The 288,358-nt window shown below is 37.6% G+C and overlaps 1 protein-coding gene and 4 pseudogenes across 10 annotated transcripts; 2 read left to right on the forward strand and 3 right to left on the reverse strand.

Moving 5' to 3' along the window:
• Positions 1-16,549: 16,549 nt before the first annotated feature.
• Positions 16,550-42,642, reverse strand: SLC35B3 (solute carrier family 35 member B3). Of its 10 annotated transcripts, none has more exons than XM_027601781.2 (12): positions 42,544-42,640; positions 40,679-40,804; positions 38,803-38,938; positions 37,031-37,324; positions 34,649-34,770; positions 30,958-31,112; positions 29,363-29,470; positions 24,931-25,028; positions 22,639-22,731; positions 22,119-22,230; positions 19,356-19,425; positions 16,555-18,341 (listed from the first exon to the last, which is right to left on the reverse strand). In XM_027601781.2, exons 4-12 carry the CDS (start codon positions 37,229-37,231, stop codon positions 18,191-18,193), a joined length of 1,110 nt encoding a protein of 369 aa, XP_027457582.1. In that variant the 5' UTR covers positions 37,232-37,324; positions 38,803-38,938; positions 40,679-40,804; positions 42,544-42,640; the 3' UTR covers positions 16,555-18,190. The 10 variants fall into 10 exon arrangements, 9 of the variants coding, with proteins under 9 accessions (XP_035584402.1, XP_035584401.1, XP_035584400.1 ...); XM_027601782.2 differs by lacking the exon at positions 42,544-42,640 and adding an exon at positions 42,163-42,537; XM_027601780.2 differs by lacking the exon at positions 40,679-40,804 and having other exon boundaries at positions 42,544-42,642.
• LOC113926629 lies at positions 25,926-29,335 on the reverse strand (annotated as a pseudogene).
• An 11,924-nt stretch (positions 42,643-54,566) lies between the features above and the next one.
• On the forward strand, positions 54,567-189,483 carry LOC113928073 (annotated as a pseudogene).
• Positions 122,625-123,863, forward strand: LOC113928071 (annotated as a pseudogene).
• Positions 150,088-150,873, reverse strand: LOC113928072 (annotated as a pseudogene).
• Positions 189,484-288,358: the final 98,875 nt, after the last annotated feature.

A 288,358-nucleotide genomic window follows, 5' to 3' on the forward strand; every position in this document is an offset into this window, starting at 1 on the left:
GTTGTTGGTGTATAGGAATGCCACTGATTTCTGTGCATTGATTTTATAGCCTGCTACTTGACTGAATTCCTGTATGAGTTCTAGCAGTTTTGGGGTGGAGTCTTTTGGGTTTTCCACATGCAGTATCATATCATCTGCAAAGAGTGAGAGTTTGACTTCCTCTTTGCCGATTTGGATGCCTTTGATTTCTTTTTGTTGTCTGATTGCTGTGGCTAGGACTTCTAATACTATGTTGAATAGCAGTGGTGAAAGTGGACATCCCTGCCGCGTTCCTGACCTTAGGGGAAAAGCTCTCAGGTTTTCCCCATTGAGAATGATATTCGCTGTAGGTTTTTCATAGATGGCTTTTATGGTATTGAGGTATGTACCCTCTATCCCTATACTCTGAAGAGTTTTGATCAAGAAAGGATGCTGTCCTGTGTCAAATGCTTTTTCTGCATCTATTGAGAGGATCCTATGATTCTTGTTCTTTCTTTTGTTAATGTATTGTATCACGTTGATTGATTTGCGGAATTTGAACCAGCCTTGCAGCCCAGGGATAAATCCCACTTGGGCATGGTGAATAATCCTTTTAATGTACTGTTGGATCCTATTGGCTAGTATTTTGGTGAGAATTTTTGCATCCATGTTCATCAAGGATATTGGTCTGTAATTCTCCTTTTGGATGGGGTCTTTGTCTGGTTTGGGGATCAAGGTAATGGTGGCCTCATAAAATGAGTTTGGAAGTTTTCCTTCCATTTCTATTTTTTGGAACAGTTTCAGGAGAATAGGTATTAATTCTTCTTACATGTTTGGTAGAATTCCCCTGGGAAGCCATCTGGCCCTGGGCTTTTGTGTGTTGGGAGATTTTTGATAACTGCTTCAATTTCCTTAGTGGTAATAGGTCTGTTCAGGTTTTCTGTTTCTTCCTGGTTCAATTTTGGTACTTGATACATCTCTAGGAATGCACCCATTTCTTCCAGGTTATCTAATTTGCTGGCATAGAGTTGCTCATAATATGTTCTTATAATTGTTTGTATTTCTTTGGTGTTTGTTGTGATCTCTCTTTCATTCATGATTTTGTTGATTTGGGTCATTTCTCTTGTCTTTTTGATAAGTCTGGTGAGGGGTTTATCAATCTTATTAATTCTTTCAAAGAACCAGCTCCTAGTTTTGTTGATCTGTTCTACTGTTCTTTTGGTTTCTATTTTATTGATTTCTGCTCTGATCTTTCTTATTTCTCTTCTCTTGCTGGGTTTAGGCTTTATTTGCTGTTTTTTCTCTAGCTCCTTTAGGTGTAGGGTTAGGTTGTGTATTTGAGACCTTTCTTGTTTCTTGAGATAGTCTTGTATTGCTATATACTTTCCTCTCAGGACTGCCTTGCTGTATCCCCAAGATTTTGAACAGTTGCGTTTTCATTTTCATTGGTTTCCATGAATTTTTTTAATTCTTCCTTAATTTCCTGGTTGACCCATTCATTCTTTAGTAGGATGCTCTTTAGCCTCAATGTATTTGAGTTCTTTCCAACTTTCCTCTTGTGATTGAGTTCTAGTTTCAAAGCATTGTGGTCTGAAAATATGCGGGGAATATCCCAATCTTTTGGTATCAGTTGAGACCTTTTTTTTGACCTAGGATGTGATCAATTCTGCAGAATGTTCCATGGGCACTAGAGAAGAATGTGTATTCCGTTGCTTTGGGATGGAATGTTCTGAATATGTCTGTGAAGTCCATTTGGTCCCGTGTTTCATTTAAAGTCTTTATTTCCTTGTTGATCTTTTGCTTTGATGATCTGTCCATTTCAGTCAGGGGGGTGTTAAAGTCCCCCACCTTATTGTATTGTTGTCAATGTGTTTCTTTGCTTTTGTTATTAATTTCCTTGTAAAATTGGCTGCTCCCATGTTAGGGGCATAGATATTTACAATTGTGAGATCTTCTTGGTGGATAGACCCTTTAAGTAGGATATAGTGTCCTTCTTCATCTCTTATTCCAGTCTTTGTTTTAAAATCTAGTTTGTCTGATATTAGGATTGCCACCCCAGCTTTCTTTTGGTGTCCATTAGCATGGTAAATGGTTTTCCACCCCCTCACTTTCAATGTGGGGGTGTCTTTGGGTCTAAAATGAGTCTCTTGCAGACAGCATATTGATGGGTCTTTTTTTTTAATCCAATCTGATAGCTTGTGTCTTTTGATTGGGGCATTTAGCCCATTTACATTCAGGGTAGCTATTGAAAGATATGAATTTAGTGCCATTGTATTGCTTGTAAGGTGACTGTTAGTGCATATTGTCTGTGTTCCTTTCTGGTCTATGCTGCTTTTAGGCTCTCTTTTTGCTTAGAGGAGCCCTTTCAATATTTCTTGTAGGGCTGGTTTCATGTTTGCAAATTCCTTTAGTTTTTGTTTGTCCTGGAAGCTTTTTATCTCTCCTTCTATTTTCAATGACAGCCTAGCTGGATAGAGTATTCTTGGCTGCATATTTTTCTCGTTTAGTGCTCTGAAGATATCATGCCAGTCCTTTCTGGCCTGCCAGGTCTCTGTGGATAGGTCTGTTGCCAATCTAATATTTCTACCATTGTAGGTTACATATCTCTTCTCCTGAGTTGCTTTCAGGATTTTCTCTTTGTCTCTGAGACTCGTAAGTTTTACTATTAGATGTCAGGGTGTTGACCTATTTTTGTTGATTTTGAGAGGGGTTCTCTGTGCCTCCTGGATTTTGATGCCTGTTTCCTTCCCCACATTAGGGAAGTTCTCTGCTATTATTTGCTCCAATATACCTTCTGCCCCTCTCTCTCTTTCTTCTTCTTCGGGGATCCCAATTATTCTAATTTTGTTTCGTCTTATTGTATCGCTTATCTTTCGAATTCTGCCCTCGTTACCCTGTAGTTGTTTCTCTCTCTTTTTCTCAGCCTCTTTATTTTCCATCATTTGGTCTTCTATATCGCTGATTCTGTTCTGCCTCATTTATCCTAGCAGTTAGTGCCCCCATTTTTTATTGCACCTCATTAATAGCTATTTTGATTTCGACTTGGTTAGATTTTAGATTTTTTATTTCTCCAGAAAGGGTTTCTCTAATAACTTCCACGCTTTTTTCAAGCCCAGCTAGTATTTTTAAATTCATGATTCTGAACTCTAGGTCCGACATCGTACTAATGTCCGTATTGAGAAAATCTCTGCAGATGGTACTACCTCTTGTTCTTTTTGCTGACGTGATTTTTTTCGTCTTGTCATTTTGTCCAGAGGAGAATAGATGAATGAGAGAACAAAATGCTAATAGGTTAACAATGTCCCCAGCAAATATACTCTATACAAATCAGAAAAGACCTGAAAGCAGGGGAAAATAAAGGGAAAGAAAGAAAAAAGAAAGAGGAAAAAAAAAAAGAAAAAGATAAAAACAAACAGAAACAGAACAAAAGAATAAAAACCAGAATATGATCAAATATGATTAGGCTAGTGCATAGATCAGTGCCACACACTAGATTTGGGCGTATTTTGGTCTGTTAGAAGAAAGTACCTTCTAAAATTTTAAAGGAAGAAAGATTTATGTATGTAAAAATAAGGGCTGATACAATGAAGGGATGGAAGATGACTGTAAAGATGAAAAGTATAAAAGATTTTATAAAAGGAATTGATAAGAAGTTGTTTGAACAAAGAAAGAAGATTAAAAAAAAGAGAAAGGAAAAAAAGGGGAGAGAATGTGAGCAGGCAGGAGACTAGAACAAAGCCATACACTAGTGATTTAGGGTATATTTTGATCTGTTAGAAGAAACTGTATCTCATAATTTTAAAGAGAGAACAACTTATATATATATGCCTAAAATAAGGGTAACTACTATGAAGGGATAAAATATGACTCTAAAAATGAAAAATAAAAAATGTTTTTTTAAAAAAGGGATTGATAAGATGTTGGTTGAATAAGGGAAAAAGAAAAATTAAAAAAAAAGTTAAAAAAATTAACTTTGAAAAACTAATGAATCATGGTAAAAAAGCCATGAATTCTATGTTTAGTATTCCCCTAGCGCCGGAATTCTCCTGTTCTCCTTGATGGATAAACTTGGTCTTGGCTTGCTGGCTGTTCGTGCTGATCTTCTGGGGGAGGGGCTGTTGCCGTGGTTCCCAAATGTCTTTGCCGGAGGCGGAATTCCCCCGCCCTTGTCGGTCCAGGCTAAGCACTCTGCTCGGGTTTGGTCTCAGGAGATTTTGTTCCCTGCAAGCTCTCGGTACAGCTTTGGAGGACGAGAATGAAAATGGTGGCCTCCCAATCTCTGCCCTGGAGGAGCCGAGAACTCGGGGCCCTGCTCCTCAGCGCGCCCCCAGAGAAAAGCAGTCACTCCCGTCTCCCCGGTCTCCGGCCGCACTCCGTGCTCACCCGGCCTGTGACCGAGCGTTTCTATCTCTGGCACCCAACCCCATGTGGAGTCTCCAAACCCAGCAGGTCCCTGCGGTGCGCTCCCACGCTGCTCCTCCCTGGGGAGGAAGGGGAGTCTCCGCGGATCTGCCGCTTGTTGGGTCCCTGCTGGAGGAGCAGTGGCCCGACTGGGCCGCGGATCACAGTTTATGGCAACCCCGAGCTGAGAGCCCGCGCCTCGGCTCCGTCTGTGCAGCCGGCTTCCCCGCTCCGATACCTGGGAGCTCTGCCGCACTCAGGCACCCCCCCGGTCTTTCTGTGACCCCGAGGGTCCTGAGACCACACTGTCCCACGAGGGTTCCACCTCCCGCTTAGCCACTGGAGCGACGTCCCTCAGCGGAGCCGACTTCTAAAAGTTCCGATTTTGTGCTCCGCGGCTCTAGCACTTGCCAGAAGCGGCCGACGGAGGCCCCCGCCATCTATCCCCCCGGAATATCGCCTCGGATTCACTTCTCCGCACGTCCTACCTTCCAGTAAGTGGTCGCTTCTCTGTTCAGAGAGTTGTTGCTACTCTCTTCTTCAGTCTCCTGTTGAGTTCGTAGGTGTTCAGAATGTTTTGATCCCTATCCAGCTGAATTCCTGAGACCAGACAAAATCCGGGTCTCCTACTCCTCCGCCATCTTGCTCCGCCCCCTCTCAAATAAATAAATAAATCTTAAAAAAGACTGTATTCATATTCTAGATACAAGTTATTTTTGGTCATATGTGTGTGTGGTAAATTTATTCTCCCACTCCATGGCCTGTATTTTTCCTCGCTTAGTGGTATCTTTTGATAAGAACTTTCTATTTTTCAATTTTATTTTGAATTAATTTCAGATTTACTGGATGAGTTAGAGTACAGGCAAATCTCATATGTGCTCCATCCAGCTTCTAGTATAAACATATTTATCAGACGAAACACTTAACAAACTCAGAAATTAGCACTGGTATGACATTATTGACTAAACTACAGAGTTCTTTCAGATTTCATGAGTTTTTCCCCTTATTGTCCTTTTTCTGTTCAGGGATCCAAGCCAGGATACCATCATGCATGTCCCGTCTCCTTGCCTTCCCCCAGTCTGTGGCAATTTCTCTCTTTCATTGTTCCTCATGACTTTTGCACTTCTAAAGAGGACTGGTCAGTTATTTTGTGGAGTGAACTCCAAAAATTATCCTAGAATTCTTCCTTTCCTTTCCAACCCCATATTAATCACCTCCTAAATATTTCTGATATTGGTTCCGTTCTCTCCAGCACCAATTTCCGAGTGCTTATTTAGTCCTCATAATTTCTTACTTGGACTTGCCTAAATACTACCTCTTAGAAAGTCTTTCTGAATATTTCACATGTATTTACATCATAGAAATTATTGTCACATTATAGAAATTATTATACCATAACTCTAGGCCTGCCTCTCTCCTGTGGGATAACTGAGTGGAGGAGCTATGGCATTTATATATATCCTAATATATATTCTAGGAGTCTTTCAAATTGCTCAATACACATTTGTTAAATGGATGAAGCAATGTGACATTTGGGTCAATAGATCTCATAAAAAAAAAGAAAAAAGTTTACTATTTTCTCATTGCTTATTACAATTGCTGATAATTCATACTTTTCAGTGGAGGGGACATGTGGGTCCATGGATTGTTATTTATTAACCTTTCTTAAAAGTCAGTTAGTTCAGATGGCACTATTAATATGAGTCAAAGTCACTTTAAAGTAGAACATGAACCATTCATGACCATCTCTGCTCTCCAGCAAAAGTCTGTTCATGTGGTTCTAATGAAGCCTTCTGACATTATAGGCACCTCATTTGAATATTCATGTCTATTTGGAAGATAATAGTCAAATCATAATACTATTGAAGTTGTATGCTTAGAAAAGCTTAGATAATGTAATTTGAATTTTGAATATTATAATTTTAAATTATATACTACTTACTAACAAAACTATCATAAGAAAGAAATTTAAATTCTGTGCTGAACAGGTTTTGAATTATCCCTTTTTCAATGTGGCAGATGAAATATAGTAGAATCAAGCAATTGATGTTAAATCTCATAACATTCCTGACAATAATTCAGGAATATTAATTCTGAATTCTAGATTCTTCCCTTTCTTATGGTGGTGACATTGTCTCAAGCTAACATAGAAGAGTCACATAATATCATTAAGCATAACTTCTGATCTGGCTCTTACATGTCATATTTTGAAATTCCCACTGTTGATGACTTTTAATCCCTACTAAACCAAGCTTTAGGTTTAGTCCCTTCAGGATCTCCTACTGAGGGGAGACAAATGGACTTGGAGTTCACAGCAAGTCAGATTCCATTTCAATTTTCCTCTGATCCTGGCAACTACATTCTCTATTTCTTTCCCTTGTGATTCAGCTTCTGTCATGTGTTCTATCCCAGTGATGTCTTCTCAACCCTGACCATACTTCCTTTGGTGTGCTCAGCATTTCTAATGAAACTCACATTCTGACTAGTCCTTTGAGTCTGTCCCCCACCTCCTCTTGTCCCTAAAACTTCTCCCTGTGGTTGAGTCCCATTATCTGCTGGTAGCCTACTCGAAGTGCCTACCTGTAACATCAGCCATTCTCACTGTTGGGTAGGTAGATTTACCTAACCAGGGACATCAGGAAGAAAATTCCTTTTTCCACCACTGTCTGGGCATCCCTCTGAAGTCTGGTTGAGGTGGCCAGTCTCCTGAGATGGGTTAATACGTAAACCAGCAGAATTGTCCATAAAATCCCTCCTTAGAAAAAGTCTTGCTCAGTGAAAGTGAGCCAGAGAAAGAAGGTAGCATTAAGTCCTTTGGGAGGACAGAAAAACAATGGAGAGGATACCAAGCCTCATCTGGTGGTGTGGTGGCTAGAAAGAGTGGAGGCTCAGGAATGGGTTATCAGACAGGCATGAGGATCCAGAGTGAATGACACTTGGATTCAGGTCTATTCTGTTTCTTACTACATGTGAACTTTAGGTACCTTTATCTTGAGGAGGCCTATTTCCATGTCTGTACAACACAAATAATCTCTGCCTTTCCTGTTTCCCAGGATTTTGTACAAGTGATGAGTCCTTCCCTATGCATTAGACAACAGCACAATTGGAGAATTTTATAAGGAATATGAATCAGTATCATCTCAAATAATCAAGGCTTTAGGTGTAGTAAAATTTTCCAATTTCAAACAATTATCCATATGTATTAAAACTATCTTATCTAATTAACCATAATATGAAATTTAAGATTATTGTTAACACCTGATTTCTATTTTGTATTTCCACTACTTAGTTTTCCTTCCAAAATATTTAAAATCATTAAATTCTTAAACATTACAAATCTTACTGTCTACATTTGAATTTTTACCAATTTAAATTGGTAAATGAACCAGTATTTCTAAAATAAATTGAGTCAAAATAGCTGCCAACACACTGTTATTCATATGGGTTGCAATGGCAAATGAGAGAATCAGTAAGACAAGTAAGAATGAGAGAACTTTTTAAAAAAAATTTGTTATGTTAATCACCATACATTACATCATTAGTTTTTGATGTAGTGTTCCATGATTCATTGTTTGTGCATAACACCCAGTGCTCCATGCAGAACGTGCCCTCCCCAATACCCATCACCAGGCTAACCCATTCTCCCACCCCCTCCCTTCTAGAAACCTCAGTTTGTTTTTCAGAGTCCATCGTCTCTCATGGTTTGTCTCCCCCTCCGATTTCCCCGCTTCATTCTTCCCCTCCTGCTATCTTTTTTTTTTCTTAACATATATTGCATTATTTGTTTCAGAGGCACAGATCTGTGATTCAACAGTTTTGCACAATTCACAGTGCTCACCATAGCACATACCCTCCCCAATGTCTATCATCCAGCCACCCCATCCCTCCCCCCACACTCCAGCAACCCTCAGTTTGTTTCCTGAGATTAAGAATTCCTCATATCAGTGAGGTCATATGATACATGTCTTTCTCTGATTGACTTATTTTGCTCAGCATAACACCCTCCAGTTCCATCCACGTTGTTGCAAATGGCAAGAGAGAGAACTTTCTTTTTAATTAATTTTGGCTCCTATCAAGATGGTGAACGCTATAGCATAGGCGGCTAAAACAACCCTGGAGGAATTATAGAAGAGACAGAAAGGCAGATAGATAAACATATGGATTCTAGGAAAAAACAGAAACAAAAAGTGAGATGTCCTGGGGTCACTAAGACTGTCTTAAATCTTTCAATATGAAGAAGTAGAAAAGGGGTGGGGGTATGTGCAGCACGGTGTGGGAGGGAGGGTGGGGTGCAGTGTGTGGGGGAGCACAGTATGGTGGCAAGTGCGGTGTAGCAGGCAGTGAGAAGGCCGGGGTGGGGGGGAAACAGGAAGCTGCAGGTTAATGCCTATAGAAAGGTGTGTAATAACTGTAAAAGAAACATCAGAAGCGATGATTCGAACAGAGAACACAGGAATTTAAAATAACCATGATAGGAACAGAATCGAGAGCCCAGAAATGGACCCTCAACTCTATGGTCAACTCATCTTTGACAAAGCAGGAAAGAATGTCCAATGCAAAAAAGACAGTCTCTTCAACAAATGGTGTTGGGAAAATTGGACAGCCACATGCAGAAGAATGAAACTGGACCATTTCCTTACACCACACACAAAAATAGACTCCAAATGGTTGAAAGACCTAAATGTGAGACAGGAGTCCATCAACATCCTAAAGGAGAACACAGGTAGCAACCTCTTTGACCTCAGCCGCAGCAACTTCTTCCTAGAAACATCGCCAAAAGCAAGGGAAGCAAGGGCAAAAATGAACTATTGGGATTTCCTCAAGATAAAAAGCTTTTGCACAACAAAAGAAACAGTCCACAAAACCAAAAGACAACCAACAGAATGGGAGAAAATATTTGCAAAGGACATATCAGATAAAGGGCTAGTATCCAAAATCTATAAAGAACTTATCAAACTCAACACCGAAAGAACAAATAATCCAATCAAGAAATGGGCAGAAGACATGAACAGACATTTTTCCAAAGAAGACATCCAAATGGCCAACAGACACATGAAAAAGTGCTCAACATCGCTCGGCATCAGGGAAATCCACATCAAAACCTCAGTGAGATACCACCTCACACCCGTCAGAATGGCTAAAATTAACAGGTCAGGAAACGACAGATGTTGACGGGGATGTGGAGAAAGGGGAACCCTCCTACACTGTTGGTGGGAATGCAAGCTGGTGCAACCCCTCTGGAAAACAGTATGGAGGTTCCTCAAACAGTTGAAAATAGAGCTACCATACGATCCAGCAATTGCACTACTGGTTATTTACCCCAAAGATACAAATGTAGGGATCCGAAGGGGTATGTGCACCCCAATGTTTATAGCAACAATGTCCACAATAGCCAAACTGTGGAAAGAGCCAAGATGTCCATCGACAGATGAATGGATAAAGAAGATGTGGTATATATACACAATGGAATATTATGCAGCCATCAAAAGGAATGAGATCTTGCCATTTGCAACGACGTGGATAGAACTGGAGAGTGTTATGCTGAGTGAAATAAGTCAATCAGAGAAAGACATGTATCATATGACCTCACTGATATGAGGAATTCTTAATCTCAGGAAACAAACTGAGTGTTGCTGAGTGGTGGGGGGTGGGAGGGATGGGGTGGCTGGGTGATAGACATTGGGGAGGGTATGTGCTATGGTGAGCGCTGTGAATTGTGCAAGACTGTTGAATCACAGATCTGTACTTCTGAAACAAATAATGCAATATATTTTAAGAAAAAAGAAAAAGAAGAAGATAGCAGGAGGGGAAGAATGAAGGGGAGTAAGTTGGAGGGGGAGACGAACCATGAGAGACGATGGACTCTGAAAAACAAACTGAGGGTTCTAGAGGGGAGGGGGGTGGGTGGATGGGTTAGCCTGGTGATGGGTATTAAAGAGGGCATGTACTGAATGGAGCACTGGGTGTTATACGCAAACAATGAATCATGGAACACTACATCAAGAACTAATGATGTAATGTATGGTGATTAACATAACAATAAAAAAATTAAAAAAAGGTTAGGAGAAAAATTAAAAAAAATAAAATAAGCATGATAAATATAATAAGGGAAAATACTGCTAACATCAAGCAAAAATAAGAAATCATTAGAAAAATCCAAGTGGAAATATTAGGTATGAAAATGTAATAGTTGGAATGTGTATATATATATATATATATATATATATATATATATGTATATATGTATATAAAACACACTATACTGCATGGGGTAAATTGTAGGTTGAATAGATGAAGAACAAGTAGAAAGATCAGATTGAGAAAATTTCCGAGCCAACAAGAAGGAATACAGTAAAGAGATGGAAACCATGAAAGAACAGCTCAGGGATTTATGAAGAAAATAGAATCGACATCACTTAAAAGAGTCCTAGAGGGAAGGAAAAAATAAACAATTCGACTTTCTTAGAAACTTTGTAAATAGACAGGCCCTCAGAATTAAGGGGAAAAAAACAAAACAAAACAAAAACCCAGTTTCATTCTTCTGCATGTGGCTGTCCAATTTCCCAACACCATTTGTTGAAGAGACTGTCTTCTTTCCACTGGACATTCTTTCCTGCTTTGTCGAAGAGTCAAACTCTCACTCTTTGCAGATGATATGATACTTTATGTGGAAAACCCAAAGACTCCACCCCAAAACTGCTAGAACTCATACAGGAATTCAGTAAAGTGGCAGGATATAAAATCAATGCACAGAAATCAGTGGCATTCCTGTACACCAACAACAAGACAGAAGAAAGAGAAATATTGAGTCGATCCCATTTACAATTGCACCCAAAACCATAAGATACCTAGGAATAAATCTAACGAAAGAGGCAAAGGATCTGTACTCAGAAAACTATAAAATACTCATGAAATAAATTGAGGAAGACACAAAGAAATGGAAAAACGTTCCATGCTCATGGATTGGAAGAACAAATATTGTGAAGATGTCAATGCTACCTAGAGCAGTCTACACATTCAATGCAATCCCCATCAAAATACCACCCACTTTTTTTCAAAGAAATGGAACAAATAATCCTAAAATTTTTATGGAATCAGAAAAGACCCTGAATAGCCAGAGGAATGTTGAATCACAGACCTGTTCCTCTGAAACAAATAATACATTATATGTTAAAAAGAAAAAAAAGAAGATAGTAGGAAGGGAAAAATGAAGGGTGGGATATCAGAGGCGGAGACGAACCATGAGAGACGATGGACTCTGAGAAACAAACTGAAGGTTCTAGAGGGGAGGGGGTGGGGGGATGGGTTAGCCTGGTGATGGGTATTAAAGAGGGCACATTCTGCGTGGAGCACTGGGTGTTATGCACAAACAATGAATCATGGAACACTACATCAAAAACTAATGATGTAATGTATGGTGATTAACGTAACATAATAAAATAAAATTAAACAAAAACAAAACAAAAACCCAAAAAACTGCCCATGCCTCCATTTTATGAGAATGGCAAACTGCTAAGAATGGAGTGAATAATTAAATACATGCCAGTAAGATTAACTTTGAGAATTCATGAGCTAGCAGGGACACTAAAGAATGAGTTTTTTTATTCAGCATATGACTGTCAGCTTGTGTATGGCACCACTTGAACTAGTCCCATAACTGTGCACTAGCTCCATGAGCCACCCCGTGTCCACAGTGACACCGCACTCCTCTGGTGCAAGTGTCTCCTGAATCCTGAAACAATTCCTAGTGGTTTAAAGATAGGCTTGAGGGCTGCCTGGGTGGCTCAGTCACTTAAGTGCCTGCCTTCAGCTCAGGTCAAGATCCCAGGGTCCTGGGATCGAGCCCCGCATCAGGCTCCTTGCTCAGCGAGGAGTCTGCTTCTCTCTCTGCCTCTATCCCTTTCTCCCTCTTTCAAATAAATAAATAAAATCTTAAAAAAAAATAAAGATAGGCTTGAACTGGCTGTGGATGTTTGTAGGCATTTTACAATAAATTACCCCCAGCCCCACCCCATCCTATTAGATCAAACCTTAAGAGCAGACGTTTCAATCAATTTCTTTGATTTCATGAGAGGTCTTCAAATATCAAAACAGTCCTGATGTGGAAAACAAAGGCAAAAGAAAAATTAAATTTCCTTACTACTTGAACCCCATTTACAAGTCCTTGAAACAGGCAGAGTGACATTCCTCTAGGAACTCAGCTGCTTCAATGTTAATATTTTGCTGAGGGCAAAAGGCAATCTTAGCCCGATCTCCATGATCCTGTAAGTCTACTTTAACATATAAAAATTCCTTTGGAAACTTCCTTTATCTCTATCCCCCAAGAAATATGTTGGCCATCACCCCCAAGCATATGACTCACCAATATACATCTGAAGGTCTCATGACTAAGGTTTTATCGGACGGTAATAAAGGATAGCTAGCCCCTCAAGGTCCTGGAAACCTTGCTTCCAAAATTCCTTAGAGACTTAAGCTCTCCCTAACCCCCTCCCAACTTGAAAGTATATAATGGGTCCCTCCTCATGACCCCATGCAGCTCTTTCTGCCCACGGGGCCTGTCCCCGTGTTTTAATAAAACCACATTTTCGCACCAAAGATGTCTCAAGAATTCTTTCTTGGCCCTTGGCTTCGACACTAACATCTTTCCTACATCACTAAGATTGGCACGTATATTGCAGACTAACATTATATCAATTAAAATGTGGTTAGAAACTAGAGAAAAGATGATTACCTGCCTTTATTTTTATTTTATTTTTTTGATTACCTGCCTTTATGAGTCATCTCTGGGTATATATATATATATATATATACACAAAAAAATCCTACGCAATTAAGATATATAAATGGGTTTTTCTCAGAACACACAAAAAAATTAATTCCCAAATGTTTATATTCTCTTGAGTCGGAAATAAAGCACAATATACACTTGAACTGATCTGCTTTTTATTCCTTTCATTGTGACTGGCATTAGGAGAAAAAAAATGGGAGATGAGTCCTGCAAGGAAATCTATAATAATCAGACTCCAAGGTCTCATTTCTATCATTATCTATTGTGAATAATTATCCACATTTTACTTATTTCATCTATTTAAATCTTATCAATTGTGTTAAACTGATTAAAATGGACTAATTAATTATGTTTTAGAAATTTGGGGGGTATCATAGGATTAAGATATTTAATAAAACACATTTTTGTGATTAAAGTCTCAGAAGAATCCCTTAAGTGTTAAGTCCTATTTCCTGAACCCCTTGTAATATACAGTTCATTCTGAAGCAGGAGTAAATCACTGAAGTGAACATTTTCTTCATAATGTCACTACAAAATAGCATAAAAAGTATTCTAACTACATGCCATGAAATTAAAACAACAGACCATGACTGGTAGGAAATTATGGGTTTATCTTAGTTTCGTGAAGATTTAAAAAAAAGTAACATTTATGGAGAAAGTAATGAATATTAAATCTTTCATACACCTACAATGATTAAAGAACTCTTTTCATGCTAGCAACTCTGCAACATGGTGAGATTTTTGACCTGTTTGAACAAAGAGACTCAGATGTTAATTAGTGTCAGGTTGTACAGAATGGGGAATTTGAAAAGCAAATAAAATAAAATTAAAAAAAAAATAGAAAGAAAAGCAGATGGAAGGGAATCAGGTGGAAGTTATTCAGATAGTTTAAGATGTCCTGACACTGGAAACAGGACACCGATCTGGTACTCCAAGACTGATACTCAAGTGTGGTCCACAGACCAGCAGTGAGGGTATTTCCTTAGAGCGAAGTCTCAGCTCCAATACAATCTTATTAAATTAAAATCTTTTTAAAGAAGATCCTCAGGTGACTCGTGCATATATAAGTTTTGGAAACACTACCACTATGGGGAATTATTTTGGAAACTTAAGGCTAATAAGATACCCCGTGACTGGAAGGAAACAACATAGTTCTATGTATTTTTATATAGCAATCACAATAAATCTTCAGAATGGGTGTTCCTTAAAGAGTGAGGGTTGTATTTTGTTGTTTTTTTGTTTTTTTTTGTTTTTTTTTTGTTTTTCTTTTGCATCTTCAGCATCTAGTATAATGCCTAGCTCATAGATGGAGAGTGAGAATGGATGAGTAAATTATGTTAAAGTAAAAATGGAGCAGTCGTCAGTGATGCTACACTATTTGTTAGAAACATTAAGATTGTTGGCTTAATGGGCAAGTACAAGGACATTTAATAGGGACCCATGAAAAGCAGGGTTAAGTGAAAATAGGAAAAAAAGTTTCGCTCAAACACATAATGGAAAAAAAAGACTGTCATGTGCTTAAATTAGGAAGAAAGCACACAAAGTTACTGGGCATCATATGCATAACTTGATAATTTGATAACTTTAAAGGGCAAATGTGATATTGGAATGAAAAAATATTTTCATTATGGTAAGCCCTATTATTGGCCCATTATCCTGGTCAAATTTTGCTAGAATTCTGTGCTCTTTGAGCAAGGAAGAATCTAGAATGTAAAGTGGATTTAAGATAAAAATCAGTTGAGAAAATTAAGAGACTAAGAGGATATCCCAGAGAATACTCAGTTATTTTAAAACATTTGTTCAGCATAAAGCCGGCAGTGCAATTCTGACAACCCAGATTCGGTCCAGTTTCGCAGGCAGAGTCTCCGAGAGACTGCCCCCTCACTTTCAACACCGGCTGCAACCTCTGAGGATCCCAGGCCACTTGTACTTGTTACCAATGGGGTACAAATTGGGCAGTCCCCACTACCCCAAGTTCAGGTTCTAGGGTGCCAGAAGAATTCACAGAACTCAGGGAAGTGCTGTACTTTCCCCTCCTTTTGTTATAAAGTTTCGGAATCAGGACCAGACACGGGAAGAACCCCATGGGGCAGGGTCTGGGTGGGTTACTAACACTAAGCTTCCACATCCTCAGGACACATCACCCTCCAGGCACAGCAGTGTGCATCTCCAACCCGAGAAGCTCTCCTGAGCCTTCCTGTGTCGTTTTTACTAACCCTCACTACAGAGCCATGATTGCTGAATCACTGACTACACAAATCCCTGTTTCTTCTCTGGAGGTTGGACTTATATCCTGAGGCTCAAAACCCCAACTCCATAGTTGGTCACAGGGTTAGTCATTCCCGCATGGCCAGCCCCTACTTTGGCACAATCTAGGACCCACCATGAATATCAAAGACATGCCCATCACTTGCGAAAGCTCCTTCTCAGGAACCAAGGAAAAAGGCCAGCTAAATTCTTTATTATACAAGTTAGCCTTCCTGAGGATTCTGGCTAGGCTGGCTTACTTCCAGGTCAAATCTAATACAGTGATCCACCGGAGACGGTCAGGTTCTTCTGCTGTTATTTTGTTGTTGCACTAATTATACCAAAAAAAAGGGACAGAAGACAGAATTCAGAACATATATCATCCAGTGTAGTTTTTGGCCTAATGGTATTCTTTGATCTCTAGTCTTGTATGACAGATATTATACTGAGTGCATACTATGTGATAGGCACCTAATATGAACACCGCTGAAGAAACAATTTATATCTACATACGGCTTAAACAAATACATGTATCTGCATTTCACCAATGTTCCAATCAAGTGATCCTTGCCTATTCATTAAAGTATGTCTCACAAACACTTTACAAAAAATATTTCATCATTTATTATGTTACTTTGGGTTACTTCTGTGCTCATAGTGGGGTATGGTAGACAGAAAATACACTTTGGGGTATGATGGAACTGGGTTTGAAATCCAGTTGATCATGAGCTAGTAAGTATTTACTCTGGTCCTCAACCTCTGTATCTGCAAAACCGTGAACATAATCACATCAACTTAGAGAGGCAAAAGAGTTGGTTAAGAGCCTGACTCTGGGACTAGGCTGCTTGACAGACAGCTCTGGTTCTTTCTAGCCATGTAAGGTTAGCCATGTCACCTAATCTCACTGGCCACAGCTTCCTCATCTGTAAAATGAGGACAATCCTTGCCCTCATAGAGATGTTGTGAGGATTAAATAAATTATTAAATATTTCACTTATAATAGTGCCTGGCACCTGATAAGCACTTAAATTTTAGTGATTTTTAGTGATTACTATTTTTAATTACCTTATTAATTTTATTTATTACTTATATTTCTCTTGTTGCGATCACGATAGTATTTATGAATGCTATTATAAAATGTGACACAAAGCACACAATCAAATGTTGATTTCCTTTACTATAGAAATTACTGGGTTTCACACTATTCATTAAGAAGAGTACTCCATGGACACAAATAAGTGAGATGAGGTTTGCCCTCATTTGATGGCAGGTTAAAAAAAAAAAAGGAAATGGGAGTATAAAGGGTTACGTGGGCAAACCAATTTTTGAGCAATGCAAAACTGTTTAAAAGTGGGGGGTGGGAGGAAGAAATCTTAACAGGCAAAGGCAAAAAATTAGAAAAGTGTGGGCATAAAAGGATGCCTTGAAAAGTTAAAATTACAATCTTTTATCAAGAACTTGGGAAAATTGTTTTCAAAGCACAAATCCTTGCCGTCTTAAGAGTTTAAGAAGGCATAATGAAGTACCAACTAAGATCCCTTTCATTTTAAAATACGAAAACTTAAAAATGATCACCACTTGGGGAAAAATACCCCCACAGTATTTTAATACATGACAAATGAAAATCAGTCAGAATTCCTTATGCTAGACCCTTAAATTATTATAGGCTCTGTTGTACCCACATATGCACCTACTAATTAAGGTCACCATCAGAAAACAATGGAATTTTAAGAATGAGATTAAATATTCCAAGTATATTATACTCACAAAATATAAGTGATATCACCAACAACGCAGAAACTAAGCTGTTTTAACTAGCATTACTTATACTGAAAATGCAGATAGAATTTTTTTAATACACTGGAAGCAATTCCAAAACTCACGGCTAAAAACGTTAAGGGCTAAAAGTTTTGAGTTTCAACTCAAAACTGTGCAAACAACATACTGTATAAATCCACTGTGTTTCTTACATTTACCCTATTTAATCTTCAAGCTGTCAAATTAAATTTTTTTATGAGAAAAACTATGATAATTTTATTAATTTAAGACATGAATTATTTTCTCTTTATTTAAAAAATCCAAATCATTAAATCTTGTAGCACTTCTTTGATGGATAGTAGCAAGTTTTTCTTGTGATACATACTTATAGGACGCAGGGTGATGACTCCTTCTGTTATACTGTCTATAGTCCACAGAAAACTTAAGGCGTGTTTTCTCTAAAGAATACTTTTAAATGATCAGAGAAAAGCCCAAGGTTTGAAGTTTATGTAAAGCCTTACTGTAACCTTCACTTCCCTCTTCGTAACAAAATTCTAACAACGCATTTATTAAAAAAATCACAGAATAATTTTTATTTATAATGAAGTTATTCTTTCTAGACTTTAAATCATATGTTCACTCTTATAACAGAGAATCATTTAAATAACACCACCAAAATGAATGAAGACCAAACAATCGATTGATATTATTATATCAATTTCTTTGAAAAATCGTAATGATATCCAATTAGTTTTGCAACATGGTCCATTTTCCAGTGAAATTCTCAACAGACTGCTAAGAATTAGTCCTTTACTGACAGTGTATTCTAAGGTGTGGCAGATGTGGCTCTCTTAATTGCTTCAGAAGTCAAACAGTTAAACAAGTGATCTGCGGAAGAGGCTGACTTCATAGGTGACCCATCCACAAATGGATAGCATGCCTTTCAGATCCTTTGGTTTTTATAGTAATCCCTTTGGAAAATTAATTATTTGATGATTGTTCCCTTAGAATTCTATTTTAAGCAGGATGAATCACTGCCTATACAGTTTGTGCCAACGTCGTTGACTTTCTCATTTCCACTGTTTTGTTTATCAGATCATATAGTGATGGTAGTCTTATTTTATCCATATTTTTGCTGTAAACATTGAGAAATATACCAAGGACAACTAACAAACCAGACCACACGTACCTAAGAAGAGAAAGAAGGAAAAAAATATTAATATCAAGGTAACAATTTATTGTTAATCACAGAACTTGGTGATAAGTTCACAATAATTCTGCAATAAAATTTTGCTATTGGAGGCCTACAATAGCATTAAAATAAAAAATAGTATTTTTAGATCAATTTAGATAGAATTCCATCTCATTTACATTAAGTATATTCAGAGAGACTTTATAAAATACTAACTGTAGTTCATTTGAAGATAACAGCAAATTCAAGTCCACGTCCTAATCAACAGTCTAAGAATGTACTTAAAGCACGGAGTACATTCTGCCAATGGCCATCCTGGGAATTCAGTTTGGCAGTCCGACGTTTATCCCAGTTGGGTAGCACATAATGAGATAAAAAGAAGCACAGCCTGAGAAAGCTGGGGAACTGGCATAGATTGCTGTAATATATACCTAGCATACGGGGAAAGAGAAACTAATTTATAGAAAACAAGACACCGACTGAAATCTATCTTGTGGTTATCTTTAAGCTTACACATTGATAATTTCTAAGTTTGAATCTTCTCAATCACTAAGTAGCATAAATTTAAATGATAATGATTTCAAATGCATACTAGACGGTCGAGAAAACAGTAAATGCTTTACAAGAAGCCATAAACTAAATAAACTTAACAGCATTAATTTTCTACCTCAAATCCTTTGTGGGAGAGGGGGACAAATAACAACTTTAAAAACCATATATATGGTTTCATATGTATGTGTGTATATATCAAGGCAGGTGGAATCCCTTAATCAAGACATCACTCATGTTCATTTATATTGGAAATGGGATCAAAATTGCATTGGGACTCTGGTTAGGCAATTTAAGTGTACAATATGATTTCTTCAAAATAATTAAATAGCAGAAGACATATCAATAAACTAGGGCTCCAGATGAAACTGATTTTTTATAAATAAATTAAGGCTGCTTAGGAGGAAATGTGAAACCAGGCATGTACAAGTAGAGAAACCTGTTGAATTAAAAAGTACTTACTGAAACGTGAATGGTTTAGCAAAGAACATAAATGAAAGTACGATGGTCATGGCTTTTCTTCCTGTTGTCACTGTAGGGAGAAAAAAGGTTGGTTTATAATGTACCTACAATCTTGGTAATGTTTTGGAGATCATTTTCAACAAATATTTACAGAGCCTACTATGTGCCAAGATCTACGTGACATGCCAAGAAAACGATGGAAAGCAAAAACCAAACAGAAAGTCACTGTTGCCGCTGCTATGGCGTTTACAGTCTAGGAGGGGTACAGACATTAAACCATATAGTTAAATGTTAAAGTATAACTGTAATAAGTACTTGATAAAGGCCATGACACTAGGGAGGCAGGTCATCCCTTAGAAACACTCAGTCTGGCAGGAAAAATAGGCTTTCCCAAGGAAGGTAGGATTAGGTAGAGCAGGGGTTAGTCTTTAAAAGAAGTAAGCTAAAGCACACACTAATATCCTATTGTGGTCATCTCTGAGTAAGACAATGAATAATCTTTACAGTCTTCTTTACATGTCTGTATTAACTTTTACCTGTCTTTCAAGTACGACCTTGAAGTCTGTTGTCAGGTTTGAAACCCTCCTCCCTGTCCCACCCACGTAGAGGTAGGACCTTGGCATATGTCTCCATCATAGCCTTCCGTCCAACTTTGCATTTTCAGTTGCTGTCCTCCTCTAGATGGTGAGCTTTACTTAGTTTCTTGTCTTATTCATCCTATATCCCCGGACTCGACAGCTCCTGGCACTTACTATCCAAGGTATATATAAATGAACGCCAAATGAAGACTCTGTTTTGGAAATGTGTCAGAGCCTGATTCCCCAAATCTATTTTTCCTTCTGTGTTACTAAACAGACCCCTGTTTTAACCCCTACTTCCGTCTGTGTTAGTAAACGGACCCCTATTATGGGCATACCTTCCAGCCTTTCCTACGGTTAGGTGTTGTCATGTGATGAGGTTTGGGCCAAAGAAAAGTGAGCAGAAGCGCTGTTTCTAGGAAGTGTACTTTCTAGGAAGATTCCATAAAGAGAAAGATGTGTCCTTCATCTTCTCCCATCCCACTGCCTGGAATGAGGAAGAAGATGGCAGAGAAGACAGAAGGAGCCTGGTTTCCTAATGAGTGTGATGCTACCACAACAGCTCAGGAGGAGTGTAACATGTGGGCTAAGAGCACAGGTCGGGACCCAGACTGCCTCACTTGGAATCCTGATTCTGCAACTTACTAGCTGGTTGACCATGGGGCAAGTCACTTCACCTCCCTGTGCCTTAGTTTACCCTTTGTAAAATGGAACAATAACAGTGCTCACTTTTTTATGGGATTATTGCAAGGTCAAAATGAATAATGTATGTAAAATGGCTCCTGGTACATAATAACGGATATGCATGCTGGCTACTATTACTGAATTTCTTTTACACAAGACAGAAATAAACCTGTCTGCACCTTTAAGACAAGGACAGCATCTCACATTTTTTATACCAACCACAGGGTTTAATCAATACATATTGATTAATATCAAACCCTTTTTGAACAGTTATTATCTTCCGAGCAAAACTGAACCTGAGCAAATATATGAATTTGCAATCTTTCTTGGTAGCGTGAGATGACTTGACAGATTACGGCTATGGCCTGATCTACAATTACATGCCCTCTGTTTACCATTAGCAATGTAAACTTGAAAAAGGGAAGTTATAAAATAAGTAAAAAGGGGAGTCCTATGTGAGCAAATAAAGAGAAATGTTACGAAGCAAATAAACTTTTACAAAGAGAGAGGTATTTATTCCTTTGCTTAATTGATTCTAGTATTAGAGTGAGTATTCCCCTAAAACTATGAAATATTAAAATCAGGTAAATAACTAATGCATGTTTGCATTATGATGTAAATCCTATGTATCTCTGATAGAAATGGTCAAGTCCAACCCAGTCTCTTCACAAGAGAGAAATGAAGCCCAGGGAGGAGGAGAGAGTTACTCTCCAGGTGATGTGTCATTAGACATCAGAGATGTGATTGGGCTCTCCTTCTCCGACATCTCAATCCAGCGCCCTTCATGACAATGCCACACTGTTTCCAATCCTGGGCTTCACTCAGGGCTCTCTCCATACAGGAGAGGCTCAGAGCATTTGTCATCTGGACCATTCATTGGGCAAATGATACAAGGTTAGCACATGAAGTCATCTGTCCTCCTCACTGGGTCTCACTTGTTGCCCCTCATCTGTTTTCCTGACTCCCTCAAAGCAAAACCAATACAACTTCCATTCCTCTAAAGTGCCAAGCAAAGTTCCTGCATAAAGCAGATACATGATAATTATTAGGGACAAGAAAGGATAATCTGGTTAATACCCTAGAAAGTGTACAAATGAAAGCTCCAAAAAGCTTTGTTTAAAATATACCTGCCATACTTTAAGTGCATCAAAATGGGAGTTTTCGGTTATAAATTAAAAGTGCATATAAAAGCTGGATTTTTCTCTAAGGGTATTCAGCGTGTCATACTTTCTAATAAAAAGTCCTTTTAATGTATTTAAAAGTTACTATTTAGATAAATGTATATATTTGATTTTAAAATAAACCCTTCAAATAAAAAATTATGAGCAAACATCATTTTCTTTAGAATTTTAAAGAAATACCATAAGCCAAAAAATAAATTGATGAACTACAACAATTTTCTTTTTAATGCAGAGTAGATGCTGCCTGTATCTTTTGAAAAGCAGCATCAGAGAAAATTTAAATGCTTACTTCATAATCTAAGCAGGTGTATCATTCCTACCTGTTACAGCAAGAAGTGCACCGAAAATTTTAATCAGAGCCAGAACAAAGGAGATTCCAAAATACCCAGTGAGGGAAAAAAGGAAAGCATAACCGTAAGTCTGGATTGGATTCTGCAACATATAAAAAAGCCTGTTAGGAAAATGCAAAACAAACCCTGAGGTATTACAAATGAAATAAAACTACAGATTTTAATCAACTTCCTGAGCAATAATAAGCCATTCAACAACGCAGTCAAGCAAAGATTCTTATTTAGTTCCGATTTAATGGAAAAACAATGACGAAATTAAAAATCCCCAACTTTCACATTATGAATTGCTTAAAAATTAACTTATAGGATAGAGCAAGGATACAATAAATTTAAATATAAATCATTTCATTTCTGAAATAATTTCTGATCTGCATATATTATACTAAAGGAGTTATCAAATTACATAAAAAAACAATCTTTTTGAACAAGAAATACAGAGGGAACTATTTAATGGAAGATGTTTATTTTTAAAAATGTGATTAGTGTTTACCTTTGAACAAAATGTTACTGCAGGGCCTAATCCACTAGTGCATGTCAATCCCAATAAAATGTACACAAAACCGATTGAATACGAATATAAAACCTATGGTAGATAAAAATAAAGTGGAAAAAAATGCTATCAAACCAAAAGCAGAAAATGAAGGATTTTCAATATATGGCTCAATTAATCTACTCAATTAAATCTGAAGAACCACCATTTTTAAGTGACATCATTGTTTCAATATGGCCTAGCTTTCTGGAGATGATGATTGATCCTCTTTATAAGTTTATGGCTTATTTTACAGACATCGTAACATAGCAGTACTGATTCTTCCGTGTATACAGTTACATAATATTCATTTTTTTGCCTGGCTTGATTACTGATTCAAACCACATTTGAATTTTGGGGTTCCAAAAACACACATAAACAAAACAAAAAAACCCTTTAAAGCTACTTATTCAACATCAGAAAACCCAAATGTTAAGTTTGTAAATATATTAACAGATAATGAAAATAAACAGGGGCATATCTATTGCTTGATTTCTCAGTTTTCCTACCAATCTTTCTATCCCAGTTCCTTATAAGCACAATCAGCAGGGGCATCATCACACTTGTGCACCTGTGATATGTCGGGTACTAACAAGGCTAATCATGTGCTAATAATGCTCGACATGGATTATTCCACTTCTCACAACCAGCCTATGAGTTAGACACTCTTAATGATCACTCCTCAATCTGCAGATAAAGAAACTAAAACTTAGAGATAGTAAGTCATTTTGCCCCAATAAGAGAACTTGTAAAGCTAGGATATAAAAGAGATCTTAGCCCAGAGTCTAAGCTCTTAACCACTGTATTATAGTAACTTTCTAGCTACTTACATTTCCTTAATTCTCTGCTCTTTACCTTATCTAGGAAGAGTGGTGATGATGATCAAGAAAACTTCTGACCAAGATTAAAGACTCCTTAAAGATGCCCACTCTGCCGACAAAGTAACAGGAAAGACCATTCCTGTATACCCTTAATGTGGTATGCTCTCTTTGTCTAGCAAGGGGTTAGCTATGAAATTAATGTAAACATACACACGGTAACTTTCCTATATACAAATACCAACCAGGGAGAAGATATAAGGAAAGAAAGGACATTATTTGCAGTAACAGCAGCAAAAAGATGAAACCCCTAACAATAACTTCAATAAGAAACATGTTGGATTTATATGAAAAAAACTGAAAAAAATCTAAGGGACATTTAAAAAAAGCCACTTGAATAAAAGGAAAATCATGACTGAAAGACTCAAGTATATAGATGCCATTCTCTCTAAATTAACTTATAATTCAATTCCATACCAATCACAATTAACAATGGAATTTCTTAGTTTATTTGGAGATATGAACATCCAAGAATAACTAATGGTAGTAATATTCTGAAAAACAAAAGGAATATTGCTGGCTAGTTCTAACAGATGGTAAATGTATGATAAAGCTGCTGTCATCATATGGTTTTGGTGCAGAAGTAAATTCAAAAGAACACAATTCTGAATCCTACATTAGAATATTATATGATAAAGAAGGCACTTAAGCTGGAAAAGTGGATTTTTCAACAAATGATACTGGGACAAGTGGAGAGATGAAGAAGAAATTTTTTTAAAGTTTTGGTTGGATCAAAGATTTAATTAGGGTTGTCTGGGTGGCTCAGTCGATTAAATGTCTGCCTCTTGATTTTGGCTCAGGTCATGATGTCAGGACTGTGAGACTGAGCCCCAAGTCGGGTTCTGTGCTGGGAGTGGAGCCTGCTTAAAATTCTCTCTCCCTCTCTCCCTTTGCCACCCTCCATCTTGCTCTTAAAAAAAAAAAAAAGATTTAATTAAAAAGGCAATCATAAAACGAGTAGGCAGCATGGGTAAAATTCTTAAAAGTTGGGAAAGTCCTTTTCAATCATAATAGGTAGCCAGAACCCATGAAGGAAAAGATAAACCACATCAAAATTACAAACTTCTAAATGGAAAATAATACCAAATACAAAGGGGGAGAAAAGGGATGTAACACAGGATCTTTTTAATATGTAAAAAAACCCTATCAATAAGGAAAAAATTTATCAAATATTATACAATAAGCTCTTAACAGGGGTCATGGTATCTTTTTTAGTTCCCATAATGTTTGAATGTACTACTTTTACGAAAATGATGATGACAAACTAGTTTAAAAATGCCATGCGAGTCTTTAATATCGTAACTATTTCATAAAGTTAAGCACATCACCACTTTTGAGTCTGTCTGCTGTGAAGAAGCAGCACTGGAGTCCTTACCATTTCTGAATTAGAAGCATTATGCAGTTTCATAGCTTTCTCTTGAACATTTCCAATGACAGCATCTGCACACAATGCCAGGGAAATAAGGATCACACCTTCAAGAAAGCATAAGAGAAACACAACCTCCTTATTTAAATAGGTGAACAATAATCAAGATTTATCAGAGATTTAATTGGGTTAAAAAACAAAAGCAGATCTTAAATCACACTGTTTCAATAAAAATTGATGATTTTTATCAACTACCAGCTGTAATAGGCACATATGTGATAACGTTAAAAACACAAGTAACTGACACTAATAAACTACATTCAAGCTTATTGTGTTTCCCTATTAGATCAAATAATAGTTCTGCTTTTAAATTAGATGAAATGTTAGAAAGGAACACTGTATTAAGCAAATACAGAAGAAATTCTTAGGAGCTCTGTCAGGACTGGTGGTTAGTCGGTTAATTGAAAAAAACAGACGAGAAGAGAAATCATAAAAGATGTTACCTACATTATTAAAACATTTCATTTAGAACACATAAACATGCATGCAATTGCCAAGGTATTTTCTCTGAGTATGTGTCCTAACTAAAATTCTGCACCTTCTCTTCTATATAAACCATACTCGTAACACACATTGTTAATGCTTTCCCAGTTGTTTTGTTAAAAAGCACATGGGAAACGCAGGAACTTCTCAAATAGTTGGGGTGCAGAACCCTTTCACAGTTGTATGATATCCTGCTCTTTTTACAGTTGTTTCCTTCATACTTAATTCAATGGTGATTTTATTGACTAGTCAACCAAATTGTTTCAATTAACTTAACAGAAACAATTCTGTCTCTCTTCAAATTATTTTTGAACAATTTAAGTAATATTATTACATGGTTATAGTAACAGGTACAATTGGCATAAACGAACCTGGAAATCAACACTCATGCAAATGAGCATATCTACCTGAGAAGCAGGCTGTTAACTGCAAGTGTTTGGGACACTGGTCACTAGCCATGGTGCTTTACAGAAAGAACAAAAGGCAGCCTTGGTTAGTCTGTGAGTCTGCTGGGATTTAAGGAAGTTTCCCTTTTGCATTATTTTTTAACAATGTATTAGCAATTGCAGGGAGCAGAAAAATATATGTACATGTGTGTGCACTTGAGAACTTTCAAGTTTTCATGCTTATTCTTCAATTTGCCTTCTGATCATCTAGCTTTGTGGTATTTATTACCTAATCATACATTTTTATCCACCAAACTTGATTCTGAATGCTCTTTTACTTATTTCAAATGCCAAATCTGTCCTTAAAACAAAAGACAAGCTGCTGTTGAAGACCCTGAATACAACAATATTCTAGCTCCTAACAGGCTATTCGAAGACATTCCAAAAATGTTCTGAACAATGGCAACGGCATGAAAATACCTGAATTGTACGCTGAGGGGAATATTTAAAGGCAGACATTTATTTGAATAAGTAAATTCTGATGTATTCGCTTTATACGTTCAAAGTTTTATTTATGTCTACGTTAAGTAACTATCTTAATAGTGAATCTAATCTCCTTTAGATAATAAACTGTTACAGATCAGGGACTGTGATAACTGCTCATCAGTTTTCTTAACGATGAAGTATTATTAGGTTCTAATTCTCTTACCAAATATTTCCACGGGAGTCAGAATAGGTTGACACTACAGCACCACGAGAAGTTGCAGGACTACTGACACCACCTCATTCCATCATTATCGCCCCCCCGCCCCAGCACTCTCATGCGCTTTCATACCCATTATTCCATCACCTCAGTCAACCCTCCCACTGCCCTTGTATGAGGCGAGCTATCATCATTATCTGTTTTAAAAGGGAAGCATAAAGGGGTCTGACAATTTATCCATGGTTATAATATTAAGTGATCTGAACAGAACTGGAAGCCATCTCTTTGACTGCCAATTCTGTGCCTTCTCTACAACTGCTTTTTCATAAGTAAAAGAGTCAATTATCTCAGTTTTCATATATAGTTTTCCTTTTAGTGTTGCTGACATGAAGTGTTCCTGAAAAATCTAAGCCATGTTAGACACATCTATAACTATAAGCTTTCTCAGAGTAAAACTCATTGAAGTAATGATCACTTGTACTCTGAACAATCAAAATTGAAAGAGATATAATAGGTTCCACCAGAATCTTTTGGTTGTTAAAAGGGTTGCTCCAAGAGGCTGTACTGGTTACATTTAAATCCATTAACTTAGCCTGTTTAACAAAGTTAGTAAAGAAGGTTGACTCATTGCCAGTAAGAAAAATTTTGATTCTTAGAACAAAGCTGATATATATGATTTTCTTCTTTATGCAACACTTTTTTTCTCATGAATAATTAAATTTTTTTCCCATTTTTCAGAGTTCCTCTGAACACCTTTTTATTTATTTTCCCCCGCTGAGGATTTACTGGTATAAATGCAACCATATAAAAGCATAAGTTATGAAAAACAGTCATGGTGCGACCTCCCCAGCCCAGACCCTTAAAACCCCCTCTGAGAGAGGAAAGGGAGGAAGGGAGAGCCCCAAAACTGCCTAAGAATGCTACAGCCCCTGGAACCATGCAGGGCTGGTCTGGCTGGGGTGGGAGAAATTGGGTGCCAATAGTAGTCAGTGGAAAGCTCACACAGCTGGCCCGTGGAGTCCAGGTCAATGGTGAAGTCCAGGTCACGATTACTCTTGGCACCGGGCCGCATGCCAATGGTGCCAAAGATCTCCTCACCAGTCTTCACTGTCAGGTAGTCTTCCACATAGAACACTACCTGCTTGCAGCGTACATATGAGGACTCGGGGCTGGTGAAGCCCAACCTCTTGCATCGGCGAGGGAACTCGATGTTGACGTAAGCCACAGGGCATTCCACTTCACTTGCAGGCAGAAGGGAGAGGTGAAAGTCAGGTCTTCTAGCTTGACAGTGTAGATGTCCACCTCTTTTTGAGGCCTTGGTGACCAGCTGCGTGGGGTCCACCACATCTACCAGGGGCTCCTTGATGGCCACATCTTTGATGCAAGACATGTCAGAGCCATATACATTCTCCCACCAGTGGCTCTTGTCTTTGTATTGCTGGTCTTCAATGGCTGTCACGTGTAGTGTGGCTCAATCTGGGAAGATTAGGCCATCAGGTGCCAGCCACTTGTCTGGGGCATAGAGCACCACATTGAGCACTGATCCATAGAAGAGGCAATGGCCCATCCACACTGATAACAACATCCACCTTCTCCACCGAAGCGCTATTTCCTCCACCTTCCCCTTGATGACGGTCACCATGTGGTCTAACTTGTTGGCTTTGACAATCTTCACCACATAATCAGAGATACTGGAACACTTGATCCCAATGACCTTGTGGGCTCCAGCCTTGGGAGCAAGCTTAGAGGATCCCTGTGCCTGAGCCTACATCCAGCACCACTTTGTCTTTAAAGAGGTGCCAGTTGTGAAACAGAGTTTTGGTACATGAGGGTGTGTCCCTCATCTTTCAATATCTCTTCCTGAATGCCGAAGTGAGCACAGGAATCAAAGTTGTAATCTCTGGACGTCATGTCCTCAGCATTGGGTTCCTCGCTGCTTTCTGCCTGGCTACAGGAGACCTCCATGATGCAGTCTGCGGCCTTGGGTGCCACCATCTTCATCTGTACCTACCCCTCCTCTTGCCACAAAGAGGTCCCTCCCAATACCTAAGTATTTTATTTTTTAATTTTTTATTATTATTGTTTTTAATACCTAAGTATTTTAAATACCGTTTCTGTCAGGCTAGGAGATGGGATGATAATAAGCTTATGAATAAAACTCAGTAATATAAGAATGGTAATACTGTATATATAATAATTTTTCTTCAAGATCTTTAGAATAAAAACAATATTCTAACACCTTTATGCTATTTAGTTCTAAATATACTATAATACCTATTCTGCCTGTGAAAAATCTAAATTTTATAAAATTCCACCTGGCACACTATGAAGTAACTTCATGGTGGAAAGTTCAAGCACTTTAAGGTTCTAACCATACTTAAGAGCACACAGTTCAATATTAACATACAGCGTAACTTTCCCTCTTTAGCTAAAACAATGACAAGTAAATGTACAATTTCAATTTAAAAAAAAGAATAAAAACAGTTACTAATGTGATTCTTCTATAACTCATGTGTAAACTTCCAACTCAGCCCATGAAAAATTGCTATATCATGTACTCGATCACAGAAGATTTTGACTGGCCAAACAGCCCCGTTAGGTCAAAATACAAGAGCACTAAAAAATAACTGTTACATTTCCAGGACTGTAATATTTTTACTATATCTTACATGGAAAGTCTGAAAGCTTTATGTTAGATATGAAAATCACAGATGTCACACCATCATTTGAAATCCTTATGAAATTGTAAAAGTTCTTACTCTTAAACCAAAATGCCTGCAAAATCCAGGAGTACAAATAATTTCCTTACCTGTCAGGTTGAAATTTGGTGCAATCGTGCTGTCAGCTAGGGTGAACCATATCAGACCAAGGCTCATACATACTGCAGCTGACACATCTGCAATGTTATAACGCTTCCCTGTGTAAAATAAATGTAAGCCAACCTCATTATGCAAATGCCCACTTGGCACCGTTTTAGATCTATGTGTCTAACCAAGTAGAGCAGGATCTGCTTTTTATATCCAAAGTCAAAAATATATGAAGAATGTTTAGATCAATGCCTGATATAGTCACAGAAGGACTTCTGAGAATTAAATGACCATGAGCACCAACATGTCCTCATAAGTCAGATATGAGATCCTACTTTATATGTTATGGTAGTGAGTAAATATGAACATTTAAAGTTTGTGGACACGAGTGCCTCCTTTACTTCATATATAATAGAAGGTATGAATTTTCTTATAGCTTATACATTTAAAAGTAACCAGAGCAATTATTCAGGTTATCTAACTGTTTAACTTTACAACTACCATAATCAGATAACTTCTAGGTTGGTGAGAATTAACCTGTTATAGTATATCCACATTATTTAAATTTTATTTAAAAATTATGTAGTGTAACTTTTTCATAAGGATCACTAAGGAAATATTATACATGCATGTGGTTTTTAATAAGGATTGGTGTCAATGCTTTTTCCTGCATGAACAGCTACCACTGGTATTATATGTGATATAGCCAACAGACACTTTCATTACAGAGGGCCTCTGTGGGAAGGCATCCAAAGTAAAAAAATGAAGTTAGGCTGTTTAAGAACTTTAGTGATACAGGGGCCCTTGATTATCAAAACAAATATTTCTCATGACAGTGACATGAACAACAAAAACTTGGTCTACTTGCTATTAGTTTCCTCTTTACTCCTACTTCCACATAGCTTGTAACTTAGTTGGGGCTCTAGGAGGCCAATAAGTCAGCAGAGTTGGTAAAAAAGCAGTTCTGCTCAGGTTAAGCTTACTTCGTTGAGAGAATTGTCCATTTGTATAATGGAGGTAGAGGGAGGAGCCCTGAGGAGCAGAAGAATGAAAGAATTGAAAAAGGGAGTTTCCAGGTATTTCTGAGCTATGCCTTCAATACTTGAATGCAGTATTTCCGGAAACGTGGTAGATTCCAGATTAAAAGAAAAAAATAATAAAACAAAATACTATTTTTATTTTTCTTGAGTCCGAATTACTGATTTCGAATACTAGGGGATATCACAGAAGTATCAGTGTTTTTATAATACCTTATTTTTTTTTAAAGATTTTATTTATTTTTTGACAGAGAGACAGCGAGAGGGAACACAAGCAGGGGGAGTGGGAGAGGGAGAAGCAGGCTTCCCACGGAGCAGGGAACCCCATGCGGGGCTCGATCCCAGGACCCTGGGACCACGACCCAAGCTGAAGGCAGATGCCTAACGACTGAGCCACCCAGGCGCCCCTATAATACCTTATTTTTATGTCACTCAGAATTGTTCCAATATTGAGAATGTTCATTGAAAATATTAATTGGAGTTTAATGTTTTTCCTAATGCTAGATGCCATAACATATCCTATTAGTTTCAAACAGTATGAAAATATATCATTACTATACCTTGAATAAAAACTCCTCCTAGCATAACAGGAATCAATTTGCAGCACTTGAAGATGACTTGGGTAGGATAATTCAGGTAGCCCAAGGAAGTATTTGATAACCCCATAGTACCCACAGTTAGAAAAGCTATTATCATGTAGGTTTTTCCTGGTATTCTGTAAAAGACAATTTTTAAAATCTTCATTTCGGGACCCAATTCATACTACTGTAAGATAATGTGTTTACAATGTGTAAATGTCTAATTTCTGTTGAATATTTCTAGCAATATTGGTGAAATAGCAGTATTTTAAAAGTTATCACACTTTACTTGTATAAAACAATGTTGGTAAAAACAACAATTTACCCTTATTTAATCAATCACAAGTGAGAACTCTGTGTGAAAAAATGGTGTACCAGAGTTACACAGATTCATCCTGATGGTATTAAAAAAAAATGTTGGTAAGGGGTTTAACAGCTGTTCTATATATATATATATATATAAACTATCTCGACTAAATTTAGAAAAAAAGAGTTGAGTTTTAAACAATATTGACCTCCACAACGGTAAACGGCCCCTAATTTTCAACTTCTAAATTGTTGTTCTGTTTCCTAATGTTCCCATCTAGCATTAGGAAAAATACATTCAGCCCTTCTGCTAAAATAACCTGAGCAGAATATCTCCAGATATTCTGGAGTGGTGGCTTAAAACTCTAAACATGATTTTTATTTCCACAATGTCCACTCTAACTCTGTATTCCATAAGATGTTACAATAATCAACTTCAAGATGAAGAACCTGATTCTCTCCTTGGGATCCCAAATCACTACTGTGGGTTCTATCTGAATTTCCTAAAGGGGTTTTTAATTTGGCATCTTTAGAATTTTGCACTATTATTGCGAGCATATGCTCGCTTTGACTAGATATTTAATGGTCTAAAATAATCTTGTACACTGGTGTGACTAACACATGAAGTACTATTCACATAATCAGATTATGCTGCATACTTAGAAGTAGCTTCCATTTTGGGTTTTATGTTCCGTTTAAATCAAGACAACAAAATTCCTCCACATTTTTTATTTGGCTAGATATAAGGCAAAATAATTTACTGGAAAATTCAATTAAAATCTATCTTTTCCACTTATATTTCAATTTCAAGGCCTTTCCTACTTAACTACTAATACAGCAGTCAACATTTAAAGTCCATGTGGAAATAACTCGGCATGTATGTATGCATCAGTGCACGCAGACACTGATTTGTATGCTGTCTGTGGGGTTTAATCCTCAGTGAGTTATCATCAGGGAAGGACAGCACTACTCCTCCAAGTAACGACAGAAGTCACAGTGGTCAAATTTCCTCAGACATAAATTGCAATTAGTGGCCAGAAAATAATTTTTTTTCTGCCTCGAGTCAGAAAAAAATCACAAGGATGGTGATTACAGAAGTAACATAACATAGGTAGATAGCAGCCTAAAACTCAGGAGGCCTGTATTCAGAGGGTCACAACTCTGAGAGCTACTTGCTGTACAGACCAACAAAAACCCCAGCCCTCCTCGAGGTGTGTTTGCCCACTGGTGAGACCAGGAGGTTAGATTCATCATCTTCCTCCTGGGTGCCGCTGTGGCTGTTTTATTTAATATCCCAATTTCTTACTTCTTTAGGCGGGGGTGGGGGGGTGGGGGGTGCACTGTAACTTTCAATGGTCCCTTCGAAACCAATCTGACAGATCTCCTTTATTAAAACCTCATGCAAAGTAATAATAAAGTTACAAGGTAACTTTGATGAAAAATAACAAGTAGTGTATTTAGGGTGTTACAGCTTACAATATGCTCCCCGCACATTACCACATTTGATCTTCAAATGTCAGAGAATTTAAGCAACTCCCTTGAGGTCTTAAGAGAGCTAATTAGAGGCCATGCCAAGACTCAAATACATGTTTTCTGACTCCAAATCCTTTACTCTTTCAGGTACGTAGTATTCATATAAACACAGGAAGAAAGAAAAAAAAAAAACCAACTAAGCAAAGAGTTTGGCTACCTAAAGGTCTGAAGAGCAGCACCACTTAAATAAATCAGAAATATGTGATTGAGCATATTTTCATTGTAACATACCTTTAAAGGCTTCTTCTAAAAATGTTTTTAATGTGCCTTGGAAGTGAAAAGGTTTTAATTCATAACTATATTTACTATACATCTGTAAATTCTTCTATATGCCTTCATTAATGTTTAAATCAAACACAAATTATTTTATCTTTAAAAGTGTTACAGTCATTTGGTTTAAGGGTTGGGATAAACATGGCTGGAGGCTCATTCCCTATTTCATTTGGGTAGATGAGAGAGAGGTATATCTTTTTTTTTTAAATAGGTTCCATGCCCAGTGTGGAACCCAATGCGGAGTTTGAACTCAGGACCCTGAGATCAAGACCTGAGCCGAGATCAAGAGTCAGACGCTTAACTGACTCAGGCACCAAGGCACCCCGGAGGTGTATCTTTTTTAAAGGAGGTGTATCTTTGTGTCACTTTCCATTTTATAAAGATAGCATTAGATTCTTTTACTTTGGAAATAGACATCCAGCAGTTTGCAACTGGTAATGAATCATCATGCTTTCTTATACATTAGTCTTGAGAGATATATTTACTTTCTATTTTATCACCTATATGGCTGAGTACTGCACCTATATGAAAATAATACAGACGCTAACCTCAGATTCAAACGTTTTTTTACTATCACTGCTATAATAATTTATTGGCAATAAAGAGAGGTTGAGAAGCAAAATTGGAACTATGAAGGAATACTGGTATGATAGACTTAAATATTTAAAATTTTATAGTTACCTTCAGACAAATATCAAAAACATTTTTTGTAAGAAAAATAGTAGCTGTGAATATTTATTTTTACTGAAAGACTAAACATTTCTATCATTGAAGACAGGCTATCAGTATTATAGTTCCTTTCTGCATTTAAACTGCCCAGTGTATACATGAAATATTCACATCTTAGAGTCTGATATGACAGGATAACCACACTTACATTTACCAAGAAGTTACAATTTCCTAACCTTCTCCTGTTTATAATCAGGTTTTTACTGCATACTGTTCTGTATACCATTAAAAATATTTCGAGATATTTCTCAAATCTAGATGGTCAATGAAAAATGTTATGTCAAACAAACGCCTCTGATTCTGATGAAAAGGCATGCTATGAAATTTCTCTAATTTTTAAACATGCAGTCTCAGTGACTGCATGTTAGAAAGAAGACAATGTTAAATAGAATATATCCCACAAACCATTAACTGTACATTTTAAAAACCACTAAAAAAGTGGCATTGACTGTTCACCACTTTGCTCTTTCTTAGCACTGTAAATCTTCCAGTAATCATACCCATTTCAGTTCGATTTATAAAAACACATATGTACATCTGAATACTTTCTCCTGTTTCAAGATACATTTACTGTAAATTGAGCCCAAACTACATTTTTCTGATAACATTACACTAAAAGAGAGACCACTTTCTTCAGTGTACAACTGAACTAAATTTAATATTTTTTTGTAAGTTGGTTATACTGATAAAAGTTCTTGGGTATTAGATATGCTTTAGTAATTGCAAATGTATATATTTCATGTATAATATACTCCATATTCCCAAAGAACAAAACAAATTTAACTACTACTAATGAACTTAACTGTCAAAAAAATAAAAACAAACCACATACCTTCTCCTTTTGTCCTGAATAAGCTGAAGTTCTATTAGGCCAAATATGGAGTAAAATGCAAACTGTACTAAAGTAAGGTACCAGCCATAGGACTTAAAACCCTCCATTGAAAATATTAATTCCTGTCAAAAGATACATGAATACTGTTAACTTCTGGGGCAGACCAATTTCCTCATAATAAATTCCTATAAACACAACATTTTAAAAAGAACCCAAGCCTCACCCCCAGCAACAAAAAATAAAAAGCAAAATAAACACCCAAATCACAAGGCTTCACAGAGGTCAAATTAGAGAAGTTCAGAAGGCCATTCCAAAGGACTCTAGACATTCAGGTGAGAAAAGCAAAGGGAGGGAGGGATAACTATGAAGCAATGTTATCCTAGGCTTTTCTTTTTTTATAAAAAAGACTGCCAAAATTAAGAACTGCCCCAACAATGAGCAAGATAGTTGGGTCAAGGACTCATTTACCGTATAACAAATATATTTCATTAGAAGTCTATTATCTCAGGCTTGTTTTTCTATAGGAATTTAATCAGTTCAAACCAGTAATGTGATTTTTTGGAATATTTGTGCCACAGATTATATAAAATTTCTCCTTGTAAAGGAAATGGTTACTTTGTAGAAACATAATGTTATCTTATGAAGTAATATCTACATTAATTGTTAATAAGCCATTAACAAGTCAGGAAGAGGTATTCCAATACCTGGCTTAATTGATTAATCACTCCCCTCCCTCAACCATGGACTCTGAACTAGATTTAGTACATTTAGGATACTGTGTTAATTCCCCAAATTTAGGTTTCATGTTCAAGTAAGTCTGAAAGATATTTAGTATTTTCCTGGCATATGAATTATAAAATACGAAAATAGCTTTATTAAGTATGTTAGCATTCAGATAGATTTCACTATACTGTATCTATACAGCTAACGTCATTACAAAACCCCATTTTCTTTAAACTATTTTAATAGCTATTATATGTAAGAGTTAGTAGCAATGTCAGTTTTCACAAAGTGAAAGTAATGTTTATTAATTTTAAAAGCTTTGCATATGTTATAAATTAAAATCTCTGATGATTAATCAAACAGAAAAAGATAAATAAAATCTGTAAATTTCTAACTCATTTTCTTTTTTTGCAATGGCTAACTCTGCTCCCAAATTATTTAACAGTGGTGTTTTGAAAAAGAAAAAAAAAATGTTTGTCAACAAGAAACTGAAACCTGTATTTGATAAAATTTACTGTTTTCATCATTCTTCATTGTGATATTTGAGTTTCTGTATCATCCTCTAGTGGGGAAATTAGTTTTTATAAATATTAAGATTTTTAATTCATGTTTTTGTTTTACACTAATACTCCTCATAGCATTTTTACAAGCTAAGGAATAGCCAATTCTACCATTTTCTTCACTTATACTTCCTTTTATATTTCATCTCTATAGGACAATGGGAAAGACTACAATAATTTTTAAGATCATTCTAATTGATTAATACTAAATACCAGAAATATTAACTGTTTCAACAAAACACATCCATTTCCATTTCTTGAATTATAAAAGGTTTTCTCACATTAGAAAGCTGCATAAAAAAGGAAAGTTGATAATGGCTGAAAATACTAAGGAACTGACAATTAAGAATAGTAGTCCCCATTCAAACATTGTTTACACTAGCCTGGCTCCTCACCCATCAAGCCCATGTCCCCAGAAGGTCAGGAATCTGCTGCTAGTCAAAGGTAATACAACAATCCCAGAACATAATACAAACACAAGGCAATTTGTGGCAATGTCAGAAATGTTTTGCACCAGCAAAAATCACAGAAAAATAAGGTTCTGACAAAATTAGATTTGAAGAGGAAGCCAAAAAGAATGAGAACACAACAGATGCTTCATAAAAAGAACAATTCAGATAGTACAGGATTAAAGAGAAACTCCTGGAAAAACTATAAAGCATCCTCATATACTTTGCAAAAATGACCTTTTATTATTGAGCTCCAAGAATCAACAATGGACTAGATTATGGCCTTTGCATTATCATTCAATTTTATTGGAGAATTATGTTCCAAAATACCACTGAATATTTGAATCACTCTCTTTTAGAAAACACCTGGGTGCAATTACTTTAACATATTTCAAATTTTTTCATAATTTTAATTTTTTAAGTTTGTCTTGCTCCCTTCCCCCCATCTGAAATATTTAACTGTGAAATTTTGATCCCTGCTAAAAGGAGCAGACTAACTTTTAAGAACCCTTTTCTATATTAAAAAACTCAAAAATGTGAATAAAGTGGTATCCTATAAAGAAAAATATCTTGGACAAAACTATTAGAAATGCCCATATTGACCTCAACTGTTATAATTAGCATCTTGTAAATAAGTAACTATTTTTTACCTGTAAATATCCATAAATTAGGTAAAATACAAAAACTCCAGCAACACATATGAAAAACTGAGTAAGTTTGTTAAATCTGCTGAGATTTATGCCAAGTACTACGATGTCATCTATTGACTTAATGTGTGGTGACATTGTCTGCGTTTTGGGAGGGACAGTGATAGATATATATTTCCTGGAGTGGTTGCATTTGAGATCCATTGTTCTTGTTTTGCTGCATTCAGTGCTTCTAAAATTATCTTTGTTGGTTTCCTCTCCCTTGTTCAGTGTTTCTTTTGCTTGCTGAGGCAAGTCCTAAAGAAGGAAATAAGCAATTAAAGCAAAAACATTTGGATCATAAGATACAATGCTCCAAATATTTCACATCACGCTTTAAAAATTATACAGGTAAATCTCATTCTCTCTGGGTATTAATATATTAATTCCTCTATACAAGCTTCCAAGCAACCAGAAACAATGTCTACTCTCCAATTTATCTTCTTCTGATAAAGACCATACATTGCTAAATTTTCTTTTTTTAACTTAAGTGTTTATTTCATCAAAGAAGAAAATATGCTTTTATTATGGTTTTGTATGTATTAAGGAAATAATTTGTAAAGCCCACGATAGTTTATGAGTGACATCTTAACATTAAAGTTAGTCTTTGATTGCAGAAAAGAGCTGATGCTCCTTTAAGTACTAAGTCAACTGTAAAATGTATTTGTTAATGATGTTTTAAAAGTAAACTCAAACAACTTTACGTTATTTAAAAAAGCTAGATTTATCAGAGACAACAGAAAGGATAATATGCCTTAGCAAGAGCATTTCTTAGGTTAGGTTAAAAGAAAATGTTTTCTTCCTTTGGAGAAAATCATTTTAATTTACAAAGTCTTTGGGGAGTTGTCATTCAATGAATATTAAGTTACAGTTATATAAGATGAGTAAGTTCTAGAGATCTGCTATAGGACATAGTGCCTACAGTTAACAACACAGTGGTGTGCACTTAAAAATCTGTTAAGAGGGTAGATGCCATGGTAAACATTCTTCACCACACATACATACACACAAAGGGGCAAACATGGAAGCTTCTGGAGGTGACAAATGTGTATTACCTCGATCGTTATGCTGATGGTATTACAGGTATATGCATGTGTCCAGACTCATTAAATTGTGTATGTTAAATGTGCAGTTTTTTTTGTGTGTAACAATTATACCTCAACATAGCTGTTTTATAAAAAAGAAATAAAGATGCTTCTGGGACTATAAAAAGTTGGAAAACATAATTTTTTGTTAGTCTGTGAAAAAAAATCATGAGGGCTCTATAGATGACTGTCAATTTCCCTTTGGATTTATATAAACCAAAGAATGAGTTCCATGTAGAGGTTGAAGAGAGAGTGAAGAATTATGACAATTAAAGAACAACCTGATGATGAAAAAATTATCTTCCTAGAAAAAACTCACTGTCACAATCCAATGGGAACTAAAATTTAGAATAGCCGAGGAAAGAGGATAGATAAGGATAACTCTGACAGATCTGGAAATCTCTTTAAAAGAAACTGTCATGATGGTTTAAAATGGCAAGAATTAGAGTCACTTCTTCATGATCACTTCTCTTCTGCTAATTACAGAGATAGGAGGTCATCTTCAGTAATTTAAATTGGGATCAAGGTTTGGAATACAACTTGTAACTAACAATACTCAGGCATCAAATAACTTTTACAGGGAACCTGCCAAATTTCTAAATAGAAAAAGCATAATTTTGAAAAGTTTTACTGTTATTTCTCTTCCTTTACCTGTTTCTTCTTCTTTATGTATTGTTCTTCCTTCCCACACTGTTTCAATCAGTCATCTCTGAGGTAAGACTTTTTAAGTCATCTTGCAGGATACCCTTGAGATTTGACTTTCTTTATAAACCATGCTTTAAATGATCTTGAATGTAGAAGAAACAAAAACCTGAGTAACTACTTTCCATGTGTGTCGGCATGGATACAGAGTACCATTCAAATATATCTGGCCCCACGTAAGCTTCTCCTCCCTTCACCTCTTTTAATCAAGCCCTGAACTGCCCACAAGGAACTATTATTTCATTCCTGAAATATACCATGGACTTTCAAACACTTTTGCCTTATGTTCATGATGTCCTTTCAGCCCAATGTCTTTTTTCTCTAGGTCAGGATTTGAAATAAGCTTTAGTGTTCCTTCCTTTGGGATACCCTCCCTAATTCCCTCAGTTGGGAGAGAAGAGAACTGGAAAGGCAAGACTCAAATCTTGTCTCTGCATCCTTGATATCTGGCATACTCTGCACCCAAATACTCAGATGAACCAAATAAACGGGCCCTTCCCCTGGATGCCCTCAAAACCCCATCTTGCAATCACTTACTGTCTACCTGAACACAATTTTTCAAATGTGCTGTGGTGTTGGCAAACTTTGTGAGCAAAACTAAAAATGTATAGAAAACAGAGGTTAGGGGAAATGTGCAAATAATGTTTATATATTTACACAGAGAGAATAAATAAAACTTCTAGAAGACCTCTCTCCTGCTTTTATTAGTATCAAAAATTTCTCCCCCACCCACCTTCTGCTGGAGGTGTTTGTAACTTAGCAAAATGGCTGGCATACTGTACCGAATCAATAAAATTATAGCTACCATTATGAGAAGCCTTTCCCCAGGCTTTGGATTTTGACAGATCTGAGTTCAAGATCCAGCTTTGATACTGATTAGCTGAAAAGCCTTGAGCAAATTACTTAATCTTTCTGAACTTTAGGTTGTACACCTTTAAAAGGGGGGTAAACAAAATCTGCCTGTGGTAGAATTTTTGTTAGGACTAAATGAAATAAATGTAAAAGTGCCTAGCATATAGTAAAACAGATCACAAATGTTGGCTGTCATTCAACTCTTTAAAACTACTGCTAGTATGATACGGTCTGCTCACCCTTCTGATGTGCAGCTAGAAATATGAATCTGGATTTCCAACCCAGACTTCTCTTCTGGAATCCAGATCTCTATTTCCAAATGCTTTTTTGTAAGCATTTCTACTCATGAGTTCCACTGGTACCTCATTTTAAGCGTCCAGAGCTGAACTCATTATGTTCCCCTCCAAACAAACCTGCTCTTCCTATATTCCCAATCTCACTTACTGGTATGAAGCAAAAAATCTGGTATTTATTACACTCTTTCCTTTTCCTCACATTCCATATTTTGCCAAGGTTCCTGTTGACTCTACATCCATAAATGCACCAAGAATCTGTTTCTGACCCTACCATTAGCAGCTGTTTTCTCTTGCCTAGATTACTAGATTAGCCTGTTTAATAATCTCTTCTTCCCTTTCTGATCCCTTTTTCACACTACTCAATATGAATGCTCATTACGCTGCACCTCTGATTAGGGTCCTATAAATTACAAGCTGGTTGATTCTCTGGACTCTCATAGCACTTTATATTTTTACAAATACCTAAATCATAACGGCCTAACTTTTTGTTCTTGTGTCTCCTTCTCTCACAAGCTTATGATACCCTTTAAGGGAAGAGACAATACCATCTTCATTATATTTTCGCACATAGCAAAAGTGGACTTTTCCTTAAAATGAAGGACTCCATTGTACTTTAGTAAGCACCATTTAGTCAATAGAATCTGCTCCTTTCCAACAATTTGCTGCTTTTAACACACCTATTGGCAATCTTAGGAGCCGCAGATCTGTGCCAGACAAGTAGAGTTAAATCCCTCCAGCACTGTCACTTCTTGGACATCTGTGCCAAAATATTGACATCTCCACTGAAATTTCCCACAAAGCATCTGAAATGAACATGGAAATAAATTCACTTCCTTTGCTTACTTGAGGTACAGCACCCAAAAATCTGCCCTCAAAGCCTTGCATTTAGAATGCACTTTTATTAATCATAACATCACTGGTCAGATCATGTGACTCATGAAGGTACTGTAAACTCTGATACCCAGTAACTGTGATCCTTAATGTTTGCCATACGCCTTCCATTTCAGACATTAATGATGGATATTAATCATCATCTAAAGAAACTAGGTCAATGTCCTTTTGGTGCAGGAAAAATAAAATCAAGCATAAAAACTGTTTTGAAATTAAATGATCAACATTTTGCTTTGCTTTAGAAATTCACAGTAACCCTTGAAACTAAGAACAAAAAACCCACAGGTGTGAATAACTGCCTAAGGCCTCTTCCTGAAGTCAACACAGATATGTGATATTACTTGGGGGTACAAAAAACTGTTAAAGCGGAATAAAAAGGTAGCATTTCTTGAGCATACTGATATTTAAAAATTACAAATAACTGGTGATAACACTGATTTACAATGACCTACTTAAGTCAAAATTATTTCAGTTAATGTCTTAATCTAGTTTTTTCCAACCCTTAGAAGAAACGTCTCCCATAGAAAAGGGTAGAATATGAGGAAATTATGTCATTACAGTGTAAATAATCAGTACAAACTTGATTCTGGTTTTGTCACACTCAATGTGACAAATAAAATAATCTTGCCACTATATATAAATTAAGTGGACTCTAAGTGACCTCTGGGTTATGATTATAAAACCAAAAAAAAATATTCTGTCTCATTTCTTTGTACACACTTCATTACACAAAGTTCAAGAAACAGTGCGCTAATTTTTGATGGTTACTCTATTTTTTCCAAGGGATAAATCTAAACTTAGGATTTGATATATATTTAGAAATTAAGTACAAATAACACTTATCTAAATTATTCTCAAATGCTGCTGTATCTCTCTCTTCCACGTCCCACACTATCCCAATTCACTCAGGAAAGCGTTAATCCAAAAACCAATTCTCAACATCTGAGGTCCTACCATAGAAGAAACGCATAAACCCAACGCTAAAAAACTCTCCGTTAGCACACCAAAGCATTCCACCTTCTTTCAGTAATTCTTTAAAAGAGAAATAAGGTGGCGAAAATTAAGCTGCAAAGACTGGAGAATCTGCGTAACTTCTAGTGGAAGTTTATCACATAAATTTAATAACCTGGCAAGAACAATCACTTTGCACTACAAATTAAATGGACAGCAGAGTACCCTAAGTACCCCAACACAGAACCCGGAAATAGCTCTTAACTAAGACGCAGTCTTGGGAAGCCAGGCGACTGACAGTTCTCCGGAGGCCCCTTACCATAAGCCTAAAAGGCCCTCCTGGAAGTGGCCTCATGTCTCAGAGTCCACAGACGGGGACGTGAGGGAGTTCTAGCCAGCCGCAGGGCGGAAAGGGGGCGAGGGGGAGCAGATACTCCTCCCTAGAAACCGTGCCAGCAGGTTTCCGTTCTTGAAACAAGGAAGTCACCCGTGCCCTCCATCCCGACCCTGCTCGCTCGTTATGGATGAAAATAAACTGTCAGGATTCTCCGGGGAGAGGGAGGTCTGGGTCCCAAGCACGGCGAAGGGCCGGGGGGACACGTCCACTTCAGAGCCGGTATGCCACCTGAAGGGGTGACCCCAGCCCGAGTGGCGCCAGCCAGACAGAGCGTCTCCCCCTCCCCAGGTCCGTCGCCATCACCTCCTTCTTCTCCTCTCCGCCTACTCCTGCACTTTCCACAGCGGTCGCCGCCTCCTCGCAAGGTGCTCGCATCGCCGGCGCCCGCGCGCCACTTCCGCCTACGTGTCTCCGCGCGCGGGCGCAGTTGCGCGGTCCCGCCCCCTCGCCGGCCCGGGGCCATCAGGCAGCGAGGGCGCGGTTACCTCTCGCGCATGCTCTCTCCTCTCCCGAACGCTGGAAGAGCGCAAAGTGAGCTTGGCGGTGCGAGGGCTGCCTTTCTGCACCCACTACAAATGGCGTAGGAGTGGCGAGCGCCCACCCGGTCGAGAGTTTTCACCCACCGATCCATGTTCGCTTGTTGCTGGTATCCGGGCCTCTGCAACCTCCAGGGTTACTGTGGCCTGGTACTCCCCGGGCCCCTGCACCCCTTGGGCCCCCACGCAGGAGACCACTTACACTGCAATGGCCCTTCGCTGAAATTTGAGAAGGAAGCCTAGTGGAGAATGTTGAACCTGGATTTAAGAAACCCTAGGGTTTCCTCTTCCCTCTTCTTGATCCAAATGAGTTGGGCATAGTCACCCTACCTGTCTCCGGTTTTATGCTTCTGACTGACTTGTGCCTGCTTTTTGGTGAAGGTGGACTGAAGGCTCACTTGGGTTGCTTCTGACGTTATAATTCACCTTGTAGCTCAGCAATCCCAAGCCTTGCAACGTGACACGAATGTTGCCCGCATTGTTTTGACAGTGCTACTTACTGCTCAGAATGTAAATCCCATAGCTCTACCAGCTATCAAAACTAAACACTTAATCCTGCATTTAGGGCTGCATCTACACTCGCTGAGATGTATTGACGTAAACACCAAGATGGGATAGCTGCGATATTTTTAGGTAACTATAAAATGACATGTAAGGCAAAGATTTCTGTATGGAAGCCGGGACATTTTTGAGTGCATGTTTTAGATAACCCAGAAAGGGATGAACTGGATTAATATAGATGTTAGAATCCAGTAAGTTATGTATAGCTTTTAAAATTTCACAGGCATTGTGCAGAAAGGGCAGCACTTGTATTTTGTATTGGGTGTGAGGGTTTATATAAAAGAGGAGCACTTAACGCCTATTAATAGTGGTGAGTCTGGCTAGGCTTTTTTATTTAATCCTTACCAACCTTATACAAGGTCAGTGTTACCAGCATTTTAATTAAGACTTAGAATTTTAATTTCCTAAAGAAACAGTAAATGACAAAGCCTTTAATGATGCCATGCTGTTACCTGAATAACGTGGATTTAAAAGCATTTAGGCAACATTAATTGAGCACCTATCAAATGGGCATACGCATGGGTCATATACGTAATCCATAAATTACAAGTATGGGCTCCTTGCCCTCAAGGAATTAGGGATACACAAGTAAAGGTAAATGTCAATATAAAACAACTTACTATACAAGAGGTGTCATAAGGAACCATCTACTCTTGCCTGGACAATTACGGTAGGCTTTGTCTTCTTCTTCTTCTTTTTTTTTATTACGAAGCTATATTCCATAATGTAAATGTGCCACAGTTTGGCTTCTGACACGTCTTTCTATCTCCCCTTTATTTCTCTGCTTCCAATTTCTATTCAGCAGCCAGAATGATCCTTTTAGAGCTTGTGACAGAATATACCATTCCTCTGCTCAGAATGCTTTTAATGGCTTACTGTTTTACTCTGATTAAAGTTCAAAACCCTTGCCATGGCTTCTAAGTAAGAACTTGATCTGAAAGGCTACAGCTTCTTTTTTTTTTAAGATTTTATTTATTTATTTGACAGAGACACAGTGAGAGAGGGAACACAAGCAGGGGGAGTGGGAGAGGGAGAAGCAGGCTTCCCATGGAGCAGGGAGCCCAATGCAGGGCTTGATCCCAAGACCCTGGGATCATGACCTGAGCCAAAGGCAGATGCTTAACGACTGAGCCACCCAGGTGCCCCAAAGGCTACAGCTTTCTATGGCTACTCTTCAGAGCCCATCTACCCCTCTCCAAGAACACCAAGTGCTAGTGCTCTGGACTTACCGTTCCATCTGCACAGACCATTACTCTCTCAGATATCCACAGGATGTGCTTCTTAACTTACTTCAGGTCACTGCTCAAATGTAACCTGGTCAGGCAGTTTTTTCCTCACTATCCTATCTAGGAGCGCCAACCCCTCTACACCCAGACACCGTCCTTACCCTGCATTTCTTGTCTTCATAACAGTTATGATAGATTCCCATATGTTATTTGTGCCTCCCCACCTATTTTTCCCTACTTGAACGTTTGTTTTATGAGGCCAGAGATTTTTGTCTCGTTCACAACTGTAGTGCCATCATCTAGAACAGAGTGCTTGGTACACAGTCTGCGCTCAGTAAATATTTCGTAAATGAATGACTAAGATGAACTGCCAAATGAGTGTTAGGACAGTAGCATGGGAATCTGGAAAAAGTAAAATATTGGCTGGCATGGTTTATGAAAGCTTCCTCTAAAAGGCAGAACCTAGATTATGATGAGGATTCCATTGGTTTTGGAATGGGGGAAAGAGGGGAGGAAGGGCAGTCCCAAGCAGAGTCATCCAAAATAAACGGAGACATTAGACAAGGCAGTAATCAGGGCTACAGTAATGCTAATATGCTGATCTCCAAAAACAAAACTACAGGAAAACTCCTAATAGCTCATCTGTGAAAATTCAGCCTTGCCTCACAGAGGGCTAACTTACCATGTCCCCCTTTCCTAGCAAATCCCATTCTTCCTACATTGTATCTTTTAGCTATTACTAATTCAGACTGACTGGCAAATATATTTAGAGAATAGTTGGAATTTGTTTTAAACTATGAAAAAGAAAATCCTGAAAATAACACAGAATTTAATGTTTAAATAAAGCATGAAGTTACACACATAAAGATTTCTCATGTGTCTGAAACACAAATAAAATAATAAAACATTAAAAAATCAGCTGTAAATAGGAAAGGATCTTTAGGAATTCAGAGTAACTTTTATATTAATTCAAATAAGCAATACTTTAACCTAATATTATAAATATTTTTTAATGTAAAGGTCAATATTATACGCTAAATTGTTTTCACCCAAAATTCATATGTTGACATCTTAGCAGCTAGTACCTCAAGGGTATGATTGTACCTGGAGACAGGATCTTTCAAGAGGCAACTAAGGTAGAATGAGGTGATGAGGGTGGGCCCTAATCCAATCTGATGAGCATCCTCAAAAAAAAAAAAAAAAAGGAATTGGGAAACGTCTGCATCCAAGGGGCTATGGAAGCAGCTGGAAATGTCTGAGCTTTTTTTCCAGGACAAGCTGGGGTTTGCACATCATCTACCTGGATGTCTCTCTAGGGAATTATTTAAACACAGTCAAACAAAGAACAGTAATCATTTAACAGAAAGCAGAAAAGAGGAGAAAAAGGTGAGGTGTAGCCGTTGTCAAAAAAAAAAAAAAAAGAAAAAGAAAAAGAAAAAAAAGAGGGAATTTGGAGACAGACATGTACAGGAGGAAGGCCACGTGGAGACAGTCAGGGAGAGGGGCCTCAGAAGACACCAGCCCTACGAACACTTTGATCTCGGACTTCCAGTCTCCAGAACTGTGAGAAAATAAATTTCTGTGGCTTAAGCCACCAGTCTGTGGGATTTTGTTATGACAACCCTAGCAAAGTAATACAATCAGTGCCATATTTTTACGTGTCAAATGTGAGGTATATGATGGACTGAGTAGTACTTATTACAGAGTAGGTATTTATAGATACTGACTCCATTACATCACGGTGAGACCCCAGTGGAGACTATAGAGGTGCAGCTATGAACTGATTATCAACTCCTAAGAAATTCATAGTCCTGTTGCATCAAAAGCCTACAGGGTCCTGACTCATATTCTGAGCATTGCCTCCGATTTCAGACTTGGTTGTGGGGACAGTTTCATGCAAACTTGTCACCTTTCCCTGACATCTTCCTTTCTCTACCATTCTATGCTTTCTACCCTGAGACTCCTCTGACTTTGCTGACTCTGATGGCAACAGTAGCTCACACCTTGCACACCTTTGAAGTGATGGTCAGTTAACAGTCCGGGGTCAGCCTTTAACCAACAGGTGACAGTATCCGATGGACAAAGCCTCTTGCCTCTCACCTTTTAGTGAGGCAGTTCTGTAGAGCCATTCTGTGTGCTTCTCAAGAGGTCCTGGGGAAATTGAGTTGTCCGCTGCAGCAATTTCAAAACTGCCTTCTTGTATCATCTTGAATAACTTTCTCTTCATCCCCTCACCGCTTCTCAGTAGGATCACCTTCCAAATGACCTGGCCACACACAAATACCTGTCTTAGGTTATGCTTTTGAGGGAAATCAACCTAAGAAATTGGTGTAGGAAGAAAGCGTCAAATGTAGCCCCTCAAGTGTCTGGGTCATTCACTAGTCAGATGTCAAGAGGAATACCTCCTGGTGCACTGGGATATCACAATCACTAAAGCTCTTCTTAGGTGCTGGATAGAAGATGAAGATGAAACTCGTCTGCATGGTAGCTCTAGCACTTGAATGGGAAGAAACAAGGGCACTTAGAAGGATGGCAGAATTTGCTGTTTTGCTTTTGTTTTTGTTTTTTTTTTTTAACTTTCATGGTCAGCCAGCTATTGCCTCAGGGCTCATCATGAGAGGTAGGAAATCTTCACATCAGCATCTAAAGAGATCCTCATCTCTTGCAGCCACAGGACAGAGTGCTAAAACTCCCATTTAAGATTTAGTTATACGGGTGGCGAGCTGATTGATAATAGAATGTACCCTTGGCGGATCTCTGATGCTAGAGTCAGGGCCTTGATAGGGGAGGAGAAGGACTTAGGAAGGGGGGAAATTGTGTTGATGATCTGAGGAACTTTACACCTCGAAATTCCCTTGGGCCCTTTGGGCTTGTAGAAATACCCCATCCCCCTTTGTGCAGGGAGACCCACTCCTACTCCCACCTGAAGAATGAAAAGACCTCATCAGAGACAGGTACCTGACAAGGTCATGCTTGTCCTCAAGATCTGCTCCAAACTCCCCTCATTGTCTCCAGACTAAAAATTAGGATGAGCTCTTGGTATAGCCTAAGTGGGGAGGTACAGTCCCTTCTCTGGGAGGAAATAGTTGTGTCATCCAAAGAATCACTAGATCTAGCTAATAAGAACTGGCAGCAACTGGGAGGACACATGTCAGAATCCGGGAGTGGGTATTGCAGGTATTGGACTCAGGGGGGCGGGAGGGGGCACAAAATATCAGGCTGGATAATGGAAGATTTGATGACAGGAGCCATGTCCATGACAATTTAGTAGCTAGGCAAGGTCACCGAGAGGCAGTCCCAATGCCCTGCCCAGATGGTTTGTTGAAACTTAAATGCAGTGAAAGCCCACAGTAAATGAAATAGGCTTGGCAAAATGGCCTTGACAGAATATCGGGGAAGGAATCAGGGAGATGAGTATTTTTGGAATGAATTTATTATGTGAGATCGAAGAACCCAACACCTGACTGTTTTTTCCTGGGAAGGCTGGGTGGGCACTTCCTTCCAAAAAGCAATAAGGAATACACTGGTGGAGAAGGGCATTGGTATCTTTGAGAAGCTTGTTTTCCTCTGTAAGCCAAGGCTGAAGTAGGAGATACTTCCATGGAACTAAGACCCCTAGTAAACAGTGGGGACAACAGGGGTGATTGGATTCCAGAAGAGCAGAAACCCTGTGGCAGCATTTTGTTAACAGAAGCAAGGTGGATGTAATTACTAAAACTAGTAGCAAAGCCAGAGTGGCAACCAGGTTGCCTTGGCCTGCAGGCTCACAATCAAAGTGTTCCTAACAATGAGGCAGATGTGTACCCTAAGCATGGTGTTTGCCTTGAACAGCCATAAAAACAAACAGAAAAAGTAGTGAGCAAAAGGCTGACATTAACTGCCTTAATACAAGTAACCTCATGCCCAGACTCATCAGCTGAGGGGGAAGCCAGGTCCCTTGAGGAAGCACCCTGCAATGCCTCTGCAAATTACCTACAATAAATGTTCTCAAAACATTCCCCAAGGGACCGAAAGCCATTTACCCAAGGAGGAGTGCGTTGTGGAAAGTGAATTACACAGGGATGAAACTGACGCCGAAATCTGTGTCATCGTGTGTCCAGTGCGCCTATGGACTCCCCCGGGTGTAATTGGTACTGACATGCTTAGCAGCTGATAGATCCCTCTCTGACCTATCGTTACGAGTTCTTGTGCTAGGAAGGGCCAAGTGAAAGCTCCCGGAATCATCTCGCCTCCCTGGACCAGAATAAAAAAATCAGAAGCTTATTGTACCCAAGAGGATTGCAGAGATTGCGCCAACAAACACTTAAAAAATGTACAGATGATGACCTCCATCATAACCTATTTAATTCATCTTTCTAGTCTTTGAAAAAATTAGGAGTATCATGGTGTATTTTGGTAGATTTTGTAAATTTAAACAAGTGGTAGCTCCAATTTTTATTAAAATAGATAAAACAGCTTCTCATACTTGTTGTAAGGTTATTGAGCTTGCAAATGTCCCATCCATAAAGCACAACAAAAGCCCTTTGCTCCTTTGTGAAAATGACCTCAGTACACATTCACTGTCTTTCTCTAGGGCTAGATGACCTTCCCACTCACTGTCAACATTGAACCCTGCAGGAAACTTGATTGTCATGAAGTCCTCTATGTCACTGACATCATGCTCATTGGACCAAGGGGACAAGAGGCAAGTGCTGGATATTCTGGAAGGATAGTCTAGGAAGAGTGCCACAGAGTGGGAGATAAAACGTATGAGGGTTCAGAATCTGCCTCATTTAGGGGCATCTAATGATTTATGAGTCGGCAGCATCCTCTCTTAATTTGGTTTCACCTGACATGAGACCTTGAGACAAGAACTGATGTGCAGGTAATTTGTTTGGAAAATCATCTCAGGAAGTAGAAGGTAAACAAGAAGAAGAGGAGGGAGTATGAGCAAAGGCAATACCAGGGTTCACGTAGCGGTGCTTGCTCCGTAAGCCTACAGGACTGGAGTTTGGATCATTTATCCACAGCTCCTGTCCCTGCAACTTTCCAGAACATACATGAGCGTTGTCTAAAAGACACCTGTAGTATCTAGGAGATCCTGGGGCAGGAAGCAGAGAGACTCACAGAGTCTGCTTGAGCTGAAACACTGCAAGTACAAAGTGAATCTGAGCTCCCACAAAAATGTTCCCCAGAGCTGTGGCTTAAATCAGAGATTTCCTGAAGGAAAGTCATGTGGGACACAGAAGCATTGGCTACATCCTTTCAAGTGAAAGAACATCTATTGCAGTGCTTATTGAAGAGAGAGAGAAAGAGAGAGGAAGCACTTGATGGCCCTTTGATTTTGGAGACCACATATACCACATTTAGGAATACTGTTTCAGTCCATTCATGAGGTGACTCAAAAAACTTTCAGCTCTGAGTGTGGCCCAGATCTGCTCTGTAGCGGATCCAGGCTGTACTGGAGGATCAACCGCTCTGCCACTTGAGATGTGTGACCCAGTAGATTCATTGGGGCTGGAGGCGTCAACTGTAGAGAACAGGGTTAGGTGGAAACTCTGGAAAACACAAGAGAAGAATCACAGTGCAGACTGGCAGATTAGTAGGGCAGCACATGCCTTTTGTAGCAGAGAACTGCTTGATTTTGACAAGCTACTGTGATGCTCCCTGGGGCCCATTAGAGGCTGGGTTGTAACCATGGGACATGAAGTGGCCACGAAAGGGCTGATGCCCATCATGACCTGGCTGTGGTAAAATTCAGACCTGTCCCCATAAGGTTGGACAGGTACGGCCGCAATCTTCTGTAAGAGGAAAATGATACATTAAGGTTCAGGCCTGAGCAAGTCCAGAGGGCGAAGTAAGTTAGATAAGTAAGATAGATAGTAAGTTAGATATCACCTACCTCTGGCACACCAGTAACTCTCCCTCAGCTCACACCTATGGCCTCAGGACAGGCTCAGCAACAACACGGACCTTTTTCAAGGATTGGTTGGTTGAATAGCTTGATGGGAGCTCAAAATGCATTATTGCTCAACAGCAGTCCTCAACAGGGATGACTCTAAGAAGACATTTGGGTGTCGGGGCACCTGGGTGGCTCAGTTGGTTAAGCATCTGCCTTTGGCTCAGGTCACGGTTGGGGGGTCCTGGGATCGAGCCCCACATCGGGCTCCCTGCTCAGCGGGAAGCCTGCTTCTCCCTCTCCTTTTGCCCCTCTCCCCACTCGTGCTCTCTCTCTCTCTCTGAAATAAATAAATTAAATCTTAAAAAAAAAAGAAAGACATTTAGGTGAAATGTCCCCATTGGACAGAGCTGTGAGCACTTGATTGTCCACCTAGTAGGGAGGGGGAAATGGCTTCTTCCCTCTTAATTAGTGTCTACTTCTGGTCAGGCAGGACCTGTTTGTTATGAATGCTGCTCTATTTAGTGGGGACAAGAAGGATCTACGTCTACAAAGCTAGGGCATTCACTGGGGTGTCTCTTCGCGTTTCCATGGCCAGTAAAATTGCTGAAGGCAATGGCAGCAACAATGGCCTGATAAGGGCAAAGCAACTATGGCTCAAATGTCTCAGCCACCCCACCAGGCAAGCAATCAGCTGTGGTGCTGGCTAAGGGTGAAATCTAGGATGGATGTTGGAAGAGGAAGAAGATGGCTATCAAATATAGCCTGAGCATCTGTTTAAATAGCAGTCTCTCTAGTTGATTCTGCTAACCCTTGAGAATTAAATCTTCTTTATATGCATGCAAGCATCTGTGCACCCGTGCATGAACACACACACACACACACACACACACACACACACACACACACACACACACACACACACCTCTCCCTTAAAAAGTTTGGAGAAGTTAATATCCCCAGGAAACGGTCCCCTAGTGGAGGGTGGGCACCTGCAGATAAATGCTCCTGCATTCTATCACTCAGGACAATTCTTTATGGGAGTGTTCTTTATGCTTCTCAGGTTCTCAAATGTCCCTACGAATCATCTGGCATAGTGTTAAGATTTAGGTTCTAGGATCAGACTAAATTTATATCCTTGTATTAGTATTTGCTTGTTGGGTGTCTTTGAGTAAATTACTTATCTTCTAAGTTCCTGTCCTCCAATGTGTAAAATGGGGATGATAACAGTACTTAATCTGGTTAGTTGTAATACTAAGTGAAAAAGGGTTAAATGTGGTTAAATAGTTAGCGCAATGGGTATTATCTGGTAAGCCCTCAGTAAATGTTAGCTATTATTATTATCACTATTTTTATTTTTAGCGGGGAGGGGCAAAGGGAAAGGGAGAAAGAGAGAGTCTTAAGCAGGCTCCACGCCCAGTGCCAAGTGGGATCTCAAGACCCTAAGATCATGACCTGAGCCAAAACCAAGAGTCCCATAGGCTTAACCGATTTTTTTTTAATATCACGTACTATCATTATACATTGTTAGCTGGGCATCTTGTTCCCTGGCCTTTGTTCTTGAGTTTGGCTGAGAAAGAATTCAGAATGAAGCTGTTCCGCAAGCAAGCATTTAATAGTGGTCAGAGCGAAAGTACACTCTCAAGCTGGGGGAGCAGGCAGACCCAGAGGTGGCAACAGCTCAGGGGTTATGGGTCCAAGCCAGGGCAGTCTCTGACTGAGGTTGCCTCCAATCATCTAAGGGACTCTTTGTACAGATGGAGAGGGGTTGATTTTGGCTATATATGGTCCTTGTGGGAATGGTCATGGCACACACCCCCTGCAAGGGGGTGGGGGTCAAAACCACATTGTAAATGTATTATAAAGAAAGCTATGGGTTATTTTAGGGCAGCCATTATAGGGAAAAGCGCTCACAAGTTCTCCCGGGGTTCTTCTTGGCTGCGATCTGAGGTTGTTGGCGGTTTCTGTCTTTCTCATGGTCAGAATCCCAGTCCCTACTCATATCTAGCTGACTGCATACTCTATATCATCATTTACATATTATTATTATCATCGGTCAACTCTTTCTAACTCTGTCATAAAGAATAACTTCAATAACATTTCCAAGCTAGGCAGTTCATTGGTAGATGTGTGGCTCCAGGTGCACTGAATAGAAAAATGAGTTAATTCAATTTTTATTGAACATTCATTTAGTAAATAGTGATTGAGCACTTATGAATTATACATGATGCTGGTCATTGTAGACATGTCCCCGAGGAAGATGGGCACGGATTCTTGCCCTCACAAAGCTCACAGTCGTGGGGTGGAGTTACCTACACAGGTAATTACAAGGTGATTAGTGTTAAAGATAAGAGGATTAGCTCTAGGATGTGGTGGGAGCTCTGGGCTATGCTAATGAGACTATGGTTATAGATTCAGTTCCCCTGGAGGATGACTGACTCCCAAGGCTACAGATTTTGCTCTGCTCTCTCCCAAACGGAGGGAGGTTCAAGGAGCCTGGGCCACTGCAGACACTAGCCCTCACTCCGCTTCTTTCTCCACATGAATAATTTGTGTGACACAAAATTCTACATGAAGAATTCGCTTGTGTAATAAGAAAGATGGACTATTTTACTTGTTTAGCACCTAGTTTGAGAATCCCTTTTGGGACAAATTTTTTTTTTTTTTTTTTTTTGTAATAAGTAATTTGTTAAGCCTCTTAAAAGATTATTTGTAAAAAGCTTTCTGTGGAGGGTTGGTCTTTTTACCATTTGGTTCCTTTTACTTCTTAGAACAGTGCTAATAGAAATATAATGTACATGACATTTGCAATTTTAAATTTCCTGCTCGTTACGTTAAAAAGGTAAAATGGAAAAGGTGAAATTAATTTTAATAAGGTTTCATTTAACGCAATATAGATGAAAGATTATCATTTCAACATGTAATCAATATTGTTAAAGAACAAAAATTCAACTTAGCAAATTTGAAGATCTAATTGGCTTTATTAAGACATTCATGAATCAGGCAGCATACCATCTAGCAACTAGAAGGGAGTTAATACAAAATGAAAGGTTTTTATAGGAAGCAGGGTGGGGCAAGGAAATTATTAGCAAAAGAAAAGAAAGGATCTGTTCAAAGTCACCTTCCCGTAGCGGGAAGAGCAGGGAGTCTTATTAGGTGGACTACTTCCTTTTTCTTTGAGGGATGGAGAGGACCCATTGGCCAGATTCATTCATTGGTGCTGACCAGAAAATTCCTGACCAACAAGTTAAGACTATATTTCTTGGGGAGGTTGAAACTGCAATTAGGTCAGGTATTAAGCCCCAGTTTGTTGACTTGGCCTGGCATAGTGAGTGACTCCATCTTGGGCCTGTGCTTGCTTTGCTTTGCCTTTTTTTTTTTTTTTTTTGCTTTCTTTTTTAATAAAATAAAAATTATTAATGAGATATTTTGTTATTATTTTTACATAAAGTCTTGAAAATCCGGTGTGACTTTTTACACTTCCATTGCATCTCAATTCCAATTAGCCACATTGCAGGTAGCACATGGCTATTGTATTACAGCAGTTTTAGAACATTTTAATTAATTCCAGTTGGTACATTTGGAGGCAAACGGAGTTGAAAGTGCTAGAGAAAATCCATGAGCACAGATCAAAGCTGCCTGGAGGAAGGAGAGAGAAAACAGGATCCTCAGGGTGGTCTGGCTGAGAAGGGACTGTGGGAACAACATAGATATCTTACTGGAATGAATTAGTTACAAACAAAGTATCTGATTTGTAATTCCACACACCAAAGGTAAACATTATTCTTGTGAAGTTTTGCTCTTATTGCCTCTGTATTTTCTGGGCGCAGATTTTGATCATCCAACAACAGAAAGTACATTATTTTAAAACAAGTTAAACTTACATTCCCGTCTAAAAGCAATTGCTTTCTATTTTCAAATGGATTCCGTAGAAATGGTCCTCATAGATATAAAGAACTTTGAATTTTGAATATGCCTTGAGCCAGGGCACTCCATTGTATAACTCCAGGGCCTCCCACGTTGCTGTTTTAGGAAACAATATTGCAGCAGGGAGTAGAAGGCTGCTCTGCATTTTTGGAATAAAACAGTTGTTACTTAGCAAAACCTAGTGCCGGACAAATCAGTCTTGTACTTATTTCAAGGGGAGAACTATTCAAAGGAAGTCTTTATAAACAAATTTCTCTCAAGATGCTTCATGGAAATGGTAAGTTTCGATTCACTGATAGAATTGAATAAGTAACAGTTTATAGGTAGTATCAAAGCTTTGATTTGTCTATAAAATCTATTATAGTTTGTTATTTTACATTTTTTTTATTGCCTTCTGTAATAAATAAGTTGAAAGGTTTTATTAGGCTAGACTGATTTGTGGAACTCACACTAATATTTAGCTAATTGTAATTGTGGTTAGAGGCAATTTGCTCTATTTAATACTAGAAAGTAGGTAAAAATCTCAAATCAGCATGCAAAATGCATTCTGAAGGTCGGCCAAGAAACTAATAGTATAATATATATGTATATTTAATATTATAATATATAAAATAATAACAATATTTAATTGACATAAATACTTTTGCATTTCAAAGAAACAAAGAATCAAAGAACTAGGGGATCTTTGTTCTATTCTATGCTATTTCAGTTTATAACTAATATTGGACCAATTCATGACAGATATGTTTTTGCCTACTTTTATTTTCTCTGTACTCTAGAGAAGAAGTTTCTACAGTTAAATAAATATAATTAAACGAGTCTGAAGAGGTATGTGACATGGCTATTTTCTTTAATTTTTTTAAGGTATTGTATATAAGGTTTAAAGAAATGATTTACTTCTTTCCACTTAAGAGACTTAATCTTAGGAAATAAACTGAGGGTTGCTGGAGGGGAGAAGGGTGGGGGGATGCGGGAATGGGTGATAGACATTGGGGAGGGTAGTTGTAATGAGCACTGTGTATTATATAAGACTGATGAATCACAGACCTGTACCCCTGAAACAAATAATACGTTATATATTAATTTATAGAATTTAAATTAAAAATAATAATAATAAAAAATAAAAAAAGTAATACCCATGAGCCTATCCTGATATAATTAATTAACTGAATAAAAGAATAAATGGTGGAGCAGGGACAGGTACTTCTTACAGTTAAAAACAAAAAAACAAAAAAAAACAAAAAAACTTCTTTCAACTTAAAAGCTAAAGCCCTTAAAATGAAATTTTATAATCAATAAAGCAGTCCAAAAAATATAATGATAAATAATCAATAAAGCAGTCCAAAAAATATAATGATAAATTTAAAACCTTAGAAAAGTATTAGCTCCCTTTTTTAACGTCACTTGTGTTAATAATGACTGAGGCCTCATTATTTTCCTTTATTGTACTGAAAGCACTATGATGCATTTCTCCAAAGGTATCTGCTTAAGATATTCATATGCATTCTTGTTATATAGAACAAGAGTGAAACACCACAGTGAGGTTTAATGTGATGATGGCTTTTCTCAGTTACTTGAATTAGTCTTAAAAATGCGAGTTTGTCTTTTCTTATCAGAAATTTGTTACCATGAATTGTTTCTCCTTTGAATCAAGTCTATTATACGTATGGTTGCCAATCTGATTATACCATATCATAAAAATTTAGTATCCTTCGATGGGAGTTGTTACTGGGTTATTGTTCATTTTGAAGGTATAATCAAGTCCATAAATTGCTAACATGACTATTGAATTTAAAGCAACTATTTGAAGTCTCTTTTTTTAGTAATCCTTTTAGCAACTCCTCCCCTCCTTCTGAAGTTCTTTTAATCAATTTTCATCACAACCAAATGTGACCATGATTCTGCTGCCTTTAGTTTTATTTCATCGCAATTTTTCATGAAATAAATTTTTATTTCATATCTATTTCTATGTATATATTTCTGTTTTCCTGCTTACACCATATATGATTATTTTAATGTCATTTAGGTCTTAGCCATATAAATTCTTTTAGAAATAAAACCGCTAGCTTTCATTCATTTAGACATTCAGTATTATCTGCAATAGAACTAATATGGAAAGAGAAATTTAGTTAGACAGTTTCTTGTAACAACAGCCAATTGGATTCACCACACACACATGCACAAAGGCTGGGGACCGACATAACTTGGAGAGAAATTGTAGCATTTTGGTTTAATTCATTTTGGCATGCTATGATATTGAAGATTTGTTCTTCCTTACTTTTGTTCCCCCAATTTTTGTCTTAAGTTTCCTAAAAATAATGGAATAAAAAATGAGAAAACAGGAGAAGTTTCATTTGAATATATGACAACATATAAAGCTGAGGGGCTGGGGAATGACCATTCCTGGCATCAGGATGTACTCAAACATTACACAGAAGCTCTATTTCCAAGGGCATGCTGCTGAACATAACCTCCTGAGGAATATCTGATTCTGGAGAGATCTAGTGCACATCTCTTTAACAGATAATACTTAAATGTTCTTTTTTTTTTAAGATTTTTATTCATTTATTTGAGAAAGAGAGAGAGAACAAGCAGGGGGAGCAGCAGGGCGGAGAAGGAGAAGTAGACTCCCCACTAAACAGGGAACCCAGTGTGAGCCTCGATTCCAGGACTCTGAAATCATGACCTGAGCCGAAGGCAGAAGCTCAACCAACTGAACCACCCAGGCACCCTACTTAAATGTTCTCAAAGCCCATTTTGTTGTTGTTGTTGTTGTTGTTGTTAGTGGCATCTCTGTCTTACATGAAAGGCATTCTTGATAGGAGCTTCGAGAATACCACGAGTTGTACACGAGCTGCCTCTTCTCGTTAAAATGGGGAGCAATATCCACCAATCCTTATCCATTATTAGTACTATTGGCTCTGACACATCAGTATGGCGTTAGTACTCCTTTGTAGCCAGTGCACTGCTGCCGTACTGCCAGTTATTGGAAAGTGTAAAAGTGACCCATTACATTGCGAAACTTGGTCTTTTACTACCTGTTGGGAATTGACATGTGGCATGCTCCAATACTCCACTTCTTATCAAACATAACATCAGAGGTTTTCATTGCTTTGCACACATATGAAGAGGATAGGGTATTTGGACATTCTAAGTAGCCATTTCAGTTTTATATTGAATTAGCTGCATTAAACCAGATAATCCCTCTGAAACACATTCGGTTAAATAAGAGACACAGCAATAATGAAAAGATTCATCCTTGTTTCCAATCTAAGCATCCTGCTGGGATAAGAGTTTTGTAGCAACACAGTCTGACAGCTGGTTAGTTAATAAGCTTTCGGCACCAAAGTCATTAAAAATAAGCTGAATTGGACTTGTGGTTTTGAAATAACGCTTATCATTAGCTATGCATATCTGTTAACTTTTATGTGAAACTACATACACACATATGTGTATCGTACAGTGCACATGTATAAGTGTTAAATGCTTTTGGTACAAGCTTTGAGTTGTTTAAAAATATATGTATTTTTTTATTCTGTGAGCTAAGTAATTGTTAGCGTGACACATCTTGAAAACATTGCTTAAATTAAATCTCACTGCTGTGTCTGTGTCCTAAAGCTATAAGTACTGATGATCTTTGATCAAGTTGTTAGGGACGGTGTAGCGAAATGAATACTACTGGAAATCCAGAGATTTGAATTTGAATGACGTCTCTGCCATTGGCATGCTCTCTACCTGTGAGCAGTAGCGTCCTCTCAAAGATCCCTCACCGTTCCTCTCTTTGCCAAATAGATGAACAATTAATTCCCTGTCTTGGGCCACTGCAATTCTTATGAATCACATCTCTTGGCTTCTACTAGAGCAGAAATCACAGTGTTTTATAGTTTTTGTGCTTTCTCTCTCTATTCCTTACTTAGCTGGGAGCTTCTTAGAAGGCAGTGACCATATCGTGTATTTATTCTCTCTGCTTAATACAGTGCTTGCTTTATAGTGGCGTTCAACGAGTATGTGCTAAATGAACAGATTTGTATGTAAGGAAGTTGGAATGGGGTAGGTATCTTTAATGGCTCTAATGCTTCTGTTTATAACTTGATATGTAGTTGGCACAGTTTTTGATACAATTGGTCTGTAACACATGTAGTTGAGTGAATGATTACCAAACCTATTATTGAATTATTTCAGATTACAAATTCCTGAATTGACTGGGTTTGTCATGGACATCTGAAGTGCATTATTCATTGGTTTGTGACTTATTAAGAATAATTGGAATATTTTATAGTCATTCAGTCACATTCTGAACCTCAACGATGGAAGAAATTATTTTTATGACTGTTCATGAAAGGGTACAATCTGAAGGTTATTTTGCCATACCTTTAAAAATATATTTCTGATTCTTAATCTTATTAGATTAATGAACACATTTGTTACTGATGTTGCTGAAATGGGCAGCAATGCCATAGTTTTACATTTTCTTGAAACCTCCGGGACATACATGCACAATGTAATTCTGGATGGTTGACATATATAAAGGCATGAAAATTTCAAGGTAATGATATTTAATATACAAATGTGATTTTGAGAGTTGAATAAAAGGATTACTTATTTATTTATTTTATATATATATATTTAAGATTTTATTTATTTATCTAATTGACAGAGAGAGAGAGAGAGACAGTGAGAGCAGGAACACAAGCAGGGGGAGTGGGAGAGGGAGAAGCAGGCTTCCTGCCGAGCAGGGAGCCCGATGTGGGGCTCGATCCCAGGACCCTGGGATCATGACCTGAGCCAAAGGCAGATGCTTATCTGACTGAGCCACTCAGGCACCCCTAAAAGGATTCCTTTACTCCTTCCTTTTCATGTGTCTGTAGGGAATCTTGAAAGAGAGTCAGCAATTTGGGGATTAAACTCAACTCTGGGATTATTTCATTTTCTCTCGTGCTTAATTACTAGGCTAAGCTTGAGACTACTTGTCAGAGAAAAGGTCCCAGACATGTTTTATGCTGACATTCATGCGATTGTTTATTTAAATATTTATGTATTTTTAATTTTTATTGTCTTCTTAAAGTTTGAATGTTACTTATGACTATATAAAATATCCACATAGTTAAAAATTCAAAAGTAGCAAAAGCATACGTAATGAATAGTTGATCACACACCACATGTCTCATTCACTTAGTTCCCTCTCCTGGGGCAACCAGTGTTACCAGTATCTTAATACGTTTCCAGCAATATTATGCATGAGAAGTATAAACACACACTGATATTTTTTTCCTTTATGAAACTTAAGGTGGCAGGATAATCCATAATTTTCTACCTTTTTGGCTTTTCAGAAACAGACAAGTTTCTGGCTTTTTTCATCTAATGGTACCTTACAGGTTCTTAGTTGAAAAATTAGGTTCAGCCAAAACGGGCTCAGGCTATATGAAACATGTAACTTGTTTTTTTGGTCTATTCATGTTTATTTATTTATTTATTTATTTTTTAGTTTTATATATTTTTTTCACTTATAAACAATGGAAATTTATTTCTCACAGTTCGGGAGGCCAGAAGCCCAAGATCAGGGTGTTAGCGTGGTGGGGTAAGGATCCTTTGAGGTCACAGACTTGTTGTGGTATCCTCACATGGTAAAGAGTTATTTACTTATTTTTCATATCTGTCATTCTTATGTTTATATTTTTTCATGTATATTTATATTATGCACAATTTTCATTCATTCAATCATGACAAGTTTTTGGTAGAACCAACTAACTGTTCCTTTCAAACTGGTTGTGGGGGAAGGGAGGAAAGGACAAGCATTTGAGGGCATAAGTTTAAACTTTGGGCTTCAAACAAAAATTTTTATGCAGAAGAGAGGGACTACTGTGTGGACAGAGGTGAGGAGACTGAGACATAAAGCAGAATCATCGAAATAAATGGGCCCTGGGGCGCTTGACTGGCTCAGTCATTAAGCATCTGCCTTCTGCTCAGGTCATGATCCCAGGGTTCTGGGATCGAGTCCCTCCCTGCTCCGCAGGGAGCCTGCTTCTCCCTCTCCCACTGCCCCTGCTTGTGTTCCCTCTCTCGCTGTGTCTCTCTCTGTCAAATAAATAAAATCTTAAAAAAAAAAAGGAAGAAAGAAATGGGCCCTTAATTATTGTCCTCAAATCATTAAAAGTCTGTTATATAAAAAGGAGTTAGGCTCATGTGGCTCTGGAAGGCAGTACCGGACCTAAACTGAGATCTACAATACATCATTTCTCATTCCCCTGACTTGAAGCATAGTTGCTTTTCTAAAATGAAATGGGACGTCTCATGCAATGCACAGCAAAGACTGGAAAGGTCTTTTTCTGGGATGTTTTTATGCAAGGAATCCCTGAACTATAGATGTGAACTAGAAAACACCTTGTGGTTCCCAACCTTGACATACAGTCTTCCAGAGCAGCGCTCCTGACAGAGCCACACCTTGGGGGCTGCTCGGTGGAGCAATACCCACAGACCAGCCATGCCAATGGCAGCTCACGATTGTAGGCAGAGGTAATGGTTACAGATCTCTTACCTACCAACAGATAAGTGTAATAGAAATAAAGGGGATTTCTGGGTCCCTGGGTGGCTCAGATGGTTAAGCGTCTGCCTTCGGCTCAGGTCATGATCCCAGAATCCTGGGATCGAGTCCCGCATCGGGCTCCCTGCTCCTTGGGAGCCTGCTTCTCCCTCTGCCTCTCTCTCTCTCTGTCTCTCATGAATAAATAAATAAAATCTTTAAAAAAAAAGAAATAAAGGGGATTTCTTTTGTGTTAAAAATAATAGAAAAATGTAAGAAACATTTCAGACTTAAACAGCACCATTTCTGTGCTGAAAGAAACAGTCCACGTGGACATAATTTTCCCTGTTAAGAGCACTTGGTTGTATATGTCAATCTTCGTGGGTATGCAGTCAATAGTGGAACAGGGCTGACTCGTTTCCTGATCTATTCTTAGGTTATAAAATCCTGTAACTCTCAGTTTCCAGCAAGCTTCTTGAGAGCGGAGTTGATGTCTAATACATCTGGAAGTTCTGTAATATCCTATCACAGTGTTGCTCAAATAAATATTTGTTGAATACATCAGTAAATCACAAGCTCAGTCAAGGCCAATTTCTTCACCGTCTTACACGGATGTTTATAATGTTCATTATTGGTAGGAGTACACCCTTAATAGTGTTTCTCCTTCTGAGTCTTCATTCATTCTGCTTCACCAGCCCACACTATGTCCTTTTCATCAGTTTTCTCCACGTTCTACAATCCTTCACGTATGTGGTCTGCTTTTTTATACCTCATTATCTCTTTCTGTTCCCCCTTCTCTGTCTTTAGATACCTAATATTTAATACCATATAGTTTATACTAAATTATTACAGTCTTTGATTATTCATTATATATAATAGGTATTCTATATATATATAGTATATATGATATGGATACAATACATTGTGTGTGTATACACACACACACACACACACACACACTTTGCACTTTTTGCATACCTACAAAGAGTTCCCATATACCTCCCTCATAGTTTCCTCTATTATTAACAGCTGGTTTTAGAGAGCTATATTTATTACAATTGATGAGCCAATATCGATACATTATCATTAAGTAACAACCATAGCTTGCATTAGGGTTCACTCTTGGTATCCATGGACTGGGACAAATGTGTAATGACATGTCATGTATCCACCATTACAGTATCATACAGAATAGTTTCACTGCCCTAAAAAATCCCCTGTGCTCCACCTATTCATCCCTCCTTCCCTCTCTCATGAACCTCTGGCTTTTTCCAGAATGTCATATAGTTAGACTTATGCTAGTATGTGGCCTTTTCAGATTGGCTTCTTTCACTTAGTAACATGCTTAATTTAAAGCTCCTCCTTAAATGTATTTTCATGGCTTGATAGCTCATTTCTTTTTACTGCTGGTAATATTCTGGTGTATGGATCTACCACATTTTGTTTATCCATTCACCCATTGAAGACCATTTGTGTTTTTTCCTAAACTAAAGAGTATTTTTTTCCTGTGTGAAATGTTTAAAAGATTAATTAAATACAGGGGCAAAATCTATAGCTCATATTTTTATTACTTCCAGAAACAAAAGACTTTAGAAAATACGCTTCATAGTGAACTATTTAATTAAAATCTCTTTGAGTCTGAGATCAATATCTATATTTTATCAATATATGACAATATTTAGATTTTAAAAATAAACATGCCTTTTCATAGGAATTGCATTGAATGTGTAGATCACTTTGGGTAATATAGACATTTTAATACTATCGTTCTTTTAATCCATGAGCATGGAATGTCTGTCCATTTCTTTGTGTCATCTTCAATTTCTTTCATCAGTGTTTTAGTTTTCAGAGTCTAGGTCTTTCACCTCTTTGGTAAGGTTTATTCCTAGGTATCTTATAGTTTTCGGTGCAATTGTAAATGGGGTTGATTTTTTGATTTTTCTTTCTGTTGCTTCATTATTGGTATATGGAAATGCAGCAGATTTCCATACATTGATTCTGTATCTTGCCGGCAGAAGGAAGGAAATAATAAAGCTTAGAGCAGAAATAGGGGCACCTGGGTGCCTCAGTCTGTTAATCATCTGACTCTTGATATCAGCTCAGGTCATAATCTCAGGGTCGTGGGATTGAGCCCCACATGGGGCTCCGTGCTCAGTGCAATCTGCTTAATCCATCTCCTTCTGCTCCTCATCCTACTTGCACTTTCTCTCTCTGTCTCAAATAAATAAATACATACATACATAAAATCCTATAATTGAAAAAATAGTAAAATTGTTAAACCCCTAGCCATACTTATCAAAAAGAAAAGAGAATGGACCCAAATAAATAAAATCACAAATGAGAGAGGAGAAATACTAACCAACACCACAGAAATACAAATAATTATATTTGTATATATATTTATATACATTTGAATATTACGAAAAACTATATACCAACAAGTTGGACAACCTGGAAGAAATGGATGGATCCCTAGAAACATATAAACTACCAAAACTGGAACAGGAAGAAATAGAAAACTTGAACAGACCAATAGCCAGGAAAGAAATTAAATCAGTTACCAAAAAAATCCCATGTTGTGTCTCAGCACCTGTGGAGAATCCCCTGTGGGAAGGAACCGAGGCCCCCACCAATGGCAAGCCCCAAGTTGTGAATAGGTATGATGTGTTTGAATGAACCATTTTGGAATTAGATTTGCCTGACACCCCACCCCCCCAGCTCCCGCCAAGCTTTTAGTTGCCTGCAGCCCGAGTCAATATCCCACCTCCAACCTCATGGGTGATCCCAAGCCAGGACAACCCAGCTAATCCACTTCTGAATTCATGACCTACAGTAACTGTGAGACATACACATTCACTGTTGTTTTGAACCACTAAATTTTGTGGTGATTTGTTATGCAGATTAACTGATGGAGAAAGAATGTGTCAGATTGCCTTTGGTTTCAAATAACATAAGATATAACTAAAAGCATCTTAAACTATGAGGAGTTTGTTGCAGTACTTAATATGTCCAGAGGTAGGGCAGCAAGGGTTGGTCAATCCTGGGGCACAGTCAAGCACCCAGGGGCTCACCACTTTCTGCTCTGCCCTCCTTACCATGTCAGTGATATCTCCTCACAGAACCACAGACCTGTAGCTGGCGTCAGCCATCACCTGGACGAGAGACGCGCTTTTTTCTGTGTGTCTTTTTACAGATCAGGGAAATCTTTCCCTCACGCTTGGTGGCCAGAACTGGTTAAAATATTGCCCTTAAGTCAATATCTGGCAAATGAGATGGAGAAAGCAGGAGATACCTAGATTTCTGGCTTAAGCAACTGGATGGAAGGTAGTTTCTTTTTTTTTCTTTTTTCTTTTGGTGGCAATGTGAAGGAACCTGAAGAAACTCAACATCTCAGAGCTGGGTACGAGAGGAGCCAATGAAGAAAACCCAGGTATGCAGGAGGTAGGAGGGAAGGCAGAAAGTGGTATTCTAGAAGCCACAAAGCCAGAAGGAGGGAGTGGTTAATTGTGTCCTATTTGCTAAAAGGTCAAAGAAAACAAGACCCAAAAGCAACCTTTGGATTTAGCAGTTTCCGTGGAGTGGTGAGGAAGGAGGCAGATTTGTAGAGGTTGGAGAACACATAGGAGAAGAGCAAGTAGGGACAGCATGCAAATACAGCTCCTCAGAGAAGCTTTTCCGTGAAAGGGCGAGGGAATGTAGTAGGATCAAGGAGATGGAGGATAAAGTCAGAAGACTAGAGCACATCTATATGCTAATAGGAACTTTCCCTTATAGAAACAGAATGATTGATGATATAGAAGAAAAGAAGGACAGCTGAAGGTGTAACATCTCTGAGAACAACACACACACACACACACACACACACACTCATACATAATTTTAAGTTTAATTATTATAGCACAAGTAGAACATTCATTGTTTGGGGAGAGTAATTTAAGTAGTATGCTGGATCTGTTAACTATTTTTTGGTGAGGCAATTTTGCAAAAATAGTTAAGAATCCAGACTCCTAGAGACAGGTTGTTGGGGTTGAAATCAGCTGTGTGACCGTCAGAATTTATTTAACCTCTCTGTGCTCCACTTCCCTAATTTATAAGATGGAGACAGTAGTAAAAATACCCACTTCATAGTGTGGTCTTCAAGGTGACCTGAGTTAATATACATAAAGCATTTAGAGCAGTGCCTGCTACATGGTAAATGCTCTATGTGCCAGACACCTACCCGGTGAGATTTGCTGGGTTTGGTTCTGCTAAGTAACCTAGGGTAAAGGTGCTGTCTGTAGGAAAAAATATTGATTTAAATTATATTATTATTTCTACATGCTTTTTCTGTAGAACTTTATAAAAAGTGTCATATCTTGAGATTCAGTCTCAAGTGAGAAAGTGAAATTTACTATTTTGAAAGACAGTTATTAGCAAGAAACAACTGGTTAGTATTTGATATTTGTTATTTTCTCCTTGTGGGAACCCTCGCCTAGAAATATAAAAATTTGGAAAATGTGGTAATTAGAGATTCATCAGAAGGCATCCAAAGAATATTTGGGGGAGGTAGTCAAGGTGCCAAATTAAAGAGTGTAGTAGGAAATGGAAGGCACATATACAAATCCCATGCTCCGTGCACAGCACTTTCTTCTTCTCTCGCTCCACTGAATGTTAATTCCCACTCAAGACCGTCTACTTGTTTGCAGGAGTCTGCAAAGATAGAACATTTATAGGAATTAATGCTCTGTGGGTATACAAGACATAGACCCTGAAGAACTAAAAAAACATGAATAAATGTATTCCAATTACAGGCTAATGCAGGTAATGGGTTTATAGTACTTAGAGGTCTGGATCTGTTCTCTGACAGCCTGCGGACATTAGGAGCCCCTCATGGCTCGCCTGCAATGCAGGCATTATGGAGTGATTTTTACTTTACTGCCTTTTCCATCAGATCATCCCCTTTCTTTCACACACAAGGTTAATTCACTTCTTGATCACATTATTTCCTCGCTGCTCTTTGACAATATAAAAATTCTGAGTGGACAGCTCAATCCCTCTTCCATCTCAGATTTGATTGTTATGGTATTGCTCGGCGTCCCTCAGAGGCCTCCAGCAGCCTTTGCTGCACTTTATGACACTTAAATGGCTCAGTTACAATTTCTCCATCTATTCACGAAATGCTGTTAATAACTCATTTCCAAAGAGGCCCTTCTTTATGTCTTGGCATTAAAGGAATTTTTATTAGGTGCCAGGATAGGTGACACACAGCCCCAGTAACCAAAGAGTTAATTAATCTGTTGAAATTTATTGCCTTTTATACTGCACTCAGTGTGACAGTCCCTAAGAGAAACAGATACTATATTTACAACCCGGGTTGAAATATTCAGTAATATAGTCTGCATACTGACCTACTCCATCAGTGTATGCCTTCTGCTGGAACATCCATTAATCACAGAAGATGAATTTGTGTAATCTGTCTTCTTTCTTTTTCTGAGATTCCAATAAATATTGAAATAATAATTTATTGATTACCTTGCAATATAAATGTGTAGTAAAGTCACCCGAGACATTTGCATGGTAATGCATTTTGGAAGTTCTTGGCATTCCATAGGAGTGAAAGGAGAAACTGTCTTAGGAGTGACATGGAATACTCTTGTGGGCAAAACACCAAACTTAATTTCATACTGTGTGTAGGGAAATGATAAGGTAGCTTTTGAACTACCAAAAATCATAGCCACAGCCATAATAATTACATTCTCCAAAGTAAACAATACAAGTATTATCACATTTGCACCTTACCTTTGTGTATTATCTCCAGAATATCTTAGATCACAAATAATTTCTCTGTGGCATTTTTCACTTGTAAAGCCACTTCTTTCCTGAACTTAATACAGGCAAAGATGAAAAGGATATAGGAATGTTGGGTCCTAGCTTCCATTTAATTTCACTAAAATCTTCTAGAACCATTTTATTAACTCTTGAGCCTGAAATGTGTATTTCCTAGGACTGCAGTTTGGATCGTGCTTTGGGCTCTCATCCTAAACTTAAACTCAATTCTATAATTTTCATGAGTTATTGCTGTTGCTTATGGGGCATCAGTTTTGACATAACTCTAAGATCGTGATCATTTTTGTATCAAATCTGATTTGGTCTGGAAACACTGGAGAGGTGCATGGTGGGTGTTAGAGAACTTTGAGATGCCCTTGTGGACCAAGCATAATTATTGCTAATGACTCAAAAGACTCTTAGTGTCTTGTATCTGGTTATATTGTACATGTCCTTAATGCTGCATTGGCTAAACATGAGCCGAATGACCAGCATTTCTGTTCTGCACATGCACCACCACCAGCAGGATTATACCTTAGGGTTTGTTATGGGTGCCATTCTTCTAGTTGAATTCAATCATGTATAGTTAATGTAACCCATTTCTGGTCTCCATAATAATTTATCTCAGTTTTGGGCAACTCTTTATGATCAGGGTAACTCTGCAGAGTGGATGAAATTCTAATGTGTGAGGTTTGTTTTCTAGTGCTTTACTGATAAGGTTAACCAGATGGTGAAACGTAATAGCTTGGAAGATCCAGTTTTGATATATGGTCAATCATTTCTGGAACGATAGTGAAAAAGCAAAAAAAGAAACAGCTTTTTAGATTCTCTTCTTGGTCATGAAATTGAAAATATCCTTTTTTGGAGGATAAGGAAGTATCTCTTCATAATTCTCCTGACATTTAAACCTCTTGGCCATCTATTTCTAAAAGAAGACAAAGTATTTTGAAATTTTTGCTATAAATTTTTATATATAGTATATTTATATCACATTTTTAAATGAAAAATTGTGAAACTTTTTAATGTCACCTGGAACAGTGTCTCTGATGTAGATTTCAAAATATTTTCTTTAGTATTTTTGATAATGATGTCAATTAATTAATACATTTTTCCTATGCCTGTTTTATTTTGATGACACTTTAAATCAGTAACTATCATTATGTTATAAAATTAAGCAGCTCTGAACTTTGCTATAACACTTGCTAATTTGGCACAGATATTATTCTTTGAAAGTGGACATACGGTTTTTCGTTGGGTTTGATTTCTGCTGATTTGAATTATTTTAATTATGGATTATATATATTTAAGTATCTTACAAAGGAGTTATGTGGATGCATTAGACTATTTCTTTGGTGGTTAGGTGTTCTATGAGATGGCATATTAATCACATAATTGTTGTAATTACCCCTCATTTTTTTTGGTCCTTTTTCCTTGTCGGTATTAATAGTTGCTCCTTGTTCTGCTCATATAAAGTTACATTCTGATTTAAGTTCTCCCTGGTGTTTGGCTAATTGGACTATTCATTTAAAGTATACTATGTTTTATTACCTCATCTTCCATGGTATTTTACATTTTGGATTGACTGATTCTAATTCCTGTTTCACAGTAGTATAATTTCACAGTAGCATAACCTTGGGAATCTATTAAATTTGGCCTTTAAAACACTGCTTTGTTTTTCTCCACACAGTGGTGAAAAGCTGTGGCATTTTCTGGCACCCACATTGACTCTCTCCCTTTTTATAGCAATGCTACTTTCCCTTCCCTTCTTAATTCAAATCAGGGCAACACGATGCATATTTATTAAGCATCGATCACACGGCAAGTTCTGTGTTAGGTACTGAATATATGATGTTGAATAGGCATAATTGCTACTTTCAAACTGTTCAAACTCAGGGTCTGTTGACTGAGACAGAAAAGTAACAAATAACGATTTTAAAAACTGTCTCCCTCCCACGTCACAGTAAGCTCTTAATTTCAGAAACTTGAAGTTAAATAATTGTGGAAGCTAGCCATTTATGTAGCTTTCGTCCAAATGAGGCCCTTGAAATGGATTATTTTACTTCGTCTTAAAATGGCTATGAGTCGACTACGATCATTGTGCCATCCCATTTTACTGATGAGTGAGGTGCATTAGAGAGGGGGGAGGTGACCTGCTCTGGCCCTGGATTCTAGTGTACCTGAGGAGGGATGGGAATGTGACCAGCTGACCCCAGCGATGGGGCCCTTAACCACTCACTCTGCCTGCTCTGCTGGATGAGACATAATTTATTCCAAGAAAAAAATTAAGCATTCTCTTCCCAGTACACGTTTCTAGGCTCCATTTTGTTCCTAGGTCATCGGTACTCATCCTTTGGTTTATTTGTCTGTTCCTATTCTATTCCTAAAACTGATAATTTTATAAAAGTTTTAATGTCTGATTGGGTGAGTCTCCTTTTTCTTATTCAAAATGTGTTTTCTGTTCTTGGCTCTTCACTTTTTTGTTAAAGTTTTTTATTGGTAAACTTATTATGCATACAAAAAAATACATAAAAATTTATGTCCAGTGTAAGGAATAATAATGAGAGCCATCATTAACCTATTACCCAGTTCAAGAAATAAAATATTCTCTTGATATCCTTTTTGTTATGATCCTCCTTGATTTCATTCTCCTGTACCCTCTCCCTTCCCCTCAATGGTAACAGTGTCAGGGCTTTAATACAAAGCTTTTGTATTAAAGGGAAAGCTTTGTATTAAGCTTCACTTTTCCCTTGACTTTCTTTATAGTTTTCCTATCTATGTGAATAATATATTATTTTGACTTGTTTATGACATTTATGTAATGAAAAAAATGTGGATATAATTTTCTTTAACTTGCTTATTTTGTTCAATGTTATGTTTTTGAGACTTTTCTATCAATGTAAGTAACGATAATTTATTTTTACTACTGTCTAATATTCAATTGTATGAATATAACAAATTATTTTTCCATTCTCTTGATTGATATTACACCATCTCAGATTTTGCAATTATGAACAAAGCTTTCATGACCATGTTTGTACACATATTCTGTATATATGTGTAAGAATTTATCTTAAGTAAATACTAACTAGTGGAGTTGCTGAATCATAGGGTGGGGACATGTTCAAATTTACTAGGAAATGTCAAGCTGTTTTCTAGAGTGGTTGTATCTAATTATGTGCCTGTCAGCAGTATGTGGGAGATTTTGTGGCTCTACATTTTGTCAACACTGTGTTGTTTGAACTTAAAAAATGTTTTTCTATCCATGGGTGTAAAGCAATATTGCAATATGGCTAAGTTTTATTTCTCTGATTACTAATGAACACTTTTTTTGGTCTATCAATCTATCTATCTATCTAGCTATCATCTATCTATCTATCATCTATCATCTATCTAATCTATCATCTATCTTCATCATCATCATCATCATCTATTTATCTATCCATCTAACTGTCCATCCATCCATCCATCCATCCATCCATCCATCCACCTATCCATCTACCTATCTACCAACCTATCTATCTACCTACCTACCTACTTACCTATCTACCATCCATCTACTGTGTAATGCTATTTTTTTTCCCTGTCCAAATCTTTTTATCTTAGGTTGTTTGCCTTTTTCCCCTTGATTTCATGGGGAGTTTTTGAAATATTCTCAATGTAAGTTCTTTTCAGTTATATGTGTTACAAAGATGTTCTCCTACCTTGGCACTTATGTTTTCACTCTATGGTAACTTCTAGTCATCAGACATCTTCAATTTTAATGTAGTTCAAATTTTTCAATATTTTTCTTTGTAGATTGTACTTTTTGTGTCTTGCTTAAGAAATAGTTCTGTAAGTCATAAAAGATACACTCTTGTGTTATCTTTTAAAAGGCTTATGCTTTTGTGTTTCACAATGATTTTCAATTAACTAGTAGCTATTTGTGTGTGTGTGTGTGTCTGTGTATGATATGATGTAGGAAATCTAATAACAGTTTTCAATAAGGATAATTAAAACACCCAGTACCTTTTTGAATAACTCATCCTTTTCCCACTGATATAAAGCTCTAGATTTGTTAAGAATCATTACAGCCCATTTTGCATGGATTTGTTTCTAGACTTTCTGTTCTGCTGCAGGAGTCCATTTATCTAGTTATGCTACAGGATCTTAATTATATAGCTTTATAATAAGTCTTCAAATCCATTGGCTTATGAGTCCTCCCCAACTTGGTGGCTATTCAGGGGCTTTTGCTCTTTCAAATAAATTATAAAATCAACTGCCGTTTCAACAGTAACAAATCCATTTGGGATTTGGATTAAATTCTCTGTAAATTATTTTGAGGAGAATATACACCTTCATGATATTGAGTCTCTCCAAGAATATGGACTCTCTACTTAGAAATCTTTCAAAAAACTTTATAATTTTATTCTTAAAGAACATCCTTATATTTAGTTGAATTTATTTCTAAGTAAAATTTAATTTTAATATTTTAACTGAAGTGTAATTAACATATAATGTTATACTAGTTTCAGGTATCCAACATATTGATTTGACAATTCTATGCATTACTCAATTCTCACCACCAAAGTGTAGTTACCATCTGTCACCATATAATGTTATTATAACATTATTGACTGTGTTCCCTATGCTTAAGTACAATTTATTTTTGTTTCTATTTATAGGTTTTTAAATTACAGTTTTTGATTGTTGCTGGAGTAAAGATTTGCAACTGAATTTTTTGTATTGATGTTTTATCCACTAAAAGTATTTATGCTACCATTGATAGAAAAAATTACCTGTGGATGCTTCTGAATTTTCCTCAAGAAAAAAAAAAAAAAACAGTAATCATGAACTTATTCTCTCACAGTGCTGAAGGCAAGGAGTCTGAGGTCAGTATCAGCAGGGCTATGTTTCCTGCCATGTCATCAGAGGAGGATATTTCCTTGCCTCTTACAGCACTGTGAGAGAGTAAGTTTCTGTTGTTTTATTTTTTAAATTATTTTACAGATTCTTATTTATTTATATGAGAGAGCGAGAGAGAGAGAAAGAGAGAGAGAGAGAGCATGAGAAGGGGAAGGAGCAGAGGGAAATGGAGAGGGAGAGAGATAAGCAGACTACCTGGTGAGCATGGAGCCTGATGCAGGGCTCGATCCCAGGACCCTGAGATCATGACCAGAGCCAAAGTTAGATGCTTAACTGACTGAGCCACCCAGGCACCCCTCTGTTGTTTTAAACTGCCCAGTTTGTGGTACTTTATTATAGTAGCCCTAAAAATGGATAAAGTTAAATTTTCTTGCTGAGTTGGAATTTAACCATATTACTTTATGAATTCAGCATCAATATGCATGAGTGAGATTGCCAAATATGTTCATGTTTTGTAGTTTCTCTTATGTTTTCATGGTTATGGTAGTCTTATCAAATAAATGGGGGAATTTCCTCTTTTTATTTTCTGAGAGAAGGACCTTAGATTTGCCTTTTCCTTTACCGTTTGGTGGAGACCCATGGAAAGCCATCCAGGCCTGGTATTTTATTTGTGAGAAGAGTTTTAGTTATGGATTAATTTCCCTAATGATAATTGGACTATTAGTTTACTTTTCTTCTTGTGTTAGTTTTGGTAAGTTACATTTTTAAGGAATGTATCCATTTCACGTAGGTTTTTTTTTAATCTCATTTTTACATTTACTGGTGTAAAATTGTTTATAATATTATTTATCAATTTAATCGATGCCATTTCTGAAGGCATATCTCCTCTTTTATTCTTAATACAGTTTAAAGATTTCTACCTTTTATCATGATAACTCTTGCCAATGATTTGTTAATTATTTTCAAAGAATCAATCTTTGGCAATTTATCTTCTCTATAGTATATTTGGTTTCTATATCATTACTCATATGTTTTCTATATTCCTTGGGCTTATTCTGTCATCTTTTACATATCATAATATTTAATGCTACAAATTTTCCAATTACTGCTTTAGTAACCACATCCCATAAGTTTGTATTTGCAGTATGTTTGTTATCTAATCTCAAGTATTTTCCAATTTCACTATGAATTTTCCTTTGAAATGAGTTATTGAAAGGAGTATTTTTAATTTGCAAACATGTATTATTTCCTTAGTTACATTTTTTTTGTATCAAATATTAAGACCATTTCAATGTCATCAGGAGTTTATTTGTATGATACAAATTCTTGAAAATTATTGGAAGCTAGCTTCATGGCTTAACACATGGCTCACAGTGTTCCAGAGCATAGATATATCATGTATGGCCTATACAGAATGTGTCTTCTACAAATCTGGAGGATAGTTCTATGTAGACATTAGCTTAAGGTTATTAATTGTGCAGTCATATTTTCTATACCTTATTGATATTTTATAGACAATTACCTTAAAATCTTTTACTATGACTGCAGAGTTGACAATTTTAACTTTATATATTTGGAGACTATATTATTAGGGTTTGTACAAGTTTATTCTTGTTATATCTTCCTGGTGAACTGAACCACTTACCAATATTTAACAACCTTTTTATCTCTGGTAATGCATTTGACTCTATAGTCTATCTTGCTTAGTGCTAATAGAGTTATATCACTCTTTTTTTTAACTAGTATTTGCTTGGTATATCTTTTTTCCATTACGAGACTTTCAGGTTTCTTATGTCCTTACGTTTTAGGTGTGTCTTTTTAAAACAATGCATAATATTTTGAATTTTAATCTTATTTGGCCATCTTTGTCTTTGATCTGCAGGGCGTAGTCCATTTACATTTATTGTACTATTTATTTGGATTGGGTTAAATCATCTTTTGGTTTGGGGTGCCTGGGTGGCTCAGACGGTTAAGCATTTGCCTTCGGCTCCGGTCATGATCCCAGGGTCCTCAGATCAAGCCCCACATCAGGCTCCTAGCTCAGCGAGGACCCTGCTCCTCCCTCTCCCTCTGCCTCTCTCCCTGCTCATGCTCTCTCTCTCTCTTTTTCTCTGTGTCTCAAATGAATAAATAAAATCTTTAAAAAAAAATCCTCTTTTGCTTTCCATTATATCTTCCCATTTTTATTGTTGTATCCCCACTTCCTTGCCTTCTTTTGGATTACTTTCTTTTGTTTGTTTTTATTCATTTATTCATTTTATTCATTTTTTTCCTCTTCAACCTGTTTGGAAATTCTTTGTCTATTTTTTAATCCATATCCTAACTATTTTAACATGTATTCTTAACAAAGCCTAAGATAATTATTTATTCCCTACTCCTGAATCATATGAGCATCTTAGAATGCATTAATTTTGATCAGCCCCATGAAATCACATTCAATTGTTGACAACTATTTTAATTCTAGCTAAATTATAAGTTAATATCATTTCTTTATTTTGTCAATTTTTAAAATATTTTCCCCACATATTTTCTAATATTTTTTGCTTATCATTAATTCTTGCTGAGTGGGTTTTTTCTCTGGAATCAATTCCCTTCTGTTCATAAGTTCATGAAATTTTCCTTTATTGAAAGCCTTCTGGTAATAGCCTCACTACCATTTTATTTGATAATTTTTTTCCAGATGTCTCTGAATTTTATTTTATTTTTCAAATTGAGGTGTAATTGACACATAACATGACATTAGTTTCAGATATACAATATAATGATTTGATATTTGTATACTGATAAGATTTCTCCTTCATTTTGAAAGATAACCGGGTATAGAACTATATGTTGACCGTAAAGGGTAATATGCTCACAATGAATGAAAATGTAGTAAACTTCAGGATAGGAATACAGACTATGAAAAAGGACTGAACGGAACATCTAGAACAGAAAAATACACTATTCAAATTAAGAAATAATCCTTTAAGGGTCTTAACAACATAGATGCATTAAAGCATGAGTTGGTTTACTTGAAAACTGATTAATACAAAGAATTTAATCTACAACTCAGAAAGAAATAAATGAGTGCTTGTAAGACTGTTGAGGCCATCTTAAAGTAATAGGTGGATCTTCCACCCAAAATCTGTTGATGTACGAAGAAATATGTCATTTATATAATGAGGCCATTTGGAAGAGTTTGGTAGGCCTCTCAAGCTGATTTGGAAAGAGCTAAAGAAGTAGTGATTTGAGTCTCTTGCTGGTACCTAAGGAGGCTTTCTTACCAGCTTCTCCATATGTAGAACAAATGGGGAAAAGAGAAGGGCTTAGTTTAAAAGCTGTTACTTGTTACACAGACAATGTCAAAAGGTTTAAAATATATGTGATTAGTGTTCGAGAGGCAGAGGAAGAAGAGGATATGGCAGAAAAAAATGTTGGAAGATATCACAGCTCAAAATGTACAGATTTGCTGAGGGATTTAAGCAGACAGTTTCAAGAAACTTGCAAACTCTGGCAAGATAAGCACAAAGACAACCACATCCAGCCAAACTGTTGAAAACCAAAAGTAATAAGAAAATCTTGAAAACTGGTAAATAAAAATTACATGTGTGCCTCATCAGGCAAATTCCTAGGAGCGGGTGAACTAGTCATATGGTATATAACCAGTTCAATCAGGAGAAGAAACCACTTAGTAATTTAAGCTGTGGAAGTATAAAGAATTATTACATTTTAATAGGAAAGTAACTATTCAGATATAAGGGGAACTCTAAAGGACACTCTAGGACTGAGGGTGAACACCCACAGAATGATAAAGTTGAAAGGGGGAGTCTTCCCCAAAGCTGGAGTTAGACTTCATTGGACAAGGTGTTATTGTGGCCTACTGGTTGGGGAAGAAGGTCACTGGGTTGCTGTGGTTAGAGCTGGTCCATAGTTGGCAGGCAATCAGAAGATAATGTTCTGGGGTTACAGGTGAACTAAAGAAATGGAGCAGATGCACAGAAGCAGTAGGGTTGCTCTTGTGAGCACAAGGTCTTCAGAACATGTGTCCATGTCAGGAAGGCCATAGCAAGGAGTAATTTGGTCCAAGTTGTTGCTAAGGGGTTAAAAGTTCTGGGCATGCACTGGGAGCATACACCACTGGATACCACGCCGCCCCCCCAATTGCCGTTGATGGCTCATGCGGCACGAACAAGAAAACAAAACAGAACAAAACAAAACAGCAGACCAGAACAGAGAAGAGAAACCCCTTATTCCTGCAGTGTCTCTCTCGCGCCTTCTACTGACTGAAGATGAATTTGAACTTAAGACAGTACATTGATAATTAGCATATGTGGTAAGTGATGTTTAAATTTATAAGAAATTGTCACTCTTTTCCAAAATATTTGTGCCATTTTTCATTCCTAAAATGGTATGAATTGGAGTTCCAGATGGTATTGATGTTCTCACCAATGCTTGGTATTGTCAGAGTTAAAATTTTATCCATTCTAATGTGTGTGTAATAATATTAAATTATTTTTGTTTGCATTTGCCTTAAGATTAACAGCATTTTTATGTGCTTATATACCTTCCAAATATTTGCTTTGGTGAAGTGTCAGTTCAATTTTTTTTTGCCTAAATTTTGAAGCGGGTTGTTTATCTTTTTATTATTGAATTATAATTCTTCTTCTTTAAATATTTTTATTGTTATGTTAATCACCATACATTACATCATTAATTTTTGATGTAGTGTTCCATGATTCATTGTTTGTGTATAACACCCAGTGCTCCAAGCAGAACGTGCCTTTTTTAATACCCATCACCAGGCTAACCCATCCCCCACCTCCCTCCCCTCTAGAACCTCTTCTGGGTATGAGACTTCCCTATTTTCTCTCAGTGTGTGACTTATCTTTTCACTTGTTACCTTTAGAAGAGCAGGTAAGTTTAATTTTGATAAAGTTCAGTGTATGAGTTTTGTAGGTTTATGCTTTTTCTGTCTTTCATTCTAAGAAATCTTTGCCTAACCTAAATTCACAAAGATTTCTCCTCATGTTATCTTCTGGACTTTCTGTAGTTTTAACTTTCATGTTAGATTAAATAATGAGTTCACTTCTGAGATGTAATGGTTGATATTTGTTTATTTATGCATATGGCTTCTAATCATTCCAGTACCTTATGTTGAAAAAAACTTTTCTCTTTCCACTGACTTGCCTTGGTGCCTTTATTGAAAGTCAATTGAGCATATATGTTTAAGACTATTGGTTAAAACTGTGTTAAAGATTTATGCCCAAATGTTCAACGCTGATATCAGTCTGTACTTTTCTTTTATGTTGTTACCTGGAATTGCCAGATTGCAAGGTTTGAGAGTACAGTCTTTTATATGTCCAAGTCTTCCCAAGGTTTCCAACACCAACTGCAAGTTCAAGGGGGTTCTCAAAATCAATTGCAGGTTTGATAATCATTAGAACTCATATAACTCATTGAAAGCTATGACATCCACAGTTGTGGCTTCTTAAAGGAAAAGGCTACGTTAAATAAACCAAGGGAAGAGATACATAGGGCAAAGTCTGGGAGGATTCCAAACATGAAGTTTCTATCACCCTCAGGATATGTTACCCTCCTGACATCAGTGTCTGACAATTCAAAGTACTGACAATCAGGGAAGCTTATTTGAGCTTCTGTATTTGTATTTTGTATCTGTATCTCTATATTTAAAGGGGCTTTCTTGTAAATATCATACAAATAGAGCTTGTTCTTTAAAAAATCTAATCTCATAACCTGTGTTTTTTATGCTGAACATTTAGACCATTTCTATTTATGTGATCATCATTTTGGTTAGGTTTAAATGTACCTTTCTGTCTTCTGTTAGATTTTTTTTTTTTGCTATCTTTCCCCTCTTTCGAATTAGTAGATTTTTTATGATTCCATTTTTCATTTGAGTTTACAGTATATATTTTTAACTTATCCCATTGTACGTTTGAATATATCACTTCACCTATAGTCTAAGAATCTAACAACCCTATACTTCCATTTACACTCTAGTCTTGCAATATTGTTATACATATTATTTCTACATAGTATAAATCTCACAATTCATTTTTATTTTTTCCATTAAACTACCAATTATCTTTTGAGATTTAAAAAGAAAGGAAATGCCTTTTATATTTACCACATATTTACCATTTCCACTGTTTATTCTTTTGTTTCGATCAAAATTGCCATACATTTTCATTCTATTTTTGCCTGAAGAAATTTAACATTTCTTGTAGTGCAGTATTGCTGGTGTGATTTCACTCAGCTGCTGTTAGTCTGAAAAATCATTCCTTTCATCTTTATTTTTGAAAATGATATTTGATGTGCATAGATTTTGGAACTGACCATTTTTCTCTTATTACTTTAAAGATATTTCTCCATTGTCTTTTGACTTACATAATTTCTGACAAGAAGTCTATTTTCATAGTTTTCAATAGTTCCTCTGTACGTAATGCATCCTTTTTTCTCTAACACTTTTAAGATTTTTTTATCACTGGCTTTTAGAAATTTGACTATGATGCAATTTGACTTACTTTTGATCACATTTCTTCTGCTTGAGTTTCATGAACTTCCGGGACATGTTGGTTTTTAGTTTTAATCATTATTTGGAAATTTTTCATTCATTATTTCTCCAAAAATGTGATCTGCCTTCTTGTCTTTTCTGATTCCATTTTTACATATGTAGTGCTGCTAGATCTGTTCCACGGATCACTGATCCTATGTTAATGTTATTTAATTATTTTTTTTCTTGATGTTTTCCTTTGAATAGTTTCTATTGCTATATATTCAAGTTCAATAATGTTTTCTTCCCTAGTGTATAATTTGGTGTTAATCCCATCCATTATATTTTCCATTTGAAATACTGTATTTCTCATCTCTAGAGATTCCACTTGTGTCTTTTTTGTATCCTTCATTTTCTTTTGTTTTATTTTCTGTTCTGTGTCATTCTCCTACATCTTCATGTACATAATTAAAAAAATGTAAACAAATTGATTTTAATAGAATTTAATTTTTAAAACATCATGAAACTCAAAAAGGATGAGGAATGTTCGAACTCTGAGAAGGTAGGAATCATTGACTTAGGCCAAAATTGATATTAAAATATTAGATTTGTATCAGAATGTCTCATTTGTATGTGCATTTTTTCTCTCATGCCGTCTGCCTTCATTGTTTTAAATGAGAAATGAATATAAATAATTTTACCAAAATAATTCCACTCTCTATACGGTCTCTACTGATATCATGAAGAAACAGGGGCTCATTACTGCTGGACAGTGATGTAATTTTTGAGTCCCCAGTCAGAAACACTAACAGCAATTTGACCTCATTACAGTCCAGTGAAGATGGAAGACTAGACTCCCCACGCAGCATTTGCTGAGGGAGGGCATAGACCTGAGGTTTTTCTCTGTAGTGTTTAGTTAGAATAGAGTGGTGATTGTAGAAAAGTATTCTTCCTGATCCTTTGGCTAGAGAAAAAGAGTAGAATTTTCTTGGAGTTTTGTTGTTGTTTTTTTTGCATCTGTTGGCATTCCTGGATACAGCACCCAGTGTGGGTATGTTAAGCCAAAGAAAGACCTAGGGAACTCATTGGTGGTGTTGTTTGGACCACAAGCTGGTCTGCCTTCTTCTCTCTACATTTCAGAATCTTATGTTTGGTTGATATGTAATGTTCAGGATTTTTTAGCTATACTCAATTGGAGGAATAGGAAGAAGTTTCTATTCCATCTTATCCCAGAACCAAAAATCATGCCTGATAATTGTTGATTAGATATTGGATAAAATGAATTTTGTGTTTTTCAATGTTGATTTTTAAAAGCTTTCATTAAATGTTACTGGGATTTGTTTTAGGATGAAATTAAGTGATTTGAAAGAGTTTTATTATTTCTAGGTTTACTTTTAAACTTTGTGGAGTTGGTCCTGAGAAGTCTTTGATTTAGAGCTAATTTGACCCCACTCCTAATGCAATGTGCTCTTTAGGACTCTACTGAATGCCCTGTGTATTGGGATGTCTTTCCACATTGGCTACTGAAAAAAATGAACTATTCCAAACCCTCTTTGAGCTTAAAGTTTGTTCTTCCTTTCTTACTGGTGGGTCTTTTCCTGATCTTGCATAACATCCTTAAACTATCTATAGATCAGTTCTTAACCAAAATCTTTAGGGGCTCTTTCTGCAGACCTCCAGAAGGAATTCTTTCTGTGCCTGGTTCATTCTTTGATATTTGGCCCCAAATCCTAGCCTTCTGTCTCCTTAAATTCTTCACACTGTTTCCTTAACTCAGCTAGGTCATGGGATTCTGTTTGGGTTTCTGTCCGCCCTGTGCTACAGCCTGGAAATTCTCTACAGAAAGTTGGTTGGGAAAATTGTTAGATTTGCCTCCTGTGTTTCCCTGTCATCCAGTGTTTAAAAATGGTGTCACACACTTTGTCCTGTTTTCTAGTTTTTTTAAGGGAAAATGTAAGTTCTTCCCCCTCTTAATCCATCCTGGTTGGAAATGGAAGTACTTCCTTGCTCCTTATACCATCACTTCTTCCCTTCTAGTTTCAATTTTCTTCAGTTAACTTTTTTCAGTTACCTTTCAATTACTAGAAGGTCTATTTTTATGTATCTATCATCATCTATCATCCTGGTGTTTTTTTCTTTGTGTTTTGGCCAGAGTGACATATTCTATGTGTTTAATTATTTGAAAATATATTTATCAAGCTACCTCTCTCTCTTTTTTTAAAGATTTTATTTATTATTTATTTTTTAAGATTTATTTATTTGTGAGAGAGAGAGAGTGAGAAAACACATAAGCAGGGGGAGTGGCAGGCAGAGGGAGAAGCCAGTTCCCCTCTGAACAAGGATCCTGATGCAGGACTCAATCCCAGGACCTTGGGATCATGACCTGAGCTGAAGGGATATGCTTAACTGACTGAGCCACCCAGGAACCCCAAATGTAGAGTTTCTAGTCTGAGGAATTTTGGAGATTTTTTTCTTTTCAAAAATAAAATAATGTAACTGAAAAATTTATTTTCTGTCCTTCTACAACTATCAAACTTCTACCTTTCCTCCATTATTAAGTAAAAATAGTACTTATTCAGTAGTGTCTTCTCCAACCCCCAAGGCAGAGTTGACACATTTTTCCATTATATTACAAAATTGAAGGTGCTAACTTATACCACAATACAACTCAAATTTTCCATAAGAATATAAGAACCAAACTATGACATTCTATTTTTCTTTTTTGAATTTAAATTTTTTTATTGAGGTATTGACATATAACATTATAATTATCAAATTAAAATGACGTGATATATGCATACACTGTGAAATAATAACCATGATAAGTCTAATTTTCATTCCAGGCATAGTTACACATTTGTTTTTTTTTTATGATGAGAACTTTTAAGATTTACTCTATTAGCAACTTTCAAATATGCAATATGGTATTATTAACTATAAACCCATGTTGTATATTGTATCCCAAAGAGTTTGTACTCTTTGACCCTCTTCACTCATTTTGCCCATCCTCATGCCGTCCCCTTTGGCAACCATCAACGTGTTTTTTTTTAATTTTTTTATTATGTTATGTTAATCACCATACATTACATCATTAGTTTTTGATGTAGTGTTCCATGATTCATTGTTTGTGCATAACACCCAGTGCTCCATGCAGTACGTGCCCTCTTTAATACCCATCACCAGGCTAACTCATCCCCCCACCCTTCTCCCCTCGAGAACCCTGTTTGTTTCTCAGGGTCCATTGTCTCTCATGGTTTGTCTCCCTCCTCCGATTCACGCCCCCTGCATTTTTCCCTTCCTGCTATCTTTTTTTTTTTTTTAACATATAATGTATTGTTTGTTTCAGAGGTATAGGTCTGTGATTCGAAAGTCTTACACAATTCACAGTGCTCACCATAGCACACCCTCCCCAATGTCTATCACCCAGGCACCTCATCCCTCTCACCCCCACCATTCCAGCAACCCTGAGTTTGTTTCCTGAGATTAAGAATTCCTCATATCAGTGAGATCATATGATACATGTCTTTCTCTGATTGACTTATTTTGCTCAGCATAATATCCTCCAGTTCCATCCATGTCATTGCAAATGGCAAGATTACATTCCTTTTGATGGCTGCATAATATTCCATTGTGTGTGTGTGTGTGTGTGTGTGTGTGTGTGTGTGTGTGTGTGTGTGTGTGTATACATCTTCTTTATCCATTCATCTGTTGATGGACATCTTGGCTTTTTCCATAGTTTGGCTATTGTGGACATTGCTGCTATAAACATTGGGGTGCACATACCTCATAGGGTCCCTACATTTGTATCTTTGGGATAAATACCCAGTAGTGCAATTGCTGGGTCATATGGTAGCTCTATTTTCAACTTTTTGAGGAACCTCCATACTGTTTTCCAGAGTGGGTGCACCAGCTTGCATTCCCACCAACAGTGTAGGAGGGTTCCCCTTTCTCCACATCTCCACCAAGATCTGTTGTTTCCTGACTTGTTAATTTTAACCATTCTTACTGGTGTGAGGTGGTATCTCACTGAGGTTTTGATTTGGATTTCCTGATGCCGAGCGATGTTGAGCACTTTTTCATGTGTCTGTTGGCCATTTGGATGTCTTCTTTGGAAAAATATCTGTTCATGTCTTCTGCCCATTTCTTGATTGGATTATTTGTTCTTTGGGTGTTGAGTTTAATAAGTTCTTCATAGATTTTGGATACTAGCCCTTTCTCTGATATGTCATTTGCAAATATTTTCTCCCATTCTGTCGGTTGTCTTTTGGTTTTGTGGACTGTTTCTTTTGTTGTGCAAAAGCTTTTTTTATCTTGATGAGGTGCCAATAGCTCATTTTTGCCCTTGCTTCTCTTGCCTTTGGTGATGTTTCTAGGAAGAAGTTGCTGCGGCTGAGGTCGAAGAGGTTGCTGCCTGTGTTCTCCTTTAGGATTTGGATGGACTCCTGTCTCACGTTTAGGTCTTTCAACCATTTGGAGTCTATTTTTGTGTGTGGTGTAAGGAAATGGTCCAGTTTCATTCTTCTGCATGTGGCTGTCCAATTTTCCCAACACCATTTGTTGAAGAGACTGTCTTTTTTCCACTGGACATTCTTTCCTGCTTTGTCAAAGATGAGTTGACCATAGAGTTGAGGGTCCATTTCTGGGCTCTCGATTCTGTTCCATTGATCTCTGTGTCTGTTTTTGTGCCAGTACCATACTGTCTTGATGATGACAGCTTTGTAATAGAGCTGGAAGTCCGGAATTGTGATGCCGCCAGCTTTGCTTTTCTTTTTCAACATTCCTCTGGCTATTCAGGGTCTTTTCTGGTTCCATACAATTTTTAGGATTATTTGTTCAGTTTCTTGGAAAAAGTGGATGGTATTTGATGCGGATTGCATTGAATGTGTAGATTGCTTTAGGTAGCATTGACAGCTTCACAATGTTTGTTCTTCCAATCCATGAGCATGGAACGTTTTTCCATTTCTTTGTGTCTTCCTCAATTTCTTTCATAAGTATTTTATAGTTTTCTGAGTACAGATTCTGTGCCTCTTTGGTTAGATTCATCCTAGGTATCTTATGGTTTTGGGTGCAGTTGTAAATGGGATTGACTCCGTAATTTCTCTTTCTTCTGTCTTGTTGTTGGTGTATAGGAATGTCACTGATTTCTGTGTGCTGATTTTATATCCTGCCACTTTACTGAATTCCTGTATGAGTTCTAGCAGTTTTCGGGTGGAGTTTTTTGGGTTTTCCACATAAAGTATCATATCATCTGCAAAGAGTGAGAGTTTGACTTCTTCTTTGCTGATTTGGATGCCCTTTGTTTCTTTTTGTTGTCTGATTGCAGTGGGTAGGACTTCTAATACTATGTTGAATAGCAGTGGTGATAGTGGACATCCCTGCCATGTTCCTGACCTTAGGGGGAAAGCTTTCAGTTTTTCCCCATTGAGAATGATATTTGCTGTGGGTTTTTCATAGATGGCTTTTATGATATTGAGGTATGTACCCTCTATCCCTATACTCTGAGGAGTTTTGATCAAGAAATGATGCTGTCCTTTGTCAAATGCTTTTTCTGCATCTATTGAGAGGATCATATGGTTCTTGTTCTTTCTTTTGTTAATGTATTGTATCACGTTGATTGATTTGCAGATGTTGAACCAATCTTGCAGCCCAGGGATAAATCACACTTGGTCGTGGTGAATAATCCTTTTAATGTACTGTTGGATCCTATTGGTTAGTATTTTGGTGAGAATTTTTGCATCCATGTTCATCAAGCATATTGGTCTATAATTCTCCTTTTTGATGGGGTCTTTGTCTGGTTTTGGGATCAATGTAATGCTGGCCTCATAAAACGAGTGGAAGTTTTCCTTCCATTTCTGTTTTTTGGAACAGTTTCAGAAGAATAGGTATTAATTCTTCTTTAAATGTCTGATAGAATTCCCCTGGGAAGCCATCTGGCCCTGGGCTTTTGTGTGTTGGGAGATTTTTGATGACTGCTTCAATTTCCTTAGTGGTTATAGGTCTGTTCAGGTTTTCTATTTCTTCCTGGTTCAGTTTTGGTACTTGATACATCTCTAGGAATGCATTCATTTCTTCCAGGTTATCTAATTTGCTGGCATAGAGTTGCTCATAGTAGGTTCTTATAATTGTTTGTATTTCTTTGGTGTTGGTTGTGATCTCTCCTCTTTCATTCATGATGTTATTTATTTATGTCATCTCTCTTTTCTTTTGGATAAGTCTGGCCAGGGGTTTATCAATCTTACTAATTCTTTCAATGGACCAGCTCCTACTTTCGTTGATCTGTTCTCGTGTTCTTTTGTTTTCTATTTTATTGATTTCTGCTCTGATCTTTATTAGTTCTCTTCTCTTGCTGGGTTTGGTGTTCTTTCTCCAGCTCCTTTAGGTGTAGGGTTAGGTTGTGTATTTGAGACCTTTCTTGTTTCTTGAGAAAGGCTTGTATTGCGATATACTTTCCTCTCAGGACTGCCTTTGCTGTATCCCAAAGATTTTGAACAGTTGTGTTTTCATTTTCATTGGTGTCCATGAATTTTTTAAACTCTTCCTTAATTTCCTGGTTGACCCATTCATTCTTTAGTAGGATGCTTTTTAGCCTCCGTGTATTTGAGTTCTTTCCGACTTTCCTCTTGTGATTGAGTTCTAGTTTCAAAGTATTGTGGTCTGAAAATATGCACGGAATAATCCCATTCCTTTGGTACTGGTGGAGACCTGATTTGTCACCTAGGATGTGATCAATTCTGGAGAATGTTCCATGGGCACTAGAGAAGAATGTGTATTCCGTTGCTTTGGGATGGAATGTTCTGAATATGTCTGTAAAGTCCATTTGGTCCAGTGTTTCATTTAAAGTCTTTATTTCCTTGTTGATCTTTTGCTTAGATGATCTGTCCATTTCAGTTAGGGGGGTGTTAAAGTCCCCCAGTATTATTGTATTGCTGTCAATGTGTTTCTTTGCTTTTGTTATTATTTGCCTTATATAATTGGCTGCTCCCACGTTAGGGGCATAGATATTTACAATTGTTAGATCTTCTTGTTGGATAGACCCTTTAAGTAGGATATAGTGTCCTTCCTCATCTCTTATTACAGTCTTTGTTTTAAAATGTAATTTGTCTGACATAAGGATTGCTACCCTAGCTTTCTTTTGGTGTCCATTAGCATGGTAAATGGTTTTCCACCCCCTCACTTTCAATGTGGGGGTGACTTTGGGTCTAAAATGAGTCTCTTGCAGACAGCATATTGATGGGTCTTGTTTTTTAATCCAATCTGATAGCCTGTGTCTTTTGATTGGGGCCTTTAGCCCATTTACATTCAGGGTAACTTTTGAAAGGTATGAATTTAATGCCATTGTATTGCCTGTAAGGTGACTGTTACTGTATATTGTCTGCATTCCTTTCTGGCCTATGCTGCTTTTAGGCTCTCTTTTTGCTTAGAGGAGCCCTTTCAATATTTCTTGGAGGGCTGGTTTCATGTTTGCAAATTCCTTTCGTTTTTGTTTGTCCTGGAAGCTTTTTATCTCTCCTTCTATTTTCAATGACAGCCTAGCTGGATATAGTATTCTTGGCTGCATATTTTTCTCATTTAGTGCTCTGAAGATATCATGCCAGTCCTTTCTGGCCTGCCAGGTCTCTGTGGATAGGTCTGTTGCCAACTAATGTTTCTACCATTGTAGGTTACATATCTCTTCTCCTGAACTGCCTTCAGGTTTTTCTCTTTGTCTCTGAGACTGGCAAGTTTTACTATTAGATATCAGGGTGTTGACCTATTTTTATTGATTTTGAGGGGGGTTTGTTTGCCTCCTGGATTTTGATGCTTGTTTCCTTCCCCAAATTAGGGAATTTCTCTGCTATAATTTGCTCCAATATACCTTCTGTCCCTCTCTTTCTTCTCTTCTAGGATCCCAGTCTTTCTAATATTGTTTCATCTTATGGTATGAGTTTTCTCTCCAATTCTGCCCTCAGGATCCAGTAGTTGTTTATCTCTCTTTTTCTCAGCTTTATTTTCCATCATTTGTTCTTCTATATCACTAATTCTCTCTTCTGCCTCATTTATCCTAGAAGTTAGAGAATCCATTTTTTATGTCTTTCTTTTTATTATATTATGTTAATTACCATACATTACATCATTAGTTTTTGATGTAGTGTTCCATGATTCATTATTTGTGTATAACACCCAGTGCTCCATGCAGAACATGCCCTCTTTAATACCCAATACCAGCCTAACCCATCCTCCCACCCCCCTCCCCTCTAGAACCCTCAGTTTGTTTTTCACAGTTCATCGCCTCTCATGGTTCTTCTCCCCCTCCGATTTCCCCCCTTCGTTCTTCCCCTCCTGCTATCTTCTTCTTCCTTTTTTTTTTTTTAACATAGAATGTATTACTTGTTTCAGAGGTACAGGTCTATGATTCAACAATCTTGCACAATTCACAGTGCTCACCACAGCACATACCCTCCCCAGTGTTTATCACCTAGCCGCCCCTTCCCTCCCACCCCAACCACTCCAGCAACCCTCAGTTTATTTCCTGAGATTAAGAATTCCTCATATCAGTGAGGTCATATGATACATATCTTTCTCTGATTGAGTTATTTCGCTCAGCATAACACTCTCCAGTTCCATCCACATCGTTGCAAATGGCAAGATTTCATTCCTTCTGATGGCTGCATAATATTCCATTGTACATATATATACGACATCCTCTTTATCCATTCATCTGTCGATGGGCATCTTGGCTCTTTCCATAGTTTGACTATTGTGGACATTGCTTCTATAAACATCAGGGTGCACGTACCCCTTCAGATCCCTACATTTGTATCTTTGGGGTAAATATTTAGTGGTGCAATTGCTCAGTCGTATGGTAGTAGAGCTTCCATTTTTGATTGCACCTCATTAATCACCTTTTTGATTTCGACTTGGTTAGATTTTAGTTCTTTTATTTCTCCAGAATGGTTTTCTCTAATATCTTCCATGCTTTTTTCAAGCACAACTAGTATCTTTAAAATCATCATTCTGAACTCTAGTTCTGACATCTTACTAATGTCCATATTGATTAGGTCCCCGGCAGTCAGTACTGCCTCTTGTTCTTTTTTTTGAGGTGACTTTTTCCATCTTGTCATTTTATCCAGTGGAGAATAGATGACCCCAGAAAAGTATACACTAAACAAATCAGAAGAGACCTGAAACCGGGGGAAAAGAAAGGGAAAGAAAGAAAAAAGAAAAAAGAAGGAAAAAGATTAAAAACAAACGAACAACAAACAAACAAAAAACAGAATCTGATCAAATATGATCATGCTGGTGCATAGATCAGTGCCACACACTAGATTTTGTGTGTATTTTGGTTTGTTAGAAGAAAGTGCCTCCCAAAATTTTATTTTTATTTTTATTTTTTAAAGATGTTATTTATTTATTTGACAGAGAGAGATAGCGAGAAGCAGGGGGAGTGAGAGGGGGTGAAGCAGGCTTCCCGCTGAGCAGGGAGCCTGATGAAGGGCTCCATCCCAGGACCCCGGGATCGTGACCTGAGCCAAAGGCAGATGCGCAACGACTGAGCCACGCAGGCGCCCCTGCCTCCCAAAATTTTAAAGAAAGAACAACTTATATATGTACAAAAGTAAGGGTAAACACGATGAAGGGATGGAATATGACTGTAAAGATGAAAATTATAAAAAATTTTATATAAGGAATTGGTAAGATAAGAAGTGGTTGAAAAAAGAAGAGGATTAAAAAAAAAGAGAGAGAATGTGATCAGGTAGGAGACTAGAATGAAGCCATACACTAGAGATTTAGGGTATATTTTGGTTTGTTAGAAGAAACTGTTTCCCAAAATTTTAAAGGGAGAACAACTTATATATATATATATACCAAAAATAAGGCTAACTACTATGAAGGGATAGAATTTGACTCTAGAAATGAAAAATAAAAAAGATTTTTAAAAAAAGGGATTGATAAGATGTTGGTTGAAAATGGGAAAAAGAAAAATTCAAAAAAAAATGTTAAAAAAAATTAACTTTGAAAGACTAAAGAATCATGGGAAAAAAGCTATGGATTCTATGTGCTGTATTCCCCTAGCACTGGAGTTCTGCCGTTCTCATTGATCGGTAAACTTGGTCTTGGGGGCTGTTCTTGCTGATCTTCTTGGGGAGAGGCCTGTTGCCGTGGTTCCCAAATGTCTTTGCTGGAGGCGGAATTGCCCCACCCTTGCCTGTCTGGGCTAAGTAATCTGCTCGGGTTTGCTCTAGGAGGCTTTTATTCCCTGCAAGCTTTCGGTAGAGCTTTGGAGGATGAGAGTGAAAATGGTGGCCTCCCAATCTCCGCCCCGGAGGAGCCAAGAACTCGGGGCCCCACTCCTCAGTGCGCCCCCAGAGAGAAGCAGTCAATCACTCCCGTCTCCCCTGTCTCTGGCCACACTCTGTGCTCACCCGGCCTGTGACCGAGCATTTCTCTCTGGCTCATGACCCCGTGTGGAGTCTCCAAACCCAGCAGATCCCTGTGGTGCACTCCCGCGCCGCTCCTCCCAGGGGAGGAAGGGGAGTCTCCTTGGATCTGCCACTTGTTGGGTTCCTGCTGGAGGAACAGTGGCCTGACTGGGCCGCGGATCACGGTTTATGGCCACCCCAACCTGAAAACCCGTGCCTTGGCTCTGTCTCTGCAGCCGGCTTCCCCACTCCGATACCTGGGAGCTCTGCTGCACTCGGGCATCCCCGGGCTCTCTGTGACCCCGAGGGTCCTGAGACCACACTGTCCCACGAGGGTTTCACCCCCCGCTTAGCCACTGGAGCGATGTCCCTCAGCAGAGCCGACTTCTAAAAGTTTTGATTTTGTGCTCTGCTGTTCTGTCTCTTGCCAGCAGCAGCCGATGGAAGCCCCCCCCCCCCCACCGTCTATCCTCCCGGATATCGCCTCAGATTCACTTCTCCGCATATCCTACCTTCCAGAAAGTGGTCGCTTTTCTGTTCAGAGAGTTGCTGCTATTCTTTTCTTGGATATCCTGTTGAGTTCGCAGGTGTTCAGAATGGCTTGATCCCTATCTCGCTGAATTCCTGGGACCAGACAAAATTTAGGTCTTCTATTCCGTTGCCATCTTGTTCCTCCCCCAAAACTATGACATTCTTAGAGAAAACTTACATGTATATCTTCTTGAACTTAAACTGGCAATGTTTTCTTAGATACGATATCAAAAGCATGGTCAAAGAAAAAATAAAGCAATCAGACTTCATCAAATTTAAAAACTTGCACAACATTAAAAACCTGCACACCAAAGGACACTACCAAGAAAATGCAAAGACAACCTGCAGAATGAGAGAAAATGTTTGCAAATCATCTATCTGATAAGGATTTAATATACAAATATACAAAGAATTCTTAGAACAACAATAAAAAGACAAATAATGCAATTAAATAATGAACAAAAGTTTTGAATAGACATTTCTCCAAAGAAGATGTACAGATGCTCATTAAATACATGAAAAGATGCTCAATTTCATTTGGGGGAATGCAAATCAAGACCACAATGAAATATCACTCCACACCCATTATAACCATTCTAGAATGGTTATAAAAACAAACAAATAAACAAACAGAAATTGACAAGTGTTGAAGAAAGTGAAAGGTATTCATACATTGCTGGTTACAGTGTAAAATGGTACAACCACTTTGGAAAATAGTCTGGCTGTTCCTTAATGTTAAAGAAGAGTTACCATATGACCCAGCAATTCTATTCCTAGGTAATATATCCAAGAGATTTGAAGCATATGATTACACAAAAACTTATACATGAATATTCATAGCAGCATTATTTATAAGTGTCACAAAGTGGAAACAACATAAATGTTCATCAACTGATGAATGGATGAACAAAATGTATTAAACCTGGCTGAGGTTATTTATTCATAAAAGAAATGAAGCAGCGATACGAGCTACCGCATGGATAAAACTTGTGAACATTATGCTTCGTGAAAGAAGCCAGGCACAAGAGCCACCTAGTATGATTTTATTTATATGAAATGTTTAGAAGAAACAAATTCGTATAGGCAGAAGATATATTACGATTTCCACAGGATGAGGTGAAGGGGGAAGTGGGGAGGGATTCCTAATGGATACAGGGTTTATTTTGAAGGTGATGACAAGGTTTTGGGATTAGATAGTGGTGATGGTTACACAACCTTGTAACTACACTAAAAATGGCTGAATTGTACATTTTAAATGGTGAATTTTGTGGTATGTTAATTATATCTTAATAGAAAATGAATATTCTAAGGTAATCAGCTCAGACCAATCTGACTCAAATTTCTCTGCTATCCTATAAAAAGTCAGGAGAAAATTTGCCAAATGTTAAGGCATAAAGGTCCACCCATATTTCAAATGTCAAAGTAATTTATTTTTTATTTTTTAAAGATTTATTTATTTATTTGAGAGAGAGAGAGAGAGAGAGAGAGAGCATGTGTGAGCATGTGTATGTAGGGGAGGGGCAGAGGCTGAGGAGCAGAGAATCCCAGGAAGACCCCCTGCTGAGGATGGAGCCCTGCTCTGGGCTCAATCTCAGGACCTGAGATCAGGACCTGAGCCAAAACCAGAGTCGGATGCCCAACCTACCAAGCCACCCAAGTTGCCCCCAAATGTCAAGGTAATTTATGACTTCGAAGATGTATTCTTGCCAAGTGCAGTTGATGAAAATTAATCAGTGCAGTGATTGTGATGTGAAAATACACTAGTGTATCTTGTCGTCGTTTAAGATAGCGTAAGACAGTAAAAAAATGTAAGCTAACGTAAGGTGTTAACAACTTACTCTTGAAAGATAGATGAAAACATCAAAAATAATACAGGCATACCTCATTTTGTTGTGCTTCACTTTATTTTACCTCAGATACTTTTTTAAAAAAACAAATTAAAAGTTTGTGGCAACTCTAAATTGAATAATTCTATTGTTACCATTTTTTCCAATAGCATTGCTCACCCTGTGTCCCTGTGTCACATTTTGGTAACTCTTGCAACATTTCAAACTTTTTCCACTCTTATTATATTTGTTATGGTGATTGGAAATTATGACTTGCTGAAAGCCCAGAGGATGGTTAGCGTTTTTTAGCAATATTTTTAAAATAAGATATGTACTTTTTTAAATTTTTAAATTTTTTATTTTTTTTTAAGATTTTTTATTTATTTATTTGAGAGAGAGAGAGAGAGAGAGCATATGAGAAGGGGGAGAGTCAGAGGGAGAAGTAGACTCCCTGCTGTGCAGGGAGCCTGATGTGGGACTCGATCCTGCGACTCCAGGATCATGACCTGAGCCGAAGGTAGTCGCTTAACCAGCTGAGCCACCCAGGCGCCCAAGATATGTACTTTTTTTAGACAATGTCATTTGCACACTCAATAAACTTACAGTATAGTGTAAACATAACTTTTATATGCATTGAGAAACCAAAAGTTCAGTTGACTTGTTTTATTGAGATATTGCAATGGTCCAGAACCAAACTCACAATATCTCTGAGATATGCCTGTAATGTAATGAAACCCTTGACTTAATATCTGAGATAATATTTATAAAGACTGAAACAGGTGAAGGGGAGATTTTTTGAATAGGAGGACTTAAATAAATTTCTGTGTCACTTGTCACTCTGACAATTAGATAAACATAAATTAAAATATTCTGAAAAATCCTGAGGATAATCACTGAGTTAAAAATAAGAAAAAAAATCTTTCAAAAGAAATAGACAAAAAAGCAGAAAAGTACTCTCTGTGCAGAAAACAAATTGGCAAATAAATAACAAGAGAAGCATAAAAACAGAAAACAGAGAACAAGAAGACAAAACAAGTCCAAATATAATACTTATAAGAACAAAAGTGAATGCATTAAAAACACAAAGACTCAAATTGAATCAGGCAAATGAAAAGAAACCAAAAAAATACATCAGGGCTTGAAACATTAAAATCAGACAAAGGCCAAAATAATTACATGGAATAAAGAGAACCCCTTTATATTGCAAAAAGCACACAATTCACAATGATGATATATATAACATTAATCTTTATGTGCTGAATAATCTGTTCTCAAAATATACAAAATAAAACTATTAAAATACAAGGAAGAGATGATGGAAACATTTTAGTCAGAGATTTTGACTATCTTTCCTACCCTATAGGATCAAGTAAATTTATAGAGGATTAGGGGAATATTATTGATAAGGTTAATTTAATAGATATATGAAACTTTGTAACCAATAAAAGGATATGTACCTCTTTCTATGTTATTTGGGCATTCATAAAATTGATAATTTATGAGACCAGAGAGAAACATCTTAATAAATTCCTCAAAAAATAAACATTTTATCATAATCAAGTTAAAATGAAAATTAGTAACAATGATTTAATTCCATCGAAAACTACAGTTAGATCATTGAAAAATCAGCTTTTTACTTCTAATTATCTATTAAGTCAAAAAGAAGAAAATGAAAAATGAATTTATCAGTAATGATATCCACACCATACTTTAGAATAAAATATATTGCCCTTACTAGCTATATTATAAAATATATTTAAAATCATCGAGTAAATCAATTTGACATCATATAGAAATACAAAAATAACTTAAAGGGAATAGTAGGAATTAAAAATGTAAAATCGAAAATTAATAAATTATAAAATAGAAAAAAAGTCAAATTGATAAAAATATTCCAAGAGCTTTTTTCCTAAAATGTCTAATTAATAGTAAACCCTTTAGCAAGGCTGATTGGAAAACCAGAAGACACAAATCTCTGTTATTGTAGATCTAATAATAATATGATTACCAACAATATTATCAACGACTTCATCCACTTATTGAATACTTACTATGAACCAGATACTGATGGCTTTATATAGAGAATTGTTGAGTTTGGGATTTGAAGTCACATTTCCTGCATTTAAATTTTATGCTGTGAGCTATTAGCTACCTCTATTCCTTCTGTCGTAAAGTTAGGATAATATTAACACCTACTTTGTCGGACGGTCGTGGAGATTTTACATGACAAACATTTACATGACAAACGTGTAAAATGCTGACAGCAATATGTGGCATATCATATGTACTTTAAAAAGTCAGTTTTTTAAAAGGTTTTATTTATTTATTTGACAGAGCACAAGCAGAGGGAGCAGCAGGTAGGGCGAGCTACAGAGGCAGAGGTAGGCTCCCTGCTGAGCAGGGACTCCTCAACAAGGGACTCCATCCCAGGACTCTGAGATCATGACTTGAGCAGAAGTCAGATGCTTAACCAGCTGAGCCACCCAGGCGCCCCTAAAAAAGTCCTAAGCTGCAGGTAGAGAGTACATCATTTAGAACTGTATATGATGTGAATAATCATGTCTTCTATAGTGGTTTTAATAAGTAAGAATTATATTTTCTTCATGCAAGAAGAACCCTAGAAGTAAGAAGTCCAGAGCTGGAAAAGCAGCTCGACACCACATGAAGCACCAGGACTTTGTGGCATATGGATATGCTACACACACACACACACACACACACACACACACACACACACACACACACTCTCTCTCTCTCTCTCTCTCTCTCTCTCTCTCTCTCTCATTCAGCCATAAAGAAGAAAGAAATCCTGCCATTTGTGACAATATGGATGGACCTTGAGGGCGTTATGCTAAGTGAGCTAAGTCAGACAGAGAAAGGCAAATATTGTATGATCTCACTTACAAAAAAAGAGATCAGGTTTGTGGTCACCAGAGGCAGGAGGTGCGGGGTGGACTTATTGGATGAAGGTGGTCAAAGGTACAAACTTCCTGTTATAAGATAAATAAGCAATGGGGTTATAATGTATAACATGTTGACTATAGTTAACACTGCTGTCTGGCATATTAAAAATTACTGAGAGAGTGGATTCTAAAAATTCTCATCTCAAGGAAAAATATTTTTCTCTTTCTTTTTTTTTCTTTTTGTATTTATATGAGGTGACGGATATTAACCAAATTTATTGTGATATTGTTTTGGTATATATGTAAGTCATTATGCTGTGTACCTTAAACATATACAGTGCCATATGTCAATTATGTCTTAATAAAACTGAAAGAAAAAAAAAGCACTGGGACTTCTTTTAGCTTCTTATTTTGCTTTTCTTTCTCAGTGGCTATCACCCTCGTGGTCACAAGATTTCGGGTGTACCTCCAGGCATTGCCTCTGCAGTCCAGGCAGGAAGAAGGGAGAAAGTTAAAAGCTTTATCTTTATGAGGTTGTATTTTTTATTTGAAAAGAAAGCACTCCCCATTGACTTTTCACTGACCAGAAATGCATTGCACAGCTAATACTAATTGCAAAGCACACTGGGACATTAAACATTTTTAGCTGAGTACGATGCTATGCCTAACAAAATATAGTAAAGGAGAGGAAGCAATGGGTCTTGGGTAGGTAACCAGCAGTATCTCTCATGGAGAGGTGTAAAATTTTTAATGTGTACTAGTACAATATTTTAATAAATGGGATGATTGCCAATATATATACATATATATATTTCCTGATTCAAAAAAGAGGAAGCTTTGAATGATTAATAAGATTTTAAGATTTTTTAAAATTTATTACTTTTTAAAAGATTTTATTTATTTATTTCAGAGAGAGAGAGAGCACGGAAACATGAGCAGGAGGAGGGGCAAAGGGAGAAGGAGACTCTTGGGCGCCTGAGCCAGGCAGGCGCCCAAGATTTTTTTAAATTTAAATAATTACATTAAAAAGGACACCAAGCCAGGGGGATTGCACAAGCAACATGTTTTTTAATTCTTCGAGCACACATTGTATCCATTAGTTTTTAAAATGTTCCAAAGGATCCAAAAAATAGGAAACATCTCTATTTGTGTTACAAAGATGGCAAAAATCTTGTTACCTGACAAAAATTGCTCAAAGAAAAAAATGCAGGCCAAACTTATTTATTCATGGAGATAAAAATGCTAGAAAAAATACAAGTAAATACACTTTAGTATGTACAGTTAACAATAACATGTTACAACTAAGGATTTTATTCCTGGAAATCAAGAGTGGATAAATATTTGGCAATCTGTTTGTATATTCATTCCATCGATTAGGTAAAATATGAAAAACTTTTCACAAAATCTCCTAATAAATTATACAGATTATTCCTTTTTTTTTAAACTTTTTTACTGTTATGTTAATCACATACATTACATCATTAGTTTTGGATGTAGTGTTCCATGATTCATTGTTTCTGCATAACACCCAGTGCTCCACGCAGAACGTGCCCTCTTTAATACCCATCACCAGGGTAACCCATCCCCCCACCCCCCTCCCCTCTAGAACCCTCAGTTTGTTTTTCAGAGCCATCATCTCTCATGGTTCCTCTCTCCCTCTGATTTACCCCCCTTCATTCTTCCCCTCCTGCTATCTTCTTCTTCTTTTTTTTCTTAACATACATTGCATTATTTGTTTCAGAAGTACAGGTCTGTGATTCATCAGTCTTGCACAATTCACAGCGCTCACCGTAGCACATACCCTCCCCAATGCCTATCACCCAGCCACCCCATCCCTCCCACCCCCCCACCACTCCAACAACCTTCAGTTTGTTTCCTGAGATTAAGAATTCCTCATATCAGTGAGGTCATATGATACATGTCTTTCTCTGATTGACTTATTTCACTCAGCATAACACCCTCCAGTTCCATCCACGTCGTTGCAAATGGCAAGATCTCATTCCTTTTGATGGCTGCATAGTATTCCATTGTGTGTATATACCACTTCTTCTTTATCCATTCATCTGTCGATGGACATCTTGGCTCTTTCCACAGTTTGGCTATTGTGGACATTGCTGCTATAAAGATCGGGGTGCACGTACCCCTTCGGATCCCTACATTTGTATCTTTAGGGTAAATATCCCGTAGTGCAATTGCTGGATCATATGGTAGCTCTATTTTCAACTGTTTGAGGAACCTCCATACTGTTTTCCAGAGTGGTTGCACCAACTTGCATTCCCACCAAAAGTGTAGGAGTGTTCCCCTTTCTCTGCATCCCTGCCAACATCTGTCATTTCCTGACTTGTTAATTTTAGCCATTCTGACTGGTAGGAGGTGGTACCTCATTGAGGTTTTGATTTGGATTTCCCTGATCCCGAGTGATGTTGAGCACTTTTTCATGTGTCTGTTGGCCATTTGGATGTCTTCTTTGGAAAAATATCTGTTCATGTCTTCTGCCCATTTTTTGATTGGATTATTTGTTCTTTGGGTGTTGAATTGGATAAGTTCTTTATAGATTTTGGATACTAGCCCTTTATCTGATATGTCATTTGCAAATATTTTCTCCCATTCTGTCGGTTGTCTTTTGGTTTTGTGGACTGTTTCTTTTGCTGTGCAAAAGCTTTTTATCTTGAGGAAATCCCAATAGTTCATTTTTGCCCTTGCTTCCCTTGCCTTTGGCGATGTTTCTAGGAAGAAGTTGCTGCAGCTGAGGTCGAAGAGGTTGCTGCCTGTGTTCTCCTTTAGAATTTTGATGGACTCCTGTCTCACGTTTAGGTCTTTCAATCATTTGGAGTCTGTTTTTGTGTGTGATGTAAGGAAATGGTCCAGTTTCATTCTTCTGCATGTGGCTGTCCAATTTTCCCAACACCATTTGTTGAAGAGACTGTCTTTTTTCCATTGGACATTCTTTCCTGCTTTGTCAAAGATGAGTTGACCATAGAGTGGAGGGTCCATTTCTGGCCTCTCTATTCTGTTCCATTGATCTATGTGTCTGTGTTTGTGCCAGTACCATACTGTCTTGATGATGACAGCTTTGTAATAGAGCTGGAAGTCTGGAATTGTGATGCCGCCAGCTTTGCTTTTCTTTTTTAACATTCCTCCGGCTATTGGGGGTCTCTTCTGGTTCCATACAAATTTTAGGATTATTTGTTCCATTTCTTTGAAAAAAGTGGATGGTATTTTGATGGGGATTGCATTGAATGTGTAGATTGCTCTAGGTAGCATTGACATCCTCACAATGTTGGTTCTCCCAATCCATGAGCATGGAATGTTTTTCCATTTCTTTGTGTCTTCTTCAATTTCTTTCATGAGTATTTTATAGTTTTCTGAGTACAGATCCTTTGCCTCTTTGGTTAAATTTATTCCTAGGTATCTTATGGTTTTGGGTGCAATTGTAAATGGGATCGACTCCTTGATTTGTCTCTCTTCTGTCTTGTTGTTGGTGTATAGAAATGTCACTGATTTCTGTGCATTGATTTTATATCCTGCTACTTGACTGAATTCCTGTATGAGTTCTAGCAGTTTTGGGGTGGAGTCTTTTGGGTTTTCCACATACAGTATCATATCATCTGCAAAGAGTGAGAGTTTGACTTCCTCTTTGCCGATTTGGATGCCTTTGATTTCTTTTTGTTGTCTGATTGCTGTGGCTAGGACTTCTAATACTATGTTGAATAGCAGTGGTGATAGTGGACATCCCTGCCGTGTTCTTGACCTTAGGGGAAAAGCTCTCAGCTTTTCCCCATTGAGAATGATATTCGCTGTAGGTTTTTCATAGATGGCTTTTATGATATTGAGGTATGTACCCTCTATCCCTATACTCTGAAGAGTTTTGATCAAGAAAGGATGCTGTCCTTTGTCAAATGCTTTTTCTGCATCTATTGAGAGGATCATATGATTCTTGTTCTTTCTTTTGTTAATGTATTGTATCACGTTGACTGATATGCGGATGTTGAATCAGCCTTGCAGCCCAGGGATAAATCCCACTTGGTCATGGTGAATAATCCTTTTAATGTACTGTTGGCCCCTATTGGCTAGTATTTTGGTGAGAATTTTTGCATCCATGTTCATCAAGAATATTGGTCTGTAATTCTCCTTTTTGATGGGGCCTTTGGTTTTGGGATCAAGGTAATGCTGGCCTCATAAAATGAGTTTGGAAGTTTTCCTTCCATTTCTATTTTTTGGAAGAGTTTCAGGAGAATAGGTATTAATTCATCTTTAAATGTCTGATAGAATTCCCCTGGGAAGCCATCTGGCCCCGGGCTTTTGTTTCTTGGGAGATTTTTGATGACTGCTTCAATTTCCTTAGTGGCTACAGGTCTGTTCAGGTTTTCTATTTCTTCCTGGTTCAATTTTGGTAGTTGATACATCTCTAGAAATGCACCCATTTCTTCCAGGTTATCTAATTTGTTGGCATAGAGTTGCTCATAATATGTTCTTATAATTGTTTGCATTTCTTTGGTGTTGGTTGTGATCTCTCCTCTTTCATTCATGATTTTGTTGATTTGGGTCATTTCTCTTTTCTTTTGGATAAGTCTGGGCAGGGGTTTATCAATCTTGTTAATTCTTTCAAAGAACCAGCTCCTAGTTTTGTTGATCTGTTCTACTGTTCTTTTGGTTTCTATTTCATTGATTTCTGCTCTGATCTTTATTATTTCTCTTCTCCTGCTGGGTTTAGGCTTTATTTGCTGTTCTTTCTTCAGCTCCTTTAGGTGTAGGGTTAGGTTGTGTATTTGAGACCTTTCTTGTTTCTTGAGAAAGGCTTGCATTGCTATATACTTTCCTCTCAGGACTGCCTTTGCTGTATCCCAAAGATTTTGAACAGTTGTGTTTTCATTTTCATTGGTTTCCATGAATTTTTTTAATTCTTCTTTAATTTCCTGGTTGACCCATTCATTCTTTAGTAGGATGCTCTTTAGCCTCCATGTATTGGCAATATTATTTTTAAAGTCACAGGAAGAACAAACTAAAAATAATAGCAAAGATAATTGTGATAAAAAGGGTTTCTAAGGCAGTCATTGTCTTACTAGAAATTAAACATATTGGGCTTTTCATAATTTAAACAGTAAGATCGTGCAGGGATAGAGAGATGTGTAAAATAGAAAAGAAATGTACACAGAAAGCTAAATATGGCAAATGCTTTACCTTGTGATAGAAATTGATGTTTGTGGTTACTGAATAACAGATATTTCTTTGACCCCAGCCAGTCTGCCATGACTCCTTCTCATAGGTAGCTCCCCTTACCCAGAAATGGCATTACTCTTACGGTCTTCTCCAGTCCTCCAGGGTGCAGAAAGTACCCCAAATAACTCAGTGTCCATATGGCAGTTTGTGAAATTGTAGATTGATTTTTCAATGCCATTACTGTTTTATCTTCAAAACTCAAATACCTGGATTCCATTATCTGACAGCCCCCAGTACTTCTGGCTGTCCTTTTCAGCAACTCATAGATTCCCTCATCAGTGGAGTCCACTGTCTGTGCAGCCCCTCTAGTTACTCATTTCCTAACTGAACAGTAACTATTTGAAACATTCTTTTTTCTCCGGTTTTCTATTTTACCACCTTCTTCTCTTGATTCCCAGAAGCCAACTTTGCCTTTTCCTTCAGTGAGAAAATGGAACACCTCCATTTCTTCAAATTTCTACCACTGTAACTACAATCTTAATTACATCCCCACTTGTTATTTCCAGCTACTCTCTTTTCCCCGTGGGAAAGGGGGGATTTTAATTTTTTTTTTTAATTTTTCTGCCAAGACTAATATCAATGCCACTTCTCTGTATAACTTTCCTCACCTCTTTAGGGACTTCCCTAGAAGTCCCATTTCTTGCTCTTTCTTCACTGACTCTTTTAGGATATTTTAGTTCTCAGGTCTTCTCCATCTTCAAAGAAAGCCTCCCTTAATCCCATACCTACTGCTTCCCTCTCTCCTACTCCAAAGAGAAGCTTCTAGAAAATGTTATGTACATTTCCAATTTACTTCAAAACTGTACACTAAGACTGCTTTCATTTAATCCAGGGGAAATCTACTGTTTGGGTTGTTGGATCCAGTATTATAGAATACCGTTTTCCAGGTAAGCAAATAATTGCAAATAACAGAATGCTTTAAATGAGTGAAAGTTTATTTTTTTAAAATTTTTCCTCACATAAGAAGAAGCCCAGAGAAAAGAAGTTCATGTTTATTAGTAATGTTATTTATGTCTTTGCTTATTTTTTTATTAACTTGATCTATTGTTTTCTGATAAGGTTTTGTTCAATGGCTTAATCAGTCAGTTGTTGCTTTATACATCAAGGCTAGGGTTAGATTTAGATTTTGTGGGGTTTAACAACTACACAAATTGGGGCACCTGGGTGGCTCAGTTGGTTAAGCATCTGACTCTTGATTTTGGTTCAGGTTATGATCTCAGGGTCGTGAGATCAAGCCCCAAGTCAGGCTCCACGCTGGGCATAGAGCCTGCTTAAGATTCTTTCTCTCCCTCTCCCCACCCCTCTCTCTAAAAAAACAAAACAAAACTATACAAATTGGAGAAACTTCTTGATGAAAAAGAACACAAAAGTACAAATACAAAATTTTTAGATCCCTGATGGATTTGGAAGGGACCTTTTCAAGCAAAGGGCTTCAAAATTAAAGCTTTGTTAGCATCAAGGTAAGTTTGTCACTGAGTGACAAATGCACTTATTGAATAAATAAATTTATATGCTCATGTTTTATTTTCTTGATTTATTATGTTTTAGATCATAGATTGGGGGCATAGAAAAGGGAACTGTCATGCACCCATTAGTTTTTTTTTTTTTACCATTTATTTAAGCATTAACTTCTTGATTATCAGTGTTTGTCAGGAACTTTCAGGAATTGAGTATTCATTGGTTAAAAGAAGATATGGACTTTGCTTTAATACTATTTACAGTCTGCTGGGTGAGTGGGGAGAAGGAGAGACAGAGAGAAAGAGACTCAAACAAGTAAATAAACATACAGTTCTGAAGTATGATAAAGTGCTATAAAGAAACTGACAAGATACAGGATTGGAATTACCAACTTGGACATGGCCTTTAGGAAGGGTATATTTAAGCTGAGGTTTTGAAGAGTAAGAGGGAGCCCAGAATATGAAGTGTGGGTAAGAAGAGTGTAGGCAGAAGGAAGAATACCCTGAGGTTGGAAGGCACATGGTGTACTTGAAAAGGCCTATGGGAACTAGCAGGTCTGGCGATCTGTGAAGAGGACAGAAGAGTGACAGGTGATAAACTTGTAGAAGTGGGCAAAGGCTAGCTAATGGCCAGTTTAGACCTGAGGGAGCAAGAGTGATGAATGAGGGAGAGTGAAATGGGGAAAAGGGAAAGTTAATAAAAGAGTTTACTGAGCACAATACAAATTGCCTGGTACCTAATTACTCTGAGAAGCCCTAGGAATTCTGAGGGGCCCCCACATCCAACTTCTTCTCATAGATCCCTTCCTGGTTAGTAAGGCATAAGCAGTAATTATCTGCTTAACAGGATACATTCTAATACCTTCGGTTTAAAAGGGTTCAGAATCAAATTAAAAATACAGCTATGATATATTTATATCCTTAGATAACTGCCCTCAGAGGAGTTTACTATTTAAGTATCACCTACCATGGATTCTCCTTCCCAACAAACATCTTTGTATATCGCAATATTGCATGGCAATGCCTTCCCTCTATCTATGTGTAAATAGTGCAATATATAATGAAATATATAATTGGATACATAATGGGCATATGAAATTTATATATATATACACACACACACACACGAGGGTTTTTTTTTTTTTTGTGCAAATGTCTTGAGAAGCATTGATGATAAATGGTGGGCAACCTCCTGAAAGTGTGTTGTTGCCAAGTCTTGGAGAGTAAGGTTTATTTATTTCTGGAAGAAAGAAAAGAGGAAGAAGGATGGAAAGATTATGAAGAGAGGCCAGTAAGATGGGAAAAATAGAAGTTGTATGGTTATTGAAGTTCTAAGGTGGTGGTTAGCCAATAGACATTCAAAAGTTGATGCAAACAATAACATTTTAAACTTCAGTGTGCACATAGATTATTTGGAGAATTTTGTTAAAGTTAAGATTGGGATGTAGCAGGTCTGGAGTAGTTTGCATTTCCTTTTTTTAAGTTTTAATTTAAATTCCAGTTAAGTAACATACAGTGTAATATTTGTTTCAGGTGTACAATCCAGTGACTCAATACTTCCATAAAATACCTGGTGCCCATCACAACAAGTGCACTCCTTAGTCCCCACCACATATTTCACCCATCCACTTTCCCTCTGGTAACCATCACTTTGTTCTCTATAGTTAAGGGTGTGTTTCTTGGTTTGCCTCTCTCTCTCTCTCTCCCTCTCTTTTTTTCCCCTATGCTTGTTTGTTTTTTTCTTAAATTCCACTTATGAGTGAAATCATATGTTATTTGTCTTTCTCTGACTGACTTATTTTACTTAGCATAATACCTTCTAGCTCCATCTACGTCATTGCAAGTGGCAATATTTCATTTTTTATGGCTGGATAATATTCCATTGTGTGTGTATATATATATATACATATATACCACTTTTTACTTATCCATTTGTCAGTCGTTGGACACTTGGGCTGTTTCCATAATTTGGCTACGGTAGATAATGCTGCTATAAACCCTGGGGTGCATGTGTCCCTTCAAATTAGTATCTTTGTATTCTTTGGGTAAATATGTGGTAGTGCAACTGCTGGATCATAGGGTAGTTCTATTTGTAACTTTTTGAGGAAACTCCATACTATTTTCCAGAGTGACTACACAAGTTTGCATTCCTACCAACAGTGCAAGAGGGTTCCCCTTTCTCCACATTTTCACCAACACCTGGGTTTCTTGTACTGTTGATTTTAGCCATTCTGACAGACATGAGGTGATATCTCATTGTGGTTTTGATTTGCATTTCCCTGGTCATCAGGGATGTTGAGCATCTTTTCATGTGTCTGTTGGCCATCTGTATGTCATCTTTGGAAAAATGTTCATGTCTTCTGCCCCTTTTTAATTAGGTCATTCATTTTTTGGGTGTTGAGTTTTATAAGTTTTTTTTTATATATTTTGGATACTAACCCTTTATCAGAAATGTCATTTGCAAATATTTTCTCCCATTCTGTAGGCTGCCTTTCAGTTGTGTTGTTTATTTCCTTCACTGTGCAGAAACTTTTCATTTTGATGAAGTCCCAATAGTTTATTTTTGGTTTTGTTTCCCTTGCCTCAGGAGACATATCTAGAAAGAAGTTGCTATGGCCAATGTTAGAGGTTACTGCCTGTGTTCTCCTTTAGGATTTTAATGGTTTCCTGTTTCACATTTAGGTCTTTAATCCATTTTGAATTTATTTTTGTGTATGGTATAAGAAAATGATCCAGTTTCATTCCTTTGCATGTTGCTGTGCAGTTTTCCCTACATTTAAAAAAATATTTTATTTATTTGTCAGAGAGAGAGAGCAGTAGGCAGAGGGAAAAGCAGGCTCCTTGTTGATCAAGGATCCCGATGCAGGACTCGATCCCAGGACGCCGGGATCATGACCTGAAGGCAGATGCTTAACAGACTGAGCCACCCAGAAGTCCCTTTCCCTGCATTTTTAACACATCCCTAATGCTGCTAGTCTATGGACCATATTTTGAGTCTATTAAGGACCCTTTAAAGTTATTTCCTTTCCTATTCTGCATATTTTGAACTAGCAAGCCTCATTCAGTATGTTAGCCAGTTCCTTAAAGTAAATCTTTCTCTCTTTCTCTCTCTCTCATTGGTTCTGTTTCTCTGGAGAGCCCTAAATAATAAACCAAGCCACTCTCCATGCTATTTTATTCCCCAACTGCATGGCTAGAAGCAAAGTTCTCCAAAGATGTTGGAGCCACATGATGGAAGGAGTTTGGATCCCTCAGTCACTCCTGAAGGCAAACTGCCCAGTGTCATGTGACCTATATCCAACTTTGAGCTACAAATAAAATTTTGTTGTTTTTGCTAAATCACTGGAGAAAAAAAGTCAAGCTGTGTTCTTCTAATATAGCACAATTCTAGCTTTTTTTTAAAGCCTTGATGCAATTTTTAATATGTTCAGTTGTGAAATCCAGATGTCCTAGCTTATTCAAAGTTAAAGCTCTTCCCCCTGTTTCTTTAGTGACCTTGTGGGCCCAAAGAAATATAAGCTGGCTGCCTCTTTCTTATGGGCCTCTTTTTGTGAGATACCCTCCTTCATCGCCTGCATCACTAGAAAGCTTTAATCTGCAATTCCTTTGACTGGGCATCTACTTCCCCACAAAGTGACTGAATTTCTGCACAAAGTCACCTTCTTATCTAGTGACCAACTAGATTGGTCTCCTGTTTTTCCTGGGTGTTTTGGGGGAAACTGATAAGTCTCCATTTTACTACTGGTGTCAGCCTCCAGGTTCTTTTCACTATGATCTCTCCCTTCCAGGAGGATTTATGTAGGCAAGATGTAAGACGCGCCCAGCCTCGCTCTGTTTCTTGAGTGGACCTCATCCGGTCCATGGGAAAAACTTCATGTATTCTTTGTCCAGATGCATTCTGGGAGACCCAGTGGAACATTTCATTTGTTCACCGTCAGGGTAGATAACCAGTCATTGGGTATCATTCTTTAGATTTCTCGAGCTTAAATCAGACACCAGACCACTTTCCTCCTTAATCTCCAAATGGTCCCATTGGTGGATGGGCCTCTTTTCTGGCTGGGGATGAGGAGCCACACACCTAATATCTCCCTTTTGGGCAAAGACACGGCACAGTTCTTGCCAAGAGAACCACTGTCTCGGTTCAAATTTAACCCAGCTTCTTGAAGTGAATGTTTTAGCCTTTTAGGTCTAGCTCTCCAGCTACCACTTTGCAAGTTCTGCATAGAGGACCTACTAATGTATTTTGGAATGTGGAAGTGGTTGGCACAGGGCTTCTGCATATAGTCAGGCAGGCTGTGCCTTGCAGAGCCCCGGAGCACCATTCACCTCCCAGTCACTGTGGACAAACACAGTGATGATGATTTTTTCATGACTTTTCTTAACTCATACAATTAAGGAAAATAAACGGTTACCTATTTTTTAGTCACATAAAATCCTCTTTTGATCTAGTTGGCAACTTAGTTTGTCTTGGGTCTTCAGAGAAACTGAGACATCCCTTGTAATTAGGAGCATTTTAAAAACTTGAGTGTTTAAATTTATAAAATGTGATGAAGGTAACTTGGATATATTTAATTTCTTATTATTATCCCTTCAATACCAGTGCAAGTTCATCTTTGTTGGTTTTTAATAATTCATTTGCTCATTCTGACTGAGAGCTTTTTAATTTAATTTTTAGAAAGTAAATATGAGAAAGAGGGATTTGAATTTCAGTTATTGTTTGCATTCATATATTCTCAAATTGGTTAAGTTCAGTTTCCTTAGTTGCTTTACATTTCTCATCAATATTTCAAAGCATGTGTGTCCACAAATCTTCATTTTAATGTAATTTAGTATTCTAGGCTTTATTCCTTTGAATGAAATATGGAGTGATATTTTTCTATAAATCTGGCTATTATACATACAGGTTTATAATTATGTAAATTAGTCAAAGCCTTTTTGTGACAGTTGATTTTCTCTTAAAATTTTCAGTAATGTATTTTTTTTGATCCAAAACCAAAGGACCTACAGGGAAATTTAAATTATTTAAATTATCTCAATTAAGGGAAATATTTTTGAATTTATAAATCTGACGATTTAATCTTGTAGTTGCCCTTCATAACACTTGCAAGGCTTAGGAAAATCATGAAGAGAAATTGCATTTCATTCTAGAAACTGTGGTAGAAATCTCTGGAGTTTATCTTTATAATTTCTCATTCTTCCCTGTAAGAATCAACCAATGCTCATTCCACTATCTATGAATAATTTTAGTTGACAATCAAAATATATTAACCCCAAGTGACCTCAAAGCACTGAAACCCATTGTTTCTTATTCTAAAGGCTGTTTGGCAAACGCACTTAAATCACTTATCCACCACAAGAATTCTTACAAATGAAAAGCTCAGTGGACTCTTCTATAAGATACTTACTAGGTATTTTAACCTATGATTTCTGAATTAAATTGCATTTTATCTTGCTGATAGACAGTATAGTAAATTTTCATTGCATAAGACCTGATTTTAGAGCTGATTGTGAAGACAATCCTGTTCAGATTCAACAGTAAAAATTAAGGCTCCCTCCACCTTCGGCCAGAAGAGGGAAGTAGCTGACTGCATCTGAAACATACATGCAGTGATTCTGACCAACTTTTTAACTTCAAATTAATCACCATTCAACAATATGATAGTATGTATATCTTTTAAATGTCACTTTGTAAAAGTACAGATGTAACAGTAATATATTTTTTGTTTCATTAACTTACTCCTTGAAGTGATTGTTTTCTCTTAGACTCTGTGTGTTTTGAAATTTACAGAATGTTTGCCAGCTGCTGATCAGGAGCTGTGCTTTAGGTCAATTGTTACCAATGGATTTGAAAATCGTTGTTGCCCACCTTACTGTTTAGGGTGTAAACTTTTGCTTGTGATATTGTTATTTCTTAGTTACTCTACACAGTTAAATGCAAACCTATGTCAACATAGGATGTTATATATCGTTACCTCAAATATTGTCTTTACTAATACGTTTTTATGTCTTCTGATTTTTAAATATTTATTTATTTATTTATTTTTTAAGATTTTATTTATTTATTTGACAGAGAGCACAGGTAGGCGGAGCGGCTGGCAGAGGCAGAGGGAGAAGTAGGCTCTCTGCTGAGCAGGGAGCCCGATGCGGGGCTCGATTCCAGGACGCTGGGATCATGACCTGAGCCGAAGGCAGCCTCTTAACCGACTGAGCCACCCAGGCGTGATTTTTACCTCAAATATTGCTTATATTAATATAAATTTTTACCTCTTCTAAGTTAGGAAGGATTCACTCTTTTCAATTGCCATTCTTATTGTCCTGTTCTGGCTTTATATCTGGTAATATATTTGGTAATGCTTTAAGTTCACCTAAAATGTTTTCCTGACTTAGTTTGTACTCTAAAGGTCGGGTTGGGAAAATTTGGGAAAAGTTGGGAAAATTTTCTGGATAATTCAATAAGAAAAACAAAAACAAAAACAAATTAAGCACCTATTATTGAGTAAACATAGGCATTTAGGTATTTCTGTGTTGATCATTGTACACATTTCCTTTTTTATTTTAAGTTTACACTAACTGTAAACATGACAACAGAATGCTAAGAATTTGGTCATTTTGCCTCATGATGTACTGTATTTATTTAAGCCTTATAGGAATAGGCTTACCAGATGACCCACTGAAAATCTGTTGCTATTTGCTGTTACAAACCTAGTTTTAGTAGGATGATTTTGGTATTTAGTTTCTTCACTGTATTTTTTTTCTTGAGTATATTTAGTTTTTCTTTCTTTTCTTCTAATTTAATTTCCAAATTAGAAACACTTTTATAAAGATCCTAAAAGAAAAACATATACCCAAAGAAGTCTCAAAAAATCATTAGCTCAAAATCTATACTTTGTGAAAGTGAATAGACCATTTGTGACACATTCAAGTGGCCACAAATTCTTTGAGATTTCTCTCATCAAGAAGTGGGGTTCTTGTGTTCCTTCCACTCGAATCTAGGTAAAGTCTATATACTCCTTTGACCAGCAGTGTATAGTGGAAGTGAAGTGGTATTGGGTTTTTGATCAGGAATTTAGGAGACTGGTAACTTTTGCTTCTGGTCTCTCAGAATACTTGCTCTTGGACCCAGCCGCAATGCTATGTGGAATCCCAAGCAGCTCTGTGGAGGGTCATATGTGACCAGGAATTGAGGCCCCTGGCTGAACAGATTGACAGCCAATACCAGGGTGCCAGCCATGTGAGTGAGCCACCTTGAAAATATGCTCTCCAGCTCTGTCCAGCCATCCTAGCTGTCATGACATGGGGCATGGGTAAGTCATCCTTCTTGAACATGGCTCACATCACTGATTTGTGAGCAAAATAAATGCTTGGTTTTGCTTTAAGCCAGCAAGTGTTAAGGTGGTGGATTATACAGTAGTGCATAATTTTTGATACACAATCTTCTTTCAAAGAAGTTTATTCATAGTGAATGATATAAAGTTAGCAATTCGGTCTTCTAAAGCTTTTTATACCGTGAGGAGGAAAATGAAGCCATGTAGGCTTGCAATTAATATTAGGGGAGATAGGAAACTAGTGCTAAAATTTAAGTCTTATACTCTACAACAGCACTTCTGGATTGAAATATGGGTTACTTCATTGGTCCCAGACAATGTCAGTAAATTTAGAGTTTGTACAGGGTACTTAGGATGTGATTGTTCCATGTTACCATTGGTGTGTAATTTGCCCCCCATATGTGGATAATAAAGTTGGCATGAATTTCAGAAACACTTGTAAAAAAATGGTTTTATTGTATAATGAAGTTCCAAATTTTTTCCCCAAAATTTGAACTAGCATACTACAACTAAAGCAAAGAGCAGTAAAAGTTAAATAATACCCAGTTTTTTCTTTTCTGTTTGAAAAGAGCAGACAAAATGAGGAGACTCCCACAGACATTTCTAATTCTTTTAGAACACACATTCTCATTTTCACACTGATTTATTTTTATAAAACAATTCTCCTTAGGGACCAAAATACACATTTATACTTAGAACAGTATTCCTAAAACTTCAGCAGCCATCAGAATCATCTGGAAGGCTTATATAACATAGACTGTAGGGACCTAACCCCAGAGTTTCTGATTCCTTAGGTTTGAGGTAGGTCCCGAGAAGTTACATATCTAAGTTCCCAGACAATGTTGATGGTGTCAACTATATGGTGTCAACTAGAGTCACCACGTTAGACATTAGGTCCTCAGACCTTTTTCATCTTATAACTGAATGTTTGTTCCCTTTACCAGCTTCTCCTTATCCTCCCCCCGCCAAACCCCCCCCCGCCCCAGCTCCTGGAGACTGCTTCTCTACTCTCTGTTTGTTTTTTCAGGATCTTTTTACCTTGACCAATTTTAAATGAATATGTAACCTAAAACAGAAATGGTGCTTCAGGATAAAATTTCAGTATCAAGAAATGTCAAATCATATTAACCGACTTGAGTATATATCAATTAGTTTTTGTCTAATCCAAAACTACTTGGTGGGCAATCAAGGACAGCATATCACAAAGTTATCACTCTCCCCAAAATATAATGCTTTCTTCAGAAAAACCATCTTTTAGTCCCCCTGTGATGGAGACAATGGTGGATAAATTAACAGGAACTCAAAACAAAAACATGGCTACAACATGAACAAGTAATACAAAAATGCATGAAACCAAAAAATAAGCCCCTGGAGTTAACATTAATCTCTTTATTAGGTATCAAGTTGACATATTAGAAAATCCAAAAACTATATATATATAATATTATAAATATATATATAAATCAAATATTTTGAGTAAGTAGAACATCTCAATTTTGAAGTAATTTTTAAAGTAAATTTAGGAAGTTAGAAAATGGTTGAGAAATGATAAAATAGACTCATATTTCAAACCGAATATAAAGACTTGTACTGAGCAGGAAGCAAATTGAACAAAAAAGGAATTCGGTGTGATGAAAGACAGCCTACTGCTTCAGTAGCCAAACAAATCCAGAATCATCATGAAGCATACAATCTTCGATGGGTTTCTATGGCTTCCGTTGGAGCCGTTCAAATCTTTTACCAAAAATAGCTAAACATGGGCATAATAGCAACATGTTTATCATCTTCTTGGTTCAAGCAATATTCACACATTCCTCCTTACCTTTCGGTAGCTGGAATAGGTTTAACCCTTTAAAATAGAGTAACACTGTTTACCACTGCAAGAAGGATGCACAGTAACACTTCAAAATCATGACAACTCTTTTTAAAATGTAATTCATTTAATTAGGGTGCCTAAAGAAAGAAATCCAGAAAAGGAGAGCAGAAACCTTTCACTGTGACGTTTTTCACAAATTTAGATTCTAATCCAGTAGTTAAATAATGCTTGTGTCAAAATAGTGAGCTAACTTTCTGCAAAGGGCGTCTTTGAACTGGTTTTTACTTGTGGAGCTGTTTTGTGTACTAAAGATTATCCACTTGTCAAGATGCCATCCTGAAGCCCAGATGAGTAGCTAAAGCTCATTCTGTTTGCCCTCGGGACAGCTAAGCTTTGCATTTTTGATGACAATGGAATGCAGTAGTTTATGTCAGGGGCGTGTGTGTGTGTGTGTGTGTGTGTGTGTGTGTGTGTGTGTGTGTTGTTCTAAAGCTTCGGTTTGAGGTTCACGTTACTTAATTACAAAGTAAGCATGAAGCAGGGGAACACCCTTTACAACTACCCTGCACTTTTCATTTTAAGGTCATGCATCTTGCAAAAATCTGATCTTGTCTTCATTTTAGTTCTAGGAATAGTTTATATAAGAACCATTTCTGAAATGCAACAACACAGATGTTTAAAATATTACACCAAGTTCTTCTGCTTGCCTCAAGTAGAGAAATATTGTATTTCTTACTTTTGATTGCATTTTGGAATTTACGAAAGCAAATGGAATCCTAAAGGTCTTCTACAGTTATCCTATTAAGCAACTATAAAACTTGAGAAACTGACTTTCTGTGTCTATAAGTTCACTCAGAATTCTGGGGACAAAAGCTTTGTTCCACAGAAAAGAAACTCTTGTTGATTAAGCTTGAAGTTTTTTTTTTTTTTTTTGCGATTATTATCAACAGCAATTCAACTGATAATCACTGAATAAAACAATATAGTTTCTTGATCTCATGACCCTGAGATCATGACCTGAATGAGATGAAGAGTCCAACACTTAACCGACTGAGCTACCCAGGCACCCCAAAACAATACTGTTTCTTAAGTAACCTTATTAAGTAGTATGTTTTATAATGCTTAAATAGTTAAGCAAAACATTTGTGTCAAACCTTGGATATATATAATTCAGGTGATCTGTTTCTGAGAATACAGCCAAAATAGGGAGAAAACACAGTGGAATAATAATGAAAAGAGCAGTCTTAAATCTGCCATTAATCCAAAGCCCTTAAATGACTTTGTTGAAGTTTCTACATATATATAAAAATTGGACTAGATCTTTAAAATTTAATATCTAAAAATTCTATGATTAAAAAGTGATCAGATCCATATTAGAGAAAACAATCTAATACAATTCAGGAGGTTTGAGTGTCCTCCACGCACCCTTCTTGCCCCCTGTTCTCCCTAATTTCTTTTCTCGATTTTCTCCTTTCTCTTTTCCTTCTCCCCTCCCCCACCTCTCCCTCTTTCTCTAACTTCTCTAACTTCTTTTCTTGCTTCTTTTCTCTTTTCTTCCTCCTTCCCTCTCTTCTTTCCTTCATTGTTTAGCTTATGGATCCTGCCTTTAATAAAAGTGAATAAATTATACTAACATAGAGCATGAGGAAGTTATATTAACAGCTTAAAAGAGAAGAGAGGGGAATAGGCAAGACGCAGTTCAAAGAAGTGATAAGTATCTTGGATTAGAAAACAGCAGTCTTGGTAGAGCCACTTTATTTTTTTAGTTTTTATTTATTTACTTCAGAGAGAGAGAGATAAGGAGCATACACACAGAGGGAGAAGGAGAAGTCGACTCCCTGCTGAGCAGATAGCCGTAAGGATGGATGCAGGGGCTCCATCCCAGGACCCTGGGATCATGACCTGAGCCAAAGGCAGATGCTTAACTGACTGAGCCACCCAGGCATCCCGTGGGAGAGCCACTAAATGTGGCACCAACAAGAGGAAGACAGGGAGCTCTGAGCTGCAGGATGTGGACCTCCGTGTCAGAGATGACTTGGCGAGTGATGGAGATTGAAAATCATATTTAGATATTTAGAACTACCCGGACCACAGCCACTCACCAACACTTTAGAAACTCCTTTGCCGACAATTCACGTTCTCTAGAACACTCGTCTCAGCACAAAGAACTCCCAGAAGAGAATTAGTGTTCTACTCATGCAGTAAAATTAGTGGGGGCAAAAAGCAAACAAATCCTTGTCATATAAACAAAACTTGTCCTATAGAACATGTAGGGCAGGTGGGAGGCAGCCCAGTACTGTAAAAAATTCACAGCCCTGATATTGACTCTTACGAGCTATTTGACGTATGACAAGATTTTCTTTTCTTTTCTTTGATTCTCAATTTCCTCATGCATAACATGGAGGTTATACTAATTCCCACGTAGGGATGATGTGAGGATTAGATGAAGCAACACTGCAAAGCACCCCACATAGTACCTGAAAATAATGGGTGCTCTTCCTTCAGGTTTTCCTTTTTTCCCCTTTTACCTGTCCCCCTTTTCCTTGCTCTCGATTCCTTCCCTTACCCTTTTACCATGGAAGGAACAGAAGTTTGCAATTAAGAGCCCTTAACATCCAAATGTTCTGTTGAGTTGCTCCTCAATGTCTTTGGGCCTTTGTGGTTGGGCGGTTCTTCCTAAGACTCCCTGCTGACCTCAGTTTCCAATGTCCTGGACCCATGAGTGGATCTCCAGAGTGCTGTGGGGGCATTTTTAAGATTTTCTCCTCAACCAGTTGGTTTTTATCCCCTTGGGGACTCTAATGTAATTCCTGGAACTAAAGCTTCCCTACGGCTATTCATTGACAATGACAGACTCTTCTTCTTTTTTTTAAAAAGAGTATGTCTACCAGGAAGGAACGATGAGGCCTCTTCTAGGAATAGAGGGGCAAACCGAGACATGAGTTTTTGCTGCTTATATCGCAGAACCACTGGGTTAACACTGAAATTATTTTTTCTGAGCATGTTGTAGGATTTCATTATATGTAAAATTTACTATGAAATCATTCAATGGCACCTCTTGGTTTAATTCAGATTGATATCTTTAATAATCTCAGTAGAGATTCTATCTTGGGCACTGATTTCAAAGTGTGTCTCAGAAATACCTGAGAAGAAGAGGTCCGTTTGGATCCAGCCATTGAACCCAACCAAGGGTTCCACACCATTTGACAATTAGTTTAGTTTATGAGCGGTGATACCTGTCATTGGTTTGTAGTTTAAAGAATGCAAAATAGAGATTCTGCCAAAGAAAGTGCTACCTGAGATAGGGCAATATTCCAAATCCATCAGGATGAAATAAGGGACTAGAACAAGGGACTAGACTTTTTTTGTTGATAAGAGAGCAATTTTGATGTTTGGCCTTGGGAAAATGTTGTAGTTGTTCCTGCTGAAGAAAAAAACAAAAACAAAACAACAGTTTAAAAGTAGAAGTTGTCCCTGGATACAGTTTATCAAAAAGCAATAAATATATCTGCCATGACATATCCTTACAACTTTATTGAAACAGTTGCTGAGACTCTGAATTGTTTTCAAGATCCCTGTGACTAGCTCCGTAGCTGTCACTGGGAGGACTGTGCTCTTTCTGTGGAACATCGAGAAATGAACACAGGGGGCAACTATCAGGACTCCACAGCCTGGCTCTCCACAGAGTCTGGCTGGGCTTCCCATTACTTGCAGGCTTCTGAAGGAGCTGAGGAGGCAGCTCATGCTGTCAGGCACAGTCACCATGCCAGTTCCTTTGAAAGCTTGAAACATTCCTTCTGTGCTAGAAGATATGCAAAGAGTGGTCTTCATGAAACACAGTGCCATGGACATGGATCTGGTAGGCTCTTTGCACATAGAAAATGTCATCTCCAGAATGGAACAGTACATGTGTTGCTAAGAGATATTAGACATCATTGCCACAGCCAATAGTTCAGAATCATCTGGTGATCTAACATGACTGACTATAACTGTCACTGAAGATCCTAAATTGTTTTATTATTTTGAAAACTTCTCAAAGGCAGTGTAATGAGTAGTTGAAAGAGTGGGCTCATGTTTCTAAGTTTACTTCGAACCTATCAGTAAAAAAAAAAAAAACTCAATATTTTTGTTCTAATTATATCTAAGTAATATAATCTCTATCCAGATAACCCAGTACTCTGTATAATTGAGAAGCAGAGGTCTAGATTTTTGAGGTACCTCCCTAAGGTACCTCCATAAGCCATTAGTCCCATGAAATCTATCACCAAGAAGGTGGTCAGCCCAAGGAAACACCTTGAGATGATTTGTTTGAGGAGATTTGTCAAAAGGATGCTTGCATTTCTTGCCATTCAAAATTACAGAGTTAAGGGGCGCCTGGGTGGCTCAGTTGCTAAATGTCTGCCTTCGGCTCAGGTCATGATCCCAGGGTCCTGGGATCGAGCCCTGCATCGGGCTCCCTGCTCCACGGGAAGCCTGCTTCTCCCTCTCCCACTCCCCCTGCTTGTGTTCCCTCTCTATGTCAAATAAATAAATAAAATCTTAAAAAAAATGTCTACTTGTTAATGTGGCTCTATGTCAAGACTTGCTTTGGTTTTCATCTAGTTAACTTTAGCTGAGACTTGTAAGACTATCAAGAATATATTCTGAATATTTTTCTGTGACTATTCTCAAAATTTTGTTCCAAGATTTAGTTATGAGCTAAAATATGGGATTTTTTTCTTATTCTGAAGGCAATCTATATTTATTGTAGAAAACTGGAAAAGTGGAAAAACAAGTAAAAATGACTTGTAGTCTTACTGTTAAAATATGTCCACAGACTTTTAGTGTGTTTTCTTATAACTCTCTATGTGTGCACACACGCGTGTGTGTTTGTGTGTGTGTATACACATATGTACACACTTAGGACCAGACCGTATGTAGTGGCTTATCTTATGCCCTTTAAAAAACGAAACAAAACAACTTTACTTTACCATTATATGTTAAGCATTTCTCCAATCTCAAATATTCTGTAAGACATTATTTTTAATGTATGCATTATTTTTCAATGCTGTCATCATTTGGATAAACCATATTTTATTTATTTTTAGATGGCTTAAACTGTCTCCAATCTTATAAATAATGTTGCCATAAATGGATATGAACATTTTCAAGGCAGTATTACCAACTTTTCAGGAAGTTTCACCTGTGTGCACTTTGCCAGTGGTCGATTAGCCAGCACTGGTCTTACTGGCCCTGCAATGATTAACAGTGATTACTTTGGGGAGGCAATTAGGATATTGGTTAAGAGCACAGAGCTCCATTCTGCTACTCAGTAGCACAGTCTTTAGCAAGTTATTAACCTTTCTATGCATCATTTTCTCCATCTGTAAAACTGGGATTAAAATAATAAGTTCCAGAGTGTTGTAAGGATTAAATGAGAAAACAGATTTAAAGCTCTTAATATAACACTTGTCACATAATAAGCACAGGGTGCTCACTATTATTAATCTTGCAAACGATCGATACTTTGATAGGCAAAAGTATATATCACCATGATCTTGATTGGCATTAATTTATCCTTAGTGAATTTGAACATTGTTTCACAAGTTTCTTATTTTTTGTCTTTTGTATGATTAACTGTCTGGTCACACCATTTACTCACCATGGTAGCCACGGAGATGAGCTGCCCAAGGAACCATGTCAGGCAAAAAATTGTTGCTCCAGGAGCTAGAGTGCTTGCTGTCAGTCGGCCCCCTCAGCAGTCAGCCCCCTCAGAGATTACTTTAGCTGCAGAGGCTGCTGCCTCAGAGATCATCCACCTTCCTAGGGCGGCCCACATTCAGTGAATGATAGATGTGGAGCTATAAAGGAATGAACATCTTGGCCTAACTTGGGATAATTCCGAATGGCCATTCTAGCTGTAGAGCCCAACCACCCCCTCACCAATGTGGTGTGGGAGTCAATGCTCCCCCAGTGTGGAGTTAGCTGTCAGGTTTATATCAAACCTCCATTTCTCCTTCTGCCTTATCTTGTTCCACCCGCCCCACCCCCATAGATATTGATTCCAAGGACATGTCCAATTAAGCATCTTAAACACTAAACTTTGTCTCCACGTTGCTTTCTGGAGAATCCAAACACTGACACTCATTTTTCTCTTGGGGTCTGTATTTTTCTTGTTGACTTGTTATGGTTTTCTCTATATTAGGCTTATAAACATATGTCCTATTTATTACAAAAATTTTTCTGCTACTTTTTGTCATTTGATTTTGTTTCAATATGCTTTTTTGACAAAGAGAAGGTTTTAATGCTCAAACTATCAAGGCTATCACTTTTATTGCTTCCATGCTTTAAAAAATCCTTATATGATTTCATTCGTAACTCTTTAAATCACTGGGAATACATGTGGGTCAAAGATGTAAGTTGGGAATGGAAAAAAAATTGTGCCTCAATTAACCAAATACAGAAGCGCTATTTTATTAAATAAAATTTCCTTTACTGGTACAATTTTGAGTTACATTTTTAAAGTTACACCTATTACTTAAGGGACGCCTGGGTGGCTTAGTCAGTTAAGCGTCTGCCTTCAGCTCAGGTCATGATCCCAGGGTCCTGGGATCGAGTCCCGCATCGGGCTCCCTGCTCAGCGGGAGTCTGCTTCTCCCTCTCCCCCTGCTCCTCCCCCTGCTTGTGCTGTCTCTCTCTCTCTCTGACAAATAAATACATAAAATCTTAAAAAAAAATAAAGTTACACTTATTACTTAAAAATTATTATATATCTTGTAGTTCATTCCATGACTATATTGATCAACTTTAGGCCAGTACCACATTACCTTTATTACCACAGCTTCATACTGCATTTATTAATTTTCTAGGATACTCTTTTTAGGATACTTTTTTCAGGGTACTCTTCTTTTTCAAGACATTTTTTCCCCACTTTTACACACCATTCTCTCAAGTGAGACTTAGAATCATTTTGTCAAGCTTCTATCCTGTTTCTCCAACCCCATCAAAATTCCTGTTGGGAGTTGGAATACATTTAATTGAATTAAGCCTAAAAATGAACTTGGGTTATGGTGAACAAACTCTGTAAATTTACTAACAATTATTGAATTGTACACTTAAAATGGGTCCGTTTTTTGGTATTGAAATTATACTTCAGTAGAGCTGTTTTTTAAAAATGAGTTTTTTTATGCAGAAACATTTTATCTTTAAGCCTTCTTTATGTATTTTTTAAAGAATTATTTATTCATTTAAATCGGGGAGGGGCAGAGTGAGAGGGAGAGAGAGAAACTCAAGCAGACTCCTTGTTGAGTGCTGAGCGCTGAGCCTGACATGGGGCTGGCTCCCAGGACCTCAAGATCATGACCTGAGCCAAAATCAGGGGTCAGACACTCAACTGACTGAGCCACCTATGTGCCGCAACCTTCTTTATATTTTTAATGATGTTAGTGGTCTTCACTTCCAGCAGGTTCTACCTGTTAACCATTTTTATTTTTTTTTAAGTAGTCTCAAGTGAGATACTGTGATTAAGTCCAGGGGCTGTAAAATCTGAAGAGTAGAATGAATAATGTGGCATCCATGTGATAGCCTGCTAAGGGGATAAAATGGCAGTAGAATCACTAGACAGTGTTTTTTCTGCAGGGGTCCCCATCACCAATGTCTTCAGGGCTGAGCAGTTCACGTGGATGTGCACAATATCTTGGGGGGAGACAAGAGAGCATGGGAAAAGCTCTGGACACTAAAAACTGGGTCCCACCCATGGAGCCATACCAATTTAGATTTTTTGAAGAACATAGTGACAGCCAATCAAACCACTCCTGTCATCTAAGTTCAGCCCACTGGCCTCTGATTTATAGCCTTGTTTTATGGTCACCTGAAATTCATATTGAGTTGCCTACCTTGAGAATTCATCAGCAACATGACCATAAAGGGAACAAAAATTCATCATAACACATGGTAACTGCTGAATTAGAGGGAGCTGGCATTTCTCCATAGTCTCCTCTAACCCAGAGATGACTTTTTAAGGAAAAAATATACCGTTGGGTATCTGGGAGAGCTACTGTGTATGAGAGAAGTCATGGGGTTCTATGCCAGCCCACTGAGTCCTTTTCTGTGCCTGGTTCTAGGCACCTATGATTCTTGTGCTGCTGCTTGTTCTTCACCAATTTTCCTACAACATCCATAAGGACCTACTTGAAAGACTTAATTCATACTCTAAATTGAAGTTAGAAAATGATCAAGATGTTTTTAAAATTTATTTTTAATTGAAATATAATTGACACATGTTACATTAATTTCAGGTGTACAACATAGAGACAACTCTATACATTATTCTGTGCTCACCACAAGTTAGCTACCATCCGTTACCATACAAAACTATTATAATACCATCAGCTATTCCCTATGCTGCCCCTTTTATCTCTGTGACTTATTCATTCCATTAGTGAAAGCCTGTATCTCCCACTCTCATTCATCCATTTTGCCCATTCCCCTGCTCTGGCAACCATCAGTTTGTCCTCTGTATGTATGGGTCTGCTTCTGCTTTTTTGTTTGTTTTGTTTTTTTTGATTCTACATATAAATGAAATCATATGGTATTTATCTTTCTCTGTCTGACTTGTTTCACTTAACATAACACCCTCTCGGTACATTCATGTTGGAAATGGCAAGATCTCATCCTTCTTTATAGCTGAGTAATATTCCATTATATATATAAATATAAAAATATGCTATACATTATGTAATACAATTTATAATAAATAAGTATATAAACCACAGAAGATGATCAAGATTTAAAATTCATTACTTGACTCCTTATAATTATCAAAATATATTTCTTCCTGTTAATATGTGGGTAGCAAATCTTGTGCAATGCTTAATAATGTAATCTTATATCATAGGCTTTTTGGTTAAAAACTATATATATATATAATTTTATAATTAATTAACATGCTTATTTTAGTAAATTATAAAAGGTCAATTATATTTTTACAACACAATTTCTGTATTTTTATATTTTAATTGACATGTAAGTCTTTTTCTTACCCAAAGACTCTTGCCCAATGGCTCACTGAAGGAACGAATATGAATTCATTCATATGGATTTGTGTTAGGTTGGTTCTGATTAGAAGGGGCTTATATCTTAAAATGATACATAACCTCACCAAATGAAAACACTACTATTTAGTACATTAATTTAATCTTTGACAATTAAAAATCTCAGCTTTGTCTTACAGTGTTTGAGAAGACATTTTGTTTACATAATATTTAGGATTGCCCAGTAAATTATATTCTCTTAATGTAATATGTTCTTTAATATTTTTCAAATTGTGAATGTCTTTATTTTTAAGTTTTAATTCAAAATATTGTATATGTTATACAAATGGAAAAGTGGTGACCAGTATCACTAAATTTTATAAGTAATACTTATCTTCTTACAAAAAATTTCATACAGCTTAATATATATTATTATTATATATTGTAAATGTTAATATTAATATATTATTATTATATATTATTATTATCTTTATAATTGATCCAGTTGATCTAATTACTTGAATTTTATGTTTCTCTTAAAATAGATCTCTTTCAGGGTCACAATAGTCTTAAGCTTCTTTTTTATTTTATTATATAAGACATTTCATAAAATTGGTTTTAATTAATGACACCATTAACCAAAATCTTCTCTGAATTATTTAAATCTTTAAATTACTTAAGTTATGGTAAAATTAAATTTAAGGCTTTGAACTTTATTTGGGGATTCACCTTCTACCAAAAATTCTCCTTCCCTGATACTATTATAATTATACCTCAGTCTGTATTTTATCACAGTTTTCCTAACAGATGAATAATTATCAACTAATGATCTCCTGAGTTAAATTTCATAACCATGACAAGCTTCCAGAAGGTGAATTGCTGAGAAATTTAAGAAGGCTTGACCAAACTTATAGACAAGTTGCTTACCAAAGGATACATTGACAAAAAACCTTGTGCTGTTGCCTTTAATGGGCAGAGTGCAAACCATTGTTCTAATAACACACACTTTTCAACACAGAGAACAAAGAAGGCATCATTATCATCATCAACCACTCCCACCCCACATCTTTACATTGACCACCATTTAAAAACTCAAAACAGGAACTCTACAATTTAATGAAATGTTGAACAAGTTTCCCATCCAAGTCCTCTATTATCTACTAAGACACAAAGGTATCCCAGCCCCAATAAGTAGTAGTCTTTGCTATCAACATCTTGATGGCATTTTTTTGTAAATAAAGAGACTTTCTTCCAAAGTACTTACAGGCTCTAAATTAACTGTTAACTGTAGCACAGCTATTTTTTCCTCTTCCTCAGAGTTAAAGTTTACTCCTTAAATCAAAAATAAAGAATTCTAAATCACAAAGGACTTGGCATATTTTAGAATGTAAGGAGACAGACAGCACCATAATTAATTTCTAAAAGATATAACAAATATTCTCATAGGTTAGTTTGAATCAATGAAAGCTTCTAGGACAGAAAAATTTATTGTTTTTGAAACTACTAAATATGAATTCTGAGTATTTTCCATTTGCTGTAACTATTTGTCAAAATTTGATAAAGTGAACTTTGCCCTCAAGTAGTCGATAGCTAGAGCATAAGCAAGAAGTCTGCTGTTACAGCTGATGGGAGTTTTAATTAGGATGGAGAATAGATGTCTAGGGTTGGGGATAAACTTTCCCACCAGTAGCAGTCTAAAGAAATAATATTGGATTGCTAAGATATTACTGTCATTACCATTTTCAAGGGGGAAAAGAGTGAGAAAACTCAAGGAAGCAAGCATTAAAACATCTGTCCTCCCTTATAGCTGATGAAATCCAAAAAGTTCTGGACCAACAACAATGCAAAATAGTAAGTCACTCTTTCTGAATTACAAGGAGATTATAGGTCACAACAAGCAATAACATTAATTTGTAAGATGTACACACAAAACACAAATAGAATGAGTGTGTTCATAAGCATCCTTAATGATTTTCATCAATTGACTGATATTGAATTTAGTGTCTGATGCCTTGAGAGAGTCTTCCAGTTTTAGAAATAATAATTTCTAACATTTATTCTTGGGCACCATGATAAGTACTTTATATATATTGTTTAACTCTTATATACTCTTTTTTTGGAGTTGGGGAAATTAAGCTTAGAGAGATTAAATAACAGCTATTGGGTGGTAGAGGTTGGATTCAAATCTAACTCTATTTACTCTTGATATCAGAGGGATACTAAAATTAGATACTTACTTCTGATGAATTTGGAGTAACATGGGCTTCTCACCTGTAAAATCTTGCTAACCTACCAAGAGAAAAAAAACCCTGAGATAAAGTATGTGAAAGAATAATGTCAGACTTTGGACATAAGGCAGAGCAGGGCAGTGATTCCTGAGAGAAGGGGGACAAAAGAAGGTAAGTGCTGTAATTGCCCTGGTGTACTACTTAGGGAGAGCCTTTAGGTCACAACACAGAAAGGGAGCAGAGACAGTGGTCAGACTTGGTGCTGTCTCAGTTGAAGGGTCCACACTGGGAATATGGAGAAGCAAGAGCAGCCAAAGTTAGCAAAGACTACCAGGTTGAAGAAAGCTGCAGAGAGAAAGAGATGCAGACATTTTCACAGGTTTCCTCTCTAGAGTACAACTGCTTTATCCATGCAAAGAACCCATCTGAGGCCAGGGAAAGAACCACCTGAAAAGGTTAGAGGCAACGATCTCCAGCATTTACACAGGGTCAGTAACAGTGCCTGTTCCCACCAGCCAGAGTGATAAAAATAAAAACAAAAACAAAACTCTAGTTGATAGGACATCTTCAGTCGGAACAATTAGTCCTAGACTAAATGCTACCTGCATCTCACCTTACAAAGCTTAAGGTATGCCTCAAAAGGATCAAACTGGTTACAAGTAAACTGATTGTATTCCAAATAAATTTCAAGGTTATTTATAGGAATACAAAATATCCAACATCCAACAAAGTAAAATTTATAATATATGGTATTCAATCAAAAATTATCAAGCAAGCCAACAAGCAATAAAATGTGACTCATAATGAGGAGAAAAATTAATCAGTAGAAAGAAACAGACAAAGGAATTAAGTGGATGATAGAGTTAGCAGACATGGACATTCAAAGTTATTATAATATACTTCATATATTCAGGAAGTTAAAGAAAGGTGCGTCATGTTAAATAGAGTCATAAATATATGAAAAAGTAAAATCAAACTTCTAGAGATGAAAGCTGCAGTGTCTAACATTAAAAATACACTTGACGGGATGAACAGCAGAGCATATCCTGCAGATGATTACTGAGCATCTCCATTTCTGTTGAGCAGCTCTGTTGTGTCCAGTTTGAATGTCAATTGGACATAGAGTTCTGTCGCTATAAATTTAACACTGGAAAATATTTTTCAAATAAAAGAAATAAGAAAAACAAGCAGAGAAAAAGCCCCATACATGTGCAAAGGATAAAAGGTGAGAAGGATAGTGTATTTCTTATAAGAAACAATGTGAGCCAGAGGACAATATAGCAATATATTGAAATTACTGAAAGAAAGAAATGATTATTTCAGAGCTCTCTATCCAATGAAAATATTATTCCAGAAAAGACGATGAAATATTTTCTTTTTCAGATATGATAAAGCTAAAAGAGTTCATCAGCAATAGACCCACACTATAAGAAATGTTAGTCTTTCAGGAGAAAGAATATAATACTAGATGAAAATACACAGATACATACAAAATACTTTGTTTTGTTTTGTTTATTTTAAAGATATTTGACTGTTTAAAGTCAAAGTGATGATGTATCAGGGAGTTTACAACATGTAGAAGTAAAATTTTGATAAAAATAGCACTAGGGCTGGGAGAGGGTTGAAAAGGAAATAAACTACTGTAAAATTCTTACATTGTTCCTGAAGCATTATAATATTACTTGAAAGTAGACCAATAAGTTAAAGATGTATACTATAGACACTGAATCAACCATTAAAAAAATCAAAACTAAGATTTATGGTTAATAAACTAACAAAAGGTATAAAATGGAAACTATTAAAAAGCCAATTAATCGGCCGAGTCCGGATTCAACCTCGCGCGCCGCTGACGCCCGCCCAACGTGCACTCCTGATTCCTTTTGGTTCTAAGTCCAAAATGGCAACTCTCAAAGATCAGCTGATTCAGAATCTTCTTAAGGAAGAACATACCCCCCAGAATAAGATCACAGTTGTTGGGGTTGGTGCTGTTGGCATGGCTTGTGCCATCAGTATCTTAATGAAGGACTTGGCAGATGAACTTGGCTCTTGTTGATGTCATGGAAGACATACTGAAGGGAGAGATGATGGATCTCCAGCACGGCAGCCTTTTCCTTAGAACACCAAAAATTGTCTCTGGCAAAGATTGTAATGTGACTGCAAACTCCAAGCTGGTTATTATCACAGCTGGGGCACGTCAGCAAGAGGGAGAAAGCCGTCTTAATTTGGTCCAGTGTAACGTGAACATCTTCAAGTTCATCATTCCTAATATCGTAAAATATAGCCCAAACTGCAAGTTGCTTGTCGTTTCCAATCCAGTGGATATCTTGACCTAGGTGGCTTGGAAGATAAGTGGCTTTCCCCAAAACCGTGTTATTGGAAGTGGTTGCAATCTGGATTCAGCCCGGTTCCATTACCTAATGGGGGAAAGACTGGGAATTCACCCATTAAGCTGTCACGGGTGGGTCCCTGGGGAGCATGGAGACTCCAGTGTGCCTGTATGGAGTGGAGTGAACATTGCTGGTGTCTCTCTGAAGAATCTGCACCCTCACTTAGGCACTGATGCAGATAAGGAACAGTGGAAAGAGGTTCACAAACAGGTGGTTGACAGTGCCTATGAGGTGATCAAACTGAAAGGCTACACCTCCCGGGCCATTGTACTGTCTGTGGCAGATCTGGCCGAAAGTATAATGAAGAATCTTAGGCAGGTGCATCCAATTTCCACCATGATTAAGGGTCTCTATGGAATTAAAGATGATGTCTTCCTTAGTGTCCCTTGCATCTTGGGACAGAATGGAATTTCAGATGTTGTGAAGGTGACTCTGACTTCTGAGGAGGAGGCCCGTTTGAAGAAGAGTGCAGATACACTTTGGGGATCCAAAAGGAGCTGCAGTTTTAAAGTTTTCTAATGTACCACTTCACTGTCTAGACTATAGCAGGATTTTAGTTGGAGGTTGTGTATATTGTCCTTATTATCTGATCTGTTACTCAAGTAATATTAAAATGGCCTAAGAAAAAACGTCAGTTTCCTAAAGTTCCAAATAGGAATGGTTCACCAAACCCTGCAGCTGTATCCTGGTACTGGATGATACCTGTCTTAGTAGCCCTAAATTGGTTAACGTAAGTTAGCCCCACCGTCTCAGAGGCTCCACTGCCAGAACTGAGGTTGCTCTGCACACCGATGTGTGTTTACTGTGTGTTCTGTCATTTTGGGTTCCTTCCCCCAACACCCGACATGCCTAGTCCATCTTTTCCAGTCAGTCACGTTCTGGGATCCAATGTATAAATTCAATATTGCATGTATTGTGCATAACTGTCCTAAAGGATCTTACTTTGTGTACTATGTATGTCAGAATATAGTGTACAAGGCCATATAACGTAAAAAGACAATGCAGCCAACTAAGTGTCATACCAACTAAAATACCAAATAAATTTTGAACGGTGAAAAAAAAAAAACCAATTAATCAAAAAAAAGTTAGGAAAAAGAGAACAAAGAGCAGATGAATCAAATAAAAAACAAATAGCAAGATTATAGTTTTAAACTCAAGAATATAAATGATCATGATAAATATAAATGGTCACCATATTAAAAGATAAGATTGGCAATTTGGATTAAAACAAAAAGGCAAGGGGTGCCTGGGTGGCTCAGGCGTTAAGCGTCTGCCTCGGCTCAGGTCATCTCAGGGTCCTGGGATAGAGCCCCGCATCGGGCTCCCTGGTCAGCGGGAAGCCTGCTTCTCCCTCTCCCACTCCCCCTGCTTGTGTTCCCTCTCTCGCTGTCTCTCTCTCTCTCTTTCAAATAAATAAATAAATAAAATATTTTAAACAACAACAACAACAACAACAAAACCCAAAAAGGCAAGACCCAACTATATGTTGTCTACAAGAAATAAATTAAAGGAAAAAGGTGGAAAAGATATATCATGGTATGACTAATTGGAAGACTGGAGTAGCTATACTAATCTAATACAAAGTAGATTTCTTTTTTAAAAGAAAGATTTGTTTATTTATTTGAGAGAGAGAGCGAGTGCATGAGCTGGGGGAGGGGCAGAGGGAGAGGGAGAGGGAGAGAGAATCTCAAGCAGACTCCCTATTGAACATGGAGCCCAACATGGGCTGGATCTTACAACCCTGTGATCATGACCTAATTTTAGTATATGTGCTGCCAAAGCGAGTACGCGATCATGACCTAAGCCAAAACCAAGAGTCATATGCTCAACTGACTGAGCCACCCAGGTACCCCTCATACAAAGTAGATTTCTGAATGCATAATCCTAAATGTTTATGCCCTGAATAACAGAGTAAATCAAATAAGTGAAGAAAAAAGTTATAAAAGAGCAAGAAGAAATAGAAAAATCCACAATTAGATTCAGAGATTTTAACACCCTTTCTCAATAATTATAGAGATGGAATGACAATTAGATGAACAATTCATGGGGCATGGAATACTTGAACAATACAATCAACCAATTTGATCTTACACTTACAGAACACCACACCCAACAAGAGTGGAATACACAATGTATTTAGTACATTGATCAAAACAGACCACATTTTAGACTGTAAAATAAGTTTCATTAAATTTAAAAGAATTCAACTCTTTTAAAGTATGTTTTATGAAAATAGAATTAAATTAGAAATCAATAACCAAAAGGATTCTAGAAAATTCCTGAAATTTGTAAACTAAATAATATAATTCTACATAGTCCATGGGTCAAAGAAAAAATCAAAAGTAAAATTAGGATGAAAGTAAAAACACAACATACCAAATTTTGTGGGATAAAGCTAAAACAGTGCTTAGAGAAAAATTTATATCCATAAATGCCCATTAGAGACATCACATAATAAATAAATAAATAAATAAATAAATAAATAAAAATAAAAAAAAAGAAAAGAAAAGTCAAAATCATTGATCTCTGCTTCTGTCTTCAGAGACTAGAAGTGCAAACTAAAACCAGTGTTTGCAGATGTAAGGAAATAATAAGCATATGGGCAGAATTCAATAAAATAAAAAAACCAAAAGAGCAAATCAATGAGACCAAAAGCTGCTTCTCCGAGTAGGTAAAAAAAAAACCAGACTGATTAGAAAAGGGAGAACACCAATTATCAATATTAGGAGTTATCCAGCTGACAGATATAGATGTACTTATGTTTTAAAAAATGAAAGAATATTATGAACAATTTTATGCCAAAAACCTGACAATTTAGAGTAAATTGACAACTTTCTTGAAAAACATAAACCAACAAAATCACTCTAGAATAGATATCTAGAATAACCTTATGTCTATAAAATAAATTGAATTTGTAGTTTAAAATCTTCTCACAAAGAGAGCTTCAGGCTGAGTTAACTTCACGAGGGAATTTTACAATTTTTAAAGAAGAAATAATAACAAGTCTATACAAACACTTCTAGAAAACTCAACAGGATAGAGCACTCAACAATTCATTCTATGAGAGAAGGATTAGCTAGATATCAAAACCAGAAGAAGATATTAGAAGAAAAAAAATAGACCAATAATCTTCATAAACATAGATGCAAAAATAACAAAAATTTTCTCAGAGAATCTATCAGTATTTTTAAAAAAGTGAGAATACAATATGACCAAGTAGTGTTGATCCTAGGAATACAAGGGTGGTTTAACAATGGAAAAATCAACCAACATAAGTCATCATAGTCACATACCAAAGCAAAACAAAACATCTGATCATCTCAATAGACACTGGAAAAGCCACTAACAAAATTAAATATTTATTTTTGATAACAATTCTCAGCAAACTATAAATAAAAGGGAAATTTCTCAACCTGATAAAGGAATCTAATAAAAACCTACAGCTAACACATAGATCAATGAAATAGAATAGAAAATCCAGAAATAAACCCATAATTATACAGTCAATTAATCTTTGACAAAGCATATCCAAGAATATCCAATGGGAAAAAGACAGTCTCTTTGACAAATAGTGCTGGGAAAACAGCAACATACAAAAGACTGAGACTGTATCACTTTCTTGAACTATACACAAAAATAAATCCAAAATGGATTAAAGGGGTACCTGGGTGGCTCAGTCGTTAAGAGTCTGCCTTCAGCTAGGTCATGATCCCTGGGTCTTGGGTTTGAGCCCCGCATTGGGCTCCCAGCTCGGGAAGCCTGCTTCTCCCTCTCTCACTCCCCTGCTTGTGTTCCCTCTCTCGCTGTGTCTCTCTCTGTCAAATAAATAAATAAAATCTTAAAAAAATGGATTAAAGACCTAAATGTGGAACCTGAAACCATTAAAATCCTAGAAGAGAACACAGGCAGTAACAGTAACTTCTTTGACATCAGCCATAGCAACTTCTTTCTAGATATATCTCCTGAGGCAAGGGAAACAAAAGCAAAACTTTTGTTTTGCTTCCACACAGTGGGACTTCATCAAAATGAAAAGCTTCCACACAGTGAAGGAAATAAACAACACAACTAAAAGGCAAGCTATGGAATAGGAGAAGATATTTACAAATGACATATCTGATAAAGGGTTAGCATCCAAAATCTATAAAGAATTGATAGAACTCAACATCCCTTCCTAAAATAATCCAGTTAAAAATTGGCAGAAGATAGACATTTCTCCAAAGAAGACATACAGACACATGAAAAGATGCTCCTTATCATTTACCATTAGGGAAATGCAAACAAAAACTACAATGAGATATCCTCATACTTGTCAAAATGGGTAAAATCACAACATAAGAAACAACAGATTTTGGCGAGGATGTGGAGAAAGGGGAACCCTCATGCAATGTTGGTGGGAATGCAAACTGGTGCAGTCATTCTGGAAAACAGTATGGAGTTTCCTCAAAAAGTTAAAAATAGAAGTACCTTATGATCTAGCAACTGCACTACTGCGTATTCCCCCAAATAATACAAGAATACGAATTCAAAGGGATATATACACCCTTATGTTTATCAGCAGCATTATTTACAATAGTCAAGATATAAAAGCGGCCCATGCCCATTGACTGGTGAATGGATAAAGAAGATGTGGTGTATATACACAATGAGAGATTATTTAGCTGTGAAAAAGAATGAAATCCTGCCATTTGCAGTGATATGGATGAAGCTAAAGAGTATAATGCTAAGCAAAATGTCAGTCAGAGAAAGACGAATATCATATGATTTCACCCATTTGTGGAATTTAAGAAAGAAAACAAACAAGCAAGGGGGAAAAAACAATATCTATATATGTATATATCTATATCTATATCTATATCTATATACAGAGAGAGAGGGAGAGAGAGAGAGAGAGAGAGAAACCAAGAAAAAGACTCTTAACTATAGAGAACAAACTACTGGTTACCAGAGGGGAGGTGGGTGGGGGGGGTGGGTTAAATAGGTGATGGGGATTAAGGAGTGCACATGTTGTAATGAGCACAGGATGGTGTATAGAAGTGTTGAATCACTATCTGAAACTAGTATATCTGAAACTAGTATAACACTATGATAACTGGAACTAAAATAAAAACTTAAAGTAAATGATAAATAAATAAATAAGGAAATAAACTGTACAGCTAATATCATTCTTAATGATTAAAATCTATAAGACTTTCCCCTAAGATCAAGATAAAAATATCCTTTTACCATCTCCATTCAGCATAGCACTGTAGGTTCCTGCATTGCTATAAAGAAGGCAAAATAAAGACATCAAAATTGGAATGGAAGGAATCAATGCTATTAGTATTAACAGACGACAGAACTGTCTATGTGGAAAATCCTTCAGAATCTACAGAAAATTTTCTAGAAACAAAAAGCGAGGTTAACAGTGTTGTAGGATACAGGTCAATAATAAAAATTTAGTTTTATTTTTATACACTAGCAGTGAGCAATTGGAAGTTGAAATTAAAATAATACCATTTTAAAAAGCATCAAAAATGAAATATTTAAAGTTTCACAACAAATGTGTAAGACACACAACAAGCTATCAAACATTGTTGATACAAGTTTTAAAAACAAAAGACATGGGAAAACTAAGAATAATTTTCTTGGTTAGGAAAACTCAGTATTCTTAAGATGACACTTTCTTTAAATTGATCTACAGATTCAATTAAATCTCAATTAAAATCCTAACTGGCATTTTGATAGAATTAAGCTTATTTTTAAATTCATATAGAAACAAAAATGACCTAGAATAGCTACAGATAACTACAAAAAGATAGAACAAAGTTTGAGGATTTACAGTATCTGCTTTTAGAGACCATGTTACTTTATAACATTAATCAAACAATGTGGCATTGGCACAAAGATAGAGAAATAAATCAATGAAATAGAATAAAGAAGCCAGAAATAAGCTTGAACATACATGACCAAATGCTTTTCAAGGACAGTCAATGGAGAGATTATAGTAGCTCCAAAATATGATGCTGGATCAATTAGACAGCTACACGCAAAAAAATGAAACTTGACCCATACATTGCAACGTATAAAAATTAACTCAAAATGGTCCATAGACCCAAGTATAAAACCTTTAAAATGGCTAGAAGTAAATATAAAATCTTTGCGATCTTGTGTTAAGTAATAATTACTTAAACACATCAATAGTATAATTCCAAGGAAAAAAAAAGAAAAGAAAAAATATATAGGTCTTTATTGAAATTAAGAAATTCACTTATTTGAAAGATGGTATGAAAAGAATGCAAAAACAAGCCACGAACTAAAAAAATATAGTTGCAAATCATATATTTGATGAAGAATTTATATCCAGAATATGGAAAGAACTCTCCATAATTTGGCTTTTGTTGATAATCCTGATATAAACATCAGGGTGCATGTATCCCTTCAAATCAGTATTTTTGTATCCTTTGGAAAATTCCAGTGGTGTGATTGCTGGATCATAGCGTAGTTCTATTTTTAACCTTTTAAGAAAACTATACTGTTTTCCAGAGTGTGTTGCACCAGTTTTCATTCCCACCAACAGTGCAAGAGGGTTCCCCTTTCTCCACATCCTCACCAACATCTGTTGTTTCCTATGTTGTTCATTTTAGCACTAAATTCTATACCTGAAACCAATGTTACACTGTATATTAACTAACTGGAATTTAAAAGAAACTTGAAAAAAAAGTTTCTTCACTTAGAATAAATAATAATGAAATAAATGACTCAATTAAAAATGGGCAAAAGATTTGAACAAATAGTTTACCAGAAAAATATATGGATGGCAAATAAACATGAAAAGATGCTTGGTTTCTGCTCAGGTCATGACCTTGGGGTCATGGAATTGATCCCCGCGTTGTGCTCTACTTAGTGCAGATTCTGCTTGAGATTCTCTCTCTTGCTCTCCTTCTGCCCTCCCCTCATCTTGCTCTCTATCTCTCAAATAAATAAAATCTTAAAAAAAAGTGGGAAAACAATTTGGCAGTTTCCTAAAAGTTTGAACATTTACTTACCATAAATTCCAGATATTCCACCGAGAGTAATAAAAGTGGAGACATAAAGGTCTTCACCCAGAGACTTTTACATGAACATTTGTAGCAACTTGATTTGGAATACTTAAAAACTGGACACAAGACACATATCCATCACCAGGTGAATGGATAAACAATTTGTGGTATATCCTTATATGAAACACTACTCAATGTAAAACAATTATTGATTTATGGAACAGCATGGCAAATATCAGAATCATTATGGTAAGTGGGAGAAGATAGGCCAATAAAAGTACACACCGTATGATTCTAGTTACATAATATTGTAGAAAATTCAAAACAGTCTCCTGCAGCAGCTCAGTGTTTGCCTCTACACAGGCTTTAGGGAGGGGCAGATGGAAGGGAGTAATGTGGGCTGCCAGGAAAATTTAAGGTGGTGGTTGTGTTCACTGCCTGGATATGGTGTGTGTACAAGTATTAAAGTTATCAATTATACTCTTCAAATATGTAGAGTTTATTGTATGTTAATTATAGCAAATAAATCTACAAATAAGCATGTAAGAAACAAATATATATTACTCTAATGCATTTGAAAATCTTGGATTATAATCTTGGTCTGTCTTATTTGACTTCTTTTGTGTCATTAACCACAATTGTTTGAAACATTATTAAAAAAAACAAAACAAAACACTAGGGCTAAAAAAACCCAACCCCAAACCAAAAAAACCTAAGGCTGAGTGGTCAGCTAGCAATAACCCCCATGATTATCAGTACACGGATAAGGATATTTAAGAACATATTCGGTTGTTTGGGTAACTGTTCTTTTTAGTTTATTAAAGTTATTAGTGCCTATCCTTAAGCAAAATTATGTTTTGGACTATATTATCTATTAATAATTATAGAAGCTAAGATATCCATTAAATAACACTTCAAGAAGTATCTTATGTTTTACAATTATAGTTACTCAATATGGACATGATACAACTTTGAGCTTTCATTCCATAAAAAATATTTTAAAGAATCTTTGCAAGGTGGGTGCCTGGGTGACTCAGTTGGTTAAGCGACTGCCTTCAGCTCAGGTCATGATCATGGAGTCCCGGGATCGAGTCCCGCATCGGGCTCCCTGCTCAGCAGGGAATCTGCTTCTCCCTCTGACCTTCCTCCCTCTCATGCTCTCTCTCTACCATTCTCTCTCTCTCTCAATAAATAAATAAAAATCTTTAAAAATAAAAAAAAAGATTCGGGCTCCCTGCTCAGCAGGGAGTCTGCTTCTCCCTCTGACCTTCCTCCCTCTCATGCTCTCTCTCTACCATTCTCTCTCTCTCTCAATAAATAAATAAAAATCTTTAAAAATAAAAAAAAAGATTCTTTGCAGGGTAAGAATTGTATAATGATTTTTTTTTCTGAGAGAAGAGAGAAGGAATCTTGCTTCTGGGACTCATGGTAGATCAGCTTCTCTCTCTGACTTGCTGTATGACCATGGGCAAGTTTATTTGATCTCTGCAAGACACACTAAGCTCTTGTATTGCCTCCATCCTGAACAAATTAGGCACAGAGGATGGAAACACTGTAGACTGGAATTAAGAAATGTGCCTCTGGATCAACCGTACCCATTTCTGCAAAGGACTATTACATAATGACACAAATAAAAAAAGGAGACAAACATTTTCTCATACTGAAAAATAAGCACTGAGTTATCTTTTTCCTAGGATTTCCTGAGATAGGGAAAAATCATGTTCACCACTGCTTTTTGGGGATTCTTAAATTTAAAATATAGACTCTCACCTGATAGCTGTCTCCACTATAATGCCTGAATTTGGGCATCTTGCAAGAGACCACCCTGTTTGCTGGTCTTAGCAGAAAGATCCTGCAGTAAAATTGTCTACACCCACAAGGTCAACTGCCATAGAGAGGTGTGACAGGAAAACTGCTATTTTAGAGTAATGCTCCTCAAACTTCAATGTGCACATATAAGGAATCCTCATTCAGGAATCCCTGTTCATATGCAGACTCAGGTTTGGTAGGGAGAGGCCTGAGATTTGGGGCTTCGGTTGGACTTCTGTCTGATGCCATTGCTACTGGTCAGTGAATCACACTTTGAGTAACAAAGTCTTTGACTTTTGTTGGGCCCATTGCTGGGATGTGAAGATTTGCTATTCTATCTCAGAATAGCTGTTAGAAAACTCATGGATCGGAAATTATCTGAACCATTTAGAATTCAGATTGGCTACGTGTGCCTATTAGGTTCAACAAGATAATTTCTTTTTCATGTAGAAGTCCTGAGGCAAAAAATCCAAGGCTGGTATTGTGACTCTGTTATGTCCAAAACCCATGTTCCTTCTCTCTTGTTGCTCAGCTATATTTAGTACATCACTCCAGGAGCCAAGATGGCTATATGACTGGCAGCTGTTTAGTTTTGAGTTGGCAAGAAATAGTAAGATACCAGAAAAGTCTATGCCCTATACCTCTACTAATATTTCTTGGAAATCACATAAAAATTTTCTACTTACAGAGAAGAAACATCATTTACATAGGCCAAATTATCTCATGGCCACATCCAGGTACAAAGGAGTCTGGGCAGAAAGGTGCCCATCTCAAAAGTGGGATTCTGTATTAAGACAGGGTTGGGGGTGGTGGTGCTGGGCTTTGGGAGACAACTAGCATTTCCTGCCACAGTATCACTACACTGATCTTGATTAAAGGAGCTGCATTTCTTATTGTATTAAAGCTCAGCCCACCAATTAGCCATGTAACCCTGGACTTAACCTAGACAGATCTTAGGTTTTTTCTTGTAAAATGACAGGTGTGGACCAGGAGACTGAAATAGCATGAAGGTCCTGGAGGGATAAATTAAGTGTAACTGCCACCTCATGGTTAAGACATAGGGGATGAACTCACTGGCCTGTTTGCCAGGTAAGAGTAACATCTAATTGTAGAACTTCCTCTTTTGTAATATATCGCTCTTGTATTCTTTCATCCAGCCTGCCCTCAATGTGCAACATGGTTTACTGTGGGTATTATGCCTTATTATTGTCCTATTTCCCTTCCTTGATAGGGATAGCACTTTCAAAATATTTACTAAGTAGTAGTAAAAGAGTAATGTCTACTAAAATTTGAAAAATGCTATTTATTTAGAAGTTTCTGCTGATGTTTAAAGGAGGACTCCTGGTTCCAATCCTGACTTGAAGAATGAAGGTCATATGTGTAGAACTTCGAGGGATATAATACAAGTGTATACATTTTCTTTTTGTCAGATGACATTATCTCTTCTGGTTAAGTGAAAGAACAAAGTTGACAAGTACTGAAGATCACATTTAACTTTCAAAACTTAGGAGAGGGGTTTCACCAGAATATATATGTTGTGCAATTTAAAGAGTTCTTTTAAGAGTAGAAAAAAAAAATCACAGTCCTATGAAGATTTATTGTATGTTTTGCATTAAACCATATAATACTCCACAAGATTCATGTGGTTTATGAAATACCATATTCTAACTAGAAAGCACCCATGCCTAATCCTGCTTAAGCTATTATCACTGAGTGTATATGTCTCTGATGGTTTATACATATGTGCAATATGTAATAATCTACACAAGGGCATTTTATGAATCAAATTTTATCCTCTGTTTTAAAGCAAATTAGACTCTAGGGACTTGTGTATTTATTAAATTCAGTTACCCTCACTTGCACATAAAAATTAAATCTACCCTTCTTTTTAAAACAATCCCCATGTATAAAACTAGAAGCTAAGAGATCATATTTTTTAGACTTTAGACTTTTCTATTTTTTTTTGGTATTTTAAGAAAGTAAAAAGTCTTAAAATTACAACTTCCAAAACTTTACAAAACTGAAATATAGACATTACTATAATTTGAGGTAATAGTATATATGCTTTTAATTTTTATTAAATAAGTCCTTTATTTTCGCATTTCATGGTGCCTACGTAGCTCAGTCAGTTGAGCATCTGACTCTGGGTTTCGGCTCAGATCATGATCTCAGGGTAGTGGGATTGAACCCTGAGCTCAGTTGGGAGTCTCCTTGAGAGTCTCTCTCTCCCTGTGCTCCTGCCCCTGGTTCTCTCACTCTCAAATAAATAAATAAGTTAAAAAAGAATAAAAATACATACATACGTACATACATACATAAATGTCTCCATATCATTCAGAGTTAAGCAAAGAGACAAAAAACAAAACAAAACAAAACAAAAAAACCCAAAACAAAAACAAAAGCAAAACCACATGTAGTAATTCAAGCAAGTGAAGTTTATTATAAAAAGTTGTTAATTGGTGGGGACACCTGGGTGGCTCAGTCAGTTAAGTGGCTGCCTTCTTCTCAGGTCATGATCCCAGGGTCCTGGGATTGAGCCCTGTGTCGGGCTCCTCCCTCATTGGGGAGCCTGCTTCTCCCTCTCCCTCTGTCCCTGCCACTCCACCTGCTTGTGCTCTCCCTCTCTCTTTCTGTCAAATAAATAAAATCTTTATTAAAAATTGTTAATTGGTAACTAGGGATTAACTACTAAGAGGTAAAGAGAACTCGAAGGAATGCAGATAGAGTAGCTACTGACTCTGTGGTTAAGGCAGAGTACACAAGGAAGGAGCACATTTGGAGAGGGTGTGCCACAGCCCACTGGATGGTAGAGAAGCTTGTTGAAGTATTTCAGGCTGGTAAGCGGGAAACCTCTGGCTGGGATGCCAGTGACACTCACCAGGAATCAGCTAGAGCACAAGGGGAAACTTCAGGGAAGCTGTCTGCTGGGGGTCTTCCAGAGTCTCTGGGATATTGAATGAGGGACTAGCCAAACGTGCTAGGAGGCTGCTGCAGGTGTGCTGCTGAAATGTGCCAGGTAACTGAGCACCACTTCGTTCCCCAGGTGCAGACTGATGCTGCAGGGGCCAGAAGGGAAGAGAGCATACTAAATAGAAGAACTCTTCTCTCCCGCAGCAGCCCTCTCTCACCCTCTACTGACAAAAGTTTAGCGTGACGCCAGTAGACAAAGAAATGTTTGGAGTGCCCAGCTTCAGGATCACAAGGCAGAGCCATGAAGGGTGAATTTGGACCTGAAAGGTAATACATCGATAATGGGCACAATCATTGTATTTTTTTAAATTTCAGTAACAACACAAATATGAATTATTAAGAATGGGAAAATATGAAATTTTTGTCACTATAGTCTGAATAATAACCACAACCAGTAATGTAGGGAAATAATATTTGTCAAAACAAATTCATGAAAACATGCCATAATTTAGAAAGGATGGTCTAGAGGGTCAAATTAAAGCATTTTAATCAAATTGTGGCATTTTAATCTGAAAGATTTGAGAGATTACTCAATCCAATTCCTTCATTTATAAAATTAGGGGGAGCCTGAAACCCAGAAGAATTCAGTGATTTGTTCAGGGCTAAAGAGTTAGTTACTGAAAGCGATCATTCATTTGCTCAATGAATATTTATCTAGTAAATACTTCCAGGTGACAGGTGTGGTTCTAGGTGTAGGTGAAGAAAATATATCCTGAGCTCACAGAACTTACACTGAAGTTGAGAGAGTCACCCAACAAAAGGATAAACAAATGAATCCATAATAATTCAGGAATTACACAAGTGTGATGACAAGAGAGCAGAGTGAGAAGACAGAATAATGTCAGTGGGAAGGGAGAGGCTGGGCTATTTATTTATTTAAAAAACATTTTATTTATTTATTTCAGAGATAGAGAGAGAGAGAGAGAGCAGGTGCAAGTCGGGGGGAGAAGCAAACTCGCCTCTGAGTGGGGAACCCGATGTGGGGCTCAATCCCAGGATCCTGGGATCATGACCTGAGTGGAAGACAGACGCTTAACTGACTGAGCTACCGAGGCACCCTGAGGCTGGGGTATTTATATTGGTGCCATTTGAACAGAGATCCAAAAAGACTTGTCCCATCTCCCAATCCTGAATACTGAAATTAACAATGGCTTTTAGCAAATTAAATATATTTCCTACTTACATCATATCTTTTGTATTTGTATTCATGTTTTTATGGATAGAATACATTTGAATCCACTTTTTGTATTTGTATTCATGGTTTTTTGGATAGAATACATTTGAATCCACTTAGCCATCAAGGGTGAATAGTGCCATCATCCCTTTTCTCCTGTCTTCTCTTTATAAAGAAACCTACAATTATCTGTTCACACAATGTTTCAGTTGATAACCCTTTAGGAAACTTCAGGCAGATGGAGCTTGCTGGAAACCTGGTTACAATGGACACAAGTTATACCTCCCAACCTCATACTGACCACATATTTTGACAAGTTTCAACTAGTTTCCTAGATTTCTGGCTGTTTAGATATTATACATGTCTTAAGGGCAATGTTGAAGATGTTGAAAATCATTCAACAGTGTCCTACATAAGACGATATTTCAGCCCTGAGATATTTCTTAATTATATGAGTTTCCACTGTGTGTGTGTAAGCAGGGAATAAACGTTGCTGAAATACCACTAACAATGTTGCAATTTTGCGCTTTAGAAAGTATATGCACAGGAAGGGAGCTGAACATTTGGTGGTTAATGTGTGATCAGGTTATTTCCTGACAAATAGAGCTGACTTTAAAATCAGAATAACTGATATCACTGTCAGACTATAAAAACTTCATCTTAAGTAGGCAATGTAGCCACAGATATGCAGCTGAGTTTGGGAAACTAAAAGAAAAATTATTTCATGATTATTCTGAAAATGTCATCAAATTTTAATTTGATTTCAACTGGACCTTTTGCAGTACAACCTGACTAATATGTGTTTCCCTGTAATTGGTCATTCAACCTGTTCTAACTTTTTTGGTTGGTGACCCTCCTAATTAATGTAAACTGAATTGCATTCGTGTTTTGATTGGTCAAAAATTTTATGATTTCAAAGGAGATTTAAAATTCTGTAGTCGAAAGAAAATTTTTTGCTTTTCAAATAATTCATTGGGTTCTTTTTGATAATTCATTGGTTATTAAAATCACTTTATTGAATTGCTATTTAATAGCGTGTGAATGAGAGCATCTGTGGAATTTAGTCAAAATCGCAATACAAATGGAGATCTTTGAAATGTGTTCATTACCTTATTCAGATCTCTATTTTAGAGATTTTGTCATTAATTCAGCACACCATGTGTCAAGGGGTTAAACTCTGAGACCAGATCACTACAAAATTCAAAGCATTATGTGATGGAAATAATAACTTAAAAGTTCTAAAATTCTTGTCTATGTTTTAACTCGTGTGAGTGTGGAAGTTGAGCTAATGCATCTCAGTGCTTACCTTACAATGATCAAACAACTAAAACCTCAGACCAAAAAAATATTTCCTTTCCTGATTTAAAAAAAAGAAAAACATATACAGTATAATAAAAAGAGCCTACCAGAAAACTGCCAATTATAATTTTCTCTTAGATCTCATCCTAATAAGTTTTTAGTTCGTTTTCTAAGCAAATCAGGTGATAATTAAATGTGCCTGGAGGCCTCCTAGAAACATCCAATTACTCCCCTTATGGAAATCTTCCCCTCAGTTACATGATGATAGACAACTGCTGGGCTTGGAGTTATGTTGGCCACATTAAAGAAAAAAATATTTTGTACTGGGGTGCCTGGGTGGCTCGGTCGTTAAGCATCTGCCTTTGGCTAGGGTCATGATCCCAGGATCCTGGGATCGAGCCCGCATTGGGCTCCCTGCTCCATGGGAGCCTGCTTCTCCCTCGCCCATACTGCTTGTGTTCCCTCGCTGTGTCTCTCTCTGTCAAATAAATAAATAAAATCTGGGGTGCCTGGGGGGCTCAGATGGTTAAGCGTCTGCTTCAGCTCAGGTTATGATACCAGGATCCTGGGATTGAATCCCACATAGGGCTCCTTGCTCCTTGGGGAGCCTGGTTCTCCCTCTTCCTCTGCCCCTCTCTCTCTATCATGAATAAATAAATAAAATCTTTAAAAAATAAATAAATAAAATCTTAAAAAAATATTTTGTACAGAGCAATGAATGAGAAGGACAAAAGTTTTAAACAAGTTCCTCACCTCTTTTTACTTCTCAGATACATACCTTATATTGAATAGCCAGATCATTTTATTATTGCAAATGCTATGGTTGCAATCTTTTATTGCTTGCAGTAGAGACCCACAGCATTAAGTTAGTATAAAATTACATATAGTTTAATATATCTGTACAACACCTTTAAACAAGCTTCTCTAGGCAAGAAGGTTATCCGTCTTATAAATCTATTATTCCATTGTACATCTTGATAGCCTAGCATTGCTCCTAGCCATGTTTAAGCATTAAATAGTGCATTATTATTTCACATAAATCAACCAGAGATGTGTGAATTCATAAATTTTGCATTTGCACAGACAGTATTTTAAACGTTTTACTGCTTTGTGGGAACTCAAGAGCACAAGCCTCTACACAAATCAGGACCTGAAAAATTTCGATAAAATTTAATATCACAATTACATCTCCTCAAAGTCAATGCGTGCATATTTTAGAAGTATCTTAACTGAGTCCAAAAATAAAAGTAAAATTTGAAAGGTGGCTTTTTGATTGCAGGTTTGTCAGCTATTGTTAGAATAAGCTAATGAGCACTTTGGCTTTTTATTCTTTATAGCAAAATGGTATAAAGAAGATAAAGCCTTATAAAACTTTGAAATGAAAGAAGAAATATATTAAAACCAGAAAACTTGGTAATTACAGTTTACAAAAATAATGCAGGTAGAAGGTAGTGCAGAATTGATAAGCTTGTATTAAAATTAATATACAGCTTTATAGTTCGAGGCTGAAATAAATTTAAAAATGTCATAACTTAGGCTATAAGTTATGGAAGGGTAAGGTGAGGACTTTTCTGGGTGTTTTTAGGTGATTCTCTCTGACTTGGAAGAGAGCTACATTTTTTTTTTTTTGGTGGGATGATATTTACTGTTTCTTCAAAGTTTTCATTATTTTTCCTAGAAAATGTTCCTACTCAGATTTTGTTTAGTAGGAAATGCCTATAAAATTTAATGCACAGGAGTTTTGGGTTCCAGGAGGATTTCTGCTTTAGCATGTGTGTTGTGAAATTACATTTCTGTTGAAATAAGTCCTAATGCATATAATTAACTGAACAAATGCCACACTAATTTGAAAATGACATATTTATCACCTAGAAACAGGTAACGTAGAAAGATAAATTGCTGTGAACATAGAACTTGCTTCCAATCATCATCAAAATCTGGGCAGAAGCTGATAGGAAAGAAGAGAAACATTCTTATGAATTTTTTTGAACTGCTCTTTACTGAGACACTTTTCAGAGTTACCAGTAGGTGATTCCTGGGGGAATAAGTGACAAAGGTAGGTAAAAATAACATCCTACCGTGGACCTTTCCTTCTGTAGTGAGTGATTGTTTATGATGAGGATTTATTACATCAGGAAACCAGTTTCTGTTTCCCTTTATAAACTTTAGATATCTTCTCTGCCATTCTGAATCTGCCCTTCCTTTCTTGATGGACTGAGTTCAAACCCAAGGTTAACAGTACCAGAAGATCATTGTTTAGAGATTAATCTCTTTAGGGTGATAAGCAAAAGACAGACACAGTGAGTCTTTAGAACCCTACAGCAACTCAGAGTAATGACAAGCATTACCATACCCAGGCCGGCTTTGGAATGTTAAAGAAAGCAGATCCAGTTACCATCCATAAAAAACTAATGGAAACTTCTCTCTTACTCTGATGAATGTTGAAAATGGAGTGGCTTAAATAAAAAATCACTTCCCTTATTATGATGTTTGACTACTTAGCATTCATTGGTTTGGGGTACATTTAGTTTTTGATGGTATTGCTCCTCCTATTTCCCTCTTTCCTTGTGAAAGTTTCATCTTATTGTCTGGGTCTGGACTATCAAGGATATAAGGAAAAAATGATTCATTATAGAAATTACATTTTCTGAGCTAAGCCAGAAGGCACTGTCTTTACTTTAGCTCTTGTATAAGCAAGACTTAGTGTTATGTACATATTTTATGTGTATATAATGTTGACTTAGCAATATATATATATTTATACCACACAAGTGGCCCATGCTACCATTACACAAATCCCTCTATTTTTCAAAGGCTCTATGGAAACAATTGATGGCTGAGGAAGGAGCATGTATAAACAAACATGTTTAAAAATTCTCAGTCTGTGTCAGCACCATTTAAATAAATATGTGCTTTTTTTTTTATAACACTAACATTACGGGTTAGAGGGCAAATTAGAAGGAAGGGATGGACAATAACTATGTTGAATTCTAAAACAGAATGAGTTTGCTTCATCTCTCTCTCTTTTTAAAAAATCTGGTTGCAAACATGGATGTTTCTATTTGAAATAAAAATAGATTCTTTTGTTTGCTAAATTCATGGCTTCATTTTCCACTGGAGACACCACAATTAAATTTTTAAAAATGAACTTTAGCACATCATAGAAAGCACTGTCTTTGTGTTTTATTGTTCTATCTTAGTCTGTATGTTTATTAATTCACCTCAAATAAAATGTTCAGGTTTAAGGAGAAATGAAGACAGTGGGCCAAAAACAAATCAAGAATTGATTGGTCTTAATTTTCATAAGTTTTGCCTATCCCTATCTATTTTGTTAGACATGTTCATTAAAGATGTATTGTAAGCTGTTATAATGAAAAGTGCCATGTCTTTTACACTATTCATCTCTTCAAATGAGCTATATATTAATAATCCTTAGATTTTTATTAGAATCAGTGTAGCTAGGTAATAGGAATAGGATATTGCCTTTTACTAAACACAAAGTACCATATTTTCTAAATAAAACTGACCACCACAGGAAGGTAGGCAACGTGATATTTTTGCTTGTTTGTTTTCTCTTTATGAAGAGTTGTTACTGAGCTAGTTATATCTGCTGAGAGGCAATATGGTGTAGTAGAGAGAACACAAGCTTTTGTATCACATTACCTTGGTTAGAAGATAGATTTTATCATTTAACATTTCCCTGGAGACATGAATAATTGTCCACCAAACTTTCATACTCTAGACTGATGGCTGGCAAGGATGTACCCTGCCAGAGCACATGTCCCATTGTCGCTCCTCAGCCCTTGCATAGAACTGTTGCGTAGAATTGTACAGTTGGAATTCAAACCTGGTTCCATTTAACTCCAATGAAAGGGATCATACCACTGTATCTTCACCTACAAAGTGATTAATGTCATTTGCCCCTTGAATACAAAGGAATGGAAACATCAAAGGCCCTGTCTTAGTCCAGGTTCTTCAGAAAACAAAGCATGAAGCAAGGATTAGAGTGCTGGTGCCCCATTTGAAAGATAAAAACTCAGGGCAAAAAAAAAAAATGGGAATAAGGGGTGGGGAGAGCGACAAAGCAAAGTGATGTTGTATGTCACTGCATGTGCTCTTCCTTCAGAGCAAGCCACAGAGAGACCCTGTAGCTTGCTTGGCATGTGCATCTGTCCAGCACAAAGGATTTCTCAAGACAGTTGCAGAGAATCTATATCTCTGAGTAGTGCTGCCTGCACACTCCTTCCTGCTCTCATTTCCTATTGTTCCAAGTTCTTCACTAGAGAGGAATTAACTTCTCTGACTTTTTAGGTTGCATCACTTGCCCATTGGATGGACACTCAGGATGTCAGATCACACAGCATGTGTGATGTGGTGTTTTATCCAAGTCTGGCAGTGACTTATAGGCATGGCTGTACAGTCAAAGCTAAAGGGTAGGGCCCAGCATCCCCAGGGCTGATAGGTGGAAGGCCCAGACATCAGAATTTCAGGGCTTCACTGGAGGAAGATGATGTTGAAGGCAGACAGCATGGAGGAAATAGGAGAAAACACATGAGATATATATCTGAAACAGAGCCTTCAAATGATTCACTCAACTACTGTTTATTAAATGCCAATTGTGAGGGGCACCTGGCTGGATCAGTCAGTAGAGCATGTGATTCCTGATCTCAGTGTTGTGAGTTCAAGCCCCACATTGGGTGTAGAGCTTAGTTAAAAAAATAAATGCCAATTGTGTACCAGGAATTGATAAGGGAACAGTACTAGAAGAAAAAAAAAGCTAAAAATTCTCCTCCTTCATGAAAAATACATTCCAGTAGAGGACAAAGAGAAAAATGAGATAAATAAGTATAATATATGGCATCTTGGAAGAGGACCAAGATGGAAATGTGTATATAAAATATTTGTAGGCAAGAGTAGTCAACAGACTCCTTACTGAGAGGATGAATTTTGAGTAAAGACCTAAAAGAAGTGTGGGGGCAACCGTGATAATACCTGAGCATGAGCAAATGCAACTGTTCTGATTTGGGAATATGTTGGTATATTCATGCAAGAGCAAGGAGATGAATGGGGCTGGAGAGGAGTGAGAAATGAGACTAATATGAGATAAAGTCTAGATGATCTTGAGCCATGTAGATCATTGCAAGGAACTCATCTTACTGATCATTGAAACATTTAGTTTGGTTGACTCATTTGTTCATCACAATAGCCCTGACAAATAGGCAGTCTTATCCCCATTTAATGGATGAGCAAACTGAGCCTCACAATGGTCAGGTGAATTGTCTGAGGTCATAGCTAGTAAAAACTCACATGGGAATTACTAGGATCTTCATTATTAGGAGAAATAAATGGTTCCACTCATCTTTCAGAGTCAAAATACCTAAGTATTATCAAGCACTGAGAATAATGATAGGCCATAGCTTTCACGAGAAGCTGTCCTCATTTATTCCTTAAATAACCCTCTGAGGTAGGCACTATGATGTTTTTCATTTTGTAGATGAGGAAACTGAGGTATCTTAGTCATTTACCCAGTGACACAATTGGAAAGTGATAAATCAAGAACTGAAGTATGTTTTAGAACCTGTGCTGTTAGTTAGGATGACAGATCTCCTCTACAAATGTTTTAGTTATTATTGCTATATATCGTATTTTCTTTCTCAGAGTACTTGTCTTTCTTCCTCTTCAATTTTGAAACATGACCACACTATTCTTTTCCCTTTCAGATAATTCATTTGTGGTCTATTATATATATTTTTTCTATTTTGAAGAAAATGAAGTAACGTGTAATTGACAACTTCTTATGCTTCCTTGGCTGTTTTTTTGTTGTATCTCTACAGTTGAGCCAAAATATTCTCATATCAGTGGTTTCTTTTTATACTTTTTTCAACGTTTTTGCTTTTTCCCCTATCTTACTGAATTACATCTTTTGTAAATTTTTCAGCATGTATCAGTCAGTGAATAGGAAATGCTCTCAGTTTATCTTCATGTGAATTCATGTTTATTTTGCTTTTGCTTTTGAGTGATAATTTAGGCAGGTTTAGAATTTTATTCTAACAGCTCTTCCTCCCTTGTTTTCTGTCATCCATTTTTACTGATGAGAATATTGCTCATCATTTAATTTTTCTTCTTTGTTTTTATGCCCTCTCTTTGGTTTTTCTCTCTGCTTTTTGAACTCTACAGTTTCATTACAGTGTTTTGATGCAGATTTTAAAAAAAATGAATCTGCTCAGATTCCTGTTTCCTTCTTCAGTATAAAGGTTGATTACTTGTTTTGCTTCTGGAAGATTCATACTAATTTCTTCTTTGGCTATTTCCTTTCCTCTGTTCTCTCTGTTTCTTCTTGGCCTCTGGAACTCTTACTAGATATATATTATTGGATATCTTTTTACTATTTTCTAAGTCTCATCTTTCTTTTTATATTGCCCATGTTTTCTCTTTCTGATCTTTCATCAATTCTCTCATCATTTGTACCTAATCTGCTATTTAACCCATAAACTGATTTTTTTAAAAAAATTATTGGGGTAAAATTTACATACCACAAAATGCATACATTTTAAGCATAAATTTTGATGTGTTTTGAGAAATGTGTACACCTGTCTAGCCATCTCCCCAGTAGTCAAGATATAGGATAGGATAGGATATAGGATATCTTCACCATTCCAATTCACTTTGCAGTGAATTCCTTCTATGGCCTGTCCCAGGCAACAACTTATTTATATCACAAAAATGACTTTGGCTGTTGTGGAATGTCATAAAAATAATCACATATAGTATGTATACACTTGCATCTAGCTATTTTCATCTCAAAATAATGTTTTTGAGGTATGCTTGGCTGGCTCACTCAGAAGAGCATGTGACTCTTGATCTCAGGGCTGTGAGTTTGAACCCCATGTTAGGTGTACAGATTACTTAAAAATAAAAAAAAAATCTTAAAAAACTTTAAAAAATAATGTTTTTGGGTTTCATCCATATTATATTTATCAAAAACTCATTCTGTTTTTGTGCTTTTTGATATTATATTTTATGAATATACAGTTTGAATGGTGGATGCCTGATTTTATTGCTCTTCATACATTTACTCCCCCTTGCCCCACATAAAAAAACCCAAAAGCCCAAACCATATTACAAACCAGCTTTACAAATTCAACTATACCTGACCCACACTTTCAGCATTATGGAATAGAAAAACAATAAGCTTTCAAATGATTTCTAAGTGGAATAATAAACCAAATTCTGGAATGTTCTTGCTGACACTCAGCATATAGACAGAGAGGGATGGAAGGTTTAAAAGACTTCATAAAGAAGGGTAGATGGGTGGAGACATTTAGATCAAACACATAAATCACTCTCAGAAGAAAAAAAGTCACAGAGGAAGAGACAAAATACTGAACACAGAGCTGGAATTTGGTGGTTTACTCCACTGTCTACAGGGAAGGGCCTTCAAAGTGAGTGGGCCCAGAAATAGCATCCTCGAGGAATCATTGTTCTTAGGATAAATCAGATATATAGAGAAGGAATGGTATCCTTCAGGGATGTGACAATGAGGCAAAGAAGGAAAAAGAGGAAAGAAATTAAGAATCTTGAAAAAAAGTGTGAAAAATTAGTAATAACCTTACCCACTCCTTTTTATTATCCATCAGAGTACCTGTGCTTTATTAAAAAAAAAAACAGAAGAGGGCACTCTTGAACTAGCAACCCCATCCATGAATTAAAGAGAAATAGAAAAAAAGCAGATTACAATTACACAAAAGTACTGTAAAATGATAACAGAAAATCTAAATCAAATAATTTCAGCTGCTGAATATTCTCCTCATCCAAAAACCATAAAGCAGAGAAGTGTAACATGATTCCTCAAACTGAAATAATATTCCCTCAGCATTTGGAGATATGAGAAAAAAAAACCTTGAATCAGAAGTTCAGAATCTAATAACAAAAATGTATAAAAAGTCAGGATAAAGTTAAATAAGAATTGATTGAATTCAGGAGTTAGAAGAAAAAGAAGAAAAGTATATCAGAAATGAAGACTACATTTACTACAAGGTATACAAAGGAAAATAGATTCAAATAAATATTTAAAAGTATTGCTTCCATTCTAACATTGACAGAAAACCAGAAAAACAAATCTATAAAATTTCTCAGGTTTATTCTGTGAAGGCAGCTAAGACTGGACATGGTGGCAAGAAGACAACAAATATACACAGTAGCTGAACTGGCTGAAAGATGGGAGTAAAAAAAACCACTTTTTCATGAATAGAGTGAGTGGGGGATAGGAAAATTATTTGCCTAGGATTTTATACTATATTTACACATATACCAGTACCATTATAGGCCTACTACTTCTAAGGGAGGAGAAATTCTTGCCTAAGACACAAGTCAGAGTTTTGCTGTGACAGAGAGTGAATAGAAACCACACAGATGAGACCCTGGCATCCAGAGAAACTTTCCATTTCCCAGGAAGAGCATGGAGAACAAACAACAGCAATATACCATTGGAGGAAAGACAAGAGGGTGGAGAAAAAGCAGCCATATAGCAGAGTGCATGGAGGGATGACTGAAAGCCGAGATGGAACAGAAATACTAAGGAAAACCTCTAGCAACTCAGCACAAGACAATGTAATCCACCACTAGTAGAATTGAAGCCTATGATACAAGAAAGGTAACCAAGCAACATCAAAACCCAAATCCTGCTCAACCTATGACTAGTTTTTCTTAAATCCCGACCCTAATGACCTAACAGTCATTAATTACTAAAGCCTTATGACAAAAGAATAAATATCATAAGTGATACTTATTTCATTATGTAATGTTCTACATACTATGTCTCTATGGTTCTACACATAGTGTTGAATAAAAAGGCATACAGTACACAGAAAGCAAGGAAAAACAATCATTTGTCAACAGATAGAGCAATCAAGAGAACCAGATCAGATATGAGCAAGATGTTGGAATTATTTGAGATTTAAAAATAACTATGATTCACATGTTAAAGGATCTAGTGGAAAAAGTGGACCACATGTATGAACAGATGAAAAATTTTAGTGGAGACTCAGAAACTATAATGATATAATGAAAAAGAAATGCTAGAATTATATCCACATACACATGGCACACACACCATCACAGATAAAAAGTGCTTTTGAACAGTTCAGAAAATAACCTGACAGCTGAGGAAAATATCAGTGAGAAAAATATCAGGAATGTATCATTCTTTAAAATCATCTAAACTGACATATAGAGGGAAAAGAAAGTGAGAAGAAAGGAACAGAAAATCCAGGAGCTATGCAACAATATCTGATAGTCTAACACATCTTTAATTGGATCCTAGAAAGAAAAGAGTGAAAGATAGGAAATGGACAGAGGAACTATTTGAAAATATAATGGAGAAGAACTTTACAAAAAGAATGAAAGATATCAAACCACAGATCCTAGAAACTTTAAGATGCCTCAACTGGGCGCATACACACATACACTAGTCAAATCATCCTAAACTGCTTTTAACCAAAACGAAAATATTGAAGGAAGCCAGAGAAAGAAAAGATCAATTACATAAAAGAAACACACTGTTTTACAGACTACTTGTCAGAAACTATGCAATAATATAGCAACTGACAAATCAATCCTAAAATACTTAAAAAAAAGCAAAGGATACGGAATAGTCAAACATTTTTTTTTGAAAGCAGTATTGGTGTACTCTCACAACCTGATTTTAAGACTAACTATAAAGTTACAATAATGAAAATAGCATGAAAATGGATAGAGACATCGATTGATAGAATGAATAGAAATAGACTCACACACATATAATCAGTTGATTTTTCACTAGATAATTCAGTGGAAAAGGGATATTATTTTTAAAATACGGTACTGGAGAGATCCCTGGGTGGCTCAGTTGGTTGAGTGTCTGATTCTTCATTTTGGCTCAGGTCATGATCTCAGGGTTGTGGGATGGAGCCCCCCCATCGGGCTCTGAGCTCAGTGGGGAGTCTGCTTGAGGTTCTCTCTCCCTCTTCCTCTGCCCCTCCTCCCACTCACTCTCACACTCTCTCTCTCTCTAAAATAAATAAATCTTTAAAATAATATATGGTATTTGAAAAATTTGATATCCATATTAAAAAAAGAAGCAAGCCAACAAAACAAAACAGAAACCCTCAATCTATTCTTCATACCAAATAAAAAAATAAACTTGAAATGGAAAATAGGCCTAATGTAAAACTGAGAGCTGTAAAACTCCACAAGACATTAAGCTAGAAAACATAGGATAGATTTTTATGACCTTGAGTTAAGGACAGTTTTCTTAGACAGAATATAGAAAGCCCAAATCATAAAAGGAAAAACATACAAAATACATAATTGAAAAAAACAGCTCTCTCCAGAATATATGAAGAAATTTTACAACTCAGTAATTAGAAAATAAGGAACCTAATTTAAAAACTTGGCATAAGATTTAAGCAGATGGTTTACCACCATGGAGATATGGTTTGCAAGTAACTACATGAAAAATGCCCAATAACATATGTCATTAGGATGATGCAAATTACAAATACAATAACATATCACAACACACCTATTAGAACAGCTAAAATTAAAACAAAACAAACTAGCTGACAATACCAGGTGCTGCAGTGAATAGAGACCAACTATAACTCTCACACACTGCTGGTGTTAATGAAAATGGTATAGCCACTTTGAAAAACTATTTGGCATTTTCATATAAACTTAACTTACTCTTACCAACAACCCAACAGTCCTAGACCTAGGTATTAAAAAGGGCACGTACTGCACGGAGCCCTGGGTGTTATATGCAAACAATAAATCATGAAACACTGCATCAAAAACTAATGATGTAATGTATGGTGATTAACATAACATAATATTAAAAAAAAGAGAGAGAAGAAAACACACACACACACACATATCCCCATATCTGAATGCTTATAGTAGTTTATTCACAATTGCACCAAATTGGAAACAACACAAATGGTCATTACCTGGTTAATGTATAAACAGAGTCTTCTGTTCTCTTCTTACTTCTTTTTCATCAATGCACCAACTAAATAGTAAAAGCAACAGCAGAAACTGTTTTTCTTTACATATTTTTCCCTTTTCCATTTTAACAATATAATAGCAGAAAAAAAAAGGAAAGAAAGAAATTTTGCAACAAAGGATGGTTCTCAATTTTCCATTTCACTGTTTGCATAGATATAACTGGTGTGTGTGTGTGTGTGTGTGTGTGTGTGTGTGTGTGTGTAGTCGACCCTTGAACAACACAGGCTTACAAGTTTGAACTGCATGGGTCCACTGATATGTGGATTTTTTTCAATAAATACTGTCCTATAAATGTATTTTTCTCTTTCTTACAATTTTCTTTTTTTTAAAAAGATTTTTTATTTATTTGATAGAGAGAGATACAGCAAGAGAGGGAACACAAGCAGGGGGTAGTGGGAGAGGGAGAAGCAGGCTTCCCACTGAGCAGGGAGCCCCATGCGGGGCTCGATCCCAGAACCCTGGGATCATGACCTGAGCCGAAGGCAGACGCTTAAGGACTGAGCCACCCAGGCGCCCCTCTTTCTTATCATTTTCTTAATAACATTTTCTTTTTTTGAGCTTACTTATTGTAAGAATACAGTATCTAATACATATAACATACAGTATATGTGTTAATCGACTGTTCACGTTACTGGCAGGGCTTCTGGTCAGCAGTAGGCTATTCATAGTTAAGTTTTGGAGGAGTCAAAATTATAAGTGGATATTCAACTGCTTGGGGGTCAGTGACACAACCCTTGTGCTGTTCAAGGGTCAACTGTATTTGCAGAACTTGTTAGGAGCCTGGAATTCTCTCATAATAAAATATCAGAAGCTGAACTGTGTCCACTGCAACACGGTAACTACTGAAATTTTGTTATCAGTTAAAAAATTGATTACAGAAAGTTAAGCCTTTTATATCATTTTCTGAGTATTGCATTTCTGTGTATTTTTAAAAATCACTAAAATCATGTTATAAATAATGTCAGAAAATACTAATATGGCAGCCCTTTGGGATGGCAAATGATGTACAGAGGAGACTTATTCCTATGACTGTTCCTTTCAACTACTCCCAGGAAGCACTATTGGCTCATGAATGGTTGTGGACAGGGGCATACTGAGAAATGTAGAGGCAGCAGAGGGCTGTCAGATTCTTCCTAGTTCAGGGACACTGACCCCTGGGCTAGACTTCTTGGCAGGACCTTTGTGATAGATTTTTTTTATGTCATATATCATTCCCCTATCCTACTATGTTCTAACATTTTCTTTAAAATTGGCGCAAATTAGAAATTACAACAACTCAGAAACACAATTATGCTTTCAAGCAGTTCCTATTTTTAAATTAGTGTACACTTCAGTATTTTAAACTTCCTTAAAATTATGTCCATATATTAGTATGATTTCATTTCAAATACCTAGGCGGGCGGGATTAGCGGTGCTGAGCTGGGTGCTGGAGGGCAGGGCTTGGTAAATTGGAGATCAGGGCAGGCCTGGATAGGTTGTTTTTTGTTTTTTGTTTTTTCAAGTGGAAAGGATAACCATATTTACTCATTAAATGCCATTTAAGTTTTCTACAACACAACTTGAAAATACCCAGCATACATGTTTAATCTCAGTACAATGGTTTCAAGACCAAGTATACATGTTACAAGCATCAAGGCTCGATTACAAATTATCATAGTCATCATCGTCATCATCATCATCTTCTCGTTTTCTTTTCAATGCATTTGATGATTCATTGGCAGTATTTTGTGATGACACCATGTTAGTGGTAATAAGAATGTTTTTAGACCCAATTAATGATGGATTAATCAGAACATTCTGAACTGCAGATGTTGCAGGAATTGATGCTTTCACAGTTGGGGACTGTGATGTGGGTATCTGTACCGTAAACCTTTGCCCTGTGAGGGACATTGGAGTCCCTACTTTAGTTGACACACACATGGCTTGTGGGGTTGGTGTGCCAAGTGTAGGAGTACTTGGTCTGCTAGTAACTGAACCAACACTTAACCATGGAACTGTTATTCTTTCCGCAGAAGTAGATGCCTTTTTTGTAAAGACTTAAGTCTATAGTTTGGAGTAGTCAAGCAGTATCTATCAGGTGGCAAACCTGGGGCCTGAATATGGCTTGATTAATGGCAAAGGAATTTGATTTCTTTGCCTTACAATATCTAATAAAAAATCTCTTGGGGGAGGAGAAGTAAAAGACTGATCAGCACGACACTGGATGGCCAGTCGCACATCATCTGCATCAACAGTGGCTTTCTTAGCATGGCTGGAATAGATTTTTACATCACCTAGAATTGTGGTCACATATCGGAAGGCAAACTCCAACATCTGATTTATAACTCTTGGCTCATATTCTGTAATCCCCATATCCTTCAGGATTTGTGCCATCATCTGGACATCTTTTGGCATGCTCTTGGGAGAAGCCATCTTGCCAGACTCCATGATATCTGTTGATCAGACTTCTCGAGCTAAATCACCCACATTAATGTATTTCAGTCCTGATCTTGATGCAAGTTCTTTGCCTCGCGTGGTTTTTCCAATCCCTGGTGTACCAGTGAGCCGGATGTTTGGAAGCAACATTAGATAGATTGTTATTTTGAGAAGATCTGACCAGAAAGGAGGAGAATATTGAATGTATTTTCTACAGATGGAGCTTTGGGATATGAGAAAGTGGATTTTCCCCTCCTTTTTCCTTTGTTAATATTCCCCACTTCCTACAAATGCTCCTAGACCTTTGAATTCAAACTAACCTATTAAATAACAAGGGATAGAGAAGTGAAACAAACATCATTTGAACCCCTAGATTCCATAAAAAGGAATGACATTTAGACCATATACTCAAAACTTCACTACATGCTTTTTATCTTATATAATCTTTTTTTTTTTTTTTTTTTTAAGTAGGCTCCATGCCCAGGGTGGAGATAACCCGGGGCTTGAACCCACCACCCTGAGATCAAGACCTGAGCTGAGATCAAGAGTCAGAAGCTTAACCGACTGAGCCACTCAGATGCCTCTATTATCTAGCATAATCCTCACAAAACTCCAACCCACAAGAAATATGAAGTTTTATTTGTATCATGAGCTAAATAGACTTGGCATGATAACGTAAACATGGCAGATACTGTCCTGTGTCTTTTCTGGAAATATGCATTTTGGATTCTAAATAACAAACACCTCTTTGGGAAAAGAATTATTTGAAACTGTCTGTAGTTGTATTTTGTCAGTTATGTGCAAAATTTAAACTAGCACCTTGTGCAATCATCTTCTTAGAAGAACCACCATGTTCCAGGGAACAATAGTAAATACTACCTTTGGGACCATACATCCAACGCTTGCTTTTCCATAGTTTCTCTACTCTTTAAAAATCCTCAAATTAAAACAAGCAAATATACAAAAACAGCCCCTCTTATTCATAATCTCCAAATACCATCCAGAGATAGCGTACAATTTTTTGAAATGCTAATCATTAACTAAACCTGCAGATAATATCTGCTGGGGTTCACATCTATTTAATTCACCAACCAGTTAATAAAACACCTTGGGTGTAAAGTCATTTAGAACCATGATACTTGGAATCATATGAAGGCTGACTTATAAAAAAAAGTATACTATTCTTTTCTTGACAGATTGTTCAAGGAATCTCAGAGAACGGAAAACTGCTATAAAGAATAACCCTTGTCTCCAGATAAAAGTCTTTTACTGGGATGTATGTTTAATTATGAGCCTCATATAATTGCAAAAATGTAGTAGACTTATTTGTTAATAAGAGATGAATCGATAACCAATTTTCTAATATTTTTTTATAGAAAAAATTTTAGATTAGAAACTGGGATATAATTTCCCATACTTTCATATTGAGCTTGCCTACATTTTGAAAACATAAGTAGTTTGAGAGTCATATCTCTACCCATATTTCATAGGAGAGGGGGAAAAAAGGTACTTAGTGCTTTAACAGATAGTAAGATCTTATCATGTTTCTTTCAAAATGTTTCAAAACAGTTTTCATTGTCTCCATAATCTTAATAACATCCAGGAATTTTGAGGGTATTTTCATAAGGTGTTTTGTTAATTGAATATCTTAAAGTAGTAGAGTTCAGAGACAGAATGGAGGCTCATCTGTTTTCAATAGAAGTAGAGATACATTCTCCATCCTCCGAAGTATGTTCACATGGACAGATCAGTGGGATGTATTTCTGTGGATGTGGTTGGTTAAACTCCAGAAGTACACAGGAAGCATGAACAGAATGAGGAGCTCTGGGAAGATAAATATTCAGGCTACAAAGATTGAGAGGTCAAAGCCAGCCACTATACCCCAGAATCTTGGAAAGCTCACAGAAAGCACTATTTTTCTGAAGGACCGTAGGCAGCTTATTCCCCTCACTGCCACCCTCACCCCTGCACCCTCCAATCTCAAACTGTAGCTGCATAACTCTGGGCCCATTTAATTATCCTTTTGCTCATTTACAGGGCTGTGATTTTTAATCTGTTTCTTTAAGCTGGTCACACCTTCATATCAGACCCTTGACTCTTTACCAGGTTTTGGGGAGCAGAGCTTAGCTCTCTACTCTTCAGCCAGCTTTCCTGTAAAGGACCCAACAATTCTGCCTTGAATGCCTTTTCCTTCCTTTTCCGATGAATTCCTATCAGCCTCAGGATCCATATCAAATTGTTGTCTAAAGTTGTCTAAAGAGACTTCTCCAATCTCGTGGTCGGTCTGATCTCACAGTAATATTCATACCCACTCCACCCGATCCTGAACCACTTTGTAGCAACTATCATAACTGTAATTACCTGTGCAATTACTTACTGTCTGCCTCCCTTCTTAGAACTTAAGCTCCCAAGGGCAGCAACTGTGTCTCCCTCCCAATTTCTATTCCTAGTGTCATTGCCAGGGTGACTTGCCATTATAGGTGTTCACCTAACGTTCATTGAGTGAATGAATAAGGGATGTTTCTCCTTTGAAAAGATCACCCTTATTTATATCAGCTGGTAGAGCTATCTCTAGTCTAAATGGGAAATTTTTCTTGGGTCCTGTGCTATACATCTTCATTCTTAGCCTTTCCATCTCTGAGCTTTGTTTAACTCTTGAGATATAAACCTGAACAAAGACCAAGGCCCTAATATATACTTACAATCCTGTTTCTGTAAGTTATAATTTACATTTATTACATCATAAATACTAGGCATTTCAAGATAGTTTACAAGGTTTAATAAAATATACTATTGAGAAATCTCACTTATAAAATGCAAATTTACATATGTCCTATTAATTTATAATTAAAGTAGACATTACTGCCATATTTGAAATACGAAGTATGTTCCAAAAACTTTTCTGCATATAAGGGCTGTTTTTGTTCAATGCTGTAGTTCACAGTTCTTCACAATCTTTAGCTTTCAGTTGGTATTGATTATGTTCTGGTAGTAAATGATTTACAGATCCATTTGACAATTTACATCTAACAATATCAGAAGAAGCAACTGCATCTATTTTTGGTAGAAATGTGCATGTTTCCTAGTGAGAAAAAAACCACTTAACTGGGATTCAGGAGCCTGGGATTTCAGTGGGAGTTTTGCTACTAAATGGATGGGTGTCCATGGGTGAGGTAGTGAAGATCCCCTGAGCCTCTGTTTCCTGGTGTATAAAATGTGACATAGTCTAGTGTCTCCTAAACTGCATTGTTCCGGATACCAGTTCTGCGAGTTGTTAGTATTCTGTAATAAAAATGTGGTAAAATAAACATGGGAAAATTGAGATAAATGAAGTTAGTAGGATTTTTTCCTCTGAGATTTCTTAAGACTCCTTATATATGATCTCCAGAATTAGGCAGTTTATGTATTATCTCCAAAGTGACTTGGCCATGGAACTCTTTTTAAAGAATTATCTATTGACACAGTTATGGCTAGTCAATAAACTATCTAAAATCCTTAAAATTCTAGTAGAAATTTAATTTATGGCTATAAAACTCTTTTTTTGGTGAAAACAACAAAAAAGGAAAGATGAATAATGGTGAGGAGAAGATGAGATTCGGATATTAAAGGAAATTTAATTAAGTACTATTGTTCCTGTTTTTAATTTTTAGATGATGAGAGGGGTTCAATATGTCTTACAAGATTGAATCCATCAAATACACTATTTTTCTCTTTATAAATTTTAGAAGCACAGAAAACGATAAAGAAAATGTGAGAACAGTTAAAAGGAAAAGAACCCACAATGGTAGGCAAGTTCTCGAGAATGGGAATGTGTTGTCCCTCTTGTTCCTCCTTGACGACGTAAGGCAGAGTTGTGCAGGCAAATGCTGGCTTATGTATCTTCTCTGGATGCATAGGAATGTCTCTATTGTCTGCCCAAATCCCCTTAATCTCGATCCAACCTCTTTCATCCTAAGACTCCCAACACTTAGTGGGAACTGATGATAGATCTTCAGCCTGACATGAAGTAGATGGCAATAACAACCACAAATCCCACGTGTCAAATGAATGCTACTGAAGGAATTTAATTACAGAAGAAAATCTTATCAATTGACAATGGGAGGTAATGCTGTAGAAATGGAATTTGGAGGTTGCTCAAAGAGATGCAACCTTGTGCTTTTTGATAGACTTGAGGACAAAGAATTCAGTTGCATGTAGTGGAGGCACATTTCATGCCTGTTGACTCCGCTGCTTGATCTATGTATCAGCTTTGTCACCTACCAGGATCCTACCACGAACTTGGGTGTCCTCACTATGGCCACTGTCTGTCAGTGGTGATGCATATAAGGGCTGTTTAGGGCAGAGACAGACCTGACTCTGTTACTAGGCACCTCTAACTGGGGGAAGTGAAAGGCAGGGATCAAATAAGTCTCTAAAATAAACACACGCACTACAACTGTATTTTGTTTTGAAACTTTTGTTTAGACTCTTCTTTCATTTCCTTCCAGGTATAGCTTGGCTTACTCCTGTACTCTTAAATTAGGTAATTAATCCACATGAATTAACATCAAAATGAAGCATTCTAGATGATATCCAATTTGGCTCTTAGGTTTTATCACCTATGGCTGGCTAAAATTGACACATCCTATGAAAGTATTGTAATGCTTTGTTGAAAATTATGTATTTCATTTTTTTGGATATAGAAGGTATAAAGTAAGTCTAAGGGGCGTACATAGCTATCCTTAAATTTAGAAATATTTTTCCTTGTATTAGGCGAATGATTTTGGTTTATCCCAGCATTTAATTTCTAGGTGATTTCAATACAATGAAAGATCTCATTCTGGATGATTATTCAATTCTTTTTGATAAAAGTTATTAATTCACTTACCTATACTAAAGGAAGTAATTTGATCCATGGGTTGTTTATTAACATATGGTGAATGGTTATATCAGAAAAATGAAAGTCATCCAAATATATTTTTCTTTTTTCTTTTCTTTCTTTTTCTCTTTCTTTCTTTCTTTCTTTCTTTTTTTTTCTTTCTTTCTTTCTTTCTTCCTTTCTTTCTTCCTTTCTTTCTTTCTTTCTTTCTTTCTTTTGAGAGAGCATGAGCAGGGGGAGGGGCAGAGGGAGAGGGAGAGAGAGAGAATATTTTTTATATAAAGATTTTATTTATTTATTTGAGAGAGAGAAAGAGAAGAAGAAGGGGCAGAGGCAAAGGGAGAGGGAGAAGCAGACTCCCCACTGAGCAAGGAGCCCAACGTGGTACTCGATCCCAGGACTCTGGGATCATGACCTGAGCAGAAGGCAGACACTTAACCGACTGAGCCACCCCATTAGAGAGAGAAAATCTTAAGCAGGCTCCATGCTCAATGCAGAGGCTGAGATGGGGCTCGATTTCACGACCCTGAGATTATGACCTGAGCCTAAATTAAGTCGGCCGCTTAACTGACTGAGCCACCCAGGTGCCTCCAAATCTATTTCTTAATCAAAAAAGAAAGGAGATAAAGCATGAGAGGCAAGTTCCAAAAATTCCCTTTACCTGAAATATTTTGGTAACAATAATATATTTTGAGGATTTCCATTTAGGAGCAATGCTACTTGAAACCTAAGTCATGAGAGTCATCTCATGCATTACCTATTAAAATCATAGTAATCCTCTTGGACACTGACAGACAACATGTGACATGTTCGTTTTCACCTTATTTTTTGAGGACAGCTCGCAGGACAAATTAACGGCATTGCCTTTATGAAAACACTGTGGGATAAATACACTGTGCCCTAAATACATCTACCTTCCTTTATCTTCAATAATGGCAACGTTCCTTATTCAGTTCATGTGATCTGCAGTTCACATCTGTAATCTAAAATCAAATTTCAATCTCCTAATAATTTTAAACAAACAAACAAAAAATCTTGTGGGAAAACTTTTGAAAAGAACTTGGCACACAGGCTTAAGTTGCTTTCGTTAGCACCAGAGTAGGTAGTTATTAAACTTTCATTCTGCTATTTATTACTACTTTATAAAGTCACTAACCAGATTATCCATTTAGTAGGATAAGAAAGTCAATACTACATATTCCAGGTTATATTATTTTTGGGATAAATTATTCAGATGATCAAACTGATTCTTTAATTACGTAGGATTGGCCAAGAAGTCACCTCCCTAAGTGAAATTCAAACAACACAAAAAAGGAAAGTTACCTGCACATAAGAAGCTCCTTTTTGTTTATTTCTGCTGAAAAAATAACCTCAGTGGCTTCTGTTGCTTGAAATTCAGCCTAACTTTCAAAGAAAACTTAGTTTTGTATCAGAAAAAATCTCCCTATAGGCTAATTGCATATATTGGAAGGGAACTTGATCTTTTTTCATTCTTTAAATTACAACTCATTTATTTAAAGGAATACTTGTCAAAAGAAAGCTTTAAGTAGTGAGTTAAAAAAGCAGTGTTAAATAATTGAATTGACTGTGATAAAATTGCCTTAGTTTAAATAGACTAGTCTATTTAATGAATTGTGCTTTTATAGGGTGAGATAAATCTAATGTGAACTCAAGTGGCTACACCAGAAACACTGAATTTGGATAGCTTAGAAGAAAGTTGAAATGAGGCATTTATAATAATGCAGTTACATGTGATTTTATTAAAATTGTCTTTGATTATGAAACAGCGTTTTCTGCCAGGTTAATAATAATGAACTTAAAATATTATCAAGAATCTTACACACATATTGAACAATTCAGATCACTTGAAGAGGAAGTCCTTTATTTGTTGTTTTTTTCTCATGTAAAAATAATAACTCAAGCCTTAATTAGGAACATAGCACTTAACTTTCAATTTTTAGGTTGAGACTTAACTTACAAACCCTCAACATCGCAAGAAATCATTTTGGCAATGAGATCGTGGCAGGAAATTAATTTTGTATTTTAAAGTAAAATACTTTCCTGTTTAATGTTGAAAGGGTTTTTATAACATACCATTAAGCTACCAGGCAGTCCGCGTGTGTAGCAAGGCTTGGTTATCACTTCAAAAGAGAAACTTAGCTGGAACATTTTGTAGCCCTTGATTATACTTCTTGCGTTAAGTGTTGAAATACATTTTATGTGCTTAAAAACAAAGAAGCAACGTAAAGGGGAGAAAACTAGACTAAAACAAGTACAAACATAAGGATCTGTTCTCATCAAAAAAGAATCATGAACTAAGACTGGATGATGGAGTAGGCTGGCAATTCATGTTCAGATTGGCGGAATGGTGTAGACCAAATTCTTTGTTACATAGGTCAAGGCTGAAAGGAGAGTAAGGAAAGATATTATCAGTTCACACATACCATTGAACCATTCCACAATTTAAGAGCTATCTCTTCTTTTTATCTGACCCACGAAATTCCTATTTTAGTACTTATTATCTGAGAAGTAGCTTGTTAACTTAAGGCAAAAATTCCTTTCACCATCCACACAGAGACTTCCTGCTTGGTATTTAGGTTTTTACTCTGAGGAGTTTCTAATGATTGCAGGGAAAAATATGAAGTCAAATTCAAGTTTAAAATATGTGACAAGTTTTCAATATGTAAAATTCTGATATTAAAGTCACAGTCTAGTCTATATTAGTGAGCAAATTGGGAATTTGCTCAATTACATTTCCAAACCTGATATTCTTTAATTTTAGAACATTTCATATAGACTTTTTTATAATTAGCCTTTTAGGGTTTTTTTTTTTTTTATTACAGAAGTTATACGTGCTTGCTATAGAAATTTAAAATGACAGAAAAGAAAGTAAATAATATCCATAATTCCATCCATTTATCATACATTCCATAACAACTTGAGTGCCTGATATGTACAATACATATTTTGTGCCTTTATGGAGTTTGTGGAATATTAGAGATGACAGATATTAAATAGGTAGTCACAAAAAGGACTATATGATTGCAACAGATTCCAGTGCTATGAAAACAGAGTCCAAGATTCTCCTAGGATGCGTAAAATGGGGAGCTATTCTAAACTATGGGGAGGGGTGGTGTGCCGTGAGGATGTGTTTTCATCCGAAGTCTGGGCAGAGCCAGAATAAGAGGATGGGAGTGATGAATGGAGGAAGAGCATTCTAGATGGAGGGACATGCAGGTGGCCAGGCCCTGAGGCTGGAAGGCCATTGGCTTGTTCCCAGAGGCCCAAATGCCTGGAGAGTGGTGAGCAAAAGGGAAAGTGACACAGACAGAGTTGGAACAGTGGGTCAGACTCCGATCACGTGGCACCTTTTACATCATATGAATGAACGCGACTGTCTTCTAAAAACAATGAGAGAGAAAAAAATATCAATAGTTTGAGTCAACTTGTTCTCTCCTGCTCTTTCTCTTTCATTATTTTTTAGAGGATCAGACATTAGGTACTGTTTGTAACTTGCTCATCTCACTACTTTTTGTAATCTATCATCTATATTTATTAAATGTCCTTCCACAACAGTTTTGTTTATAATAATTAGTTTCATTATATGGACTTTTCCATAGTTTACTTAACCACACTCCTACTACTTTATACCTTTGAGTTTTTTTGTTGTTTTAGCTATTAATACTGATGTGATGACCATTATTGTGGAGACATATTTGTACACATTCGTAACTGTTTCTTTGGGAAAAATTCGCAAACAGCTCAACAGGATTTCTCTGTCAAAGGATAAGGACATTTGCAAGCTTTTAATATGAATTGCCAAATTGCCTTCCAGAAAGACTGGAACAACTATTTCCATGGTAGTATAAAAGACCATCTGTGGCAAATACACTTTTTGAGCCTAAGTTATAGAGATGATTGGGGGAAATTTTCAGGTTCTATGAGATAGTTTTGAATAGCTATTTGCAAAACTGGAATTTACTTGGAGATTCTTATTTGATAATTAAATTTGAGCCACGTGCCTGGAAATCTATAAAATTTCCAACCTCCTATCTGATTGTTTTCAGTTAAGAATGAATCATGGGCAATGATCACTAAAATATGTTGTCAGCTCCAAAGTTTGTAGTGACATGTAGTTTTTTTTTTTTTTTTACATTTGTGTAGGTAGTGAAAGATTTTAACTTATACATAAGACACATATGGAAACTCCAAATACTAAAAATATGAATTTGGCACAAATTATTGAAATTAACAATTAACTATCTTTGAGGCTGTATCCAAAAATACAAAGGATAATGCAAAGAAATTCAAAAACAGATTTTAAAAGTGTCAAGAAAAATTAGAAAAATATCCTTTATGCAATATGATTAAGTCTAGCCTCAGACGCTCCAAGCTATTTTTAAGCAATTGCTTGAAATTTTCAACACCAGGACTGATATGCTATCACAGTGTTTCTCACTAATTCCAGCTCTGACTCTTGGCAATATACCCCAGCTTTGATCTGCCTCCGGCTCTTTGGCTTCCACATTCAGATTTTGTTCTCTCTAGCTTTTACTCATTGCTCTCCTTAATGGATTTTGGCTTCTCTTGACGTTCTGGGTTTTCTTACCCTGTCAACCTCAGATGGGCAGAGCTTCCTTACCCTCATACCTCAGCTCACTCCACTATGGCTGTTTGGAGGGCACATACCTGGGAACCATCAATATGACAGTCCTGGCCTTGTCATCTTTGAGTTGGGGCAGATATTTGAACAAATTAGGTATATATTTTCTTAAACTGTTCAAAGAGTTGTGTAAATTTCCCAATAAACCATCAGCTATTTATGATTAATTCTTTTCATGCAATTTGGGGAAAATATAAAATAAAATAAAATAAAATAAAAAAATAAAATATAAAAGACACCTTTCCTATCTCCATGACATTTATGGTCAATGCTTACAGTTGCCTGTAACTTAGAACTAACAAATTAATATTTTACTTGAATTAATAAGTGGGGATACCGTATTTTATAACACAATCACCTTGAGAGTGACATAGACTTGTGTGCTGCAGACATACATAATTAAGTGCTAAATTAAGTGGCTAATTCATCAAAGGCTCTAAGAGTTCAAGAAGGGAGGGAGGGCTCAATGTGTGTTTGAATAGTTAGGGAAAATTTCTTGGATAAAATGGGCCTCAAGAGTAAATATTATTTAGGTAAGTTGAAAGGAGAAGACAGTATTCAGAGGAAGGGAACCATTTTGGCAAAACGAAGGAGCGTGACATGATGCCTTGAAACATTTCAATAGTGTGTTCAAGTTTTCCCATACTGTGCTGTGACAATCGATGAAGTGTGTTTTTCTTTAGACATAAAATTTATTATCCAACTGACCCACCTTTGTTGGGGGCTGTACTTTTTAACTCTATTTCCTAATAATGACAATGACTTCATTCTGTCTCATCCTGTTTTATTCGTACTCAGGACCATGTGAGGCTCATAGAATGAGATCTGGGAAAACTATTTCTAAGCAAAGCAAATTGAATATAAGCAAATCAAATGGAGCAAAGAGTTATTTAATCCTTCCATTTCGTCAGCCTCTTGGTTATTTTTTTACTCTTTTTCTTGCATACCACAATCAAATGCTTATCACAAAAAATTTAGCGTTCACAATTATCCTTCAGTTTTCCTTTCAGTTCCTTATTCAGGTCCCTCTGAACTTCAACCATGGAATAGAATACTATTCTCTCAGCTGGTCTCTCTGATATCATCTCTCTCTACTCCAGTTCATAGACAGCACAGTAACTAACATATTGTTAAAAATACTGCTTTTATTTTTTTCCTGATCAAAACCCCTATATCGGTTTTCCATCACCTGAAAGGCAGAGTCCTCCATGGTCCAGCCCTGTCATATCTCCCACTAGTGCCCCACAAGGGCACTCTCACCCAAATGTTGTTCATCAAAAACTCGCTGGTGTGGTTACACCACCCTTTGTCCCATTCCCCAGTGTGGAATGCTTCCACTTTTCCCTTCTGAACTCATCGTGGTCAGTTTCACTATGTACTTCCTTCTTCATTAAGCAAATTGTCCTGTAGAGATGCTACTGCCCAGCTGACTCTTTTTCTGATCAGTCTTGTTTCCAGAGCTTTCTCCCACTATATCTAAAATTGAAATTAAAACTTAGGTGGCATGTACAATCCATCTTGCATTGTTGTTTATATTCTTCCATATTATCTGGCTGATCCAATTAAAAGATAATCTCTTTGAAGACAGAAATGACTTTCCATCTCCCACCCCCACATAGTAGGACTTATGTATGACATTTGGAAGTCTTGGATCACATTCGATTTGTTTCTTAGGTATTCTTTAAAGAACATGTGCCTCACTGGTAATAGGAAAAAGAAGAAAAAAGGAAGGAATGAGGGAGATCTGCTTTTCATATACTGGATGCTCTGTTTGTCAAAATTTCTTCAGAAGTTCACATTGTTCAACTGTTGCATTCACCTTGATCTTTTCACTAGCATTTCAGAGGTTAATAACAGAAACTACCACTTCTCCAGTGGTTCCTATGTGCCAGGCATGATACCGGATATTTTACAGGAATTATCTCATTTAACATTCACGCTATTTGTAGGAAATAGACATTACTATGCACATTTTGCTGAGGAGGAACTGAAGCTTTCAGATCAGTATCAGAACAAGTAGATGATTAAAATTAAGATTTTAATTCAACTGGTTCAATGCCTTTTTCTTTCTTCACCAAATTTCTGTTATCAAGAAGATTCTTCAGTGGACCAAAGTGGAATTCTCGTACTTCTGTAAAGCTGAAAGAGATGTATCATGTGGGTGATTTGGAAAGAACATTTTCCTTTATGGAGGGAAGCCTGATTTCTTGATTACACAAGGTGATAGGAGCTAGATGAAAAGCTTGTCCTTAAATCAGGGTAAGCATTTGTTCTGATCAGGTAGAATATTGAAAGGTGATTGGCTTTTATAGCTAGACATGACATTTGCTAGTGCATTGATCTGTTACTTCCAAGTATAAATAGTTCTTATTTTCCTGCTCCTAGCCACAAGATTATTGATTTCCATGGAAGATGGGGGAAGATACTGGAAGTAGAATATAAAAGATTAGAAATGGAACTCTGTGAAAGGATGAAACATTTTAGAAAATTGATGGAACAAAAAGATTTTTATTATCCTGCTTCTTATTCTGTCACCATGAAATTTGTCCCCCTGTAAAGGAATCTATCTTCCCAAGTAGGGAAAAATGATTTTTAAAAAGATAAGCCTGAAAAAAATTAATTTAAACTTAGCCATATTAGGGTGGTATTAAGGCACTCCCGGGTATATTTTATTGGTCCATTAATATAGGCCCCGAGTGGTTGAATACACCTAAGGCATGTACTGTATTAATGAACCAATAAAACATGCCCTGGAGTGCCTTAATGATATATTACAACCATTTCTATTACATACATAAATGCACTATTTGCTGGCTGTCTTGCATAGTTTTAAAGAAAATCTTCAATTAACCAAAAATATTGCATCAAGAACTCTTACCCACAATAAAAAAAGGGCAACAAAGAATCCTGTAATTAAGTTACTGGGCTAGTTATCCATGAGGTGATTCTGGATTGATATAATCTTTGGAGCTTTTTCATTATAATACTTGGGAAGAACTAGTTCTTTGGATTTAGAATTGGATATTTGCAGAAAGGAAACAGATGAAAGCTGACAGAATTCATGCTGATCTCCTTTCTTACTTAAAGTATCCAACCCTGGCTTGTGGTTATGAAATTAAATAGGTTTTAATGACTGGATCCAAGTATTAGCCCTGTGTGTCCTCATTGAAAGAATATCTTTTAGGCATTTGGAGAAAATTTTTTGCAGAACAGTAAGGAATGCAGCACACCCATAGGCTAATGTGACAGGATTGGGAGCAACACATGGGATCATGTGAAAAATATCTTCTCCTGACCAATGTGGTGTCCCACTTATTTAATTCAATGTCAGCTCTCCTGTTTTTTTCACTGGAGCCATTAACATGGACACATTTCTATGAGTGGCAGAAGGTGAAGGAGGAAATGGAGAGAAGGAGATGTAATGATGATGATAATCATTTGTTTAGAGATATTTATATACCAGACAATGTTTTAATTATTTTTATATCTGTTATCCTTTAGTCTGTGTAACAACCCCATGAGGGAGCTATTGTTTGATTTGTTGTATCAATGAGGTATCCAAAATAAGAATAGAAACTCTTCCACAAGGTAGAGCTTGGGTTTGATCCAGGCCATCTGAATCCAAAGCCCATACTCAAACCTTGATGTGGCCACCATGAGAAAAACAGAAAAATATTAAGGTAATGCTTTCTTTGGATTGCAAGCACCTTTAGAGTAAAAGTCATTTCTAAACCCTATATACCAACATATTATATTCTACATGACGTTCTTTTTCTTTGCTCCCACCTTAGAGGGACACACGTAGAGGAGAGAGAGCTGGTTGACCTTAAAGAGCCTCAGAGCAGAGACTTTGAGGATGCAAAATGACTTGTATGGAGAAATGATCTAAACCTGGTGGGACTGGGCACATTGCAATATGCTTAGATACTAATGGTGAGAAAGAAGAAAAGGTGTCAATGTCTTAACATCTGATCTTGGTGAGAAAGTGATGGTTGACAGTCAGATATCCTCCAATTCTCACTGATGCTCAGGTACTAATTAGATCCCCTGAAACTGAAGTGCCACCCTTGGGATAATGAATGAGTAGAGAAAACCTTCAGGCTAGTCATAGATGGGGAAAATACTGCACTGACTGATTAATCCTGAATTTGACCATGGGACTGACTGGGGGTTCAGAGGATAGAAATTAGTTGTTAAAGAAAATATAAAGTAAAAAATTTTTCTATGTATACACATGTTTGAGGCCTGAGATTATTATCCTCAGCTTTTTTATTCATAGACATTTTAATTGCTGCAGATTTGCAACCTAAGAGAACCTGACCATGAAATGTTTTAAAAAGTCACTGAAATGACTGCAGTTGTTGTTTGTTTTAGAGTCATAGGTTAGGCATCAAGTCATCATAAAACTGGCCTTTCTGAGGAACTGCATTTGAGCTTAATTTCTTCTTTAAAAAGATCTTTAAAATACTAGGAATTTCATTATTTTGTCAGCTTTTTTTCTGAGCCAGTTTCCCCAGCTGGATTTTACAATCCTGAACAGTTGCTGACAGGTCTTCTCTGACTCCATTTGATTTTTGCTTATAATTTATATTTGCCTTGCACGTTTTGTACTCCAGTGATAACAATTCTATTGACTTCATTTACAGAAGGTCTTAATCCGTGTGTTGAAAGATAAACCGCAGAGTTGTTCACTCAACCATTAGAATGCAAGAAAGTTGATAAAATAAGACCAACCACCTTAAAGAATTCTGGAAAATCTACCAAACAAGTTATACAACAATGTCTTTAAAAATCCCACATATATTGAGAAATAATTGACCCTTCTTTACTTAAAGAGGTTACTCAAGGTTACTTTTTAAAGATCATTAGGTTGGTGTTCTTTATAATACAGTAGTAATTTAATACCAGACAGTAAATCCACCATACAATTTCACTAGTTAAATCACTGCACCATGCAAAGTCACTGAGTTTATTAAGGGACTAATCTGTTGGTTTATGTTCAACCATCAGCTCTTCTGTAGAGTTGACTGGATGAGTCAGCTCAATGTGGTCAGTATCATGTAATAAAGCAGCACTAACATGTGGGACATAACGGTGATGACTGGACATTTGCAGTGAGCAATTCCGTGGATGTGTAATCTCACTGTTCTTACTTTAAAAAAATTTAATGCGGGTTTTGCTGATGGGGGCATCTTTGCTGACTCTAATTACAGCAACCTAAATGTGTATGTTGCTTTAAACATTTCTGAAGCACTTTTCTAGGTAATATATCTGGTTGGATACTCTCTATAACCCTAAGACATAGATGTGGATCATATCATCCTCATTTCCAGATGAGGAAATTGTTACTCAGAGAATATAAGTGATTTACTTAAGGTATTCACTTGCTCAGTGGCAAAATTCATTAGAACCAGGTCTTATGAATACTCAAGTGTCTTTGTTATTCTCTTCCCCACACCAAGACTTGGATATCAACAGATCAAGAGAGTGGGCCCAAAGTCCAAGGTCGTAGGTTGGGTATGAATGCTGAGAGGGAAACAGAGGAAAGGAAAAATTGTTGAAATAATGAGCCACATCTATGTTTGGGGCACAGGTATTTGCTTTTAACTTTGTACAACACCGTGGGATAAACAGGAAATGCTTCTGAATGAATAAATTTTATAGAGCAGAGATTTAACTGCATCTAGAATCAAAATGGAGCTATGATTTAAAGATCAGATGGGATTTTAATTGTCTCATTTATTCAGAAAACTTTAGATATCCTGGCATTCTAATTCAATAAATATTGATTCTACCCTATTAACATAAAATACTTTATAGTGGAATATAGGTGATGATCCACACTAACAGAAGTAGGAGGTAGTCATTGGACCAAGGGTAATGAACCGGACGTGGTGCTAGGTTTGAGTTTAACACCACATTCTGCAGCCTCACTTGGACAAATGATTTGACTTCTTTGTGGCTTAATTTTCTCAATTGAAAAATGGGAATAACGCAACCTACCTCATAGAAGTGTTGTGAGGATTAACCTATAAATAACAGGAGTTATTCACCATTGGATAGATTTTAGGAAATCAGTGAATGTTCCACAATTGTAATGTAGTAGTACATGTATGTAGGCCCATGTACATAACCCTAGACAGAGTGCTCATTATTGTTGTCAGATTCTCAAAGGACTGTTAGATGAACTACCACTGTATGTGAAAAGGATCTTAAATTGTGGAACACTGCATAAATATTAAGATTCAAGGATAAAGAAGCAATGCTCAAGAGGGAAAAACAAAATGGTAATTTTCAGTAGGAGAAAATGTCTATTTGTCTCTAACAAATGTGGACTGGGATTCTATAAGATGGTTTGGTAAGTCTAATTTACATAAAATATAAATTACCTGTAATGGCAAAATTATTTTAAATACAGGCTTGTTAAATGGTGCTTTTGAACATATTCCATAGATGATAATCTCAAGTTTACTAGTTTCTCTTTCTTTTTTAAAACTGTAATGCATATATCTGAGATCCTTTTATAATTTTCCTTAGGTGATGCTGTTGAACACTTATAAGTGTGGGATTAAACAAGTTTTCCCTGGTTCCAAGTAGTTAAATAATCTGTTCACCTCTTACCTTGACTTAATGAATTGATTTATAACATACTTGAAACATGTCAGTCCTTACCTCCTACAAAGATCCAGTATTTAGAGTTATTAATCAGTTCTCAACAAATGTTATTTTTAGGGAGATTGTCCTTTCAACACATTAAGCAAAACCAGACTCAACCCCAGAGTAGAGTTGAGGGAGGTAAGGTGAGGAAGAAGAAATGATATCAAAGATCTTACATTAGAAAACTTCCCTAAAGTACTAAGGAATCAGTACTGCATTTAAAAAATAGTATGGGATTGGTCAGTGGAGAAACAGATATGTAATTTGGATGGTACTATTGCTCTTTCAGACATAAAAACATCATTGTCTTGGGAAAGAGTTCCATTGTGTAAATAATGTTGAGATGACAGTGGAATTTAGATCTCCCAGCCTCTTCCTTGATTTTGGCACTGTTGAATGTAGTGAAAACCACAGTGGTTCAGGAAGAATGCCATGTTAACGATGTGATGTTTCATTACAGAAAAACAAAACCAAATGATATAGGCTAGAATAATGTATCAGTCAGTGTCCCAGTGGGAAATAGATAATTCATTTTAAAGAATAATTCAAGGAGTATTTAATAAAGGGGTCATTTGTGAAGATGTAGGTGGGATATAGGAGAACTATCAAGGAGAGGTATCCCAACACTAGTCACCCAGAGCCTATTTCCACCCATAGGCCTGAAAAGGGGAATTACCTGGAAGGAGAGTCTTGTGGAGTCACCACCTTGTGAGGAGCCATGATCTTTATGGGGAGAACCAGCAACTCAAAGTGTTGCTCCCATAGAAAGGGAGTTAGAGGATTATAAATACTCTGTTCCCACTCTTCTTTCTCCCTCTAATCTCCTGCCAGGTCGCTAGCAGTTGCACTCAAGCAGAAGCCAGAGGGCAAGACAGCTCATTGGTTTATTCTTTATAGGCTGGCTTCCTGCAGCAGAGGGGGGGGGGAGAGTTTAGCTGAAGGGGTGAATGGAAGATATCAGTTACAGTCATGCTGGAGGGACAAAAAGCTCCCCAACTTTGGTGGCTTACAATCCCAAAGTCTTCTCACTCAGGCTAAATGTTCAATGTTTGCTCTATTCACTATGGAATTTGTCAGGAGAAGAACATGTAGTTAGAGACAGCAAGCTTAAAATATCTGAGAAGACTTTCCCATCAGCATTCCTGGTGGCATTTGGAAAATATTATCACTTAACCTTCTATCTAGGACTTATTCCTGGAAATCTTTGCCTTTCAGGATTCAGATAAAATGGAGAGTAGTTTCTTACTACCAAAATATTAGCCAACTAGCATCAGGCTGTATATCCAAAATAGACTCAACAACCAGCTTACAGAACAACTCATAATAGAATAACTTTTCCTTAGTAGAGATGAGATTTCCATCACCCTACTCCTCACTGGTTTGGTATTAATTTTGTTTGACTTCCAGCTGCTGGCAACTGTTTCCCTTTGCCTGAGGGCTTTCTCTGGCCTGTGGAGCTTGCTCTGCCTGGGCATGCAACAGCCTCCAAGTGCTGGGGAAATACCACCATTAAGGAGCAGACCTCAGTCAGACCCAGAGGATTTCCCTCATCCATGGATGGGATGGAGGTGAGGTGCACATTCTAGAGGATCTCTTAGTTTCCTAAGGCCATAAAGCTGTAGACACAAGGGCAACTTGCTTGATAAAGCACATTTTATTGCCTTCCTTCCCTGTCTTTGCCCCCTTCCCCTTTCTCTTACAGTGTCTTCTGGGATCATCTTCCAAATAAACGTTGGGGACTCAAATCTTTGTCTCAGGGTCTGCTTCTGGGGAAAGAAAAGCTAAGACAGTGGACTATTTCCTTAGCTACAGGCTTCCTTTTACTTATACTGTATTGTGGGGCCTGAAAGGGCATCAGGAAATCTTTGGGCAAATATTGCTGGTAGGTAAAGAGGATGTAAGCAGAGACAAACAAGGTAGCCTAAAGTAGTATGAAAGTCTTTCACTAAGAATGTTGTGAAAATATTGCAGAATCTTAAGACTTAGAAATTCCTAACATTAGAAATCATTTAGAACATTAAAAAGTAAAATTGTCAACTGTCTGTTGGAAAATAAGCTAAATATAAAATAAATATAAAATATATTTTAGATTAATCCACTTCATATATATGTCTTTTGAAAAAGGTTTCATGCTTTACTTTAATCTTTTAATCTGCAAAGGTTGCCAATTATTTATTAGATGGCTTAGTTGCAAGTTCTCTGTCTCCCCCACTTTAGCCAACATGCTAAACATGGTGGAAGAGAAACAGGATGACTGTAATAAATGTCTCATTCAGAAAATAGAAAATTGCATTATACATAGTAATCACTGGTCCACAGTAATGATGAAATCCTTTTGGACGGCTGTTATGAAGTCCTGGCAGTGAGGGACATTCTTTGATTAGAACTCGATTGCTCTCAGAGAGGAACTTCCTTGTCCTCTGTGGTCTCTGGTTCTGCCATCTCTGGGAGGTTCTTGCTGGTCCATTATGGGACATGGCCACATTTGTAGTGGGTGTTGAGGGCTCTAGAGTTTTTTTTGCTGAGTAGTTCCCATCTGTATGAGTTTGGTGGCTTAAGAGTTGTTTTAACGCCCAGCCAAGGGCTTTTAAAAAATAAATAAAAATATATTTTCTATTTTTGTTAGTTTACCAGAAACGATCATTCAGTGGTATCTGGGTGGATCAGATGGTTAAGTGTCTGCCTTCAGCTCAGGTCATGGTGTCAGGGTCCTGGAATCGGCCCTGCTTTGGGCTCCCTGCTCAGTGGGGAGCTTGCTTCTCCCTTTCCTGCTCCCCCTGCTTGTGCTCTCTCTCTGTTAAATAAATAAATAAAATCTTAAAAAAAAAAGGAATGATCATTCAGAGAAGGAAAGGAGCCTATGTCTAGGCTTAAACTCCAAACCTCACCAAGAGAAGAAAACAAATCCAATAGTAATATTACTCCAATCATGAATATTCTCTTTATGTCTAGCAATGTTTATGTCTTGCAGGTGGGGGGGCAGAGGAAGAAAGAATTAAAGATACAAATTCACAAATAAACATCATTTACCTAGATTTATGTAAAATATAGTGTGATACATATTTGGCCAACAAGAGGTTCAAAATTATTTATCAAGATTTTATCATATAGGTAATATGTATAAATAAACATTACCTCCTAAACTTCAAAGAATTTCAGGGTAGGTTTTTTTTTTAAAGCCACATCAATAAACTAATAAACAAATAAATAGAGACCTAATCAGCCAAAGACTTTTAACTCATAGTTATTTTGGTAATATAATTCCCTTTAAAATTACTAAGACTTTCATCTCTTTGCTTACACTTAGTTCAATGTGCCAATTGCCACACCTACAATTTTTTATTAGACATTATTCTTATATCTGATTTATTTCTTTTCTTTTTCATCACAATTTTTTTTTCCTCAAGTCAATGACATTTACTTTATGGCCATCAGCCTTGGGTTAAGGGTCTGGCTCAATCTAAACTTTGTCATGTAGTCATATCTTCAGATCTTTAATTATTCAATTAAAAAAATCTTATTCTTTAATGTTTGGGATAAGCATTTCCAGCTTTTCAAAGACTAACATTTCTGGGTGATTCCTTATTCCCTTTCATTTCTATGTGTACAGCCAGATCTAAAATATATTTTAGAGTATTCCTACGTACACACACACACACGCACACACACACACACACATTCTATTCATTCTCTCTATATTTTTAAAATATTTAATGCTTTACTTTAATCTTTTATTTATATTTATTTATTTATTTTTAAGTAAGCTCTTTTGCCCAGTGTGGGACTTGACCCAGAGCATGCTCTACCAGCTCAGCCAGCCAGGCGCTCCTGCTTTAATCTTTTAATATGCAAAGACTGACAATTATTTATTAGATGGCTGAATTAGTTGCAAGTCTTTTCTGTGGTCATTTTGTCTTCTAATAGCTTACCAAATAAAGCTACTAATATCTAATGCATGCTAATATAATTCCGTTTTCCAGTCTCTTTTTCCCAGAGCCGCAGGCTAGAAGGTGTGTTTGCCTCTCCAAATACCATCAGCATCATTATAACTGAATATTTTCTCACTGCCTAACTTGACAATTCATAATTCCAGCCTCTGATATTAGTTTCCTAGTTTTCTTCTGCCAGTAACACAGATTTTATATTTTTGGTTACTGCCTACTCTTATTGAAATTTCTCTTTAAGATAACAGTAATTATAGTAGCATGTAAACTTTGAAATATAAGTGACTTAATCCAACAAGATGTTTGTTTCTTGCTCATGTAAAACCCAATAGTTAGAAGGGACTGAAGGTTATGTTTTATAAAGTGATCTAGCAATCCACACTAACAATATTCTTGTTTTAAATATATAGTTTTCAAGGCACTGACATCTAGCCAGCAGGTAGGGAAGGAAGAATAGATACTTGTTTATGGGAGGGTTTGTTTTTTTTCATTTTTTTTCTCTCTCATTATCTGTATTCATCCTAAGAATCAAAAGCAAGCAAAGTTTGGTCTCATCTGCTCCAAGAATATTTTCTTCCTTCTTAGAATACACTTCACAAGAGTTTTTTTTTGTTATGTTAATCACCATATATTACTTCATTAGTTTTTGATGTAGTGTTCCATGATTCGTTGTTTGCGTACAACACCCAGTGCTCCACTCAATACGTGCCCTCTTTAATACCCGTCACCAGGCTAACCCATCCCCCCACCCCCTCCCCTCTAGAACCCTCAGTTTGTTTCTCAGAGTCCATAGTCTCTCATGATTTGTCTCCCCCTCTGATTCCCCCCCCTTCATTTTTCCCTTCCTACCATCTTCTTTTTTTTTTTTAACATATAATGTATTATTTGTTTCAGAGGTGCAGGTCTGTGATTCAACAGTCTTGCACAATTCACAGCACTCACCATAGCACATACCCTCCCCAATGTCTATCACCCAGCCATTCCATCCCTCCCACTCCCCATCACTCCAGCAACCCTCAGTTTGTTTCCTGAGATTAAGAATTCCTCATATCAGTGAGGTCATATGATACATGTCTTTCTCTGATTGACTTATTTTGCTCAGCATAATACCCTCCAGTTCCATCCACATCATTGCAAATGGCAAGATTTCATTCCTTTTGATGGCTGCCTAATATTCCATTGTGTGTATATATATATATATATATATGTATATATATATATATATATATATACACATATATATATATGTATATACCACATCATCTTTACCCATTCATCTGTTGATGGACATCTTGCTCTTTCCATAGTTTGGCTATTGTGGACATTGCTGCTATAAACATTGGGGTGCACATACCCCGTTGGATCACTACATTTGTATCTTTGGGGTAAATACCCAGTAGTGCAATTGCTGGGTCGTATGGTAGCTCTATTTTCAACCTTTTTTTTTAGTTTTATTTATTTATTTTCAAAGATTTTATTTATTTGAGAGAGAGAGAGAGAGAGAGAGCACAAGAGGGGGGAGTAGGAGAGGGAGAAGCAGACTCCCCGCTGAGCAGGGAGCCCAATGCGGGACTCCATGCAGGACTCGATCCTGGAACTCCAGGATCATGACCTGAGCCGAAGGCAGTCGCTTAACCAACTGAGCCACCCAGGCGTCCTATTTTCAACTTTTTGAGGAACCTCCATACTGTTTTCCAGAGTGGCTGTTCCAGCTTGCATTCCCACCTATAGTGTAGGAGGGTTCCCCTTTCTTACAGGAGGTTTTTATAGCCCAGCTGAGAAGTAGTACAGATTATTTCTGTTACATTGCATTGGCTTGAAATCAGGCACTTGGCCATACCTAACTGTAAGGTAGCTGTGAGCCCAGAAAGATAACATGTAGATTTTGATAAACCCATAACATTATAGTATTCTTTACTACACTGAATGACTAATTATCATGATTTTTAAAATTGTCTTTTGCATTAGAGTGCTCTATTATTTATACTTAAGGGCCATGAATATCATACTCCATTAAGAACTATGATTTTCTAATTTCCCACATTATGATATTTAGTCTGAAATAAAATGAATAACTTTAATTTTATGCATGATATAGTAGAACAAAACATGGATCGGAAAATTAAAGATTAAACTTGCATTTGAAACCTGGTACAATCTGGCTGTTTTATCTTGGGCAAATTTATCTTTAAATTTCTTCTTTAAATTTCATTTTTTGTTTATACATTGAATGAACTGCACACAGTGAGTGGCTCTCAACATTGACAAAACTTTGATTATCTTTCCTCCCTCCTCCATCATTATTTACAATGTAAGTAATGCTTTATTGAACTGCAATTTTAATTAAAGATACAGATAACTGCCAATATATATCTTCAGGCCACTGTGATTTGCCATTATTATCACAATGACAGACATGACTATTTTGTTAGGATAGATGATGACAGGGTAATTACTTATTCAAGAGGTACTAAATTATACGGCACTGAGTTCATATAGGCAAATTAGTTTCTAGAATTTTTGATAAATTTTAAGTTAAATAGTGTACCTAATATCAATGATGGTTATCATAATTAAATAATTTTTCCTAATATGATAAAAATATCTAGTTTTGTATTCTGTATTAAGATATGACTATCATGCATCAGTTCCTAGGTACACATTGTACATTTCAATATACGGATCCAAATTTCTTATAAATAAGAAAGTTTTCTTGGATTATAGATTTTAGTGTTTGCCCACTCCATGGATTTGATTTTCTTCATCAGGACCTCCAATTATACTCATGCTAGGTCTTCTTTGTCCTATGTCTAGCTCTCAAATTATTTTTAATCTCTTTACTAAGTTTTTTAAGCTCTTTTTTTCTTTTTTCTATCTTCTATTTTCTGAACATTGCCTCCTGAGTTGTCTATTTACTCTTATATTATTTTCAATTGAGTCTTCATTCTAAACCTATTACTTTTATTTCTAATTTTTTTATGTGGTCTTTTTGTTCTCATTTCTCATCTTCCTGTTTTTTAGCTGTCACATTTCTGAGTTTTCTTGACTGTGAATTATTTTGTTCTTTAATAGCTTTTGCCATTTAATTAATTCTTTTATTTTCTTTGAAAAATTAGGTTACACTAATATGAAAATATGTAACAATGTATAAAATATGAAAACTCTGCTTTATGGATGTATTTTTCTTGTGAGTCTTCATATTATATATATTTTTCTTTCTCTGCTATTTATGTATTTATTTAATATTATTTATTTTACATATTTACTTAATATGGGAGTGGTTACAATTCTTTTCTGTTGTTCATATTGAAGTGAGTTGGGGATTTCTATACTTCAAAGAAGAGATTCCTATGTAGGGGTAGAAGTAGATTAAGCCAGATTTTTCTAGTATTTGGCTCTTTTGTACCCCTCTATCCCTGTTGTTGGTGCAGAGTATTAGTAAATATGGTTTCTCCATATAGCCAAGTTTCCAGTATTTTCTGATATCTGTCTTGTGCCCTTCACCATTTGTATCTGAATCTTCTCTTCTTTACTCCCTTAGTTTCTGTCCTAAGAAATTTATGTTTATTCCAAGAAATTTTACCTCAGTCCAGGGTTCTGTTTTTTTGTTGGGTATTTCTGATATACACAGGAAGAGTCTTTTAAAACAAAACCAAAACAAAAGACAAAGAAGAGCATTACATAGTGATAAAGAGGTCAATCCAGCAAAAGGATATCACATTTGTAAATAGTTATGCACCCAATAGGAGCAAATAAATATATAAAGCAAATAGTTTTCCCCCACCCCCCTCCCCTCTAGAACCCCCAGTCCATTTCTCAGAGTCCATTGTCTCTCATGGTTTGTCTCCCCCTCTGATTTACCCCCCTTCATTCTTCTCCTCCTGCTATCTTCTTCTTTTACATCATTAGTTTTTGATGTAGTGTTCCATGATTCATTGTTTGTGCATAACACCCAGGACTCCACGCAGAACGTGCCCTCTTTAATACCTATCACCAGGCTAACCCATCCCCCCACCCCCCGCCCCTCGACCCTTGGTTTGTTTTTCAGAGTCCATCCTCTCTCATGGTTCGTCTCCCCCTCCGATTTACCCCCTTCATTCTTCCGCTCCTGCTATCTTCTTCTTTTTTTTTTTCTTAACAAATATTGCATTATTTGTTTCAGAGGTACAGATCTGAGATTCAACAGAGTTGCACAATTCAAAGCACTCACCATAGCACATACCTCGCCAATGTCTATCACCCAGCCACACCATCCCTCCCACACCCCCACCACTCCAGCAACCCTCAGTTTGTTTCCTGAGATTAAGAATTCCTCATATCAGTGAGATTATATGATACATGTCTTTCTCTGATTGACTTATTTCACTCAGCATAACGCCCTCTAGTTCCATCCACGTCGTTGCAAATGGCAAGATCTCATTCCTTTTGATGGCTGCATAATATTCCATTGTGTATATATACTACGTCTTTATCCATTCATCTGTCGATGGACATCTTGGCTCTTTCCACAGTTTGGCTCTTGTGGACATTGCTGCTATAAACATTGGGGTGCACGTACCCCTTTGGAACCCTACATTTGTATCTTTGTGGTAAATACCCAGTAGTGCAATTGCTGGATCATATGGTAGCTCTATTTTCAACTGTTTGAGGAACCTCCATACTGTTTTCCAGAGGGGTTGCACCAGCTTGCATTCCCACCAACAGTGTAGGAGGGTTCCCCTTTCTCCACATCCCCGTCAACATCTGTCGTTTCCTGACTTGTTAATTTATGCCATTCTGAGGTGTGAGGTGGTATCTCATTGAGGTTTTGATTTGGATTTCCCGATGCCGAGCAATGTTGAGCACTTTTTCATGTGTCTGTTGGCCATTTGGATGCCTTCTTTGAAAAAATGTGTGTTCATGTCTTCTGCCCATTTCTTGATTGGATTGTTTGTTCTTTGGTGTTGAGTTGGATAAGTTCTTTATAGATTTTGGATACTAGCCCTTTATCTGATATGTCATTTGCAAATATTTTCTCCCATTCTGTCGGTTGTCTTTTGGTTTTGTTGACTGTTTCTTTTGCTGTGCAAAAGCTTTTTATCGTGATGAAATCCCAATAGTTCATTTTTGCCCTTGCTTCCCTTGCCTTTGGCAATGTTTCTAGGAAGAAGTTGCTGCGGCTGAGGTTGAAGAGGTTGCTGCCTTTGTTCTCCTTTAGGATGTTGATGGACTCCTGTCTCACGTTTAGGGCTTTCAACCATTTGGAGTCTGTTTTTGTGTGTGGTGTAAGGAAATGGTCCAGTTTCATTCTTCTGCATGTGGCTGTCCAATTTTCCCAACACCATTTGTTGAAGAGACTGTCTTTTTTCCATTGGACATTCTTTCCTGCTTTGTTAAAGATTAGTTGACCATAAAGTTGAGGGTCCATTTCTGGGCTCTCTATTCTGTTCCATTGATCTATGTGTCTGTTTTTGTGCCAGTACCATACTGTCTTGATGATGACAGATTTGTAATAGAGCTGGAAGTCCAGAATTGTGGTGCCGCCAGCTTTGCTTTTCTTTTTCAACATTCTTCTGGCTATTCGGGGTCTTATCTGGTTCCATACAAATTTTAGGATTATTTGTTCCATTTCTTTGAAAAAAGTGGTTGGTATTTTGATGGGGATTGCATTGAATTTGTAGATTGCTCTAGGCAGCATTGACATCTTCACAATGTTTGTTCTTCCAATCCATGAGCATGGAACATTTTTCCATTTCTTTGTGTCTTCCTCAATTTCTTTCATGAGTATTTTATGGTTTTCTGAGTACAGATCCTTTGCCTCTTTGGTTAAATTTATTCCTAGGTATCTTATGGTTTTGGGTGCAATTGTAATTGGGATTGACTCTTTAATCTGTCTCTCTTCTGTCTTGTTGTTGGTGTATAGGAATGCCACTGATTTCTGTGCATTGATTTTACCACTTTACTGAATTTCTGTATGAGTTCTAGCAGTTTTGGGGTGGAGTCTTTTGGGTTTTCCACATAAAGTATCATATCATCTGCAAAGAGTGAGAGTTTGACTTCCCCCTTGCCGATTTGCATGCCTTTGATTTCTTTTGTTGTCTGATTGCTGTGGCTAGGACTTCTAATACTATGTTGAATAGCAGTGGTGATAGTGGACATCCCTGCCGTGTTCCTGACCTTAGGGGAAAAGTTCTCAGCTTTTCCCCATTGAGAATGATATTTGCTGTAGGTTTTTCATAGATGACTTTTATGATATTGAGGTATGTGCCCTCTATCCCTATACTCTGAAGAGTTTTGATCAAGAAAGGATGCTGTACTTTGTCAAATGCTTTTTCTGCATCTCTTGAGAGGATCATATGATTCTTGTACTCTCTTTTGTTAATGTATTGTATCACGTTGATTGATTTGTGGATGTTGAACCAGGCTTGCAGCCCAGGGATAAATCCCACTTGGTCATGGTGAATAATCCTTTCAATGTACTGTTGGATCCTATTGGCTGGTATTTTGGTGAGAATTTTTGCATCCATGTTCATCAAGGATATTGGTCTGTACTTCTCCTTTTTGATGGGGTCTTTGTCTGGTTTTGGGATCAGGTAATGCTGGCCTCATAAAATGAATTTGGAAGTTTTCCTTCCATTTCTATTTTTTGGAACAGTTTCAGGAGAATAGGTATTAATTCTTCTTTAAATGTTTGGTAGAATACCCTGGGAAGCCATCTCGCCCTGGGCTTTTGTGTGTTGGGAGATTTTTGATGACTGCTTCAATTCCCTAGGGGTTATAGGTCTGTTCAGGTTTTCTATTTCTTCCTGGTTCAATTTTGGTAGTTGATACATCTCTAGGAATGCACCCATTTCTTCCAGGTTATCTAATTTGCTGGCATAGATTTGCTCATAATATGTTCTTATAATTGTTTGTATTTCTTTGCTGTTGGTTGTGATCTCTCCACTTTCATTCATGATTTTGTTGATTTGGGTCATTTCTCTTTTCTTTTGGATAAGTCTGGCCAGGGCTTTATCAATCTTGTTAATTCTTTCAGAGAACCAGCTGCTAGTTTTGTTGGTCTTTCTACTGTTCTTTTGTTTTCTAGTTCATTGATTTCTGCTCTGATCTTTATTATTTCTCTTTTCTTGCTGGGTTTAGGCTTTATTTGCTGTTTTTTCTCTAGCTCCTTTAGGTGTAGGGTTAGGTTGTGTATTTGAGACCTTTCTTGTTTCTTGAGAAAGGCTTGTATTGCTATATACATACCTCTTAGGACCGCCTTTGCTGCATCTCAAAGATTTTGAACAGTTGTGTTTTCATTTTCATTGGTTTCCATGAATTTTTTTAATTCTTCTTTAATTTCCTGGTTGAACCATTTATTCTTTAGTAGGATGCTCTTTAGCCTCCATGTATTTGAATTCTTTCCGACTTTCGTCTTGTGATTGAGTTCTAGTTTCAAAGCATCGTGGTCAGAAAATATGCAGGGAATAATCCCAATCTTTGGGTAGCAGTTGAGACCTGATTTGTGACATAGGATGTGATCTATTCTGGAGAATGTTCCATGGGCACTAGAGAAGAATGTGTATTCCGTTGCTTTGGGATGGAATGTTCTGAATATGTCTGTGAAGTCCATTTGGTCCAGTGTGTCATTTAGAGTTTTATTTCCTTGTTGATCTTTTGCTTAGATGATCTGTCCATTTCAGTCAGGGGGTGTTAAAGTCCCCCACTATTATTGTATTGTTGTCAGTGTGTTTTTTTGCTTTTGTTATTATTTGCCTTATATAATTGGCTGCTCCCATGTTAGGGGCATACATATTTACAATTGTTAGATATTCTTGGTGGATAGACCCTTTAAGTATGATATAGTGTCCTTCCTCATCTCTTATTACAGTCTTTGTTTTAAAATCTAATTTGTCTGATATAAGTATTGTCACCCCAGCTTTCTTTTAGTGTCCATTAGCATGGTAAATGGTTTTCCACCCCCTCACTTTCAATCTGAGGGTGTCTTTGGGTCTAAAATGAGTCTCTTGCAGACAGCATATTGATTGGTCTTGTTTTTTAATCCAATCTGATAACCTGTGTCTTTTGATTGGGGCATTTAGACCATTTACATTCAAGGTAACTATTGAAAGATATGAATTTAGTGCTATTGTATTGCTGTAAGGTGACTGTTAGTGCATATTGTCTGTGTTCCTTTCTGGCCTATGCTGCTTTTAGGCTCTCTCTTTGCTTAGAGGAGCCCTTTCAATATTTCTTGTAGGGCTGGTTTCGTGTTTGCAAATTTCTTTAGTTTTTGTTTGTCCTGGAACCTTTTTATCTCTCCTTCAGTTTTCAATGACAGCCTAGCTGGATATAGTATTCTTGGCTGCCTATTTTTCTCGTTTAGTTCTCTGAAGATATCATGCCAGTCCTTTCTGGCCTGCCAGGTCTCTGTGGATAGGTGTGTTTCCAATCTAATGTTTCCACCATTATAGGTTACATATCTCTTCTTCCGAGCTGCTTTCAAGATTTTCTCTTTGTCTCTGAGACTCGTAAGTTTTACTATTAGATGTCAGGGTGTTGACCTATTTTTATTGATTTTGAGAGGGGTTCTCTGTGCCTCCTGGAATTTGATGCCTGTTTCCTTCCCCACATTAGGGAAGTTATCTGCTATAATTTTCTCCAATATATCTTCTGCCCCTCTCTCTCTTTCTTCTTCTTCTGGGATCCCAATTATTCTAATGCTGTTTCATCTTATGGTATCGCTTATCTCTCGAATTCTGCCCTCGTGATCCAGTAGTTGTTTCTCTCTCTTTTTCTCAGCCTCTTTATTTTCCATCATTTGGTCTTCTATATCACTGATTCTCTCTTCTGCCTCATTTATCCTAGCAGTTAGTGCCCCCATTTTTGATTGCACCTTAATAGCCTTTTTGATTTCGACTTGGTTAGATTTTAGTTCTTTTATTTCTCCAGTAAGGGTGTCTCTAATAACTTCCATGCTTTTTTCAAGCCCAGCTAGTATCTTTAAAATCATGATTCAGAACTCTAGATCCAACATCATACTAATGTCCGTATTGAGTAGGTCCCTCGCAGACGGTATTATCTTATGTTCTTTTTTTCTGAGGTGATTTCTTTTGTCTTGTCATTTTGTCCAGAGGAGAATAGATGAATGAGAGAACAAAATGCTAATAGGTTAATAACGTCCCCAGACAATATACTCTAAACAAATCAGGAAAGACCTGAAACCAGGGGAAAAGAAAGGGAAGGAAAGAAAAAAGAAAGAGGGGGGAAAAAAAAGAAAAAGATAAAAACAAACAAAAACAGAACAAAACAAAAAAAAACAGAATGTGATCAGATATGATCAGGCTAGTGCATAGATCAGTGCCACACAGGACACTTTGGGTGTATTTTGGTCTGTTAGAAGATACTGCCTCCTAAATTTGTAAAGGAAGAAAGACTTATATATGTACAAAATAAGGGTTGATACAATGAAAGGGTGGAAGATGACTGTAAAGATGAAAATTATAAAAGATTTTATAAAAGGAATTGATAAGAATTTGTTTGAAAAAAGAAACAAGATTTAAAAAAAAAAGGTAGAGAATGTGGTCAGGCAGGAGACTAGAACAAAGCCATACACTAGAGATTTAGGGTATATTTTGATGTGTTAGAAGAAACTATAGCTCAAAATTTTTAAAGGGCGAACAACTTATATATATATGCCAAAAATAAGGGTAACTACTATGAAGGGATAGAATATGGCTCTAAAAATGAAAAATAAAAATGTTTTTTTTTTTAAAGGGATTGATAAGATGTTGGTTGAAAAAAGGGAAAAAGAAAAATTAAAAAAAAGTTAAAAAAATTAACTTTGAAAAACTAATGAATCATGGTAAAAAAGCCATGAATTCTTTGTGCAGTATTCCCCTAGCGCTGGAGTTCTGCTGTTCTCCTTGATTGGTCAACTTGGTCTTGGCTTGTTGGCTGTTCGTGCTGATCTTCTGGGGGAGGGGCCTGTTGCCATGGTTCCCAAATGTCTGCCGGAGGCTGAATTGCCCCACCCTGGTGAGTCTGGGCTAAGCAATCTGCTTTGGTTTGCTCTCGGGAGCTTTTGTTCCCTGCAAGCTCTCGGTACAGCTCTGGTGGATGAGAGTGAAAATGGTGGCCTCCCAATCTCCTCCTGGAGGAGCCGAGAACTCGGGGCCCCACTCTTCAGTGTGCCCCCAGAGAAAAGCAATCACTCCCTTTTCCCTGGTTTCTGCCCGCACTCTGTACTCACCCGGTCTGTGACCAAGCATTTCTATCTCTGGCACCCGACCCCGTGTGGAGTCTCCAAACCCAGCAGATACCTGTGGTGCGCTCCCACGCTGCTCCTCCCGGGGGTGGAAGGGGAGTTTCCCTGGCTCTGCTGCTTGTTGGGTCCCTGCTGGAGGAGCAGTGGCCCGACTGGCCCGTGGATCACAGTTTATGGCAACCCCGAGCTGAGAGCCCGCGCCTCGGCTCTGTCCCTGAAGCTGGCTTTCCAGCTCCGATACCTGGGAGCTCTGCTGCACTCAGGCACCCCCGGTCTTTCTGTGACCCCGAGGGTCCTGAGACCACACTGTCCCGCGAGGGTTCCACCCCCCACTTAGCCACTGCAGCGACGTCCCTCAGCGGAGCGGACTTCTAAAAGTTTCGATTTTGTGCTCGCGGCTCTGTCACTTGCCAGAAGCAGCCGATGGAGGCCCCCTCCCCCGCCGTCTATCCTCCCGAATATCGCCTCGGATTCACTTCTCCGCACATCCTACCTTCCAGAAAGTGGTCGCTTCTCTGTTCAGAGAGTTGTTGCTACTCTCTTCTTCGATCTCCTATTGAGTTCGTAGGTGTTCAGAATGGTTTGATCCCCATTCAGCTGAATTCCTGAGAGCATATGAAATCCAGGTCTCCTACTCGTCTGCCATCTTGCTCCGCCTCCTAAATATATAAAGCAAATATTAACAGAAATAAAGGGAGAATTAGACAACAATAATAGTAGGGAACTTTAATATCCCACTTACATCAATGAATAGATTATCCAAATATAAAATCAATATGGAAACATTGGCTTTAAACAACCTATTAGACCCGATGGACTTAATATATACAGAACATTCAACCAGATGGCAGAATATACATTTTTTCAACTACACATGGAACGTTCTCCAGGACAGATCACATGTCAGGCTAAAGAATAAGTGTCAAGAAACTCAAGAAGATTGAAATAATTTCAAATATGTTTTCCACCCACAATGGTAGGAAAGTAAAGATCAGTTACAAGAAGAAACTGAAAAAAAAATACACAAAAATGTGGAGACAGCAACATATTATTAAACAATGGGTCAACAAAAAAAAAAAATCAAAGAAAAAATCAAAAATTATTTTCAGACAAATGAAAATGGAGACACAAGCTTCTAAAATCTTTGGGATGCAACAAAAGCAGTCCTAACAGGGAAGTTCAGAGCAATACAGGCTTGACTCAAGAAATAAGAAAAATCTCAAGTAAATAATTTAATCTTATATCTGAGGGAACTAGAAAAAGAAGAACAAACAAAGTCCAAAGTTAGAAGTTAGGAAATAATAAAGATCAGAGTGGAAATAAATAAAATAGACACAATATAAAAGGTCAATGAAGTTAAGAGCTGATTCTTTGAAAAGACAAACAAAATTAACAAAACTTTAGCCAGACTCATCAAGAAAAAAAGAGAGATGGCCCAAATAAATAAAGTCAAATATCAAAGAAGAGAAATTACAGCCAATATTATAGCAATATAAAGGATCATCAGATAATACTATAAATAGTTACATGCCAACAAATTAGACAACTTAGAAAAAAGGGATAATTTCCTAGAAGTGTGTAATCTTCCAAGACTGAAATCATGAAGAATTAGAAAATCTCAGTAAACCAATTACTAGTGATGAAATTGAATCAGTAATCAAAAAGTCCCAACAAACAGAAGTCCACTTTCAGATGGCTTCAGAGGTGAATTCTATCACACATTTAAAAAGGAGTTAAAATCTACCCTCCTCAAATTATCCCAAAAAATTGAAGATGAGAGAACACTTCTGAACTTATTTTATGAGGTCAGCAACACCCTGATACCAAGACCAGCCAAAGACACTACAAAAAAGGAAAATTCCAGATCAATATCCCTGATAAACAGAGATGCAAAAATCTTCAACAAAATACTAGCAAACCAAATTGAACAACACATTAAAAAGATCATATACCATGACCAAGTGGAATCCATTCTAGGGATTCAAAGATGGTTTGACATCACAAATCAATCAACATGATACACCCCATTAACAAAGTGAAGGATAAAATTCCTATGATCATCTTGATAGACGCAGAAAAAGCGTTTGACAAAATTCAACATCTGTTTATGATTTGAAGTCCAAAAAAGTCAAGACAGGGAACACACTTCAAAATAATAAAGGTCATATATGACAAACCCACAGCTAACATCTTACTTAATGTTGAAAAGCTGAAAGTGTTTCCTCTAGGATTAGGAACAAGGTGAGGATGCCCACTATTTCTGCTTTTATTCAACACAATATTGGAAGTTCATATACATACAAAGGGATATTGGTCAAAATACAGAGTGGAATCTTGCCATCTGTGACAACATGGATGGAATTAAATTGTATTATGCTAAGTGAAATAAGTATGACAGAGAAAGATAAATATCTTATGATTTACTTATATGTGGAATCTAAAAACCAAAAAAAAAAACCAAAAAAAAAAACCAAAACAGAAAGGGACTCATAGATACAGAAAACAATCTAGTGCTTGCCAAAGGGGATGTGGGTGTGGACAGATAAAATAGGTGAAGGAGATTAAGAGCCATAAACTTCCAGTTATAAAATAAATAAATAGCAGGGATGTAAATTACAGCATAGGGAATAAAGTCAATAATATTTGAATAATTTTGTATAGTGACAGGGTACCTAGAACTATTGTGACAATCATTTCATAATGTATAAAAACATTAAATGACTATGTTGTATACCTGAAACTAACATAATATTGTATGTCAATTATAATTCAATAAAATACTAGTTAGAAATGTCTGACACTTTCTACTCAAATTTATTTACTTCTAGTTAACACACTGATTAGTAATTAGAGCAAAACTTTGTGCTCAAATTCACTCCACTTTATAATTCATTGATTATTTAAACAATTTCTGAGCTAATGAGCTACACCAATTATTGGCCTGGTGCTGGGTATGTAAAAACAATAAAATTTATTTTTGTTTTTGAAGACCTTATAGTCTTATTGAAAATATAGGCATCACACTTGCAAATTTCAATGGTATCAGCTTTAACAGAGTTATAAAATAAAATGGAACTGAAGTTAAAAGGATAAAATAACTACATGAAGAGTTCATGAAAGCCTTCTTAGAAGAGATGATACTTGAATTGAGTCTTAAAAGGTGAGTAGGTGTTTCCAGGTGGTGAATGTAAGAAAGGACCTTCCAGAAGAGGTAGCATCCTTATTATTGTGGTAGGTCTTATTGTGCTTAGAAAATGGTGGCAACTTTAGTAAAACTGGAATTTAGAGTTGTGTTCGTGGTTCAAACAAAGGGGACAAGAGTTTAGATGGTGTTAGCAAAGGAATACAAGGCCAGAAGTATGGTGAAAGGGCCTTTGGAGCTAAAATAAGAAATGTGGTCTAATGTTATAAGCAATAGGAGGCAAGAAAGGTTTTAAAGTAAGCAAATGACATGATTAGATTTAATTATTAGGAAAAAAGCCGGTGTCAGTCAACACCTACCAGGCTGAACAGGGGGTTCTGAGACAGGAAGCGGTTCTAAGAACCTAGACAAAGGGTGATAAAGTTCAGAATTAAGCACAAAGGATGGAGCAGAGGCTTGGACTTTGGATTTATAACTATTTCTATGACAGATCCCAAAATAAAAGGCATGTTCAGAATTTAAAATGTTTTTAGAAGGAAACATAAAGTAAAATAATAATATGTGAACTTCATACCAAGATTAAAACCTTTCAACTGAATTTTAGTATTTACCAAAAGAGCATATGTTGAATGGTCTCAACTTTTGGTCTGCCAAGCTATTTTTATGGGATAAGAGTATTCAAGAAAGAAGAATCTTTTCTTCCCAAAAAGAGTGCTAATGTCCACTTTAACGCTTCCCTAAATATCTCCAACATGAAACAATTGGCATAGACACATCCAAACCTAGAGCCGTCAGTGCCTTTGATGTAAGACAAATGCAGTCCAATGAAGAAGTGTGTCTGTTCCCATAGTGGTCGCCAAAGTCAAGGTTCAGAGCACAAGTTACTGTTATCTCTTTCATGGGTTTTATGTGTTCAAGAATATGATAATAAAAAAGAAAAACAAGCTCTCTGATAAACCACATTTATAGCCTCTTGGACTGCAAAGTTCACAGCAAGTGTCTTTCTCTTTTGAAGTCACTGTATTTCTTGAGAACCAGAAGTGTGCAAGGCAGAAGCTTGTTGACGATAGGGAGGAGAGTAAGAAAGCATGTGAGCAGGTCTGAGCCTGGGGCTCATGGCTCGGCAGGGTACATGGGTCTTCAAGACTATAGGCAGGCTACAGAAGGCCTTCCAACTCTCTGAAATCATGGGAATGATGATGGTGGATGTACGGATTTTTCTGGGGAAAGTGTTAATTGCTTTCATCAGATTCTCCAGCTTTAAAGAGCTGGCATTTGAAGGTTTGACTAGACACAATGACAATATATATCAGTATATAATAAGAACAAAAAGAGTGGTTCAAAAAATAAGGTTTTCCTACTTCAGAAGATAGCCATACAATGTTGGGCACGTTTGCCTCTTTGAGCCTCAGGTTTTTTTCCATTACCATGTCCTAGGCTTATTGTGAAAATTTTTATAGAACAGTTTGCACAACGCTTGGAAAATGTTTTCATTGTGTATTTATGACAAATGCAGATATGACATTTGTTATGCATGTGTACGCATAGTGGCTATAAATATAAAACTTAAGCTTAGTGAATTGTTGAGGATCAGTCATATTTCATTTATGATCGTCTCTTGGAAGCTGAAGAAAGAAGATCAAGTAGCAAGAATGTTTATGTTCTTCAAGTACTATTTTTAAGAGGGCAAATGTTAGGTTCTGGTGTTAATCACCCATTGCCATGCCATGAATGACGAATTTGAGTCAATGACAATCCCCAGTGGCAACCCTTGGAGTGAATGAGTCAAACTGACATGACATGATAAATTAACTAATTTTTGGGAGAATGTATAACCAATAAGGATCAGGCCCTACTTCTGATGATGAAGATTGTAAGAACATTCTTTAAGAAAATCGAACCCTGGTCAAACGAGGGCTGCTTCTTTTCATATCTTTCTTGTTTAGTGATCCTGGGAGACTTAACTTGATTATTCAGCTTCTCCCAACACAAGTCATTGAAACGTGGGGCAGATGGAGCCCTGCATTAGCAAGCCAGAATCAGAGGGTTTGGTCACTACATGGCCTCCTTCACCAACACACCAATCCGAGGAAGGAGGCCAGGCTGCACGAGAATCTTGCTTTAGGACCCAGGCAATTTCTTTGTCCACTGCCCTCCACTGATTAGGCCTCTGGCTCAAGAGCTTGAATTTTGAAGACTTAATTTAATTGGAGGACCATGATGGGTGTCCATTCTTTTCTCCTGGTCTACCTGATCCCTCCATTATTTCCCTGGCTAGCTTACAGGCTACCTAGAAAACTTCATGTCCCTTTTATTAGATTCCCTTGTACTGATGTATGTATATCCTCTCAGACATTTTTTCCCTTGGACAGAAAAATATTTTGGTAAACCAAAACAAAACAACTTACCCACAAGACAAAGTGATTACTAGTTGGAGATCTGGTTGGAAGATATTAGCCAGCTGTGAAGCAGAAACACATTTTTCTCCATGCTTTTTCATAATAGTATTCAGAGTCATATGTAAGTTGGATGACATGCGGTTAGAGCTGTAAGGAGAGAAAGTGTGTTGTAAGGGAGAGAGCACGGGGCTGTGCAGCAAGGCAGGTGGGGGTTGAGAGCCAGGCCACGTCTACGTATATCATGGTAGACTATTTACTTCTTAGAAATGTCCTGTCAGTGAAATGTGAATGATAATGCCTGAAAGAGGAATTTTAAGGATTAAAGGTAAAGTGCTTGGCACCACTGAATACTGAGTAAATTAGAAATATTTTATTGTTTTGTTAATGTTCAATTCTTGCTCTACCTTAAAGAAACTCTATATCAAGTACTTTATTTTATGTATGCAGCCCATGTTTGTTAATCACGTGCTATGTGCGTAGTGGTAAGTGCTGGGAAACAAGGGAGTAAAGCAGAATCCACACGTTCAAAGCATAATAGTCTACCCATCTTGGGGTATTTGTGTGCATGTCCAAAGAGTAGAGAATTATGATTCCTTGTCTTGTTGAAAATTTTACCTAAACAAAATGAAATCAGTGAGTTTGTCTTTTCACTGTGTCTGTATAACATAAAAATATGCATATAGCTCATATTTAGGGATGCAGAATATGGGAATTCTAAGGAGCTGAATATTGAACCCTGAATTACACCAGGGGCACAAAAGCGATGAGCCATGTTTGTGTGTAGTTTCTTCATGGTATGCTCCTTCTTTGTCCCAACAATAACTTAACATTTGTCACATTGGATTCTATCTGAGGTCAACCTGACTTGAGTTTTAGATCCAGGGTCTTCCTTTTCATTCATTTCTTCTCAGAATACCAAGTTCCCCAAATAGATTTACAAGTTTTTAAAAAGATGTAATCTGTTTTTTTTACAACAGGTTTGCCACCAGAACACTGGTGTCATGAAAGCCACCACTAAACCTAAACCAAAATGGGAAAGGAGATGATTCATATCAACACTGCTGTCATGGATGCGTAGATTCAGGCAAGTCTACCACTACTGCTCATCTGATCTACAAATGTGGTGGGAGTGACAAAAGAACAATTGGAAAACTTGAGAAGGAGGTTGCTGAGATGGGAAAGGGCCCCTTCAAGTATGCCTGGGTCTTGGATAAACTTAAAGTTGAATGTGAACATGATATCACCATTGATATCTCCCTGTGGAAATTCAAGACCAGCAACTATTATGTGACCATTGCTGACGCCCCCTTCGTTGACGCCCTAGGACACAGAGACTCCATCAAAAACATGATTACTGGCACATCTCAGGCTGACTGTGGTGTCCTGATTGTCACTGCTGGTGTTGGTGAATTTGAAGCAGTTATCTTCAAGAATGCACAGACCTGCGAGCAAGCCCTTCTGGCTTACACGCTGGGTGTGAAACAGCTAATCATCGGTGTTCACAAAATGGATTCCACTGAACCACCCTACAGCCAGAAGAGATATGAAGAACTCAGTAAGGAAGTCAACACCTACGTTAAGAAAATTGGCTCCAATCCTGAGACAGTAGCATTTGTGCCAGTTTCTGGTTGGAACGGTGACAGTATACATGCTGGAGCCAAGTGCTAACATGACTTGGTTCAAGAGATGGAAAGTCACCTGTAAAAATGGTAATTCCTGGGGAACCACGCTGCTTGAAACCCCAGATTGCATTCTGCCACCAGCTCGTCCGACTGACAAACCCTTGCATCTGTCCCTCCAGGACATCTACAAAATTCGTCATATTGGTACTGTTCCTGTGGGCTGAGTGGAGACTGTTTTTTTTTTTTTTCCGTTTGTTTGTTTTTAAGATTTATCGATTTATTTTAGAGAGGAGGGGCAGAGGGAGAGGGGGAGAGAATTCTAAGCAGACTCCATGTTGAGCATGGATCCTCATGGGGCTTGATCTCACGCCCCTAAGATCACCTGAGCTGAAACCAAGAGCCAGATGCTCAACGGACTGTGCCATCCAGGCATCTCAGAGATTGGTGTTCTTAAACCAAGCATGGTGGTCACTTTTGCTCCAGTCAATGTTATAACTGAAGTAAAATCTGCTGAAATGCACCATGAAGCTTTGAGTGAGGCTATTCTTGGGGACAGTGTGGGCTTCAATGTCAAGAACATATCTGTCAAAGATGTTCGTCATGGCACTGTGGCTGGTGACAGTGAAAATGACCCGCCAACAGAAGCCACTGGCTTCACAGCTCAGGTGATTATCCTGAACCATCCAGCCAAATCAGTGCTGGATATGCACCTGCACTGGATTGTCACACAGCTCACATTGTTGCATGTTTGCTGAGCTGAAGGAGAAGATTGAACACAGTTCTGGAAAAAAGGTGGAAGGTGGCCCCACGTTCCTGAAATCTGGTGATGCTGCCATCATTGATATGGTTTCTGGCAAGCCTATGTGTGTTGAGGGCTTCTCTGACTATCCTCCTCAGGGCCATTTTGCCGTTTGTGACAGGAGACAGACTGTTTCTGTGGGTGTCATCAAAGTGGTGGACAAGAAGGCAGTTGGAGCTGGCAAGATCACCAAGTCTGCCCAGAAAGCTCAGAGGCTCTGAGACCTGCCACCCCAGCCTTAATCAGTGGTGGAAGAATGGTCTCAAACCTGTTTGTGTCAATTTGCCATTTAAGTTTAATAGTAAAAACTGGTTAATGATAACAATACATTGTAAAACCTTTAGAAGGAAAAGAGAACGTTTGTGGACCATTTGTTTTGTGTGTGTGTGTGTGTGTGTGTGGCAGTTTTAAGTTATTAATTTTTTTAAAGATTTTATTTATTTATTTGTCAGAGAGAGTGTGTACACAAGGAATGGCAGGCAGAGGGAGAAGCAGTCTCCCTGCTGAGCAAGGAGCCTGATGGGGGACTCGATCCCAGGACCCTGGGATCACGACCTGAGCCGAAGGCAGGTGCTTAACTGACTGAACAACCCAGGTGTCCCATTAAGATATTAATTTTTAAAATCAATACTTTTTAAAAAAGATTTTATTTATTTATTTGACAGAGAGAGACACAGCGAGAGAGGGAATATAAGCAGGGGGAGTGGGAGAGGGAGAAGCAGGCTTCCCGTGGAGCAAGGAGCCCAATGTGGGGCTCGATCCTAGGACCCTGGGATCATGACCTGAGCTGAAGGCAGACGCTTAATGACTGAGCCACCCAGGCGCCCCTAAAATCAATACTTTTTAATGGAAACAACTTGACCAAAAATCTGTCACATAATTTTGAGACCCATTAAAACAAAAGCTTAATGAGAAAAAAAATTTTAAATGTAAAAGATATAATCAAATTTTGCTCTGGATCACTGTTTTGTTGTTTTTGTTGTTGTTTTTTCCAATGTCCAAGAAACTTTTTAACACCTACTTGACAAAATAAGCAAGTAATCATCTATTTTGGGGATGGAAAAAGAGGAGGTGGGAATGAGATGTCTGGCCTAACCTCCTGTTATTTAGGCATGGAAATGATTTGTTTAGTGATTCTGCCACAATTGTAAAACAGCTTTTGCATTGTCTTGGTTTCTCCATGTGTTTTGAAAGAGAATAGTGTACTTAAATCTTGTTTTAATTCTTGGGAATTAAGTGTATATTTGGGGAGGGTGGAAAAGAGGCATTATTGAAAGAAAAGTGTTTCTAATACAACTTGGAAGACAACACAGAAAAAAAAGAAAGTGAATCAATAATTTTATTTTAGAATTGAAAGGGATGTTAAAGCTCATCTTCCCTCTGTATAGATGAATGAAATGAGTTTAAGTATCTTGTCCGTGGAATATCATGCAAACTAAGATGTCCTGACTTCTAGAATAGGGCTTTGCTCTCCTCTAAGTGTTATTATGGGATTACAGTGCAGAATGGTCTAATAAATATCATCATGTTGCCATTACTGCTTGTGAGGACTGGTTGTATGTACAAAGTTTAAGTAAAACCCGATACAAAAATCCTAGTGCCCTAAAGTAACTGTTTAATGATGACGCCTTTGCTCTCTTCAGACCAGTGAAATGAACACACATTTCTAGCTCCATTTAATAAAAGGTCTCCTTGAGGGCGCTAAATCCTGCTTTTCTGGAAAAGCTCATCCACCTCACATGGGTAAACAATTCACTTCCTCACAAATTTTGTTTACTCACAATCCATAAACAGAATAAATTCTGGTTTGTGTTATTGCTGTTATCATAAAATTAGACAGAGTTTACTGGAATGAATGGTGGTAGACTGTTGCTAACACAGGTATCCGTTCTGCACAGCTTTCTAGAAAGGAAGAACAGGTTGACCAAATATGTTAGATTTATGGTTAATTGACCGTAATTATTTAATTGTGATTACTCTGAATACTTCTGCTAGTAGTCATCATGGATGGTTTAAAAATAAAGCAACCCACTTCATCGTTCATAGGTAAATGTTTCTGAGTTTTAAAAAAATTTATCAGCTAGAAAAATTTGCACTGGCTTCACCTATATTCATTCAAACTATATTCTTTCTACCTTTACTTCATTACCTTCCTCAGCATATTGACCTTTAATTCCTCCAGAGACCTAATTTCAAGGTAAATTATATGAAAGTAATTTTTTAAAAATATTTATTTATTTATTTTCAGAGAGAGAGAGAGATAGAGAGAGTGAGCAGGAGGAGGGGCAGAGGGAGAGAATCTTTCATACAGATTCCCCACTGAGCGTGGAGCCTGATTGGGGGGCCGGATCCCACAACCCATGAGAACATGACCTGAGCTGAAACCAAGAAGAGTTGGACACTTAACCGACTGAGCCACCCAGGTGCTCTTATACAAAAGTAAATTTTGAAAGAAACTAGTCAAGACCCAGATTTTTCAAACAAAACTTTCTTATTACTGTAGTTAAGGCCAGTTAGGATTAGTGATTCTATTTTTTAAAATATATTTATAATTAAAGTTGTTTGGATTTTATTCTTTTGGGAGGCTTTCTTTCTTTCTTTTCCTTCCTTCATTCCTTTTGTCCTTTGTTCTTCTTTTTTGTCAAGCACAATTTGCATGAAGAAGAAATAGTAAGAGATGACCATTTACACTCCAGTGGCTTCACTCTGGACAATTCTCTCCTCCCTATCCATGCCTTAACCAAAAACTGCAGATGAAAGAAAATTTCCAACTGTATGTAAAATTTTGGGAATATTGCAACATATTGATGGATCCTATATAATTTTGAAGCATCAGCTCTTTATTAAAACCAGTTTATTAAGATTTTCCTAGTATTAGGTCATACTCGCAAGAGCAGATCTGCTTTTAATGATACTACTAATATATACAATATATGCAAGGTATAGCTATATCAGATCATCACACTGTACATCAGAAACACAACATAGACAACTCATTTCCATCTTTTCCGGGCCTTAGTCCCCTTATCTGTAAAGGGATGGAAGAGGGAGTGAAAGGCTTCTAAGTTTAGTTCCTGCACAAATTTTTTATGAACCTGTTTTTTTTAAAGATTTATTTATCATTTTAGAGAGAGAGAGAGAGAGAGAGAGAGAGAGAGCACGTTGTGGGAGAGGCAGAGGGAGAGGGAAAGAATCTCAAGCAGACTCTGTGCTAAGCGCGGAGCCCAACGTGGGGCTCCATCTCGTGACCCTGAGACCATGACCTGAGCCTCCAGGATGCACAACTGACTGAGTCAGCCAGGCACCCCTTATGAACATTTTCTCAACACACGAACTTTCCAGCAATCCTGACAGTGAAGAACACTGTTACCAGATTATTCACAAGGGAAATACTTTTTTGTGGTTTAGAATTTAAATCTAAAAATGTTGATGAAGTACATGCAGAGAGCTTTAGGTTAACTTAGAAAATTATGGCTGGATCTGCCATTTCCTAGGTTAAACACTTAAACAGGCAATCCATTGTATGTTATTTATTTCATGAAATGCCTTAATCCTCAAAGAGCACAACAGAATCAGAATATCCTTCTAATATTACTTTTCACAATTTAAAAACTTTGGTTATGACTAGCCTTGTTCTTGTCTCTTAAGATGAAAGAGCCTATTTTTCAAATGCCCTCACTATGCTGCATTCTTGCCATCACATATGGGGTACATTTTGGGGAGTTTCTATGGCCCTCCTCCAACTTCATCATGGCACTCTTATACAGTTATGTAAAAAATTGTTAGGTTAATTTCCAGGGCTGGAGAAATGATGATTCTGTACATTTTGAGTTTTGTTACAATAAAATTTTTGCTGGTCCTCCTATTCTTTTTAATTTTTATTAATTTTTTTTTTTTTTTTTGGTGGCAGATGTAGTAACTACATTGGGGTGCTGGAGAACATAGAAGAAAAGCATCATGTAGAAATACATACCCAAACTAGAATGACAGGACTTAAAAAACAAATAGAATTCAATCCCTTTATAGTTCTTTGTTTTACAGCTGATAAAACCTTTTGTTTCCCTTATTTCTGATCAACTCTCTTAAAGCTTCCCTGACACCACGCCTTCCTTGCCAACTCTCCCGAGACTGTTTGGCCTCTGCTTTTCTATCTCCATGTCAAATACAAAGGATTTCTAGCCTCTATTTTTTTTTTCCTTATCAGTGAAAATTCAAATCAGACGTTGTCACAGCTGTTTGGATGCTTATTTTTCTAAGCTCCTCTAAAACCCATGAAGGCAGAATTTGTTTCTTTTTTTCTGCCTTCTTCTTTGTACCCCTAATCCTAGCAAAGTGCCTGGCATGCAGCAGGAACTCAGGGCTGAACTAGTAAATACTTGCATCAGGAAACACCGTGTGCCCTGAACACCAGCTGCCAATGACTTCTTCATTGTCAGGACTGCTGGAAAGCTCGAGTGCTAAGAGTAGTTTCAGAAAAAGTTTGTGCAGGAAAGAACCCGAGGAATCATTCCATCTTCTTATGGCCATTTACAGATGAGGAAGATGAGAATGAATTGTCTCTTTTGTGTTCCTGATTTGTATATTTTAAAATAGAAAAAAAACATTAATATTAACCTATAAAAAGTAATATTCATAAAAGAGCAGATGATATAATTTCTCATATTTTCCCCAGCTTCACTGAGGCATGATTGACAAATAAAACCTGTATATATATATCTATAAGCTATCTATCATCTATCTATCTATCTATCTATCATCTATCATCTATCTAATCTATCATCTATCAGTAGGGTAGATAGATAGATCAGTAGGTGCCCAATGTGATGATTTGATATGGCTATTCATTGTGAAATGATGACCACGATCAAGTTCATTAACACATTCATCATCTCATATCATTGAGCACCAACCATATGGCTACTTGGGAATCAGAACATTTTGTCTTTTATTTTTTTTTCTTCTTTTATTTTATTTTATTATGTTATGTTAGTCACCATACAATACGTCATTAGTTTTTGATGTAGTGATCCATGATTCATTGCATTTTGCCTTTTAATCACTTTGATGTGATATCTACTGGCTTGTCTCTGAGTGCTTAGGGTTGGGTTGGCTCACAGATGGGAGTTATGGTACAGCAGGGGCTGTGGTGACAGAGATCCAGAAGGCTGCATAGAGAGCCTTGAGCAACAGGGCCAGTGGAAGCAGAGGTCTTCACCTTTATGATCATCCCAAACCGGGTGGATCTGATGGGAGATCTAACCTGGAGAAACCGAGAAGGTGGATCCTTGCAGGCTTGAGGTATAGGGACAGTTTCTCCTTTTTTCTTCTGATCTGATACTAAGATATTAAATTAGGATGGAAATAAGAGAATACCAGAATATTCAAGAAATCCGGCCAGAAATAGGCCTGATAGGTTGTGTATTCTGTCCATGGGAGTCTTCGTGCTGCCCTTCTGAGGTAACAGACTTATGCTTGACATGTCAGCCTATGAATCTAGACTAGGAAGAATTGTCACCAAATTTTGCTAGTTTGAGGAGTAGGAGTAATAGCGGTTCTCTCACGGCTCAGTAGTTTGGAATCTGAGAGACTCATGATGGAGGGTAAAGCTGCCTGAGTATCCACAGTACATATCTATACATTTATATGAATCTATACATATGCAAAAATATACACTGTGCTGGGTTTGTGAATATTCTTTCTATTCTTACTGTTGGGATTAGAGATAGAAATATTAAAATGAAGATACACTGAATTAATATTTCCAAATTCTCTGGGAAAAGTTAATTTGTAACATGTTAAAAACAGATATTCAAATAAGATTCTAGAATACCTTCCCTAGAACTGAAAACAAAACAAAACAACACCCAAATCTGATCCCTAACAAACTCTTTTGAAACAGGTGTTTTTGTCAAATAGTAAATCTATAACCAAGTATTTCAATGTATGAAGATTCAGAAAACGTACATATATTCTAAGAATTTTTTAAAATATTTGATTTGGTTCTCTCACTGGTCAGTTTTTGTTTTTGGCTACCATTTTATTCAGCAAATATATTCCAGAGTAACATAAAAAATGTCCAGTTAGTTCATGAGTTTCTTGAAACAGTTGGTGTCTAAATAACTTTATTCTTGGCAGAAGTAACTTCCTGTTTTAAAAGAAAATAACTAAAAAGTTCTTATAAGGAAGGCTCATAAGTCTTCTTGGAAATCAAGTGTTTCTTACAAAACATTTTGATGTGTTTAGTACAGAGGAATTAGGAACATATGGGTTACATTTTCCTTAAAATGCACATGGTTTTTAAAAATTAAAGGGTAATGTTCTTGGCAAAATAGGTTTTGCCAAACCCAAACTGCTTAAAAAATTGTTCAAGATGTTCAGCAAGGCCAAAGGGCCCCAGGCTTCCACAGTCCTAATAATAGAATCAATCAGGAAAACCAGAATGAAGTCACTAAACTCATTTTAACAATCTCTTGAAAAAAAACAACAAAAATAAATCTCAGTGTAGTAACAATCACAAGCAATTAGAATATAATAACTTTTATGCTCATACTGAATAAAACCCCAAGCTGGTAGTTAAAATCGTGCTAGGAATTCTGGAAAGTTGGCAGGATACTTTTCTTGACTGAAATAATTGATTACATCTATAAAAATGGCGAAGAGACTAGAAGGGATTGCACAGATAAAGCACTTACCAGAAACAATTTAAGAATTTTACTGTGGTTGCTTAAGGAATAGAGGTTTATGTGATTGTTTAAAACCCACACATTCTTTAGTAAAAAGATGTATGCAGAGGCAATGACCACAAAAATTTCATTAACCTGGTATTGAACACTACTTGTCTTATCTGGAAAAGAGTCTATTAAAGCACTCAGTGATGTTCCCAGGGATGATGCGATGAAACAGTCCAGGACATCAGACCTGAGACTGTCTATGGATATGGCCAGAATCAATTTGGTGTGATGTCAACTGTCAGCAAACAAATATAAGAGGAATCCGAGTCTTTGCTTGTCAAAAGTTGTTTCTCAAAAGTACTTATTTAAAAATGATATTTTGGTCTTGCACATAGTAGGGATATGTTAGAAATGCATTGATTGGATTTGGTTTCTTTGCATGAAAATATTTTCATATTCTTTTTCAAGTTCTTCATTTTCTGTGCACGACCTGCCTCTGGGCATTATGAATAAACCCTTAGGGTTTTTTTTTTTCTGCTGGTTGACTCCTTGGTGTTTTAAGAAAAAAATACCTCAAGGCCTTGAAGTAATAATAAAAAAAAACCATATCCTTCTCTGACTCAGACTTTATATAATCATCTCCAGCTAAAGGTAGAAGCATTATGTTTACCAGTTGGGCCAGTTGAGCCAAGAGTGAAAAGGTTCTGGAATCCTTCCAATTTCCTCCTCTCTGCTCAAGATGCATGGCATTGTCTCCTGCTGAGAAGAATTCTAATTACCAGACAACTTGGGAATAGGGCAGGCCAGATCAGCAGACTTTTGCATGGGACGTCGACTGTATGTAGAGAGGCAACGTGCTCATAGAAATGACATCAGTGTCATTTCTTTTTGTTCTGCCAGTTCTCTAGGAAACATATGTTTTGAAAGGGGACAGGAGTGAGGCATTGTTAAGTCAGAGAGGAGGATTTGGGAGGGGGTCCAGGTTGAGCCATAAGGGTTGTGGTTGTGAGAATTACTCTGTGTACGCAGGGTGGAGGGTGTTACATGGACTTTGATCTAGATCTAAGTGGCTAAGGAATTGTGTGAGTGTGTGAAGGGGGAATTTTGGCTTTATCAGAATTACTGGGTGATGGTGGGGAAGAAAGAGCTTATCTCAAAAGGCACTAAAAAGATATATTTCAGGGCTATGGATTCATTACTAAAAAGTGATTTAAGAGGAATGATCTAGTTCCGTTGATTAAAGATTTCTAAGGGGAATTAACCTTCAGATGTCAAAGAAAAAATATTTTAATTAGAACATTTCCAGAAGTCCCTCTCAGTGATATTGACACAAACTTTCTATTCACTACCCTGTCCTTCCTGCCCTACTGCATCAGACTCTACCCTAATTTATCTTATTCAGTTTAAATCCTGGTCATAACTCCCTAACATGATTTCATTCTTACCAATGTGTCTTCACCCACTGTTTGCAAAAAACATTTCTCCTTGAAGCTTTCCTTGACAATTCCAGCCCGCTGGTTCCTCCCTCAATCGTCTAAACTCATAATACTTTTATCATTTCTATGGTTTATTTGATGCATGCCAGTATTGAACATTCATGGTTTAATTTCTCTCCTTGTTCCCAATCAGATTATAAATCCCTTGAGGGAAGACGCTGTATGCTGTATATTTCTCTGTATTTCTTGCAGTGCCTAGAGCCTTCTGCATAAGAAGTACTCAATGAATATTTGTTGAGTGAATTAATCACAGTCAAGTTCATGCATAAAAATGTGGACATATAACCCTTGTATGGAGGGACAAAAAATAACAGAAGGCTTTAAAAACCTATGAAAAGGTTTTTCTTCCGCTGCCCTAGCAATATTTTGTTGAAATTCTTCATACTGAGTATAGTCATATTGTTTCCTGATTTCTTAGGGAAGGGATGTTTTTCTGGTGAGTATGAATCCCAATCAACAGCTCAGGTATGTGAGATATATAATATTCTTTTTATTCTACAAGTGAATTTGATTTCATTTTGAGGGCCATTTTCAACAGGGCAATAGACTTAATTGCAGTTTGTTTGGGGTTTCCCTCCACTCAGTTTTCCCTGGAGTTGTATCTGACACTGGAGATCTTAAATAGTTCTATGACTGTGAGTGGAGTTGAACCTTGCCCATTAGCTGAGAGGGATCATAGCTGAGATATCTTTTCCTGTCCACACTATGTCATTGGGTCTTGGGCTCTTTCTTCCGAGTTTATGCCATCTTTAGGGTCAGAGGTTTGTTCTGCTGTTTCTCTTCATGTTGGGTCACAGAAATCTCTAAGAGGTTGATCTGATCTCATCACCCTAAATTTGTTAGGGTTTCCATCTCTGGGGGGACCACCTCTTCAGGGTTCTTCCTAAGAGAATCTCTAAGGAGATTCTCTTTGGAACCCACCAAAACGTCTTCTCCCATAATTCCCCTTAGAACTGTCTCCTTTTCTTTCTTGTCTCTAGTGAAAGATGATCCATATTTGCAAATATGGGATCAGAGTGGAATCTTATTCTCAGATCTTTTGCTGTAAGATTTATATCATTTTGTCCGGGATTTCTTAGCATCTGTCTGAGGACTCTTTTTTTCTTCTTTCTTTCTTTAGAGAAAGGGAGAGAGCATGAGTTGGGGGGGAGGGTCAGAGGGAGAGGGCGAGAGAGAAAGTCTTCAAGATATTTGAAGCTGAGCGTGGAGCCCGACACAGGGCTTGATCTCATCACCGCAGGGGTCATGATCTGAGCCGAGATCAAGAGTCCGATGCTTTACTGACTGAACTATCCAGGCACCAGCCCCCTCTTTTTTTTCTTTAAATAGATCAGAGGCAGGAAATTGTGTGAGCAGCATATACTTAATGGCCTAAGTTCTTGAATAGGAGTAGGAATAAGGGTGGATTAAGGCTAGCAAACTGTTATAGGAAAAAATTGATTAATATCTCAATGGTGTGTTTTCCCCATTACATTTAGGAAAGGGAAATAAGAGGTGTACTCAAGCTGTTTCCACCTATGCCAAATCACAGAGCAAGAATAAGTGGTCTCTCCTAGGGTACTTAAAGAAACTGAAGGAATCGTTGACTTGAAAGGGAAGTCTATACTAAAGGTATTGCCATGACCCAGGTAGCCGCTTAGAGTAGAGTGATTTGGTGAGTGAGGGCAGATTAAATGTGGCGAATGAGGCCATGGCTCTTAAGAAGATCAAGGTCAGGTAAGATGCAACCCTGACTTCATTGGCCTCTTAGGGAATGGTAAGGATGCCTCTATAGTCAGTCTATTTATAAAGGTTTTATTAAATAAAAAATAAGTCCAATCAGGATCAAGAAGGTTGACATGTAAGAATATTGAGAGCATCACTGAGACCTTGTATCTAGCAACTCATGACCACATTCCACCAGATCCTGGTGAGAAAGGTTTGGTTATTCATTAAGAATTTTATCTGTGTTATATGTAGCTTAACTAGTTTCATAGTGGTGTATGTGTAACATATAAGATCCATACATTTGCTAAGTCTTACTGATTAAGTTGGATAGATTTGTTCATGCACTGGTAAACAGTTTATGAGCAATGTCTGTATGCACCATAAAGTTGTGGTGTTGGAGAGGAAACCATGACAGGCAATATTTTTGTGGCCTTTACAGAACTGCCTTCTTAGAACTAGTTTCTGTGACATTCTTTTGGCTTTGCTATATTAATTTCTTCCTTTTCAAGCCTCACTGGAAGATTTTAGTAGAGGTCTCTAGACCCAGGTTTGGCCATTTGTTCATGATATTGGTGATTAGGCAGGGACTACCCCGGACCAATGCCTAAATAGGAGATGCTCCTAATTGGGTACTTTCTGGTATCCAGTACAAAGGTATGAACCAACTCAAAACACCCAAGTCTGACATTTACTAGCTGCCTGACTTGAGCCTCTTTTTCCTATTTAAGAAAGAAGAGGTAGATCTCTTTGACCTATTTTATAGGATTGTTGGGGAGTTGAGATCATTTCTAAACTAGAAAGAGCTTGGGTGCCTGGGTGGCTCAGATGGTTAAGTGTCTGCCTTTAGCTCAGGTCATGATCCCAGGGTCCTGGGATCGAGTCCCGCATTGGGCTTCCTGCCCCTTGGGGAGCCTGCTTCTCCCTCTCCCTCTCCCTCTCTCTCTGTCTGTCTCTCATGAATAAATAAATAAAATCTTAAAAAAAATAAACTAGAAAGAGCTATATAAATATAAGATACAGTTACATTTTAGTACAATTAGATATCTTTTCATAAGCAATAATTGCTAGCAAAAATTATTTAGAGCAAAATGATAGCTTCTTCTTTTTAAAATCATTTTTGCTTTTTAAGACTTCTGATAGAATTAACCTCAGGATTATCTCAAATTTATGTGCTCAGAAACGTTCAAAATACAAAAACATACAGTAGAATGTCTAAGTCATATCTGTCAAGTTTACTATGTGGTGTACCATTTTCTCCACACAAACTACTACACATAATAATATTAAATCACAATATGATATGCGATCACCAAACAGTGACTCTGTCAAATGTATTTCTGAAAATGGTGATGGGGAGGACATAAGGGAAACAAAGATGTCCTGAATATTAAAAAATTTCCAGTTCCTAGGCACTTGAGATGGTGTAGGCAAAACATAGTATGATGCATGACTAGAATTAAAGTAACTATTTTTCTGGGGCGCCTGGGAGACTCAGTTGGTTAAGTGGCCGACTCTTGATTTCAGCTCCGGTCATGATGTCAGTGTTGTGGAATCAAACCCCATGTCAAGCTCATGCCCTGGGCAGTGGGGGAGTCTGCTTGAGGATTCCCTCTCTCCCTTTGCCCCTTCCCCACCGGTGTGCTGCCTCTCTCTCCCTCCCTCTCTCTCTCTCTCTCCAAAATAAATAAATCAATCTTGAAAAAAGTGACTCTCTCTCTTACGTGAAATGTATTAAAACATTATAGACTTTTTAAAATCATGAATTTAGATGTATACGACTTCCTACCTTTCTCCAAATATAATTTTATTAAAGAATTCTCAAATATCATGGCCAAAATACTCACGTTTCCTGACATTGGCACTCTGACAAAGTTCCCAAGCCCTCCAACTTGTGTAAAATACTGGTCTTTTTTTTTTTTTTTGCCAGCTTCACAGATGCCTTGAATATGCCTGTCCTCCCCTGTTTCTGTTTGGGCTAACCAATCTGCTAATGGGAAGGAATCAGAAATATTGCTCAGTTTTTGTTGTTTCTATATATTTGAAGAATTTTCTGGGATTCTCAAGGGCCAGAAAGCCATCTGAGAAAGTGGACACTCAGAAAGCTGTGGGGAAAGGTGAGATTTAGATTGAGAATATTTTGAGTTCAGAATGTGAAGCCCCAACTGCTTAAAACTATGATGTTTGTTGCCTCTATTTAAGTGGGTAATTGGATCAAGGGACAAAGTCAGAGATCCCTGCCACTTTCTAGTTTAAGCCTCTGTTGTTTGATATTAGTTAAAAGTTCTTTTCAGCTGTAAGGGAACAAAACCCAACTCATGCTGATTTAAGTAAAAACAAAGTAAAAGCAGGGTGTGGGGTGGCCTTGTTGGCACATGCCACCAGAATGCCAAGGCTAGGCTGTATTCAGGCATGGCTGGATCCAAAGATGTGGGCAATCTTAAAAGCATCAGTGGCTCTCCACTGTATTTTCCTATGTGGTTTCATTTTTTGCAGCAGGTCTCCTTATAAAATGGCTATTCTCAACTCATACCGTCTAAGCTTAGTAATGCCTAGCAGAAAAAGAAAACCTCTTTCATGATAGACTCAGTGAAATTTCTAGGGTTCAGTTGTACTGTAATGAATTCATTCTGTGCCTGTCTCCAAACCACTGTGGACAAAGGGCTAGACTCTATTGGCTGGGTCCGGGTCATGGTCATGTCTTTGCGTAACTGGTGGAAAAAAAAAAAATGTGAGGATGGCGGCGACAGTGGTGGTTGGGAGGAGGGGTTTTGGATGAACTGAGAGAAAAATCTAAGTATTATTATCAGAAGGAAGGATAATTGGATAACCAAAGATAAGACACGCCCACTGTGTGTGTTTGTAAATTACATGAAAAAGTAACAGCTTTCTTATTGACAATCTTCACATTTCTATTAATAGAATTTTTATTTTTTATTTTTTTTTTAAGATTTTATTTATTTTTTGACAGAGAGAGATAGCAAAAGGGGGAACACAAACAGGGGGAGTGGGAGAGGGAGAGGAAGGCTTCCTGCCGAGCAGGGAGCTCGATGCGGGGCTCGATCCCAGGACCCTGGGATCATGACCTGAGCTGAGGACTGAGCCACCCAGGTGCCCCTTTATTAATAAAATTTTTAAAAATACCACTAAGAGACAAAAGACCAGAATCCAAGTGCCAAAGCTATTACTCGGAATCTCAGTTGCTACAAAACTGATATATGCTTCAAAAACCATAAAGTGTTATACTCATTAAAGCTACATATATAAAAATGTTTTTAGTTGTTTCTCTATTAATTTTTATATGTCACTATAATAAATTCAAGTAATCATGAGACAACGCCTCTCTCATGATACTCTCATAATACTTTACAGAAAACACAGTCCCATATTTGAAATGAAAGGATGATTATTGTATGTGTTACAATATTGTTAAAATAGAATTTTAAAGGAGATGTATAATGAATCCCACAGCATTGAATTACTTCATACCTTGCAATATATCGCAAGGAAAAATCTTACCTCTGAAATATCCTCTGTCTTATTCTGTGACTGAGACTTAGAGTCACCTGTGTAAATATGCCATTTACCGTTTTAAAAGTATGTGAAATATATGTATAAATACATAAATATAACAAATGAATGTAGAATAATATATTGTTGAATTTCCGCTATTTAGAGCATATTATATTTCTTTTTTTAAAAATTTTTATTGTTATGTTAATCACCATACATTGCATCATTAGTTCTTGATGTAGTGTTCCATGATTCATTGTGCATAACACCCAGTGCTCCAAGCAGAACGTGCCCTCCTTAATACCCAACACCAGGCTGACCCATCCCCCCACCCTCTCCCCTCTAGAACCCTCAGTTTGTTTTTCAGAGTCCATCCTCTCTCATGGTTCGTCTCCCCCTCCGACTTACTCCCCTTCATGAGCATATTATATTTCTGTCAAATTTGGAAAATATAGCGTTTTGGAAGAAAATACATTCTCTTTGATTTTTTGTTACTAGTATTTTATAAAGAAAACTGACTGTGGCCCAATCCCCACTCTGTCGCTAGTTAGCTGGCACCTTGAATCAAGTCACTTACTCTCCTTAGACCTACTTTCCTAATCTGGAAGTTTAAGAAATTTAATTAGATGCTATGTAAGGCTGCCTCCAGCCCGAACATTTTATAATTTATGCAAGCTCTGAAAATGCCAAGCAATAAAATATGTATTTTGGAAGTGAACTAGTCAAACTGCCAAGGGCAGTGGTACATTTTAAAAAACGGGGTCCCTGCATCTCCTATGGTACTTGATTCTGTAGAAACCCAGGGTCATTGTGCGGATACTTCCGTTGAAAGGTTTCAATTCCCAGATGTTCCAGGAACCCCCACATGATTTTTAGACGGGAAGTTTGATTCAGCTTTTCTTTCCAGGAGAAATACGCTTCAAGGGCAGGACAGGATTACAAAGGGGAATGCATCGTGATCCATTCGAAATGTTTCAAAAGCACACGACTGGTTTTTGGGAATTTCATTGTATTGACTTGGCCAGTCTGCTGTGAGCTACTTGGTGGCCCCACAGATGTCAAAAGCTCTATACTCCTTTTCTGTTGTGACCTTCCGCTCTCTCCAAGGAGAGGACTGCAGATCTGCCCACTCCTTTATCTTTTTCACAACCTAATTGACTCTACATGCTGTTATCCAGGCATGGCCCTTTGAGAACATTTCCCAACCGGAAGAAAAAAAAACCCAAATAATAATAGGAATGGCTACAAAATATAATTAATTTTTCTGACTATTAACGCAGGAGGAAAATGTCTAATGGGTTGCAGATTTCTTCCTATTTGAATAGCGTGACCGTGACCAATTCAAAAGGAAACCCTCAGCTGAAGTTGCGTTTCCGTAGTTCCCCCGCATCAGGACAGAGCCCGGGTCTGGGGGATGCTTGCCTGGTGTTTTTCGCATGGAAAGAGAAGTGATATGCAAACGGGGAGGGTGTTCAGTGATCGCAAGAGAGCAGAGTTCTTTAAACCATTATTAAGAATAAGGCAGCAAGACTCCACTCGTCCTGCTAACCGTTAAATATTTCTGGCTGTCTGCCAGCATCCCTTCACTATTTCTTTGAAGCTTTCTTTTACTTACTACAGTAGAGTAATTAGAGAGTACTTCTTAATCTTTACTTACACACACACACACACACACACACATCCTGGCACGTTTTGCTCTGACATGTGCTTGCTAGAACCTTCCTTCTGAGGCTGTAGAAGAACCTCATCTAGGAAAGCTCTTTGGGGCAGGTGGCAAGCACTGATTCCTTTGAGCCATCCTGCCTCTGAATCTCTGTTTTTAAATATTTCCCTAATATATCTAAGGAAGTTTCAACCACCTGTGGGCTGATTAGATTTTACAAAGAAACTTCCTTCCTGGGGGCAATTAAAAATGGAATAAAACTCCCCTTATCTGGTAGATAGGCGGTTGCAATTTTTGCTTCCCATTTTGGCATTTTCACATTTACCCTATTATAAGATATTTCTTTTGGAAAGGTAAAAATTACACATTTTTGAAAAGTTAAGCACAAAGCAGTTAACTCCCCTGGACACACACATATATATATTTGATATGCTATACATCTCATAAAAATTACCGAGAAACCTCTTTTTCAAATTATGATCATTACCATAATGACATCGATAATATTAATATTATTTTTTAAAAAACCCAACAATGCCGTTTCTTTTATCTCTTTTTTCTCTCCAAGCTGCTAAAATGATTGAAACCATCACCACCTCTATCACCACAGCAAGAAAATCTTGGTAGACAAAAACTTCCTCTCTCCTAGAATATTGCAGCTTCTGCATTAATATTCACTACACTGTTGTTTTCTAATGTTTATATTTAATTCAATCAGTAGTTTTTGTGGGGAAAATAAAAAAGAAAAGATATTGAAGATAAAGCAATAATGGGTAGAGGAGAATATTCTTTTTTCTTATACATTGCTGAGTAAGCCACAGAACTTTGATACTTGACTATTTATGATCTATAATAGATTCATGTTGATCCCTCCAACATGTCATGTGATGATGGTGACAAATTTGACTTTTGTCATTAGACAAGACAATCAAGCCCACATTATTAATTGCTATACTTGTTCCAAGAGGAAACATGAGTTCAGCGCATCTCAAGGTGGGACAAAGAGGGTTCTAAAGATGCTATCTATTGCTCTCAAGGAAAGAGTCCTGCTTTTCTTCAGCCCATGTGTATTCAGGTGTCTGAGAGATGGTCTGGCATTCTCATATAAATAAGTAAAGTGCAAGGTCATCTCTGGTGGAAGAAAAATAGACTAAAGGAAAAGATCAGGGGAAACTCCAGGCTGTGCCTCGCAGATTATCTAGGAAATAATTGCCAACTTTCTTCCGGGTCCCGATGTACTTTAACGTGGCAAGGTTTTAACAGAACGAATTATACCTGTAGAAATTTGCTTAGAAAGGCAAGCTACAGCACATTGGTTTGGTAACTGTAAGTAGTGCACCAGCAGGTGGAGGGACAGTGTTGCAGGGGTTGGCTAGAGGCACAGTGCCAAGACTCCTGCTTTTGGCAACTGGCTGAAAATCAACCTGTTTTTATTGATATGTTCATGAAGAGTAATTTTTTCTGGTAATCAAGCCACTAAATTTGTGGCTTTCCAATTTTCTTTTTTTTTTAAGATTTTATTTATTTATTTGACAGAGATAGACACAGCGAGAGAGGGAACACAAGCAGGGGGAGCGGGAGAGGGAGAAACAGGCTCTCCGCGGAGCAGGGAGCCGGATGCGGGACTCGACCCCAGGACTCTGGGATCATGACCTGAGCCGAAAGCAGATGCTTAACGACTGAGTCACCCAGGCACCCAGTGGCTTTCCAATTTTCAAGATGGTTGATTATGATCTCCATGGTGTCTTCCGGGGGTAGGTGGCATTGGTTCCAGTGATGAGATAAGGGAGATGGATGCACTTTGGGGGGGCTGGATGGACAATGGCTCTACCCCGTACTTGCCTCCCTGAGTTACAAGACCAAGACTTCCATGGAAATGCAGACAAGTTAGAGCAGACACTGTACATCCCTGAATGATGTAAACTTTGGATGGATGCAGTGGCTAGAGTTTATGGGTGTGTACACTGTGTGGTTCTGACCCTCGGCCAGGAAGACCATGAGAGGCCACTATGAGAAAAATCAGGAAATGAACATTGTTTTCATGTTTAACCACCAAGAGAAAAGCATCAAGAAAATGTGCTTTTCAGCTGTAAAACAAAATAGAGCAAAAAATGGCATTCAGTTGCCAACCTTGGGATGTGTTCATACTTTAAAAAAAAGTGTGTTGGCTAGTATTTACCTGTAGTCAACAAAACATTACAGCATTAGTATTTTTAAGGGCAAATAAATAGCTTCAAAGGTGAAATTTTCTCAGTTAAAATATTTCAATCAAAGTTTCAGCTTCCATCATATTGGGTAAATTAAGAACCATCTCAGTTGTAGCTATGTTGATGTTTTCTATTGAAATCACATTAACAAAATAAATACCATAAACATTAAATACCAGGGAACTTGCCTAATAAGTAGACAGTCCAGGACTCAAATTCAGCTTGCTCTGATTTCAAAATCTATCTTCTCGCCACCATACTATTCACATGTGTGTAGATGTGTGTAGTGCATATTACATGCTGCTGAAGGTGATTGGCTAATACTTTATTTTGAATTTTTGCATTTCTGTTTATGTGTGATATTGATTCATAACTTTCTTCTCTTGTGTTATCCGTCTGACTTGGTATCATGTTTGTGTTAGGCAGCTAACAGTTTTGAGGATGATTTCCTTCTTATTAGTTTTCTGTTACATTTATTTTGACTTATATAGTAGTTATTATTTTATTCTTAGGTTTGTCAGTTTTACATTATTTTCTTTTTCTAGCTTTTGAATTGAAAATTGCATTACTTTTTCTCAGTCTTCATTTTATTTTTTTGAGAGAGAGTGAGCATGAGCTGACATGGGGGGAGTGGTAGGGAGAGAGGGCGAAGCAGACTCCCTGATGAGCAGGGATCCTCACATGGGGCTCGATCCCAGGATCCCAGGATCATGACCTGAGCCGAAGGCAGATGCTTAACTGACTGATCCACCCAGGTGCCCCTTCTTTTTCTTTTTTGGTTTTTAAATATTTTTGAAGTTATACATTTATTCCTAGGTATTACTTTAGCTGCATTTCACAGTTTTTAAAATAAGTATGTTCATTGTTTGGTTTCATTTATTTCAAGTAGGAAATATTTTATAATTTCCATTGTTATTTTCTTTTAAAAATAAGGAGTTATTTAAATGTGCCTGTTTAGGGTGGCTTAGTCCATTGAGCATTGGACTTTTGATTTCGGTTCAGGTCATGATCTTGGGGTCCTAGGATCAAGCCCCGAGGTGGGGAGTCTGCTTGAGATTCTCTCTCTCCCTCTCCCTCGACCCCTCTCCCCCCCACTCTCTCCCTAAATAAATAATAAATAAATAAAATCTTAAAAAAATAGATGTGTCTGTTTAAATTTCCAAATATTTGGGGACCTTTGTTTTTCATTGCTGAATTCCATTTTGTTTCTTTGTCAGAGGATATGATCTCTGTGATATTGTTTTTCTAAATTTATATCTTAATTTATGACCCACTGTACAGGTCATGTGTTCTGTAAATGTTCCATGTGAATTTGATAAAACTAACATATATGTAAAAATTTTTATTACAAATAGTTATCAATATTTATAATTCTATTCTTATTTTATTTATAATTCTATCCTCTATAGTCTTAACTTTCTCTGCTTCTGAGAGAAGTGTGCTAAAATACCCCACTCAGATTCTATTGTATTTTTCCCTCATAAATCTTTTAGTTTTTGCTTTATATTTTTCAAAGTCATGTTGTTAAATGCATAAAGCACATAGGATTACTTAATTTGCCTCAATGTTTTCTTAACAATAAATTATACTTCAATGATTTTATAATCTGGTGACAAACGGTATTAGAATTAGTAGTTATAGTTAATTAGAATTAATTTGGATTTGCCTGATAAATCTTTTCCTATTCCTGTATTTTCAGTCTTTTGTTCTGATTCTAAGTTGTTAAATATTTAATCTAATCTGATAATAGATGGGTCATCTTCCTTTACCTAAATCCTAATTATTGGTGTATTTAGATTTCTTCCATTTTATATTTTCTTTGCCTCTTTTCCTCTCCTTTTTCTGACTCATGTTAGTTTCATGAAGTTTTCACATTTTCTTTTTTCCCCATTCTGTAATAGTTGAAAGCTAGTAGTTGGATCTGTATTTTTTTTCAGTTTTTTGTTTATGTTTATTGTTTATCTTTAATTGTTAACACATGTACTTAACTATGAAATCTTTCAACAAATTCCAAACTCATTCAATCGTTCTAATCACTTATCAACCCAAAAAAGGACCTTAGCATCTTTTGGCTATCCATTAAGCTACCTCCCCCAATTTGTACTACTATTTAGAGTCTTTTTTAATTAAAAAGTATAGGCAGATATCATGATGCCATAGTAGGGTAGATTATTCATCAAACTTGCCAGATTACTATATCAAAATTGGTCCTCATCTTTGTTCTTTACATCCGATTTTTTTAAATCTGTATTAACTTGGCTCTAGAGTATCCATTAGTAATGAGGGCTTATGGGTGGTAGCTTTCTTTTTATATATCTAAAATGACTTATTTGGGACTTATTTTGAGTAAGGCTCATCTATTAAACATCCTGACAATTATTTTCTAACAGCATTTGAGGATACTATCCTATTGTTTCCTGGCGTCTGTTGTTGATAAAAAGCCAACTTGGTATTTCTTTGTAGTATATCTTTTCCCTGGTAGCATATGAGATTTTGCTTTTTCTCTTATTTTCCCCAGTTTCACCACCATATTTCTAGTGGATTTATATTTTATCTTCCTTGCTGCTATAAATGCATTTCTGATCTCAGGACTAATGTCTTTTTTTTTTTAATTCCGGAAAATTATCCTCTAATATCTCTTCAAAATTCCTCAAAATTTGCTGTTTCTGTCCCTTTGGGCTATCCTCTGGTCAAATCCTTCAGTACCATTATTCAACTCATAAATTCTTTTTTCATTTGTGTCCAGTCTAGAATTTAGTTTGTCATCTCAGTTCTTTAATTTTGAAATCTTTATTGTCTGAAATGTAGTTTTCATTTCTAAAACACCCATTTTCTCATAGTCATCTCTTTCTCCCTACATTTTCTTATTCCATCATTTCTTTTTCTTTTAAATGGATGTTAATCCTCTATTCATCTCTTTATGTGTCCTAAATATATTAAAATCTTTGTTAGGCTACAAATATTAATTTTTTTCATGTGAATTCATGTTTTGATTATATTAACTTGGTTGACTTTCTCAGCATGAGAATTCCTCATCATGTGTTTTGATTTTCTGGTTCACAGATTTATTTTTAATGGAAGGTTATTTGGTTATTTGTGTCATTTGTTGTCTCTCTCTCTCTCTCAATCTCACTCTCTTTCTCTTTCCTAATTCTTCCTTGAGTGGTGGGATGCTCTGACTAGTGGGATACTTCTTTCCAGTGTTCCAGGTCCCAAGTCCAGAACTTGACCTTATAGCGTCTCTCTGGAACTCTTCCCAGTGGTGTGTAGAGATATCACTGATCGATCCTGTCACTAGAGTAGAATTGGTTCAGAAGCTCAGCCTGAGGAGGTGGCCTTGTCCTCCACCACCAAAGACAGTCCTAACCACCAGTCAACAGCTAATTTTCGATTCAGCTTCCTTTCATGGTTGGGAATGTTCTATCCCAGCCTTTTGCTTCAAGCCATGAGGTGAGCTCTGTTCCTCAATCCACACTGGAACTATTTTGTTCTGCAGTTCTGTGCAGGCACCCAACCCCTGGCCCCCTTGCTCTTCTTCATGGTAGAACTGAGTGGCTTCAGTCCTGCTCTCCACTGGGCTGCCTTCTGGTTCTACTCTACAGAGATACTTTTGAGCCAATGTGAGTCTGTTTTTTTCTTTTTATAGTTTATCTATCATTGACACGGGCTTGGAAGAGAGGAGGTTGGTCAATATTTAGCATTTTGTACATACCTTATATCAGATTTAATAATTTATCTAAGGAGCTTAAACCTTTATCAACTTCACATCTGAGTGTCAAAAATCTTCAAAATTTGGAAAATAACCTTTTAAGCAGATAATATGATAGCCCACTCATAAAGGTATCAGTTCCTCCAAATTCCAATATGTACAGATTGGCGCAGGTTAAAATAAACACATTTTGGGGTTCCTGGATGGCTCAGTCAGTTAAGCATCTGCCTTTGGCTCAGGTCATGATCCTAGAGTCCTGGGATCAAGCCCTGAGTTGGGCTCCTTGCTCAGTGAAGGGCCTGTTTCTCCATCTGCCTGCTTTTCACCCTGCTTGTACATGCACAGGCTCTCTCTCTCTCTGACAAATAAATAAATAAAATCTTTAAAAAAAAACACATTTTAAAATTTAAAATCCTTTTTTCTTGACATAGTTCTGGACTTGGTAGGCTCTACCCCATCTATACAAATTATCATTTATTTGCTATCTAGTACTCAGGAGTTTCATTGCTATGGTATTTACTGGGAGTAAAAGTCAGTGTCCCTGTGATTATATCACATTAACTAATCTTGATGACTAAGTGAATGTGCTCATTAAAATTATGGGGACAAAAGTGAGATAACTGAAAAAGTGGTGAGAATATATATTTTTATTGAGCATTTGGGCATAAGGCTTAACTTATTCAGGAGATTTGCTCAGTTTTAGAATACTTTAAGCTGACAAGGCAAATAGAGGTAACACCAGAAGAGTGGTACCAGAATTATGATAGTCCTTACTCCAAAGATAATATAAAATCCTAAAAGTTAACGTGTTTTATATTATTTATTTATTTTTCCCAGTATTTAACTTACATATTTATGTCCATATAATGTAAATTAGAAAGCCCTCCCTCTGTTTATATATCATGGTTTAGAAAAATGTCATGTGATAACATACATATATATGTTACATCTGGATTAATTCAAGGACTAAATTTTTAGGCATTGCTCAGATTTCTTAGATGTGCAAGTGGATGAGGAGGATTCTGTGGGTGAGGAAAATAACATCTGATCCACTGAGCATCAGCAATTTAATCTTACTCTGATTCTTCTGCACTAACAATCGCCCCTCCAATCAAGAAATACTGAGGCTTTAGACTTAAACTTTAAAATCTTGCCCATTTTTAAATTAACTTATTAGGTTTTTTTGCTATTGAGTTGCAGGAGTTCCTTATATATTTTGTAACTTAATGCTTATCAGATATATGGTTTACAAATATTTTCTCCCATTCCACAGATTATTTTTTCACTCTGTCAATGGGCTAAAGGCCTGAATAAACATTTCTCCAAAGAAGATACACAAATGGTTAAAAGGTATATGAAAAGATGCTTAGTGTCACTAATCGTCAGGCAAATGCAAATCAAAACCATAATGTAATATTACCTGGCACCTGCCCCCCCTCAAAAGCAAGTGTTGGCAAGGATGTGGAGAAATTGGAAATTTTGTATATTATTGGTGGGAATACAAAATGGTATAGCTGCTGTGGAAGGCAGTATATTGGTGCCTCAAAATATTAAAAATAGAACCACCATGTGATCCAACAATTCCATTTCTGGGTGTTTATCCAAAAGAATGGACATTGGGATCTTGAAGAGATATCTGTACCTCAGTGTTCATTGCAGCATTATTCATTGCCAAGATGTAGAAGCAACCTAAATGTCCATCCACAGACGAATGGATGAAGAAAATATGATATATATGTACAATGGAATATTATTCAGTCTTTCAAAAGGAGGAAATCCTGTAATATGCTACAATATGGATAAACCTTGGGGGTATTATCCAAAGTGAAATAAGCCAGTCTCAAAAGGACACATACTGCATTACATGAGGTATCTAAAATAGTCAAATAGAATCAAAGTGTAGGATGGTGTTTTCCAGGGGCTGGGGCAGAGGGGGAAATAAGTTGTTATTCAACAGGAATAAAGTTTCAGTTAAGCAAGATGAGTAAGTTTCCAAGATCTGCTGTAAAACATTCCACCTATAGTTAATAACAATGTATTTTATACTTAAAAAGTGTAAGGCTGTATATCTCATGTTTTGTGTTCTTAGCACAAAATAAGATTGAAAAAAATTAATATTATCTCTCTTGCAAAGTAGTTCTATCAAACAAGATTAATAGTATAGTTCCTGGTCCATAGTAATGTTGAATATTTTAAAAGACAAGTCTGTTCAACAAACAGTGTTGGGAAAACTGGACAGCAACATGCAAAAGAATGAAACCGGACCACTTTCTTACACCATACACAAAAAAATAAAAATGGATGAAAGATCTAAATGTGAGACAGGAAACTGTCAAAATCCTAGAGGAGAACACAGGCAGTAACCTCTTTGACATCAGCCTTAGCAACTTCTTAGTAGATACATCATTCATCCCAAATGAACTATTGGGGTTTTATCAAGATAAAAATCTTCTGCACAGTGAAGGAAAGAATCAACAAAACTAAAAAGCAATCTTTGGAATGGGAGAATATATTTGCAAATGACATATTTGATAAAGGATTAGTATCCAAAATCTATGAAAAATTTACCAACTTGACACCCAAAAAACAAATAATCAAGATAAGAAATGGACAGAAGACATGAATAGACATTTTTCCAAAGATGGCATACAGATGATCAACAGACACATGGAAAGATGCTCAACATCACTCATCAGGGAAATACAAATCAAAACTACAGTGCGATATCACCTCACACCTGTCAGAATGACTAAAATTAACAACACAGGAACTAACAGATATTGGCCAGGATGCAGAGAAAGGGGGACCCTCTTACACTCTTGGTGGGATTGCAAACTGGTGCAGTCACTCTGGAAAACAGTATGGAGATTACTCAAAAAGTTAAAAATAGAACTACCCTACAATCCAGCAATTGCACTACCAGGTATTTACCCAAAGGATACAAAGATACTGATTTGCAGGGACACACACACCCTGATGTTTACAATAGCCAAATTATGGAAAGAACCCAAATATCCATTGACTGATGAATTATTAAAGAAAATGTGGTACACACACACACACACACACACACACACACACACACACTGGAATATTACTCAGCCATCAAAAAGAATGAAACCTTGCCATTTGCAATAACATGGATGGAGCTAGAGTATATTATGCTAAGCGAAATAATTCAGTCAGAGAAAGACAACTACCATGTGATTTCATTCATATGTGGAATTTAAGAAACAAAACAGATTAACACAGGGGAAAAAAAGAGAGAAGCAAACCATCAAACATACTCTTAAATTGAGGGTTGGTGGAGGGGAGGTGGGTTGGGGGATGGGCTAGATCAGTGATGGGTATTAAGGAGGGCAGGTGTGATGAGCACTGGGTGCTGTGTGTAAGTGATGAGTCACTAAATTCTACTCCTGAAACTAATATTACACTATATGTAAACTAAGTGGAATTTAAATAAAAACTTAAAACAAACAAAAAAGGAACTGAAAAAAAAATAAAATTAAAAGTAAAAAACAAACTTGCCACACACCCCTGGCTTAAGCAATGTCACCCTTTACTTGTACTTGTTTTCCAAATCTGAGAAGCAGAGAGATTGAGAGCTATTTATTTTCTTCTATTTAGATCCTCATTTACGGAAAATTTTGCTGACCCTAGACCTCCCCAAAAGGCAAAACAGCCAAGTATAGTACCAAATCTATTCAAAAGTTCTTACTAAAATTTATTACTCACATTTCTATTTTCATAAAATTGCCCATATTTCTAATTTATTTTCCTCTTTAAGTCTATTTAAGATTTCAAACATAGTGTAACTGAGGCACATCTGTCTCCTGAGCTACCCTGGTCCCCCACAGTAGTGTTCCCTTCCTGTCGAGGGGGTTGGCTGCTCTAGGCCTGACGTGAATGAGCCTTAAATCTGCATTTAAGTTCGCTGTTTCACCTCTCATTTACTGCTCTTTTTAATTCAGCTTTATTTTTATACCTACTGTGTGCTTAAAGCTCCCTTTCTCCTCACCCAAGGGTGAGAAAACTGGTTGAATCACCTCTGAGTCAGACAGTAAATATTTAGAATTCTTCTAACTTTCAAGTATATGTCTTTGTGTGAGCCAATCAAATTTGACAATGAGGACATTATCTCCATCAGACATATACATAAATTTAATACTCTTGGATGTTCTATTCTGTCCACTTTCTTAATTTTTTTTTTTTTTTTTGTCTTTGTGGTTATCCTAAAATGGGTTCAGTTTTACTACAGGCCAGTTCTCCACAAACTTCTGAGTAGAGTTGTAGCCTGGCCAAAATGGCGGCTGCTTTTGAACTCCATGTTTTTCATATTTATTTTTAACCATACTTAGTTTCATGGAATTGAACAAAAGGAGAGGGAAGAACCCAGGGATGGGGGATAAGAATGTAATACACTGTAGCTTTAGAGAAATACATGAAATAGTTCTGTCTTATTTAGAAAGATTTTTAAAATTAGCTTAAATCATTTGCAACTTACAAGAAGTTCTCGCATGATGTCTGTTGGATATAACAATGGCAAGATGATGAGTTGTGGGCTCAAGCAACCAGAAAGCTTGATGGTCTATCTGGTCTTTTTGGCTCCATTATTGGTTGGTCTCTAAGTAAACCAAAGTGATTGTAAGTACAAAGGTAGCCAAGATGGTTGGATATGTTGTCAATTGTAAAGGATACCATGGTGAGGGTTACATATTGAGAGAGGAACTTTAGTAGATTACTAGGTCATTGACAATAAATTATGAGCACAAATGTACTTAAAGGAGTCTTAGGGTTGTGTTTCACTTTACAGTTCAGTTCTTTGTCTTAGTCCATTTGGGCTGCTATAATACTGTAAATGGCATGGCTTATAAACAACAGAAATTTAATTCTCACTTCTGGAGGCTGGTGCCAGCAAGATTGGGTTCTGGCAAGAACCTTTTCCTGGGTTGCAGACTGTAGGCTTCTCACTGTGTCCTCACACGCAAGAGAGCAGAGAGAGAGAAAGCAAGCTCTCTCACTGACTCTTGTAAAGGCACAAAATCCTATTCATGGGGGCTCCACCCTTATGTCCTCATCTAATCCTAATTGCCCCCCTAATGCTATCATATTGAAGGACAGGTTTTCACTATATGACTTTTGGAGGGACACAAACATTTACTTGATAAAAGTGTTGTACATGTTCTAAGGAAGATGTCATCGAATACTATGCCCCACACAGACTGAGTAGATAGAAAGTGTGCAAATTACATGTATTTGAGGCTCACTTATGTCAGTGTTTGTTCCTGCTATGCAGAGAACAATCTCTATATAGTTATATTTTATAATTACTGAGAAATATGTTTTCAGGAGTGGACAATATGAATGTGGATTCTTTTTTAAGTTTTTTTTTTTTTTTTTTTTGACAGAAAGAGACAGTGAGAGAGGGAACACAAGCAGGGGGAGTGGGAGAGGGAGAAGCAGGCTTCCCGCTGAGCAGGGAGCCGATGCAGGGCTCCATCCCAGGACCCTGGGATCATGACCTGAGCCGAAGGCAGATGCTTAATGACTGAGCCACCCAGGCTCCCCATGAATGTGGATTTTTGACATTGAAATTCCTCCTCTGAATTTCTAGTGTAACTGAGGAGAGTTATTCTTGGCTAAGCATTGGAATTTCTTTGACAGCCTCATGGTCTTCCTGAAGCTTAACTAGTTAAAAATATACTCTTGACTATTTGATATCCTGACCTTTGGAAATTTTATTTCCTTTATTAAAATATCAACTGATACATTTTATTTGATCTACATTGAATATAACAAAAGATTTTCATAAATGTGTGTAAGATAATACGATTTTTCTCCGGACATTACCCTTTAATTATTCTACTGACTTAAGAAGCCACTCAACTGAGGCAAATATTAGTATGAACACTTAACAGAGAAATTTTTTAAATGCAAAAGTCATTAAAGTGATTAAAATTTCCTCTTGGCTCCTGCTATTCCTGTGACTGCCTTGGATCCCGAGAACAGCCCTGCTGTTGAATCTAGCTACTAGAAAGTATAAAATGCATCCTACACCTGTCCAGAAGAAGAAAGTCCTGAAATAATTCTTATGCTTTCTATCTATTGCTGTTCCTCTTTTCTTTTATCTTCCTTCCTTTTAAGAAAAAAAAAATAGTACTTTGGAACAAATTGATTTAGTTACATAATGCATTGATCATATCCCTAGCCTGGGGTAAAAGCATAACTTCAAAAACAGTAATAACTAAGACAATCATCTAATTTTACTGAAATAAAACTGAAAATGTACACCCAACAAAAATCATCTGTGAGACTACTTTAGGTGCATTTGTGCTTGTACTTTATTCTCAATGACACAGTAATCTACTAAAGTTCCTCTCTCAATTTTTCTCTTTGCAATCTGGAAGAACAGATTCACCAGTGATTGTGCTCATTTATAAAAGCATCCAAAACAAAATTGAACCCCAAGGCTGATAAGCTATAAAGATGCTGATCAGATCTGAGCAGAATGGACCATGCTTTGGGGCTTGCTCAGCTAAAGATGGTTCTAGAAGACTGATGGCTTGATATACACAATTACAAACACCGTAGCTCTGTCAGATGAATGGAAACTCATGAAATATGGGGCTGGCCCTTTATTAAGTAAAGAACGACATTTTGTAAAATACTTCCTAAGATTGAGTAATTTTTTGGAGTTAATTAAATTTACAATATTCTTTGGTAGAACACATAATCAAAGGATCTTGCAAGAAAGAACAATCCAATAGTATATATATATAAAAGTTCTACAAAACAAAGACTAATAATTTTTAATGGCTCAAACTAAAAGGGATGAACCTTGTCAAGTTTATATAATTGCTATCCATAACCAGTAGAAGTCATTATCAATCAGAAATTAGAAATATGCTTGTTCTTTCTAGAGTTTCTCTTCAAAGAGAGGTTGAATATAAGAAAACAACCTGAGATTCTTACCTTTTTTTATAAATAACACAAATAGGTAAAACTGTAGTTACACTGAGGTAATATATTAAAAACAAGATTCATCTTCAATGTGAGATTAATGCACATTTATCAGGAATGGTGTTAGTCCACAGGACTAGGCTTGGATATAGTTGCTCTTAATAATTATGTCCTAGCTAGCCCCTGTGACTTTTCAGATTCATGTTGTAAAAATAAGACCTTGGGTTTGCATTTCTGTAAATACTTTTTGCCAAATTCAAATTTTATTTGTTGACTCAATGAATAACTATGGATGCCAATTTAACGTTACTTGTATTCTCCATATTTTATTTCATAATTCTACCAGTGAAACAATGATGAAAATCTATTATTACCTCCAGTGGCTTTATCTTTCCTGCTCTTAGTTTCTCTATGGAGAATCTTTTTTTTTAAATTTTTTATTGTTATGTTAATCACGATACATCACATCATTAGTTTTTGGTGCAGTGTTCCATGATTCATTGTTTGTGCATCACACCCAGTGCTCCACGCAGAACGTGCCCTCTTTAATACCCATCACCATCTATGGAGAATCTTTATGCCTCGTTCATTCTGAGTCCCTAGAGTTCTTTTTTTTTTTTTTAAAGATTTATTTATTTATTTTAGAGAGGAGGGGAGGGGCAGAGGGAGAAGGAGAGAATCCTGAAGCAGACTCCCTGCTGAGCGTGAGCCTGATGCAGGGCTTAATCCCAGGATCCTGAGATCATGACTTGAGCTGGTATCAAGAGTTTAACCAACTGAACCACCCAGGCGCCCTGCCCAGAGTTCTTATGGTTTCTCCTGGCTTCCCACAAAAATAAACTAACTCAGATCCCTTGTTTATACAGATATATATACATTATATATATGTGTGCGTGTGTGTGTATATATATATATAGAGAGAGAGAGAGAAAGAAAAAGAGATATACATACAGAGATAGATATAGATAGATGTGGATATATACATTCAGGAATAATAATAGCTTCCTCTTGTAGTAATAAGAAAATGAAGCAATAATCATCCAGGCCCTTGAAGCACTGAAATTAACAAATTTTAATAGTCTCAGAATAATGTGAATTAGGTGAGGAAAATTAGGTACATTCTGGTATATATCTGAAAACTGGTTTTCTGAGAGATATTAATTTGTCCTATTGATATGGAAATTTAATTTGAATGAAAATGTCAGAGTGAGGGTATCTAAGACAGACTGGCCCCCAATATTTTTAAGGCCCCAGGAAGTAGCATATAAATGGAAGTCCACATAGTCTATGTGTAAATATTTAAAAGTCAAACTTTTATTTTTTTTATTTTTTTATTTTTTTAAAGATTTTATTTATTCATTTGAAACACAGAGATACAGAGAGAGAGAGAGTGTGAGCAGGGGAGAGGCAGAGGGAGAGGGAGAAGCAGGCTCCCAGCCAAGCCAGGAGCCAGACGCGGGGCTCGATCCCAGGAGCCGGGGATCATGACCCAAGCCGAAGGCAGACGCTTAACCATCTGAGCCACCCAGGTGCCCCTAAAAGTCAAACTTTTAAATCAAATAAATCAAAATAACAAACCCTCAAATAAATATGTTTATCCTCTTACCTTGACAAATGTATGTTATAACAACCTGGCAGGCTGGATCTGAATTTGAATTCTAGAATACCTAGGAGATCTGTACAGCAGGACGATGACCAAGGGGGCTAGACAGGGGCCTCTGGCCTGGCCGCTGGGCGCAGCCCTCCACCCCGATCCAATCTCCTCTTCTTTCCCTCCCTCTGGTTGTTTACTATGAAGCCCTGTAGGCGCTAGTGTGGAGATGCCAGCCTGCATTCCAAATTCCACATACACCTCTTAGGCCTAGGGCTGTCTACAGGTATCCTCCACTTTCGGAAAGTTTGCCTTACACCCATTTGTTTTTGCGAAAGATGTGCATTAGTACCTGTACTCACTAACCAAAAGAGGTCTTTTTGTTTTTTTTTTAAGATTTTATTTATTTATTTATTTATTTATTTATTTATTTATTTATTTGACAGAGAGAGACACAGCAAGAGAGGGAACACAAGCAGGGGGAGTGGGAGAGGGAGAAGCAGGCTTCCTACGGAGCAGGGAGCCCGATGCGGGGCTCAATCCCAGGACCCTGGGACCATGACCTGAGCTGAAGGCAGACGCTTAACGATTGAGCCACTCAGGAGCCCCAACCAAGAGAAATCTGAAAGGGATTTTTGCTTTTACAAAAAACGGCTTTCCTGTATGTACTAACATAGGTCTTTTGAAAAAGAGCAGTGGCCCAATGGGAATTTTGGAAAGTTCTTTATGCCATTTTGGCTTACAGAAGGTTTCATAGAAAGGCTCTACTTTTGGATATGGGGGGGACCTGTACATTACTGATAGGGTAAACTTGGGGGAGAAGGGGTCAAGGGTCCTTATAATCTGGGCCACATAATTAGGGACTGAGTACCAGGTACTGTGACTGTGGTCAAGCAGATGGTCTAGCAGGTCTAGCAGTCTAAGTAGTCAGGCCCCTTTCTACAGGCTTCTTGCCAACAGGACGGTCAGGGTCAGAGAAAATCCAGAAAATGGTTCCTAAAGCCCAGGACCCAGGGCAAGGGCTCCTCTTTCCCACAAATGGAGATGATATAAACTCAAGTTCTCTATCATGCATTAAGGTGTCGGATCTAACTCAAACAAAGCCATTTATCCATTTTATATCTACACCTTTTTATAATGAATTTTGAAAATAATATTATATAAGTGAACAATGAAGTTTAAAAATAATCAGCATCTAAATTTGTGGGAGGGGCACCTGGGTGGCTCAGTCAATTAAGCATCTGACTTCCACTGGGGTCATGATCTCTGGGCTCTGGGTTGGAGCCCTGGATAGGGCTCTGCATTCAGCAGGGAGTCTGCTTGTCCCTCTCCCTCTTCCCCTCCCCCAGCTCATGCTCTCTCTTTCTCTTTCAAATAAATAAATAAAATCTTGGAAATCAATGCTTTGTCTGTAGTGTCATTTGCAAATATCTTCTCCCATTCTGCGGGTTGCCTCTCTGTTTTGTTGACTGCTTCCTTTGCTGTGCAGAAGCTTTTTATCTTGATGAAGTCCCAAAAGTTCATTTTTGCTTTTGCTTCACTAGCCTTTGGAGATGTATCTTGAAAGAAGTTGCTGTGGCCGACGTCGAAGAGGTTATTGCCTATGTTCTCCTCTAGGATTTTGATGGATTCCTGTCTCACATTGAGGTCTTTCAACCATTTTGAGTTTATCTTTGTGTATGGTGTTAGAGAATGATCAAGTTTTATTCTTCTGTATATAGCTGTGTCCAATTTTCCCAGCACCATTTGTTGAAGAGACTTTTTTCCATTGTATATTTTTTCCTGCTTTGTCGAAGATTATTTGACCATAGAATTGAGGGTCCCCATCTGGGCTCTCTATTCTGTTCCATTGGTCTATATGTCTGTTTTTGTGCCAGTACCATGCTGTCTTGGTGATTGCTGCTTTGTAATAAAGCTTGAAATCAGGCAACGTGATGCCCCCAGGTTTGTTTTTCTTTTTCAACATTTCTTTGGTGATTTGGGGTCTTTTCTGATCCCATACAAATTTTAGGATTGTTTGTTCCAGCACTTTGAAAAATGTCATTGGAATTTTGATTGGGATGGCGTTGAAGGTGTATAGATTGCTCTGAGTAGCATAGACATTTTAACAATGTTTATTCTTCCGGTCCATGAGCATGGAATGTTTTCCCATCTTTTTGTGTCTTCTTCAATTTCTTTCATGAGTGTTCTGTAGTTCCTAGAGTGTAGATCCTTTACCTCTTTGGTTAGGTTTATTCTGAGGTATCTCACCATTTTTGGTGCTATTGTAAATGGAATTGATTCTCTAATTTCTTTTTCTACAGTTGCATTGTTAGTGTATAAGAAAGCAACTGATTTCTGTGTATTGATTTTGTATCCTGCCACATTACCGAATTGCTGTATGAGTTCTGGTAATTTGAGGGTGGAGTCTTTTGGGTTTTCCACATAAAGTATCATGTCATCTGCGAAAAGAGAGAGTTTGACTTCTTCTTTGCCAATTTGAATACCTTTTATTTCTTTTGGTTCTCTGATTGCTGTTGCTAGGACTTCTAGTACTATGTTGAACAGTAGTCGCGAGAGTGGGCATCCTTGATGTGTTCCTGATCTTAAGGGAAAGGCTCTCATCTTTTCCCCATTGAGGATAATATTCACTGTGGGTTTTTCATAGATGGATTTTATGAACTTGAAGGAATGTTCCCTCTATCCCTATACTCTGAAGAGTTTTAATCAGGAAAGGATGCTGTATGTTGTCAAATGCTTTTTCTACATCAATTGAGAGGACTCAAAAAACAAATAATCAAGTCAAAAAATGGGCAGAAGACATGAACAGACACTTCTCCAAAGAAGACATACAAATGGCTAACAGACACATGAAAAAATGTTCATCATCATTAGCCATCAGGGAAATTCAAATCAAAGCCACATTGAGATACTGCCTTACACCAGTAAGAATGGCAAAAACTGACAAGGCAAGAAACAACAAATGTTGGAGAGGTTGTGGAGAAAGGGGATCCCTCTTACCCTGTTGGTAGGAATGCAAGTTGGTATAGCCGGTTTGGAAAACAGTGTGGAGGTGCCTCAAAAAATTAAAAATAGAGCTACTCTGTGACCCAGCAATTGCACTACTGGGTACTTACCCCAAAGAGACAATGTAGTGAAAAGAAGGACCATATGCACCCCAATGTTCATAGCAGAAATGTCCGCAATAGCCAAACTGTGGAAAGAGCTGAGATGCCCTTCAACAGACAAATGGATAAGGAAGATGTGGTCCATATATACAATGGAATATTACTCAGCCATCAGAAAGGATGAATACCCAGCTTTTACATCAACATGGATGGGACTGGAGGAGATGATGCTAAGTGAAATAAGTCAAGCAGAGAAAGTCAATTATCATATGGTTTCACTTATTTGTGGAACATAAGGAATAGCAGGGAGGACATTAGGAGAAGGAAGGGAAACACGAAAGGGGGGAAATCGGAGGGGGAGACAGAACCATGAGAGACTATGGACTCCAAGAAACAAACTGAGGGTTTTAAAGGGGAGGGGGGTGGGAAGATGGGTTAGCCCGGTGATAGGTATTAAGGAGGGCATGTACTGCATGGAACACTGGGTGTTATATGAAAACAATGAATCGTGGATCACTACCTCAAAAACTAATGATATATTGTATGGTGACTAATGTAACAAAATAAAATAAAAATAAATTAAAAAAATAAATAAAATATTTAAAAAATACATTGGTGGGAAAATAGTTTGGGGAGTTACTTACATAGTTTGGGTGTATATAATTTACAGGTGATATTTAACTGTGTTGTTTGTTAGGAATAGGAGAATTTATGATAAATCTGTAGTTTAGATTTGGAGAGGGTGTGTTGTAGACAATGATTGCCTCCCAGAGAAGTCCAGATTGTAATCTTTGGAAATGGTGCATATGTTGTAAAGAAGATTTCAAGTCCCAGATGGAATTAGTGTTGATAATCAGCTGGCTTTGAAATAGGGGTATTAGCCCATATTGTCCAGGTCGTCACCATAAAATCACAAGCTTTCTTAACAGCAGAAGAGAGAGGCAGAAGAGTAGGTCAGAGTGAATCAGGGTGAGGTCTGAGAAGGATTCCAGTTGCCATTGTTAGATTTGAAGACGAAAGAAGAGGTCAGGTGCCAAGGAATGTGGTAGTCTCTAAAAATGGGAAAAGGCAAAGAAACAGATTTTCCCCTGGAGCCTTCAGAAAAGAATGCCAGCCCTATCGACACCTTGATTTTCAGTCCAGTGAAAACTATGCCAGATTTCTGAGCTCTAGCACACAGAGATAATAAATGTGTGGTTTTAAGTCATCAACTTTTTGGTAATTTATTACAGCAGGAACACTAATACAGGGGATGAGTATGTCAGTCCAATGTGATAAATTGAAAAGCTCAAAATGTTACTGAAACTTCCTTATTAAAGTGTAGAATTAACATGTTCTATGTTCTTGATTACCATTTCTTAAAAATGAAGATGAATTTTCTTAAAAACATAGATGAATTTACAGTTAGGGTAAAAGATAATGTCATTAACTCCTTGGTTCACAATTATATTATGATGTACTTGGCATAGTGTGCGTATCTGCAAAAGAAAAGATGCAAAAGAAATCTCAGTAGTCTTTGGAAGGCTTCAAGTACAAATTGTTAATCATAAAGATAAAAAAGTGGTCCAAGTCTTGAACAGGGGTAATGTCACGTGGCCTGTCACTATGATGCTCTATGTAAGTACAGATACTGGATTAAGATAAATTTTCCTTTTCTTGTTTTTTTTAATTGAGAAAAGGATTTGTTTCTAAAGGATGTGTTCAAAATGTCTTGACTCATGATCAAAGAAGAAAAAAACTATATTCCATAGTTTATTAATTAAAAGATGATCTATACTTAAAATACTGTTAATTTTCCCTGAGAACTATTACTAAATCATATTTATGTATAGGTGTGTGTCTACCTATATATTCAATTATATTGAGAATCATGGGCTTAAAGGAGGATATAAAGTAAAATATCCAAACAACTTTCAATTTCTTCCTGACCTTGTATGTACTGAGGTTTCAAAAATAGCACAAAGTGCAGTGAACACAAGAGTAACATAAAATGTAGCTAAAAATGTAACGCAGTGCAATCAGATAGATATTAGAATTCAAATCCATTTAAGACTTTATCCTCAAAATCAAGTGTAAAAATCAGAGAATTCATATTAAAATGAACAGACTTCTTTCACTATCAGATGCATTTCTTAAACTGAATTTTCCTCACATCGGGTGGCTTTCTCTTGCTCTCCTCCCAATTTTTTTTTTTTTTAATCAAGCCTAAAGAAACCTATAGTGAAGTTCTCTAATAACAAAGGATAATGGGGCCTCCCACCCCACTGTATGTTGAGGCTGTCTTCTATTTTTAAAAGTCTCCAGGGAAGGAGCTTCTACAACTTCCTTGTGAATCTCTGACTTCGTACCTGGCAATCTTCCCCTCCCTGGGTCCCCAGGCTGGTCTTCCTCCCTTGCTTAAGAATTTATTATAGATCAAATTATTTTAGGGTTCTGAATATATTGTTATATTTAAACGATACTTTCCCCCAAAGGGGCTCAATTAAAACAGTGCAGGATGTCTGTGCAGTGGAGCGTTATCTTGGAAGAAAGGTGTTCAATTAATATAAATGGGTGAGTTTCAGAGGATAAACACAAATCAAGCTCTCTCAACGGAACTCTCTCAAAAGTTTTGAAACAACTGGAACCTGAGGCGTGTCTTCTTTCTCCTGATTCTTCCTGGAGTTAAGAAATGATGTGCTATTGAAGACAAATGATTCCAGCCTAAGTCCCGAGGCTAGAACTCCACCGCATTGTCTGTTTCTTCATCAGATGGCAATGATGGTGCTTCCGTACCTTTTTTTTTTTATGTTGATTAATACAGTATTTTCAAAGACATTAAATCTTAGGCTCTCTACGGGTTTGATACTGTTACTATTTTTCAAGATATTTTTATTGCTATTTTCCATCAAAAATTAAACAAAACTGTAGGAGAGAATGGAGTTCCATTTTGTCATAAAATTATGTGTTGGCGTTCAGGAGGAGATGTAAATCATTTTTTTCAATTTTTCCATATTTTTCGAATCGTCTCTACTACCTTTATACTGTCTTAGAAAAAAATAGCAACAAAATATAACCAGGAAGTTTTGGAATATAACCAGGGCACCTGGGTGGCTCAGTCGTTAAGCATCTGCCTTCAGCTCAGGTCATAATCCCGGGGTCCTGGAATCGAGGCCCGCATCGAGATCCCTGTTCGGTAGGAAGCTTGGTTCTCCCTCTTCCACTCCCCCTGCTTGTGTTCCCTCTCTCGCTGTGTCTCTCTCTGTCAAAAAAAAAAAAAAAAAAAAAAAAAATACTTATATTGCTATTTAATACTACCCATAAATTTTTAATTAAAATATTAGAGAGACGGTCTCATTTAAACAGTCAAAAATGTTAACTTATGTACTTAAGTTAACTATTTACTGCTTGCTTTAGGGGAAAGGGATATGCCTTTTTGTGTTTTATGTTTGCTTGTAAGTCATTTAGAAAAGTTTTTAGATCTAAGAAAAATTTAGATTCTAATTTTTGTGTTACATCTTTATTAGAATGAAAGTGAGAGCAGATTTTCAATTGATCACACTTTTGAGAATTTCTCCTTCCTCCTGTTAAGAAAGGCAAGAAAGTTATCTTTATTATGAGCAAGTTGTTTTTGTCTGCCAGTCTGTTGGTAACAAGCTACTTTCAATATTGCAGGTCAACTTGTTCTCTTGCTTGCCATTTGTTTAGGGAAGGGACTTAAAGGCCTGTCTGTGAACCCTAAACTATTGAACATATTAACGGAGCTCAGTGGGTAGTGGGAGAATTTTGCTATTGTGTGGTTTGTCCTTTGTCTTCTGATCCTTGTCCCCACAGGAACAGAATAGTGTACTTGACCACACTCATTTCAAAGGTGAAGTAAAGGTGAACTTCTTCTATTTTTCCATTTCAGCTATACTATTAATATTATTTTAAAATAATGACTCTGAATGTAAAAAATATTATCCAGATAATTGTTTCTGTTCTGTCCTTTTTTTAAAAGATTTTATTTATTTGATATGTATAGAGAGAGCAGAAGCAGGGGAAGCAGGAGAGGAAGAAGCAGACTCCCCACTGAGCAAGGAACAGATATGGGGCTCGATCCCAGGACCCTGAGATCATGACCTAAGCCAAAGGCTCAGGTTTAAAAAACCAAAGGGAAGACAACCAACCAGACTTTGTCCTCCACCTCCTGGGTCAGATGGGGATCAGGAAGAAAAACAGACAGGGTTGGGGGATGCGTAAAACAGGTGAAAGGGATGAAGAGTGCACTTGTCCTCGTGAACACTGAGCAAAGTATAGAAATGTTGAATCACTCTATTGTACACTTGAAAGTAATATAACACTGTATGTGAACTATACTGGAATTAAAATTAAAACTTCATAAAATTTAGAAAGAAAGACTAGGAGACTGCACCCAGAAACTTGGTAATACTTCCTTGAACACTAACCAGCATTTTTACATTCCAGCTGCACCTGCAAACAAATGACAGAACAGGGGCACCTGGATGGCTCCGTCAGTTAAGTCTCCAACACTTGGTTTCGGCTCAGGTCATATAATCTCAGGGTCCTGAGATTGAGCCCTGCATCATTCAGGCTCTGTGCTCAGTGGAGAGTCTGCTTGAGATTCTCTCTCCCTCTCCTCTTCCCAACACTTGCACTCTCGCTCTCTAAAATAAATAAATAAGATCTTTCCATAAAAAAAAAGAGAGAAAAATAGCAAGGGAATGTGGTTCATTGAACCAAAATACACATAAATTAGCCAAAAGTTCATGTCACAGCAAATAACAGACACAAAGTTTCCCGTTTTTAATTTTTTTTCTGTAATACTTAACTCTTGTCCATCTTGGGTCTAGTACATAATTTCCATTTCTCATTTTCTTCATCTTTAAGAAAAGATAATAATGCTTAACCTCAGAAAGTATTTTAAAAATGCCTTGTACCTCTTAATGAAATGTGTCACATCAGTGCAAAACCTTCTCTTAGTCACTATTCATATTGTTCAATCATATTTTATCATTTTTTTCAGTAATTATTCAGCTTAACAGATTGTAGTGGAGGAGCAGTGAAATGAGGGAAGAGTGAAATATAATTTATACTTCACAGTGTTCTAAATAATTCACCTTATGCATTATGTGTGTGTTTGGGAAGTTAAATTTCTTGAAATAAATTGCTTCAAACTAAGTCACAATTCTCAGTGGATTATTATTTGAATAATTGGAAAAGAGATTGTTTTAATTTTTTCCATTTAGCAATAAGAAAATTATAAAACTTTATTTTGTTCATTTAACATTGCAACTAAATGAAATAATGTTTAAGATGTCATGGTATCATGTCCAAGAAGAGTAATACATCTCAGTAAGAAACTTGTAATCTGTGTTATTAACCAAAATAATGTTTTAAAACCTTATTTCCTTGTATTTGCTATGTCCTTAGGTCTAAAAGAAACATTAAAGTAGGGTTTTGTTAGTTTGGAATATGGACTTGGTATAAGATACTTGAACTTGCTTTAGAAAAAAAATCATTCAGAAATTTATGTGAAGGATTTATTGCACATTCCTCTTTGAGGTGAGCAAAAGCAAGTCTGCTATTGCTGATACCACTTGAAAGCTTACTGAGGGAAAGGGTGTGAACACTTGCTTTATTTCTTAACAGTAAACTGATTTTAAATGTTGGGGTTAGAAACCTACTCAACATTTTTTTTCAACTGCTCTCGCTCTAATTCATAATTACAAGCTTATTCCAATCTCTGCATAATGAAACCACATTTTAGACCAACAGCTGTTATCTACTTTTTCTGGTAGCCTTGGGGTATGAATATTTTAATATTCATTTTCTATGTGCAGATAAACTAAATACTTCCTATGGAAGTCTATCAAAGTAATCACAAAAATCTTAGTTGCTGTTCTTTCTTCCATGTAACACATTAAAAAAAGAAAACCTGCTCACTTTATGCTGCATTTTCCATAAACCTGAAAGTGACTTTTTATAAAATGTACAAAGAAGAATATGGAGAAATCCAGGAATACAAAGGTTCACGGAAAAGATTAGAGCCATAGTGTTTTAGTGATCTGACCTTCCATTCTCTTCCATCTTATGCAGCCAGTCTAAGCCTCAATATTTTGCTTATGGCAATTTTTTTTTTAATAACTGGTTTTGTGTTGGAAGGCTGTGATTTTCACTTATTGAAATGGTATTAGGTCCTCATATGCAAATGATATGGCCTCAAGGTAGACCACCCCACCCCCATCCCCAATCTTCCAGCAAAATCTCCCAAACACTATCATAATGCAGTATACACCATATGGCAACTTTTGGTTTTGGATGGCAGTGAATGAATAGAAAAATTCAAGTTCTGTAGGCCAGTAAAATGTAAAAGGGAAGCAGGAGATACAAGGGTAGTGGAAAACCTCTCAAAGAAAATGGAAATAGAAGAATTTGGGGCTAAAGTTGGTGGATGTTAATATTGGGGATGTCAAGATGGGTTCTTCCTATTTTTATGAAGTCTGTAGGAAGATGTTTTCACCTGTCTGCATTTCAGCAGAATATTAACACTTATGTAATACAGTAAGCAATATTTTTGTGTGGAAAATAACCTATGACATTAGGTCAAGATCAAATATCTCATTCATGTTAAACTATGACGATTTAAACATATTTGAGGCCTGAGTATGATGATGGAAAAATAATGCCAGAAAAAAAAAAAGCCACATAAAATCCTCTATGTAGTGTTTTTCTAGTTATAAGGACCAAGTTCTGTGAAAGCTTATTTGGCCTTAGTGAGCACATATGTGGTGATGTCTTACGTGATCTTTCTTTCTGAATTTATGTTCTTGGCTCTTGGGATAACAGAACACAAACACTCAGGCCCTGGGTTTTTCAAGAAACAGATGCTTCCCTCCCTTTTAAAAAAGTGGATACATTTGACAGGTCTTGATGGTGAGAGGAGATAGAAACTTCTAATTCTTTCCAGGACTTGTGACGGCTAAAATTTTCATGCTTGTCTCTTTTTGGGCATTCCTCCACCCTCCTTGGCTCTTCTCTTTTTTTCTTCCCTTTTTTTTTTTTTTTTTTGGATTGTGACTTAAGGAGTCACTTCTAGATATCAGGGACATTCCATTTATCTTCAGCCCATTTGTCATTGTCGTTTCTTCCTTTGTCTTCATGTCTTCACAAACACTTGCCATTCCCTCCACCATTTTCAAAGGAATCCCAGCTTTTTTGAAGATCCAACCATAATACTGCCCTTTCCCGCCACATTTCCTTACCGACTCCTGATCATCACTGCTGCCCTATAGGGCTTCCTGCATTTGGCTTTTATATCCTGATGGATATTCCTAACATTTACCCAGCAATTTTTCTGTGTTGTGATGATAATAAGCACTCTGCATGCCTTCCTTCCCTTCTTCCTCATCATACTTTAGATGTCTGCTATTATTATTTCCATGCTGTGATGGAGGAGAATGAAGTGTACTGTGGTTGAATAACTTGTCCAGAGACAAACAGCTGTTAAGTGGTATGGTTGGGAGGTGAAGTTGGGTCCCGTCCAGAACTCATGCTCTCAGTCATTATGAACATATTTGTTCCTATTCTTCCCCACTCACCATTATTCTCAGCAACACTGGCCTTCCTATTGTCAGTTCCTCAGGTAGGGGTTATGAATTCATCATTTGAACATTCTGGCATTCCACTTCCAACGTACAGGTGCCGTACTCTAGAACTGCACTATTGTAATAGACCAGCTTTCCACCCCTGACACTTCAGAGCCACTGGGCTCCTTGCAAGCACGTCTTTGCCTGCCATTCTCCCCCTGTTCATCTCCACTGAACCTGCTTCTCCATGTCTCTCATCCTCCGGACCCACATCCCCTCCCATTTTACCCCCTTCTCTTCACTTCCTTGGACCACCTCACCTTCTCCCACCTGCACACTCTTTGCTTTGATGCTTCTTACCCATCAGTCTAGATCAGTCTAGATTCCTAAAGTCGCTTTGTTTTAAACAAGCCTTCAATATCAACCGCCAATCTAAAACACTTCCAGAAATTACTCTATCCGTGCCTCTCTTCAGATTACTAGAAAGAAAGAAAAGGTTCCCAGGATATCCTCTGGCTTTAAATTCTGTCTCGAAGAAAATGCGGAGTTGAACAGGCCGAGACTGATTCTAGCTAGTTTGGCACTTGCTACTTCTTGGAAGTTCTTCTACTTATCCTCTTTGAGTCCTTGATGCTTTCTCCTGCAGCCTTATTCCAAACCTGTGCTCACTTCCTCCTTTCTCACAAACCAACCTTCATCTCAGCAGAGGTCCACTGTAATCTTCTCCCAGCCATCCCTGGCTCTGTGCTAGGCTCTCATCCTGACTCCTGTCCCCTGTGGCACTCGCTTCCCACATATGTGTTCACTTTTGCCCAGTTTTTATTTTGAGACATTTCACTCTGGAGCTTATTTGTTTCCTTTACCACAATTTAAGGCTTTCTTATTACAGTGATTCCTCCCTCCTTGCCCTCAAGCACACTTGGGCTTCCCTTTCTTAAAAAGTTCTTCACTTGACAGCCCACCTCATCTAGCCACGATTTTATTTCATTGTGGTTTAACAGCCTGTTGTGTTACAGTCTTAAAAAAATGCCCTTAACTTACTGTATCCATGCCTCTTTCCTTCTTTGATTCTTGGAAATGTGACTTGGGCACCCAGGATTTTGCTGAAGTGCAGTCATCCATAAAATTGTTTTTCCTAGATCTTTCTTTTGTCGTTATGGTTGCTGGTGTCTCTGTAGAATTTGGTTCTAGTAAGCTGCAACTTCTTGACTAAAACATGTTCTTTTCTTGACTTTCATAACAACATTAGTAAAGTTTGCTCCTCCCAAATTTGGCCATTCTTTTTCGTTTATCCTTTAATATTTTTTAAACATGAATCCTGGAGGCTCATGTTCTATTTTTATAAAATTATCCTGAAAAAATAATTATCTCATAGTTCAGCTCTAAACTCTGATATTCACTTTAAAATCATGATTTCCTTCCCTGACTCTCCAGTTGCCTGTGACTATATTTTCATGCCGCCATTTCTTTAAGGTCTAGAATTGAAATCCTTCAGAAGCTATACTTTATTCAGTTATTTCTTTCCAGGAGGTAGCCACTGCCTGCGACTTGGCAGGCACTCATATATTTTGGTTTAATAGTATTAGGAATGCACTTTACTGAGCAGCTACTATAGCTTCCTATAGACAGTGGGATAGGCACTTTAGATATTTCATTTATTTTTAAAGATCTTATTCATTTATTTGTCAGAGAGAGAGAGAGAGAGAATGAACACAAGCGGGGGCGGGGCAGCAGAGGCAGAGGGAGAAGCTGGCTCCCCACTTGAGCAGGGAGCCCGATGCGGGGCTCTATCCCAGGACCCTGGGATCATGACCTGAGCCGAAGGCAGACGCTTAACCAACTGAGCCACCCAGGCATCCCTAGACATTTCATTTAATATTCTCAAAAGTCCCTCGAGGACAGGCTCAAACCCAGTTGATTGCTTACCTCAACCTTTACCTACAGTGTCTTTCTTTCTAGTCACATTCCAGCCAGGGCTGGCCCAGTGATGCAATTCTGGATAATAAAGTCAAAGTGAAACTTTAAAGGGCGGGTCTTCTAGAGAAGCTTTGGCTTTTCCTTAGCTCATATGTCTTTTCCCCCTATGCCCTTCCCCACGTACTACCTAGAGATGTTACAGTCATCTGGTGAAGGAGAACAGAAAAACCTGGGTCCCTAGTTTCTCTTCCCTCAGATATTACTTTTTAGGTCAGTGGTATCAACATTCTCCAGACAGCTATACTCAGTTCTCGCATTTGCCTTGTTTCACTCTCTCAGCTTCTCATATCTGGATTTCTGCTTTTATTTCTTGATGAATCTGACTTCAGTCTCTCCCCACACCAATTCATTCTGGTTACTACTGCTAGGCTAACCTTACTTCCAGAGTTCTGCAGTCGTGTTAAGAATGTAGGTGGAGGTGTTAGCTAATGCTACAGCAGTAATCATATGGCAATGTACAAACGTCTCCAATCAACACGTTGTACACCTTCACCTTACACAATGTTGTAGGTCAATTATATCTCAATAAAAAAATTACATGTAATAAAACATCACGTAGAAGCCACTAGCAAAAAAATACTTACTTAAACTTATAGAGAGTTGCTATATAAATTTATATAGAACTTATATAGTGTTCATTAATTTATTAATTGTGCCATTTAATCTTCATAAAGCTATGCAAAGGATATTTTATTATCATCGTTACTGAGAAACTGAGACTTACAAATGGCCAAACCCATAGCCACCACCCACCAGTAAGTGGCTGAATTAGAAATGGAATGCAAGTCCCATGACTCAGAATTTGGTGCTTTTAAAACCACATTTCTTTTGTCACACTGGTTTGCAATTTATTTTGTCCTCAACAGTCTGCTGGAGTTACTAACATTGTGATATACTGAGTGCATTTTAAATAAATTTTCCCAGAACTTTTCTCCATCTTCCACATTTAACTTTTTCCTTAACTCCCCAACATAACTCCCCCACTTTAGTTAAACCGGTTTAAATATAGTTTCTCAAACCTGTTGATGCTGTTTTTTTGTTTGATATTAGTATTTGAAGCTTGGCTCAAATTCCACCTCATCCATATCATTTTTTTAATTTTTCAACTTAACTAATTCTGGCTATTCTATTTTTATATTTATGTAAAACTTCTTAGCAATTACCTTATCCTCTCTTGTATTACTTTCTAATAATTTTATGTGTTGCAAACTTAACTGATTCATTTAGATCATGTGCTTGAGGACAGGGACTGCAAGTACTTCACTGTCCCCTGACATTGTTCAAAATGCAATGCACAGCCCCGGCAGGAACATGTAAGGAATCATTGAACACACAATTTCTTGATTCCTTCTCTCTTCCCTCCATCTCTCTCTTCCTTGCTCCCTCCGTCTCTCCCGCCCCCCTTCTTCTCTCATTTTTCTTCTTTCTTTCCTTTTTCTTCCATTGTCAAATTGCTGAATGATGAATGAATTATGACTCTTCCACCTCTTCTTACAGTTGCCACACACAAACTGCCTGCTAAATCATCACCCCCATCAGCTGACTTTAGCCTTCCGTGATCTATTTTGTTCCTGTGTCCCATTGATTCAAATCCATTGCCCCCAATTAAATGAAGTCTTTTATAATAAATGAATACAAACATCAGGAAAGAAACATATATAACCAGCTCCTCCCAGTACTGTTATGCGTGGAGGTCCATAGCTCCAAACCCTGGCTGTTGCTCTTAGATATTTGAAACTGAACAGAACTGGAAGCAGAGAAGCAACACCAATTACAGAATGCTGTCATAAAAAGGCTCATTCAGCCTGGATGTGCTCCATTTTAAACTTATGGTGAGTAAATTTCGAAGATGGTTTTGAGTTCCAGAAAATTAAGTGGGGACATCACATGTTGGTTCAGTTTACTGCACTGGCACATACATGGTATATAGAAAACTGGGCTGTCCCAAGACTTCATGTGTTGAGTCCCACCTCTGTCTCTTGGTGGCTTATATGAACCAAGATGACTTATTTAATTTTATTTTATTATTTTATCTTTTTAGAGAAAGAGAATGAGCAAGCAGAATTGGAGGGGCAGAGGGAGAGGGAGAGAGAGAATCTCAAGCAGGCTCCTCACTCATCACAGAGCCCAACATGGGGCTCCATCTCACAACTGTGAGATCGTGACCTGAGCTGAAATCAGGAGTGTGTTTCTTAGCCAGATGAGCCACCCTGACTATCTTTTATTTTTATCAAATTTAACAAACATTAATCAGCACTAACCCTGTATGAGGTGATATGTAGGAAAGGTAGAGTGAGATGTGGGGCTCAAACAAAACATTTCTATAAATGCAGATGGTAACAGTGTTAAAAAAAGAAGCCATACAGGCAATCATCATCCTAAGACTGAGAGAGAAAAATTAATGTCACACAATGGACGGATTTAAATATTTGCTAATTTGACTACCAGGCATGGCCAGATCCCGTGTTGGAAGCAATATAGCTCCCTTCAATGCTGGTGGCTTGATTATAATGATTTCCTTGGTCTAGTCATTGCCTATTTCTTCTATTGTATCATGATGTTTCCCATTTTTCTCTCTTTTTGGTGAAAAAGGGTTTGTTTGCCTTGTGTTTGTTTGCCTCAGGTATTTTTGTTAAGATTTTGTGATCTCCAAGTGCAGAGACATACATCTTTGTTTTCTATCTTTTTCTCTTGGATGCGCATGCTAATTAAACTCACAAACACTTGACTTGGACCTTAGAACTTTAGGAGTTTCATAAATCCGTTGAATGTATATGAGAAATTTCCAAATCTATGTATATGTGTGTTATTCTGGAAAGAGTATCCAGTATTTTCCATCCCTTTATCTGAAGGGTTTGTGGTTCTATACACATTTTTAAGAATTACTACATCTAGTAGCAATTTTCCATGTTTCCCCAGCAGCAGCTGGGTTATTTCTCTGTTTTACTGGACATTATCTGTTGCTTCAGCAAGTATGTTAATACGTGGTCACACATAGGCATACTTATGGGAATTCATTGCCACAGTATTTATTATGACTGTGTTATCTCATATGTTATCACTTGAATTGTTCCTATCCATGGTGGGTGTGATTAACATACTTGCCCTCTTAATCACATTTGAAGGAGGTGCCTTCTCCCTTCTCTAATCCAGGGCAGCCTGAAGTGCAGCCTGTCCTTTACACGTTAGGTGGAGTCTGAAGGTAAGGAGGCAATCACAGTGACTCTACTTGTGAAGAGTCTTGATGCCTGGAAGCAAACTAGTGAGCTCAGTTTCCAAACTCTGGATTGGCCTAGAAGTCTTTGATTGAAGATGATTAATCTACTAATCTGCCCCCAGGAGGACTTTGTCTTTTGGAGCCCTGACCTTAGGACAAGGACTTGCCACTGCATTGCTTCTGGAAATGTTGATTTCAAGACGCCTATTGGGCATCCAGTGGAGATTTTGATTAGGCAGCTGAAAATATGAAATGAGAGCTTAGGAAGTCTGCCCTGGTGGTCTAAAGTCCAGGGTCTTCATCATATAAAACCACTGGACTAAGTGACATCAACTAGGTACTCAGCATTAATAAATAGAAATCTGAAGACCTCTTTTGAATGACCGTAGGGACCTTCTGAAAGACCCTATCTGAAGAACCCTGTAGACGTTCAATATGCAGGGGTAAGGAAATGATGAATGTAGGGCAAAAGAACCTGAGCAGGTTCTTGCTGACCTGACCAGATAGCTTACTTTATTCTCTCTCTCATTCTCCTGTTTTTAGCTTTAATAATCTAATGCAGCTCTGACCCTGCTTTGTGAGGAAGTATAACATGTCTCAATATATCTCTATGACCTTGATCCTCTTGTACTAACTTCCTCTTCTTCTGTAGGATGACCAACAGCAGAATCATCTCATTGACCCACCCATCCTAGGGATTCTCCACTCTATCTCGTGTTCTCTCTAAAAGAATGGGGCATTCTGCTACAGAATGGAGGCTCAGGCTTTGAGTTCATGCACAGTTCCTGATGCTGGACCCTACAGGGCCATTCACTCTGGCATCTGTCCACTTCAAAGCTCTCCATCCTTAGGATAGTACAGTGGCATACTTTAACTGAAAGATCAATTTATTTTTCATTCATCCCTGCAATGACTTCCTTCTAGACTCTAAAAAATATTTTAAAACCACAGTAGCTGCCAAATCTCCAGTGGATCTAGTGTTTGCTGGTGGAACAATACATGGACTTTCAATTAGCTCAAGCTTCTCTTCCTCTCCAGAAAGAACATTAATATCTCAAGATACTCATTTTCTATAAACTGTAGGTTAAAACTGATTCTTTCTAGTTTACAATGTTTCTAGAGAGTTTGTTAAACTTTCTCAATTTAGTGAATTCTTACTGCATTGTGGAAATTTGGCTTTCTGGCTTATCTAGTCCTGCAAGATAGTTCCCCCAATCTCCCTCTACTTTTGCAAAAATTATCACAGCCCTTGATATGTTGATTCACTTTCTTGTATATGGCAAATCTAACAGGTGATAATAGAATCTCAGGTGTTATTATTTGTCCTTAAATCCAAAGTCTTAGGCTATAGCCCCAAAATATAACCCATGCAAAGTTGAACTGATTCTATAATCACTTACACATTATCCCATTCAAATGAAACACCAGTTTGGAAATTCAAATCTAGATCATGGAACATATTTTAAGTCATGATTATATTGCATAATGCAGAGTAGGTCAGCTTAAAAATCCTGCACCCTGTCTTCCCAAAGGTAGCAAGTGAAGTATTTTCTTGAAAATTGTTCAACAAGAAGAATAACTAAACTTCCCAGAAGAACAACAAAGATGAAACAAACAAGCATAAAAACAGATGAAATTAATAGGTAAGGTTGATGTGGCTGCTGTAGTCATCATAACTTTCCATTAAAAATGTTGTTTCCAAAATGCAGTCTCATTGTTCTCACTGATTAGTGGTATAGTAAGCAAATATTATGCATGTCCATTTGAAAAAATACATGTTAAGTTATGCTAAACACTTTTTATCGCTTTCTATTGGGTGAAAAATTCCATTTGAAAATCACATCTTTAGGATTTTGATTCTATTTCTATATTACTGCCATAAAATTTTTAAGTATTTTTACTATGGGCAATGATAACTTATTTGGGCCAATTAGCACTCAAGTTTATTAGACGTTAACACTTAGAGATGAACTAGATTTGTACTGGTTTCTCTCCAAAAATGTCTGGAATGATTTCTTTGTGTTGGATCTTAGTGACTATGGGAAATCCTTATATCCAGTCCCTTAGCTGTTCCTCTTCTGGTTCCTACTTAGTATAGCCTATGTTCTTTTTCCTTCTCATCCAACAAACACCATATCCTTCCTGCTTAATGACTGGTGTCTACTCAGGGCAAAGATTTGAGGATTTGTATCAGATTGTGAACTAGGTGGATAATAAGGAAGTAGAAGAGTAGTGAAGACAGTGCAAGAGGCAAGAGCCATAGCTTTATGGAAAGTTGTGGGCCATGAGAAAGTGAATAGGAATTAGACAAGATTAATTAGAGTGGGCAGGAAGTCTGAAGTAAATGCCAACAATTATGTCTTTGATGAGGAAATGAGTGTAATACTGTGGTCCACAAATTCTTGACATGATTCCAGTTGAGAGGTGTGGTATATATCACCTGGAGTCTGGTCTCTGAGCTTGATCAATGAATAAAGCCATGCCAGTTTCCAGGTCCAGGCCTTAAGAAACTGGCAGCTTCCCCTTCCTGTCTCTTGGAATTGTGACCTAAAATCCAGCCACCCTGTAGGGATGCTGCCTAATAAGCCAATGAAATGGCCACATGTAAGTGTTCTGATCAACAGCCCCAGTTGAGGTGCAAGCTGACAGCCAGCATCAACCACCAGCCCCATGTATGAACGGACTTCCATATGACTCCAGTCTTCATCTGGTCAGTTACCTATAGGCTTGAGCCTCCCCAGCTGAGTGTCCAGATATCACAGAGCAGAGACAAAGCACCCCCATGGCACCCTCTCCTTAATTCTGACTCACAGAATTCAGGAACACAATAAAGTGGTGGCTGTTTTATACCACCACGTGTGGAGCAATTTAGCTATTTATTTTTTATGCAGAAACAGTATCTGAAACAACCATTATCGGGCACAAGTATGCCACAGTTGATCAAAACCTATCTTCTCTTAATTGATATAAATCATATGAGAGTCCCAAGTATGCAGCTGTACATCAGAAATCAATGATTTGAGGGGCACTTGGGTGGCTCAGTGTGTGACTGAGGTATGGACTCTTGATTTCGGCTCAGGTCATGATCTCAAGGTATTAGGATCCAGCCCCACGTCTGCATTCTCCCTCACCCTCTGCCCACCCCCCCGCCCCTGCTCACATGTGTACGGACACTCTCTCTCTCAAATCAATCAATCAATCAATCAATCAATCATTTTTTTAAATGAATGATTTGAACCCTCAGTAGCAGCTTCTTAAATATTTGACTCTGAACAGATGCAATTCCCTTTGAATAAGAAAAACTTTACTAAAAATTGTTAAATTGTAAATAGATTTTTAAGCATGAGGGTATTTCTTTGATGGTGACCTTGTCACTTCCCTTGCTTATGGCATGTGCTTTGCTCTTCCAAACATTTTCGATAAGAGGATCTTTTAAAATCAGTAGATTGCAGCTCGTGGCTGAGGTATCTAGATAGTTTAGGTGGCCAGCTTTGAACTCCTTCATTATTGTGAAGTTGAAAGAAATGGCTTTACTTCTACCAGTAGGGTCTTCTGCCAAATTTAACTTGTACATTTCTAAATCACTTACATATTTTAAAGGATTAAAATTAAAGATGAGATTAAAAACGTTCCTCTTGGCTTCAAAGGGAGAACCAAAATCTCTACAGAGCCTAACTGACAATCTCCTTTGCTGTTTGAAAGAGGGGGAGGGAAGAAAATGTTCCCTTGACGTATTTCTTTCTTTCTTAACCTCTTATTGTTCAGCCAGCATTGTTCTGGAGTAAACATTAGAATGTTGAGATAAATTGTGATGGTTACCTTATCTTTCTTTACTCAAACCTAAAGTAACACTGAAGAAATTGATACTGAGGGGCGCCTGGGTGGCTCAGTCAGTTAAGTGTCTGCCTTTGGCTCAGGTCATGATCCCAGGGTCCTGGGATCGAGCCCCGAGTTGCGCGTCAGGCTCCCTGCTCAGCGGGAAGCCTACTTCTCCCTCTCCCTCTGCCCTCCCCCTGCTTGTACTCTCTCACTCTCAAATAAATAAATAAGATCTTTAAAAAAAAGAAAACAAGAAATTGATACCGAGTATTAGTCCCATTTCTGAACTTGGCTCTGACTCCCCTCCTCAGGAGGGTGGTTAATTTGACATGTTGTGGCAGAATTAATTTTGTTGCCATAACAGTAACTTTCCCCTAATAAATTTTTCTCTCTAGAGATTTCAACACTTCAAAAGATGATACAGCATACCTTTTGCAAACCAGAGGATGATAAGATTTCATGTAGGCAATGGAGCTGGTGATTACTTCTGAACCCCAACGTGTAATTATGGAGGAGAGATGGGGGGACTTTCAACATGCTTCTAGTGGCAGAACTGAAGGTGGTGGGGAGAAATGTCAAGTTGGGGTTGAGGTTCAAAGTTAGGAGCTGGTTTCCAGCTCTGCAGCTGCTATAATTACACAATTCTGTACATTGGAACCATTTATCTCCTGCCAACTGTGGTAATTAATTTTGTCTTTAGTCAGTAGAAGGGGGATTGATCTTCTCTTTATGAAAAAGTTTCTCACGCAAATGTTTTCCAGTGTTGAAATGTCAAATGGCTTTTCTTCTGTTTTACAGGTATTTACTGGAATCTGAGCTCACGATTCTCTGAATCCATGACTAATGCAAGTCAGAACCAAGTTTATTGATGACGTCCATTTTCCTCCTTAGGGATCAAAGTTTTCCAATGTATATACTGATTAGAGCTCTTAAATTATCTCTAAGCCTATTTGCATGTAATGCAAGAATTGCTACCTATGCAGGTAAGTACCTGTTAGTTGAACAAACAAGAAATATAATCTTTTGCAGGCTTACATTTTCTTTTTAAAACCTTCTTATACATTTATAGTTCCAATGCTTAACAGAATCATTTAACCCAAGTACATCCCGGTGGCCTTGTAAAGTTAAGTTAGCATTTAAAAGGCGCTTGTCACTGGGCAGCTTTATGTCATTTCCAGAAAACTTGGGTCATATCTTTGAACGTTCTACCTCCCAAAGCTCGATTGGTTTAATATGAGAGCATTTTGATGTAGTTTTCCTGCAGAGTGTGGAGATATGATTGTTAAAAGAGTGTGAGAGAGAGAGAGAGAGAGAGAGAGAGATAGGGAGAAGAATTTTAAAGGACATGGGAAATAGCTACGAGCTCAATTATCATCTGTACCTTAGTTTGTACAGAAAATCCCTGTGAATTAAAGACAGTATATCATTGTCATTTGATTTTTTTTCTTGACTGTTCAGTTTTTGAACTGTAGCTATATAAGATTGCAATGGTTGAGCAAAATTGGAATTCACCTATGAATTTATCCTAAAAAATCAGATGAATCAAACAATATGGGTGATAGGCATAATGGATTGGGCTTGAGGATGATAGGGAAATTTGAGAGTGGATGGGGAGGAGAGAGCGTGATGAGAAGATAAAATTGAGGAAAAGTATAATTTTGCATTTTTTCCCTAAAAATTTCAGTTAATTTCATGTACCCTTCTATCCAGTTCGGTATTGAAATTTCAGACCTGGAAGAGGCTTTAACGGTGACCATTTCAGTGTTTGTACTTCTCCAACAATTATTAACGTAAATATGAATCTCTTGGGGATCTTGTTAAAATGCAGATTCTAATTCAGGAGGTCCGGGTGGGGGCTTGAGATTCTACATTTCTATAAAATGCTTCCTGGAACCACATTTCGAGTACCAAGCGTCTTAGCCCCTCTCTACTTCTCCATCTATTTACAGATGACATAGCAAGGGCTAGAGATACTGAGTTTCTCAAGGCCACACAGCTACTTAGTGGTGAGGGTGTGAGGAGAACCAGGTCTTCTGGCCCTCCAGTCCAGTATTTTTTTGTACAGAACCAGTATTTTCCAGTCTGGTTCTGTTGATGGAAAGCTATAAGAATCTTGATGCTCTTTGCAGAATATCCTTAAACACTTAAGTGCTCAATTCAAATCACAACTGTGTGCTAAATCAGATAGCATCTTATAATAGACTCTAGCAAAAGAGGTCTATTATTTAATTTTAGCAGTGAACATGTTGGTTAGCTCAAGAACAGGCCCAGAGTTTATGCACCCTGAAGTTTACGTAATTTGAGTTCTCTTCAAGAAAAGTATCCAAAGTTACAAATACAAATTCATGTGAAATTTAATATTTATTTAGAATGAGAATAAATCCCAATAAGTAATGGGAGCACTGGAAATTTATGCCTCTGTCTTCTGCGATCCCTTTAGGATATTTACCAGAAATATTTATAAAGAATGCTTCCTACTTGTAGCCTGGGATTTACTCCCAGTACTTTCAAGATCCTGTGCCAGTGAGTGGTCCTGAAGCTTAACATTCAATAACTTCATTGTAAAGCTGCATCTCATCTGAGGTAAAGTTTAAGAATCTATAAATCTATAAAGTGGGCTATTGGGGGCTTGGGTGATGTTCTAAGAGTCCCTAAGACCCATTCCGAACCCATTTCATGGAGGGGGTAATCAGTGTGCTAATCGTCATCAAGATTAGACCTCTTGAGATTGTTATCTAGACATATTCTACTGTTCGTATCATAAAGGGTATTATGTCAATGCTCGCTCAGCTTCATTGCCTACCTGGAAGGCAGAAAGAGAGGCCAGTAGAAAACCGAGGAAGGCAAGAGACAGTCAATCAACTCTAGCAGATGTGCTAGCTTTAGAACTTTCTCTCATCTGAGCTCCACTTTTCTACCTGTATTCTTTTATCATTACTTAGACCATCCCAGTTATGACCCAGTTTTTGCTCCTTTGCTAACGTCCAACACTTTAGGTCAGCGGGATATTTATAAAAGTCGCCAAAACTGTATTAAGCCATAAAACGTATAACCAAAATATTGCCAAAGCGTATGACCAAAACAATGTGTGTGTGTTACAGTGTTTCTGAATGGTCTCAGAATTTCCTATTCTGAATTTAAAACATTTTAAGTTTACTTTTTTAATACACAAAACTCTGTTTCAAAAGACATTTGCTGTATTTTATTTTCATATGGTAGATATTCCCCCTTGTACTGCAGTTTAGCATAGTTTCAGCACAAAAATATGATTAAGCTAAAATTAGCAAAGAGCATAATGAATGTTAAAAACCATCTGAGAGAAAAAGTTAAGAGCATTGCACATTTCTTTGCTATTGATATTATATGATGAATCATAGTAACACATTTCGGGTCCTTAATTTTGTCTGTTTGTATTTATTTAACTGGGATATGTAGTTTCGTTATTTCAGTGTTTATACCAGTTATGGTGGATGCTATTGCACATATATATAAAATTGATTTACAGATGAGAATGATTTATTTAAACTAGACAAACACCCACATTAATTTATGTTATGGAAATCAGCTTTGATTTTCTTTTTGTAGCCAACTTGGACAAAAAATTCTGGTGAATCATTTAGTCTCAGAGTTTGCTTTATGGGCGTTTTTCTCTGGGAAAAGAAGGGGGACCTTCTGCTAAATTGGGGATCTGGGCAACCAAGCATCTCTAGGAGGAACAAAGGAAAAGAACAGAGGGGCTAATTGTTTAATTAGTAAATGTCTGCTTGGTTAATGACATATTAATGAGTTTTTAAGACCGTCATATCATTTACCATAAAAGACCCATGTGCCTATCCCTGGATGTACTGTATAATTAAGTAATGTGGCCCAGAGGAGTTAATCATTTAAAACCCTGTCATCTTTCTCAAGTTTGCAGATAGAAAAGCCAGCACAGAAGGCACCTGCCAGGTAGAGTCAGGGTGGCACATAATTTTGAACTAAATTGTCTCTCTGCAATGGTTACACAGTCAGACGTCTGCCCAGAAGCAGAATTTTTTTTTTTTTTCTTTTGACAACCGAGGGAGCTACTAAGATACTGCTGTTTGCTCCTTGGCATTCAGTTGTTGGCAGTGAGAGTGTGCGTTTGCAGAATGGGGGCCATTTGAGCTGTTTTTGAGTACTTAAAAGAGTAGAGAGGCTCAGAGGACTTTATGATTCTAGAATTGTGCTATCCAATATGGTAGCCACTTGCCACATGTAGCCATTTAAATTTAACTAAAATGAAGAAAAATCAGAAGTTCATTTTCTAAATCACATTAACCACATGTCCAGTGCTCAATAGCCACATGTGGCTAGTGGCTATTTTATTGGTGGCATAGATCCAGAACATTCCCACCATCACAAGGAGCTCTCTTGGTGCTGAATGCAAATGGTGGGAGCTGGTAGGACAGCAGGGAACAGTATTCACCTGCTTACTTCTACTTCCATCTCTCAAAGCTGAAAAGAGCATGCATTGTGCAAACCCTGGAAGGTCAGCCCAGTCTGACATGACTAGTTCACATCCTCTTTTTGTGGGAGCAGGATCCACATACGAACACTTGTAGCCATTTTAGACTAGAGAGTGAAAATTGACCTCACTGCAGAGCACACAATTTGGGGGCTAAAAATGATGCCCCTATTGGTAAATTATAGAGCTTAGTACCACAATGAGCGCTATGGAATTTTCAAGTCTAGATCCTTGTTCTAACCTGCTTCGCTCAGATTGTCGGGATCTGCTCATTTCACACCAGCAAGATCGAGTATAATTTAGAGACTGCAGTTCTACAGCTCCTGCATATGACACTGTGGTTTTCCCTTGAGTTAAATTCTGTGTCTAGAAACATTTGGATGTCTTAATTTTCTTGGACCTTCTGCATAAATAAGAGTTGTCCAAATGGGTTATTTTAAACAATTTACACACCATTTCCCTTTTTTGGACTCTGCTTTACCATCTGATTTTCATTAATACCTCTTTGTGTCAGCCCCTCTTTTCTCTCTCCTCAGCCCCTATTATTCTAAATATATTGGCTATTTTGGGGTCATTATAAACTTAATATCTTGCAAACCGTGATTATATATGTAACCAAGTGCCAGCCTATACGACTCCAGTGCATTCTCAGACTGGAAATGCTGAAGCCCCTCTCCTTGATCTGCTGGTAAATGCACGAGGAGTCTACCCCTCTTCAAAATTCCTTTTATAGCCCATGTCCCCTGCATTATGAGTCTTTTGCTAGCACCGTGTAATATTGGCATTACTGACAATGATTGTCACAACATGCCCAACACGTAGGCTTCTAATACTCTAGGCTTGGAGTGCCACAAAGCTCTGCAGATTCTCACAAATCACAGAAGCTTTCAAATTCCTAGGGGCCCAACATTTTCTTCGTGTTATTGGCAGTGGAAGGACATCAGTCAATCCACTTTCGAAAGTATAGTCTGGGAAGTGAAAGGACACAGCTTGAACATAGCTCCATGGCCAAGGGCACATCTATCCTTGTTAGAGAGATCCTGCAGGAAGTATTGCTTGAACATTAAATATGTTACCATAAAATCCACATTGTATTTCTTCTTCTTTTACATCAGGTGGGGTAGATTAGATCATTGCTCACATATGTTCACTGTCTCCTCACTTCATCCATGGGAAGAGTGTAGTTTCTCTCCCTTGGGCCCTGTGACTTGTTTTGTCTCATGGTGGATGGAGTGTTCTTTCCCACCCTCGATTTGGGGCTTGGCGTGTGTTTTACTTTGATCAGGTGGATGTTATCCAGTGTAATTTGAGCAGAAACATAAACTCTGCTTGCTAAATTGGGCTTGCTATCTTGTGCTCTACCTTTCATTGCAAGAGGAATATGCATATGCTTTGAGGAGCTCTTCTAAGAGCTGGACGCAACCTGAAGTATAGACCCCAAACTTCACTGATGCCAGCCTGCATCAACTAACCTCCAGCTGGCCTGCACAGGTATGAGTGAAAAATACGTACTCATTTTTGTATGCCACTGAGATTTGGGATCAGTCCACAGATGAGACATCAGCCTTCCTTTTAATTATCAATAGGACAATGTTGGTTGTGTGTGAAACAGTCATAGGGCAACTAGGGTTGCCCTGGCATGATTGCTTTGGTCTTTTTTGCTTTATGCTTTAATGGTTATGAGACACCTGGAGCCAGAGCAAGGAATGGACTTGCCTATTCAGTCCCATCTTTCTATATTGACTGTGGTAGAGAAGTACAGGTAGATGGTTTTGAGTCAGATATGAAATGCAGAATTAGGTCATGGTCCTATTTCTTTTAGAGCACATAGGTACTGATATGGTTGTGGTGGTCACTGGAGAAGTTTATATATGTATTGTTTTCCTTCTTTTCAGGATCGTGGTGCAATAGAAAGTCCCTGCTCTTCTTGAAGTTATCCTTGACCAATTGCTTGGTTTGCACAATAAGTAGTAAACAGATGTAATGTATGTTATGCATCACTTCTGGGCTGAAGCCCTGAGTACCAGTGTTCACTTTACCTTCGTGTTCCTCTTGCTGTTGTGACTGGCCACTTTCCACATGGTGGAGGATGGTGCCATGGAAGCCAAGTTCAGAGCTGATGGATATGTAGCATGAAATAGAATCATACATTTGTAGGTGTGCCCACTGAATGTTTTTTCTTTTTTTTCTAAAGCACTATAACCTAACCTATCCTGACTCTTGCAATTCCTTATATTCAAGATGATTGAAAGCTAGTAAAGGAGATTAGACAGATTACTATCCAAAGCAATGTGAGATAACACCCTATATATGTTTCAAAATAAATTTTATCTGAATGCTGAAAAAGGGAAATTGTTTCTGACCAAGGTGATCAGGAAAGACATGATCAAAGATGAATAACTGAGCAGTCATTTGTAAATGACAAAATCTGGTTAGACAAATGGTGGTGGAAGGCATTGGAAGGAAATGAAATGGGAATGAGTGGAAGAGCCCAAGGGATATTTCAAACATGGAGAGCAAACAGATGGGTCTCCAGTCAGGCCCTTTCAAGCAGGGTCACTGCACATAGCTGAGCAGACTTTCAGTGCAGCATCTTATGCTGTGGCCTTGAGTTTGGAGGCCAACTACTAGAAAAGACCAAATAAGTAGGCCAAGGCAAAGGATGAAGAGCCTTGAACATCAGACATAGAAATTTGACCTGTGCTTTGTGGGCAATGAGAATCATCAGTGTTTTATGTGTAGGGAGGATGTCAGATCAAAGCAACATTTTAAGATTGTTTGAACATGTTTTACATGATGGACAAGGGGAAAAAAAGGAATTTCTAGAACTTTCTATTCCACTTGCTTTGGCTAGAAGGTCCACTGCAATGTTTGGAGAGTAAGATGGTGACAGCCTGAAATAAGACTCGGAAAATGGGAAAATAAAAATGAGCGTGCACTTCTAGAGGGAAATGAGTATCATGTGGTTGTTAGTGTACAGGCTCAGCCATTTACGGGCTGTATAATCTTAGGCAAATTACTACTTAACCACTCTGAGCCTCAGAGTCATTATATGCAAAATGGTGATAATACTGGTACACATTTCACAGACTTCTTGAGGGAAGTAAATGAGAAAAAGTACTCATTCCACCTTTTAGCTCATGTGGTAAGTCCCCAGTAATTGGAAACTACTATTACTTAAAATAATGGCTATTTTGGTTTCTTCTAAGGAGTATTACAGTATTTTTTTTCTATTAAGCATTGTTTGCTGTTTCTATGTGATTCTTCTTTAGAATAGAAAGAAAAACTTCCTCAAAATGTTAAGCTATCAAAATAAAAGGAAAAAATGCACTTTTCTGTTATTTCAATATCACTCTTCCATTAGACCAGAAATACCAAGTAAGCATGACCATCAAGGCAGTTTTTTTGTGTAGCTGGTAATTCCTTTGAAGGCCCTGAGGGAGGTTGGTAGGGAAGAATACTGAATAGGAAAGCAAACGAGATTAGGTCAGCACCCAGTCTCCCTTTGGGGGGATTCACAGAACTGTTTTTGTTTGAATAAGCAAAGCTTTTGCAAGAGTTTGGTTTATTTCACACTGAATCCAAAGTTTCTCTCTATCCTTCAGCTAATATTTTAAAAGGTAAAGCAAATATTGAAAAAGGTAAAGTGGTACTTTAAGTAAAAAGTGGAAAAATTAGTTTTCAAAAGTTAGAGAAATTCAGCAAAAATAGTAAAAAAAATAGTAAAGCTTTCTTTAGCTGTATAAACTAAACATTGGTGAGTTATGACAGTGTCTATGTGTCTCTTCTTTTCAGGGTCTGTTGCATGGACACATATACTCCTTTCATCAAAATTAGTAGAAGTTATTATTCCCTTTTACAAATAAAGAAAGAATGATTTGATAAATTTATTTATTTATTTATTTATTTATTTATTTATTTATTTATATTTTTGAGAGAGAGAAAGAGCTCAAGAGCGTGTGAGCAGGGGAGGGGCAGAGGGAGAAGGAGAGAGATAATCCCAAGCAGTCTCCACGTTCAGTGCAGAGACATAGAGGAACCCCTCATGGGCTCGATCTCACCACCCTGAGATCATGATCTGAGACAAAATCAAGAGTTGGATGCCCAACTGATTGAGCCACCAGGTGCCCCACGATTTGATAAATTTAAAAGGCTGAAATAAAAATATGATTTCATTCATTCATTAAACACAGATTTATGTTTTGACCAAGACATAGATCCTAATTTCCAACAACTTGAAGCTTAGCAGGGAAAAAATAAGTAAAAAAGGAAATAGTATGAAGAGGGCTTTGATAGCCATACTCCCAAGGGAAGGCCCCTTGAATGCAATGACGTTAAGGTTAAATCTTGCTGGGGATTAAGGGTTAGCATCTGCTAGGGCAAGAGGGCAGGACACCAGGGGAAAGGTCTCCCATTCCTTGCCACCTTAACCCTCTACCACAACCATCTTGATCTGAGGCATTATTATTCCTACCAGGATTATTGTCATCTCTGGCTTGGTGTCCCTGTTTCTGGCTCTGTACCCTAAGTCTATCTTAATACTACCAGAGTGATCCTGTTAAATATAGGTCAGATCAAGTCACACTGCTTAAAACTTCATATGGTTTCTACTCATTCAGGAAAATTAAGAGTCCCGTCTATTTATCTTATATGGTTTAACTGAATCTAATACCTTCTTCTTCCATTCAGTTCCTAGCACCAGTAACTCTCTGATCTCACCTTCTGTGGTTCTTCCCCCTCCTCATTCTGGTATACAAGCCTCTTTGCTGTTCCTAAAGCACACACATATTCCTAGAGCATGATCATACCCCAGGACCTTTGCACACACTTGTTGTTTCTGCTTACAATGTTCTTCTTTCTGACCTCCTTAAGGTCTTTACTTAAATGTCACCTTCTTGGTGGGGTACCCCAAATCCCATTTATGTAAGGTTGTTACTAATCCTTCTAACCATCCCAGGTTTCCCTACATCCTTTTCATCTGATTCACCACTTAGCACACCTACATTTTATTTAATTCACCTTGTTTATTTTCCATCTCCCTCCCTTAGTAAGTTCCACAAGGGAAGGTGTGTTTGTCTGTTTGCTCACTGCCGGATCTGCACTGTTGACAATACTGCCTGACACAGAATCGTTTCCCACTAAATATTTCTTGGCTAAATAAATGAGTACATCTGTGACTGGAACAGTTACAAATGCCTTCTGAGATGAGCTTTCATTTCTTTATGAGTACAAAGAGGAAACACTGGTGTCTTCTGGGTGTCACTGGTATGATAGGGTTAGCCTAAAAGGTAATCACAAATTCAAAGTGATACTAAACGTTATAACCTAAGGGGTGTGCAGGTAAAATCCAGGAAGTTCAGGTCAATAATTATTACTCTGAAAGCCAAAAATAGGAGTCAAATACCGAAATCATTATTCAGATGGGTAAGAGGTTTTAATAAATATAAAATGCCAGGCCCATATGAAGTTCTTTATTCTTGGTAGTTTCTTTGCTTCCTTTTCATAACAGAATACAAAATTCATTTGCAGTCTTCTTCAAGTCTTATCAATAAACTCTATGACCCCTCTCAGTGAGGCTCTGATGCTTCTTCTCTTCCAGCCAGAACTCATCTTTGTAATTTACCCAAAGTGGCTTTCTTGAAAAACAACAATTTACTGACTCACTTTATTAAAAAATATTATGGTAAGACTATTTAACCCTGGTCTGGATCTAGGAGCTCAAAGGATACCAGCAGAACTCAGTTTTCCCCCACCTCACAACTCTTGCTTCCCCATGGACTGGTCTCAATCTCAGACAGTGTTGTCCTCATGGTGACAAGATGGCTGCAGTAGTAGAAGCCTAACTACCTTTGAGTTGGCAGCAAAGAGAAAGTCACTTCTCTAGTAGTGCTGTCAAGACCTGAGACTCACTCTGATTTGACCAGCTTGAGTTACTTGCCACCATGGTCCAGGTCTAGGGAAATGTGACATAGTGATTGGCTGAACACTCAGATCATATGAACTGATGATGAGTTAGAGGCCAACACAAATCAGTGTCTGTGCCAGAATAAGGTCACTGGGATACTTGGAGGGCAAACCACATACTTCCTGCCTCCTTCTAGAATTTTCTGTAGGTATTTTAGCAATCAGTCCATCCATTTTATAGGAAAACTACTAAAATGATAGTACCTAGGATGATACATTTTGTCTATTTTACGCTAAGTTTGCCATATTTTAAGAATATTAGTGATAACATATAAACATCAGAAGTTGCTAAACAGATAATTTTAGAGCTATTATGACATGAGATTTTATTTATTTATTTGAGAGAGAGAGATAGCGAGAGAGAGCACGAGCAGGAGGGAGAGGGAGGAGCAGAGTCCCCACTGAGCAGGGAGCCCAATGTGGGGCTCGATTCCAGGACCCTGGGACTGTGACCTGAGCCAAAGGCAGACCCTTAACTGACTGAACCACCCAGGCGCCCCACCGATGTGAGATTTTAAATTAAGATTTTTCTTAATGGAAATTTCTCTGATGATGATGATAGATAGATGACAGAGAGAGAGATAATACCTCTATACGGGTACTTTGTGCCAGGCAATTTTAAAAAACCATAACCCCCACCCCATACACACAGACATATATTTTTAAAATTTACTCAGGCCTCACAACAGCCTTACAATAAGTGCAGTTTTTATCCTCATTTTTCTTCCACAAGGAAAGTCTTTGTTTACAAATCTTTTTTCTTCTTGACAAAGGGATAACCTCTACAAGGAAATGAAGAATTGTAAAGAAATCCTAAGATATATCAAAGGGCTACAACTAGACCTGTTTCAGGGTCACCTCAGCTGCCAAACTCTGATCTTTTGGTATTTACCCAACAGCCTCAGTGATTCCCCAGAAGTGCCTGGACACCCTGCAGTTTGTAGACAAACACCTGGGAGGAAAGAGGTCTGTATATGATTTAATCAGCCATTCCTAAAACTACTGAGTCTGACGCTTTCTAGGCATGTGCATTTGTCTTTAGGAATGGGAACTAAAACCGTGGGTAAAGTATGCAGCCAAATAATCCAAAGCACCAAACACTGGTAAGCCATTTAACAAACTGGCAGTGTTTCTCTCCTTGTTTTTGGCAGTGTGTTTTATTATCCTGCTCCCTCATGTTTCAACACTTCTCTCCATGATATAAAATCAAGAAAAGAAGTTAAAAGTTTTCAGAATAATCCCAAACTGAAGAAATCATAAGTGAGATAATTATACCAGCCTCAGTGGTTGTCTCTACTAGGAGCCGATTCAACGATTTGTGGTATTCACACAAAGGGAACATATTTTGCATGACTTGACTTCCAAGCAGTGATTATCCCTTGCAGGCTGTTTGTTTTTCCAAGTGGTCCTGCTGATTAGAGGCTCTGAGTGAAATCTGTGGCGGTTGATAACCTAGCTACCTTGGCTTTCTGCTACATTAAACCCTTTTGGTCTGCTTTAAATAGGCAGTGCTAATGCCTATAGACTTTCTCTGCCTTCAGAAGCTGGATTTCCTTGCCAAGAATTTGCTTCTTGCAGGTCTTCAAGAAGTATATGATATGCGTTGGCAGTGTTAATATAAGAATGCAACTTTTGAGATTACGAAGTCTCAATAGAATATCATGTATTCCTTGATTTTGTGGTTGAATTTTCCAGTAATTCAGTGAGTAGTTAATGAATGTTATTCATTATCACCATCTTCAACACGATTGATGTAACATCCCTCAAATGCTATGTCAAGGCGTAGGAGTCCCATTTGGTGCCCCATATTGGAGAGTAGGGTAAGGTGGAAAAAAATACCAGGGTAGAACATGTTTCAGAAATGTTTGTAGATTCAAAACTCACATCAGCATATCAAAGCTTTGAAGCATCATTCAGCATCTTTAAGATATTTATCCAGGAAAACCTTTCTTTTCCCCGTGTGACAGCCTTTATCTGTCCTTGGAACTTAATTACTGTAGAGCACACACTGCAAAATGCTAATTTTATGAATGCTTATTTGAGCCACATGTGGGTCCTGTTTGCTGGATGCTCACCTCTGTAACATTGTAGGGCACAGGGGATTCAGTATTTGCAAAAAGACAATACAAATGTAGGTTTTTGATCTTATTTTCCTTGCTATCAGCCAGGGGTCAGGAAAAGGCCATGTAACAGGCCACATAATAAATATTTTTTGGCTTTGTTGGCCAACTGGTCTCTTCCACAATACTCAGGCTTACCGTTGCAGCACGGAAGCAGCCCCAGCCAATAGGAAGCATGAATGAGGATGACTGAAATGTGGATTTCATATAATTTTCATGTGTCAAGAAATCTTCTGCGTTTCCCCCAACATTTAAAAATATAAAAACCATTCTTAGCTCATAGGCTGTGCAAAAACTCAACAGATTGGATTTGGCCAATGGACCAGTTTACTGACCTCTGCTCTAAACCCAGATTGGTAAAGGAGATGATGTCTAAGTTTCTACCTACACTATGCAGATGGATCTTCTGTATTGTTGTTGTTGTTGTTGTTGTTTTACTTTCTGTTTGTCCTTTTTAAAAAATTCTGGTGGGGCTCCAGGGTGGCTCAGTCAGTTAAATATCTTACTCTCTGTTTTGGCTCAGGTCATGATCTCACGGGTCATGGGATCAAGCCCAACATCGGGTCCCTGCTCAGCAGAGACTCCGCTTGAAAGATTGTCTCCCTCTGCTCCTCCCCAACCCCCCAAATAAATAAATAAATCTTAAAATTAAAGAAAAATAAAAAAATTCTGGAAAAGAAGCAAATTTGTAGATTTTTAAATTTGTAAATCTACCCATCCCTCAATGCTCCGTGTAAGTCCTACAGTTCAGTTAAGCTTTCCCTTTACAGTTTATTTCATATGGACCTCTTTCTACCCAGAACTCTTCAGAACAATGCCCACCTGGGCCACACCAGTCCAATTTCTCCTTTGATACTTTGTAGTGCTTTTTGCTTTGCTACCTACATTTCAAAGAATAAAGGTTTTGTAGTCTGGAGATTTCTTTTTAAAGCCCTTTTAGGGCAGAGATTTATTTGATGTTACTTTATAGCAACCCTCCTGAACCAAAGTACTGCATATTGTGCATTGATTGAAGGATCAATCAACATACCGATAGGAAAGTAGACGATGTACAAATCATAGAAGAATGTAGGAATATTGTATGTATATATTTAGAGTTAACACTCAATTGTCTGTGTTTTCAGTGTATGGCAAATAGTAATTTATGGGGGGTAGTAGTAGGACTGTTATTATGTTTAGAGTAGTATGATTTATTCTCAGGTATACATCTAATGGAGAGGAATTGGCCTGCCTTTTCTTTTCATTCAATCATTATTCATACATACATTCATTCTATAAATTCTTATCAATTTCCAGTACTGTAAGTCCCAATATCAAAGCAGATCTGAGTGTTATTCTTGTTGCCAAAATGTGACATTGACTCTGGATCCAGCTTCTGCTGAGTCAGCATCTGAAACATCTCTTCCATCAGCCCTATCCTCACCTTACCCTACCCCCACTCCTGCCCCTGTAAGACCCTCATTATCACTTGACTCAACTATTGGTCTGTCCATGTCTTCCATCATGTACGTGGTTGTCAGAGGGACATTTTTTATACAATAAAACTTATCATTAAGCTATTGCTAGTTTCCTACTTATAACTCTTTAATGATCCCCATAACCTGCAGGATGTAGACTTCTCAGGATGTGTGAGACCTCCCATGAAAAGGCCTTAGCCTCCCTCCCTAGTTTCAAATGTTAGAGTGCTCTGGTGGCTATAACAAAGTACCACAGACTGGGGGGCTGAAACAACAGAAATTTATTTCTCACGGTTTTGGAGACTGGAAGTTCAAGATCAAGGTGTCAGCAAGTTGCTTTCTCCTGAGGCCTCTCTCCTTGTCTTTCAGATGCCTTCTCCCCATGTCTCCACAAGGCTTTTGGCCGGTGTGCATGTATCCCTGGTGTCTCCCTGTGTGTCCTAATCTATTCTTATAAGGAGCCAAGTCATACTGGATTAGGTCCCCGCGAATAGCCTCATTGTACCTTAATCACCTCTTTCAAAGCTCTGTCTCCAAATAGAGTCATAGTCTGACGTACTGGGGGTTAGGGCTCCAACATATGAAGACACAATTCATCCCATACCATGTGTCTAACTTTTTTCCTCCTCCTCGGTTAGCACCATCCATGTCTCATATTTCCTCTACTGAATAAAGAGTTCTATACCTCAAGCTTTGTTCAATCTGTTTCCTTTATATGAGAGATCTTCTTCCTATTCTAGACTCTTTTTTGTCTAATGAACACTGATGATATTTCAAAGTTTAATTTAGACATAAACCTCTCATTATTGTCTTTCCTGACTCCTGGTGTCTATGGGGACTTTCAAGTATAACACCTGTGACATGCGTCATACTAATATAGGTGCGCCTGTGCCCTGAAACTGAAGTGTCCACCAGAGTCCATGTTTCTACTCAATGAAAGTTTTTTTAAATGAATGACATAAAAGTTTGCTGACTCTTTAATTTTATTTATTTATTTTTAAAGATTTTACTTTTTATTTATGTATTTTAGAGAGAGAGAGTGAGTGGGGAGGAGGACATGTGGAGGGAGAGAGAGAAGAATCCAAAGCAGACTCTACACTGAGCACAGAGCTGATGTGGGGCTCGATCTCATGACCCTGAGATCATGACCTGAGTCCAAACCAAGAGTCAGAAGCTTAACCGGTTGAGCCACCCAGGCACTGTGATTCTTTAATTTTAGGTGATTGGATAAATTGTTAGATAATAAGCAACAGCAATGCTATAATACCTGGATTATACAAGTAATATCTATGTCTATACTACCAAGACAAATTTAAGAAATTTAAAGTGCAAGCAGATGTTACCTGAGAACCCTGAAAGCTAGCGTTCTAGGCACTGCATAGAAGTGGACACAAATTGAACCAGAAAACTTGGTTTTAGCTAAACTGTTATTCTCCTAGTTTTATTCACAAGAAGAGAATTTGAGTAAAAGTTTTGCTTTTTAAATCACTTAAAGATGTTCTGGAGTCTGTTTTCCTTCCTTTTTTTTTCCTCCTTACTGAGAAAATAGGAATTATTCTTATTCTATGTTAGACTTTTACTTGATTTCTTGGGACTCATCTGTAGGGCTTTTTTGGGGGGAAAATGTTTCGAGACAGAAAACCTCAAAGACAAATTGTACCTATTTCCTCCTGAAATACATAGCAACTTCCTGTAGAGGCTCATGGACAGATGGGAACTGGAAAAATTCTTATAAAAATCTCATATATTTAGCAAGATTAGACAACTATTTAAGATACTGCTTTTTTTTCATAGATGTTAGACCAGCAAAATTGATCCACATCCATGTGACAATAGATACTTAGATACCCCACTCCACAGGTTGTTCTGAGCCTTTCTCTATTTACTGAAATGTTATTTTTTTTTTAAATTAACCACGAATTAGAGTTGAGTAGCACTATAGCAAACTCTAAACAAGGGTGATGAACTAATGCCCCTCAAAGGAGAGAAAGCCCCTGCCTGCTGGTATGACTCTATCCTGGTAGTTACCTACGTGTCTTTGGAAGATTCTTACATCATGCCATTAAAAACGGCAATGTGATACACCTACCTGATGGCTTTGTCCCTTGGTTAGGTTTTTTTACTTTTTTTTTATTATGTTATGTTAATCACCATACATTACATCATTAGTTTTTTTGGGGGGATTTTTTTTTTTATTTTATTATGTTATGTTAATCACCATACATTGCATCATTAGTTTTAAAAAAATTTTTATTGTTATTCTGGGCGGAGCAAGATGGCGGAGGGGTAGGAGACCTAGATTTCGTCTGGTCTCAGGAATTCAGCTGAGTAGGGATCAAACCATTCTGAACACCTACGAACTCAACAGGAGATTGAAGAGGAGAGTAGCAACAACTCTCTGAACAGAGAAGCGACCACTTTCTGGAAGGTAGGACGTGCGGAGAAGTGAATCCCAGGCGATATTCGGGAGGATAGATGGCGGGGGAGGGGGCCTCCGCCGGCCGCTTCTGGCAAGTGATAGAGCCGCGGAGCACAAAATCGGAACTTTTAGAAGTCGGCTCCACTGAGGGACGTCGCTGCAGTGGCTAAGCAGGGGGTGGAATCCTCCTGGGACAGTGTGGTCGCAGGACCCTTGGGGTCACAGAAAGACCGGGGGTGCCTGAGTGTGGCAGACCTCCCAGGTATCGGAGCGGGGAAGCCGGCTGCAGAGACGGAGCCGAGGCGCGGGCTCTCAGCTCGGGGTTGCCATAAACTGTGATCCGCGGCCCAGTCGGGCCACTGCTCCTCCAGCAGGGACCCAACAAGCTGCAGAGCCCGGGAGACTCCCCGTCCTCCCCCGGGAGGAGCGGTGCGGGAGCGCATCGCAGAGAACTGCTGGGTTTGGAGACTAAACACGGGGTCGGGTGCCAGAGATAGAAACGCTCGGTCACAGGCCGGGTGAGCACAGAGAGCGGCCGGAGACCGGGGACAAGGGAGTGACTGTTTTTCTCTGTGGGCGCACTGAGGAGAGGGGCCCCGAGTTCTCAGCTCCTCCGGGTGGAGATTGGGAGGTCGCCATTTTTGCCCTGGTCCTCCAAGGCTGTACCGAGAGCTTGCAGGGAACAAAGGCTCCTGAGATCAAACCCGAGCAGCTTGCTTAGCCCAGACCGACAAGGGCGGGGCAATTCAGCCTCCGGCAAAGACATTTGGAAACCACAGCAACAGGCCCTCCCCCAGAAGATCAGCATGAACAGCCAGCAAGCCAAGACCAAGTTTACCCATCAAGGAGAACGGGAGAACTCCAGCGCTAGGGGAATACTGCAAATAGAATTCATGGCTTTTTTTTTACCATGATTCATTAGTTCATCAAAGTTAATTTTTGTTAACTGTTTTTTTTATTTTTCTTTTTCCCTTTTTCAACCAACATCTTATCAATCTCTTTAAAAAAAAAAAACATTTTTTATTTTTCATTTTTAGAGTCATATTTTATCCCTTCATAGTAGTTACCCTTATTTTTGGCATATACATATATAAGTTGTTCTCTCTTTAAAATTTTGAGATACAGTTTCTTCTAACAGATCAAAATATACCCTAAATCACTAGTGTTAGGCTCTGTTCTAGTCTCCTGCCTGATCACATTTTCTCCCTTTTTTCTTTTTCTTAAATCTTCTTCTTTCTTTTTTCAAACAACTTCTTATCTTATCAAGTCCTTTTATAAAATTTTTATAATTTTCATCTTTACAGTCATCTTCTATCCCTTCATTGTACCAACCCTTATTTTGTACATATATGTCTTTCTTCCTTTAAAATTTTAGGAGGCACTTTTTTCTAACAGGCCAAAATAAGCCCAAAATCTAGTGTGCGGCACTGATCTATGCACTAGCCTGATCATATTTGATCATATTCTGCTTTTTTTTGTATTGTTCTGTTTTTGTTTTTATCTTTTTTTTTCTCTTTCTTTTTCCTTTCTTTCCCTTTCTTTTCCCCTGGTTTCAGGTCTTTTCTGATTTGTATACAGTATATTTGCTGGGGATGTTGTAAACCTGTTAGCATTTTGTTCTCTCATTCATCTATTCTCTGGACAAAATGACAAGACGAAAAAATCACCTCAGCAAAAAGAACAAGAGGTAGTACCATCAGCCAGGGACCTACTCAATACGGACATTAGTAAGATGTCGGACCTAGAGTTCAGAATCATGACTTTAAAGTTACTAGCTGGGCTCGAAAAAAGCGTGGAAGTTCTTAGAGAAACCCTTTCTGGAGAAATAAAAGAACTAAAATCTAACCAAGTGGAAATCAAAAAGGCTATTGATGAGGTGCAATCAAAAATGGGGGCACTAACTGCTAGGATAAATGAGGCAGAAGAGAGAATCAGTGATATAGAAGACCAAATGATGGAAAACAAAGAGGCTGAGAAAAAGAGAGAGAAACAACTACAGGATCACGAGGGCAGAATTCGAGAGATAAGCGATATGATAAGACGAAACAACATTAGAATAATTGGGATCCCAGAAGAAGAAGAAAGAGAGAGAGGGGCAGAAGGTATATTGCAGCAAATAATAGCGAGAACTTCCCTAATGTGAGGAAGGAAACAGGCATCAAAATCCAGGAGGCACAGAGAACCCCTCTCAAAATCAATAAAAATAGGTCAACACCCCGACATCTAATAGTAAACCTTACGAGTCTCAGAGACAAAGAGAAAATCCTGAAAGCAGCTCGGAAGAAGAGATATGTAACCTACAATGGTAAAAATATTAGATTGGCAACAGACCTATCCACAGAGACCTGGCAGGCCAGAAAGGACTGGCAAGATATCTTCAGAACACTAAACGAGAAAAATATGCAGCCAAGAATACTATATCCAGCTAGGCTGTCATTGAAAATAGAAGGAGAGATAAAAAGCTTCCAGAACAAACAAAAACTAAAGGAATTTGCAAACACGAAACCAGCCCTCCAAGAAATATTGAAAGGGGTCCTCTAAGCAAAGAGAGAGCCTAAAAGCAGCAAAGATCAGAAAGGAACACAGAAAACATACAGTAACAGTCACCTTACAGGCAATACAATGGCACTAAATTCATACCTTTCAATAGTTACCCTGAATGTAAATGGGCTCAATGCCCCAATCAAAAGACACAGGCTAACAGATTGGATTAAAAAACAAGACCCATCCATATGCTGTCTGCAAGAGACTCATTTTACACCCAAAGACACCCCCAGATTGAAAGTGAGGGGGTGGAAAACCATTTACCATGCTAATGGACATCAAAAGAAAGCTGGGGTGGCAATCCTTATATCAGACAAACTAGATTTTAAAACAAAGACTGTAATAAGAGATGAGGAAGGACACTATATCCTACTTAAAGGGTCTATCCAACAAGAAGATCTAACAATTGTAAATATCTATGCCCCGAACATGGGAGCAGCCAATTATATAAGGCAATTAATAACAAGAGCAAAGAAACACATTGACAACAATACAATAATAGTGGGGGACTTTAACACCCCCCCTCACTGAAATGGACAGATCATCTAAGCAAAAGATCAACAAGGAAATAAAGACTTTAAATGACACACTGGACCAAATGGACTTCACAGACATATTCAGAACATTCCATCCCAAAGCAACGGAATACACATTCTTCTCTAGTGCCCATGGAACATTCTCCAGAATTGATCACATCCTAGGTCACGAATCAGGTCTCAACCGGTACCAAAAGATTGGGATCATTCCCTGCATATTTTCAGACCACAATACTTTGAAACTAGAACTCAATCACAAGAGGAAAGTCGGAAAGAACTCAAATACATGGAGGCTAAAGAGCATCCTACTAAAGAATGAATGGGTCAACCAGGAAATTAAAGAAAAATTAAAAAAAATTCATGGAAACCGATGAAAATGAAAACACAACTGTCCAAAATCTTTGGGATACAGCAAAGGCAGTCCTGAGAGGAAAGTATATAGCAATACAAGCCTTTCTCAAGAAACAAGAGAGGTCTCAAATACACAACCTAACCCTACACCTAAAGGAGCTGGAGAAAGAAGGGCAAATAAAGCCTGAACACAGCAGGAGAAGAGAAATAATAAAGATCAGAGCAGAAATCAATGAAATAGAAACCAAAAGAACAGTAGAACAGATCAACAAAACTAGGAGCTGGTTCTTTGAAAGAATTAACAAGATTGATAAACCCCTGGCCAGAGTTATCCAAAAGAAAAGAGAAATGACCCAAATCAACAAAATCATGAATGAAAGAGGAGAGATCACAACCAACACCAAAGAAATACAAACAATTATAGGAACATATTATGAGCAACTCTATGCCAGCAAATTAGATAACCTGGAAGAAATGGGTGCATTCCTAGAGCTGTATCAACTACCAAAATTGAACCAGGAAGAAATAGAAAACCTGTACAGACCTATAACCACTAAGGAAATTGAAGCAGTCATCAAAAATCTCCCAAGAAACAAAAGCCCAGGGCCAGATGGCTTCCCAGGGTAATTCTATCAGACATTTCAAGAAGAATTAATACCTATTCTCCTGAAACTGTTCCAAAAAATAGAAATGGAAGGAAAACTTCCAAATTCATTTTATGAGGCCAGCATTACATTGATCCCAAAACCAGACAAAGACCCCATCAAAAAGGAGAATTACAGACCAATATCCTTGATGAACATGGATGCAAAAATTCTCACCAAAATACTAGCCAATAGGGGCCAACAGTACATTAAAAGGATTATTCACCACGACCAAGTGGGATTTATCCCTGGGCTGCAAGGCTGATTCAACATCCGCAAATCAGTCAACGTGATACAATACATTAACAAAAGAAAGAACAAGAATCATATGATCCTCTCAATAGGTGCAGAAAAAGCATTTGACAAAGTACAGCATCCTTTCTTGATCAAAACTCTTCAGAGTATAGGGATAGAGGGTACATACCTCAATATCGTAAAAGCTATCTACGAAAAACCTACAGCGAATATCATTCTCAATGGGGAAAAGCTGAAAGCTTTTCCCCTAAGGTCAGGAATGCGGCAGGGATGTCCACTCTCACCACTGCTATTCAACATAGTATTAGAAGTCCTAGCCACAGCAATCAGACAACAAAAAGAAATCAAAGGCATCCAAATCGGCAAAGAGGAAGTCAAACTCTCACTCTTTGTAGGTGATATGATACTGTATGTGGAAAACCCAAAAGACTCCACCCCAAAACTGCTAGAACTCATACAGGAATTCAGTCAAGTAGCAGGATATAAAATCAATGCACAGAAATCAGTGGCATTCCTATACACCAACAACAAGACAGAAGAGAGACAAATCAAGGAGTCGATCCCATTCACAACTGCACCCAAAACCATTAGATACCGAGGAATAAATTTAACCAAAGAGGCAAAGGATCTGTACTCAGAAAACTATAAAATACTCAGGAAAGAAATTGAAGAAGGCACAAAGAAATGGAAAAACGTTCCATGCTCATGGATTGGGAGAACCAACATTGTGAAGATGTCAATGCTACCTAGAGCAATCTACACATTCAATGCAATCCTCATCAAAATACCATCCACTTTTTTCAAAGAAATGGAAAAAATAATCCTAAAATTTGTATGGAACCAGAAGAGACCCTGAATAGCCGGGGGAATGTTGAAAAAGAAAAGCAATGCTGGCGGCATCACAATTCCGGACTTCAAGCTCTATTACAAAGCTGTCATCATCAAGACAGGATGGTACTGGCACAAAAACAGACACATAGATCAATGGAACAGAATCGAGAGCCCAGAAATGGACCCTCAACTCTATGGTCAACTCATCTTTGACAAAGCAGGAAAGAATGTCCAGTGGAAAAAAGACAGTCTCTTCAACAAATGGTGTTGGGAAAATTGGACAGCCACATGCAGAAGAATGAAACTGGATCATTTCCTCACACCACACACAAAAATAGACTCCAAATGGTTGAAAGACCTAAGCGTGAGACAGGAGTCCATCCAAATCCTAAAGGAGAACACAGGTAGCAACCTCTTCGACCTCAGCCGCAGCAACTTCTTCCTAGAAACATCACCAAAGGCACGGGAAGCCAGGGCAAAAATGAACTATTGGGATTTCCTCAAGATAAAAAGCTTTTGCACAGCAAAAGAAACAGTCCACAAAACCAAAAGACAACCGACAGAATGGGAGAAAATATTTGCAAATGACATATCAGATAAAGGGCTAGTATCCAAAATCTATAAAGAACTTATCAAACTGAACACCCAAAGAACAAATAATCCAATCAAGAAATGGGCAGAAGACATGAACACACATTTTTCCAAAGAAGACATCCAAATGGCCCACAGACACATGAAAAAGTGCTCAACATCACTCGGCATCAGGGAAATCCAAATCAAAACCTCAATGAGATACCACCTCACACCAGTCACAATGGATAAAATTAACAAGTCAGGGAACGACAGATGTTGGCGGGGATGTGGAGAAAGGGGAACCCTCCTACACTGTTGGTGGGAATGCAAGCTGGTGCAACCCCTCTGCAAAACAGTATGGAGGTTCCTCAAACAGTTGAAAATAGAGCTACCATACGATCCAGCAATTGCACTACTGGGTATTTACCCCAAAGATACAAATGTAGGGACCCGAAGGGGTACGTGTACCCCAATGTTTATAGCAGCAATGTCCACAATAGCCAAACTGTGGAAAGAGCCAAGATGCCCATCGACAGATGAATGGATAAAGAAGAGGTGGTATATATACACAATGGAATATTATGCAGCCATCAAAAGGAATGAAATCTTGCCTTTTGCAACAACGTGCATGGAACTCGAGGGTGTTATGCTTAGTGAAATATGTCAATCAGAGAAAGACATGTATCATATGACCTCACTGATATGAGGAATTCTTAATCTCAGGAACAAACTGAGGGTTACTGGAGTGGTTGAGGGTGGGAGGGATGGGGTGGCTGGGTGATAGACATTGGGGAGGGTATGTGCTACGGTGAGTGCTGTGAATTGTGCAAGACTGTTGAATCACAGATCTGTACTTCTGAAACAAATAACGCAACATACTTTAAGAAAAAAGAAAAAGAAGAAGATAGCAGGAGAGGAAGTATGAAGGGGAGTAAGTCAGAGGGGGAGACGAACCATGAGAGATGATGGACTCCGAAAAACTAACTGAGGGTTCTAGAGGGGAGGAGGGTAGGGGGATGGGTTAGCCTGGTGATGGGTATTAAGGAGGGCACATTCTGCATGGAGCACTGGGTGTTATGAAGAAACAATGAATCATGGAACACTACATCAAAAACTAATGATGTAATGTGTGGTGATTAACATAACAATAATTTTTTTTCTTTTTTATATAACACCCAGTGCTCCATTCAGCACGTGCCCTCTTTAATACCCATCACCAGGCTAAACCATCCCCCAGCTCCCTCCCAATAGAACCCTCAGTTTTTTTCTCAGAGTCCATAGTCTCTCATGGTTTGTCTCCCCCTCCAATTTCCCACCTTCATTACTCCCTTCCTACTATCTTCTTTTTTTTTTTTAACATATAATGTATTATTTGTTTTAGAGGTATAGGTCTGTGATTCAACAGTCTAACACAATTCACAGCACTCACCATAGCACATAACCTCCCCAATGTCTATCACCCAGCCACCCCATCCCTCCCACACCCCACCACTCCAGCAACACTCAGTTTGTTTCCTGAGATTAGGAATTCCTCATATCATTGAGATCATATAATACATGTCTTTCTCTGACTTATTTTGCTCAGCATAATACCCTCCAGTTCCATCCACGTCATTGCAAATGGCAAGATTTCATTCCTTTTGATGGCTGCATAATATTCCATTGAATCTATATACCACATCTTCTTTATCCATTCATCTCTCGATGGACATCTTGGCTCTTTCCACAGTTTGGCTATTGTGGACATTGCTGCTATAAACATTGGGGTGTACATACCCCTTTGGATCCCTACATTTGTATATTTGGTGTAAATACCCAGTAGTGCAATTGCTGGATCGTAGGGTAGCTCTATTTTCAACTGTTTGAGGAACCTCCATACTGTTTTGCAGAGGGGTTGCACCAGCTTGCATTCCCACCAAGAGTGTAGGAGGGTTCCCCTTTCTCCGCGTCCCCGTCAACATCTCTCATTTCTTGCCTTGGTAATTTACGCCATTCTGACTGGTGTGAGGTGGTATCTCATTGAGGTTTTGATTTGGATTTCCCTGATGCTGAGCGATGTTGAGCACTTTTTCATGTGTCTGTTGGCCATGTGGATGTCTTCTTTGGAAAAATGTCTGTTCATGTCTTCTGCCCATTTCTTGATTGGATCATTTGTTCTTTGGCTTTTGAGTTTGATAAGTTCTTTATAGATTTTGGATACTAGCCCTTTATCTGATATGTCATTTGCAAATATTTTCTCCCATTCTGTCGGTTGTCTTTTGGTTTTGTGGACTGTTTCTTTTGCCGGGCAAAAGCTTTTTATCTTGATGAAATCCCAATAGTTCATTATTGCCCTTGCTTTCCTTGCCTTAGGCGGTGTTTCTAGGAAGAAATTGATGCGGCTGAGGTCGAAGAGGTTGCTGCCCGTGTTCTCCTTTAGGATGTTGATGGACTCCTGTCTCACATTTAGGTCTTTCAACCGTTTGGAGTCTATTTTTGTGTGTGGTGTGAGGAAATGGTCCAGGTTCATTCTTCTGCATGTGGCTGTCCAATTTTCCCAACACCATTTGTTGAAGAGACTGTCTTTTTTGCATTGGACATTCTTTCCTGCTTTGTCGAGTATGAGTTGACCATAGAATTGAGGGTCCATTTCTGGGCTCTCTATTCTGTTCCATTGATCTATGTGTCTGTTTTTATGCCAGTATCATCCTGTCTTGATGATTACAGCTTTGTTAATAGAGCTTGAAGTCCGGAATTGTGATGCCACCAGCTTTGCTTTTCTTTTTCAACATTCCTCTGGCTATTCGGGATCTTTTCTGGTTCCATACAAATTTTAGGAGAGTTTGTTCCATTTCTTTGAGAAAAGTGGATGGTATTTTGATGGAGATTGCATTGAATGTGTAGATTGCTCTAGGTAGTATTGACATCTTCACAATATTTTTTCTTCCAATCCATGAACATGGAATGTTTTTCCATTTCTTTGTGTGCTCCTCAATTTCTTTCATAAGTATTTTATAGTTTTCTGAGTACAGATTCTTTGCCTCTTTGGTTAGATTTATTCCTAGGTATCTTATGGTTTTGGGTGCAATTGTAAATGGGATCGACTCCTTAATTTCTCTTTCTTCTTTCTTGTTGTTGGTGTATAGGAATACCACTGATTTCTGTGCATTGATTTTATATCCTGCCACTTTACTGATTTCCTGTATGAGTTCTAGCAGTTTGGGGTGGAGTCTTTTGGGTTTTCCACATACAGTATCATATCATCTGCAAAGAGTGAGAGTTTGACTTCTTCTTTGCTGATTCGGATGCCTTTTATTTCTTTTTGTTGTCTGATTGCTGTGGCTAGGACTTTTAATACTATGTTGAATAGCAATGGTGATAGTGGACATCCCTGCTGTGTTCTTGACCTTAGGGGCAAAGCTCTCAATTTTTCCCCATTGAGAATGATATTCACTGTGGGTTTTTCATAGATGGCTTTAATGATATTGAGGTATGTACCCTCTATCCCTATACTCTGAATAGTTTTGATCAAGAAAGGATGCTGTACTTTGTCAAATGCTTTTTCTGCATCTATTGAGAGGATCATATGATTCTTGTTCTTTATTTTGTTAATGTATTGTATCACATTGATTGATTTGTGGATATTGAACCAGACTTGCAGCCCAGGGATAAATCCCACTTTGTCGTGTGAATAATCTTTTAATGTACTTTTGGATCCTATTGGCTAGTATTTTGGTTAGAATTTTTGCATCCATGTTCATCAAGGATATTGGTCTGTAATTCTCCTTTTTAATGGGGTCTTTGTCTGGTTTTGGGATCAAGGTAATGGTGGCCTCATAAAACGAGTTTGGAAGTTTTCCTTCCATTTCTGTTTTTTGGAACAGTTTCAGAAGAATAGGTATTAATTCTTCTTTAAATGTTTGATAGAATTCCCCTGTGAAGCCATCTGGCCCTGGGGTTTTGCTTGTTGGGATATTTTTGATGACTGCTTCAATTTCCTTAGTGTTTATGTGTCTGTTCAGGTTTTCTATTTCTTCCTGGTTCAATTTTGGTAGTTGATACAGCTCTAGGAATGCATCCATTTCTTCCAGGTTATCTAATTTGCTGACATATAGTTGCTCATAATACGTTCTTATAATTGTTTGTATTTCTTTGGTGTTGGTTGTGATCTCTCCTCTTTCATTCATGATTTTGTTGATTTGGGTCATTTCTCTTTTCTTTTTGAGCAGTCTGGCCAGGGGTTTATCAATCTTGTTAATTCTTTCAAAGAACCAACTCCTAGTTTCGTTGATCTGTTCTACTGTTCTTTTGGTTTCTATTTCATTGATTTCTGCTCTGATCTTTAGTACTTCTCTTCTCCTGCTGGGTTTAGGCTTTGTTTGCTGTTCTTTCTCCAGCTCCTTTAGGTGTAGGGTTAGGTTGTGTATTTGAGACCTTTCTTGTTTCTTGAGAAAGGCTTGTATTGCTATATACGTTCCTCTTAGGACTGCCTTTGCTGTATCCCAATGATTTTGAACAGTTGTGTTTTCATTTTCTTTTGTTTCCATGAATTTTTTTAATTCTTCTTTAATTTCCTGGTTGACCCATTCATTCTTTAGTAGGATGCTCTTTAGCCTCCATGTATTTGAGTTTTTTCTGACTTTCCTCTTGTGATTGAGTTCTAGTTTCAAAGTATTGTGGTCTGAAAATTTGCAGGGAATTATCCCAGTCTTTTGGTATTGGTTGAGACCTGATTTGTGACCTAGGATGTGATCTATTCTGGAGAATGTTCCATGGGCACTAGAGAAGAATGTGTATTCTGTTGCTTTGGGATGGAATGTTCTGAATGTATCTGTGAAGTCTGTTTGCTCCAGTGTGTCATTTAAGGTCTTTATTTCCTTGTTGATCTTTAGCTTGATGATCTGTCCATTTCGGTGAGGGGGGTGTTAAAGTCCCCTACTATTATTGTATTGTTGTTGATGTGTTTCTTTGCTTTACTTATTAATCGGCTTATATAATTGCCTGGTCCCATGTTAGGGGCATATTTACAATTGTTAGGTCTTCTTGTTGGATAGACACTTTAAATATGATATAGTGTCTTTCCTCATCTCTTTTTATAGTCTTTGGTTTAAAATCTAATTTGTCTGATATAAGGATTGCCACCCCAGCTTTCTTTTGGTGTCCATTAGCATAGTAAATGGTTTTCCACCACCTCACTTTCAATGTGGGGAGGGTGTCTTTGGGTCTAAAATGTGTCTCTTGCAGATAGCATATTTTTTGTTGTTGTTTTTTTATTTAATCTGATAGGCTGTGTCTTTTGATTTGGGCATTTGCCCATTTACATTCAGGGTAACTATTGAAAGATATGAATTTAGGCCATTGTATTGCCTGTAAGGTGACTGTTACTGTATATTGTCTGCGTTCCTTTCTGATCTATGTTACTTTTAGTCTCTCTCTTTGATTAGAGGAGCCCTTTCAATATTTCTTATAGGTCTGGTTTTGTGTTTACAAATTACTTTAATTTTAGTTTGTCCTGGAAGCTTTTTAACTCTCCTTCTATTTTCAATGACAGCCTAGGTGGATACAGTATTCTTGGCTGCATATTTTTCTCATTTAGTGCTCTGAATATATCATGCCAGTCCTTTTTGGCCAGCCAGGTCTCTGTGGATAGGTCTGTTGCCAATCTAATGTTTCTACCACTGTAGTTTACAGATCTCCTCTCCCGAGCTGCTTTCAGGATTTTCTCTTTGTCTCTAAGTTTCGTAGTTTTATATTAGATGTCAGGGTGTTGACTTATTTTTATTGATTTTGAGGCAGGTTCTCTGTGCCTCCTGTATTTTGATGCCTGTTTTCTTCCCCAAATTAGGGACGTTCTCTGCTATAATTTGTTCCAATATACCTTCTGCTCCCCTCTCTCTTTCTTCTTCTGGGATCCCAATTATTCTAATATTGTTTCATCTTATGGTATCACTTATCTCTTCAATTCTGCCCCATGATCCAGTAGTTGTTTATCTTTTTCTCAGCTTCTTTATTTTCCCTCATTTGGTTTTCTCATCACTAATTCTCTCTTCTGCTCATTTATCCTAGCAGTTAAAGCCTCCATTTTTTATTGCTCTTCATTAATAGCCTTTTTGATTTCGACTTGGTTAGATTTAGTTCTTTTATTTCTCCAGAGAGGTTTCTCTAATAACTTCCATGCTTTTTTCAAGCCCAGCTAGTATCTTTAAAATCATTATTCTGAACTCTAGTTCTGACATCGTACTAATGTCCGTATTGATTAGGTCCCTGGCCGTCGGTACTGCCTCTTGTTCTTTTTTTTTTTTTGAGGTGATTTTTACATCTTGCCATTTTGTCCAGTGGACAATAGATGAATTATAGAACAAAATGCTAACAGTGTAAGAACGACCCCAGAAAAATATACTCTAAACAAATTAGAAGTGATCTGAAACTGGGGGAAAAGAAAGGGAAAGAAAGAAAAAGAAAAAGAAAAGAAAAAGATAAAGATAAAAAAAGAAAGAATATCAAATATGATCAGGCTGGTGCATAGATCAGTGCCACACACTAGATTTTGGGCATATTTTGGTCTGTTAGAAGAAAGTGCCTCCCAAAATTTTAAAGAAAGAAAAACTTATATATGTACAAAAATAAGGGTAAATATGATGAAGGGATGGAATATGACTGCAAAGATGATAATTATAAAAAATTTTATAAAGGAATTGATAAAATAAGAAGTTGGTTGAAAAAAGAAAGAAGAGGAATTAAAAAATAAAAAAAGGGAGAGAATGTGATCAAGCAGGAGACTAGAACAAAGCCATACACTAGAGATTTAGGGTATATTTTGGTCTGTTAGAAGAAACTGTATCCCAAAATTTTAAAGAGAGAACAACTTATATATATATATACCAACAATAAGGTTAACTACTACGAAGGGATAGAATATGACTCTAAAAATGAAAAATAAAAAAGATTTTTAAAAACAGGATTGATAAGATATTTCTTGAAAAAGGGAAAAAAATTCAAAAAAAAAGAAAAAGAAAAAAAAGGAAATTAAAAAAATTAACCTTGAAAGATTAAAGAATCAGGGAAAAAGAACCATGAATTCTATGTGTAGTATTCCCCTAGCGTTGGAGTTCTGCCATTCTCATTGATCGATAAACTTGATCTTGGCTGGCTGTTCTTGCTGATCTTCTAGGGGAGGGGCCTGTTGCCGTGGTTCCCAAATGTCTTTGCCGGAGGCGGAATTGCCCCTCCCTTGCCAGTCCAGGCTAAGTAATCTGCTTAGATTTACTCTCGGGATCTTTTGTTCCCTGGAAGCTTTCCGTACAGCTTTGGAGGAGGAGAGTGAAAATGGTGGCCTCCCAATCTCCACCACGGAGGAGCCGAGAACTCGGGGGCCCCACTTCTCAGTGAGCCCCCAGAGAAAAGCAGTCAATCACCCCCATCTCCCCAGTCTCTGGCCACACTCCATGCTCACCTGGCCTGTGAAGCAGCGTTTCTATCTCTGGCACCCCATTTGGTGTGGAGTCTCCAAACCCAGCAGATCCCTGCAGTGCGCTCCCGTGCTGCTCCTCCCAGGGGAGGAAGGGGAGTCTCCCTGGCTCTGCTGCTTGTTGGGTCCCTGCTGGAGGAGCAGTGGCCCGACTGGGCCACAGATCACAGTTTATGGCCACCTCAAGCTGAGAGCCCGCGCCTCGGCTCCGTCTCTGCAGCCGGTTTCCCCGCTCCAATACCTGGGAGCTCTGCCACACTCAGGCACCCTCAGTCTTTCTGTGACCCTGAGGGTCCTGAGACCACACTGTCCCGCGAGGTTCCACCCCCCACTTAGCCACTGGAGCGATGTCCCTCCGCAGAGCTGACTTCTAAAAGTTCCGATTTTGTGCTCCGCGGCTCTAGCACTTGCCAGAAGCGGCCAACGGAGGCTCCCTCCCCCACCATCTATCCTCTGAATATCGCCTCGGATTCACTTCTCCGCACGTCCTACCTTCCAGAAAGTGGTCACTTTTCTGCTCAGAGAGTTGTTGCTGTTCTTTTCTTTGATCTCCTGTTGAGTTCGTAGGTGTTCAGAATGGTTTGATCCCCATCTAGCTGAAGTCCTAGGACCAGACAAAATTTAGGTATCCTACTCCTCCACCATCGTGTTCCTCCCAAAACCCTTGGTTGGGTTTTTAACAATTAGTAAATCCACCAATGTATTTGCTTCACCATTGGCTGCTATTTCATGAGAATTTGCTGGGTTCTGGGGACTCTGCTACCTTAATGTACACGGTCCCTTTTTGGATGTAGTGTTTTACTCATTAATTTCCTGATAGAGTTGCATGAGAAAACTCTTAACACATCCAGGGCCTTTCCACTTGAAAAAAAAATGCTAAACATTTAAGCTGACTGAAAATATATCACCAAAGTGCTTGGCTTCTGGAACAAACCAGAGACCATGTAGAAACACATCATAAAAATAGATAAAACAAGAGCAGAGAGCCCAGAAGGCTGAAGTTGTCTTTTAGATACAGTCATGGTGACAGCCCAGGCAGTGCCTAAAAGGGCCAGAGGATAAAGCAAACTGAACCAGACTTCAAGTCAACAGACATTTATCTAACTCCAGTTCTGCATCAGGCACCGTGATAGTTGCTTTTGGGGATGCACATATGAGCGAAACATCTTATCTGCCTTTAAGGAATGTATAAGGGGAGACAGAGATATACAGAACTGCCACACAAGGCATTATGCATTATGTGCTCAGTGTGAGAAGAGAGATACAACAAAAGTACTTTGGGAATGTGCAGGAGAAAGTAGTTCATTTTTATCATACATATTGGGGAAGCCTTCGTGCAGAAGTCGGGGCTTGTGTTGTGCCTGTGAGATGAGGTATGCTTTTGAGAGGCAGATGGTAGGGGAAAGAGCCAAATAAACAATGAAGAAAAGTCATGAAGAAGACAATTGCAGTGTGCGGCACTCAGGGTTGGCTCAGAGAAGTGGATTGCTGGTGCATGGGAGCTGGTTAAGCAGCTGAGGGGAGGCTGTGGCTTCCATGTCTGGTGTTGGAGCCTGAAACCTGAAACCTGCAGGGAGGGCAGACGGGAAGAAAAGATGGGTAGGAAGTTGGAGGAGCATGGATAAATCTGAACTCCTAAGATTGGAGGCAGTTCCACAAGGACCAACTGGAACCCACTTAACCTCCCTTACTACCTTTCAGTCTCCATCTCTGATGATGGAGGTGACTTGCAGGAGAAGCTGGGACCATTCTTTATGGAGTTAAATATTGTCTGCCCCAGCTGTGGGATAGGCTAGAGGAGAAGAGCAGGAAGGAGGTAGGTAAGGAAGTAAGACGCTGCATCTGGTTGCTTCCCCAGCTAACCAGCTGAGCCACTGTAAGATGTCTGCTCTGCCACAGCAGCTGATGTCCCTACAGACCATCACAGCATGCAAAGGACATGGACCCCTGCTCCACATTCCTATTCTAAATCTTGTACAAATGGTCTCTTCTACTCTACTCCCAACCCAGAACTCAGCAGTGAAGGGAATCTTAGGAAATACGGTTTCAGTTTTTCTAAATGGACATATTGCAATTCAACCACTTGGCGTCCCCCCCAAATACTCAGGATTATATTCTACCTGTTTATGTGTTACCAAATAATTTACCTTTTCAGTGGCCACATAATTTCCTTAGATCATTACAGAAAATATCCACCAGACATAACCCATAGTCTAAACTATTTGGGAAAGAATTTATTCATTTGCTAACGATCAATCAGCCTGTTCATTATTCACTTGTTTAGGTCCCAAAGCACTGGAAATTAACAAAAGGTGGAGAATAGGATTAAAGAGCTGTATCAAGTTGGTTCTTTTCTATCTTACTGTGGGGATTAATTTTTAAAAGTGAACGGAGAGACCCATTCTTCATTTTTGCTCAAAAACTTACAAACTCCAAATACTGCAGAGCTCTCACATATAATTGTAGAACAATCTAGGCTTGAGCCCCTGAAAATATTATGTTGAAACAAAAGGGACAGGTAATAAGTCAAGTGATTCATTTTTGATGGAGAAAGACTCTGTTTCCTCTTCCTAGAAACACCTGTGCATCTGGGTAGGGTCATGCTTTGGAAGACACCCTGAAGTAAGGGTGAGAAGTTCTTTGTTTGAAACATTAACAATAACCACCACCCTAGACAAGCAAATGAAGCATAGTTATTTTTTAAAGAACACAAATTAAGTGTTCAAACTGCACTTTCCCCTTGAATTACGTTAATCACAAAGAAGAAAGTTTGAAAGGATTGAGAAAACACCTTCAAAACAAAATCAAGAAGTAAACGAACTAAATTAAAATAGACAGTGTCTATGCTTAATTCATCCTGACGATTGGATTACCTGTTTTATGTACCTTCACAGCCAGCACTGTGTCTCCAGAAACAAAAACTATATTTCAGGTAGCTCTGAAACTCAGAGGTGAAAGAGAGGGTAATTTGGAAGTCCAAAAGAAGGGATTGAATCTGTACTTCAAGGTCAAAGATGACATTTGAAAGGAGTTGACAATATGTAGAAAAGAAGTGCTGATTTCAAAGTTGGCTTTATTGCTGTTCAAATTTAAAGTAAATATTAAATCCAGTGACTCGAGTTCATAATTCTAGTCTATTGTTTTCTATCTGTTTTACAAGATATCTTTTGTACAAGATTTAGAATAGGAATGTGGAGCAGGGGTCCATGTCCTTTCCATGCTGTCAACATGTTGTTTCCAAGAACTTAGCAAAAGAGTATGAGGTTGCCTCTAAATCTTGGCGTCCTGGGCACTAGTGCTGTGATAGGCTAAAATAACTGTTAATCCCTCATGTTCGAACAGCACTTTATGAAGTGATTTCCCATAAAAGGTCTTTTTTGATATAACTGTTATGTGGCGTATCTTCCATTTTATGGACAGTGTAAGTTTTTTGATGTGTAAGATGAGCTGAAGTAGGGAAAGTGACAGAAAATTTACAGACCTATGGAATAATATTCCACAATGGGGTATTCTTTATAATTATCTTGGCTGAATAGCACCATCCAAAGTTCTTAAATCATCAACAGTGCCATTTTTACTGTAGAGGATAAGAGTTATGATCCTTTGACTCTTTAAATTTTCTTCCTTGACAAAAGTGATCTACCTCTCTAGCCAACCTGTCTCAATGATCCATAACGTTGCTACCCTGGTGCCAGATGGATGTGATAGAGGGCTCCTAAAAGGCTCTTGGTGTGAGGAAAGTGTTGCTTATATATAACGGGAATCTTGTGAGATTTAAACATGGGAAGATGCTAGTTTGGGTCATTAATAACCTGATTCAGCTGAATTTACTTTTATGTTGTTAACATTGCTATTTTGGTTTATGTAACTTATGACTAAAGATTTTTTTTTAAATTTGGAATATGATATTCATTTCTTTATAGTACAGCTTACTTTTTAATATCACACTTATGCCAATAGGATAGTGTCCTAATCTATTTCCATTGAGAACCTTAAACAGGAACTAAAGGTAACGGCTGTTCTGCGTGACAAAAGAGTTATTTACTTCTCCTTCCTGATCTAATGAACCACAAAAATCTAGTCATTTCTTATTGCTCCAACCACCACTTTTTGCCTACAGCTGGTACTCAGTCAAAACAGTACCCCCCCCCAAAAAAAACCCCAAACAAGATCAAAATAGTCCAAAGTGTGACCAGGGTAGATACGTTATTTAAGCCAAATCCCTGTCAATTACCTGCTAGATTTCTTATCCTGAATGCCATATGGGTCCACATCAAAATTAGGATGTCCAGGAAAGAAGCCATTTTATTGGGTCTTAAAGCTGTACTTTCTTTGAAAAGCTATTCCTTCTATCTATTATGGTGTCATCATCCACCGACTCTTCCAAGGTAGCAACTTGGGGGTCATCCTTAACTCCATACCTTATCATTTACCATGTGCAATCAAACCACAAGTGTTTCAAATCCTACCCCTCCGATTTGTTCCCAGTCTAGGTCCTAGGATCCTAGGATTCTGGGCCCGTCCAGACCCTCTTATTTTTTGCCTGGATCACTACAGCATTTTTCCAACTGGTTTCTTCATCATCAATCTCTCACTATTCTTGTTCCCATGGTTGCCAATTACTTTCCTTTAATTAAATTAAATTAATTAATTTTTATAAGTACCGTATGAGTAATACAGAATGTATGGGGGTTCCAAGTGGGCAGGGATGAGTGTTCTCATAGGTAATAAAAGCAGGCCTCTTGGAGGAAGTGCTTTTTGAGTTGGACCTTGAAAGATGACTTCTCATTTCTTCAAAAAGGTAGATTGGAGATCCATTTCGAGTAACTGAAGTTTTTAGGATAGGAAAGTAATACCATTAGAAAACCTTTAGGAAGATTAAAGTGGTGGCTGGAGCCAGATTGAGTAGAAAGGGGCTGATTCTGCAGATAAAAATGAAGTTAGGGCACTATTTATTTTATTTATTTAATTTTTTTACTGAGGCCATAATTGACATTAACATTATATTAATTTCAGGTATACAACCTAATGAATCAATATTTGTGTACATGGCAAAAGGATCACCATAAGAAATCTAGTTAACATCTATCACCATACATAGTTACAATATTTTTTTCTTGTGATGAGAATTTTTAAGATCTACTTTCTTAGCAACTTTCAAATATGAAATACAGTATTATTCACTACAGTCCCCATGCTGTACATTACATCTGCCTGGCTTGTTAGTTTTATAATTGGGAGTTTATACCTTTTGATCCCCCTTCACCCATTTTGCTTACCCACACTCCACTTTAATTTTAGTGGAGTACTTTGAGAGGGATGGATGTTACTTAAAAGAATTCTCTGCTTCCTTATTCAAGCTAGCTTGGCTTATGAACTCTTTAGCAGGGAACAATGGTCCTTCACAAACTAGCTCATGAGGTGGGTTCAGAAAAATGGAGCAATGATCATGGGGATTATGCTCATAAAAAAGTAGGGGATTCAGGTTTTGGTAAAGCAAGGAAGGCTATTAATGACACTTATTAATAATGCAAAACAATATATCTAAACTGAGTTTGAAATCTAGGAGAACCTGGGTTTGCATTCATGGAGCACATTAGCTGGGCAGTGAGGCTGGTATATAAAGGGTCAAGAAAGAAGATTGCACACTGGGATTGTATGTGGCAGGATCCTTTTGGGTGGCATTCTCCTGTCACTCTCACACATCCATCATTAGGTTTAGCCACAAAATTTCTTGCTATAACCTGAGCACATCATGTATCCACCCGACTGTATAGAATGTCTCAGGATTATGAAGATGAATAACTCAAGACTGCAATTCTATTATTTACTAAGATATTCTGAAACTAATCAAAGCATAAAAGTTTAATAGTCTTATAGATTTCCTATTGTTTGTAAACCTTATCAATATAAATTTACTCTTAATGTTTTTCTCATTAACAAAACAGTTATTTATTTATTTACTAACTTATGCACTCAACAAATATTTACTGAATTCTGATTGCATTCCAGATACTATGATAGGAGGCAAGGACAGGTTTACAAACAAAATGTGTTGTCAGGGAATGTAGTCATTACTACAAATAATACTGATGTCTATATTTTAACCCTAGGTTTTTGGGGGGTGGTGTGTAGAGGGAAAAAGGATCTGTGCTCTAGGGCCTTATGTGGGATATTTTCTTGTGATATTTCACTTTTAAATGTTTCTTGTAAGGAATAAAGTATTAGACTGTCATTTTCAATGATTTCTGATGGTCTTTGCCTTGGGAAGGGAGAATTTAGACCCTTTACTTTTATTTGACTATTATGCCTGGTCTACCCTTGTCATCCTGATTTATACTTTTATTTTAATGTTTAATTTCTCTCTTCTATTTTCCACACAATTCAAAAAGTAGCTACTCTTTTTCTCATTCTTCCAGTGCTGTTTTAGTCTTTAACAAGAGAACTTTCAAACTATGTAATTGTCAAGGTGTGGAACAAAGTCACAGCTTTTATTTATTTTTTATTTATTTATATATATTTTTAAGATTTTTAAAAAGATTTTATTTATTTATTTAACAGAGAGAGACACAGCGAGAGAGGGAACACAAGCAGGGGGAGTGGGAGAGGGAGAAGCAGGCTTCCCGCTGAGCAGGGAGCCCGATGCAGGGCTCGATCCCAGGACCCTGGGATCATGACCTGAGCTGAAGGCAGACGCTTAACGACTGAGCCACTCAAGTGCCCCAAGTCACAGCTTTTAAATCCCCTTTTGAAAAGGTGAAGAATTCAGTGCTTTTATTTTTCTTTTCCCTTTAATTTAGGGCTTGGTCAATGTATCCTAGAGCCTGATGTGTGTGTGTGTGTGTGTGTGTGTGTTTGTGTTTAAACTATAGTCCCAATTGTAGTGGGTTCAAAAACTGAAATTAGCATGCAGTCTTAGGCAATTACCTTACCAAGGCCTTCTTTGCCCCCCTAGGAATGATCTTTTTCTTTTGAATGGCAGAGAACATTTTCTTGTATTAAATCATGGCTTAAAAAAACAAATATCAATGACAACAAACAAACAGAAGAAAACTCCACAACTCTTTCATAGGCATTTAAGTGGGACAAGGATATTTTTATTTTTCTTCTGATAATCACAAAATCAAATGTATTCAGGCCATCACCTGCATGTACTCATTCATCTTTAATGAAGACTGTTGTATTGCAGCTCTCACCAACAGGGAATAATAATGGCCATTATTATCTATAATAGTCATTTAAAAACTGTGAGTACAATAACAGTGGCTTAATAATTTAAAATATAAAATAATTCAGAATGTGGCTCTTGAGACCCCAGTGGTACAAAGGGAAGCATACCAGCAGGGATTAGAAATCCTAAATCCACGTCAAGGCTAAGGTGTGAACCAGAGGCATTGCAGACAGGTGTAAAAGACCAAAGCTGGCTTTTGGCCTTAGAGCAACTGAAGGCAACAAATGTCTTCCTTGCCATTCCAGAATCTTTAATACTGGCAAATGGCATAGATGGCAGCTTTAACCCTGGAGTCTTGTAAAGACTGGAAAGGCCTTATAGATCACTTTGTCTGGAAGCGTAGTGTCGGAGCCTGTAAAGCAACGGAGGTCCAGGATGGCTGAGCTCATTAGCAGTGGCAGCTAGACTAGAGACTGGGCTGTCTGGTACCAGCTTCAGACTTCTTCCCATTGCCTCCAGTTGCCTCTCATTCTAATCCCAAGTTTGTGATTCAGTGGCAAACGGTAGAGATTTCACTTAAAACTAGATCAACTAATGTGAAACTCTGACAATTCTTCTATTAATAAACCAGTGTGATAAATTCAACTTCCTCTCCTAACATTAGCTGATCATAACATTTTTGGTTTATTGAAAGTTTCACAGTTTCGAAGAGGAGCCCACAATAATCATGTATCCTAAGCAATCACAGTATTTGAATAATCTGTTCCTTTCATTTAAACAGATATAGGCAAAAAACAAAAAAGTAAAAAACAAAACAAAACAAAACGGGGTGCCTGGGTGGCTCAGTTGGTTGGGCGACTGCCTTCGGCTTAGGTCATGATCCTGGAGTCCTGGGATGGAATCCTGCACTGGGCTCCCCCCCGCTCAGCGGGGAGTCTGCTTCTCCCTCTGACCCTCTTCCCTCTCGTGCTCTCTGTCTCTCATTCTCTCTCTCTCAAATAAATAAATAAAATCTTTAAAAAAATAAAAAAAACAAACAAACAGATACAGGCAGGTTGTTGTCTCAGTGATAACCTTTCTCTGTGAACATAATTCTTCTTTGGCCTCCGTTTGACACATTGGGGCATTACGTTTTCAGTACCACATTTCATTTCCCTTTGATGGAGTAATAAGACAGGACATTAGCATCCACCTCAAAAACGTTCCTGGAAAGGCATTTTGACCTACATTAGCAGCATCTTCAGATAGCCATAAAGCTTTTACAAGATAAATAAGCAAACCTTTCTGGAGCTGAGGCATAGCAGTGCTACTAAAACAGATACATATAATGATCTGGCCCTTCTTTTCAAAATATATATATGGCATATTATCTGATAAAGAATACCTTCTAAAAAGAAACTAGGGAAATCTTAAGTATACCTTTATCATATGAAAATCTTCCTGAAAAAATCACATCTTTTTAAAAACATTCTTTGTTATTGGCTCTCAGCGAATGATCACTGTAGAAAGTTGAAGAGAAACACAGGTGTCAAAATGATTTTTCTGTTTTTGCAAAGATGCCCACATTAACAATTGCATAGCCTGAGAGTAATCTCTGGTGTCCCCAGTAGAAGGCAATCTAATGAATAGAATTTGGGGAAGCAACTTGTTTGGTGTATTAGTGGATTCCATTACAGTGATGAAATTGTTCAGAAATACACCTGTGGTGTTATAAATTAACAACCACGAACTGAGCCAGCTCTGACTTGGGGAACTCTTACAGCAAAGTGCAGGCCAGCTTTCGGGAAGGGATTCAGGGTGGTGGGTGAATCGTGGAGACTCTGGAAACCTGTGTGGAATGAACAGAACTCAGAAGAGAGAGTGAAATCTTTAAAGAGCTACTAGCAGAGAAATGAATGCTGGAAGGCATTTTTTTTTTTTTTAATGAAATCAAAGCTTTAACAAGCTAAAAGAAAGCAAACCCCCTGAGCCTGAGGAGTTTTGTAAATAAAGAGACCAGCCTTCCTGTGGGAGCGGGGCTAAGCAGATAACTTCCCATTTAGAGGTGCCACAGCCGTCATGTCTTACGTGCAAAGTTAGCTTGTCTGGACTCATTGTGCTCCCCATTTTTCAAAGTGGAGAAGAGACACCACTTGAAAACTTATCCCCTTCATGATGCTGGGAACGTGATCTATTAGAGATTTATTTGGATTTCTAAGCACATGTGCCACGGAAGATTAAAAGTGAACAATCAGTCATTTACCTTAATGTGAATGAATGAGGTGCCTTCCTGGTAATATCTCAGTGAGCTGCAAGGAAAGAACAGAAGTGTTATAGAAGAAGAGAGAAAGCAGAGGGAAGCAGCAGAGATGAGTACCCCCACCTCTGTGCCCCGGAGGTGTCGGCTGGGGAGCCAGAAGAAGAGAAATGAAGACGTTAGGGAAAGAGAGGAGGAAGAGAGGTAGGAGAGGCTTACACGGACGACATGCATCTCAGCTGGCTGCCTACAATCCTCTCAGTCTACAAATACAATTTTCCTGCCCCAGCCAAGTGTGGCTGTAATTAAGCTCTTGCTTTGTTTCTCTACTCTATCTCCCCCAACCCATTTATTTTCTTTCCTGTGGTGGAGATCACGTTCCCTATTGATAACACATCAGTGGACAGCCTTCTTGAGTTGACGCGTGATGTATGAAATTAGCAGAAGGGATGTGTCTGGATAGTTTAGGTCTCACGTCATTGCTCATCCCTCGAAGACAACTCTACTCTCTTTCAGGTACTCAGCTATCAAGAGTAGAGATCCAATCAGTTTTTAATATTGAAAGATCCTCCTCTCCCCCACCCCTCCATCAAACATAAGTGTAAAGCCTGTCAGGAAGGCACATTTGAAACAAACAAAGCTGACTACTCCAGGGGGGTGATGTAGTCACCTGACTGCATGACCTGAAAGCCTGTGACCTTTGCTTAGGCATCTCTCCCCCTGGCACTCAGATGCTCCCATTTCAAAAAAGGGAGGATCAGCTAACACTAAAAATACCAGTGTTGAACACCAGCCCTGTGGTCTTTTAATCCTTACTAAAATAGGCACATGCGATAGGTTTTGTTTTCCCCCTCCATATAGAAGAGGAAGCCAAGGCTCAAAGCAGTGAAGCAACTTAGCCACGATCATACATTTGATGATCATACATTTCATGCTCTTGCCGTGAGGCCAAAAGGTCTGTTATACTCATCTGACTCCTGTTTATTTTCTCACAGTCTGATTTGATGATCTATATGGTACAAGCGTTGTAAAACACAATCCAATGTAGATTGTAAGGAACTAACATAGTTTGTCCATCAAGAGTAAAGATGGACTACAATACAATATTCTAATTAGTATTCATGAAAAATACTGATGTATCAAGATACTTTGTTATTGCTTCTAAGGTTATGTTGCATGATTTTTGGTGATTTCTTATGCTTTTCTCTTTTTTCTTAAAGGATTGTATTTATTTATTTGAGAGAGAGAGAGAAAGAGAGAGCATGAGATGGGGAATGGTCAGGGGGAGAAGCAGACTCCTCACTGAGCAGGGAGCCTGACGTGGGGCTTGATCCTGGGACTCCAGGATCATGACCTGAGCTGAAGGCAGATGCTTAACTGACTGAGCCACCCAGGCACCCTGATTTCTTACATTTTTATGTCAGTTTTTTAATAATGCATTTTAAAATCAAAATACAAGTGAACGCCTTTTCCAAAATTGTATTAACCTCAAATATCATTCCCCTTTGTTTCAGTATAGACATGAGATGACTAAAATATGATGTTTATCACTCTGATTTCATTTGCTTCAAGTACATGAAACATTGTTGGTAAGAACAAAGTCTCTACTGTTCTGTTCAGCTTTAAATCTTAAATATAAAACTTGCAATTATTCATGAGTCATTTTCTTTTTTCTTAACTTTTCAGTTACCACCTTAGGGCAAATCCTAATATGTGGGGATTTAGAATTAGTATTATTCAAATAACCTTAGGAACCCTAAGTGATTTCTTATAGGTTGTGTGATATACTTCCACCTTTAAGTTCCACATGAATCAAGTTAATCACAAAGTCAAATATGTAAAATTCAGATTATATTTTGTTGTTTAGACAACTACAAAGGATGGAATGTAAAAGCGAAAAAAAGAACCACTGAAAAAGGCAAATTCTAACATCCCACTTATGAATCCTTCCATATTCCTGACACCGGCAGTTGGGGCTTCCTGATACAGTATTTGATGTTAGAATTGGTGGGGAAACCCCACATTTTACTGCCAATACTTGTTTTTTTGTGTTTTTTTTTTTTTTTTGGAGAGTTTCCTCTTTTAACAGTATGGCAGTATTATCACATAAAAGCATGTCTGTCCTTTCCTATTCGATTAATTCTTGGAAGAATGTTGAATTTATGGCCATTGCTCAATGGTGTAGCATGGCGCTTTAAACAAAATGTCTTTATTCTTTTACAACTTGGATGATAACTAAGGCAATGAAATGTAGTGAATACCGTCTTTATTTTTTTCTCTGAAGGTGTGCAAGGAACACTGGCTTTTAGGAAATGTACATCCTTGGGACACCCTGTGGTGGTAGGAGTTGGGGGTCCAAGAGCCAGAGGTCTTGGACTACCAACCAACGAATGAGTTTGGAAGGGGCCCTCATTATGCTTATCATCTCCCTATCTAACTTTTCCCCCCATATAAAGAAGAGAAGGAGAGTAAGTAGTTGAAGAAATTCTTTCCTGGTCTAAACATCTGGGATTCACAGTGGCATTATTAAAAAAAAAAAAAAAAAAAAAAAAACAACAACAACAAAATTGGGGAGTAGAGATATGATAGTTAATTGTATTTATTCTTATGTTGGAAGTAGAGTGATTTTTTTCTATTATTAATTGTTCAGAATTGAAAATCACATGAGCTCAATTAACCAGGAATGTCAGGTGTGTAAGTTTGCCCTTGGACACCACGTTGCATGGTGTTTGGGATATGGGCTTTGCAGGCAGGTCTCCGGGGTCTGAATCGCAGCTTCACCCACTCTCATAGGCCATCATCTTAATGATATTCCCTAATGTCATCATCAAGAACTTGCATGCTGAACACAGGAGATTTCTTTGTCCTGTGGGGCATTGGCAGACTGAAGATAGACCCAGCCAAATTCTGAAGCAATAAGATTCAGTTAAGCCTACACTCCACATCTGAGAGCATCTGCTCTTCTACTCATGAGGTCCTGATTTTAACTGGAGGACTTTGGGTACATCGTTCTGTCTCAAACAGATAGCTTTTTGTCTCTCTGATCACCCTTCGGGAAAAATGTCATGGAAACACAAGTATATAGATTTAAAAGTAGCTACCACCCTGTTTACATAGCTTCCCAGGATTCATGCTTCCTTCCCGGCTCTGGGCTTTTATATATTAGCACCGCAAAACTAAGTTCACAGCAGCAATGCAATTAGCAAGCTCTCTGAAAAACTACCTCCATTTGTGGCTGCTAATGTATTTGCTATAGATTTTAGTGACAGAAATAGTGATATTAATGTCGTCAACATCCATGTCACTGCTTGCAGGCATCATGTAAACCAAAAGGTTACATTTTAAATTATGAAAGCCTGGGTTAAAAAAAAAGTCCTTCATTTTTCTGACTTGTCACATTAGAGTTTAAGATTCTGTTATAGGTGCTCAGAATTAATCATAACATGTTAGGCTAGGTAAAAATAAAATATAATGTGGGAAGCCCATATCCTTGATTTAAAATATTTTAAATGTTATGCTACAGTCTAAATATAGATATATTGATATATACTGATATTTATTTTATATACACATATAAAATAAACTTTTGTTTTATGAATAGCCTCTACATTTAGCCCGATAACTGTGTTTCTTATCAGGCATATTCTAATTAGAGTACATTTCTCTGTTTTGAAATTCTAAATAATCCAAGAATACAAATTTTAGAAAAATTGACCTTTTAATTAATCAAAGCAGCATATACACAGACACACATATGTATGCAGGAAGTATACAATTTTCATATTTACTGGGCACCCGACTGTTTAATGTTCCAAACGACCTTATGGAGGTGGCAGTATATCCCACTGAGTCTTAGAGATTAAATAACTTGCCCAAGATCGCACAAAGTGATAGCACGAGGGTAAAATGAAGGGTTGCCAGTCTCTAAAATCAAAACCCTTATGTATATTTCACATCCAGACCCCTAACTATATTCATAACTATAATTTTTAACCATTACCTCTTTATTTAAATAGTTTTGACACCAGTTCTCTTCTTGATGTAAAATACTGTTGCTTGGGGTTTTTTTTACCCTCACATGAGATATTTTGAGATCATGTTCCCTACATGGGCAGGGATGTCTTTTCAAAGATGTGAATTTGTGAAAAGCTGTCCACCACTTAATAGTCAACAATCTAAGTATTTATTCATCGATTCATTATATGTGTTAATTCATTTATCAAATATTTACTAAGTACCAATTGCAGGCGAGGCATCCTGCTAGATGTTAAGAATAGATAGGACTAGAAATTGGCCAGTACATTTCTGTTACTTAGAATTACACATCTCTCTAAAATCTAGGTCATCTTCACTGAAATGGGGGGGTTTCTTCAGTTTTGTTGGGGAACCACTGAAGGCCTTGTTTTAATATGTAGTTAGCACCATAATAGCTTATGCTATCTCCAGTAAGAAAGCCCATTTGCATGACATTATGGAATGAGTCTAGAAGGATCAATTATATTGGGGAGTGAGATCTGGCTTTAGTTGTCTTAAAAACCAGTGCAGAGGCACCAGGGTAGCTCAGTCGGTTGTGTCTGACTCGGGTTTCGGCTCAGGTCATGATCTCATGAGTCCTGGGATCGAGCCCCATGTCCATGTCCATTGCCTCCCTAAATGGGGAGTCTGCTTGTGGATTCCCCCTCTGCCCATACCCCCACTTATGTGCGCACACACTCTCTCTCTTAAATAAATAAATAAATCTTAAAAAAAAATCAGTGCAAAGTGTTTGTTTTGTCTTTTAAGCACAGGCCAAAGACAGATTGGAAGCTATACAAGAGAAAGCAGAAATATCTCAGCTGTTTTGGCCAGTTACTTTTAACTCCTATTTCAGGTCAAGATTTAGTGGAAGAATGAAAGATGTTTCAGCATCCTGATTGGATTCTTTTTTTTTTTTTTTTTAAAGATTTTATTTATTTATTTCAGAGAGAGAGAGAATGAGTGATAGAAAGCACGAGAGGGAAGAGGGTCAGAGGGAGAAGCAGACTCCCCGCTGAGCAGAGAGCCCGATGTGGGACTCGATCCCGGGACTCCAGGATCATGACCTGAGCCGAAGGCAGTCGCTTAACCAACTGAGCCACCCAGGCGCCCCCCTGATTGGATTCTTACATTGAATGCTATTCATTCTTAGTGGGGTTATGGCTTGGAATGAGATGATCATGGAGTTCAGAGAATCAGATGTCTTGATCCTGTTGTTTTATTAAACACCTCAGCTATTGAAGGAATTCACAGAGCTTCAGACTGTAATCAGTCCATATTGGGAGAAAAATCATTTGTGGAACAGTTCAAATGCCAGTGACTTTAGTATTTTCCAGCACTGAAAAATAAGTAACGGTAAACACGTGCTATTGGACCATTAACTGGAATTCTTTTGAAATTCCCAGAAACTGAACAAGAGATCAAGGGCCTATTTTTTGAAGTCAATCAAACAATAATGGTGATTGTAGCATCTGGCGTCTAAATGGTATTAACTTTTGGCTGTTGCCTCAATTTCATTAAATTCAGTGAGATTTTTGTTATAGGGAACTTGCCAAAGAAAATTTGCATACCAGAAACAAAGTAGTCATGGAATTTATTCATTAGCTTTTGTACCCACAAAAGGTCCACAAATGCAAAGGTTTGATTTTGGATGGAGTTCATTTGGATGTGTCACTAGGAAGGGTATCTTTGCATTGCAGGCTGCCTAAATATGGAAGAATTCAGCCCCATTCATTTTCTTTGTTCTTTGCGGATCTACAATGGAATATAGTGGTCTGCAAGGCCAAAGAGCCAAAACATTTCACCATTTCAAGGGCTTTTGGAGGCCTACAACTCTAGATCAACCTGATTTATAGCAAAGTTACCAGAGAAACAGTTTTATAGGTCTTTCATTTTTTTTTTTTTTACCATTAACTATATGGTATTTTTTCTTTTCGTATGTTCTTGATTATTGCATTTCACTCCTAATTAAATCCCTTAGGGGGTGTCCTGGGTGGCTCAGTCCGTTAAGCATCTGCCTTTGGCTCAGATCTGGATCCCTGTATCCTGGGATTGAGCCCTGTGTGGACTCCCCGCTGAGTGGGGAGTCTGCTTGTCCCTCTCCCTCTGCCCACCCACCCTCCTGCCCCACTCGTGCTTCTCTCTGACTGTTTCTCTCTCTGTCTCTTTCATGAATAAATGAAATCTTTAAAGATAAATAAATAAATCCCTCACCTCACTGCTGTTGTTAAGAATGAAGAGAGGCATGATTTTTAGCCCTTGGATTTTGTTGATCGATTTAAGACACAAGGATTTTGTTAGTTATAGTGACTGACCCTTAAATTACTGTTTAAAAAAAAATGCTTTTCTTCTGTCTGACTTTATAAGTGACTTGAAAAACACCGAAGGTGTTTCTAATGCTTGTAGTTGAATGGAAGTTGAGATCTGTTAATCAATACTTATCTTTCCCGATTCAATTTACAATATGATGTTCTTCCTTTCCTGAAGTAACATCAATTCAGTGATCTACTTTTTCACAGTGATAATATGTTTGACTTATGAAAATTATATTGTTCTGGAAAAATAAGCTTTTTTTCAAAAATTTTTTCTGTCATCATGAGATTTGTTATGATATCTCAGGTCTCATGAGGGTGAGCTTTATTGAGCAACCTTGGTTGCTAGGTTCACAAAACAGGCTGGAGAGAGTTAACCCCAAGAGGGAGCAGAGCCCACTCGTGTTGTGTGGGCTGAAGTTCCATCCACGGTCTCTCCTTCTAGAGGGAGATAGATGCATGAGGCAGAGAAACTTGGCAGGCTTAGAACAGAGCTCAAGGCAGGATTCCAGGCCTTTAGATGGAGTCAGAAGACAGAATGAAGAAAATGGAGCAGGGCTTAATCTCACTCAGGTTTGGGTACCACTGCCCCAGGTCCTGGCTGATGTTTTCTGGCCCTTAGCATATCCAGCTGCTGGAACCTAGACAAGAAAAAGACAAAAGAAATTCAGCAGAGTCTGAAACTCCATGAAGAATGGTAGAAGAGTTGGATTTGCAAAATTTAAGTTTTGAGGGCGGTTGAACATTATTTTTCTATTTGTTTCTGTAACTCCAAACAGTGGTGTAAATTTGAGCAAGAGTATATGTGATGAGGTCAGAGGGACTGAATATTCTCGGTGATGTCGGGACGCCTCTGATTTCCTAGTGATTCTAAAGCACAGCACACTATTCTCAACCCACTCATCTTCAATTTGTCTCCCAATAATAAATAATGTAAATAATGCTAAAATTAAATGAAAGCCCATTTCACAACAAAACAAACAAACACCTAAACATTAAAATGACAGAAGAGTCCCCAAACAGAGTAGAAAGCCCCAGAGTGGTGGCCTCACCATCGTTAAACTAAATCATCGGTACAAGCAGGTTCTAATAAACCATTCAGCGTGATAAAGGGGCGCTATTATGTTACAAAGCCCAGAAGGCTCTACTGCTGCAACTACCACAAAGTGAATAGGGTTAAAAGACTTTAAATGGGATTGCCATGCTTTCTACAGCAGCAATGCAGGGCTACCAGCAGATAATATGCCTTTATTAATGTATACAATAGGACACTAACACAAATTAGAAGTATCTATGATGTTAGACAATCTAGGTTTGTCTCTGTGGAAAAATCAGGGGGATGTGGCCAGAAAGAAAACACATTTTACAGAAGTATTTCCAATAAAATTCTTTTTGGATAATGAATTCAATTTTTTGTTGTTGTTGAATAGAAGCTTCTATGAGAAAATTAACTGGCCAATTAATGTCCATTTAATAACTTTTCAGCACCGCCGTTGTGCCAGGCACTGTGCCAAATACTAGTACCCTTCGAAAAGGCAGAATGCTTGTTTTCAATGAGGTCTGTGACACATCAGGCCTAGAACTGGCAGATATTTATTCTGTCCTTGACGTTGTTAATGTAAAACCCATACACGGTTTCAAAATAAAAGCCTAGTCTTCTAAAAAGTTTTGCATCCTTTCTTTTGACATTCCTCTCACTTTTTTATAAAGATTTTATTTATTTATTTTAGAGAGTGAGAGAGAGCAGGCATGCACAGGGGGAGGAAGACAGGGAGATGGAAAGGGAGAAGCAGACTCCCCGCTGAGCTGGGACCCTGACACAGGGCTCGATCCCAGGACCCCGAGATCATGACCTGAGCTGAAACCAAGTGTCTGATGCCCAACTTACTGAGCCACCCAAGGCACCCCAGACATTCATCCCACTTTTGCCTCTTTGATTCTCACCATTTTGACCTTTAGCTCCAGAAAAAAAAAGTAGATACATAAAAAAGAAATGAGGTTGAAGAAACGGTACCATTTATAAATCCGAGATGTTATTCTTGTGCAACATTATGCGTTAGGCAAGAGACTATCATTGCTTAACTAATCACTAAAATTAATTGTTGCAAATATTACCTGATGATCCAACATTGGATTTCTTATCATATTGGAAAAAAAAGAAATGAAACATTCCGTATCATTTTGACATAATCTTCTGGCAAGAGAACCCCAGTACTGTGCTACAGTCATGCTTTCAATTACTTTACTAAGTAGTCACACATTAAGGTCTAATGGAAAATGATCTTTTATTCTCCTGGTGCCCGGTCCTATTGTTTTCCAAATGGATTTCGGGAATAAAGATGCAAACGTGAATGGAAAAATGTTATTTATGGTGTTGTACTCTTTTTTGGTATGCTTTCTCACATAATATAAAGATAGATGCTATTGTTTATTTTTTAATTTGGGCATGTTTTATTTTACTAGTTGAAGAACTATAATCATACTGACAAACTTTTCTGGTGTGACTCATAATGTTGTCAAGCTTCTCTTATGGCAAAAGTTGATGCAATTTACAATTCCTCCTAAAGGGGTTCTTTCATTTGTTTTCTTGGGGGCATGCTAATTGGAGTAGGTTTTGCAATGAACTGAATGGGCTAATAACACTGCCCTTGTTGGTTGAGCTTGTGAGTATAATTTGTTCTTCCAAATGGCAGTCTGTGTGTGCTCATGTGTGCAGGCCCTTGTGTAGGTGTATTTGTGTGTGTGTGAATGTGTGTGGGGAGGAACTGAGGGGGAAATTCATCAGATTGTCACTAATCCTTAGTCTTCCTTCACAACTGGCGTAACTCTGAAGTGGTTACCATATGGCAACAAGTGATAGGTAGGGGTTCTCTTCCAAAGCACAAAAGGATAAATCCTTAAGAAGAAAAATATTTCTATTACTTTAATCATAAGCTACTAGCACTGTGGATTTTCCTGATCATTAAACAACAGGATGTCATGTGTGTAGATCTGATTTTAGATGGTTTTTGGCATGGCCTTTGTTCCCACAACCTGTAGCCAGTTTAATATGGTAGCTTAAAGTTGACAGGCTTTGTCCAGTTGCCATAGTCAAAGGTGTAATTCTTTATCTGTGTAAATGGACTTCCAAATTAAAATTTTGTATTTTTGGGGTTAAAATAGCACGTAGTTAGCAGCCCCTGGCATAAACCTTTCCAGGTTCCTGTGAAGATGTGAGAAGATCAAAATTGATGATAGCAAAGCAAAACAACAACAACAACAAAAACAGATAAACAAGAACAAAAAGTGAAAAACAAGTAAACAAGACTAGCAGTGATCCTGTTCCCAGGATCTAGAAGGATGCTTTAATAATTATAAGGATGGATGGGATCTGGAAGGATGTTCTAATTATTTTAAGGATGATGCACCTGGACTGAAAAATCAACCATGGTCCAGTGTTAATAAAAATAATTCCCTTCAAGGTGGGGAGATTTATTTTTAAGGACATGTCAGACATGTCCTCTGCAAAGCTATAAGGCTAATGATAGAGGGAAATCAGCCATGGAAACTTGAGAAGAAAATATCCTTTCTCCACAATTGTAGACCTGGACACATTATCTTTCTTTTGTGCAAGGAAAAGAAAGATATTCTGCATTACACAAGAGTTTAAAATATATTATCAGTGTTAGTTAAAAATTACTTCCTTTGATGGCAGGATTAATCCATATTAAAATCTAAAATTGGGGAAGATCCTAGATTCTATCACAAGGAAAGAGTAAAAAATGTGGACCATGTTATTTATCATAGCTACTCCATTGTTATAAAAATCAGCCAACATTAGGAAAAAGTTTCATATAGGCTGACAATGCAGGCATAAAACTTACCATGGTTGGCTTTCCATGGCATAGGAAAATACTTTCAATGTAATCAATAGACTGTAAGCTTCATGAAAGCAGTCCCCCACCTTGGTTCTCTCTCCATTTGCACCTGGCAAATAATTGGCACAATAGATATTTGCTGACTATAATAAGTAAATAATGATTACATATGACGGGTATAAGATGGTGTAGGAAGCTTGATTTCAAGTATGTTTACCACTGGGAAAAAGGCCTGGTCAAGTGAGCCTCCTCTAGCCCCTTGGTAGGGTGGACACCTAGGGTAGAAAGCCCCATACTTGGCTGGTGGATAGAGGTGAGGGGGTCTGGAGCTAGATTTTGCAACAGAAGGGACAGACTTCCATGGCATGCTGTGCGTTTCTATTGCCACACTTGGCACACTTTTGTAATTATACGTAGATTAATCTAGAATGTAAAGCTCTTCAAGTGTTTGTTCCAGATAAGGCAATTGAACGTTTGTGGAATTCCATCAACTCTAATGAGACCCTGCAAACTAGGGTAAGGAACAACTTACTGGGTTTTACTTTTGTCATAGAAGCATGTCTTATATCTGGATTAAAGCTATGGATGAGATGTTTGTGTTCTCCAAAATTAATAGGCTGAAGCCCTAACCCCCAATCTAAGAATTTCACTACTCTAGGTATATCATACAGTATTTGGAGATAAGGCCTGTCAGGAGGTGACAAGTTAGATAAGGTCATAAGGGTGGGGCTGTGACCCCAGAGGATTAGTGTCCTTATAAGAAGAGACC

Source organism: Zalophus californianus, chromosome 7, assembly GCF_009762305.2.
Source record: "Zalophus californianus isolate mZalCal1 chromosome 7, mZalCal1.pri.v2, whole genome shotgun sequence".
NCBI classification, from domain to species: Eukaryota; Metazoa; Chordata; class Mammalia; order Carnivora; family Otariidae; genus Zalophus; species Zalophus californianus.

Excerpts from the sequence above, each read along its gene's own strand:
- SLC35B3 (XM_027601779.2), bottom strand. The coding sequence starts at position 42,615 with ATGCGAGCACCTTGCGAGGAGGCGGCGACCGCTGTGGAAAGTGCAGGA. Across the intron at positions 25,029-29,362 it reads ACCAAATTTCAACCTGACAG|GTGTGATCCTTATTTCCCTG; the intron begins GTAAGGAAATTA and ends GCTTTCTTGAAG. Across the intron at positions 18,342-19,355 it reads GCTAAACCATTCACGTTTCA|GTACGTGTGGTCTGGTTTGT; the intron begins GTAAGTACTTTT and ends TTCTCTTCTTAG.